Source organism: Anabrus simplex, chromosome 1 (assembly GCF_040414725.1).
Source record: "Anabrus simplex isolate iqAnaSimp1 chromosome 1, ASM4041472v1, whole genome shotgun sequence".
NCBI classification, from domain to species: Eukaryota; Metazoa; Arthropoda; class Insecta; order Orthoptera; family Tettigoniidae; genus Anabrus; species Anabrus simplex.
Genome location: NC_090265.1, coordinates 842242660 through 842531017, shown reverse-complemented (window position 1 = coordinate 842531017; position 288358 = coordinate 842242660). Strand labels below are relative to the sequence as shown.

General features: G+C 39.2%; 1 protein-coding gene across 1 annotated transcript; it reads right to left on the bottom strand.

The window, feature by feature from the left end:
• Positions 1-105236: 105236 nt before the first annotated feature.
• On the bottom strand, positions 105237-273619 carry LOC136857219 (mitogen-activated protein kinase kinase kinase 7). The gene is made up of 12 exons (XM_068225255.1): positions 273427-273619; positions 266489-266714; positions 258664-258781; positions 243697-243839; positions 239311-239497; positions 222001-222116; positions 216930-217013; positions 200554-200663; positions 186660-186819; positions 137720-137835; positions 124746-124907; positions 105237-109605 (listed from the first exon to the last, which is right to left on the bottom strand). Exons 1-12 carry the CDS (start codon positions 273502-273504, stop codon positions 109483-109485), a joined length of 1623 nt encoding a protein of 540 aa, XP_068081356.1. The 5' UTR covers positions 273505-273619; the 3' UTR covers positions 105237-109482.
• Positions 273620-288358: the final 14739 nt, after the last annotated feature.

Genomic DNA, 288358 nt, shown 5'->3' with positions numbered 1-288358 from the left:
GCTACAAAGAACCCGAATGGCAGTTCAACGGCGTACTGAAACGTGCATTACTGCAGAAGGCCATCTATGCGAACACTTACTGCGCTAATAGGCTGTTGCTCAGTCAAGCGGATTCAAACCCTCAACCATTCTATCCTCGTCCAGCCCTGCTTATAAAACATTCACATAACCAGCCCTAATGACCTAGAACAGTGTATTAATTAATTAAATAATCCACGACGTGAAGCACTCTGATACATTGGCCCTGTGGATGATTTTCAAAGTACAAAATGCGAATAAAATTTACAGGCTCAAGTGGGATTTGAACCCACGTACCACACGCAGCTGTATCAACAGCACCGCACTTAACCTATGACACCACGGCGACTCCAGCGAATATGTTTCCAGAAAGCCTAGTAGATGGACTACTATTTCCGCTTCACAAATGCACACAGGTTTTCTATCAGTATGGCATCGCCTCTCTGTGGTGTAGTGGTTAGCGTGATTAGCTGCCACCCCCGGAGGTCCGGGTTCGATTCCCTGCTCTGCCACGAAATTTGAAAAGTGGTACGAGGGCTGGAACGGGGTCCACTCAGCCTCGGGAGGTCAACTGAGTAGAGGTGGGTTCGATTCCCACCTCAGCCATCCTGGAAGTGGTTTTCCGTGGTTTCCCACTTCTCCTCCAGGCGAATGCCGGGATGGTACCTAACTTAAGGCCACGGCCGCTTCCTTCCCTCTTCCTTGCCTATCCCTTCCAATCTTCCCATCCCTCCACAAGGCCCCTGTTCAGCATAGCAGGTGAGGCCGCCTGGGCGCGGTACTGGTCATACTCCCCAGTTGTATCCCCCGACCAAGAGTCTGAAGCTCCAGGACACTGCCCTTGAGGCGGTAGAGGTGGGATCCCTCGCTGAGTCCGAGGGAAAAGCCGAACCTGGAGGGTAAACAGATGATGATGATGATGATGATATTAGGTAGGATAGAAATTCACTATGTACTGTAAATGTGGTCAATATGTTGAGACATAGTTGTTGTCATTTCATCTCATACTTGTGTATACGGAAAAGGTCATTCTTATAGCGGGGGAAAATTACATGAGTCATTGGGTTAAACTCATGAGCCAAGGCAGTAAACAGCGACCCGCGCGCGAGGCTTGCCTACCAGCAGAATACATCATCGCCACGCCTACTCGTCTTGTCAAGAAGAAAGAAGAGGGAGACGATAATGCGATCTACGAATCAGATGCTTCGTTATATACAGAATTGATATTGAGCTATAATTAAGAGTGGGGAGAGCCCGGTGATATATTATGCAGCGCGGGGCATTCCTCGATTCACGGAGTCTCGGATACTCACTCACATCGCTACTTCTGCTGAGAACCTAACTACTATTAGAACTTCTACTGTGAACACGTACTTTGAACGACGTTATTGATTTTGAGACAGTGTGTGGTCTCTCCGAGACAGTTATTTTTGTACTGTGTGTTGTCGCTTCGATACAGTACTTAGCTACGGTTATGTTATCGGATCTGCGTGAGACGAAACAAGCTTACGGCTTGTGTTATATTCAGTAAATCTTCCGGACGAAGAACTATGTTTAGTTCAAGTCTACGGAATTTGATACAAGTCTGTATCGTATAAATAGTATAGCTCAGTTGGATTGAGATTTCTACTAACATGGAAAAATTCATATCTCTGAATTTTCTCCTCATACGATCAACGCTGATCAGTTTTTTACAAGTATAGGGCCAATGTCTAATTTAAAGACTAGGCAATTAGGGAGTGCTAGTCCAGATAGCCCGTACCACATCAGAGAAGGAAGGATGTCCATGGAGTCAATTGTACATCGAGAAGAAGAGAAAGAATAACCACGGAAACCAGATGACTTCAACGGAAACTGCAATTGGTGAGCTTCAATTAGATAAAGCAAGCAATAGTAATTTGAGTAACGTAAATTCTAAATCCCTCCACGCTTTAAGGAACTTTTCCGATTCATCTCATTATTTTTGTATAATAAATTCATTTGTATTTTATATTGCGTTAATTTTCTTTTTCAAACGGTACTTAATGGTTAATTATTTAAAATCCTACCCCTGTGATTTAAGTATAAGTCTCTATGCTAGTAAATATAAATTTTGCTTTACAGTTTTGTTTAAAACTGTAACGCTGGCGCCCATACATCACATAGAGAAATGGGAAACCATGGGATGTTAATTGTTTCTATTTGCGTGGCAATTTGCGGGCAAGCCACATATAGTTTATTTGATATTCATGTGTCCCAAGGTATTAACTTTTGTCTCCTCTAGTGAGAAGCTTAGGGTAGAACAGTTACAATGTATTGTGTAAATGCCTGACCCATACGGTACATGCTTTTGTTTGTTTCATGATGATGTTTGTTGTTTAAAGGGGCCTAACATCTAAGGTCATCGACCCCAGGTACATGTTTTTACAAAGGTAATGGTGCAGTGAGTGATTAAAGGCGATTGTCGCTTGATAAACGGCAAAGGAGAATAGATCATAACGACACCAGTGATGTTCGGTGGGATGCCTAACAGCATAACACGTTAGGCGCGGCTAACTCACCCGGTATATACAACACCACCTAGATATAAGGCCTGAGCACAAAACCAAGATGGCTGACAATAGAGGCAATCATCATAATATCACAATGGCATCTTAACATATGTTTCAATTGATCTGGCTACTTACCTGTCAAAATAATGACCCCAAACTCAAATTCCTCCATATACAAGTAACTTACACCTTCAAGAAACCTATTTCTAGTAAAATCAGGGACAGTCGATACACAAGGTTTCTAAATAATGCTGAAACTCAAGTGAGGTTCTGGAATTAAGGGAATGGTAGAATACCGAAATTTATAATAAATGTTTTATTTCATCCCCCACCCACAAAAAGAAAAAAGAATTAAAAGCAACAACATCCTTATTTACATAAATGCAGATTTGCATGAAATTCAGTTCTGTTGACAAATAACACACGGGCTGCCTGGCCGAGGCGGTAAAGGCGTGCTCGGTTCGCCCGGAAGGACGTGGGTTCGAATCCTCGTCAGGAAGTCGTAAAATTTAAGAAACGGGATTTCCATATCCGGAGGTGCATATGACCCTGAGGTTCACTCAGCCTACAACAAAAATGAGTACCAGGTTAATTCCTGGGGGCAAAGGCGGCCGGGCGTGGAGCTAACCACTCTACACCATCACGTGCCGAGGTTAACAATGGTGTAAGCCTTTACCTTCCACTCCTCCAAGGGCCTTCATGGCCTGTACGGAGGTAACTTTGCTTTCCTTTTTTTGACAAATGACACGTTTCTTCCTCGTCAACACGTTCTTTGACATGGAGCTTTTTTTCTTACAATAATTATTCAAAAGAATGTTGGTTGAAGTCCATGACAGTTTTCTACGAACACATTCTGATGTATCTCATGTATATCTATTATTACACATATCTGGTTCCCACAAAAGTTCTTTATCATGAATAATTTTCATTGTAATCTCACATGCAACCTCCCTATGATCATTTACTAAAAGAAACTCTGTTTCAAAATCCGTACATATATTTTTTACCAGTAGATAATTATGTATGATTACATTGATAACAAATATTTCATGGAACAAAAGCCTACCCCTACTCTTATTCCTAATTAGATTATATGCCTCATCATCAGCATCAATGAAGTCCTCAGTAACAGGAATTCCTTTACAGTGTTAACATTTCAAATATTTTGAGACGCTATAGCAACAACATTCTGCGAAATAGACTAAAATTGGCATGTCATTGTTACAATTTTCAAAATCCTGTAAACTTATATGTAAATCTATGCTCTTACAAAATGAATTATCAAAATAAAAAAAAGGCAGTGGATTCAGGAGGCGGCTCAGAGAACACATTTACTTCAATCTCCCCAAATGCATTTGATCTTATCTTTAGAAACAGTTATGACAGTAACCTTAACTTCTTTTTAACTTCAAACAACTGCCTCACAGATATATTGTACTGCCCTCCTGCAAACTGCCTATATTTCCCAAACATGTCCTCTAATATGTCTGTTTGAAATTTTCCTAATAGGACACATGAAAAATTAAGTTTTGACAAACAATATTCTAATCAACATCAACAATCCTTCATTTGTCAATATCAAAGCAGCCATTATTTCAGATGTTAATAATAATAATAATAATAATAATAATAATAATAATAATAATAATTTCGTGTGGCTATTTCTAGCCGAGTGCAGCCCTTGTAAGGCAGACCCTCCGACGAGGATGGGCGGCATCTGCCGTGTGTAGGTAACTGCGTGTTATTGTGGTGGAGGATAGTGTTACGTGTGGTTTGTGAGTTGCAGGGATGTTGGGGACAGCACAAACACCCAGCCTCCGGGCCATTGGAATTAACCAATGAAGGTTAAAATCCCCGACCCGGCCGGGAATCGAACCCGGGACCCTCTGAACCGAAGGCCAGTACGCTGACCGTTCAGCCGACGAGTCGGACTCAGATGTTAATGATAATGAACCATTTACACCTAGATCTCTCCAGGTGTAGGAATTTCTTCAAATATTGAAGCCCTTCCCCTCAATTTGAAGAGACTGGAGACATTAAGCTGTTGTTGAGCCTTACCCATTTACCCGGTGTTATGACATTGACAACAGCCCACCAATCTATTATTATTTAAATGTATGAGGCTGTTTATTTATGATATGGAGGCTTACACTTTTCACTTAAACTTACAGCTATTCTATAACATTTTAATTGAAAACTTGTAGAGCTAATTTTACATTCTGCCTTTCAAATGATGAAGGACTTAATGCTTTGAGAGACAGACCATAACCATATTTTATGAACATTTCACGCTCAAGATCATGTAACTTCTTAATTGTCAGAAAAGAAGCACACTGCACTGCACTGTTATCTTCAAAATCAAGGAAGTTCATGCACATATTCTCATCCTTTCGATTTAACCAGTTATTGCTAATACATTTGAGCACGTGAACACTATCAAACACAAAGAAAAGTGGTCTGCTCTCATCAGCAGGATGAGGATAAACACATTTCAATTCATTTTCAGGTGAAAATAATTGCGCGCATTTTATGTTTACAGAACTATTATCACTAACAACACAAACTACTTTAATGCAGCTATCGATATGATGAAAAATGACGCCGCGGTCGATTTGTTCAAATTTAAGCATAAGCATGTGCGAAGCATCAGTTTAGTTTTTTCTGTTGGTTTGGTTTGATTAAGAAACGATAGTGTACACATGTTGTTATTGAAATTTGGTTTTAAAAATAATACGATACCATATATTAGAACCGTGCTATTCTCGTTATGTGCCTGGATGTTAATCGTATTAAAGCAGATGCACTCACATTCAAATCAAGTGTACTCATCGTGATGATTTCGTAGTTGAGAATAATTCATTAGAGTGCATTAAAACATTCCAGGATACATTTTTCATTAGAGAAGAAATTTTCCGTGTACTTGATAGTTATTTGTTCCGATTAAGGCCAAAGCTCTGAGTTGGTGCCTGTCCTAGTACATTTCCCAACTACTATATTTTTTTAGGTTGCACAAAGTGATAAAGCTATTTCTTTTTTTATCTGCGAATAAAGATTATATTCTCTGGTTACGTGAATGAATTATATCCATGAAATTTCATTATAATTTTTGTCGTAAATGGAAGATAATAATTGCCTTGAAGCAAATTAAAATTAAAATTAGCGGTAAATTAATAAATACCATAATATCTAGAAAAAATGATATACATACATACTTCGCTACATTACGACTATGAATTCTACTACATCGCTTTAGTTTGCCTTTTGTTCATGTAACACTTTTGTGTGTTCAGTATTTGCTCACTCAACTTCTTTGAACTCCTTTGCTTTGCTTCATGTTACTTGGTGGGGTGAGTTGATGACTTGTGCACATAACTCATTAATTAACATAATTATTGGTCCAGGGATTATGCTATTTTTCTTTCAAAAAATAATGTTTGTGTTATTCACGATATACTTTTCGCCTGCATTTTTCCGTTTGAACTGCCCGCGCTAGTCATGATGGACAAAGATATTGAGAATTTCGTGTCCAATCGCCGTAGTTACGTATCTATATTTCCGTAGTTATTATTGTATTTATTAATTTACCGAAGATTTTACTGTTGATTTGTGTGAAAAAATAATATTATTATCCTTCATATAGGACAAAAATTACAAAGAAATTTCGTGGATCAACTGGATTCTACTATTGAGAGACAAAGATTATCTGAAGTGTAACAGGTGGAGTGTAACAGTTAGGTGAGTCATCAGAATCATTGTTATGAGAGAAATGAAATTCGTGACGTTATGTTTCTAACAAATTTCTTGAACGAGGGAGGCTATTATATTTAACGGCGTATGGTAATAGAAAGTTCATTCAAATAAATGTATTTCTAAAACAAGTATTGATTTAGAGGAAGAAAAATTACGGATTGGAATAATTTATCAAAGGTGCCTTCTGCTATATCTACTATACATCATTTCGATAAATTTCCAACTGTATTTAGAATAGACTAGGAGACATCTGATACGTAATCTGTCATCCGGACGGCAGCCCTCAATGCAGATCACTGGTGACTAATTGACTGTTACTTGAAACTGCCACTCTTTGAAACGCATCAGAAATTCCTTAGGACTGTTATTTTAGAATGAAAATAGTAAACTACATTAAGAATCAGGAATGTAATGTGATATGACTACAGGGGACGAAAAGTATTGCGTGTGGAAAAAAATAGAGGAGATGTCCGTTTTTATTTCTTCAATATCATATCCGCGAAATAAAGATATTATTGACCTTCCGTGCTAAAATAGTTTCAACTTGATACACCATATAACCTCATAATTGACGTTTTACATGTAACGCATGAGCTTGGGAGAATTCTAGTGATACAATTAGTGTTCAACATCGGTGATGTGTCCATGTCATAGTGTATTAATATGTTCGCCTCAGCGTTACAATTGTCTAGTGTCGACATTTAGTTGAAAATGCTCTATATTTTCAGGTGGATCTCCTTGTTTTGTTATTTTAACTCAACATGGTACATTTCAATTTGTACGGTACGGCATTATTCAATACGATAATAATCAGAAGGTTATGTTTATGCACACAGATTTGTTTACATTCAACCGATGCAAAGGCCATGTTGATTTTGTATTAAGGTCTGATTGGAGGTGGTGTCCGATTCGTTGGCTGAATGGTCAGCGTACTGGCCTTCGGTTCAGAGGGTCCCGGATTCGATTCCCGGCCGGGTCGGGGATTTTAATCGCTTCTGATTAATTCTTATGGCTCGGGAACTGGGTGTATGTGTCCGTCCCAACACTCTCCAACACTACCAACCACCACAGAAACACGCAATAGTGATTACATCCCTCCATATAGGGTTGCGTCAGAAAGGGCATCCGGTCATAAAACAGAGCCAAATCCACATGTGCAACACAGTTCGCACACGCGACCCCATAGATGTGGGAAAAGCGGTAGGAAAAGAAGAAGAAGATTATTTGAGATGGTCTTAATTGGAGAAACTTAGTGTAGCAGCTGTGCCAGTGGGGTCGATAGAGGTGGTGGGTGGTGGTTCCATTTTACATGCCTGAAACTATTTTTTTAAGTTTCGGCACACCGTTATAACATGGAATTATTAAAAAAAGCAATTGTGCAATTATTTCCTTTAATTTCTTTAATTATAAAAAAATACTTAGCGGAAATACGCACAAAATGTCGATTTGTATAGCGCCACAAGTAGCGGGGACTCCTGTAGCAGGGTGTGGCATGTGTTGTGAGGAAGCCAAGCGGGGGTACATTTTTTTCCAAGGTCATGGACACTTTGGTATGAATCACTCGTTTGCCGCGCGCATTCGTCAGTTTGACAGTCTGGACAACAAGGTAATAATAATAATAATAATAATAATAATAATAATAATAATAATAATAATAATAATAATAATAATAATAATAATAATAATAATAATAATAATAATAATAATATTTTCGTGTGGCTATTTCTAGCAGAGTGCAGCCCTTGTAAGGCAGACCCTCCGATGAGGGTGGGCGGCATCTGCCATATGTAGGTAACTGGGTGTTATTGTGGTGGAGGATAGTGTTATGTGTGGTGTGCTAGTTGCAGGGATGTTGGGGACAGCACAAACGCCCAGCCCCCGGGCTATTGGAGTTAACCAATGAAGGTTAAAATCCCCGACCCGGCCGGGAATCGAACCCGGGACCCTCTGAACCGAAGTCCAATAGGCTGACCATTCAGCCAACGAGTCGGACATAATAATAATAATAATAATAATAATAATAATAATAATAATAATAATAATAATAATAATAATAATAATAACAATAATAGTAATAATAATAACAATAATAATTTCGTGTGGCTATTTCTAGCCAATGCCTTTGCTGGCAGGACCTTGTGTTTACAGTGCACTATGTCTTCTGGTATAGGCTAGAGCAATTTTGCTACTTTCATAGATCTGTCTCTGTATTATCCTTGGCTTTGACAATATGAAAGTGACTGAGGTATGAGCGATGCTAGTAATGCCAATCCTTATGCAGCCAGTCCCTGCTATGAATGGTGTGAAAATGTTGCTCAGAGGGTCGGTTGATGTATGCATTTCAGTGGGCTTGGCAGACTGATATGTAATAGCAACTCTGGCTCGGCGAGGAAAGCAACGGGAAACTACCTCACTCCTCATTTCCCTAGTACGCCTCTTCAGTGATGCCTAGGCCATCTATGACAGCTGATGGCAGAGCTGTTGAGGATCCCACCAGCGGCATCGCTGACGGACTGAACATACATATATTTCTAGCCAGGTGCAGCCCTTGTAAGGCAGACAATTCGATAAGAGTGGGCGGCATCCGCCATGTGTAGGTAACTGCGTGTTATTGTAGTGGAGGATAGTGTTATGTATGATGTGTGAGTTGCAGGGATGTTGGGGACAGCACAAACACCCAGTCCTCAAACCAAGGGAATTAACAATGTAAGGTTAAAATCTCCGACCCGGCTGGGAATCGAACCCAGGATCCTCTGGACTAAAGGCCGGCACCCTAACCATTTAGCCATGGAGCTGGACAAAGATAAACTCGTGTCCTCATCCCGAGGTGGTGCATCTATTTTCAGGCACATCGCTGATGGAGGTGAGCTGTATGTACCATTTCAACCATATACCAGCCCTCCTGCCATTCTTAAATTTCTGGCAGTACCGGGAATCGAACCCGGAACCCCGAGGACGGCAGTTAATAACACTAATCGTTACGATACGGAGGCGGACAACAAGGTAAAATACATACAGAAAGATAAAAAGGGCCTGAAACAGACAGAATATCACACTTGTTTCTTTAGATATTTACCCCAGTTTTCGTCTTTTCTTTTTCAACTGCACTGCACACACGTAGATCTTCGGTTGCCAGTAACAACCGGGTATGTATTAGAAAGGGGACCCGACGGTGCACAAGGGTATCGCACAATTCTCTGCGAAAGGGTATAGTTCTACTGCACTCGAAGATAATGTTGTTCACATCTCCCATGTTTCTCGAACTACTGGGGCATTGTGTTGATTGGAGGGCTCCAATCCTGTTGAGGTGAGCGGGGAATGAAGCATGCTAGTCTGGCGGTCTCACTCAGCATGTCTGAGTATGCTTAATGTTTCTGTGCAGTCCTATTTTCTTAGTGTGTAGTCAAATACTAAATGACTTTTTATAATTCTTCTATATAATTGTAATACATGTGTAATTATTGTTCCTTTGGCGACAGTTTTATTGAATAGTACTATTATTACCGCACGTAAGTTGGTAGACTCAACCTTTATCGAAATTCGCTCAGAGAGAATCAAAAACATACCATTTTGTAACTTTTTTTTTTTTTTTTCGATGTTGATGTCCCACCCCTCACCCAGCTATATCCCTCAAATCCGAATATTTTTGGTTGTCTCGTTTCCTCAGTAGTTTATTTTCCTTCGCGACCTATATTCTGAAGTCCACTAATCATACATAACAAGACGTTTGCCGTGGAGCAAGCAGTTGTAGGCAAGTGTGATAGGGAACTAGTCTGTCCATTGTAACTTTATTCACAATCACGTGTAGTCTCGTACAAGAAGTTGTTATTGTGTTACGTATTATTCAAAATAAAAATCCACAGCCTGTTTCCAGTTATTCGACCGAGTCAGGAATGGAATGAATGAAGCCCCCATCTAACAGCGAGGACAGGAATTGTACCAGTTGCCGAAGCCTGTCGCACTCCTCTAGGGAAATGTTTAATGACTGACAGATAAAATGATATTGGAGAGTGTTGCTGGAATGAGAGATGACAGGGGAAACCGGAGTAACCGGAAAAAAACCTTCCCGCCTCCACTTTGTCCAGCACAATTCTCACAGGGAGTGACCGTGATTGAACCACGGAACCCAGCGATGAGAGGCCGGCGCGCTGCCGCCTGAGCCACGAAGCCTCATTATAAAATCTAAAACTACAAAAAATATTAAGGGATATAGATTTTTAATTCACTCTGCATTTTTCAAAGCGAATTGTACGTATGGTAAATGGTAAGGCTGTGTACCTTCATTAAGGCCACGGCCGCTTCCTTACCATCCTAAGCCCATTTGCTATCTCATCGTTGCCATAATACATATTTGTATCGATGCGACGAAAACCAAATTGAACTTTTTTTTTTGTACGTATCGTATCTTTAAAGACAAAATAATCTTCGGAATATAAACCTCGAAATATTTCCTTTCCGTCGGTGCGCTTGAAGCTTCGAGCCTACGTATTGCGAGGAACCAACCGAACCCTTGTTTCGTTCACATGGGCACAGACAGACAGTTTGTTTGTAGCATCACTCAAGTCCATTGAGCGGGAATATCAAGTAGGAGTTATATTTGTAGTTGTGAATACAGTGCTGTTATATGCAACTTGGGGACGCTCCAACAAGGCTCGAAATATCCTGCATAGGCTAAGGTGATTCCTCCCAGGACATGTTTATATCCTACCTCGGGTCACTTTGTAGTGAGGTTGGCCGCACTTATCATCTCAGAATGACGCAGTTATTGAAAACAATCCGTGAATTTTCGTTATGCGTAAAAACTCGAGGACTGGGAAGACAAAATTAAGTGATTTCATTCCTGGTTAAAAGAATGGTCTGGGAATGGTCTTCTGACTTAAAATACGTTAATAGTTTCTGGACCATACTGTACTTGGCCAGTGAGTTGCGAAATCGTGAAAGTTTAACACCACGCTTTAAAAATTCACACATAGGTATTACAAAGGGGTCTGACAAACCATGTCAGTATTCAGTAAACAATATCCCTGAGTACCGAGCACGATAGCTGCAGTCGTTTAAGTGCGGTCAGTATCCGGTATTCGGGAGATAGTAGGTTCGAATCCCACTGTCGGCAGCCCTGAAAATGGTTTTCCGTGGTTTCCCATTTTCACACCAGGCAAATGCTGGGGCTGTACCTTAATTAAGGCCACGGCCGTTTCCTTCCCACTCCTAGCCCTTTCCTGTCCCATCGTCGCCGTAAGACCTATCTGTGTCGGTGCGACGTAAAACAACTAGCAACAATATCCCTGAGTACGACTTTTCTCACTCCTTATTCTATTTAGGCGCGCAGCTGTGAGCTTCCATCTGGGAGATAGTGGGTTCGAACCCCATTTTCGGCAGTCCTGAAGATAGTTTTCCGTGGTTTTCCATTTTCACACCAGGCAAATTGTGGGACTGTACCTTAATTTAAGCCACAGCCGCTTCCTTCCCACTCCTGGGCCTTTCCTATTCCATCGTCACCATAAGAACTATCTGTGTTAGTGCGACGTAATATATATATATATATATATGCTATTTGCTTTACGTCGCACCGACACAGATAGGTCTTATGGCTCGACGCAAATCAAATTGTATATACAGTATGTGTCTCTGTTATTTGTACAGGCTTCAATTTCTTATTAAGTCTCGTATATCCACAGTAACGATTGAAAAACTGAAATAAATCGTACATTACGGGTGAAAACATGATTTGTCAATGATAATTCGTTAGTCAAAACCATACTTATCTACATACAGGCACGAAGATTTTATATGAATATGCCGGCATCGACAAACGGGTGTACCAGTTGTATTCGTACACATGGACAGGATGAAGCGCACAGTTTACTTGCGATGCATGGAAAAGTCTCAGTGACGGCATACGACTAGCCAAGTGTGTTAGTCTCCTTCCTAATGTATCTGGTGGACATGGGTAGGAGTGCAGAGTTAAGTACGGAACTTAGGAACACTATCAACTACCTCTTCAAGAATTTTCATTACGAAAAATTGGAGAGCTGGTCAATAGAATACATTCTACGATGCAATATGTGGTTGATAAATGTAAATAGACACTACAGTATTAAGAACACTCCAAGGAAACCCAGGAGAAAGTGTTTAACTGTAAGGAAAGAACATTTTCTGTTCGGCTGCTAAAGTTAGATTCCAAATTAAGTACACCAGTACTGATGCAACTCACGGAGGAACGACCTGGAAAGAAGATCAGCAACTCCACCATCCGTCGGATCCTGTATCGGCATGGGTACTAGGGAAGAATTCCATGGAAAAAGGCCATTCGTAAGTTGAAAAAACAGACGGCTTAGAGTGACATTCGCTAAGGAGCATGTGTATAAAGATAAATAATTCTGGAATGACGTTATTTGGTATGGTGAGACAAAAATGAACTTACTCGGGTCAGATGGCATCCACAGAATATGGAGAAAAATTGGTACGGACAATTATTTGGCAAATACACTCCCAACTGTAAAATACGGTGGTGGGTCTGAAATGTTTTGGGGCTGTATGTTAGCCAGAGGTGTGCGTTAACATATATTTCATTGACAGAATAATAAACAAGGAGGGCTATAATACAATCCTAGGGCAAACGTTAAGCAGAGTACAGAAAAAAATGGGGTTTCCACCTGTTTATATGTTCCAGCATGATAATGACCCAAAACACACTGCTGACATTAATAAGACATGGTTGATCTGGAATATTCCTAAGCAGCTAAGAACACCTCCCAAGTCTCCGGATTAAAATCCCATCGAAGATCTTTGGGCTACGTTAAAGAGGAATATCCGTAGGGAACGTGTGCGTACGAAGGAGGAACTTAAAAGCGTGATTCTTCAGGAATGGTAGAAAATCAGCTCTGAAATGTGCAAGAAATTAGTGTATCTATGCGGCGACAATGTCGGGAAGTTAAAAAATGCTAGGGGACATTCCACTAGATACTAACAAATTTCAGGAACCCTTTATTTTTTGTTTATTTCAAGTGTTCAGTTTGTTTGCACGAATAGGAAAGATACATGATTATGTGCGCGCTTTTCTTTATTAGAAGCTGTATGTTCTGTTAACATGGTTGCAAACAGATATAGTAGATATATGTTTTCTGAAGGCCTTTTTGAATATATGTTCAGTGAATAAAATCATTTTCAGTTTATTATTTTCTGGCAGTGCGTTGAGGTACTAAAGCAAACAGCCCGTACGAATAGAATAGGTACATACTGTATATATATACTAGCTGATGTACCCGTGCTTATACCGAATTCTGCATGGTATACAGAATTCTAGGTTAAGTAATGTACACGTTGTGAGTAAGATTAGCCTATAGTCTACTGTATGAAATTGCATAACTATTAACGTTACCCCAGAAACGTGACGGGAAAGTCACCATAAGTCCTTTCTCATGTGAAGTGGGCTGGGGAATATCGGAACCTCGCAGTTTGGCTTCAGACATGGTTTTGGTACTAGAGAGGCATTATTTAGTCTGCAGGTATTAGTCCAACGGTGCCGAGATGTCAATGCCGATGTTTTTGCTTGTTTCATCGATTACGATTTCGATACAGTCCGCCAATGATGAACTTATGAACATTCTTCGGGAATTAGGATTTGATGGACGAGACATTCGTATTATTGGTAATCTCTACTGGAACCAGTGTGCTGGCATAAGAGTTGATGGTCGTGTAAGTGTCTCGGAAGAAGTCTCAATTATGAAAGGAGTTGGCCAAGGCTGTATTCTTTCCCCCATGCTTTTCAACATCTATTCAGAAAAGATTTTTCGAGATGCTCTTTACGGAAAGACTCAAGGAATTGTGCTTAACGGTTTCATCTTAAATAACATCAGGTACGCCGATGACACTGTGCTACTTGCAACCAATCTCCAGGATCTACAGGAACTACTTAATGTTGTCACTGAAGCCAGCAGCGCAATGGGCTTGAAGCTTAATGTAAAGAAGACCAAGTGGATGGTTATAAGTAGGAAAGAAGATGGCATGCGAGGTAATCTCACACATGCTGACCACATGACACCTCGTAATCTGCAGGCCTTCGGGCTGAGTAGCGGTCGCTTGGTAGGCTAAGGCCCTTCAAGGGCTGTAGTGCCATGGGGTTTGGTTTGGTTTTATATAGATATTCTAATTACAAGCCTCCGTGACAGAGGCGGCAGTGCGCCGGCCTCTCACCGCTGGATCCCATGCTTCAAATCCCGTCACTCCATATGAGATTTGTGCTGGACAAATTGGAGGTGGGACAGGTTTTTCTCCTGGTACTCCGCTTTTTTCCTGTCATCTTTCATTCCTGCAGCACTCCCCAATAAAATTTCATTTCATCTGTCAGTCATTAATCGTTGCACCACAGGAGTGCGATCGGGTCCCTGCAGTCGGCACAATTCCTATCCTCACCGCTAGATGGGGCTTCATCCAATCCATTCCTGATCTAGTCGACTGACTGGAAACAGGCTGTGGATTTTCATTATTCTACGTGTCTACTGTATAGTTTAATAATACACTGACGGAAAAACATATACAAACACCATGAAATAAGGAATGTAGAACACGGACATTTTGGCAATATATTTGTCGAGATAACATTTAATTGAATAAAGGTAGGCCTACAAGACTACAGGTTACTATCCGCGCGAGAAAGGCCATCGCAAATGTGCCATCGTGGTCCATTAATAACAGGTGTAATATCCTGACTCTTGAATGAAGGGATGCAAACGTGCATGCATTGTGTTGTACAGGTGCCGGATGTCAGCCTGTGGGATGCAGTTCTATGACTGTTGCACTTGGTCGGTCAAACAAGGACGGTTAATTCCAGTTGTGGATGATGCTGGAGTTGTCGTCCGAGGATGTCCCATACGTGCTCGATTGGGGACAGATCGGGGATCGAGCAGGCCGCCAAGGCAACATGTCGACACTCTGTAGAACATGTTGGGTTACAACAGCGGCATGGGGGTGTGCATTATCCTGTTGAAAAACGCCCCGGGGAATGCCGTTCATGAATTGCAGCACAACAGGTCAAATCACCAGGCGGACGTACACATCTGCAGTCAGGATATGTGGGATAACCACGAGAGTACTCCTGCTGTCATAGGAAATTCCTCCCCAGACCAGCACTCCCGGTGTAGGTCCAGTGTGCCGACGTCGCAGACAGGTGGAATGCAGGCGCTTAACTGGCCTCCTTCTAACCAGCACACGGCCATCACTGGCACCAAGGCAGAACCGGCTTTCATCGGAAAACACAACGGACCACCACTCCATCCTCCACTGAGCTCTTGCTTGACACCACTGAAGTCGCAGACGGCAGTGGTTTTGGGGTAAGTGGAATGGCGCCGCAGGGCGTCTGGCTCGGAGCTGTCCTTCGAGTAACCGATTTCGAGCAGTTCGTTGCGTCACTGTGGTGCCAACTGCCGCTCGAATTGCTGCTGCAGACGTGGTCCGCTGCGCCACAGCCATACGCTGAATACGGTGGTCCTCCCTCTCGGTGGTGCCACGGGGTCGTCAGAAGGCCGGTCTTCTTGCGAGCGTACCTCCTCGTGACCACTGCTGCCAGCACGTAGGCACAGTGGAGACTTTCCTACCAAGTCGTTCAGCAATAGCGCGGACGGAAACTCCAATTTCATGTAGCCCTATTATACGCCTCGTTCAACTGCACTGAGCTGTTGATACTGACCTTTTCGTCGTTGTAAAGGCATTCTTGATCCACTCACAGTCACGCCGTCCAATCTCACAGGTAACGAACCCTCTCGCACAGTACAGCCCGTATTTAAAGCAAACCTGATGTACAAGGTCATGCGGCCGCTACTAGCGCCACGCTAAAGCGATTTGCGGGAAATTTGAGTCAACGTCATCTTTCAGATGTATAAACACGCCTACCAACGTTCGTTAATCTAGAACAGCCCCTTATTGGTGTTTGGATAACTTTTTTCCGCTAGTGTAACTTTTATGGCCCAGTATATTTGTATATTTGAACATGGATATGTTTTTGGGTTAGGGTTCTATCTGGGTTTAGAGTCGCCGATTTCCCCACACCATTGCAACCATGGCAACCAGTGTTCTTCTATGATCACTAAGTCAGTAGCGTCATCTATATGTTGCTACAAGAACGTAAGATACGTGAGAACGAGTACCATTTACTACCTAAGGTGGTGATTTCAACATCGACCTGAAGTCAGCACTTGGTCAAAAGTTTCTCTCCTTCATGCGTGATACGTTTGCCCTTGAATTAAATAAAGACCCAGCCACTTCCATTACGTGCACCAATGCTGTGTGCACTTAACAACCCAACAGTACGTTCCGTACTTCTATCATTTTTCCCAAACCTATAAAACCAAACTCCATGGCGTAACAGCCCTGAAGGGCCATGGCCTACCAAGCGACTGCTGGTCAACCCGGAGGCCTGCAGATTACGAGGTGTCATATGGTCAGCACGACGAATCCTCTCGGTCGTTATTCTTGTCTTTCTAGACCGCGGCCGCTCCCTCATCGTCAGATATCTCCTCATTTGTAATCACGTAGGCTGAGTGGACCACGAACCAGTCTCAGATCCAGGTTAAAGTCCCTGACCTGGCCGAGAATCGAACCCGGGACCTCCGGGTAGGAGGTAGGTTGTGATGGTCATGATGAATTTTTAAGAGGAAGTACAAATGGACAACCGTCCTCTATATAACACGAATAGGAGAGAAAAAATGGAAGGGATTCTCCGAACTTCGAAATATGTAGGTATCGTTGAAAGACAGACAAGGGGCACGGAGAGCGTGAAAATGAAAGATTTCGTAGACCTCGATACCTAATACCGTCGGGGTTTGAAAAGAACAAGCGCTGAGCATGGGAGATCGGATAGGACAGATGGAAGTTAGGAACCTGGCACAAATAAGTGGAAGCAATACCAGGACTCGGCTAAGGGCCCCGTGGTCGCAACCCCCGCTCCCAATTTGAGAGCCCCTGCGGCCCCTTCAGCCACCTCTTAAGGCAGGCAGGGGATGCTGTGGGTGTAATTCTACCACCACCCAAACCTATGCCTGTACATATTTGTTTCATTCCATCAGTATTCTTTTTTTTTTTTTTTCGCGAAAACTACTTAACCTTTTCCATCCCATGCCCGAGTTAACTCGGATGTCAGTATGTCTCCCGCTGTCCCAAACACGAGTTTACTCGGATTTCATGCAATGCGCTCTTCTCCACTTCCGATTTCAGTCTGACGCAGTAGTTTTGTTGTTCGTTACATACTCTGTTCAGACGACGGACGATTCATAAATCGCCTTGCCATATTTTCACGACAATTACGTGTCTTGTGTTTTCCTTTCACAGGTGTCTTCTGAGATACGTGCCTAGAAGTATAAGGAAGGCATGATGGAAGATTATATTTTATTAATTTTATGGAATGAGATGAGCCTGGCTTTTATGATTATAGTGAAGATAAGTTGCAAATATTTTTTGTTGAGGGCAAGTCCACGAGAGTTCCGGGGCGAAAACTATGCCCCTCTACTCATCTGTTTCCGAGAATGCCGATGAATCGGAAAGTCTCTGTTTTGCTACACTAGCGGAGGAAAACCGATCTGGCTGAGAGGCGGTATTTGCCTGCCGTCAGAGAAGAAACCCTCTCCTCGCTTGGGGAGAAGAATTAAATTTGTGAGTCGGAGAGCTATGCTTTACAAGGAGAAGCCTTCTTAACAAACAGCCCCTTTCAGGGGTTTGATTTTGAGGTACCCGTATTTAATGAGAGGAGACATTAATAATTTGGAAAAGGCCGAAACATGTACTTATTTCAAATTAAAACAGATCATAAGTGATCCAAGGGCCGCGGTACTTCGAACGAGTCCGCGGCTTCCTGGCCCTCATGATCTGTTTTAAGAGTAGGATTCCAGGGTCGGTTGAATTGCTAGAGAGGATGCTAGTTTTGGTCATCTTTACTATTTTATTTATCTGAGATCTAAGAGTCGAAATGCGAAGTTCAGTTCGTATCCTCCTGTTAGATCTCAGAAATGGTGTTCTTGTCATCATTCTAAGTGTCTAATTACTTATAATTTGGAAAGTGGAGTTTTAGCGATATAGCCCCAGGCCTCGCAGCCATACAGCAGGATGGGCCTGATACATGCTAGATAAATATTTCTCCTAATGCTAGTAGAGGTATATTTATTGCCTAGCAGAGGTCTCAAGGCTTTAACCCCTGCCGTGGCACGCTAACGGGCTTGTTCTATATGTTGTGTCTCCAGGACATAGTTCTGTCCATTGTTAAGCCGAGATATTTAAATTTTGTATGTCCAAGACACGGGGACATTATTAACAGTAAGTTGATCAAATCTAGGCCGACGCTTGGTGAAAATAATCGCCTGGGTTTTGGTGGCGTTTATTTTCCCCTTGTTTCGGTTATACCACACCCTGAAGGAGTTGATCCATTGTTGCAGCCGCTGGACGGCATAGTAATTTCGTTTTATACTAATATAAATGGCTATGTCATCCGCGTATTGCTGGATCTCCACACCTTCCCGTGTTGGAAGATCTTTCACATATAGCTGGCCATACACGGACATATTTTTTCGCAGGCCTCGCCTTTGGGGCCAGATCCGACAGACCGCCTGCCAGGCGTGACCTACAGAGACCCGGCCTGCTGCTCGCCATCAACTATGACACCAAGCCTGTCGCATTGTGCAACATAATCTGTCAACATTCCAGACCCTCCCGTTAATGACATGATCCCTTTGTTCTCGGCAGGCCAAGCCTCATCCGCTGGCCTTTCAAACTAGTTTGAAATCCTTGGCAGTCGGGTCTGCCGTACTTAGAACTGTGCGATGGACATCGAAGCAGACAGTGTCCAGAGAAAAATAAAATTGCTGTTGCAGCTGATGGAATGTGCATTTTGCTATACCAGTATGTTAAATCATGCACACAGAAAAATCGATCGAAGTGGATGAAATCATGGATAGGAGAGCGAGACAGCTTTAGTCACATGAGTCTGATACAACACCTGAGAGAAAATGAACGGGACGATTACAAGAATTATTTGCGAATGGACCACAGCGATTATGGTATGCTGTTAGGTAAGCATGTACCGGGCGAGTTGGCTGTGCGGTCAGGGGCACGCGGCTTTGAGCTTGCATCCGGGAGATAGTGGGTTCGAATCCCACTGTCGGCAGCCCTGAAGATGGTTTTCCGTGGTTTCCCATGTTCACACCAGGCAAATGCTGGGGATGTACCTTAATTAATCAAGGCCACGGCCACTTCCTTCCAACTCCTAGGCCTATCCTATCGTCGCCATAAGACCTATCTGTGTCGGTGCGACGTAAAGCAACTAGCAAAAAAAGAAAAAAAAAAGTAAGCATGAATGGATTTTTCTCGTTATTACGTTAAATGTTTGATCTGTCTCAGTCTCATCCTTGGCTTTGACAGTATGAAAGTGACTGAGGTATGAGCGATGCTAGTAATGCCACTCCTTATGCAGCCAGTCCCTGGTATGAAAATATAACTCACAGGGTCAGCTGGTGCGTGCATTTCAGTGAGCTTGGCAGACTGATATGCGAGCAACTTCTGACTCGGTGAGGAAAGCAACGGGAAGCTATCTCACTCCTCATTTACCTAGTACGCTTCTTCAGTGATGCCTAGGCTATAACAGCTGTTGGCATAGCTCTGGAGGATCAAACCAACCTTCGAGCTGAATACCAAACATACACAACACATATACAATGACTTGTTTACCGGGCGAGTTAGCTGTGCGCTTGGGGTGCGCAGTTGTGAGCTTGCATCCGGGAATAATAGGTTCGAATCCCACTGTCGGCAGTCCTGAAGATGGTTTTCTGTGGTTTCCCATTTTCACTCCAGGCAAATGCTGGGGCTGTACCCTGATTAAGGCCACGGCCGCTTCCTTCCAACTCCTAGCCCTTCCCTAACCCATCGTCGCCATAAGACCTATCTGTGTCGGTGCGGCGTAAAGCCACTAGTAAAAAAAAGCTTGTTTTGCATAGCTATTACTGGAGAACAGTCTAATTGAAAGCGTATTTACTGTGGATATTGTAGCTTCTAAGCTGAAGGAGGAAAGGATACTGAAGAACGCTTGATTACGACACTGTGACACCTCATGTTTTAATTGTCAGAGAGGCGGCCGCTCTTTGTACATTTCAATAAATTTCTCTAGCAGTACCTTTGTCCACTCCATGCTTTCCTTACAAGAGGCTTGATCTGTGAGGCGAGGTCTTTCCGTTGAGGCGCTGACAACAGGTCTCGCCTGTAGCAGATGATGCCTCGAACTGATCTCGCTCACTAACGAGCAGTCCTAGCCGGTCGGAACGCGTCACAAAAGGCCTCGCCTGTCACAATTCCTTTCCGTGTATGGCCAGCTTTAATTGGCCGTATAAGGTGGGACTCAGCACGCCATGCTGTGGGGCTCCAGCTCTGAGTACCCTTGGGGTGGATTGCTACCCCTCGCAGGAAACATAAAATTTCCTGTTCGTCAAATATGACTGCAGAATTTCGACTAAGTATTTTGGAACTTCATTGTTCCAGAAGTTTAACAATCAGATTAGCGTGGCGACAGTGTCGAAAGCTTTCTCTACATCGAAAAATACTGCTGGCACGCTACGGCGTATAGCGAATTGTAACAAGTTGTAGACATTTATTACGCCGTTCTTAAGTACTGGTAAAGGAGCCAATAGGAAATTGCAACTTCGTACACAGGGTATGCTGTTGGAAACTGTATTTTGTTGATTAGATTGTAGTAAGATTTGGATTATAATTCCATTGTTTACTTCTATTTAAATTATTCTTTCTTTCTTTCTTTCTTTCTTTCTTTCTTTCTTTCTTTCTTTCTTTAAAAGTTGCTATTTCTCAGGTGAAAATGTTATGTTGTTATCCACCCTTTATTTCCTACCGTACAATTGGCCGTTCCATGCTGTAACTTTGTATCTGGTCACATTATTTATTGAAATATATGGAAATGTAAGCAATGATACAAAGTTACCATTCCATATGGGTAGAGGCATGACTTTTTCGCATTAACGATAAATGCGACAAAAATCTGTTTAAAGCGAAATTTATTATTTTGCGATAAGTAGGAAAATGCAGCGAAATTCATGAAGAATAATGATCTTGAAACTATATTCCAATATCACGTGTGTGAAGGGAAACAGAAGACAGAATCAGGACAACTCAGTTCGATATGAGTATCTCTTCGTATTAAAATTCTATAAAATTCCTTAATTGTCTCGTGATGCAGGGTGAAAGTTACGGCCATGCGAAGTGAAAGGGAAATTTGTTATTAATCTTGATTAAGGCTAAATTATAGTTCTAATCAAGATTACATAAGGAATAATGAATGATTATCAATTTTGTTTCTCTTTATTTATCTTTCACATAAATAATTCACAAATATCATGAATTAAACATTGTAAGAATAATTTTAGGAAATGGTGCTGAATATGGGCGACTCACTAGTGCAGTACAGGGCAGTTATAGAAAGGTGGAATGCAGGAGTGAAATGTGAAAAAGTGGGAGGAGAGATGAAAAATGGGCAGCAAATGGGTGTATTGGTAACCTTGTTGGTAGCCGCAGTGATAGCAGTTTTATTGGAAATTGGTGGAATTGAGCTAAATCCGGGGCGTGGACCAGTTGGTGCAATCGGATGGGAACAATTCGAAATTATTAAGGAACTGATCAAAGAAGAGCTCTCAATCTGTCAATCCTTCCGGTGTCGGGGCCTGGTGAGGTTTCCCGTGTTGAGTCAAATTAAGCCGCAGGCTCCACTCCTGGTGGTGCCCTTCCATCAATTCCTTTAAGTTTCAGCTTTGCAACCATACTTCCCCCGGAACCCAAAAGCTTTGGTTTCCCGGGAGCTGCCCGCCGAGTCATCGGAGGAACTTCGGCGGATCACTAGCTGGCATCGTTTATGGTTAGAACTTTTTTTTTTTTTTTTTTTTTTTTTTGCTAAGGGCTTTACGTCGCACCGACACAGATAGGTCTTATGGCGACGATGGGATAGGAAAGGCCTAGGAGTTGGAAGGAAGCGGCCGTGGCCTTAATTAAGGTACAGCCCCAGCATTTGCCTGGTGTGAAAATGGGAAACCACGGATGGTTAGAACTAGGGCGGTATCTGATCTCCTTCGAACCTCTAACTTTCGTTCTTGATTAATGAAAACATACTTGGCAAATGCTTTCGCTTCGGTCCGTCTTGCGACGATGCAAGAATTTCACCTCTAACGTCGCAATACGAATGCCCCCGCCTGTCCCTATTAATCATTACCTCGGGTTCCGAAAACCAACAAAATAGAACCGAGGTCCTATTCCATTATTCCATGCACACAGTATTCAGGCGCAGCCGGCCTGCTTTAAGCACTCTAATTTGTTCAAAGTAAACGTGCCGGCCCACCTCGACACTCAATGAAGAGCACCGCGGTAGGATTTCATCGGGGTCTACCTACGGCGCGCAGGAACCGCACGCGGATAACCACGGCGGCCGCGCGCTTTCGACTCGCCACCACCGGCAGGACGTCCCACGAACCATGCCAGTTAGACACCGACGAGCGATGAACCGACAGCGTGGGACACAAATCCAACTACGAGCTTTTTAACCGCAACAACTTTAATATACGCTATTGGAGCTGGAATTACCGCGGCTGCTGGTCATGTCAGGACGAGCAAACAAGAGACCTAATTAGAGAACAAGCCAAGGATAAGAAAATACAAGAGTTAAAACAGTGTGTTAAAGAGGAGATGAAGGTGATAACAGAGAGAGTGGCTCATAACACGGAGGAAGTAGAACGACTGAAGACCAAAGTCCGGGATTTAGAGGAGGAACTGAGTCAAGTAAAGTGGTCTGAAAACAGAAATAACCAAGAGCTTGGGAGGAAAAACTTTTTGTTTATGGTGTGCCGGAAGGAGACAACGAAAGCAAGGAGGAATTGGTATTTAAAGTGGTAGAAGTAATACAAAGTAAATGAAGATAAACTTTAGTGAGGTGGACATAGACGATGTATATAGAGTGGGGAAAGTGAAGGGTAGGAGACCGATCAAGGTTAAGTTAATATCAACCCTGATGGCAACTTAAAAGGTGAGGAAATTTGGGTGAGAAGGGACATGGACAATGGCGTCATCAAGGAACAAGGTCAGCCCTATTTCGCGAAATAATGCGAAAAATTGTTTCCTATTCGCTAAATCGAACAAAGATTAATACGAAAAAATATGCCTGTACATATGGGTTACTTTGCATCAGTATTTAAATCACAATAACACTTATAATAGAATTATTAGGTCATTAAATTATACACACGTGCATTCCTTCTAATTCACACGCTACCTTTAAATACAGTAGTTGTATGTATTTTCCGGCGTTGTAATGTCTCTGAAACAGTGTTTCTTCTTACGAACTATAGCAAGTGATGCAAAGTACAGTCATTTTATGGTACAAGAAAAAAATATGTTGTAAACAATTTAACATTTACAAGTAAAAAATGTATAAGAATGTAATAGTCACAAGTAATTCGATTACTTTTACGAAGTTAGTTCCCAACTCTCTTTATATTTATTTCCTAATTCTGTATGGAGTCCTATAGATGTCTCTGCTGGCGAGACAGTGTTTGCAGTGCACCATGTCTTCTGGTATGGACTAGAGCAATGTTGTTACCTTCATTGTTCTGTCTCAGTCTTATCTTTCGTTTTGACAATACGCAAGTGACCGAAGCATGAGCGATGCTAATGACGCCATTCTTTATGCAGCCAGTATCTCTTATGAACGGTGTAAAAATGTTGCTTAATGGGTCTGCTGGTGCATGCATTTTAATAGTATTGGTAGACAGATATGTAATAGCAACTTCTGGCTCCTTGAGGAAAGCAGCGGAAAACAACCTCATTTCTCTAGTACGCCTATTCAATGATGCCTAGGCCATCTATGACAGATAATGATGAAGCTGTTGAGGATACAATTAGCCTTGGGGCTGAGGACTGAACATACATACAGTTCTATCGCTAAATAAATAAATAAATAAACATGAGTGCATCTTTTGGTTTTGGAGTTATTAATAGCAAAGCAAAGCATACACGTCAAAATCGCCCCATATCTGAGCTCCTCCCTAAAACACGTATTTAGCTGAGACCCACCAAATGCCAACTTTCTTACGCTTCCTCAACCATTTGGATTGAATCTTTAGTCCAAGAGCCGTAAGTCCGAACGTGAGCTCATGATTTCCTTACACTAAAGTTCGAATGCATGAGGCCTGATTTTATAGAAGTTGTTGCGTCCGAAAAAACCTGTTAAGACGTAAGTAGCTAACAGCTATTTTGTAATCTTTAGTTACCTAGCAACTAGGCTGTGGTGACGTCAACTTGAACATTGTTTTACTACCGCTACGCCCTCTCGTGAGTCAACAGCAACGCTCGAATAAACAAACGCCAACACGTGCCTTCAGCATGTTATATCATAATACCATGATGTAAGCAGGGGCGAATTTACCTACTTCGTGACATTAGGCAGAAAGAAAGAACCCTCTCCCTATTTCGTCATGAATGTACTACAAAATAGCTTACCTTTCTACGCAGCTGAATAATAATAATAATAATAATAATAATAATAATAATAATAATAATAATAATAATAATAATAATAATAATAATAATAATAATAATAATAATAATTCGCGAAAAAGTATCCAAACACCATGAAATAAGGAAGTTAGAACACGGAAATTTTGGCAACATATTTGTCGAGGTAACATATTTAATTGATTAAAGGTACAAGACTACAGGTTAATATTCACGCGAGAAAAGCCATCGCAGATGTGCCGTGCTGGTCCATTAATAACCGGTGTAATCTCCTGACAGTTGAATGCAGGCATGCAAACGTGCATGCGTTGTGTTGTACAGGTGCTGGATGTCAGCTTGTGGGATGGAGTTCCATACCTGTTGCACTTGGTCGGTCCATACAAGGACGGTTAATGCCGGTTGTGGATGACGCTGGAATGTCTTCCAATGATGTCCCATGCACACTCGATTGGGGACAGATCGGGGAACGAGCAGGTCAAAGCAACATGTCGGCACTCTGTAAAGTACGGTGGGTTACAACAGCGGCATGGAAGCATGCATTATCCTGTTGGAAAACACCCCCGGGAATGCCGTTCATGAATGGCAGCATGGCAGGTCGAATCACCAGACGGACGTACACATCTGCAGTCAGTGTACTGGGATAACCACGAGAGTGTTCCTGCTGTCGTAAGATTTTCCTCCCCAGACCAAAACTCCCGGCGCAGGTCCAGTGTGTCGACGCCGCAGACAGGTGAAATGCAGGCGGTCACCTGGCCTCCTTCTAACCAGCATACGGCCATCAAGGCAGAACCAGTTTTCATCGGAAAACACAACGGACTTCCACTCCATCCTTCAATGAACCCTCGCTTGACAACACTGGAGTCGCAGACGGCGGTAGTTTGGGGTAAGTGGAATGCACGCCGCAGGGCGTCTGGCTCGGAGCTGTCCTTCAAGTAACCGATTTCGAACAGTTCGTTGCGTTACTGTGGTGCCAACTGCCGCTTGAATTGTTTCTGCAGACGCAGTCCGCTGCGCCAAAGCCATACGCTGAATTCGGCGGTCTTTCCTCTCGGTGGTGCCACGGGGACGTCCTAAGGCCGGTCTTCTTGCGAGCGTACCTTCTCGTGACCACTGCTGCCAGCACGCATGCACATTGGAGACATTCCTGCCAAGTCGTTCTGCAATAGCGCGGAAGGAAAATCCACTTTCATATATCCCTATTATACGCCTCGTTCAACCGCAGTGAGCTGTTGATACTGGCCTATCCGTCGTCGTAAAGACATTCTTGACCCACTCACAGTCGCTCCCTCCAATCTCACAGGTAACTAACGCTCTCGCTTTTTTTCGAGGGTCCCCGAAGTCCACTCCCTCCACGTGGCAATCGACTCAATCTACATTGCCTCCGACATGCTATTAACTTCTAAGGAGAAAAGAGATAGCAGGAAAGAGTGGGAAGTGTTACAAGGAGTATCTTTTTTTTTTTGCTAGTTGCTTTACGTCGCACCGACACAGATAGGTCTTATGGCGACGATGGGACAGGAAAGGGCTAGGAGTGGGAAGGAAGCGGCCATGGCCTTAATTAAGGTACAGCCCCAGCATTTGCCTGGTGTGAAAATGGGAAACCACGGAAAACCATTTTCAGGGCTGGTTTTCCGTGGTTTCCCATTTTCACACAAGGCAAATGCTGGGGCTGTACAAGGAGTATCTGCCGGTTTCCAATTTAGACTCGCTACCACGGCCAGAGTTTGTGTTGGTAAGGTGGTTTTAAGGCGTGGTATTAAGGATCAGGAGAAAACCACATAGGCAGAAAGAGCCCGCATGTAAAACCTGACAAACTGCGATAGCACATGCAAGGATGTGGTTTCTGGATAGGTCCAGGTGTTTGTGATAGTAGAGAAAAGGTATCATGCACCAGCTATGATCCATATTCTCGCCATTCCAGTTGTCAAAGGATCAGTCCTTCTGGACACTGCCGTGACTAGCGCGGGCCTTGCCGGTTGCGGAGCCATGCGTCAAGTACCACTAGGCCCGCCGCACAGCGCCACCTCCTTGAGGTCCCTCATACCCAGTATTCGATCCCGGAGAATAAGGCCAAGCCCGCCGGGGTGGGTGCCTCCTGGATGGGGTGTGTCATGACGCAAGGCATCCTTCCTTTCTGCCCGCACCATGGCCCGGTACACAGGGCAACTGCGCTGCCTTGTCGGTCTGCGTGTACCTTGTGAAGTACAGCATATCGACTTGGGTCTCTCCGTCGCGGCGCTCGGGAGCGCCGCCGTCGTCCTCGGTCCTCGACTCTGGGGGAGCCAATAAGTGTGGGTCCGTTCCCGCCTGCTTGTTCCTCTGCCTCCTGGCAGTCTGCGTTTCGACGGTAGACGTCCCCTGTGACGTCTGGGTGGCTGCTTCCTGTATGCCTTTGTAGTCCGGCTGCTCTTTGAGTCCTGGTAGCCAGACAACCTGGAAGTGTTGGGACACCAGGCTCTCGTAGGTGTGGAGACGGCATGGGTCCCAAGGGCGGATGATGACCGTCCAGCCAGGGATCGCCTCGTGGACGAGCTGGGTGATCGTCTCCTCTCCGAAGTGCTCCGCAATCGCTGTAAGGAGATCGATTATGACAATCGTCTCCTTGTAGGTGTGCTTCCACCCCCGGTTGTACACCATCAGCGCCGAGAGTCTAAGGTGGGGGGGGGGGTGCTCCGAGAGACCAGCCTCGCTTGGAGATCCTCCGTCGCCGCCCTGAAGTCGTAGTCACCCGATCTCGCTGGGGTGGATAGCTGCTCCATCCTTGTCCTTCTGAAATAAAACCTGAAAAAGAGCTAGCACTGAGAAGTGCTTCCTGGCAATGCTCGTAGTGCGTACTTAAAAGTACAAACAGTAGGCAATGCTCTCTTGGAAGATGCACTATCAAGTACAGTTGCCTGGCTAGTACTGGGAAGTACAGATCGCCTGGTGAGGAGAGTGACTCAGCGGAAGCACGTACGTCCGCTCATTGCGACTGCCATACTCGTTCTCGTTAACGCTGATGTGCAACGTCATGGGGCCGCTACTAGCGCCACGCTAAAGCGATTTGCGGGAAATTTGAATCAGCGTCATCCTTCAGATGTATAAACACGCCTACCAACGTTCGTTAATCAAGTACAACCCCTTCTTGGTGTTTGGATATTTTCCGTCCGTGTAATAATAATAATAATAATAATAATAATAATAATAATAATAATAATAATAATAATAACAGGTTTTTCAGCTGAAAACACAAGCAGCGAAGGCAGGCCTACTGATCTCTTTTAAGAAAACAACTTTTAACTAATATCAATAGCTCACAGTGGGACACAAAGTGATAGACTGTGAGTAGATAAGTTCAAGTATCTGGGAGAACTGATAACACCAAACTTGTCAGAGAAAGGAAGTCTTTACATTGCTGATGAACAAAATTGGAACGGCTTACCATTTAACGAAGAGCGGCTGCATCAAAATGTCCATATCTTCCAAAGCAAAGCTGAGGCATTACTACAGTGTCAGCCGTCCTGAGGTCTTACACAGTTCAGAATGTCATGCAATGAACAAAAACGGCCTGCTCGAGAAACTGGATGCCAAAGAAAGGAAGATTTTGAGAAAGATCTTAGGTTCCGTCAAAGACAATGGGGATTACAGAAGACGGCATAACAACGAACTATACACCCACGTAGAAAAGTTTACCGATACCATTCGGAAAAGAAGAATGACCTTTTATGGGCATGTGACACGAATGCACCAAACAAGACTGACCAACCGCATCATTACCTTCTCTCAGCAGAAGAAAACCAAAGGGGCTTGGTTCATTGAAGTGGATAGAGACCTCGAAGAAGTGGGAATCACACATAATGACATCCAGGAGCGTGTCTCACTTAAGAAGAAACTTCAAGCGATCCAACGTTTCCGAGAGAAGCCAAAATTAAGAACAGGAAAGGCATGGACGCAGGAAAGGAAAGAAGACACCGAGAACGCATGTGGGAGTATTGGGCAGGCATCAAAGTAAGAAGTAGCCAGTAGAAATGACGTGGTCCGAAGTTGGCCGATACGACATGAATAATACTAGTAATAATAATAGTCACTGTCTGGCCAGGTTATCCTGCTACGGTATGGAGTAGACCGTACAGCCAGCGACTCAACGCCGAGTGTTGGGCGGCGGAAAATAACCTGACACCCTAAAGGAGCCAACGGCTTATGGCGGAGGAGCTCCCTTAGGAGGGCGATGGTCCCTTAGTGGAGGAAATGCCAGTAGAATCCATCAGGTAGCTTCTGCACTTCATGTTAGGAACGGCTACTAACAGCGTCTGTTCTCCATGTGATGGGCGGCTGAGTCTACACCAGAGAAGGCAAGGGGAAACCACACTGGTATAAATTCCCAGGAAATCACTATGGCGAGAAATCAGAAAGAAACGGCCCCTAGTCCCGGGCAGCCCTTGAATAGGCGAGGGGTGCCAAGAATCTCCTGGCTCAAATTAGTGAATTCCGCAATAAGAATGGGGACTTGGAACGTTAGAAGTCTCTATGCAGCTGGCAAGCTTGATAATCTTATCAAGGAAATGGTTTGATTAAGAACAATAATGGGAATTAGTGAAGTTCGGTGGCCTGATGCAGGTAAATGTCATCGTGATGATGGTGCATTTTATTACTCTGGTAAAGATTATAAAGATCATAGAAATAGAGTCGGAATCTTTATAAATTCTGAACTTACGAAGTATGTCAGGAACTTTGAACCAATTTCTGATCAAATAATGTTATTACAACTTTCATGCTCACCTTTTAACGTAAACATCTTGCAGATATATGCACCAACCGCGGACAAAAAGTATGATGATGAAGTTGAAACATTCTATGAACAACTTGGAACTGTTCTTAAAGACCTGAAGAAGGATGAAATAACTATCATAATGGGTGATTTCAACGCAAAAATTGGTCAAGGGCGTCGTGCCAGTTTGGTAGGCGTATTTGGGCTTGGTAAATGCAATGTCCAGGGAGAAAAGCTGTACGAATTTTGTGTAGAACATCAAATGGTTCTCACCAATACATGGTTCAAACTTCCAAAACGTCGTTCATACACATGGAAAGCTCCTAAAGATGATCCTCAGAATCCTGACTCAACAAGGAACCGAACTGATTACATTCTGATAAATAAGCGTTTCAGAAATTCCATCAAAAGAGTCGCAGCATTTCCAGGTGCAGATATTTCCTCGGATCATAATCCATTGATAGCTAATATAAGAGTTCGTCTGAAAATCATGAATAAGCCTAGAAGAAAGGTACTAAATACCGCTAATCTACAAAATTGTGAAACTCTACAGAAGATTGCTCAGGATTTGAATAGGCATTTAAAAGAAATCAATACCAATAACTGTGAAACAGCAAATGATTTGTGAAATCAGTTTAAAAGTCGGGTAGGGGTACTTATTCAAAACAAAGATCAAAAGATAGATCCAATGAAGAAAAAGAAATGGATGACAGATGATATTCTTGAACTAATGGAACAACGAAGATTAGTAAAAAATGATGCAGAGGAATACAAAAAATTACAACGCCACATAAGGAAAGAAATACGTGCTGTGAAAGAGAACTGGATGAAAGAACAAGGTGTGGAAATGGAAATCTTTCACTAAACATGATCGGTTCGAAATACATCGAAAATTAAAGGAAATAGCTGGCATGTACAGAAAACGCAACCTTTCTGTACTGGTTGATGCCACAGACAGGCCTATTATTAATGAAGAAGAAGTTTTAAATACTTGGGAAAATTATCTGATGGAAACTTTTCTGTGATCAGAGAGGTGAGGAAACTAACCAACGAGATAATTGTGAAGGCCCTGACATTCTTAAATCAGAAGTGCTATATGCTGTAAAAGTTTCAAAAAGCAAGAAATCACCAGGTCTAGATAACATTCCTGTAGAACTTCTTAAAATGATGGACGAAGACAATATCCAATTCTTGGTAGAGTTGTTCAATACTACTGTATATATAACACTGGAGACATCCCATCTGACTGGCTGTTATCTACATTCATCACGTTGCCAAAGAAGCAAAAGGCATGTAAGTATAATGATTATAGGCTAATAAGCCTCATAAGCAACATACTTAAAGTATTCCTTCGTGTAATACATAACAGAATCAAGATTAAGTGTGAACAAGACCTCGACGAAATACAGTTTGGGTTCAGAAATTCTTTTGGTACAAGAGAAGTATTGTTTGCGCTAAATGTCCTCATTCAGAACAGTCTAGACCAACAGCAAGAAGTGTTTGCTTGTTTCATTGATTTTGAAAAGGCATTTGACAGAGTACAACATCCAAAACTTGTGGAAGTCCTAAAGGATATAGGAGTTGACAGCAAAGATATCCGCATTATTGAAAATCTTTGCTGGAGACAAAAGCCGTTGTCCGGACCGGAAATCAAACTACAAACGAGATAGCCATCCAAAGAGGAGTTAGACAAGGTTGTGATCTCCATTGTTATTCAACCTTTACTCGGATAAAATTTTCAAAACAGCTTTAGAAAATCACCAATACGGAATAAAAGTAAATGGTGGCATAATTAACAACATATGATATGCGGATGATACAGTCATCTTGTGTGACAATTTTGAAGGTCTCCAACTCCTGCTCAATAATATTAGTCCAGTAAGTGAGGACACAGGACTAAAAATAAATGTAAACAAGACCAAGTTCATGATCTTCAGCAGACGTGCCAATGCTGAGGCAATCTTATATCTAAACAACCGACAGATCGAGAGAGTAACCACTTTTAAAAATCTGGGTGCCATTGTCACTGAATAACTTGATCCTGAGAAAGAAGTGAAACAGAGGATAGCAATAGCACAAAGAATATTTACAAAAATGAAATTTTTCTTTTGCAATGACTACTTAAATTTAAAACTTAGACAGAGGATGGTCAAGTGCTATATATGGTCAGCCTTGCTATATGGTGTGGAAACATGGACTCTCAAGAACATATCAGTGAAACGCTTGGAAGCCTTTGAAATGTGGATCCACCGTAGGATGCTCAGGATTTCGTGGGTTGCACGACTAACGAACCAAGAAGTACTCAGAAGGACAAGAGCAAGTCGGGAACTCGTTCAAACATTAAAACACCCGAAGATCTCTTACCTTGGCAACATCCTTAGAAATGACCGTTACCTCATCTTACAGCGGATTGTACAAGGCAAAGTACAGGGTCGAAGAGGTGTCGGGAGGAGGCGAACATCATGGCTTGGAAACATCAAAGAATGGACTGGAATTCGCAGTGTTGAAAGACTTTTCCACCTAGCAAGAGATCGTACTGTATTCGCCACAGTGATCGCCAACGTCAAGGGGATCTGATATGTTACTGTGAATAATAATAATAATAATAATAATAATAATAATAATAATAATAATAATAATAATAATAATAATAATAATAATAATAATAATAATAATAATAATAATTTATAATCGAGTGAGTTGGCCGTTCGGTTAGGATCGTGTAGCTGTTAGCTTGCATTCGGGAGATGGTGTGTTAGAATACCACCGTCGGCATCCCTCAAGCTAGTTTTCCGTAGTTTCCGATTTTCACACCCACCATCTCACGAATGCAAGCTCACAGCAACACGACCCTAACCGCACGGTCAAATCACTTGGTACACAGGTATTTCTTCGAAATGCTCCTGTAGCACGTCTTTTCAGAAAATGCAAAAATATACTTCCCCCACCCACCCCCACGATAAGAGGTCGAGGATTAGTGATGAGAATTTTAAGAAACGTTTTTTATTTGCTAAGTACCGGTAGTCCGCCTCTGTAGTGTGGTGGTTAGTGTGATTAGCTTCCACCCCCGCAGATCTAGGTTCGATTCCCGCCTCTGCAACGAAATTAGAAAAATTGTCGGAGGAATGGAACGGGGTCCAATCAGCCTCGGAAGGTCAACTGAGTAGAGGGGGATGTTCGATTCACACCTCAGCGATTCTCGAACCTTCCTTGCCTTTCCCTTCCAATCTTCCCATCTCTCCACAAGGCCCCTGTTCAGCAAAGCAGGTGAGGCCACTCGGACGAGGTACTGGTCCTCCTTCTCAGGGAATTCTTCCTTGTCTCTCCCTTCCAATCTTCCATAAGGCCCCTGTTAAGCATAGCAGGTGAGGTAGCCTGGCGAGGTACTGGTCCTCCTACCCAGTCGTATCACCAACCAAATTTTTCACGCTCCAGGACACTGCCCTTGAGGCGATAGATGTAGGATTCCTCTCCGAGTCCGGGGGTGGGGAAAAACCAATGCTGAAAGGTAAACGAATTAAATTAATAAAATAATAAGTACTGGTAAATGGCAAATGTCCGCCTCTGTAGTGTAGTGGTTAGTGTGATTATCTGTAACCCCCGCAGGCCCGGGTTCGATTCCCGATTCTGCCACGAAATTTTTGAAAAGTGGTACGAGGACTGGAACGGGATCCACTCAACCTCGGGAGGTCAACTGAGTAGAGGGGGTTCGATTCCCATATCAGCCATCCTCGGAGTAGATTTCCGTTGTTTCCCACTTCTTCTCGAGACAAATGCGGAGATGGTACCTAACCAAAGGTAACGGCCGCTTCTTTGCCTTTCCCTTCCAATCTTCCCATCTCCCCACAATGCCCCTGTTCAGCAGAGCAGGTGAGGCAGTTTTATCCCCGACCAAATATCTCACGCTCCAGGACAGTGCCCTTGAGGCAGTAGAAGTAGGATCCCTCCCTTCCAATCTTCCCATCTCTCCACAAGGCCCCTGTTCAGCAAAGCAGGTGAGGCCACTCGGACGAGGTACTGGTCCTCCTTCTCAGGGAATTCTTCCTTGTCTCTCCCTTCCAATCTTCCATAAGGCCCCTGTTAAGCATAGCAGGTGAGGTAGCCTGGCGAGGTACTGGTCCTCCTACCCAGTCGTATCACCAACCAAACCCCACTGTCGGCAGCCCTGAAAATGGTTTTCCGTGGTTTCCCATTTTCACACCAGGCAAATGCTCGGGCTGTACCTCAATTAAGGCCGCTTCCTTCCCATTCCTAGGCCTTTCCTATCCCATCGTCGCCATAAGACCTGTCTGTGTCAGTGCGACGTAAAGCAAATAGTACAAAAACAAAAAAGTAATTGTAATTATACTGATTATACTTATAGAAAAAGTGCTGGGCTGAGTGGCTCAGACAGTTGAGGAGGAAAACCAACCCTGGAAGTTAAAAGGATAAGGAAATTTAAAAAAAATGAAAATGGCAAATTATTACAACGCTTCAGGTCATTAACTAAAATAAAAATGAAAATGATGTGGGAAAGATAATTTCGAAATTTCCAATCTATGATGTTTAGTCTGTTAGTGAGACCACACAAAATGAAGCAATATATTTTCCTTGCGAACTCTTGTATTGTTACAGCCCCGTGTAAAAAAAATTAAAGAAAACGAGCTCGATAGCTGCAGTCGCTTAAGTGCGGCCAGTACCCAGCAATCGGGAGATAGTAGGTTCGAACCCCACTGTCGGCAGCCCTGAAAATGGTTTTCCGTGGTTTCCCATTTTCACACCAGGCAAATGCTCGGGCTGTACCTCAATTAAGGCCGCTTCCTTCCCATTCCTAGGCCTTTCCTATCCCATCGTCGCCATAAGACCTGTCTGTGTCAGTGCGACGTAAAGCAAATAGTACAAAAACAAAAAAGTAAGCGATTTCCTTAAAACTAGCTCTCTGTAAAGTAATTGTAATTATACTGATTATACTTATAGAAAAAGTGCTGGGCTGAGTGGCTCAGACAGTTGAGGCGCTGGCCTTCTGACCCAGCTTGGCAGGATCGATCCTAGCTCAATCCGGGGGTATTTGAAGGTACTCAAATACATCAGCCTCGTGTTAGTAGATTGACTGGCATGTAAAATAACTCTTACCGGACTAGTTGGTCGTGTGGTTAGAGGTGCGCGGCTGTGAGCTTGTATCCGGGAGATAGTGGGTTCGAATCCCACTGTCGGCAGCCCTGAAGATGGCTTTCCGTAGTTTCATATTTTCACACCAGGCAAATGCTGGGGCTGTACTTAAATTAAGGCCACGGCCGCTTCCTTCCCACTCCTAGGCCTTTCCTACCCATCGTCGCTATAAGACCTGTCTGTGTCGGTGCGACGGAAAGCCATTAGAAAAAAAGACTCTTGTGGGACAAAATTACGGCACATCGGAGTCTCCGAAAGCCGTCGAAAGTAGTTAATGAGACGTAAAACAATAACACTAAAAATTAATTTATTGTACTTTATTTATTTATTTATGTATTTATTTATTTATTTATTTATTTATTTATTTATTTATTTATTTATTTATTTATTTATTTATTTATTTATTTCCCTTCCAGGATTGGTTATTTCCTCGGACTTAGCGAGGGATCCCATCTTTAGCGCCTCAAGGGCAGTGTTCTAGAGCGTGAGGCATTTGGTTGGGGATACAACGTGGAAGAAGGACCAGTACCGCGCCCAGGCGGCCTCACTTGGAATGCTGAACAGTAGCTTTGTGGGGAGATTGGAAGACTGGAAGATTCGAAGGGATAGACAAGAAAGAGGTAAGGAAGTGGCCTTTGCTTTAAGTTAGGTACTTTCCCGGCATTTGCCTGGAAGAGAAGTGGGAAACCACGGAAAACCACTTCGAGGATGGCTGAGGTGGGAATCGAACACCCCTCTATTCAGTTGACCTCCCGAGGCTAAGTGGACCCTGTTCCAGTCCTCGTACCATTTTTCAGATTTCGTGGCAGAGCCGGAAATCGAACCCGGGTCTGCGGGTGGCAGGTAATCACACTGACCACTACACCACAGAGGCAGTGTAATTGTAATTGAGTAAAATATTTCTCAGGTAACCAATTAGACTACGGTACCTATTTTTTAAAACAAAGAAAGAAAGAATATAAGAATGAAAGACTTCCTATCACTGAATATGAGCTGATTGTTGTCCACTTCATTCATATACTGTACATTTCACTATGAATGAAGTTCGTGTTCTCTATTCAAGAGCCGTGCTGAGTGGCTCAGACGGTTGAGGCGCTAGCTTTCTCACCCCAACTTGGCAGGTTCGATCGTAACTCATTCCGGTGGTATTTGAAGGTGCTGAAATACGTCAGTCTCGTGTCGGCAGGTTTACTGGCACGTAAAAGAACTGTTGCGGGACAACGTTTTGACACCTCAGCGTCTCCGAAAACCGTGAAAAGTAGTTAGTGGGATGTAAAATCAATAAACATTATTATTTAATAGTTTCAAGAGTTGTGAATAAAATGTTTAAAATATATAAACAATAACAGCTTAAAAACCGCCCCTTAAAATCAGCCTGACTAGGCCTAACGTTTTTAATAAATCTGCCTCTGGGTGGAGCGGAGGACACGTGATTAAACAACGTCACTTTACTGATCCCTGTCTCACGTGTGGTGTGAGCAACAGGAAATGTCAAGCTCATGTAATCCGATTACAAAGTCCCACTGTACGTTCCAAAGTGCGTGCGTGCTCAAAACCGGGCATGGGACTGGCTGACAAGTGTGAGATAAAATCGCCTCAGCTGTGTTTGCAGAGAGAGCTTATCCGGTGAATTCTAAGAAGATGAACCATCAAATACTTCAATGGACAAGATTACGGAATCAAATCCCGCTGCAGTAGATCAGCGTGTAGGAATGTGCCCGCCTGCGGCTATCTCTTGCTACGTACAGTATTTTTGCATTTTTCTTTTGGCTCATCCATTTAGTGAAAGGATTTTAAGGTGCAGCATCTTTCCAAAAAAAAAAACAAACAAAAAAAACAGTAGTGGCGATTGGAGGGGGAGGGGGCAGTCCCCCCCCCCATTTTGTGAGGAAAACATTATATTTTTAATCCATTTCAGCCGGCTGAAACCAGAAATTATAGGAATTAATAGAAAAATAAGCAATTTTTGAAAGCCCTGTTGTCTTATCATTTAATTCTTTCCTTCATTTTCTTTAATTATTAGACTAACAAAATGTTGAGCGGAAATACGCACAAAATGTCGTTTGTCGCAGCCAACCGATTTGTATAGCGCCACTTCAAGTAGTGGAGACTTTGAATGTGCTGTGAGGAAGGGTAGCAGGGATATATTTTTCCAAGGGCATGGATACTGAGGTATGATTCAACCACTTGTTGCGCACATTCTTCAGTCTGGCAATCTCTTTAGCGTTAGTTACTTTGTGTGTAGCCAAATACTAAATGATTTTAATTGTATAATTGTAAAAAAGTGTAATATTGTTCCTTTGGTGAAAGGTTTATGAAAGTAATTTCGTGTGGCTATTTCTAGCCGAGTGCAGCCCTTGTATGGTTGACCCTCCGATGAGGGTGGGCGGCATCTGCCATGTGTAGGTAACTGCATTTCTCTCGAAATCTGTCGAAATTCCCTCGGACAGCGTCAAGAATCTTACCATGTTGTAGCTTTTTAAAAATGTATATACCCCCCCCTCCTGCTCTGCCCGTTATATCCCACAAACCCGGGTACATTTTTGTCTGTACCTTCCCCCCCCCTCCCCACTTTTAATTCCCAATCGCCGCTACTGTCCAAAAACGTAGCTATTTTCATACAGATGAGGTATAGGCATGATTTTTTCGCATCAATATATGTACGTTATCGCGAAAAGGAAGGAATTTTTCGCGTTGTTTCGCGAAATAGGTCTTATCCCATCGCTTGAATTTCGCTTCAATCATTTTCTAAAACTAGTCGATACCCGGCGTGCGCTACTACGCCTCAGTAAATAAAAGTTTTTTTTAATTTATTAATTCTACTTTACACAGTTTTTATTAACATTTTTCTTCGTTATTTTTGGTTGTCTTGCTATTCATATTTTTCTGATTACATTTACTTGTAATTTCACTTACAAAACGTACAAAACAAAGAAATCATTGCTGTAAATATGTTCTGTATAATATAGATATATAAAACGCTAACGTGTGTTTCTCAAAACTCAAGCTCTTAAACCAGGAGGAGTTAAACGGTGCGGTTTGTATCAAAAATATTCGAAATCGTCTCATTGGTACACAAAAATCTTGCATTTCTGGAAAAGTCAACGGAAATTTTTATTAACATTTTTCTTCGTTATTTTGGGTTATCTTGTTATTTCTATTTTTATTTATACATTTACTTGTAATTTCACTTACAAAACAAAGAAATAATTATTACTGTAAATATGTTCTTTTTTTAGATTCCTATGTCTATTAATTTGATCGAACTATTTCTATTTGCTACCATAAATGGCGATTTTTTGCACGATGCATGATGTTCATTGCAACGCGAGTGGATACCTGACATTCTTTGTTTTTCCATCTGCTGCGAAAATGAAGAGATTCCTCGGCAATGAGTTGCCTAGTTACATGAAAGTACAGTACATCTCGAACACGGCATGTTGGATCCTATATAGCAATTCCATTATGGGATTGTCCAGCTCCTTGGCTGAATGGTCAGCGTAGTAGCGTTCGGTTCAGAGGGCCCCAGTTCAATTCTCGGCCAGGACGGTGAGTTTAGCCATAAATGGTTAATTCTCCGGATCTGGGATTGGGTGTTTGTACTGCCCCCAACATCCCTGTAACTCACACACTACACATAACACTATCCTTCACTTCAGTTACAATGAGTTTCTATTACGCGGCAGATGCCGCCCACCTTCGTCGGAGGGTCTGCCTTACAAAGGCTGCACCAGGCAAGCAATAGCCACACAAAACTATTATTAAGGGATTCAATAGAATATAGTATTACAACCGAACACGTATTTTTGTCGAACTGAGACATTCGTTTCCCTTCACACACGTAATAATGGAACACAATTACAAGCTCGTTATTTTAGATGAGTTTAAGTTTCGCTCCAGTTTTGCACTTATCGCAAAAATAAGTCAATTTATCTTTAAAATGGCCTTATCGCTTTAATTCGCTGCAATTCGCAAAAGCGAAATCACTGTTTTCTTAACCAGAATCATATTGTACCGTACCCAAGGGGAAATACCCTCTAGGACGATGCCTCCATTCCTGTATGAACATCCAACTAACTCAGGGTTGGGCAGAGTGTGGGTTGGTTGTCGGTTGGGTCAGGATAAAAAGTCGAAGTTCTACACTAAAATATCAGTCAATGACAGGAAATGGAGGTATAACACGAATGAGAAACAATCATAGAGGGTAAGATGGATTTATTGATAAATATCCCCGATCATATTACGAGAAAACAATTAAATCAAGGAAATAATAATATGTCAAAATGAACTCAAAAATATAGAAAATAAATGAAAGTTAAAACGTTACTTGAATGATAATACAAAATTTGAAATCAAAAATCAAGTTCAACAAAGAACATTTATATACATCAAGACTGAGCTTCTTCTTATAGTCCATTGTTTATATTGTATGGCAACAAGTGTACGCAAACACTGACATGTGGTATTTCCGTATGGAGTTACACACTATCGCATCACAACGATACGGTTTCCAAATTTAAGTTAAATCGAGAGTCGCCGAAATGTTACCGTTAAATAAAAGTTACATTATAAAGAAAAGTTACGACGAAAAGAAAAATAATTAAGACTCAATGGACGCTATGTAAGTTATGCAAAATACTAGGGGCATATCCTATACTATATTTACAATAATTCAAATAATCAAACTAAACACATATATATACATCGGATATCGAGTAAATCTTAAATGCTACACAGATTCTAATGTGAAACCCGGTTCACTGCAAAAGATCTAGACAGAACTAGATAAATCACCAATACTTCAGCACTCGGGCTGTTCCCTTTAAAACAACGAGACAAGGTATACAACCACAAATAACAATTCAAAACATCATCCTGTAAGGGAAAAACATATAAATAACCCTTGATATCATGAAGAAAGCAATGGGCAACATTGCCTCCTTCTGCTGCATTTGAGCGCTCAACAGCGCGGCCATCCGTCATGTACTTCCGGGTAGATTACGAGCTGAAAAGAAATGTTGAACTCAACTCTATGCTAAAGTTTGGATTCTGTCTCCCGAGGCTGCCACAAGGAAATATCGTCTCATTCACGCCTACAGATAAACACAGGCCAGAAATCAGCTTGCCATGAGATAACGTCTTTCGCCGGCTACACGGAAACTCACGTATATTCATTCCTTCTTAGCATGCTTGTGCCATTTAATAACATCCGACTCAATAGTCTGGAATTAACACTGTCCATTCTGACCACAATATACACTCAGAAGACACTTGGCAGGCACACACATCTGCACAATATTCTTTCTCTTGTCAGGCATACAATCAGCCTGCACCAATACATTATTATTCAGCATGCAATCTTTATCTCTTATTTCTCATAAATCCCATTGGCCTTCCACATTATGAGACTCAGTTCGTGTCCTTTGCAGACCATCAGGCAAAACAGAATCCAACATAACTTCAAAGATCTTATTTTAACAACGACGTTCTGCAGCTCCTTCAGTCAGCTTCCGTAAAATCATGCATCATGCAGAATAACTATACCTGTCTCTCTGAATAACCGAAATAAAATGAAATCATACGTATTTAACGTTGTATAAAGATGAATCTGCCAATCTAGCCTTTCTAGCATATATATATAAGGAAAACACGGAATATCCTACACTAAGTAACATGCATAAATAAACAACAACTAATCCTATCAATCCCTCATTTTCCCAATCATCTAATCATAAAGCAAAATGAAAATAAAATGAACATGCATTATTCTCGTATCCGAATCTATCACAGTAACAAAATTAAACAAACACATGCCGTCAGGCTTACTTTACATGAAATTAAAAATCCTATCTACACTGCCTTAGTACCTTAACATAATTTACATATCATGCCATAAATAACACATGCGTCTTAACTGAATTCCATCCGACGACTCTCGAGATACCAGGATAGCAGCTTACATCCCCGCTGATTGAGGGATTTACACCATGTTAATCATAGCATTAACATGTGGTAATGCATTTCCTTCTTCTGCATGCATAGCCATCATCTTGCTGGAAAATAATTCACTGGAACACAGAAGATTTTGGTTGACAATATCTTCGCTGCTTAATGCTACGAGCCGAAATACCCTTTCTCTTTACAAGATCAGCTAAACACACTGATACATTTACAATACACACTTCACTTAAAGGGTGAGAATACAGTTTGAAAAGCAGCACACGGTTCGTTACGAAAGTTCCTCGTGAAACGCGCCCGTCGCGAAGTAATGAAACAATAGTACGTTTCCTCTACACTTGCTACACAGCGGTCACTAAGCACCGTCTTTATATATTGAAAGTAAACTCTGTCAAAGTATACTCTTCCACTTGCTCAAGAACAGTAAAATCCTCCAACTGCACAATTTAAAATATCATTTAGAACCAGTTACTGTTACTGGAATAACACTACGTTAATCACGATCACCAATCAGAGTTTGTGCTTCCGCACTATCCAAGCATTTAACACAGAGTGACGCTCTCCAGAGCTTGGGTTACTGAGGAGGCTTCGGTGACGCCATTTCAATACTGGGGTTCCCGGGTGTCTGAACCAACCACCAATCAGAAAATTCGTCGTATATGATGACACAATATTTATTGTGATATATTTACAAAACACAGCTTAAACACTAGCAAATCACTTCCACCAATTTTTATATTACATTTCGAAATATATCTGACTTCTGAAACTGTGGAAAACCGATTACCGACAGAAACTGACTTTAGCAACTGAGCACGTTGGTCATTCTGGAATTAAGATTTGGCGCGGTGTGGCCTCCATGTTTGCCAAATCCTTAAGTTCCCATTGGCTGAAATATCTTGCTTGGTCAGCATCTAATACACGTGTCGATCCTTGCCAACGCTTGGTTACGCCACCCTTTCTCACGGTCATACGGAAATATGAAGCAATATCCAGCGACTCACTGTCTTGCTCAACATCCGGTATCAATCATCTTGGGATACGATACTTTAGCATATTAGGCTGTAACTTGTATGAATAAATTTTACATATTGGTCAAATAATACTCTAATTATTATTATAGGCCGGCAAGATACGGCTCAATATGATTCGTTATAATATCTCAAAATAGCTTCAAATTGTTTTTGTCGCACTTATCGATAATGCGAAAAAATCATGCCTCTACAGATAGGTCAATAATGTAGGCCTACAGCACATGTATTTGGAGACATGAAATGAAGCGAAATAAACTCAATTTATTGCACCTTTTATATCTATTTCATGCTTCAGAACCTCTCCCCGCCCACTTTTACCTGTGTTTTTTAAAGATTAGACAGAATATTTTTTCTCTTCTTGAACAGATTTTTTTAAAATTTTGTTAATCAGAAGGCAAAAACAGTCAATAAATAAACATTTAAATATAATTTATGGAAACCGCCAGTAATTCATATGGTATCCCATCGAGACTGGCCAACCTGCTGCTGGGAAATCAAATTAAAATTTAAACAATGATGCTACAACAGTTTAAACTAATTGTGTCTCATTTTATGTTTTATGTTTGAGTTGAAACGGACCCCTTGTTCTTGTCCCTTAACACCTTTACGCTATTATTTTCCAAGCTTTTTCCTTACTTTACGAAATTTATAAAGGAATATGTGAAGACTGAATCATATCGAGAGGTCTGCAGGCTACTTCCTCAGAAATTCTCTGATGGTCGTTCCAAACAGAGACCCGATTAGGTGATTTATTCTTGAATTAAGGGAGATGGGTTCACTGAAAAATTATCAGCCCCTCGGTATCTAAACTGTTCAAACTGCGTGTTAATACAAATTTCAGCGGAAGATGCCAAGCTTGTGTGAATCAAGATGGTCACCACATTGAGCAAGTCTTATGACACAGTTTATTCCTAATCATGCATTGAATTATTAGAATTGTTTGCATCTTATCGTAATAATAACGGAACGTAAAGGGGCGAAAATCGCGAGGGCCAGGCGCTGCGTCAGCCAGCCAGTGAGTTCGCGGCCGAAAGATATAATCTGGCCTCATTGTATATCCCAAAGTTTTTAATTTGTTCAACTCTGAGCTCATCCAGACCAGCTGCTTTGCCAGCCTTACATTTAGTGAAGGCCAGTTCCAGTTCAGATAACGCGAAGGGCTGAGACAGGTCGTTGCTCTCACTGAACGGTTATCTGATGTTTGATTTCTTCCCTGCTGTGGTACCAGGCATAGGTTTGCCGTTCATTGAGAGCTGATGGCCTATTTGGTCTGCCTTTATATTGGCATGCGTACTGGTTAGGGAAGGATCATTACCCAGGCGCCTTAGATGCCTCCAGTCCTTCTAGTTGCACCTGCCCATGTCAACTTCAGTCATCAACTTCATCCATTGTTCCTTCTTCGCCTGAGTGATGGAAGAGAGAATGCATTGTGCTGCCTGAAAGGTTTGCTCACTGGAAGGATCTTCGTCATATACCTTGTAGTAGTATTCCAACAGGACTGCTGTCCCGCGAGTAATTCCTTGAGGATAGTATGTGCTACACCCTTCCGTAACAGATGCACGAGAGCAGGTTTTCACAATATCGACAAAGCGGACATATTCCTCAGCGATCGCAGCAACTGTCTCAATCTTCTCATCCACCACAGCAGAAAATTTCGACCGATTTGCCTTCCTGAAGTTGAATCTCCGCTTCAACCTAATTTCTTGTGGTCTTATACTTGAGGAGAAGTGACATATTATCGACACTCACTGTCTATTACAGGAAGAACCAACTAAAAACTCAGTGTACCCAAATATCTGGGAGTTACTTTTGAACGTGCTTTGACGTTCCGAAAGCACTGCTCGAACATCAAACAGAAAGTGGCTGCTAGAAATAACATCGTACGAAGTTGGCTGGAACAGATTGGGGTGTACCTCCAGGTGTAGTGAAGACATCTGCCCTTGCGCTGTGCTGACTACGCTTACCAAGTTTGGCATAAATCCTGCCGTGCCAAAACCGAGGATGTGGCACTCAAGGAGACATGTTGAATTATCGCTGATTGTTTACGTCCTACATCTCTGGGAAAGCTCCACTGTCTTGCCGAAATAGCACCTTCCGATATCCGTCGACAAAAAGCTGCCAGGAAAGAGAAGAATAAGACAATGACATTGCAGGCCCATCCTCTGTTTGGTCATCAGCCAACTTGACAACGTCTCAGATCACAAAGAAGCTTCTTCAGATCTACTGAGGCACTTCCAGGTACATCATGGCAAGCAAGCATTAAGGAGTGACAGGCAAGATGCCAGCATCTAAATGAATGGATGATGCCAAATGAAAATTTCCCTCCTGGTCACACAGCACATTGGGTGACTTGGAAGTCACTCAACGGACTGCGTTCAGGTGCAACGAGATGCAGGTCAAACCTGAGGAAGTGGGGCTCACTGCAGATTCCAGTTTGTGTGAATGTGGAGAGGAGCAGACCACAGCACACGTATTGAAGTGTGGTGTATGTCCAGCCCGTTGTACAGTGGAAGGCTTGCTCAAGGCGACAACAAATGCTCTTGAAGAGGCCAACATTTGGTCCTCTACAAGTAATCCTGCGATAACACAGTATAACTTATCGGTATTCTTTCTTTTTTCAAAGTATTTTGTGTATACAATGTATGTATGTCCGCCTCTGTTGTATAGTGATTAGCGTGATTAGCTGCCACCCCCGGAGGCCCGGGTTCGAATCCCGGCTCAGGCACGAAATTTGAAAAGTGGTACAAGGGATGGAACAGGGTCCACTCAGCCTCGGGAGGTCAAATGAGTAGAGGGGGTTCGATTCCCACCTCAATCATCCTGGAAGTGGTTTTCCGTGGTTTCCCACGTCTCCTCCAGGCAAATGCCGGAATGGTACCTAACTTAAGGCTACGGCAGTTTATTTCCCTCTTACTTGCCTATCCCTTCCACTCTTCCCATTCCCCCGCAAGGCCCCTGTTCAGCATAGCAAGTGAGGCCGCCTGGGCGAGCTACTGGTCATCCTCCCCAGTTGTATCCCCCGACCAAGAGTCTGAAGCTCCAGGACACTGCCCTTGAGGCGGTAAAGGTGGGATCCCTCGCTGAGTCCTAGGGAAAAACCGACCCTGGGGGTAAACAGATTAAGAAAGAAAGAAAGAAAGAAAGAAAGAAAGAAAGAAAGTATACATATTTTTATCTCTATATATAAAATGCCTCATTCTGTCTGTCATTCACAGCGATATTGAGAGAAAGGGAAGGTTTCAACAGGTGAAATTGGTACCAGTTATAGATTGTGTCTATTTTGCAAGAAAAAGACAATGAACCTTTCACGACAACGACTTTTGTACGTTTTAAAAGAAAAATACGTTTTCAACAGCGAAGTTATTGTCTCATCGCCATGATCATGATGACGTTGGTACGCAGCTATAGGCCTATCTATCGGCATGACGTCGAAATGCGTCAAGCATCTGTTGCTTCCGCAGATATAGGGCCTATTGAGAAAACGATTACGTTTGACAGACTTAAACTAGTACAAGATATGGGCTACAAGAACAATGCAATGATGACCATCATACTTGTTTAGTGAAAAATACTCTCAGTGAAATGAATGATAAATTTTCTTCCATTCTGGAGTGTGAAAAACACAGTATATCTATCTATAAGCAGAACATAAAGCACACTATCTGGTAGTCGTAGTCGTTAAAGCGTGAAATTATTGTCTCAGATCGTGCCTCGACGGTTCGATTCCCATTCGTCATGAATACTTTTATCAACAGATTGTCGGCTGGTAGGGAATGCGTACCAAAAGCGTGGATTAAATTGCAAACCCGTACGCAATGCCCATATTATGGAGTGAAGGCATATGACGCTGTTGATGGTGATTCGTCCGTCGGGTGGAGACGTAACTCCTTCAGCCGACCCCTTGGTGCTATTCGACAGGAGCAGGCTCTGTGCCAGCATCGGGCTTCACCCTCTCCCTTCCTACTGTCATATATCACGTCATTCATTATTTTAATTTTCGATCGTCAAAGGCTGTATGAATTTCGTGTGTTTTTTAAGTGCAACGCACCAAAACTCCACGAGGTAGGCGGAAAGAGTAAATAAAGGCAAAAGTGGCAAAGATAAAATATGCCGTTACAGAGACAAACAATTGAAGCTAAAACGATGTGTTTGGAGAAAGATGAATTGAGTACAGTCCGCCTCTGTGGTGTAGTGGTTAGTGTGATTAGTTGCGATGCTCATGTTTGGATGGTTTCATATCTGATGAAGAAGTGATTAGTTTGGTAAATATTAGTTAATTTATTAATGTAGTATTTTGGTGCACTGACTCATTACTTGAAGATGCTTATGTTTCCTTGCCTTTTCTTATCTTTTCTTCTTTTGAGCTGTGTCCTTCTCTGTAAATTTGCTATTGCCAAAGAAATCGTGCCTTTCTCTAAAATTGAAGCCCCAGAATTATTTTAACGAAACAATCCTTCCTATGTTTCTAGTACTGTGTGACCTGTTTTATTATAGGACGTGTCTAAATCTTGTGTTATATGATGGGAAAAACCCAAATGGTTCGTGTGCTACTCCTTCGAAATTAACTGTTCCAGTGTTAAGAGATAAATACTGTGTAGAGTTATCTGTGTTAATGTTGTACGCTGACTTGGTTCGTGGACTTAGATGAACATTAATGTTATGAGAAACTTTTGTTATTGCTCCTTTTTCTGAATCCTAGGAAAATCTTACCCGGCCTCAAGCATGTTAGTTGCATCATCATGAAGTTAGAATATAATGACGATTACTTTTTTTCGGTTTTCGCCTGTTACGCCCAACCCCATGTTGTTCCTTCTGGTGGGGGGGGGGGGGGGGCTATAATGCAGTTTTAATTATTCTACTCTACCCATGAACTGTTTAGTATCTCCGCGTAATGCAATTACTAGATTTGGGTCCATTGAGTTGGCTGAGAGTTATTAAAATGTCACCTCAACCTGTGCTTGCTTGGAGAACGCATCCGTGCCATTAAATAATGTACTTGTCTGAGCGGCCGACTGTATTCTGATACCATCTTGCGGTATCCTATGAAACCACCTCCACCGTCAAATCATGAGAGAAAACAATGCCTCGTGACTTGGTTGTTTTGTTTGTCGAGTTGAAGAAGGAAGCTTGTCACGTACTGTTGCTGGTGAAGCTAATTATTTTGGAAATTAGATAAGAAGAAATGAGGATGGAGTTCAGTGGCGTATCCTGGAATCTCCACTGAGGCATGCAACTAGTAACCATGCAGTTAACACAACGTATTAAGTAAATTTCAATTCTACTCACCCTAATCACATGTAGGTGAACTCGAGCCAAACAGTTTTGCTGTAAGTCTCTGGATTGAACGTGCGTACACAATTCTTGTTTTCTGTTTTTAAATTTACGAGGGTCCGCCTCTGTGGTGTAGTGGTTAGTGTAATTAGCTGCTACCCCCGGAGGCCCGGGTTCGATTCCCGGCTCTGCCACGAAATTTGAAAAGTGGTACGAGGGCTGGAACGGAGACCACTCAGCCTCGGGAGGTCAACTGAGTAGATGTGGATTCGATTCCCACCTCAGCCATCCTCGAAGTGGTTTTCCGTGGTTTCCCACTTCTCCTTCAGGCAAATGCCGGGATGGCACCTAACTTCAGGCCACGGCCGCTTCCTTCCCTCTTCCTTGTCTATCCCTTCCAATCTTCCCATCCCCCGCAAGGCCCCTGTTCAGCATAGCAGGTGAGGCGAGGTACTGGTCATCCTCCCCAGTTGTATCCCCAGACCCAGAGTCTGAAGCTCCAGTACACTGCCCTTGAGGAGGTAGAGGAGGGGTCCCTCACTGAGTTCGAGGGAAAAGCCAACCCTGGAGGGTAAGCAGATTAAGAAGAAGAAGAGGAAGAAGTTTACAAGGGAAGGTTGAGGTCTCCCGGCTTTAACTATTTGAATCTTTTCATCAAACGAACGGCCAGTAAATGGCTTTTCAAACTGATTTACAATTATATCCGTTTTAGACTCATCCATCGTTAATACCACATCTGCGCAAGATATAATAAAACACCGAAAATACAATGAATTAACTCACTAGTTAGCCACAACTCAAGCACTGGAGGTAAGTCACCCCAGTGGCATTGGTCAGTTTCGTCACGTTGGGTTCTCGCTGGGGGGTAATCTGTGGGTCCCGTTCGCTGTAAAGATACCGACTTTCTCCAAGTTGCTAACAGATGGCAGAGGGTAGCACGGATATAGGGTGACAAATTCTGACCAAGTTTCAATTGCAGCGACATCGTTCGGAGGGTTTCAGAACTACGTCTGCCACCGAATGCAATTTTAAGATTGAATGCCTTTCTTCCTGAACTCGTCCATTCGCTGTCTCTTTCTTCCTAGAGTAGTGTAGACGGCGAGACTACACCAGCACCACACGTAGTCAAGCAACGGAACCAGTACAGTTGCGCGGACCTTTTGAACTTCTGAGAGATGAAATCGTTAATATTCGACTTGAAACAACCTAAAATCGTACATCAGACAGTTCTTTGTGTTATCATAACGCATGCAATGAATGCCTTGCATTCAAGGAGAATACGCCCCTGATGGAGTTCCATCTTGGTTAAGTCAATCGCCAACTTGGCATGGAGCCTTTCAAATTGGATTTTTATTTAAAATAACCTCGCCGACAACTGTAAGTAGCTTTGGCCTATCATCTGTATTTCTTCGAAACCGGAGTAATCATTGGATTCAACTAGGAGAGATACTATGGAAGTGCAACCGGAACACGTCTGGCTTTATCGATGTTAAAGGGTTACCGTTCATTCAAATTTGAAGAAAACTGGACTTAGCAGTAATGTGGGGAAATTCAGGTCATATCATAATTGTGTAATGTATTGACAGTTAAGATGGGGCTTATATGAAATTGTAAGGTGGTAATTTAATTGAATATTTACTTCAAAATAACTTCCAAACCGTTATGTGGTATTTTTGGCTAACGTTTAGTAGCTCCTAACAGCCATCTTAATATACATGTAATGGGTGTAACTCTTGATCTGGTGGTTCAAGTGTATTTATTTTTAATTAATCGAATTATTTGTATAGGTTCTTTTTATCTCACAACGACGTAGATCGTGCGTAAAATGCTAAAGTGAAGGCATTTTCTAATGACTACTGAAGTTGTTTAATGGCTGCCATTTTGTTGGTGTGTCACGTGAGTTGTTGCCATGGTAATTTAGAGTAAATGTTTTGTGGGCGTATGCCCTGTTGATTTTGACATTTGAATGTCGGGTTCGTTGTTGAAGATGACATTTGAAGTTCACCGTGTGTTATCATGATTTGTTCTTCTGGAATACAGTCGGGTGGTTTGATTCGGGTGATTGTATTTAATTTACCTACCGTTCAAGGAATTTTGGGATTTTAAAAACTTATGTGATTATTCATTTATGACTTCGTGGATGTTATTTCTATATTTCTCAAGATTTTATCTACCTTTCCATGGTTATTTAACCTTTGTTTCCGCCTGTATTGTTGTGTCATTTTTTTGCTATTTGTTTTAACGTCGCACTGACACTGATAGGTCTTATGGCGACGATGGGATAGGAAAGGCCTAGGAATGAGAAGGAAGCGGACGTGGCCTTAATTAAAGTACAGCCCCAGCATTTGCCTGGTGTGAAAATGAGAAACCACGGAAAACCATCTTCAGGGCTGCCGACAGTGGGGTTCGAACCCACTATCTCCCGGATGCAAGCTCACAGCTGCGCGCTCCTAACCGCACGGCCAACTCGCCCGGTGTGTGTCATTTTAATTTTAGGTTACTCTGGTAGTCGTTAGGAATTGTTTTGACTTTAATTACCTAATCATCGTTTCTTATAGCCAGCGATGGTTATAAATGTAAGGTTATTTACTCAAAAATTAATTTCACGAAATATTTGGATCCTATTGTCATAGTTATTAATGTATCTCCAAAACCTTGTCTGAGTTCTTTTATTGTTCGCACTAATTGATTTCAAGGATTTAAATAATTAATAATTAGGTTACTTTTCTTAATTTCTGTTTTTCGTTGTTGTCGGAGCTTGAGGTTATTCTTTTAATTAAAGAATTTGTCTCTTATTGGAATAAGTCTTGTTATTTCAGTCAGAATTTTAATAATAATAAGGTAAAATGTACCTCGTGTTCCGCTCGACCTCTTGTGCCCAGGCTTCTACACTATGCGACGACCTTACCTGGGGATCATGAGTTGGTAAGTCTTCCTGAAATATTATGTTGTTGTTTTAATGTTTACTGATCCCTCGTGTTCCGCTCGACCTCTTGTGCCCAGGCTTCTACACTATGCGACGACCTTACCTGGGGATCATGAGTTGGTAAGTTTTTCTGAAATATTATGTTGTTGTTTTAATGTTTACTGATCCCTAGTCGTGCGAAGTGCTCTCGCTGTATTAAGTGTTGTTTGGTGGTGAGAATAATAAGACGTGGCGTGAGAGACAGTAAGATATGGGTTTCAATAGACGAGACCACAGATGTGGATGGAAGATATGTAGCAGATGTGATCGTTGGCACGCTGAAGGAAGACCAGCCTGGAGATACGTTCCTCCTGGCACGCGAAGTGCTAGAGAAGACAAACCATTCCACCATTGCAGTTCTCTTCGACAATTCAATGAATCTGTTGTGGCCAAACGGGGCAAAGAGAGAGCACATTTTTCTATTTGTAACTGACGCTGCTCCGTATATGGTGAAGGCAGCCAAGGGACTTAAAATGCTATACCCGAAAATGATACATGAGACATGTCTTGCACATGCCTTGCATAGGCAAGCTGAAGAAGTTAGAAGTAGCTACCCTGAAGTTGATAAATTAATATCGAGCTGTAAGAAATTGTTTGTCAAAGCTGCACTCCGCGTTCAGAAATTTCAAGGAGAAGCACCTTCACTACCCCTACCTCCCAAGCCAGTTATAACGCGATGGGGGACTTGGCTTGATGCCGCAGTGTACTATTGCAACAACTTAGATGTCGTGGAGAAGATCGTGAAGTATTTTGATCCTGCAGAATCGCCCTCCATAAAAACCACTAAAGATTTATTTTCAAGCACTACATTAAAAGCGGACCTGGCTTACAATTTTAATTCTTTATCTGGCGCAATCGCGCAACTGGAAGTTTCAGGTGCAGAACTAAGCGATACACTGGATGCTGTAAAGTGCAATGAACAGGCATTAAAGCATGCGAAAGGAACAATAGCATCTAGGGTGTGTAGAAAATTAGAAAATGTACTGGAAAAAAATAGCGGACTTGTATACCTGTGTGGAATAAGTGACATTCTTTGTGGAAACCCTTTATCTGCAGATTTCCAGGAATTTTCTCCAAGTGATTTAACTCTATTCAAGTACGCTCCCGTAACATCATGTGATGTCGAAATAAGTTTTTCTCGCTACAAGACGATACTCAGCGACAATAGGAGGGGATACTCATTCAACAATATTAAGATGCATGTGGTCATAAATTGCAACAATTTTTATAATGGAGACTAGATCAGGTATGAAAGTTTCATTCAAATAACACGTGTTTTGTGTATAAATTAAAACTGATTGAATATTGAACAGTGAAAGTAACTGTAGTGTTTATGTCTTCCATAGAGTTCGTCCTTGCCTAGGAGTATGCAGTGTAACCTTAACGAGTTCATGAGATCATTTTAGTTGATTTTGGGTTAAAGATTTCGAAGAATTAAATATTTTAAACTCGAAATTAATTGCAGCCTGTAGCAATCGTAATGAAAATGTTTTTGTGTAACGTAGATGCTATTCATTAAGTCATATTTTGAATTTTATAGGTCATATTTTTATGTTTGTTAGGTCATAACTGCAAACATGTTTCATACATTTTTAGGTCATATAAATCCGCCCCCTACTGGTGAGTAATACATTGGAGTAGATGCAACCCCTATATAATGTAATTGATCTTAAATCTAACATAGATTTGTTAGGAACGATGCTTTCCATTGAGTTAATTAATTAGCACACATTTTACTTTCATGAGATCGTTCAGTAGTCCTTTATATTTTTTACAATACAACTCTTTATTGCCCACCCTAGTTTACACCATCGGTTACAGGCAATAAAGACCGTGAAATACACCTAAACCCCAAAACAAAACAATATAAACTAACATACTATTATATATCTTGTAGAACTTCTTACTATCTACACTAAAACTATTTACTATCTACTCTACTCATTTAGTGGTGACAGCACCGGCGGAATCCGTACCTTGTACTGCACCACCTTGCCTGAAACTATTGAGATGTATCTGGCATGCGAGGAACACCTGCCGCATGTTAGGACATCCCCTACCTCAATTCTAATGTACTAACACATATTCTACTATCTACAGCTAACTAAACCAAGAGAAAAAAAGACACTGGCTGCACGCGGAATTCCCTAGTAAGGAGAGAACCATCCCACACAGCACCGCTATCAGCCACTCCTCTCGGGTCAGATATTACCCCTACCTATAGCTCGTGCTTCCCTCCTCTTTTGCGTGACGAATCGTATTGGCGGTTGACCAGTCCATCATACGATCCGTAACGTTTTTATCTACTGCTCCACCTATAATCGAGTCGTCTTACATCATACCTTCCCCCATCTTGATTCACTTGATCTTCTGTGAGCGGACACGCTTCATCTTTCACCATGGGATGGGACTGTACCACCCCACCCTTCTACATCTTATACCCCTCCCCCCTTCCATCCCAATCTTCCCCTCTCACTTCTTCCTTGCCTCTGTTCATCTCTCTAATAATACTTATACGTTGACTTTTACACTGCTTGGTTATGTTCAACCACTACACCCTATAGTTAATATTTAAACACTATTTACAAACGTACTTGTTGACAATTCTCCATATCCTTATTCCTCACATTTCTTTCATCTTTCTTACGTCTCTTGTACTAAACTAGAAACTACTCCCTGTTTTTTCCCTATAGTTGAACTTACATATTAAACCACCGAATTGCCAACAATCAAATCTGCCTTTTCCTTATTCCTCACCTTTCTTACCACTTATTTACATTTCTAAACAGTCCAACAGTTCCTCTTCCTCACAGCCACTCATTACTTATTAGAATCTTAAAATTTAAACACTATTTACAAACGTACTTGTTGACAATCTCTAGTTCCTTCTTCCTCTCATTTCTTTCATCTTTCTTACGTCTCTTAGACTAAAACTAGAAACTACTCTCTAATTACATTTTTTTCTCTATAGTTGGACTTACATATTAAACCACCGAATTGCCAACAAATCAAACCTGTCTTTTCCTTATTCCTCCAATTTCTTACCACTTATTTATGTTTCTAAACAGTCCAACAGTTCCTCCTCCTCACAGCCACTCATTACTTATTAGAATCTTAAACTAATGTTTAGAGTTTCTTCTATTGTGTTATACGTTCTGTCATATAATGCAATCCTCTCCCAATATATCCAAATATCATACAATCTTATCTGTTTATATTCCAAACTCCTCTTATTGTAATAAAATTATATATAGGCTAGCAGTTTCATCTAGCTATTTCCTCCCCTTCCTCTGCGATTCTCTTCTACCTCTTGTTCTCTTAATTTCATTATAAATCTAATTCTAACCATATTTAAATATTTGGAAATATTTGTTCCTCTTCCCCATTTTCTGGCTAGCCATACCGTCATCCTTTCCCTTTTTTCTACTTTTTCTATCTCTTTCTTACTCAACACTTTCTTTTTCAACTCCTCTAACTCCCTACATTCGATAAATATATGTAGGTCCGACCATATTTCTCCATATAGAATACATCTACCCGCATTTTATTTACCTATCCACCCTCTATTTCTTGGAATTCCCAAAATCCACCTTCCTGTCCTCGCCTTCGGTTTTCAGGTTCTTAGTTTCTACCAATTTGTTTAATACTGATAGTGAGGCTCTTTCTCTACATTCCATTATTAAACTCTGTCTTTCTATATCGGCCACTCTCCTTATAACCCTTCTCCATACCCATTCTTTCCTCTCTCCCCATCTCTCATACCCTATATTTCCTAGCCCTAGTTTTCGTAATTTATTTTTGCACTTATTCACCCAATACTTCTCGTTCTCCATACTTTTCTGGAATCTATACGTCTCTTGTACTAAATCCCCTCCCTTCCCTTCTTCCAATCTCATCCAATATTTCATCACCCTCTTAGCTATAGTAATGTCTATCGATTCTTTACATACTACTATAGCCCCCACATTTGCAGTACAGTTTGAGACCCCCATAATAATCTTACTAAATTTAGCCACCACCTGGTTTAGTTCTTTTCTACTTTCTTCCAATCCCCATATTTCTACCCCATATAACATTTTTCCTTTAACTATTGATTGGAACACCATTCTCTGGATTTTGTACTTTATATCCGGGAATTTATTTTCTAATATCCCCACTACTGCAAGTGCTCCCCTCCCTTTATATTTGGCTCTTCTGCTCTGATTTTCCCACGAACCGTTACTACTAATTATTACTCCTAAATACTCCATTTTTTTCTGGTCTGATTTCTTGCTGCTCGACTATCCAGAATTTCTTTTCTTTTTTTGGCTTTCCTCTTCCTACATATCATTATCTGCGTCTTCCGCACATTTATTTTGAGCGCCCATCTCCTCGTATATTCCACTACCTCTTTTAGCCCTTCTTGCAATCCATTTGCTGTTAATGCCATGATCAATAAATCGTCTGCAAATAGCAGTTTCGATATCTCCCGATTCCCAATCCAAGGGCATTGCCATCTTTCACCTCCATGTCCATCTAATATATTATTTATAAACAATAAAAATAATATCGGTGACAACTTACAACCCTGTCTCACACCCCTCTTCGATTCCATGAACTTACTCAACCCACCCCCTTGTAATTTAATCATCACCAATACTTTCTCATATATTCCTTCTATCGCCAACCTCATTTTCTTCGATAACCCAACATCTCTTAATCTAGTAAATAACGCCTCTCTATTTACTACATCGAAGGCCTTCTCTAAATCTATTGCTGCTACATATAATCTCTTCCCTGCTATTTTCACATACTTCGTAATTAAAGTATCCAAAATCCATACATTATGCACAGTATATTTCTCATTTCTAAACCCATTTTGATACTCTGAAATCTTTCCATACTTCCCTGCCCAATTTTTAATCCTATTAGCTAGAATTCCTGTATAGACCTTCGACAGCGAATCCAGGAGTGTTATTCCTCTATAGTTGTTTGGATCACTTCTACTTCCTTTATTTTTGTATATAGGACATAGTACTCATTTTCTCCACTCGCTAGGAAATTTATTCGTTTCCCATATCGTGTTAAAACATTTCACCATCACTTTCAGCATTGCTTCATTTGCTCCTACTTCCTTCCATATCCTATTAGTAATACCATTTGCCCCACCCGCTGTTTTAGTTTTTGCTTTACTTAACACCCTAACTATTTCCTGGCTTGTTATCTCCTCATCTAGTAACTGTACTCCTATTTGTACTTCTTTTACAATATACGTATTTTCCCTACCTCCCTGCCATTCCCCCCTCCCCCCAAAAGCTCTGCAAAATATCCTATCCACTCATTTTCTGCTATAATTGTTCCTTCCCCTGTCGATCTAGTTCTCTTTATCTTATTTATAGTTTCCCAAATCCTATCAAATCTTTTCTCTTTACAATATCTGTTCACTCTTTCAGCTTCCGCCTCTTTCCAGCATTTTTTTCTCATTTAGTAACTTCTTGTAATCCCTTCTTAATTTACAATATTCCTCTCTTTTCCCTTGTTCCCCTCCTTTCTTAAAGTCCGCTAGAGCTGCCATTACAATCTTTCGGTTCCCCTTACACTCTTCATCAAACCACCCCGTGCCTATGTTTCTGTCTTTCTCTTCTCTTCTCCTCACTTTCTTACCCACATTCCATACTGGGCGTTCTATTAGTTTTAAAACTTCATCTACATCCCCTCCTTCCAGCATCCTTTCACTTTCAACCCTTATACTTTCTTCTCTCTCTTTTAACTCTGTTCTCAATTTCTCAATCGTAGTATCATTCCAAATGTACTTCCATCCCTCCTTATACCTGTCTCTTTTTCCTATCCCTCTCTTCACTCCATCATTATCCCCTCTTAATTTTATCTTGATGGGCATATGTTCTGTTATCACACATTCTGTCACCTCAAAACTTATTATTTTCTTTAGAGCTATTTCCGTGCTCACTCCTATATCTACTACACTCCCACCCTTTGATGTGATAAATGTCAGTTCACCCTTACTATCTCCCTTCATCCATCCAATTAAAATGTATAATTTTTCTATAGCACATAACTCTAACAGCATTACACCATAACTATTTACTATTTCTTCTGTACTCTCTCACTTCATTATCCTCTCTCCCATAATCTGGTACCCTATTACTCAGCATTCCAATCCCCTAACAATATCATTCCATCTTCCTCATACAATCCTTTAATTTTGTTTATTTCTTCAATCAGTTCTTCAAAAATGTTTTATTCGCATAAGTTGAGTCTTTAGGATGGTTGTATAATAGAGCCAGACAAATTGCCTCCTTCGCATCATTTCCCATTTTAATTCTCAACCACACCACCCCTTCTACCTCATTTTGTATTCTCTCTACTCTCTCTACTATTTCATTTTTTATTAAAACTGTTATCCCACCCGGGTTTCTTCCCATTTTCCCTATTTTTTCATTATCACGTTGACTACCCTATACCCATCCCATTCAATTTCTACCCCTTTCCCTAACCACGTCTCTACTAGGGCAATGATCTCGTACTCCTTTACTATTCTCTCAAATTCTTTATTCCCTATCTTCCCCAACAACCCCTCAATATTCCACACCCCCATCGCCATATCTAGTTATTTATTCCCTCCCCCTCTCTGCATCTGTGCTTCTCCACTTCCACCTCTATTTCTTGTCACTCTTCCCTGTATGTCCTCTCCAGATCTCTCCTCATCCTCTTTTCTCCCGTCTTCCTTCCCTTTCTCCATACCTGTGCCTTTTTTCTTTCCCCATAAATCTTTCAAACTTAATGATCTTTCCTTATTTAGCGCCTGCCTTTTTTCTATTTTATTTTCTATATTCCTTTTACTCGGAGAGGATGCATCCTTACCCTGCCTACTATTACCTTCATTCACAATTTTCACTGTACTCCTCATCAGTTGTGGCACATTACTTGCTTCCTCCATCTCTGTGTTGTGCTGACTCTTCAAGGACTCTGCATTTCCGCCCATCTGGTTGCTGGCACTGCTGATCAGCATATCTCTACTTCCCGCACCTGATGTGATGTGGACTTCGCTCACTTCCGTAATATCACTCTTTTCTACGTCACTGCCACTCCTCGTTATGCCCTTCCTTGCTACTCCCTCTGTTGCCAAGGACTCGTTCTGCTGCTGTTGGTGTTCTACATCCAGTTTTTTCAGCCTACCCACCCCCCAAACACGATTCCATCTGTCGTTTCCAACCACCAGCTGCTGCCCTCTAATATATGCCTTAAGACCTTGTTTTCTTGCCTCTCTTAAATGTCTATTCAGGATTCTGTTCTTCTCTCTCGCTTCCCTGTCCATCTCCCTTTTTATCCACACTTTCTCTCCTTTTAGATTACTCGAATTTCTTATTACAATATCCGCCATCAGTGTCGATAGTAATTTCACTCTAATTGGTCTCTTTCCTTTCATTCTCCCCACACGCTGCACATCGTCTATATCAACTTCACTAAAATTGATCTTCATCCTGTTCTGGATTACTTCCACCACTTTGTACACTAGTTCAACTTTCGACTCTCTTTCCTCTTCTTGGACACCATATATGAAGATATTTTTTCTTACACTTTCTTGTACACTCTTCTCAACTTCTCTCTTCGTTTCTCTCAGGTCCCGCTCCAAATTTCTTACCTTCTGCTTCAATAGGTCTAGTTCATCTTTATTACACCCTTCCTCTTCCAATATCTTCTTTACATCTTCCTTAACACTCAATTTCAGGTCCATAAATTCCTTGGATAACTCTCGGAACATTTCTTTTATTTGCTCCGTCGGACAAGCCTCTCTTATCATCTCTATAATCGCTTCGAATTCTTCCCATCCAATGGAACCTACTGGACCTGGGCCAGGATTAACCTCTACTCCTCCTATTATCAGCAACACCATCACCACCGCCGCCACCAGTAACGTAGCCACCATCCTCCTTTTTTCACCCTTTAACTCCATTCTTGTTTCCATTCTACTTCCCTTTTTACAGTTCCAGCTGCCAATCGCTATCCTATATTGTGTCAACGTGTTACCCATTGCTCCGCGCTCCACTCAGCACATCCGTTCACCTCACTGTCTCACAGACGACTGTAGTCTTTTATATTCTCATTAAATTAAACCGATTACACTTATTTACGCACAAGTTTGAATTAACGGATTTAATATTATTGTAATCATATTTTAGTATTATTTTTCCCAGTTATATTATCATTCATTTTCTTTCTTTAATAAAATTTAAATACAGTCTGGACCAAATCGTATTTATTTCAGTAGGTTAGTCAGCCTGTAGCCAAGTAATCATATCCCCCCTACCCTTCGAGCACCCTGATAGTCCAGTGAACGTCACCATCCCTGAAGGACAGAGTCATCTGAGGTGAGTATTTTATTTCAGTGTAGCCGAGGCAGAACCCGGGATGAAGAAATCATGGACCAGGTCATCGTGAAAAGGGTGCATTATTTAACGGAACAATGGCAGAGGAGTCTGCTGTCTGCGGCCTGGTAATTTCAGCACTGGAACTTTGGACTGTTAGATCGACACCGTAGTACTGTTCGTTAAAAGTGAGAAAATGTGCGGTTTTTCATTTGAGCGAGCATTTTATATGATAATTTGATAACATTGCTTTTAATCCCTACATTCCTACTGACGTTTATGTAATGGCCTATGTTAACTGTAGTTAGGAAAAACCACAAAGACAGTCTTTCTGAGAATCCCGTAGCGACGGCTACATCAGCTAGTATTATATATATAATAATAAAATGTTTGTCTGTCTGTGCGCGATGCCCAGCAAAATCTGCTGCACGCAGAGATCTGAAATTTTGAACATAGGTAGATGTAAGGGACTCCGAATGCACCTCGAAGCCGGAATTTTCATTTTCGCTTTCGTTGGTGAGTTATGAACGAAAAACCATCGGAAAAAGTGTATTGGGATATGGCAATCCAATGTGCTGTCACCAAGATTATAAGCATAGCGTCACTGTCGCTAGGCAACGTACATAAGGTAGGTAGGGAACACAATTCAAGGCGCCATTTTACGTCCATGGCGTAGGAAGCCGTTTTTGGTCTTATGTGGTGTGAGGGCATATGACGCTGTTGATGGTGATTCGTCCGTCGGAGGGGGACGTAAAGTCTTGAGCTATTCGAGAGGAGTGGGCTATGTGCCGGCGCCGGGTTTCATCCTCTTCATTCTTCATACATCAAACAACGAAGAGAAAAGGGGACAAGGGTTGGACATGTTTACATTTAGAGGAAATATATAGGACACAAGATAGACGATAAGAATAAACAGGGAATAATACATATATAAGTCAAGATGCCATTTTAAGTCCGTGGAATAGGAAGCCATTTTCCTTCGATCCATGCTGTCTGTCTGTCTGTCTGTCTGTCTGTCTGTCTGTCTGTCTGTCTGTCTGTCTGTCTGTCTGTCTGTCTGTCTGTCTGTCTGTCTGTCTGTCTGTCTGTCTGTCTGTGTTCACGTGTGCGATGCCCAGCCAAATCCACGACAAACAAAGATCTAAAATGTTTGTCATAGGTGAGCACAGGTTTTCACCTAAGATGCATGGCTGTGTCTGAAAGCAATTTTTGCTCCAAGACATGAAGCTCAAGAATTATCCGGTTTCCTATACATTGAAAAGTCTATCGACACGACATGTCATACAGATGAGGCTGTCAACTACACGACAGAGATTTTGAACAATTTGGAGTCACCTGGAGTATCCTCGAACATCTTGGGGTGGACGATTGTGGTACCGATTATCCTTCTCAGGAATATGAATCCTTTCCTCTGCAATGAACATGGCTCTGAAACAGATGACGAATATTATTGAAGCCACCATCATGACTGAGCATGCCGCGGACGAAGTAGTATTCCTCGGACTGTAAGTCCATTGAGTAGGAAGCCATTTTCGGTCCGCGACACGAGGAGCCATCAGCTCGTAATATTCGGAAGTGTTTGTGTGTATGTGTGCGAAGCCCAGTCAAATCTACGACACACAGAGATCTGAAATTTTGACATAGAACAATCGCTTAAAGTTGTAGGACTCCATCTTCGAAAACGGTGCCTTTGCCATTGTCAACTGTACGTGGATTGTTCAAGAGTTCGAAAGGCAAACACAATACAGTATGCACCCTACCTCCAAATGGAAGGACATTAATATAGTTTATTCCGAAGCTCTAAGGAAACAATATATTTTGTATTATATAACATGGTCTTTTACATGGTTTCAATATTATTTGTACCATCCATCAACCCGGTATCTTAAGCATTGAAAGTAACAATATAATAAAACCAAAATAATGTATTTCATGCAATTTACGTCAAAAAAATGTGAGTTAATAAATATAATGCTTTAATTTGCTTTTAAATAAAGAGTTTAGAACATCTGACGGTTGAATTAACCGCGGGCACATGCTAGTACATTCATATTTTAATGTTTATTTACAAGTACATTATATACAGGAGGATACGGGTTTTAAACTCATTAGGAAGATAACTACGAGGGTTGTAAATAAAGTAATGGCAACGTAGTCCAGACAATCTCAGGAGATCGGACATGCGCAAATAGGATATGGGAGCGGTCGAGTGGTGATGTTGTCGAGGTGTAGTGTACATCTGATGGGCATCCAGTTGGGAATGTTCTTGCTGTGTGGCGATGAAGTGAAGTGTGTCGAATTCACCGCTCTAAAGCATGTTTTCGAAAGGTGATCAGCGTTCGTGGATTAAAATCGAGGTTGCTCATGGCAAAAATGCATCAGAATGTATCGTGTATTACCTGAAGCCTGTGTGTTGAATGCAATACCGTATAGGACGGTTGCACGATGGGTCAAGGCGTTTCGTAAGGATCAGAATGAGACTGCGGATTTGTGATTTGACTTCGTGATTGGTCTCGTTTCCGTAGACCACCGATGGACTCTGGTCAGTGGCGGCTGGTGCAGAAAATCAGTGTGTGCTGGAACCTATCACCCCCCCTCCAAAAATAAAAATATTTTAAAACATACTGGTATGTGGTGTTCAAGAAACCCTCCACTGAGTTTTCCACTCTGAACAAACACGCAAACAACCCCAACACATATAAACATTCCTCATAAAGAACTATAAAATTAAGAACACAATAACACGTGCAATGGCAAAATATTTACGAACTCAAACACTTGGTGTGAGCGCGCAAAAACAGAACTTCCCAATGTTAGCAACATCATTGAAATAAAACCAGCAACGTCGTAATGCAAGATTACATGTTATGTTTTTATAGTGACATTTATAAACTAGACATTTTTAATTAAAGACAATCACAATACCATATTTTTATTTTGACAACATAAAAAGTACAATTTTTATAGTTCATTGATTTACAAATGTGTATGTGGCTATGGAATAGGCAAGTTGGTGTATTCTATATTCTTTGGTATTTAAAGACCTGGCGGGAACAGCTCTACAGTATTTTGTTTTCCCGTTTGCTTTGAGCGATCCCCTCCATCCTCCCGCTGAGTCAAGGGTGCCAGCTGCCACGTTCTCATATCGGTCGTAATGCAAGTGTGACTAGTGCTGCCTGTCTGTGGTCGAACGAAGAATCGCTGTGAAGTGATGTTTTGGCTGTTGTTTACACAGCCTATCGGAAAAGTTGGGCACGCATGCGCAAAAGGCAGAGTTCCTGGTTTCTGGCTAAAAGCTTAGAAATTCTCGCTGAGCTGTGATCGCACAGCCCAGAACAGTCACCCGGCGTGGAGCGCACGACTAGTTACCTGGTTGTGAGGGGAGTTGAATCATTTCCTATTCTTTAGCTGACGTCTTTTTCAATGCACTGTATTTGATTGCAGATAATATTTTTAAAGTATTTCTTTTTTTTTTTTTTTTTTTTTGCTAGTTGCTTTACGTCGCACCGACACAGATGGGTTTTATGGCGACGATGGGACAGGGAAGGGTTAGGAGTGGGAAGGAAGTGGCCGTGACCGTAATTAAGGTACAGCCCCAGCATTCGCCTGGTGTGAAAATGGGAAACCACGGAAAACCATCTTCAGGGCTGCCGACAGTGGGGCTCGAACCTACTATCTCCCGAATACTGGATACTGGCCGCACTTAAGCGACTGCAGCTATCGAGCTCGGTGTAATTCATTTTTCAAATTGGCAATGTACTGCAGCACTTCAGCACATAAGATACGGCCGCCCCTGACTTTGATGGTGATAATTGTTTTAAAAGGAAGTACAACTAGGCAACCAACCTCTATACAACACTAATCAGAGAGAAAAAATGGAAGGGATCCGACACTTCGAAAAATGAAGCTATCGGCGAAAGAAAGACAAGGGCCGCGAAGGGCGTGACAATGACAGACTCCCTAGGCTTCGAATGCTCTAATACCGTCCGGGTCGGAAAAGAACAAGAGATGGCCAAGGGTGGTTGGATAGGATAGATGAAAGTGAGAAGCCTGGCACAAATAAATGGAAGCAATGTCTGGACTCAGCTAAGGCCCTTGTGGTCACCAACCCGCGCTCCGAAGTTGAGAGCTTCTGTTGCTACCCCTCCTCTGGTCGGTTGGTCGGTAGGAGTACAGAGCTGTCGGAACACGGACCAGCCGTGGCCACTTGTGGGCCGAAACTTACACTACACCCGCCGAAGCTTTGACTCTATACTTACCTATCGAGTCAAAGCTTTAGAGAGATCTGTAAGTAACGCGAACAACTTTCCTCGGGGATGTCCAAGTGTTTCTCTTATTAGGTCCTGTACGGATTTTGCTGCTTGAACTGTAGATCTGTCTGAGCGAAAGCCAAATTGTTCTTCCTGAATTTTTGAATATGCAATTGCATCTATTCGTTTTACACGAAACTTTAACAGGGTATTCATAGAAGATTTGAGATACCACATATTGCTGCCATCTACAAGGGCTGCAGGAGCAACGGGAAAAGAAGAAAGAAATAGATGTCTACGCCACAGGGGCTATGGCATGCAATGAATAGAAATGCACGAATTACGAGCTAAGACACACTATTACACGTTTTCCAATACATGACTTTCACTATAAAGTAAGTACAAACAAGAAATTTCGCGAGCCGACGACATCAAACCGCAAATGTGAGCGGCGTGGGAAACCATGCGACAGATATCACTTCATATCCTGTGCAAAGAGTATAATTTCGATTAATAAACTTTGCAGTGGGTACAGGCGGTAGAATAACACCCACGGTGTTCCCTGCCTGTCGTAAGAGGCCCCTATGAGGGGCCTCAGGAGCTATTAGCTTAGGAACGTGGATTGGCGGCCACGGGGTACCTAGCTGATTCCTGGCATTGCTTCCACTCACTTGTGCCAGGCTCCTCACTTTCATTTATCCCATCCGACCTCCCTTGGTCTACTCTTGTTCTTTCCCGACCCCGAAGGGATCCAGTCGGCCGTGTATAGACCTACGGTAAAGCATTCTTAAATTCAAAACTTCATTGGTAGAGAAATCTTCCTCATGAACAGTAGAGATTTTCTTTTGAAGATTCGGAGCAAAGTTCTCTACGAAACGTAAAATGTTTCTCCTTGTTTTCTTGACATGGCATAAGCCCAAAAGCTTATTATAATATCTACAATTATTATTATTATTATTATTATTATTATTATTATTATTATTATTATTATTATTATTATTATTATTATTATTATTATTATTATTGAATTGAACTCAGGCTTTTAGCACTCAATCTAGTGATTAGAAATATTGTATACCACCACCTTTCCTACCCTACCGGCCAATATTCTGATGGCGAAATTTTGTTTGAGCAACGGGACTCGAACCGACCGGATAACCGCAGTGTCAGACCCGTGTTGTCTCAGAACTCACGAGTCTTAATTAAAACTAACGAGTGTCAAAATTCACGAATTCCAAGAAGAGAATTAGGAAGAGTAGGTTTCTTTACCTGGGCTAGTCTCGAAACTCACGAACCGGGCCAATTCTTCATTGAATGCATAAATGCGCACCCTACCAACATAACGATTATAAATATTTGAAAACGTAATATGAATTATGCGAAAAAGTCCATTGTTAGCGCCAGTCGAAACTGCGTGCCCTCTTGTAATTAGCACACACTGGAGGGCTGTTTGACTTAAAACACTATTGTAATTTGCAATTATAACTCTACCGGCATACTGTTTCGCCCGATTTATTTTCTCTCTGCTTACAAAACTGCTTATAATGACCGGGTATATCTGAGAGAGATCCCTCGCGATATTATCCAAGCGATCCTGCCTGTGATCCCTGATGATTAAGCCTCTCGAGACTCATTAGAATGTTGGTCAGCAAGCCTCTGTGAATTTACTAAATGTCGCCACAATCCTCTATTTGCAACTAGTGCTGTGGCCTCATTTAGTTCTATACCTCTTTAAATCGTTAGAAACTGAGTCTAACCATCGTCGTCTTGGTCTCCCTCTACTTCTCTTACCCTCCATTATTCTCCTAGGTAGCCTATCCTCCTCCATTCGCCTCATATGACCCCACCACCGAAGCCGCTTTATGCGTACAGCTTCATCCATCGAATTAATTCCTAACATAGCCTTTGTCTCCTCGTACCGAGTACCCTCCTGCCATTGTTCCCACCTGTTTGCATCAGCAATCATTCTCACTACTTTCATGTCCGTTACTTCTAACTTATTCATAAGATATCCTGAGTTCGTCCAGCTTTCACTCCCGTAAAGCAAAGTAGGCCTGAAAACAGACCGATGTAAAGATAGTTTCGTCCGCGGGATGACTTCCTGCTTACAGAATACTGTTGATCGCAACTGCGAGCTACTGCATTAGGTTTACTACACCTTGACTCACTCTCACTTACTATATTACCATCCCGGGAGAACACACAACCTAAATACTTAAAATTATCTACTTGTTCCAGCTTTGTATCTCCAATCTGACATTCAGTTCTAGTTCTGTTGAATTTCTTACCTACTGACATAAATTTAGTCTTCGAAACGCTAATTTTCATACTATACTCATTGCACCTATTTTCAAGTTGCAAGATACAGTTTTTTTTTTTTTTTTTTTTTTTTTTTTTTTTTTTTTTTTTTTTTTTGACGCTCCGCAGCACCACTCAGAGCACGGCATGGCTGTTGCAATGACACTCCGTCGCTAGCCGGTATAATGCGCGTTTTTTCTCCCCACTACTCACGGCAATTCACACTTATAGAAATCCATTTCTAGTGAAACTATTAGTCTAAAACCTACCTGGCATTACATTTGATGTTCAAAATGTTGTCCCTCAGCTATCATACATGCCTGACACCTCGTAAATAGGTTTGCAGCCACTCGGCGAATCTCAGCCCGTGTGATGTTCGAAATAACTTGTGTAATGTTCTCTTATCGTTCTTCTCTTGTGTGAGGGTTTTGAGGTGTATTAGAATGCAGGCTTTCGGCACAATCTGCCATTAAGACCAAGTCGTCAGCATAGGCCAGACTGCTTACTACATTTCCACCTGCCTGAATCCCTCCCTGCCACTTTATACTTATCAGCAGATGATCCATGTAAACTACGAACAGCAAAGGTGAAATAACCCCTGTAAATACCCTGAATCAAGACCTCATTCTACCATCAATTCTCATTGCAGCCCAATTGTCAACATAAATGCCTTTGACTGATTTTAACAATCTACTCTTAATTCCATAGTCCCTCAGTATGCGGCGAACATCATTTCCCTCGGTACCCTGTCATATGCTTTCTCTAGATCTTCTTATTCTTCTTATTCTTTATCTGTTTACCCTCCAGGGTCGGTTTTTCCCTCGGACTCAGCGAGGGATCCCACCTCTACCGCCTCAAGAACAGTGTCCTGGAGCTTCAGACTCTGGGTCGGGGGATACAACTGGAAAGGATGACCAGTACCTCGCCCAGGCGGCCTCACCTGCTATGCTGAACAGGGGCCTTGCGGGGATGGGAAGATTGGAAGGCATAGATAAGGAAGAGGGAAGGAAGCGGCCGTTGCCTTAAGTTAGGTACCATCCCGGCATTTGCCTGGAGGAGAAGTGGGAAACCACGGAAAACCACTTCGAGAATGGTTGAGGTGGGAATCGAACCCATCTCTACTCAGTTGACCTCCCTAGGCCGAGTGGACCCCGTTCCAGCCCTCGTACCACTTTTCAAATTTTGTGGCAGAGCCGGGAATCGAACCCGGGCCTCCGAGGGTGGCAGCTAATCACACTAACCATTACACCACAGGGGCGGACTTTTCTCTAGATCTACGAAACATAAACACAACTGTCTATTCCTCTCGTAACATTTTTAATTGCCTGACGCATACTGCAAATCTGATCCTGACAGCCCCTCTGTGGTCTGAAACCACGCTGGTTTTCGTCCAACTTCCTCTCAACCACTGATCGCACCCTACCTTCCAAGATGCCAGCGAATACTTTGCCTTATATACTAATCAATGAGATACCTCGATAGTTGGTTTTAAATTAGCGAACACTTTTACGTTTATTTTAGAGAGAGCTTATACGAGGGAAACCACAAAGGTTCAGTGTACTGGTGCATCTAAGAAACAATATTATTATTCGGGTCATCAGTCCAAACCCTGGTTTGATGCAGCCTCCATGCCACCCTATCGTGTGCTAACCTTTCCATTTCTACGTAACTACTACATCCTACATCTACTCTGTTTGTCATATTCATCCCTTGGTCTAGCCCTGCCGTTCTTACCGTCAACACTTCCTTCAAAAACCAATTGAACAAATCCAGGGTGTCTCCATCAGAGGAGTTAATGAGATGAAATGAATGACGTGATATATGATAGTAAGAAGGGAGAGGGTGAATCCCGGTGCTTGCACATAGCCTGCTCCTGTCGAATAGCACAGAAGGGTCTTCTCAAGCAAGGCTTTTACGTCTCCATCAACAGCGTCACATGCCCTCGCTCTGTATGAGCACTGCGGAGAAGTCTGGAATTTCATCCAGGCTAATGGCACGCAATCTAGTGATTAGAAACTGAAATTGTATACCACCACCTCTCCTACCCTGCCGGCCAACATTCTGATGGTGAAATTGTTTCCGGCCAACGGGACTCGAACCGGATAACCACGGTGTCAGACCACGCCTTAACGATCATGCCCACCGGACGGGGTCTTCCAGATAGACCCCCAGCCTAAAAACATATCCACCGAGCTCGATAGCTGCAGTCGCTTAAGTGCGTCCAGTGTCCAGTATTCGGGAGATAGTGGGTTCGAGCCCCACTGTCGGCAGCCATGAAAATGCTTTTCCGTGGTTTCCCCATTTTCACACCAGGCAAATGCTGGGGCTGTACCTTAACTAAGACCAGGCCGCTTCCTTCCAACTCCTAGCCCCTCCCTGTCCCATCGTCGCCATAAGACCTAACTGTGTCGGTGCGACGCAAAAGCAAGTACCGTAGCAAAAACAAAAAACATATCCATGTTAAAAGAAGGAATTTCTAATTTCAACACACTAAAAACGCAACCCGTACTTATAGGTACACGTAGACATAACGGGATAAGTCACCGCCACCATCTCGCAATGGAACGACATCTCTACAGTATACTGGAATCAATGAAACCTGGCATTTCATAACGATCAAGTCACTGAACTAGAGACAGCTGGTACCAGGTGGAATCCACACGTGTGCACGTGCTAGCAGGCTATGATCTGTTATCGGAGCCACGTGACCAGGACAAAGGAGAGGAGACCTTGGAAGTTCTCACCAAGTCAGGGACACATACGGTACGGTACGTAGCAGGGTTGCCAATTGACAATTGATACTCAATTTTCGGGTGATTTTTGAGCTCTAAGTATTTGGAGAGTAATATTAAAGGGTACTTTTCGGGAAGTGGAGAAATTATAAATAAGTTATAGACTAATTAATTCACAATGTTTTAAAGCCATTCGCACATTTTCGTACGCTTTATGGGACTATTGCTTGGGTGGGAATGCTGTTGGAAACGCAGGGATTCCTTTTTAGCACATCCAGGATTTGCTATTTTACCATCAGCGATACACATTCACCAGTGGCGTAGGCTGGGATCAAAACGTGGCTACCACTAAACAGGTTATTCCTTTTCGATAGTTGGTAAGCCTTAAACGTTTCGAGCTGCAGCCAATAGCCAACGGAGTAGCCTGCTGTGTTGGCAAGATTGATTCACAAGCTAGGAAGCTACTGCCCTGCAGGCCTCTGCTACTGTCAATAATAAACACCTGATCAGTGGAGATGGTAGCGTGAGGTTTAGCAAGTTAAAGTCCAGCTTTGTGGCTAAGTGGATAGAATGCTTGCCTTTGGTCCGACGGCCCCGCTTCAATTATCAGAATCAACCCTCTCGTTCTGTCCCCTGGCTTGGGGGCTGGATATTTGACTTCTTCGCCATTCATTTCATCCTCATCAGGTCACCACAAGCCTATACAGATGTCATGCATTATTATTATTATTATTATTATTATTATTATTATTATTATTATTATTATTATTATTATTATTATTATTATTATTGTACCGGTTGGTACACCTACACGCCGCACAATTGAATTTTCCGCCTTAAAGTACTCCTCTACAGCTGACACTCTGAACTTTAAAACTGAATTAATTCAACCGTTTATCAGAAGATGTCACTGTTAATTTCAAATTGTTTTTGTTTTCTAATTATCAAGAAGTGTGGACATTCTCTCACAGATGTCTCTACCAAAAACTATGATCATGCACCCTGGTGCGAAGTGAAGGAACTTTTCTTGAAGATATTTTGAATTCATAAGTTTGTTCTTTACTAAATGTTGTTCTTTCATTTGTGGGTTGGCAATATTAATCTTTCTTTCCGCCAGTTTTGAAATTAGCCAATCGTAAATTTCTGTCATTAATTTTCAGCCAATGGCGTCTTTCTTCACCAATGTCGATGTGTAACTGTAAGCTACCCAATAAACGACCGTGGGTGTGTCTTAATCATTCATGAAAGGTCTCGAATCTTCCCCGAGAGTATATAAACTGCTGATTTTCCTGGCTCTCTGCCACTCGTACAACATCTAGCTTAGTGTATGGAAGTATAGCAGGAGGCGGGAAGCGCCTTTTTCATCAGTCAGCAGCCCTTCAAAAGGTAATGGCCGTTTAACATCTTTATTTTCTTGCTAGCTCAGCAGTTTAATCCTCGGGGAAGGTCCGAAACCGTTTTTGATGTAACCTATACCATTTCGATGTAAAATTTTCATGTTACTGTAACTGTAAATCGGGGATAGAGAGTGCTTTACCCTCTTGAGCTCCCCTTCATTTTGATCTGAGGTGACTACGTTTTCGTAACCGATTTCCTTCTCTTTCTTTATATATTAACATTTTCTTATGCAAGTCACCTCCCTAGTGTGGGAATAACCCCTGTTGAATCGGCCTAGCGCCACTTTGGTTAACAAGCTTTCATGTAGGAGTGCAAGTACTCGCCTCCATTCATCTTTGTATTTTGGGCCATTAACTTAACCCGTTTTGTTTTCCTTCCTGCGAAGGCCCAGTAGATTGGGTACGAGATACCCCTGTTTATATTTGTAAGTTGTGCCTTGATGGCAGTTAATTGTAAAGTACCGTAAAATGGGGTGAATGGGAACGGTTTTATAGTATTTTCTGTCGCTGTTTTCTTGATTTAGATAATTTAATAAATTTCTGCGTGTAGCAGTGTTGATAAGGTCAGATAGCTAGTTATGGTACATGAAATGAACAGATTGGTACAAAAAGTTATGTGATATTGACTGAAAAGTTAGTGTTCCCATTCACCCCAAATATGGGGTCAATAGGAACAGATACTTAAGTGCCCCGTCTAACCCTATTCACCCCATATTGGGGTGAAAAGGAACACTGAAAACCTTTAAAAATGTTACCTAAGATCTGAAAAATGCATAAACAGTAAGAAATAATACAATGAGGTAATTGTGAACCTAAAACATGCTCCAAAATGTTACCATACGTGGAAATTTACATCGAATTTCAGGAGTCCCCTTCTAAAAAGATTAGGGTGGTGTACCACACCAACAACGCTTGCCTTATCAATTTCACAGACATTTTCATGTTCGGACCACTTAAAAATTTGTCTGCTCTGAACTTTAGTTGGCACATACAGTAGGCCTACTTCAGAAACGTTACTGTGAAGTATTCATAGTCCAACACTGATGACTGTTTCAATGAAATAGGATTGCTCTGAAGAATTTGGGTGATTTGATTAATGATGTGGATGGAGAAGAAAAATCTACCATAACCCGGACACCTTCATTAATTCATGCTTTCTTGTACACACCTCTCATTATTTTTTCAACCGGATGTAGTTCTCAGTTGCAGTCCTGCCTTAGGTGTGATCAAATACAGTAGAGACAATACACGACACTGAGCGAGATATCGAGGGACAACTATTGGAGCACACTCTAGCGGATAGACCTGAACGGTACTGATTCTGTCATAAGAGCATGTGTATTTTTGTGTGAAGTTTTTGGTGTTATTTATGCGTTTTCAGTGAGTTGACATAATTAAATAGTAACGTGTGTCATTCCTTGATATCTCCTCTCAACATGAGGGGAAAGGTATGTGCTGTGTTTGGCTGCAGTAATTATGAAGTAGAGAAAAATGCGCGGTCGTTCTTCAGGTTCCCTCGTGACAAGAACATGTAATATTGTGTTTGCATATATATTCTTCCAGTGACAGAGATTTTTATAGTACTTCATAATCTTCTGACCTGCTCGACCCATATTTTACCTGGCATAAAATGTAATACGCATATTTTATTCTATAGTGCAGCAGTTAACCTTCAATACCGATGTGTTGTAGGTGTGATCTGTGGGTTTTGAAATGTCACAGAAGCGATTTGGATAAGGTGTACAAGAAAGAAGGGACGTTACGCTTATATAAGAATTATAAGATCTGTTAAGATAATTTCCAGGCCAGCAACTTTAGAAATCCTCGACAATACAGCCAATTGTATGTTACATTTTTGCTCTAATTGTACGTAAATATTCCTTAAAGCATCACTATCGACAACATTTTCATACTTTTCTTTCTTTATTGCTCTTCTCAGTTCGAAAAATGAAGGTATCGGCCAAGGAAAGACAAGGGCTCAAATACGTCAGTCTCGTGTCGGTAGATTTACTGGCACGTAAAAGAACTCCTGCGGGACTGAATTCCGGCACTTCGGCGTCTCCGAAAACCGTAAAAGAGTAGTTAGTGGGACGTAAAACAAAAAACATTATTATTATTATTATTATTATTATTATTATTATTATTATTATTATTATTATTATTATTATTATTAAATGTTAATTCATTGCATCATATGTGTAAGGAATATCTTTCTGTTAGTAGGCTTCATGTTAAGAGGAAAAACTGTCCAGCTATTAAATGTTAATTCATTGCAAGGAATGTGATGATATTTTTATTGACAAGTGTCTTAATGTGATGATACAATGTTTTTAAATGAGAAAAAAGACAAATCCAACTGTAAGAGTTCAGGCAGGAATGCTAAAGCTAAAAAAGTAATGCATAAATGAAAGATCAAGCCATTTGACAGCAGCCCATTTCATATCTTGTTTATGGGTCTAATTTCAGTCTTTGAATAATAACCTTTTAAATAATTCTTCATTCATTTATCCAGAATTGCTTTAGCAACTTCGAAGTTAATATCTCAATACCACTTTCTTTCTAGACGTAATTTATTTATCCATTTCCGTATATACATTTCCATTGATATTTGAATTTAGCGCGATTTGTTCAGGTCAAGTCACTAGGAGCGCCACCGTCGAATTGTCTCCCATTTTAGCAAGGCGAAATCCGTAAGTGTCGTGTATTGTCTCTACTGTATTTGGTGTGATTTAGGGTTCTGATTCTGGCGTCCTTTGGTTGGGATTGGCAACTTTCTTTTACTAGCATGTTTATCAGTAGGAACTTCATTTTATTTTGAGATCTCCTTCTGCTGCTGCTAATCATCTGACAGATGTCCTTCTTGGCTATCATTTTCCAAGTCGTCAGCTTTCACACTCTGACCAGGAGGAATGTTTAGCTTTCTCTTTCTAATTTTTACTGTCCCAGGACTGAACCTCATATCATTGAGTACAGAAACAATGCAGTCATCAGTGATACCATTGTTTCCTTCAACATCGTCCACCGTTTCTTCTGCTGATGAACGGGGCAAGCGACTTAGAATACGGTCTCTGTTCTGTTTAGACATATTCGTTGAGATAAAACATTTCCGTGACGATTAAGGAAACTGAGGGCAAAGTCATAACCTGGCATATTGTTTCTGAACCTCTTCACAGTGACTCCCATTCTATCAAGGTAAGCCTTAACAATACAGAGGAGGTCGTTATGCATCAAACGGGTAACCAGAGGAGAACACATCACCAGCTGATCAACCAAATGCTTTTCAGTATCTAAACAATGTCTGTCCAACTTTTGGCTACATTTCTATTCCTCCTTCACTTTTATTATATTTCATACGTCTGTTTAACACTGTTGTAGGAATGGCATACTTCTCTGAACATTTTCTGTATGATAATCCTCTTTTAATATCCTCTAGCAGCAGAAAGTGTTTCCGGTGGGTCTTTCCTGTGGATTTTGCCCCTCTGATCTGGTTTATATTGCCTTGGCATCTTTCTTTATCAACTGGAATACAGATAAAATAAGGAATAGAATTACCGAACAGTATTTATTTGAAGACTGTATTCACATTTAATCTCATTTTACACATCATCTATGTGTTCCCATTCACCCCATTTTTCAATGATTTTGTTCACTAATTGTGCATAGTGTTAACGTAGAAAAGTGTGCTTGTATGTCATGGTAAAATTATGTTTCATTGTATCAAAACATGGCATAGTTACTTATTTTAGACATTAAAAGCACTTACCTCCACGTGATTTTCTAATCCAGAAGAAGATTTTATGGTCTTTAATAGCTATAAAAAATTCAAGGTTTCCTTATTGCGCACTATTGTTGCTACAAGTTATTGTTATCCTTTCAGAGCACATAGAAATGGCGGGAAATAAGGATAGGAAATCTTTTGGGTGAAAAAATCCCACTGAACTGCTTTACATACGATGCAAAGCTTCCATAAAATAAATTCCCTACTGTGTGTTCCCTTTCACCCCCATGTTCCTATTCACCCCATTTTACGGTACGGTATTGCCTTCAATAGGCTTGAAAAATTGAGAGCGGGTCAGCTCTTTGTTTGTGGTAAAAGTGCCTCTAGGAGGCTCGGTATGGTTTTTGGAGCTTATGCTCCCGGTATGAAGGAGATTTCTGCCCTTTGGACAAATGTGTAAAGGTGGGCTAATTGCCCAAGGATTGTGAAATTTGGGGCTCAAAGCCCAGAACTTGTAAAGGTCCCGGAACTGGTGTTTGAGTTTGTAAAATTATACTTATACCTGATTTTTCATTGTTATTTCACCTAGCGAAAATTTGTTAAATCTTGCTGTCTATTGAAAATATAACCTTTATTGAAATTTTAATTCATCTTTCGGACTTGTAGTTAGACCCATTCCAGCCCGCACCTTCTTTCACATCTGCTGTTCCACAGATATCTCGGAACTATTATTATTATTATTATTATTATTATTATTATTATTATTATTATTATTAACAATTTGATTTTACAGCATTACCACCGGTCGTGCCCATCGTTCATCGTTCCTCGAGAGATCAGTGGTGGTGTCCAACCCATGATAGGGTTCTATTCCAATCAACGAAAGATACACTAATCCTGAAAGACTGCATTTCATTTTAACAGATCTACGTATAAAAGAAAACTATTACGCCTATAACAGCAGCCTTGTAGTGTCCTCCTACAAAAATGCAGAAGTAAACGGGAGTGAAATGCCAGAACTCGGTCATCTATATAATTAGGTCAGAAGTATGAGATGAAGTATATACGATGAGTAACGCATGGGTGCAGTGGCGTGCGGTGAACATATTCATTACCCCAGCTGCAAAAAGTTTTTAAAATATAAACAATCGTAGCCCCACTACACTCTCTGAAATCAACATCACCATTTTATAAGGCTGCGTTTTTCGTGGAAAGGTCTACCTGAGAAAGTTCTTTCAAGAATATTTTCAACCACACGCTCGCACATACTTCCAAATTGACTTAGATAGATTTTAGACAGATATGTTTTAACTTAAAGACATAATTTTATTGTTATATGACTTGTAAAATATTATAAGATTTGACAATTAGTCTTATAGGCATAATCTTAATCCAAAAGAATTGTTTCATGATCTTATACAATTTTAAGTAAATAATAATTGGCTGATGATGCTCACAAAAAGGAGCGAAACATGTACCATATAAACATCTAAGTTTGTACTACGTTTTTATTGTATTGTATAGGTGGTAATTAACAAAATTATAAGAATTTGTATCACAAGTAGATCTTCAATACGGACGAAGAAAATTAAATTTATAACCTGCAACATACCACTTAGTCGAGCAGCTCTTCTTCTTTCTCTCAATTCTTCCCAGCCCACACTTTGCAACATTTTTGTAATGCTACTCTTTTGTCGGGAATCACCCAGAACAAATCGAGTTGCTTTTCTTTGGATTTTTTCCAGTTCTTGAATCAGGTAATCCTGGTGAGGGTCCCATACATTGGAACCATACTCTAGTTGGGGTCTTACCAGAGACATATATGCCCTCTCCTTTACATCCTTACTACAACCCCTAAACATCCTCATAACCATGTGCAGAGATCTGTACTCTTTATTTACAATCCCATTTATGTGATTACGCCAATGAAGATCTTTCCTTATATTAACACCTAGAAACTTACAATGATCCCCAAAAGGAACTTTCACTCCATCAACGCAGTAATTAAACCTGAGTGGACTTTTCCTATTTGTGAAACTCACAACCTGACTTTTAACCCCGTTTATCAACATACCATTGCCTGCTGTCCATCTCACAACATTTTCGAGGTCACGTTGCAGTTGCTCACAGTCTTGTAACTTATTCATTACTCTATAGAGAATAATATCATCCGCAAAAAGCCTTACATCTGATTCCACTCGTTTACTCATATCATTTATATATATAAGAAAACAAAGTTCCAATAATACTGCCTTGAGGAATTTCCCTCTTAATAATTACAGGGTCAGATAAAGCTTCACCTACTCTAATTCTCTGAGATCTATTTTCTAGAAATATAGCAACCCATTCAGTCACTCTTTTGTCTAGTCCAATTGCACTCATTTTTGCCAGTAGTCTCCCATGATCCACCCTATCAAATGCTTTAGAAAGGTCAATCGCAATACAGTCCATTTGAGCTCCTGAATCCAAGATATCTGCTATATCTTGCTGGAATCCTACAAGTTGAGCTTCAGTGGAATAACCTTTCCTAAAACCGAACTGCCTTCTATCGAACCAGTTATTAATTTCACAAACATGTCTAATATAATCAGAAATAATGCCTTCCCAAAGCTTACATACAATGCATGTCAAACTTACTAGCCTGTAATTTTCAGCTTTATGCCTATCACCCTTTCCTTTATATACAGGGGCTATTATAGCAACTCTCCATTCATTTGGTATAATTCCCTCAACCAAACAATAATCAAATAAGTACTTCAGATATGGCACTATATCCCAAACCATTGTCTTTAGTATATCCCCAGAAATCTGATCAATTCCAGCCGCTTTTCTAGTTTTCAACTTTTGTGTCTTATTGTAAATATCGTTATTATCATATGTAAATTTTAATACTTCTTTAGCATTAGTCACCTCCTCTATCTGAACATTTTCCTTGTAACCAAAAATCTTTACATACTGCTGACTGAATACTTCTGGCTTTCAAAGATCCTCACATACACACTCCCCTTGTTCATTAATGATTCCTGGAATGTCATACTTGGAACCTGTTTCTGCCTTAAAATACCTATACATACCCTTCCATTTTTCACTAAAATTTGTATAACTGCCAATTATGCTTGCCATCATATTATCCTTAGCTGCCTTCTTTGCTAGATTTAATTTCCTAGTAAGTTTCTTCAATTTCTCCTTACTTCCACAGCCATTTCTAACTCTCTTTCTTTCCAATCTGCACCTCCTTCTTAGTCTCTTTATTTCTCTATTATAATAAGGTGGGTCTTTAACATTCCTTACCACCTTTAAAGGTACAAACCTGTTTTCACATTCCTCAACAATTTCTTTAAACCTATCCCCGAGTCTGTTTACATTCTTATTTACCGTTTTCCACCGATCGTAATTACTTTTTAAAAACTGGGGAGGTATTAAAGACGATGGGGTGGTATATAGTGCCTTATTTAAAATTTCTCTTTGACTATGTCATAAATAATAGTGTAGTACCAAAGGAATGGAAGGAATCTATAATAATACCAATTTATAAAGGAAAGGGTGATAAAAGGAAACCAGAGAACTACAGACCAATCAGCCTGACCAGTATAGTTTGTAAAATACTGGAGAGTTTAATAGCAAAGTACATGAGAGGGATATGTGATGATAAAAATTGGTTCATGAGGAGCCAGTATGGATTTAGTAAGAAATTTTCTTGCGAGGCACAACTGGTGGGATTTCAGCAGGACATATCAGATCAGTTAGATTCAGGAGGCCAGTTAGATTGCATAGCCATAGATCTTTCCAAAGCCTTTGATAGAGTGGAACATGGAATATTATTAAAGAAATTGGAGGGAATAGGACTGGACGTAAGGGATATACGTTGGATAAGAACATTTCTAAATTCAAGGGTTCAGAAAGTCAAAGTAGGAAATTATATAACACAGGAAGAGAAAGTTTGGAAGGGAATTGCTCAGGGTAGTATAATCGGTCCGTTACTTTTCTTAATATACGCAAATGATTTAGGGAACAATATAACATCGAAAATAAGATTGTATGCAGATGACATAATTGTTTATAGGGAAATAAATAACATTGAGGATTGCTCAGAATTACAAAGGGACCTTGAGAGTATCCAAGAATGGGTTGAAGAAAATAATATGAAGATTAATGGAGGCAAATCAACTGTTACAACATTTACAAACAGGAGCTTTAAAACTGAATTTGAATATACTTTGGATGAGGTAGTTATCCCTAAAGATGGCAAGTGCAAATACTTAGGTGTGAGATTTGAAAGTAATTTGCACTGGAAGGGTCATGTTGATGACATTGTTGGGAAAGCATACAGATCGTTACATGTCATAATGAGGCTACTTAAAGGATGCAACAAAGAATTAAAAGAAAAAAGTTACTTAAGTATGGTTCGTCCCTTATTGGAATATGCAAACAGTGTTTGGGATCCTCACCAAGAATACCTAATAAAAGAACTAGATGGTGTGCAGAGGAAAGCAGCAAGGTTTGTAACAGGGGATTTCAGGAGAAAGAGTAGTGTATCAGAAATGCTAAAGGAACTTGGTTGGGAACCTTTAAGTAAGAGAAGGGAGAAAACTAGACTTATAGGATTATATAGAGCCTATACAGGAGAAGAAGCATGGAGAGATATCCGTGAGAGGCTTCAGTTGGAAAATAATTATATTGGTAGAACTGACCACAAGTACAAAATTAGAAGGAATTTTAGCAGAAGCGATTGGGGTAAATTTTCATTCATTGGGAAGGGCGTGAAGGAGTGGAACAGTTTACCAGGGGTAGTGTTTGATCCTTTTCCAAAATCTGTACAGATATTCAAGGAGAGAATAAACAACAACAGAGAAAATAAATGAAATGTTAGAGGGCATTCGACCAGTGCAGGATATTGTAAATAAAAAATGTGTGTGATTAAATTAATTCCATCCCCTGGTCTATGGAGTTTGGACAGCCCAAGTAGGGGACTGCCTCTAGGGGTGAAGTACAGTGGGGACTTCGAGGGCCCTGGGACCGCTACGGTAGCTGTGAAGGCCCTTCATGAACTCTGAAAAGTGGTGGCAAAAGGGGCTCTGGTTAAGACGCAGCAGGTCGTTATGCTACTTATGTTCCAAAATGGGTAAAATATAAATATGTAAATAAATTCAAAGTTAATTTTAATCTTATACCAGTTGTATATTATTATTAGAAGTAATTTCACATACTGTATATGAGTTGACTATGTTTGTAAGATATTATAAGTAGAATTTTGTAAACAATATAAATTTATTAAGGATGATGTATGTGTTTAATAGAACAAATAATTAGCATAAATTGTATAATATTGTATTCTAGGAAAAGTTTCTTCGTCTCTTGTTAATTTAAAATTTAGTGCTTGACAATAATGCATTTTAGTGTACCATTTGCCACCGAGGTAGACACCTCATTTGCAAATAAAGAGATTTTGATTTGATTTGATTTTATCAGCCATATGGTACTGCCTAATAGTCCTACTTTTAAAACCTTCCTTTCTATCACATTTATCTTTAACTACGACAAAAACAGCTTTGTGATCACTAATACCATTTATTACTTCGGTTTCTCTATAGAGCTCATCTGGTTTTATCAGCACCACGTCAGGATATTTTTCCCTCTAGTTTTGTTCTGTCACTTTCCGAGTCAGCTGTCCTTCCCATATTAGCTTATTTGCCATTTGTTGGTCATGCTTCCTGTCGTTCGCATTTCCTTCCCAATTGACACTTGGTAAATTAAGATCTCCCGCTACAATCACATTCCTTTCCATCCCGTTTCCCACGTAGCTGATTATCTTATCAAATAATTATGAATCCGTGTCAGCACTACCCTTTCCCGGTCTGTACACTCCAAAGACATCAAGTTGCCTATTATCTTTAGAAATTAGCCTTACACCTAGAATTTCATGATTCTCATCTTTAACTTTTTCGTAGCTTACAAATTCTTCTTTCACCAGAATGAATACTCCCCCGCCCACCTATCCTATCCTATCCTATCCTATCCTATCCTATCCTATCCTATCCTATCCTATCCTATCCTATCTCTACGATACACTCACCAGTTCCGTGAGAAAATTTCTGCATCCATTATATCATTTCTCAGCCATGATTCAACTCCTATTACAAAATCTGGTAAGTATATGTCTATTAAATTACTTAATTCTATTCTTTTCTTTACAATACTTCTACACTTCAACACTAACATTTTTATGTCATTCCTACTTGACTTCCAGATCTCTGTACCCTCATCACCACTCCCTAGACAACCCCGTTTTCCTGAATGTACCTCCCTATTACACTTCTAAACAAATTTTCTAACTTATACGTACCACTGCGGTTTAAGTGAAGGCCATCTGAGCGCAGATCCCTATCTCCTACCCACCCATTAGGGTCTAGAAATTTCACTCCCAGTTTCCCACATACCCACTCCATAGCCTCATTTAAATCCCCAATCACCCTCCAGTCAATATCCCTCCTACACAGTATTCCACTGATAATAATCTCCGCTTTCTTAAACTTCATTCGTGCTGCATTTACTAGATCCCACACATCCCCAACTATGTTGGTACTTATATTACCTTGCCTTACGTTGTTGGTACCAACGTGAAACACTGCCACCTTCTCATTCCCCTCCTCCTTATCTTCTACTTTTCTCAGCATCTGTCTCAACCTAATTCCTGGATAACGCTCTACCCTGGTTCCCTTTCCTCCACACACTTTCCCCACGTATCTAATGATGGAATCCCCCATGACCAGAGCCTCAACCCTACCCATCCCTTGCTGGTCAGCCCTATATTCTTGATAGCTGCAGAAGCTACTTCCTCCTCCCTATTCTCCCTCCCATGACCCTGTTCCACCTGTCTTTTTCTATCCTCTACTCTACATTTCCCTTTACTACCTTTTCCCTTCCTCCTACTTCCACACATCTCAGCAACAGTTCTCTGTTCCTCATCTTCCCTCTGTTGCTCTACCTGGAGTGGCTCGTACCGATTTCTCACAGACACCTGTCCTGAATTCTGATCCTGAATAGAGCTCTTAGCCTGCAATCTCCTTCCCCTTAGAACATTAGACCACCCCTCTTCTACAGTTCCCCCCCCTTTTCTTCCCATAACTCTTTTACACCTGCTGTAACCTGTACATTGTTTGATGGAGGTTTACCTTCCTTCCTGTCTTCTGCGAGAATCCTAATTATCACCCTCAAACTCTCCAACTCCTCCCTTATACCCCTCAATGCCTCACCACACCCACAGTTCCTACACTTGCACTCTTTAGCCATTTTTTACGTAAAAAATGAAAAGAAAAGGAGAAATAAAATGACTTGTTTTGTGCAAAAAAAATGAATGAAAAGAAATATTGTCTAGGATAGTACTCAAAAATCACACCCCAATTAGGTAATTAATATACTACTACACTATAATACTACTTAATCGTATTCTATTTTTATCCTACAAGACCCTAACAGATAAAAACTAATGTTAATTACTGAATAGCAAAAGGAATACACAAAACTTACACAATTCTATACTGCATAAAGCCTCTCTTAATTACAACAACAGAATTTTAGTAAGAGAGTTTCTACATGTACTTCTACTATGCTACACAAAAATTTTACTATAATAAAATAAGCGCGCTAATTTGTAACAAGATATTACTCGTATACTACTGTACAGTACCGTACACTACAATAATTTTAAACTAAGTTCAGGTGTATCCTAATTACAATACCTGTACCGTATGTCACTACTAAGCACAAACAGAAATTGAAATTGCAAGTTTGAAATTTACACAAACTACTGTTCTCAAAGAGTACCAACAAAGCTAAATGCTTAAACAGATTATTATTAGTACTATGCTATAACAGATACACGCACAAAGATACACACGAGGTAAGATACTGTACTATCTAAATATACCGTATCTGCACTACAATTCTAAACTGAAATGTGGTTATATAAATTTTACTGCTGGTGGATTACTATTATTTTCCCTACTACTACTACTACTCTAATGTTTTCATTCCCCTCCCTGAAGGGGAGGGGCGGGCCACCCTGAAGGTAATGCCTTCACTCTGGCCAGGAGTTTTGGCAGGTTGGAGAAGGAGTGATGGTATGGGGAGGAGCGTAATTTGATGTATGGAATTAGGAGGTGTGTGCGGATAGTAGTGAATTATCAGGGATGTGTGCAAGGATTAAATATTCAGAGGAGGGTGCACGGGTGGACGGGGAAAAGGTGAAGTGCAAAAATGGGAAAGATGAAGGTTAGAAGAGAGGTCTTGGGTGGAGATGCTTGGTGAGGAAATGGAGGGTGGCTGTGATATTAGAAAGAGAAGTGATAAGAAAACCCAGAAGGTCGAATATCGGAAGGGGTGGGGGAATGAAACGAGGATGGGGAGGGGGTTGACAAACTTGTGGAAAAGGTGGAACAGGAGGGGTGGCTGACCGGGGGCGACGATGTGAAGTAGCTGAAGGGAAGCGAACAGGTTGGGGGTGGAGAACGGGAGGGCTCCACTTTGTGGAAGTGGCCGTCGATACGAGCGCCGGTACGGATGAGATGTTGAACGTCTTCGGCACTGGGAAGCTGGAGCCGCAGGGCCGTTGGTGTTGTGGATGCGGATCGCGCGTCGGGCGGGAACGCCGTCCGCGTGGAGTTCCTGGAGGACCGCCCATTCGGAGATGTCAGGTGGAATCCCGCGTAGGACGCAACTATAGGTGGGCCGGCGTAAGGTTGCACATGACAGCTGCGCACAATGTTGGTCACACTGCAATGGCGCACGAAGCGATGTTGCCGCCGCAACAACAGCTGATTGCAAGACACGTGAGTTTTTAAAAACATGGAAGAAATGTTTTTAATATCATCGCGATGATACACAAAACAAATGAAATCCGCCGACAAAAATCGAACTTTCAATATTTATCACACAAAATGATACGAGATAAATATACTACGAAATTCTTATTATCGCGATGTTAGAAAATACCGGTATTAAAGAAATCGGTCGACACGAATCTCACTTTGAATACACCAATAAATGTTAGAATAATATATACCGGTACTAACACAAAATATTTCAAGTAAAATCTATAAAATTTACGAAAATTCAGAATCCTTATTTTCATACCTGATTCATACACGTAGAGGCTCGATACCCTCCAGATCACTGCTATCACTACCGTCGCCTTCGTTGTCATTGTCATCATCGTCTAGGCAGATCATCAACTCCTGACAGTCACTGATGATGCCATGTATTGCCATTGTCGAGTTAATGAATGTTGCGACATGGCTAACTTTCTTCATCCACAAAGCCGCATCCATTCGAGCAATACTCTCCCGAAAGAGTCCTTCCACTGCAGTAATTGTGAAGGACTTGATATTAGTGCGTACCGGTACGTAATGTTTTACTTCACCCCATACCGTACCAATTCATTGAGGTTGAAGTGACAGTTGTACGGCAACAACCTAATAACTTCGTGCCCTTGTTCCTTCGCTACCTCGTCGACTAATTTAGTCATACACATATGCGCTGGGATATTTCTTTACTGCATCCATTCCACTAACAGTTCTTTACTGATGCTCGAAGGAGGGGTCTTGTTCATTATTACGGAGTGGTAAGGTACATTGTCCATAACAATGACAGAAGGGACTTTGAGCTGTAATCATCGTACGGTACCGTCTTTTCCTATTGCATCAGCCTGGAAATAATTAATTCCTGTTACAGGAGATAGCTTAATTCGTTTCTTCCCGAAGTGCTGTGAAATAAGTCCCTACTATCAGCCCCGTTTCCGCTATTGCTATGTACCCCAGTCCCTTTTTAATTCTATTCTTGGAGGCGGACACCTCTCTGAATAACAGTACGCTTTGAAAGCCCTAATGTTTGACGTATGCGTTCCACAACATGATCTGCAGGAACAGAGAGACGGCTGTACAAGCGTACGAATTTCCTCTCCCTCTCATAAAACTCGCGAGTTCTCCGCACTAATTCTAATGCCTGACTATTAAGGGACACACCGCCACGGCGCAAAGAATTATCACTTCGCGTTTCATGACTATGTTGTCGTTTCTGAGACATCGCACTGCATTCGTTAAAATGAAACTTCACAGTTATCTCACAATGAAAACAAAACTTTCATAAACGCGCGAATCACACCTGACCACGTGCTAGCGACGACAGACATAACGGCAACACTTCAATGCGGTAGTCAAGCTAGTTATAGATGGCACCACTATACAACCCATATTGCCAACAACAATCAACTGAAAATAGTTCCTATTTATTTTGTGGCTCGCTTAAACCTTATAACATTTTTTAAATGCTCATATTTGTGTAAGCAAATAAAAGATTATAAGCACTGTACGGAATTAAATACGAATTACCATGAATAAAATGCGTAACTATATCTGACATATAAAAAGTAGTAGATTGGTGATTCTGATTGACGGGTGACATTCTTCATTTCATTTTTTCAGTGGTGCCAACATGACTTACAACTGTCAAGTGCAACCTTGTGCCGGCCCACCTATAAACGTGGCATGGAAGGATGGCGGTTGCTGCTGCGGCGATGGTGGTGGGGCTTCGGTGGTCGAAGTCAACGGGGTGGCAGAGTGTGGTGGGGCTGTGGTAGTCGTGAGTAGTGGGAGGGATGAGGACATTACTGGTGAAGGGTGACAAGTTGTGACAGTGGTGATGGGAAGTTGAGAACTGGTATATGCGGTCGTCATAGTGGTCGTGGGAGTAGGAGTTGTTGAGAAGAAGGATGATGGTGGCTGAGGCAATGTTCGAGGTAGAGACGCGTTGAAGACTGGAACAATAGATGGATCCGCAGAGAGCTGGTCTTGGATGGACGGCGGAGTTGAAACCACTGCGTAGGTTTTATGGCGAATGGTCACACCGGAGACGAAGATGCGTTGCAGGGCGTCCTCCCCCGGGAGATGTACCAAAATCTGCGATGTAGGAGTGGAAGTTAGGTCATCCATCAATCGGTAGGCGTTGTAAGCTGGGACGCCGACTGTACGAAGGTCGTGGTAGATGGCATCTTCAGAGATGGTTAGATCTACTCCGGGGATTAGGCAGTAAGACATGGTGGGTGAGGAAGGCCGACTGCCAACGAGACGTCAGCCTATATGCTATTTGAGGTCGGCTGGGCAGCAATTTAAGTTGAGGGCCACCCGGCTTGGAGGTGCTGAGGCGAAGCTAAGAAATATGGGTTAGCGAGATTTCCCGTGCACCAGGCGAGAAGCGTTGTGTTGTGTGTGCCTTCCTACTATGCGGGACGGAGAATATAAGTGTCCTTAAATGCCGAAAATTAAGAGATTGTCTACAATAATTTCTGTCAAAACTACGCCGGGGGCTTGAACTGTAATATTATTACGATAGGCCCTATAGGAATTTAATTAACTTTTAATCGATGTATGGACGAAGGTGAAAAGTACAGTACAAAGTATGCCGGGACCTTAGGCTACAAGTTATCGGAATAAAGTAATCTGCTGATTTTGTATTTGTTTACACAACTACCATATGCGTACTCTTTGATCTCGTCGGAATGTATGGTATCAACAATCGTCAACAATCCAAAAACTGTAAAGTATCGTAATTATCCAGTGAAATTTCCGTGTAATCACTTAAACTTCTTTTAAAATCGAAGTTTACAGGCGTATCGTGTTATTTAATTTAGTAAATTATTACCTTCGCGATAGTTTGAACGGATATCTATACGAAATACCGGAAAAGTTGTGGCGGACGTTACGGTACTATTCCTTATGATAATCTGCCTTTGTAGGTATTATACCAACGAACCTACAGATATTTACAAATATTTTTAAAGTTAATATAATACCTAAAGTATTTTCTAAACCTAAATTCGAAACAAGGTACACCTAGCTAGCTACTTAACCTAGAAAACGTAATTTACTGAAGACCAACTGAATTACCCAAATAAATATTACTACTCCCAATTTCTACCAACAAGCACTAAACACCACTATATAAATAGCACTAAATGAATCACAAACACACAAAATTAAGCTATTTCAATAGGTTTGAAGTACTTTATCACTACAATAATGCAAGAGCTCTCTCAATAGCCAACCGTTCACAAGCGCATCCAACAACGGCAGCAAGCTGCCCTTCTCAACATACTTACCGAGCTACCCTTCTCAACATAACATTAACTTAGTTTTTAAACTTAGATGCTGTTAGAGATGCTGGCCATGGGGGCGATTGCACAAGATGGCGACTATACATGGGCTCTTATGAGACGACATAGGGAGCGATTGCGCAAGATGGCGGCTATACACAGGCTCTTATGGAAAAAGCTGGCTTAGAGGCTCCTGCACAAGATGGCGGCTATACAATAGGCTGTTATGAAGAAAGGTAGCTTAGAGGCTAGTGCACAAGATGGCGGCTATACATAAGCTGTTATGGTCTTCTCCTCTTCCTCCTCGATAATACTTTTTTTCAGCATGCAAAAAATATTGTAGGATAAGCAACTGCTGTATCCGACAAGACAAAACAGGTTCAATCTAGTTACCGAATGAAAATGTAAACAAATATAGAATTGGCATGCTGTATGTCTTTATCCGACAAGACAAAACATGTTGATTATTAAACAGAAAACTTTTATCGCTACTGTGCTTCATCAAGACAAGTTACAATTAGCACACACTAGAATTGATTGTAGAACAAAACGAAACATGTTGGCTATCAGTGTTTAGATCAGAAAAACTTATACCGTAACGCAAAACATTATAAGATTAATCTCTGTTGATACAATCGCACTCTTATGCAATCAGCGCGCACACATAGAATTGCAAATGTTGTATATCTCCATCCGACATACTTCTTCTTAATCACTGCAGATAAAATGATTTTACTACTTTGCAGGGGATACATTTGTCCTAAGGAGATAAATTTTGTGGGATTCGAACACATGAAACAGAAAAGAAGTCTGTGTAGATTTCGAACTTTGATTTAGTTACAATAGAAAAAAAAAAAACATAGATTCAAACCCTGTTCTCTTATCGCAAACACGGAAAATGAAATTAAACAGAATGCTAGTGCTATAAGAAATACATTGCTTACATTTAAGCCCCTAGCAGTCGAACAAGTTATCGTATAAACAAGTAACATGAAATATCGGTTCGGAAACATATTACTTCAATCTGTTGGCATAGGTTACAAGCATGTAGCTCATGCTGAAAGTAAAACTAAACAGAACGCCTAGTGCTTTAAGAAATACATTGCTTACATTTAAGCTTCTAGCAGTCGAACAAATTATCGCATAAACATGTGACATGAAATATCGGTTCGGGAACATACTCTTCCAATCTGTTGGCATGGGTTACAAGCATGTAGCTTGTGCAGGAGAGGGCTACTATGCAAGATGATTGCAAAATGCTGAACCGAAAAATAATCGTGCTACACACATGATAAGGAATGGAACCCAGGGGTCACGTCTTATCAGAAGGGTAAACGGATGAAAGGACTCTTCCCCCTCCTAATGAAGGGTTAATAGGCTAAAGGGCAAAAGGGCTAAAGCTCAAAAGGGCTCCTCCTCTACCTTACCGCGACCTCCTCCTCTCAGGAGGAGTTAGCTGAAGTTGGTACATTTTTGACTGCAGCAACACCCTCATCGATTGTTATCTGCAAGAACGCTTTTTCTTTGTCAGATGTAGCAAACTAATCTCTATTGGTAAATGGTTTATCTCTTCTAACTTCAAACTCGCGACGATGTGTAACTTCTGTTGTTCAAGATCAATGACTGTTTACAATGTATCTTACAGTAATGTAATCTATTCGTGTTGTGTATATCTGTGGTTATTCTTCAATAAACAACTGCATTGAATGATCTACCAGACGTATAGTTTTGTTACAGTCCTTCTACTATGACTAGTTACAACCTAAACTGCTTAACATTTGTATTATCTTACTACAAGCACGCGAAAAAATGATAACTGTCTCGTCCTATAATACGAAAAGGCTGGCGTGCTAATGATCATGAGTTAAAACTTTGTGTTCAGAACCGAAGAAATTCATGCCACACATAACATGGAATGGAGCCTACGGGTCACGTCTTATTAGAATTACCCAATAAAGAATAAAATCCCCGACCTGTTAGTGGTGCACTGAGTTGCGTTTTTCTAACAGAAATCATTATCTGCTTGATAGTTTTTAGTGTTTGGAACACTGAACTTTTTAAGATGGCGGCAGTGAGGTTAGCAATGTTGTTGGATTTTAAATTCCGCGCTACGACGTGCGTATGAGGTTTAGCACCGTGAAGATAGCAGCAGTGAGGTTAGCGATGCTCTATTGTCCTTAAAAGTGAGGTTAGGGTCCGTCAAGGTAACAGCTGTCAAGAGAGCATGCCTACGTGGTTAGAACTCGTCAAAAGCATGAAGATTTTAAATTTCGCGGTGGCTGCAGAACCCGTGAAAAACCACTACTCGCAGATAAATGATTGGCTTGATATACTAGGTGTATGCATAAATCTTATCCGGTTTCACTAAGAGATGGCGCTAGTGAACAGTACACAGCATATGAATTTGCCACATACGTCAGTTTATGCGTCTGACATTCACCTTCCAACATACACAAGTTGAGTCCGTCAAACACTAGCGTCTGTGTTGTACTGTTCAGTGATCGTGTCAACGTTTGTGCCTGAAAAAGAACATTTGCGGCACGCATTGCCTTTCTTATTTAATCAAAAGAAAAAGGCTGTGGAAAGATATCGTTTGCTGGTAAAAAACATATAGTGAATGCAGTGCTATATGCTATCACTGGTGTTGCAGCAGCTGGCTTGATTATTGTAGCAATCCATTATGTCACGTTTTGGTAACATCATTGGTCTTTGTAGAATTGTAATTATAGTCTATTTTTTATTATTGTTATGGACTTTTCCGTGGTTTGCAGAGGGAAAGGAAGCGTGAGGGCTGAATGGCTGGAGAAAGCAGAAGTTTAAGTAATAATACTTAGTATGGCCTCAGCTACTATGAGCAAGAATTTTCATTTGATATTATCTGGTTACATACTCATCTAATTTTGATGTTCTGTTTTGCTCTAAGCCAACTAGGTGGCAGAGTAAACTAAATCTTTATAGGGTGTCTATGGCTGAGTTTTAATGAATTTTGTCAGGTGAACACCAAATGTGTCACCAGAGATCTTTTACATGCTGACATCGTACGACATGGAGGGTGGAAAGGGCGTTTTTCAGCCCTTCAAAATCTGACTACCACTGCCGAGTTTGAACTCGCTCTTAGGCTTGAGGCCTGATGACAAAAAATATTCTTATCTCTGGAACAGTTTGACATATGAGGTTGAAATTTCACATGATGGTTGCTTCTCTACATCTTACATTTTAAATAAGAAGTCTTAAACAACACACCTCTAAGGGATGCTGATTGGGTGGTGAGGCCTGATCAAAAATAACTGCATTAATTTCTATTTATGAAGCTATCCCCTCCTCCTTCCTTTTAAAGACCTTGGTGGTAAAATTCTTTAAATTATTTCTTATTTAATATCTATGGCATAAAACAAACTTTTAACTTTGTACGTCAATCAGTTTTGTCCAATTAATTCACATCTCTTTCGATCCTTTGAAAAACCTAGCATCGTATGATCTGCAGAGAGGACATGAAAAAATGTTTGGTACTTGGAAGATTAAGTGTGCCTACGTGCAGAACACATGAAGGACAGAGCCACCAAGAGCAGCATTGGCATCTCAAAATAAACCAATGATTTCAAAATGGGCTATGATAATCTAAGCATCGATCCATCTATGGTTATTGTTGCATTTTCAACAATTACTTTAACATGTTGTTCAACCAGACTTTTCTTTCTGTTTACCTACAGCTCCTGTTTCTCATAGCTGACTGTTTTACGTTTCTTTTCCATAAAGAATCTGTTAGATATGGAGCACATTGCTATTGCTGGCATAATGGTACCCCACCGTGTTGTACTTCTGAAGAGAGACAGGCTCTGTTTTTTCTATTCCCTATCTTACTGTATGGAACTGACTCACTAGCACTAGTGATGGGCAGTTTGAGATGGGGTCTCAAGATTTATCGAGACTAGCGCAAGCACTGTTTTTTGCAACAAATTTCGAGTGTGTTGTACCCTAATTGTGCGGTGACCAGCGTGCCGTAGGTAAACAGGAAGCTGAATGTTGTTTGTGATGAGTATGCGTATGTGTATGAGTATGCCTTCTCTATTCCGTAAATGTGTGTCAACAAGCGACTAGGCCGTGCATTTTTACCGAGGTCTATTTTGACACAGTATAATTATAAAGGATATGAATTCTGGCATTGCATGCAGCAGTAAGTACACCGAAGAGTAGCTTAAGTACAGAAATTGACAGTTACTGTAGGTGTACATCGTTATCACTCATAATTTATCAGATCCCATATTCAAGATCCATTGGACCAGTGCTTGTGTTTTCCAACATTATGGAGACAACGGAATAGAGTATTCGCATCATAATTAGGTACTTCGGTATATGACTGTGCAATGTGTAATTCTAATTGTACCCGACAACTAGGTTCAAAATGCAACGTAAGACGTGGACGTGGGATTACTTTGAAGAGATGCCACATAGCACAACCTGCTGCATTGTTTGTTCAAAGGAAGTAAAATACGTCAGTAGAAATACTTCTGGGATGATCTGGCACTTAACAACACTTAATCATCACAGAGAACACCTCCGGCTCGGTCTGCATCACAAAAAGCTACCCTGTCGACAACAATTGCAATGTATCCAGGTAGCTGTACTACCTATTTTCAGTTATTAACAAACTATACAAGGTTACTCTGCTATGATGTCCATCTCAAATAACTCGTGAACCGTTTAAGATTCTGTTTTCACTTTCTTTGATGGTATTAAGGGGCTCATAGTTGAACATGCAATAATTTTCCAGGCTTTTGACAAAATATATCAGCACACACCTTTCCAACATTATTTCACACAATAACTGCTCCTGATATACTATCCAGCTTACACTTGTAATTACTGGGACGTTAAACAGATTGCAGCACAGGAGAATTGGTCGCGAGAGCATTGCACACTAGCTGGCACCCCAGGTGTGGGTCAGTATCATACAGTAAGTTTGTACGAGGGTGGATCAAATATAAACAGGAATTATTTTTTAAAATTTATTGCATCAACAAAAAATACACAGATAGAGATCACTTTCCTACATAGTGTCCTGCCTTCGATACATATTACTGTATTTCCATCGGAATGGCTTGCATCGTGAGAACTGCAAAAAGGAAGCCAGTATGTTTGTTGCAAGAGTTTTCCAGGCTTACCTGTCTTTGTGCACCTCAGACACCCACCACTGTGAAATATACTCTTACCGTCTGGCAGTGCTGGATTAAGGTGTTTGGGGGCCCTGGGCTATTTAAAAATGTGGGGCCCCTTCTTCGTAACATCACGTAAGACTAGCATACTGAAGTCGTTATAGAACTACTATACTTCCACTTAAATTGATGAATAGGGAAGTGTTGAAATAGACTACAATTTTTCTCTATTTTTCATGTTACCATAAAACGGGTATACTTTGCATCTTCAGGAGTTACATTGCATCAAATGTGAAAAAAGATATACCCCTCATCTGCTGGACCGAAAGATAACAAAAGTCAAGTAATTTTGGCATATTCCAATAGTTGGAACTTCAAAGCATGCCTTGAACAACTTTAATAGATTTCCCCGCCATTTTGGTTGCTCTGTTTTCATGTCTTCATTGTAGTGACCATAAACTATTAAGAAATTAGTCTGAAAAATCCATCAACATCATCAACATTTTTGTTTGTTTTGAGGTAAGTGTTGCAATAATCTTTGCTAAATTTAATAGAGACTCTCATTATTGCCTATAGAACTGCTATATAAGTTTCCTTTAATGTAATTTTGTGTAATTTTCGAATGAGGTTATGAATTCAAGATTTTGGGGTTATTTTGCATCACAACAGAAGTGTCTGAAAGATTTGCACCTAACATCAAGAAATTTCGAGCAGCTATCGATGAAAAGATTATTGCAGAATACATTGATAATCTAAGGATCTGGAATTTCGATGAAACTAATATTTCAGATAATCCTGGGCAAAAAAAGTGTGTTGGTTAAACGAGGGGTGAAGTATCCTGAGAGAATTTGCAATTTCTCCAAAAGCAGTGTTTCCGTCATGTTTTGTGGAAATGCAGCTAATGAAATGCTGCTACCCTACGTGGTTTACAAGTCTGGACAAAAGTGGACAACTTGGATGGAGTGAGGACCCAATGGTTACCGCTACAACAATTTTTCGCCTGGATGGTTTGATGCTGCCTCTTTCAGTGACTGGTTTGAGGAGTCTCCTCCTTCCTACATTGAGAAGATTATCAGGGAAGAAAGTTGTGATCGGCGACAATTTGTCAAGTCATCTTTCCATCCCAATTTTTCAGAAATGCCAGGACGAAGACATATGTTTTGTGCATTTCCCGCCTAATAGCACTCATATCACACAACCGCTAGATGTATCTGTCTATCATCCATTGAAAGTTCCATGGAGAGAAGTGCTGTCATATTGGAGGGACATGAAAGAGGAAATGAAGCACAATATTCTACTAAAGCAATACTTCCCTGCATTGCTGAGACACACACTTCAAATTTTAGCACCAAACATAGCAAAGAATTTGCAGAGTGGGTTCTTGAAATGTGGGATTGTGCCGTGTGACAAGGAACCACTGCTCCAGCGACTGCCACAAAAAGTAGCTGATGAAAAGGCAGTAAGTGTAGCATTTTAGATGTCTTAGAAAACACCAGAATGGCATGCACAGGGAATGACAACATGAAGAGAAGGAGAAAGATTGATGTTCCTGCTGGTAAGGGTGTTGCACATGAAGAGCTTGTCCAACAAGAATGTGCACCTCTAACAAAAAGAAATATTCCAAAGAAGAAGCAGAGTGGAGAAAATTTATTCTTCTGAATCCGGTGAGGAACAACATGATGATTCCATACATCAGGATTCGTCAGATGAAGAAACCTGGGACATGTTATCGATGCAAGCAGCTGGAAACGACTGATGAACAGGACGAGATTAGAGCAAGAAGAACCCAGCTTCCTGCCTGTGAATCGTCAAGTTGGGGCATTTGTAGTTATTCGTTACGACAGTGATTTATATCCTGGAGTAATAGAGAGTTTCAATTAAGAAGGGGCTGAGGTTAGTGCAATGATAAAATCTCAAATTATGGAAGTGGCCCGCTCAAAGTGATAAACTATTCTACGAATGGAAGGATGTTATTGGAGGAATAGACCCCCCAAAGAGACTGGGTAAAAGGGGAATTTTTTGAATTCCTGAACTCAAAAGGAAATTCTGAAATTGAAGGCAGTTAGTGCAACTTCATACACAGTGTTTGCTGTTTTAATTATATTTTCTGATTAGATTTTTGTAAGATTTGGATTACAATAAAATTCTTTCCTTCTATAAACTTTTTATGTGAAACCTTATATTATTATCCATAATATGATGCCCTTTATTTCTTGCCAGAGAACTGGTCATTCCGTACTGTAACATTGTATCTGGTCACATTATTCATTGAAATATATGGACATATAAGCAATGATGCAAAGTTACCCGTTCATATGGGTTACTTTGCATCAATATTTAGATCGCAATAACACTTATTATAGAATTGTTAGGTCATTACATTACACACACGTGCATTCCTACTAACCCACACACTACCTTTAAAGAGTTGTATATATTTTCCGGCGATGTAACTTCTCTGAAACAGACTTTCTTCTTACGAACTATAAAAAGTGATGCAAAGTATACCCATTAATATTTCATAATGCCAAATCATATTTTACATTTGTCTCATCATCACTATCAAATCAACATAAAAAACAGAACTTACGTTTTTTGGCACCACTAGGATATTTTCTATCCAATTTACAAGAACATTACAGTTGTAACTTATGAATGGTTCAATAATCAGAGGTGAATGGGAAGTTCTCTTCCTGATGCAAAGATATAGTATAACATGTGCATTCCACCATACTTCTCCTGTCCCTTTCCGCACACTTTCTAGACCTCTTCCCCCCTTCCCCCTCTGCCCGTACTCGCAAGCTGCCAGATTTAAATTTTCGTCAACAATAACCTTTACAATATTACAGTGCATAAGTAGTGAGGATTCGTGTCTCTGGACGGTAATTGGTTCTAGCAGTGATGAAATACTAACGCGGACAGCTGATAAGAAGGAAGGAAGAGAGCGTGTTTGATATTTTGCGAGTGTAAATATTCATATACATGAATGGAGTGGAGCAGCAGGCCTTTTTATACAATTTTAGGTTCAGTCAATGCACGTGGGGCCCAGGCTGCAGCCCCTTTAACCCCCCCCTAATCCCGCCCTGCTGTCTGGTGGTGTATCGTGATGGGAACGTGATTTTACAGCCTGAAGATAGTTTCCAGTTTAAAACTTGCTGGTCAGAAAAAGAAACAGAACCTTAATGCCAAAATGCAAAGTGAAAGTAGAAGCAGGAATATCCAAACAATTAATTAATAGAAAAGGACATCCTTACGGAAGTGATGTATTGTTTAGTATGAAATATACATTCCATTATTTGTGTGCCCAATGTGTTAAAAAATATTAAAAAATCAGACAAACCTTCCAGGTCTCCTTTTCCACGACGGAGGTCATGATGATGATGTCTTCCATCTTATCCTATATGACACTTAAATTGTCGGTATACCCTAAAATCTTGTGAAGGCCATACAGTTGAAGTCTACAATTAGTATAGGGAGATTTTCTTATGACTTTGTATGAGATTAAAAAGTAATGGTGAAAGACACCATCCCCTTGTTTTACTCTTGTTCGGATTTCAAAAGGCTGTGACAGCAGGTTGTTTACTTAACTCTGCTGGCAGTAGCAGTGATTGGGTATTAGAAGTGGGGCGTATATACATCAAAACTGAAAAAATAAAGTTGCAAAATGGTTTTTTTAATGCTCTTTGAGCAAATTTTGACAGAGATAAAGGTTAACAGTTTACCTACTTAATTGCAGTAATAATATTTTTTGAGATTCTTATTGAATACCATACAATAAAACTTTCATCAAAGGAACAATATTACACATGTATTATAATTAAACAGAAGTATGGCGTGATTATACAATTAAAAATCATTTAGTATTTGACTACCCACTAAGAAACTAACAGACACTAAAAAGACTGCCAGACTAACGAATGCACGCGGCAAGCAGGTGAAACATACCTCTGCCCATGACCTTAGCAAAAATATACCCCTGCTACCCTTCCTCACAGCACATGCAAAGTCTCCACTACTTGCTGTGGTGTTATACAAATCGGTTAGCTGTGATGAACAACATTTTGTGGGCATTTCTGCAAATAATAGTGTTAATAATGAAAGAAAATCAAGGAAAGAATTAGATAAGACAACAGGGCTTGTACAAATTGGTTTTTTAAAATCATTCCTGTAATTTCTAGTTTCAGCTGGGTAAAATGGAATAAACATGTAAGATTTTACTCTATAAAGCCCCACCCCCAATCACTGCTACTGTCTGATGGTGATTCCTAGAATGCACACCTCTGTAATCTATATCAGTTTCTTTGAAAACTTTGTAAATTTTTGATGTCATGCTCCCAATTCTTCACCAAAATCTGATGCAGGGTAAAGAGTTCATCAGTTGTACATCTATTTGGTTGAAAGCCAGCCTGGCAGTTCCTGATCTTCAGTATATGGTGCAAAGAACACAAATAGGATACTGGAGAGGAAAGAATTGGTAAGGGTGACTGAATTTTCTAAAAAAAAAAAAAAAAAAAAAAAAAAAAAAAAAAAAAAAAAAAAAAAAAAAAAAAATATATATATATATATATATATATTAACAATTCAGTGCATGGTTTCACCCCTCTGAAGGTATAGCAGTGGTCTTTTAAGCACAGCACATGGGTGAAAAATGATTCAGGGCAACACAAATAGGATACTGGAGAGGAAAGAATTGGTAAGGGTGACTGAATTTTCTAAAAAAACCTATTAACAATTCAGTGCATGGTTTCACCCCTCTGAAGGTATAGCAGTGGTCTTTTAAGTACAGCACATGGGTGAAAAATGATTCAGGGCAAGTCAACAAGAAATCATTTATTTTCTTTACTGTACCATGAAATCAGTCAATTTTATACATACTTCAATTTCAAATTTCATAAACTCTACGAATGCAAAATGTTAAGCAAGACACATCAACATTCACATTAACAGCTGTACATAACACGTTCACACTTCATCACCAGAAAATGCATTTTTATCATCACTCGCCACCTCTAACAGGCTGGCCTACACTCTCAACTAAATGTGTATCACAGTACTCTTGGTAAGTATAAACTTTGACTATCACATTTATGCATGTAAAGGCAAGAACAAACATTGGTGGGAAAATAACTACCTGAACAAAATCAATAGGTTAACTAGAAGGGACAGGAGTTCTCAGTCTCAAAGTTGTTCAATTAATTGACAAAACACATCTTAAAACTACTATCCTATTGACATATTTTAGTAATGTGTGTACAAAATATTTTGCCTATTTGTACTATAAAGGGAAGTGCACAAAGTATGTGAAGGGTTTCTCATACAACTACCTGAACTTGAATTATCAGGAGACAATTTAAATAAGTTGTACCCAGTTTATGAAATTGCACAGACCATGCCATAGAATGGCTATTGCCATTTATCCATTCTGTAAATTGTTCATTCTCTTGTCTACTACATGAAATGGGAACAAAAATCCATCAGTTTATGAAAAGAACAAAATGGAAATTAAATATCAATTGCCTAATTGTTTAAACAGAACCTACATTAGTGTTGTCAAAAACTGCCACTGATGACTTTCGCACTCATTTTGCCAATAACTCTTCACATCTAGAGCTTGAAGGTCAGTCCTCTCGCCACACCAGCTGTAAGATGGCAGGTTGATACTGTGTGAATAACGGCACCTTCAAATACCAATGGACTGAGCCAGGATCAAACCTGCAAGTTGGGTTCAAGAAGGCCAGCACTCCACTGCCTGAGCTACTCAGTCTGGTGAATACTTAATATACTGTCAATTAAGACACACGAACACGCGCGTATGTTCCTAGAGTTAAAGTCATACTGACATCCTCTTCTCTGGCTCCTGGGCTGGCATTCAAGCATCGGAACGAGACATGTAAGACGAGAACTGTAGAGCTCGGCCAATTGTGTGTGGAGTGCTCCAGAAAAGGACAAATCACCTGGTATATCAAATACTATGAAGGAAGTTCAGTATATAATGCAACACTTTTTTTCTTCTAAAAGCAGGTTGTGTTTTATTGAGGATTCAAATACATCATGTCATTCCCCAATCTTTTTGCTACAACACCCTGTTTTTCAACATAATCTCTGTTCAATGCTACAGCCTTATGCCACCGTAATGCGAGAGCCTGTATGCCTGCACGGTACCACTCGACTGGTCAATGTCAGAGCCAATGTCGTGCTGCATTGACGACTTCCCCACATGTAGTGCTTCTCGTGGAGTGCGTCCTTCATTGGGCCAAACAGATGGAAGTCAGAATGTGCGAGGTTTGGGCTGTAGGGGGGATGAGGAAGAACAGTCCACTGAAGTTTTGAGAGCTCTTTGTCAGGTGTGCAGACTTGTGTGAGGTCTTGCATTGTCATGGAGAACGAGAAACTTGTTTGCATTTTTGTGGCTACAAACACGCTGAAGTCATTTCTTCAAATTCCTTACAGTAGTACAATTCAGAGTTGATCACTTCCCTACGAGGGAGGACACTGAATAGAATAACCCCTTCAGAGTGATGATGAAACACACCTCGCCCAATGACTCTCAGTGCTTTTGTCCACTGCCAGGTTTCCGTAGCTATTCTGCAAGCGCCTATGAATATCTGTGATGCTCTGGTTTTCTGACAAAAGAAACTCAATAACTGCTCTCTGTTTGGTAAGCAACTCTGTTACAGATGCCATTTTGAAGGCTAGTTATAACACTGCCACCTATTGAAAATTAATGAAACTCTACAAGACGAAGCGTGAATATTTGAAGATGTCCCAAACAAAATCACAATTTTTTAAAACCGAAATTGGCCAAGAAATAAAATGTGTTGCATTATATACTGAACGTTCCTTGTAGCTTTTGTCCTTTATCTCCTTATCCCATGATTTATTTACTGAATCCAAACATTTGGAAGAGAGTAAACTTTTACATTCTGACTCGGCCACGTGGTTGCCAACATAAACCATCTGCTGCACTGTTATACTTACTCTCTACTAACTCAACTTGCTGCTGTTGCATTGTCTGCCATATATACGTTCAGGTGATATTTGAGTTTGCTGTAACTGACCTCAACTACCCAAAACTTACTGTTTTTGAAATCACAACTCTCAGAATTTGGTACAACTGCCAACCCCTATAATGCTGGAGAAGACAGTGTGGTTATGACAGTTGTTTTAAAAGGCCTAACATCAAGTTATCAGCCCTTGTGGGATGAGAGGTATAGGCGAACAAAGTTGCTAATTAATAATAGCCACAGTTTATTTAGATGTATGTAACAATTTACGGGAACTTAAAGAGCCAAAATAATACTTTACTTAATAATAATAATAATAATAATAATAATAATAATAATAATAATAATAATAATAATGAGTTAACTCTTGATTAAGGTGGTTTCATGAACTAACATTTTCTTCCAGTTCATAAAATAACAAAAGTCGGGGGATAGTTCAGTGACTGGCAGAAACAAATTTCATGGACAATTTTATGACTGTGGTGTAACTTACTTGGTTTATTACAAACAATTTAGACTTGCTTTGTAACTAATAGTTAATACCTGCTATGAGCTTCACTGGTTACTGGAGATCAGCAATCAGTTTAGACTTGTGTTATCTTGTTCATGATTCATTGTCATAAAATATTTCTTTGTTATGTTTTTACACTTTTATGCTTACTATCTTCAGTTAGATTTTGTGGATTCTAACCTAGGCTTTAGGTACTATTTGGAGGAAAAAAATATATGAGCAAGTTAAGTCAGTCTGTTAATACTCTGATCCAGCCATTAGATGCATAAAATATGATAATTCAATTTTAGTAATACTGCATGGGGCCATTCAAGTATTTTGTAACAAATCACATTTAATTACAAAGATGATGCCTGTATGAGCACTTCTGGTATAAACACATGCTGCAACATTCAGTGGGTGCTCTACATCAACTAGATTTATGTATTAACAACACTAACAGATTTTCAATCAAATTTGTTGTTTTGCTTTCTGCAGATTGATCCATGTGTTAATTTTGACTCACATGCTATCTCCTCCTATCTTTACAGTAAGATGTTTCACCTTGAGCTAGCAGAAAATTACCATGAGATGATACATGTTTGTTAGTCAAAGCTGTGACCGACTTATGTAAAAATTAAAAGATTTCCGGTACTAGATATCAACTGCCACGTTTCCACTTTTTTTATATGTGCATTCCTTTGGTTAGAGGATAGCAATCATCTATGGTATCTTCCGACTGTTGTGGGAGACGACTAAAAGGGGCAACCTCCAAAGGTCTCTCAACTTGGGAGCATGGAGTATTGGCAGTGGGCATGAAGCTGAGCCCGGCATAACTTCCACTTCTGCCAGTCTCCTCACTTTCATCTTTCCTATTCAACATCCTCTGGGCAACACTTTTTCTCTTTTCAACCACAATATTTGAGGTTTATGAGGCCTAGTGTGTTTCTCATTTTCATGCCTTTCATGACCCTTCCAGTCTTTAAAGGATCAACTTATTTTCTTTTTACAAGGTGGAATCTAAGCCACAATTATAGAATTTCTTCAATTTGAAAGTAATACATACACTGACTGGGATTCATACTGGAGTCACCTGAAGCGAGAGCTTGTATCAGGATCTCACTTTCAAAACCGTGTGGGTGGGGGCGATAAAATAACATCCATGGTAACCCCTGCCTTTTGTAAGAGGCAAATTGAGGGCTGGGGACCACAGGGCCCTTAGCTGAGTCCTGGCATTGCCTCCACTTGTGTCACGCTCTTCACTTTCATCTATCCTATCCGACCTCCCTTGGTCAACTTGTTCTTTTCCGACCCTGATGCTGTTAGAGCATTCGGGAGTCTTTCATTTTCACGCCCTTTGTGGCCATTGTCTTTCTTTGGTCCATACCTTCATTTTTTTGAAATGTTGGATCCTTTCCATTTTTTTCCCTCTCTGATTAGGGTTGTATAGAGGATGGTTACCTAGTTGTACTTCCGCTTAAAACAATCACCATCACCACCACCTATCATTTTCAAATTTCCTATCCAACTTCCTTTAGTCAATTCTTGTTCTCTTCCCACCCCTGACGGTATTCGATTTGTGAGGCCTAAGGTGTCTTTTCATTTTTACACCCTTTCCTTTCTATTGCCGATACCCTCATTTCTTCAAAGGATCAAATTTTCTTCTGATTAGTGTTGAGAGAGTGGTTGCTCAGTTATACTTCCCCTTAAAACAATAATCACAAAAAAAAATTCTAATCAAAGAAATAGTTGCAACAACATTTCAAGAATTTCATTTCTGCATCTTACTGCAGACAGGCCCACTCAAGTCAAAAGAGACGGGCAAAACTACGGCCTGGCAGGTTTGACAGGCGTCAGTTTTTTAAAGGCTGAAGGAGAGTCAACATCAACACAAAGTCATCATCAAACAAGTTGACAACTGAAAAATGAAAATGTCTTCCAAATATGAAATAACTGTGAGTTCAAAGAAGCAAAATATCATTATTGTGCCAGTTAAAACCTCTACGTAACAATGCTGCTAGAGAAATACTGACCTGCAGTATATATATTATAAAGAATGAGAATTCTTTGATTTAACTCACACAATAATAAATATGTTAGGCTATAAGCTCAACAATTTAAATAATGCATATCTGTTTTTATCTCTATGTATACATGTTTTGAGCACCCCCTGAGACCATGAAAATTTGTAGTCTTTGTTTGCTTAAACACCAACAGTATTTTACACAATACTTGAATGGCTAACATCCTGTCAGCAGAAAGATAAGTCAGAGAGTGCTGTAAGCTTGGGGCTCACATGTATGCCTTCCAAAATACGTGCAGAATGGATAGTGCATGAAATCATGAAATTCAACCTACACATCCTGATTCATTTGTGAATTTTTTTAAAAGAAAGTGTAACAAAGAATATAATGACAATACAATACTTAATAAATTTTACTCCTCCAATCATGATCTGCACAGTCTGCTGCAAGGTGCAACTTCGATACGGTACGTTGAGTGTTCAGAGAAGCAGTTTTGTGTTATGACTGAGGTTAATGGTTTTTACTATCGTGACAATCAGTAAAGAGAAGACCACTTATTTAAAGTATGCTTTAACCCACTGGCATACTAATTTCCTAGCTCTTTGCATGTTCAGAATTAATATTTATGTGAGTCACAGTAATTTATTGGTTCTCAAGCAAACTTTCATTTTAATGAAAGAATCAGCCTTTGTACTTTCTTTTTGGGCATTTCAGAATGTTCATTATGTGGAAAATTCTGAATCAGTCAGGGATGTGCTAAACCACGAGACATTTTTTGCATTAATGTAGGCTAAATTAAGGGTATTTATGGGTCACAGAACTGCCTAATTAATATTTGAGCTTTACCACTAGTCCCAGGAAAAAAAAATAAAAAAAATCGTGGTTTGTCAAAACCACCCCTCCTCATATTTTGGTTTTTACTTGAACCTGGCCATGCAACATCGCAATCATCACTTTCATATTCTGATTCATTGTCACTTATATCTACCACGGTCACCACAAAATTCTTTACCATCTGATATTTCAACGACTCACTTTCACTCTCCCTTCTGCTCAGAATTTCCAAAATATCACTGTTTACTAACGACAGCCCTTTTTATAAATTTTTTTTAATATGTTGCTTTACGTTGCACTGGCAGGTACTATAACCATGATAGGAAAGAGCAGGGATAGGATTGGGAAGGAAGTGACCATGGCTTTAATTAAGGTACAGCTGCAGCATTTACCTGAACCATTTTCAGGACTGCTGACAGGGGTTCAAAACCACTATCTCCCGAACGCAAGTTCATAATCAATGGCCTTTTATGTGACATGTCTGGCTCCATGGCTAAATGGCTAGCGTGCTGGCCTTTGGTCACAGGGGTCCCGGGTTCGATTCCCAGCAGGGGCGGGAATTTTAACCATCATTGGTTAATTTCGCTGGCACAGGGGCTGGGTGTATGTGTCGTCTTCATCATAATTTCATCCTCATCATGACGCGCAGGTCGCCTACGGGAGTCAAATAAATAGACCTGCACTTGACGAGCCGAACATGTCCTCAGACACTCCCGGCACTAAAACCCATATGCCATTTCATATGTGACATGATTACTACTACTGGCATTGGATGGGAACAGTGTGATGGGTATTCACATTCATTGTCAAATAGAATGTGAATCAGTCTGATAATCAACTCCAGTCTATTTCACAAGAAAGAGCGAATCTCTCTCTTTTGAACATTGCTAGGAGCCGTGATCATATAACAAGGAGTTAATACGCCAGTAAATTTACAGACATGGTTTGTGTGTTTAAGCAATCTTATATACTAACTGATTATGCTGAAATTAAAGAGGCAAGCACTTGCACCAACACAGCTGGTCTGTGCAACGTTAAGAGCTCCCATCCAGCTGATTACCTATTCATTAGCTAATATCAATTTATGTCAATCTGTACAGAACATGAAAGCAGAAACACATCACAAAGTATCATTATAAAAGAATGAACCTACTCCACCCAAGATATATTTGTCTGGACTGGATGCAGTCAATTTCTAAATGTACCAACTTTCTACTGCCACCAGCTTATGAAGCTCCCAGCTTATCTTCTGCTACTATTTTGCAACTACAATGAGCACAGAAAACATCAACATACAGATCTACAGTAAGTACTTATGGAAGATGAGACGAGATGAGAGGTAGTGTCTCATCTTGACAACACTGAGCTGTTCCAGTCAAACTGCAGTACACAAATGACTTGACTGTATTCACAGTTAACACTACCATACCAACTGATGTTCTTTTGGTTATAATGAACATACAGATGCTACAGGATATGTTTGTTGGCTTTATACACTCATAGGCCTTCATCTGACTTGTTCCTCCTCAAACAATAAGAGTGAACTTTTGCTTTGAAAGGGACTGCATTTCAAGAGATAACATGTTATTTTTGATAGCTCTGAAACTACTGTAACAGATTTTGTCTTAGCACCATGAGGAAGCAATGTCAGGACAGAGCTTATTTCCACTATGTGTGACACACTCTAGGAAACCACACTGTTAAGTCGCATGGCAAATTTTTCAAGACTAGGAGAAAACACGATATGGTGAGAAAGATTAATGTTTCATTTCAGTGCCCCATTTGTTAGCCAGATCCTTAAATTACATGATGGTAGCATCAACAGTATTGTCAATGCACTGGAAAATCTCTAAAAGGGCTGCTCAACACACTTAACAAATAATTTTGTAATTACTGTCTTAATGTTATGGTAAATTTTCAAGCTACGGACTTGTGGATTTCAAGAAAACAATAGTTATATAACGTACTTTACCTGAACCATTTTCAGGACATTTTTCATTTCCAGGTGACTGTCACATATCAAAGTAATGATTGGAGTGCTACTTCAAAAATTATATTATTATGCACACCCATCACAAGACCAATCCAATTTCTCAACATATCCTTCCTCCTCTCATAACAAGACAGGTTTACAGCCTAATTTTGTGCTAATAAAAAAGAACATATTAAAAAGTCAATCTTTCATAATTATAAATATCAAACATTGTTTCACTTAAATTATTCTGAGTCTGGTATTGAATTTGCAATGAGACTTTATTCAATGCAGGTTTTGTAATAGGGGTGAAATGTATGTTTCTTTTTCTTGCTATATGAATCTTAATTTTATTTTTACAAACTAACAGTTTACCAGCTTGTTCATTTTTTATATAGTTGATAAAAAAGTTGTTTTTACATGAAGTTTTCTGAATTTTACAACTGTTGCAATGATGTTTTGTCAAGTTTCTGACCATTATTAAAATACAGTAGTAGTAATAAGAGATTCACAAGGCTATTTATTTATATATTTATTTTAGTAGGCAATCCTACTACAGAATCCAAACCAAACCCCACGACACTGATGGGACACTACCAAATGACCGCTGCTAAGTCTGAAAGCCTGCAGATAATGAGGTGATGCATGATCAGTGTAACAGATCCTCTCTGCCATTATTCTTGGCTTTCCAGACCGGGGCCGCTATCTCACCATCAGATAGCTCCTCAATTGTTCTCATGTAGGCTGAGTGGACCTCGAACCAGTGTACAGATACAAGGAAAATATTGCTGACTTGACTGGGAATTGAACCTGGGACCTCCAGGTATGAGGCAAGCATGCAGGGCAGACTTGCGGAAGAAGAAATATGTTCAAATAGCACAACATTAAAAAATCAGACTGAATTGGACAAATTTGTCCTTACAAATATTGACATTTAACCAGAGCCATAATGAAAGTCCCTAATGATACAAAAATACTTAAATACAGATATCTTTTTTACAGCAACATTTTTGAAGCAATTATGTCAACCCAGCTTCAGGGGAGAGTTTTCAACTGAACAGACCCTAAATCCCTTTGATTAGTCTCTTTCTGCATAATAAATATGTACGACTCTGCTATTTTATACCAGTGCTTAATAGCAATATAAACGAGAGACCCATTCTTAATTATGCCTGTGACCAGTATCATCAGTAGCCTATTCATACACAGGAACTATAATTTCCGAAGCTATATCTTATGGCAATGCCAACCTCAACCCTAATTATTGGAGCCAATTATCCAGTTTATTAAAATGATTCATGCACTTTCTACAACGTTTTTGAAAATTTAGTAGGAGAGGAAATAGTTAAAAAATAATTGCTTTCATAGCTTTTGAAGAATTGTCAATTTAGTCTTTATCCCAAACACATTTTTTTTTTCCACAACATTATCCCTAAAAAGAAGTACGGTGCATACTGTACAAGTGGCTATTTTACTGACAGATAAACATGGTGAATCTATTTCTCCCTAGAAAGAATTATCAATTTTTAACCACTCTTGTCAAATATTCTGACATCAGCTTTCCTTCTATTGCCACAGTTATGGCAAAATTTGCAAGAGAATGTAATTATGTCTATGAGTAAGAGATGATTATAAGCATTCGCACAAACCATTCATTTAAAATTAATCTGTCAAGGTTGTTCAGCGAATGAATGGATGGATGCATAATGTTTTTGTTTGAGATGAAGTTATGGCTCTAGGCCTTCTATTGCACTTAATAGTGAAGGAGATTCATGAAATAATGCCAATTAGCAAAATAAACATTTTAACTTCTACTGTTCTGAGAATGGCAAAACTCTAAATCTCTCTCCAATTTGTTTTAAATACATTGAATATTAAAAAAAAACATGGTTAGTTTTTTCCCATGATGGGGTCCCAACATATAGAATCTGTGGAGGTGCAGGAAGTATGAGTATTTATGGTATTCTCAATGAATATAAGTACCAGCATAGCCTTGCTATTAGGCACATAGAAAAGACTGCTATCAACTGCATTTATAAAAAGGAGGGTATAAAATAAATCTGAGTTACAAGGGTATCAAATACTTTTCCTATCTGATAGTTGCCGAAAACTTGTACGATTATATATATAAAAACCACATACAACTTACTTTTTAGTTTTCACTATTATGTGTGTTTACTTGGCAGTAAATATGTATGTGACAGTCCTCTGACGATTGGGACAAGTAATTCTGACATGTATGCAGTCAAAGTGACCTATAATTCTATGGAAATTACCCCATGTATATAATAAAATATATAGGTTGCCGAGAATTGTATTCAAGTTGACAGTTACCAGACTGTCCCTTTGTCAGTCTCAAGAAACAAAGTCTCTTGAAAAGCGAAACCTTATTTTCAGATCTATCTCCCCGTACATGTCAAATGAATTCCTGCAATTTAGCAGCGGGTGACCCACAGAGAGGCCGTTGGACTAACCTTTCTTCCCGGAATCGTCTCAACATGGTAATACAAATTACATGTTTCATGATACATAACCTCTGATTGTGATTCACTCTTCTCATTTGAGGTTAAACAGTGCTCGTTGCAGTGTTTAAACATGACCGGTTGAATATCGGTTTTAGACAGTGTCTTAAGTGATATGCGGCAGCCAAACTTAGGCATTGTTTAACTGTAGACATCGTCTAAACACCATTTCTGCAATCGGCCCTATCTCTTCAATAATATTTATTTTATTGTATCATCCTATCGTAAGATTTTACCACGTCCATACGCAAGTCCCTAAAACTATAGAGTAGGTCATGTCTGAGACATCTACACATTGTGTTACGTTCTACTACCTGGGAAGAAAGTGGAAGTGATCAATATAAAATTATTTATGGTATCTGCCTTGTTCACAGGTTCACTTATGTGCAACCCATTGGGATCCTTTCCTCCTCCCATGGTTTTAATGTGTTTGTAGTCTTTTATCTGTAGCAATGAAGAGCTACTTCATTACTTATTTCCCTAGTATGCCTCTTCATTGATGCCTGATGGTGGAGCAGTTGGGGATCCAAACTGCCTTCGGGCTGAGTACTCAACATATACAGACATTTATCTTTTGTTTCTTCCCTTTTACTGTATTTACCTGGCTTTGATCGTCCTATATTGGTCACGATTTTCACCGTTCTCGGAATCATCATCACCGTTCATCAGAATACAATTCTGAACCACCACTAGAAAGTTCACTATCTCTACTAACTTCTTACATATGTCCAATTTCACATTCTTTCAAACCTTTCGAAACTACTCCACAATAAGTAGACGACATGGTGTAAACTTGAACATGAATAATCTGTAACTGGAAGGCGACCTTCATAAACTAGGTCTGCTTGTGAAATACACACAGGTTAGACTGTTAAGGTGTTCTGAGCTTGCTGAGTCATAAGAATGCAGCATGGTTCACAAGGCCCTTCAGTATTTATATCAACTTGCTTAGAATAACAACATGCGTGACAAGTGCTATGGAGCGTTCAGCACGGCAGATGAGCCGTAAATCTTGAGCGCTCAGGAGCGTTAGGAGCGGCACAGGGTTATTACATTGTTTCATTTAACAAAACCGTTCCCTATAACTGAACGTAACTGATCAACCTTCTGAACACCATAATGATCATTACCATGTCAAACAAAAACCAAGCAACACAGCTTTGAACATCTCGGTATTAAGTTTTCATTTTAAACTTGCCAAAGAGAACAGGACTTCCAGTTATACGGCAGCTAATAAAGATCCACTTTCATCCACCCACAGTGACCAATAAGAGAAGGACATTCAGCCACTCAAGCAACATCCTGAAATGACAGAAAATTCAAAACTTAATTTGAGTAAATGTAATCACTGACTTGTCCGACTCGTTGGCTGAATGGTCAACGTATTGCCCTTTGGTTCAAAGGGTCCTGGGTTTGATTCCCGACTGGGTCTAGGATTGTAATTGTTTCTGATTAATTCTTCTGACTTGGGGACAGGGTGTGTAGTCCCAACACTTCCCTCTTTATATTCAGACAACACACTACCAACCACCACAGAAACACGCAATAGTGATTACATCCCTCCACAGGGTTGGCGTCAGGAAAGGCATCCGGTTACAAAACAGGGCCAAATCCACATATGCGACGCAGTTTGCACCTGCGACCCCACAGATGTGGGAAAAGCGGTAGAAAAGGCAAAGAAGAATCAATGACTTATAATCAGGAATAAATAAATAACCGATCGGGAGGTTGGAAAGCAATGAGAAAAGTCCAGAGGCTCCTGCCTAAATCGGGAGAGTTGACAGGTATGCATTTGTGTTCATTTTAATGTTCTTTTCTTCTTTTATATGACTTGTTATGTAAAAGCTACTGATAATATGTGATGAACAACTTTGTGATGTCTTATTGTTTTATATACAACATGTATAAAAGTAGACCGAAACAGTCAAGTAAACACCTGTACAATTTTTGTTATGATTGTGATGGTTTTCACCAACACCCCAAAGGTACAGAAAAAACAAAGAAAACTAAAATTAAAAAACAAAACATAATTTCCTCATTTTGGTTGTACTGTATAAGTAATAATAAGGTAAAAAACAACAACCCTTTATGAATCTCTTGATGTCACTATTCTCCAGTGATACAGAGAAAAGTGTTATCATATATCCCTGCTAGCAGATTGGACTACAAGATAAAATCATCAAGTGGCAAATATTTTAAAGCTCTCCTTGGCATGCTGTAGGTGTTAGAATTACAAGTACAATATTTTATACATTTTTTAATAAAATTTTTACATAGAGTTAAAGATCATTAAATTAGCATAGGAAGTTAATGGTAATTTGGTTTTTATGAATATCCTTTAAACTAGACAAAACCAGGGGGTGGGTGGGTGGGTGGAGGGGGGGGGAGGGGTAGAGGAGGAGGATGTTTTGATTCAGCACATTTTTGATCAGAATCAGCTATCTCTAGAAGTGTGGAAAACAATATTTCCAAGAGTTATCTTCCTGAAAATAAAAGAGCATCATACTAATTTATAAGGATCTACATTCTTCACATGCAATGGTGTGGGATGCATGGTCTTTACTTAAAGTCTTTTAATCCTAACTTTAAATAAATTAATTATATTAAAACATTATTAATTCATACTTAAAGACACATTAAAGACCACCTGCAAATCCCCTCAATCTTACAACTTGAAAGCTGCATATGACCACATGGTCCAGCTGAGACTGGCATTGCTTCTACTAACTTGGGGTTACACTTCTCTATTTCATCTTTTCTGGTCAACCACCTTTGGTTAAATCTTAGATTTCAAAAGTATTAACCTTTCAAAGCCTACGGAGTCTTACTTTGCTACCTTTTAAATAAAACTCTTGGATCTCAAAAGTATTAACCTTTCAAAGCCTACAGAGTCTTACTTTGCTACCTTTTTAATAAAACCCTCAGTCTTTAAGGAATCAGAACTTTTCCATCAATTGAGTTAAAAGGGAGAGATAAATAATCTCACTGTTTTGCTCCTTAAAATAATCAACACCCTTAAACATAATCTCAATGTTTTGCTCCTTAAAATAATCAACACCCTTAAACATCTGTTAAGTACTTTGTAACTCTAAAATGTTTCATTTCATTGACTAGACTAGCTTCACGTGCAAGCAATATTTTTCATTCTTACTTTTCTAAAATGCACTTCCTATCCCAGTTTACACTGGACACACATGAAGCTCTTACATAGCCCAATAGACTCAAAATTATAGTTATAATCTTGCTGGATATGCCCCAAAATAGGTGTAATTCTGGAGTACTACTCAGATGATACAGATGTTGATTCCCATAGGGAACCTGAAATATTTGTCCTGAACTACTCAGAACATAATGTAAATTCATGTGAAGTGAAGACCTATGATAAATTCATGTTATATTCTGGGCTCTCAGAGTAAAAAATGTACAAAGAGACCTGAATAAATCAACTAATCATACTTTATTAGATACTGCACATAGGTTACTCAACCAACCTGATGAATGAGGTTCTCTATCTGAGCACTTGGGTAAGGGGATGAAAGACAGATTACACCTGCTTTTAATGGAAACTCTCCAGAAGTAAAAGACAAATCAATAATGGCATAAAAATAAGAGTGGGTATAAAAGGTAACCTTGGACACACATTTTCAGAATTTGCCAAAGGTAGAAAGCAACAAAAGTAATGGAATGCCACTGAAGGGAATGCAGAGAAATGATATACAGACTAAATATAATTTTCCAAAGCAGTAGGGCACTATGAATTTCAGATTATGAAGTCCACTTTGCAGTTGACTAGCTTAACATTGCTCTAGTGTATAGTTCAGGTAAATAATATGAAGAGATTTTGTTTGTTTTCTTTCCCCCACCTCACAATTTAGATCTCTTCAGGTATTCTTCACTTGCTCCATTTCTCAGTACATAAAATTTTCTAAAGAGAACTGAACTGAACATGCTGGACACTATTACGACTGTTTATAGACAGATGCTAAAACCATTTTGCTTAGAAAAACAGCTGTACAATGGGTCTATATTTTCAATTCAAAAGGGGAGACTGTTATAAGGAAATATCATGATAACTTCCTGAATTGAACAGGTGCACTCTGTCAACTGCTGTTACAAACCTAAAGCTGTTTTTAACATTCACGCAAGAAGCAACGTAAAGATTCTGAAAAGGTCAACAGAGTATTCCAGAGCAAGGAGTGCACAGAATCTCATAGTTTCAGACATGCCACCCATGGGCTGAAAAATATTCCTGGTAGGGAAAAGGACACCTCCTGCTCCTGTCCAGACATCAGGAGAATTAAGGCAAGAGTCAGCTCAATTCGTTTAGAAGCTATCATCCAAAATCCTTGGAGGTATCAGTCACTTATGACACATTGCTCTCAATATCTGGGAGAATTCGAACCTTTAATGATGGTGTTATACCTGTTCCACACACAGTTTTGGTCCAACTACTTCATAAGTTGTTTACACCATGTGTCTAGAACCATTGCCACAGGGGAATCCTGAACATCTGTAAATCCAGAAGTAGAGTAGATGCCAGGGGCTGGGTGGAATATGCCCCTGTGGCTGTGAACAACATGAATACAATCTTGCGAAGTTTGTACTTGTGTTGATGTTAGGTGGCATCTTGCCGAGAGACCACCACCCACCCATCGTTCTCCATGGGTCCACCTTGCTGTTGACGCTTGATCAGCTCCAACTGGCGTTTCAGGTTGCTGTGCAAAGCTACCAGGTTATCCTGTGAACCAAGATGTTTTTTATGTATTAGTATAAGTAAAGGTAGGCATTTCTGGGAAGCTAATATCAAATTCATGTAAAGTTAAAAAAACAGACAAATTTATGTAAAGTTTAAAACAGAAATAGTGTATGGTATTTTTCTTTTTACAATTTGATTTACATTGCACCAACACAGATAGGTCTTGTGGCAATGGTGAGATAGGAAAGGCCTAGGAATGGGAAGGAAGTGGCCGTGGCCTTAAGGTACAGCCTCGGCATTTGCCTGGTGTGAAAATAGGAAACCACGGAAAACCATCTTCAGGGCCGCCGACAGTGGGGTTCGAACTCACTATCTCCCAGATGCAAGCTCATAGCTGCGCGCCCCTAACTGCACGGCCAACTCACTTGAGTATAAGACAACATGTGTCCCTAACTTCGCCATTTAAAATTAATCATTTAACTCTATCTATCTATTGGTAATTATGGGATTAAAATAAGCATGGAGAAAATTAAAACAATGACAATGACTAGAGGAGAAAGAGAAGGGAAAGGTACTACAAAGAAATTGGGGGAACAAGATATTGAAATCTGGGAGAGCTTCAAGTACAGTACTTGGGAAGTGAGCTGATCTGGATATGATGAACAGTAAGAGTAGACAACAGGGAAATGCATTTTACCATACTGTGAAGAACTTGATCTGGTGTAAAGAAGTGTAAAAAGGTGATGTAAAATATGTATGACTGTCCCATACTGACATATGTGGCAGAGACCTGGATACTGACAAAAAGAGCCCTGAGAGAAGTGCCAAAAACCTGCTTGGCAATACAACTGTGTGCGGGAAAGCAATCAGCTGATCGTTAGGGGGGAAGTTTAGCACATGAGTTAGTAGAATTAAACATAGATTTTCGCAGTTTTATTGAAATTTTTAACGATGGCCGCGTGTTCACTCAGATATATGCGAGAATGAGTCGTCATTGACTGCATTATTAAGTGGAAAGTCGTTAATTAGTGAAGAAAACTTAGTGTGAGTGTGTATTTATGTGAAGCTATAGGTTAAGAAGATCATTCTTCAGTGTTTTAATTTTGTAGTTTATTTGTGTAAAGTTATATTTATAGTGTAAAATTAATTGAGTTAGTGCATTCTGTGTTTTATTATTAACCACGAATTGTATATACGGTACTTGAATTAAGATGATCAGTGAGGGAAATCACCATGCCTAAGAGTTGCTGTGTGCCTGGCTGCAAAGCCAATTATAAACAAGGAGAGTACACTCCGGTATTAGTGTTTCCTTCTGATGAAGAACGAGTTAAGTTATGGAAGAAGGCTATTCCCGGGAGAATTTAATAGTTAATCACAACACAGTTGTGTGTATCAAGCACCTTCCTGAAAATCACATCCTGAGAGAAATAAGAGTGTCCCGTCGAGATGGCGAGTTAATTTTTTTTATTATGTCATAAACATGGGTAACATTAGTTAGGCCCTATATTTTCATGTAATCAGACCTACGGCTTATCTGAATTTGGTGTGTTTGAAAATGCAAGTCTTATTTATGAGTATCACCGAGCTCGATAGCTGCAGTCGCTTAACTGCAGCCAGTATCCAGTATTCGGGAGACAGTGGGTTCGAACCCACACTGTGGGCAGCCCTGAAGATGGTTTTCCGTGGTTTCCCATTTTCACACCAGGCAAATGCTGGGGCTGTACCTTAATTAAGGCCACAGCCGCTTCCTTCCCACTCCTAGCCCTTTCCTGTCCCATCGTCACCATAAGACCTGTCTGTGTCGGTGCAACGTAAAGCCACTAGCAAAAATAAAAATAAAAATAAGATACCTGAATTTCCTAAATCGAGGGGGCTTACAGTATCCATCAGACATGTCAATAGAACTTGGAATTGAGGTGTACAAAGTATTTTGTGTGTTGGTGTCAGATATATATAAGATGGTATTTCTAAATTCAGACGATCCTAAGTGTGTCACAAAATCCCTGGCTTTGGAGTCAATGCAATTGGCTGATTCCCTAGTCATTTGTGACTGCGGGAAAAAATTGGAAGACCTGGCCGGACAGTGTAGGCCTATATATATATTTGGGTGAATATATTTTTAAATAACTTTTCCATAATTCACACCGACTTGTGTATTCAACAAAGTGCTTCAAAGAGAGCAGACCTACTCCATACTGGTGTAACTTCCTGTAAGAGGTCCAGGAAAGCTGCAGTGTTCATGGAGTGGAAACAGTGAGGTACAGAAATAATTTATATTTGTAATAAATAGTAATGGTAATTAGCTGGATGTTATCTGTCAGTGTGTATGATGTGAATATTCCAGTTGACCAGAAAATGGATAAAATCGCAAGAATATGTCTCAAAGTGTTAAGCTGTACTCACGCAAACGAACGTATATACGCGAGAAATAGAACGTTACGGAGAAAGATATGCATTGTATGTCAGAATTAACAAATATTTGAGGATAGGTTTTGGTTTTATAAGGTGTTAACAGTTCTTTAAGTAATTTAAACAAGTGTGTTATTCAAGCGGAGCGTATGCGTATCGCCTTCAAGTCCCCCCCCAAGCGTGACGTCATCAGAGGTACAGTACGGCCTGGACATTACGAAGGCAGTGACACTGGGAAGTGTTTGCAGATGGAAATGTCATTAAAATATGTTGTCATTTAAATTCCATTTAGTCCTCTCCATTTCAAGATATCTCAATGAAATTTCATAATCGTAACTGGGGATCCTTACCAAACAAGATTATGTAAATAAGATACCATATATTTAAAATGTCTTTTAGGAGAGAGATTTTGTCACTTACTCATAAAAAAAACTTGGAAGCATTTTTCTACCAATTAGGTACACTTTTCTCATAAACTAGTGGTTAGATTCCACCAAACTTTTTATACATGATTTCTAAGACCCTGTTTGATGTAGTGGGTGAAATATAAAGTTACAATATTCCTCCTTGCATTTTAAAAATAAAATTGTTGACATACTTGAAATTTTTTACAAAATTTTGAGTAAATTCCAATTTTTTTCTGGACACTGTTGTGCATATAATCATCATATCTCTCACCAGCTGTGTTGTACTCAATCCTGATAATAACTACAAAAGAAATCAGACCTGTATGAATTATAGGGCTTGAGAAATGTGTACCTAAATAAAGAAAACATCAACTTTTGCAAAAACATAAAAAACTAAAACCATGCCAATTTAGCACATACCAATGGTGTTAAAACTCCCCAGGACCATACTCATCATCTTTCCTGGCCTCTTCATCTTCTTTCCTCTTTTTGTCTGCCCTCCTTTTCAACCCAGCTTCCTTGGTCATCTGCTGAACAGTTTTTTCAGCTTCCATGACTCACTGCAAGTCTATTTTCTGGAGGGCACTCTCCACGTTCTTCCCTGGCTTGATGCCAAGCTTCTCCATAACTTGCAGTCTTTTAACACTTCCATCGTTAAAGCATATGACAGCATCAAAAACTGCAAGTTTTGAAGTTTTTATTCCTATGAAAACAGTTTTGGGTACCCTTTCCCATATGCAATGGTTGAAGATTTCATTGGGGTTCTGGGTAGGACCATGTAAACATTTAGCCAGCAGCTTTGAATCACAGAGTTCTCTGTACACAGGCTTTATTTCTGGCAGAACTGCTCGAGGTAATGAGTGCGTATGTGAGAAAGTGTCGCCTGTTACCTGTGCCTTTTGGTACCCACACCACCAGGAGTCAGCACCTTTTGGGCAAAATTCATGGAGGCACTGGCAGGTACATTCGTACCTGTTTCACTACAATTGACTCTGTTTCCTTTAGTGGCAACACGAGAATAATACTTTCTCTTCCCAAATTTCTTAATTCTGCCCATACTCGCAAACTAGATACACAATATGAGAGCAAAACTAGTAAAAACACATTGCTTTCACTAACTTTCTAACCAAAACACACCTCATGTAAACATACAATGAAAGGCGGGAAATACGTTGTTCATTTGTTTTCATGGCCTTCATAACTACTCCTGAGTGGCCAGAGATACTAACCTATCAGTTGACATTTACCACAGACTCATAAAGAGAATTGTTCCAGCTGCAGCAGTTACATTTGCAGATCATTGTAAGCTTGAAATGAGGGCGTGGCTGTACAATGCCATATTTAAAAGACCGATTTGGGGGCTTTAGATTGTGATAAAGTAAAAATTAATTATATCAGCATGTAGAGCACACTCCACAGAATGATATCACACCAAAAAAGAAAATACGAATTTCTGACCGCAAAACACTTCCCAGTGTTCGTAACGAAACTTGTTCCACCAAGTAAAACTCTCAGAATGCCTTCTGTCTCCTTCCAACTGTTGTAGTCACTCATAAGACTTCTGTACTTTCCCTAAACAATAACCGGTGAAATGGGATATGAAGATGATCCTTTAAGCAAGTTCACCGCTGATCGCTTTTCCAGTTCTTGTTCTTTGGTCACTGGTATATGTAGTGCATCTCAAATTACTATTATGTCTACTAGACTTTTAAAGGTTACATGAATTTCCCATAAAGTCAATACAAAACAATTTAAACATTACATTTTTTAACTGTAATTTTTATGTTGTACTTGAAAATATGGTTTCGCAAGTATTGATTCTTTTAAGTTCCCGAACACATTATAATCAATTCTGACAGTCTTGAAAAACGCTTGATTGAGAATTCATAACCAAAGACGATGCAAAACCTTTAAATAAGATATCACAACGATTGTGCTTCACTGGCAGTGTGCCTGAAAAGAGCTGCACTACCTTGCGATGAGGACATGAATTTACAAAATAACAAAATACTGGACCGAATAAGAATAAAGAATGATGTTTGGGACAAACTGGGGGATGAAATACTAAAGATCCCAAAAAATAACATCAAAATTCTCCTGGGAGACTTCAATGCACAAGTGGGGTGGGAAAGGAAGTACATTGAAATAGTTGGACAATATCCGGCACACAACAGGACAAATAAAAACGGAGAAAGACTGATCAATTTATGCAATATGAACAACTTCAAACTCATGTCTACCCATTTCAAAGCACGCCCCAACAAAAAAAAACATGGGTATCACCAAACCCTTTGCTAGGCGAATATCAACTGGACCATGTAGCTATACCCAAGAACAATTACAAGGAAATTCATAACGTCAAAGTTAGAAAAGTGGTTAATGTAACATCAGACCATTATTTATCACACATTAAGATGAATTTCATACCCGGACGAAAAACACATATCTGTGGCAATAGAGTGCCAAAAATTGACCGTGAATTGCTCATCCAAGAAAAGAGGGAAGAATACAGGAAAAAGCTACAGGTGCCAAAAAACTGGAATGAAGTGACAAAAAATCTGCAGGAGCCAGCAGTTGAATTAGCGTCTACGAAATTTTGAAGCAAGCATGCATGGTGGAATGCAGAATGTGAAAATGCAATCAAAGAAAGATTTGAGGCATGGAAATCATGGAATGAGAATAAGACTGTGACAAATTTGGAAAAATCACGAGAAATAAGGAAACAAACCCACCAAACACTGAGAAGAGTCAGAAGAGAACACCTTAGGGCAGAAGTCACAGAAATGGATGAAAACTTCAAGAAAAACAATACCAGATTATTCCATAGGGCCTTTAAAAACAGAATCAAGGGCTATATAGCACCGAGCCTGCATTTCAAGAAAACGGACGGAACTCTTGCCCTCAACAATGAAGATAACTGTGAGATCCTTGCAAAGTACTTTGAAGACCTCCTTAACTGTGAATCACCACAGGAAAAATTGGAGATTGAGAAGGACACAATCCAGAACCCAGATTCTGAACCACCAGATGAGGAAGAAGTAAGGGAAGTAATAAACTCCCTAAAGAACAACAAAGCATCTGGTGAAGATGAAGTAATAGCAGAACTGTGGAAGATAGCCAATGATGCCTTATCACTGAAGTGACAGAACTGTTCCGGAATATTTGGAGAGATGAGAAAATACCAGAAGACTGGCTGGTGGAATTAATACACCCGCTACATAAAAAGGGACCGAAAACAGACGTCAACAACTACCGAGGAATATAACTTTTATCTGTCACGTATAAGATTTTTTCTAAACTCCTATTGAACAGACTGACACCGCAAATTGACCACAAGTCGGGAGAGTATCAGGGTGGCTTCAGGAGAGGGCGCTCTTGTCAGGACCATATCTTGAGTCTAAAAATGATAATCAAATATTACAAAGAACATCTTCATCTCTTTCGTTGACTTTCAAAAAGCATACGATTCAATAGACACACATTGATGGAAATTTTGAGAGAATATGGCATCGATCAAAAAACACTCAACTTACTTAGGTTAACACTAACAAACACCATATCCAAAGTGAAATTTCGAGGAGAGATCAGCAAACCCTTCCAGATAAAAACAGGTCTGAGACAGGGTGACAGCTTATCCCCAACACTCTTCAACGTGGTTCTAGATAAGGTCATGAAAACACTGTGGAAACATAATGATTCAGGTGCTATAATAGGTAGTAAAAATAAACATGTCAAACCCAAGTGTTTGGCCTTTGCTGATGATTTGGCACTCTCGCTGAGACAGAACAGGAAGCAATAACACAGATAAATGAACTACAGGAGATAGCCGAGAAAACAGGTTTAAAAATCTCCTTCACGAAAACAGAGATGATGAGCACGGACAGGAATTATGTGAAGAGAACAATGAAGACAAAATATGGCGAAGTGAAGGTCACAAAGCAGTTTAAATACCTGGGAGAAATTATCAGCAGCAACAGGATGGATAAGAGGCCATGGAAAATAGAAGACTTAAGTTGGAAAGGCTAAACATTGCCACCAAAGCCATTTACAACAAAAAGAATCTTTCCATCAATGCGAAACTAAGACATTATGATGCTGTGGTAAAACCAGTGATTCTGTATGGGGTGGAAACAGCAACACTAATGAACCTGGAAAAACTACTAAAGATTGAAAGGAGAATATTGAGGAGGATTTACGGCCCAAGGGTGGTAGAGGGAAACTACAGATTACGCTCAAATAAGGAGATATACAAAAGAACAGAAGACCTGGAAACAACAATAAGGAAAAGACGGCTGCGATTCTATGGACACATGGTCAGAATGGATCCAACAAGGTTAAATAAACAAATTTTTAATAAAATATACTACTTGAAGAGCCAGGGGGGATATGCCAAGCAGATGAAGGAAGAACTCAAGAGGTTAGGAATTGCAGATGAAGAATGTCGTGATAGAGACCAATTCAGGAAAAGACTTTCCAAAGTTCTGGTTGAAGAAAAGAAAGAGCGCAGAGGGGGAAGATGGACTGAAGAGAGAAGAGCGCAACATTCTGAAAGAATGAAGGCACTGTGGAGAAAGAGGAAGGAAGAAGGGATGATTAGAAGGAAGTGAAGTGGTATTGGCGTGGTCTAAGTTTGGCCGGTTCGCAAGAAAGAAAGAAAGAAAGAATGATGAAGACTAGGTAGTGAGCATGCCAAACACAGGAGTTCATGTCTGAGAAATACAGTGTCATATGGAGCGGTTTCGGTGTAATGCTTTTTCTTGTGGTACAAATATGTTGCTCATAGAGGGCATGCCTACCCTTTCACAAAGTTACTGTGATGCAAATTACAATTTCAAAGAGAGGTGTGATGCTATATGGTGGCACAATAAGCCCTATTTCTAATCATGTTTGATACCACATGGCAGCACAAGGCACTCAATGTGGTAACATCCTGATGTGAGGGGAGCTGGAAAAGGGAAAATATTGATGAATAGGGTTTGGAAGTTTATGACCTAAGGAGGAACAAAATATGCAAGTAAATATACCCTAAAAATTAGTTCAATATGACAAAAAAAAAGTAAAATATGACTTATGTAATTTAGTGATAGGTAACAAATGACAGCATTACAAACATTAAATGCCTTAAGAACCAAAGAATGATTAGAGATTATACAGAAGACAGATAAAATCATGCAAATACCGGGCGAGTTGGCCGTGCGCGTAGAGGCGCGCGGCTGTGAGCTTGCATCCGGGAGATAGTAGGTTCGAATCCCACTATCGGCAGCCCTGAAAATGGTTTTCCGTGGTTTCCCATTTTCACACCAGGAAAATGCTGGGGCTGTACCTTAATTAAGGCCACGGCCGCTTCCTTCCAACTCCTATCCCATCGTCGCCATAAGACCCATCTGTGTCGGTGTGACGTAAAGCCCTTAGCAAAAAAAAAAATCATGCAAACTGACAGAGCTGCAGTACATTAAAACTATGAGTAGGCATTCACATTAACATCACTTTATTGCAGCTACCATAACTTCAGACGCTTTACCAAAGAGAACTGTTCCGTCAGTAGGCCTACTGAATATCTCTTCACCAAACTCTTCCACATAATTTATTAATTTTACATCTTCACTGCACTTCACAGGTAAGATAGGATTCACTGTACTACTAGAAGCGAGACCAATCTGTTGAAATTTGTTGGTGATGAAAGGGGAAGAGGGCAGTAACTGGAGCCGTCAAGAATGAACTGGGAGAGAGAAAACGTGGAATTTCTTTGTTTACCAATTGCTTCTAAGCTAAACAAAGTGTATCTACTGAAGTGACATCATCAATGAGACATCTGCACAGCAGCTCTTTCTAGGAATCAAGTGTTCTAAACCTGCTACCTGTCTCTTCCAGGAAAGGAAAGACAAGTATGTCTACTACAGAATTTGGAAATCTTGTGTTCGAAACTTGACGTAGATAACATGTAACTTGTTAAAAACGACAGCTCAATTTAAGCAAAAATGCTCAAATATGACCTTATATAATTAAAGTGAGCAAAATATGACCCAAACAATAAAAACAACAAAAATATGCATTTATAAGCAATTGTAAAATTGCTTTAAACAGGGTCAGGGACCCGTTATTCACACTTATTTTTCACATTTCTGGTAAAATAAGCTCAGGAAAATTATATTAATGATTTAAAATCCAAACCTTATTGATGAGTAATTTACCACTCAAATAGATATACTTTTCTAAATTATCCACAGTCTGATGGAGTGCACCAGCACTTCTAAGGAAATAGTAAACATTTATATTTGATCCAAAGCAATTCTATCATCATCCTAACAAAAGTTACAGAAAGTGGGTGTTCTGGTAAAGATAAATAATTATGTTTTGGTTGTGTGTGTTCAACCCTTGTCCCATTTCTCTACAGAGTTAGGTATGAAGCAAGATGAGTTTTTGTAGTGAGTTTTTATGGCCAGATGCTCTTCCTGACAACCTCTTCAGAGGAGTTCATGAGATGAAATGAATGATGTGACGTATGATAGTAGGAAGGGAATAGGAATGGGACAAATGGTTACTTTTCAGTATCATGTTCCTGTGTATCCGTTACACTGCAGTATTAGGTTGGAGTATTAGGATATAAAAGTAACATAATACAACTTGCAGATCAGCTTTTGGAAGGAACAGTAGTTTATCCCCTGCTGGCTCTTACAGCCTTAGAATGTATGCAAATAGCAGTACTTCATCTCTCCATCTCTCTTTATTCTCCCCCACTGTCTCTTTCATCAGCTCGTCACTCACAATCTTAACTATTCCTGTAAAATACGAAGATTGGAGCAAAAGTCATGGCAACTATTTTTTTTCTTGTAGATATGTGAACGGATCACAAGCGTATGTGTCGTGTTGAAGTTCTGCAGGCATAGTGTGTATGCAGAACAACAGAAGGCTCTGTGATAGCTGGCAGTAGCGCAGCGAGGGCTGTGAAATCAATCAGTTGGTGAGCGTCGTGCGAGATGGAAGTAACCCGTGTTGAGCAGGGCGCATACATTAAAATAACCTTTCTCCAAGGGAGAAATGCGATGGAATGTTACAGTGATTTAGTGGAAGCCCTTGGGAATAATGCCCTACCATATCGTACAGTAGCACGGTGGGTAGGGAAGTTTCAGCAAGGACGTGTATCAACCAGTGATGAGCAATGTTCGGGACGACCTGCCAGTGTGTGGACCGACGTGGCACGTGCCGTCATCGAGCAGCTCCTGGATGAAGACAGACGATGGATGCTACTGGAGTTAGAGATGGCAAGTGGCATCGAGAAACGCACCGTCCACAGGATATTGTGTAATGAGCTGCAACTGCGCAAAATTGCATCGCGGTGGGTACCGCACGCACTGACGGAAGTTCAAAGGTGGGTGTGCTATACAATATGCTCCGACCACCTTGCACGCTGGCAACAATTCTTGTCACGAATAATCGCCATCGATGAATTTTGGGCCAGGACATACGAACCAGAACTGAAACGTCAGTCCGCGGAGTGGCAACATGCTGGATCACCAAGGAGGCAGAAGGTCCGTCAGAATCCTTCCCCAGCCAAATTGATGGTGATCGTCGCGTATGACGTCAGGGGTGTCATTGTTTGCCACTTTGTTCCACATGGCAGAACAGTGACCGCACAGTACTACAGGGACTTCCTGGTGCAACAGGTACGACGTGGTATTCAGGAGAAACGTCCGGATCTTGTGGACAGTGCAATAATCCTACACGACAATGCAAACCCACATAAAGCAGAGTGTGTAGGGGAGCTACTGCGACGTTGGGGATGGGAAGAATTGGAGCATCCACCGTACTCTCCCGACATTTCGCCCTGTGACTTCGATCTCATTCGAAAGATTAAGGAACCACTATGTGGTAGGTGGTTTGCAATACGAGAGGACATTGCTAATGCTGTGCGCCAACAGGTGACCCGATTCACACATGGTGTGGCAAATGCTGAGGCAGATGGTATTCAGCGCTTCCCACACCGTTGGTAGCGTGTGGTGTCAGTAGCAGGAGACTACTTTGAGGGTCTTTAGGCCCAGGTTTGTCATGTCAACTGTATGTGTACTGTGTTGTCATTCTTTTGCACCAGGAAGGCCATATTGCCATGTATACTACTGTAACATAATAAATTAGTGTATTACGATATTTCAGTGCTATTCATTGTCCACACATGTAGTTAATACATTGTCCTTTCATCTGTATATGTCACATTTTCCAACCGGACTGGTACCTTCAAGAAAAAAATAGTTGCCATGACTTTTGCCCCAACCCCCGTATTTGCAACGACCCATTTACACTCTGAAAGCTAATACTGTGAAACTTTCATTTATAAAATGCATCATGACTGCTAGATAGTTCTGTATATTCCTAAAAGTCCAAGGATTTGTAGTTAAACATATAATGGGACCCGACATTATAAAATATGTTGACGAACGAGTGTTGTACACTCTTCAAATACAGTCGGAATAAGACATGAGGAGATAGTCTGTCCTTCTATCAAGAAGAAAGTAAGCAAGCAGAGTTTAATCCAGTATTTCTTTGTGCTACTTTTTTCAAATCGCACCGATGCAGACTGATCTTATGGTAACGATGAGATAGGACAGGCCAGGACTAAGAATGAAGCAACCTTGGTCTTAACTAAGAAGCAGCCTTGGCATCTGTTTGGTGTGAAAAATGGAAACCACCAAAAATCATCTTCAGGGCTGTCGATAGGGGTTCGAACCCATCATCTCCCGAATACAAGCTAACAGCTACGTAACCAAAACCAAAAGAAATAGGTTGGGAATATGTGATAAACAACTGAGTAAGTGGCTTGTCCAGCATCTTTTTCTGCATATCACCCCTTTTCTTTTGTACTGGTAAAAATTATAATAGCAATTGTTGCTGCACTGGCCCACAGGTTCCAGTTGCTGGAGGGACAGATACACGTGATGGCACCTGCGATGGCTTTTCAGTACCTGAACTACATGAACCGGTAGAAATTGTAGATGTTTTAAAATTATCTCTTCTTCTTCTTATTATTAATTAATTAATAATGGCATACTACAGAAAACAAAACAAGCCTATTGTAATAACATTTGTTGACTTTAAGAAGACATATGATTGTATACAAAGACCTTCAATGTTAAAAATTTTACGGAATTTTTTGACTCCATCTTAAATTAATTAAACTGACAGAACTTACTTTAATATCATATCAAAAGTAAAGTTTAGAGGAGAGGTTTATGAACCGTTTTTGATTAAAACAGGTTTAAGACAAGGAGACTGTTTACCTCCATTACTATTTAATTGTGCATAAGAATTCATAATAAGGGAATGGTACAAGGTCAACCCAAGGAACATAAAAGTTGGAAGCTCGAAACAAAATTTAAGTTTAAATTGTTTAGGAATTGCTGATGACCTTGCAATATTGTCCAACAATATTCAGGAAACTCGACACCATATTAAATCATAGGATATAAACTTCATGGTTTTGATCCGTATTGAATTGTGATCACAATAATAATTATTAAATTAATGTCGTATGGTCCACCTTTTTCAATAATACATTATGCAGTATTATTGAAATTACATTACTAAACTAGTAATGTATCTCCATTGCATAATATAGTATTGAAAAAGGTGGGCCATATGACATTCATTTAATAATGATTATTGTGACCAAATTAAATCTCTACAGGAAATAGCACAAAAAATAGGTCTTACAATATCCTTTGAAAAAACTGAGATCATGTTTACACATCCCCTACTGGTAAATAAAATTACAACTGATGGGCAAGAAATATATATTTTTTTTTTTTTTTTTGCTAGTTGCTTTACGTCGCTCCGACACAGATAGGTCTTATGGCGACGATGGGACAGGGAAGGGCTAGGAGTGGGAAGGAAGTGGCCATGGCCTTAACTGAGGTACAGCCCCAGCATTTGCCTGGTGTGAAAATGGGAGACCACGGAAAACCATTTTCAGGGCTGCCGATAGTGGGGTTCGAACCTACTATCTCCCGAATAGTGGATACTGGCCACACTTAAGTGACTGCAGCTATCGAACTCGGTGGGCAAGAAATCAAAATTGTTGATAAATTTAAGTATTTAGGAGAAATCATAACTTGTAATCTTAATGAGAAACCAGCTTGGCATAACAGAATAAATAAATAAATAAATAAATAAATAAATAAATAAATAAATAAATAAATAAATAAATAAATAAATAAATAAATAAATAAATAAATAAATAAACAAATAAAACAAAGCAAATTATATTACCACGACTAAATACAATTAAAAAAACTTATCGATAGCAGCAAAATTAAGACATTATAAAGCAGTGACACAGCCAGAAATAACTTACGTTAGTGAAACATTTTTTTAAACTACTATTACAGATGAAACAGACAAAATACTTAAGACAGAAAGAAGAATAATTAGGACTTGCATAAACAAAGAGTATCAAGTTAATGGACAATGGAGAATAGCATGAAATAAAACAGTTTATAAGGAAATTGAACCAGCACAATTAGGGAAAAATGTATATCATTCTTTGGACATCTTATCAGAACACCTGACACCAGAAATAGCAGAAGAGTAACTGAAAAATTATGAAATAGGTAGACCCAGATTAAATGGGTCATGGAAATTAAGGAGGATATTAAAGAATTATAAATAACAATAGACAATTTTGAAAACAAAACAGAAATAATTTATTTCAAGATACACACACTAGGCTACACACCAAGATCAATAAAAGGTCTAATTGGAGGGTATTTTCAACAGAACAAGGGAAGGCAGCATCTCTCAGAATGAAAAAAATATTGGGCTGATAGGAAATCAAGAAATCCTTTGTATAAATGACTAGAAAGGTCCAATGTAGGCTATAAAATGTAAAATAAATGATTATTTTTGGGTACCTTCTTTAAACGCATTTCTTCAAATTAGAATCAGTTTCCCTGTAACTGAGTTTTTATCTACACAAGTCATATCGGGTCTTTTGCTCATTGTCCACAACACAGCGTGAAACACGGGATGCAAAGTAACGTAACAGTTTAGAGGAATTACTCTACTGTATGTATTATCACTTGCAAGCCTAATACAAAAACACTTCAAAGAACTAAAGAATATTTGTAACCGGCCAACAAGTAACAGAGTATGAATGCCTGTGCTGCCTCTAAACTGTTACAAAATTATTGCTCGCACCTGCGCAGGAGTGCGCGCTTAAACGAGCTGCTATGCTTCCTAATATCTGCTAGCCAATCACAGTCTCCCCACATTCCCTTGGTTTCACCGAGGCAGTTACTTTTGTATCATATTTCTGGAACAGCTTGCTCTGTTGGAATACGATACATTATCATGTAATGATATGCAACTCCCATCTCTAGAAGGGAGAGGCTGAAACCCAGTGCCGCACATAGCCTACTCCTGTCGAATAGCACCAATGAATCTATATAAGGCTTAACATCTCCACCCAATGGATGAATCACGATCAACAGCGTCACATGCCCTAATATCACATGACATGCCTTCACTTCACATGAACACTGGGGAGAGGTTTGGAGGAAAATCCATGCTTTTGGTACACAAACTAGTCATTACAAATTGTAAATGAAATGGCGTATGGCTTTTAGTGCCGGGAGTGTCCGAGGACAAGTTCGGCTCGCCAGGTGCAGGTCTTTTTTTATTTGACTCCCGTGGACGATCTGTGCGTCATGATGAGGATGAAATAATGAAGACGACACATAGACCCAGCCCCCGTGCCAGCGAAATTAATCAATTAAGGTTATAATTCCCGACCCTGCTGGGAATCGAACCCGGGACCCCTGTGACCAAAGGCCAGCACGCTAACCATTTAGCTATGGAGCCGGACATTAGAAATTGTATATCACCACCACTCCTATCCTACTAGCCACATTCTAATGGCAATTTTCTTTTTCCACCAATGGGACTTGAACCGGCTAACCACAGTGACAGACCATAAATAGACATGACATCTTAACAACAATAGCCACCAAGTGAGCTATGATTACTTTTTGTTTCACTAAGGAGAAATCAGATGAGTTCAGTGGGCATCAGTATTTTCTAATTCCTAATAACTTAAGAGATGTTACCTTTAAATACCATTTCTAACAATCTAATACAAACTCTATCTGGCAGATGGGTTCCATCACAGGGTAGACAATAAGAATATATGGTCAGTAAAAATATTCTTGCTAAAACAGCACTTTACTTGTATGGTATACAAATTACTGAACATTAATAAATTCCTTTGATTCAAAATATTTGAGAGAGGGAGACTTACAGTGACTAGTCTGATCCTGGATTCTTTAATTAATTTTCATGCACTGTACTGTACTTCCCAACCTATTCAATCATACTCACCTTCTCATTCTCCAGCTTGCGCAACTCTTCCTGGTGCCTCTCCGAGTCCTGCTGATCCAGTTGACTCAGTCCCTCGGCTTCACTCAGACTTTCCGCAAGTTGGGTCCTGTAGCGGGATAGGTAGGCGATCTTCGTTTGAACCTTCAGGTACTCTTGAGCAAGCTGCACATTTTAATGTCAAACATTATTTCAATTTGCCAGTTAACTTTTCCTCAGATGCAGCTTCAAGTTGAAACTCAGCTTATTTCTGAAGCAAGCCAGAGTATTCATTTCCATTACCTAGAGTTATTCTCCATCATAAAATCAAGACTTATATGTCACATAATTTCCTCCAAACAAACAACAAAATAATATATTAAAATTTCCTATTTATCCACTGATTAGGATTTAAAAGATGAAAACGAATATGAAATTAAAATAATCAGTGATTCTAATTCACAATGCCTTATTTTATTATAAAACAATTTAAAATAGAATAAAAATAGAAACAGATTAACATGGCCTTTGAAATGAAATAATATATTCCATTTACATTAGAAGTTTAAGAAACACATTAAAAATACACAAAGACAGAATAAGACAGAGTTAATAGAATAAAATGTAATTAACAATAAAATAAAATTTAAAGACAAATAGAAAACTTTTAAATACAATAAAACAGGCCACTATCCCTCATCAAACGGATGTCAAGGTCTGCGGACTGCTCGTCATCTCGCAGAACGAGGGAGAACTTACTAGGAAGTTTTAAACTACAGTGCAGATCGGCGAGGTCTGCACACTCCGTAAGAATGTATACTTTTTGGTAAGCAGGAGTGCATCGCTATACTATGGCCGATCCGAAGACATTTGATCTGATTTGTTTATTTATCATCAACAGAGTTACAAATTCTCCAATTACAGATGATATAATAGATTTAATAGACATATAAATAGTAGATATAATACCACTGCTTCTCTTGAAGAAACCCGAAGAGAAGTCTTCCATACCTTCGTAGTTCCTTTAATCATTCTCGACTTATTTGAAAGTGGGGTGAGCAGCTACTCCAGCTCCCAATGAGAAATCACCAAATATCTCAGCTGAGAATGAATATCACGTGGGAGTCCCGTGCTTTGGGGTCTAGCTGAGACTTGTTCTCACACAAAAATGTCGCTTCGGTGACATCAATCATAACGATGGAATGCGAAAGCACACGAAGAAACCCACTTAAGTGGCAAATCCAGCGCATCAATGCGGTCTCATTAGGAGGAATGAATATCACTGGCTGGAACCCTGTAAGGCCAGTGGGGGGCAATGTGACTCTCTCCTTGGCAGCCCTATAAGCTAACTTATTTCCCTGCTACACCCATGTGGCTTGGGAGCCAAAAAAAAACGTGATTCTAGTGCCAGGATTCCCAACACTTGGCCAGCAGGTAACGGATCTGCTGTACCAGAGGGTGCTGCAGGAAACATTTATCAATAGATTGTAACGAGCTCAAGAAGTCAGTACACAGCATAAAGTGCCAACGTTCATTGGACAGCTTATACTACAGAGCTTCAAGGATAGCACAGAGCTCTGCTGTGTACACACTATAGGTTTCCAGTAGAGGAAAAAAGAAACAGCTCATTATCGACAATGAATGCACAGCCTACTTTTGCTTCTACCCTTGAACCATCTGGATTTGGATACTGGCCACAATGGACAAGGAAGAGTCTCTGATAAATGGAGGAGTCCGTATTTACTTTAGGCCCGGCATGCAGATCCAGGATGATTTTAGGTCGTTGAATTAACCAAGGAGGTACCTTACTTGGATCAGCAGTGTAGAGCCGATGGTTTGCATTGTTGAATACAGCACAATGAAAATGGAAATGAAAACTTACAACCTGTTTTCCAGTCTTTGACCGGGTCAGGGATGTAATGAATGAAACATATATATATATATAGGCTGTTGTTACAATGGGGTCGCCACTCCCAAGGTGATTTATTAATGACTGATAAATGCTATGAAATGATTATGGAGAGTGTTGCTGGAATGAAAGATGACAGTGAAAACCGGAGTACCCGGAGAAAAACCTGCCCCGCCTCCGCTTTGTCCAGCACAAATCTCACATGGAGTGACCGGGATTTGAACCACGGTATCCAGCGGTGAGAGGCCGACGCGCTGCCGCCTGAGCCACGGAGGCTCCCACAGCACAATATTACAAGATATTAGAATCATTCCATATTGACGGATCTTCATGCCGGGCCTAAGGTGAACACAGACCCTTCCATTTATCAGAGACTCTTCCTGTCCGTTGTTGGCTGGTATCCAGGTCCACTAGTTATTTACACGGATGGTTCAAGGGCAGATGATACTGACAGTAAAATAGGTAAAATATAGCATAATAGGACAATAGTATTTGTTGGTGCCTCAGGTGTTAAGGCGGCACACCAGATTCAGTGAGCAGGCTAGCAACGGGGTTTGTAGAGAATGCTCCCGTTGCCAGGCTAACTCTGCTGTGGTGGATACTATTCAGCTTAACAACGATGCTTTGCTTTGCTGACCCATATGTTGCACTGCCGTAGTCTAACCTGAATAAAATATGTGCCCTATTAAATTGTAGGAGCACTGTGTGGTTTCTTAGTGCATTTCACTTTTAACTGATGCACATGTGGCTCCCATGATAATTTACTGTCGAAAAGGCACCCAAGAAATCAGTATGTGTCAACTACAGGAAGAGTGACTCCCACTAAATAAAGTTCAGGATGCGGGTGAACATAGCACTCCCGGCAGAAGTGAACAACAGAGGTCTTTGCAGTTGAAAACCAAACAACATGTTCTGAGGTCCAGTGTTACACTCTCGTGATAGCTTGCTGTAATTGTTGCTCTGCGACTGCCATACTTTATGAGCTACAATGGAGAGCAAAATAGTCTACATATAGCAACGGTATTACTGCTAAACCAGCAGCAGCAAAAATACCTTTTAAGGCAATCGCGAACAGAGTGACACTGGGAACCGATCCCTGCGGGACTCCATTTTCCTGAACATGATATTGTGAATATGCCATTCCTATTTGGACACGGAACAGACTGAGGGATAAAAAATTTGCAATAAAAGCCAGCAAGTTACCTCAGAATTTTCATTGATGCAGGACTGAAAGGATGCCATATCGCCATATGGTGTCAGAGGTCTTTTCTATATATATATATATATATATATATAAGCCACCAAATGCTAATTTCGGAGAAATGCACCCTGGATAGAAGTCTCCAGGCATACCAAGTGGTCAGTGGTGGAGCAGGTGCCTCGAAAACCACACTGGTACCCAAACAAAAGTCCTCTTTTCTCCAAACACCATATACAAGTCGGTGATTCACCATCCTCTCAAATAGTTTATACAGACAGTTAGTGAGACAAATAGGTCTCTGTAATTTCCTGCAAACTTAAGATCTTTGTCAGGCTTGAGGAGAGAAATTACTATTCCCTTTTGTGACTAACGGAAACTCACCTTTTATCCAGATTTCGTTGAGCACCTCAAGAAGATGTAAGAGGCTATCCACGTCGAGGTGTTTGAACATCTGGTTATGGACATCATCTGATCTGGGAGCCGTGTCCTTGCAAAGCATGAACATGCTGCGGAGTTCCTATTCTGTAAGGGGCAAAGCCCCCCGCTTCAGAGCAAGGAAATCAGGACGGTAATTCCCGGAACCAGATACATCTGTGAAATGACTTGCTAGATGATTAGCAACCGTGGGTGGATCAGTGACGATACTGCCTGCAGTGGAAATTCCCAGCACTAAGGATGGTCCTTGTACTCCCGAAATATGTCGAAGTTTAGTCAGCATTTGAGATGAATTTGTATGTGACGTCATGGATGACACATATCTTTCCCTTGAAGCTATTTTGCTCTGTCGAATAAAAACCCGTGTCTTAGCACAAGGTTTTTCAAAAGTTATCAAGTTGGCCACAGCTGAGATCTGAAAACTTCTGGAGCATGAAGGAGCATTATTCCTGGACGCCTTATTGAACAGAATGATTAATGAAAACATCGTACCATCAACGTGGCTCAAGAGCATTACTGTTCCAATCTGGAAAAGAAAAGGTAATGTCAGTGAATGCTCAAACGACAGACTGAGCCATTCCCTGAAGATTTCTGAACGTATACTAGACTTGCATGTCTGTAAAATTGTAGTTATCATGCCTAATCAATGTGGTTTTGTCAGGGGCTGCAGAACAACTGATGCCATTCATGCTGCCTTCCTTCTGTAGGAAAGAAACCACAGAAAGAGGTAAATGATACAGATGGCATTTCTCGATCTTGAAATAGGCTTTGAATAGAGTACCTCATGGGTTAGAACAGGTGAGTCATTGTTGGTGGGTAGTGGACCCTCAGTACAGAAAATGCTACTGAAATTCTATCAGAGGTAGTGTCTGTATTCCAGTGGAACGACGACTTTTTAAATTTTTTTAAATTTTTTTTTTACAAGTTGCTTTACGTCACACAGACAAAGATAGATCTTATGGCGACGATGGGAAGGTAGCGGCCGTGGCTTTAATTAAGGTACAGCCCCAGCATTTGCGTGGTGTGAAAATGGAAAAATCACAGAAAACAATATTCAGGTCTGCCGACAGTGAAGTTTGAACCCGCTATTTCCCGATTACTGGATACTGGCCGCACTTAAGCGACTAACGCTATCAAGATTCACAACTAAGTATTTTTTATTTTCCACCTTGTCGATACAATTGTTGCTTATGGCAACTTATTGGTTAAAAGTGGTACGTGTTTTGTATATTATTAACATCTTCAGCCACATAACACTGTTTAGATGAAAAATTCATTTATAGACAAAGTATCAATGCTTTGATTTTATGTAAAGCTATCGAGCTCGAGGAGCTACTGCTGAAGGCATCTGTTTCCCAGATGTTACGGGTGGCCTCGCTTCCTGCTGACAGTAGCTCTAAACTGCCCTATTCAGGCTGTGGCGACAGGCCGGACGGTAAATCCTGTTGCAACCAAATGGATCAAGATACGCCAGTGGTGCTTTTAATGAATGCTAGGGCGTCCCCCATCCCCCCACCTCCCAAGGTGAAGCATGTTGGTGTACTGCTCAACCACTGTAAGAAATGAGCAAGGTCTACCGACTACCTAATGCAGTCAGCTAAAGAAGCTAGTCGGAATAAAAGAGAAATCATTGCACATCACCACACTCAGTATTGAGACACTAACTGGGCAAGGTCAAGAATTCACCGAGATGGTCAACGCCATCATGTTGACTGCCTGCATACAGTTGGCAAGGGTGGTTTCGCGTGTAGCGAGGCAGCATGGGCGTTAGCCGCGAGAGAGGCAGCGAGGGAGTCCCAGAAGGGTGCCCTCCCTCCATGCTGATTTATTATTATTAAAATTATACATACAGTGCGATGTATTTCAGGCATGGCCTGTTACAATGTTTTCACACAAAATACATTTGAACAAAAGAGATATCCCTTGCAAATGAAGATACATACAAAAAATGTAACATACATACATACATACATACATACAAACATGCATACAAGAAACAAGATGGAAGGGGCAGAAATCCCATGTTATTGGTGAGGGTTATAAGCTCATTTACCATAGCACGACTAAGAACAGAGACGTCGCAGTCATTGTGAATTCTGAGCTACATAGTCAAATTATTATTTTAACCATTATGGTTTGATTTTGATCTGTATCGACTTAAATCTAATACACTACTGAAAATCACTGGTAAAGATCTATCTCTGCCTTGTAAATAATAATAATAATAATAATAATAATAATAATAATAATAATAATAATAATAATAATAATAATAATAATAATAATAATAATAATAATGTTAATGGCTTTGCGTTCCACTAACAACTTTTACGGTTTTTGGAGATGCAGAGGTGCCAGAATTTAGCCCCGCAGTTCTTTTACGTGCCAGTAAATCTACTGAAACGAGGCTGACTTATACAAATACCATTGGACTGAGCCAGGATTGAACCTGCCAAGTTGGGCTTAGAAGGCCAGCACCTCAAATGTCTGAGCCACTCAGCCCGGCTGTCTGCCTTGTCAATATCTAATATAAAAATTAAAATTTCCACCTTTACAATACATTGTGTTATATAGATCATATAGATTAATTAATAAACATTACAAAATAGCTGAAGCATGTATACGCTGTTATGTAACATGTATTAATTAATCTATATGATTATAACACAAAGTATTGAAAAGTTGGAAATTTTAATATTCTTATATTAGCTACAGTCAACATGGATCCAAAAGATGAATTTCATTTCTTGCAATGCCTTGTCAATACTGTAAAAAGTTATTTAACCCTTCAAGCCAGTATTAAAAGTTGGCCAAGTTTTACCCTACAGCGGTAATAAATTTTAGAAAAATATCACAATTTTACATGCTGTCACAAACACTGCTATAACTTCTAAACGACTTTCACTAACACTTTCATTATCACTCAGATTATTTTCATCATTGCTTTCACCTAATATGCATTTGAGAGCTGCATTAGATAAATACAGAACATGCGAGGACGACGCCATGTTGTTTACAACGATCAACATTGATGAAACAGATTCTTTTTATGTCAACACAATGCCACATTGCGGTAAAAGATACTCCCCTGCATAGAATGATACCCTGTGCTGCAAGCCGCGCTAAAGGTTCACGTTGACAACCAACAGATGGCACGCAGATGTACATCTAAATCATCGCTAGCCTAGTCCGTACAGGTATATGTCAAATCACTCCTGGCTTATGTTTTGTAGGTCCGTACATGTACACGTCGAACCGGCTTGAGAGGTTAATCTATATTCATAAAAATTACTTGTTCTCTTCATCAACCACCAAACAACTTGTGGACTTGATACCTTACCTCCTCACAATACAATGACCCATGTTTTCATGATTTGATGTGTATAGAAAGCTAAATCACACCCGACCAGAAAGAGATTAGCCATTTGGAGGAAGTTTCTAACAGAACAAGCTGAAATATAAAAATCTGAATCATAGACACACACTGTTTTTGGTAATATTATTAAAATTTTAAATATTTTATTTAGTTGACAAGCCTTCTATTTTCATTATAACTTATTTAGAGTAATGTCATTTTAAAAGTTTCATGTAGATGACCTTTCTTGTATTTACAACTTGTTTAGAGTGTATTGTGAAGAGATTAGGTATCAAGTTCACAAACTGTTCGGTCGTTGATGAAGAGAACAAGCGAGGTTCTTGAAACATGTATGGCATTTTATTAATATACATTAAATGACTTTTTATAGTATTGATAAGGTGGACATAGATCTGTACCAGTGATATTCAGTGGTGTATAAGACTACATAGGCGAGTCGGTGAAGTATACAGACATTCAGATCGCCTCATGTCCGCAGTCATCGGTGCTGACAGCCACCATTTGTGCACCTTCTCTGTCTGTGCTCCACAAATGGGCCTTGATGAAGAGGAAAAGGATAAATTCTGGAATGAGCTGTACAATATCCCGTCCTGTCTGGCAGGTGATCTGCTACTTATGGAAAGGATATGGCTTACGGAACAATTATAGTTAGTAAATCCTTGATTTTGCAGAAGCAACCTATCTTTTCATCCCAACGTATATTTCGAAAAACAATCCAATCACTTGATCACACAGTGGCAATATCAGCAGCCAGACTGACTTTGTTCTTGTGTAGAAGCGAGATTTCCTTGCAAGTCATCCAGTCTGAATGCTTGGCTCCTCAACACAAGCTGTTTGTTACCGACATGAAAATCGTCATTCACAGAAGCTGTGGCTTAGCAGGCCAAGACATAATCGAGTGGACAAACCAACGTGAGCATAAAGAGGGCATTATTAACATCATCAATCTCCCTGCGTTCACCCCAAATTCAGCAGACAGGGTGTGGGTAGCTCTCTGCAAGTCAGTCACCACTGCTGAGAAAATGGCACTTTGCACCAAGACGATTGGGCACTGGCACGTAGATTAAACAGACATGGCTTTGGACGTCAGATAAAGTAAAAGATGCCTGAGAAGCAGCCTGCCTTCAGGAAGTGATTTGCACAGAAGACAGATGAGAACTAGCAGAAGTACATGAAAATCCGGAAGGAAGCTAAGAGGACTGTAGCGGCTGCATGTGACTGACATTACCGCAGCCTTCACGAGCAAGTAGGCACAAAGGAGGTTAAGAAGATTACGCAGTTCAACAAGGTTTTGGGAACTGGGAATGGAAGTACTGGATTTCATTGCAAATAATGTACTGATCACGTTGCCAAAAACAGTATGTTTCTATCACGTCAGGGAAAAAAGTTATTGTTGTTTATGTTTTTCGCTGCATGGCAATCTTGCCCCATCTGCATCTGCATGCATACGCACTTGTGTAAGCTTATCTGACTAGAAGTAATGACTTTATGCGAAGTGGAAATTGCAGCTGTGCTTATAGAACTTATTTATCAGAGTGTGATGTTACACTTCTAATAGCTAGTATCCAGGTTGAAACCGTGGTGGGTTATACATCTTTCAGAGTGAAATTTTAAACTTTGCTGTGTTGTTGTTATGCTTAAACAATGAATAAGCAGAGACATGTATGTATCAATTCCCCAGATTGTTTTTGTTACATCTGCCGAGAATTCAGAACTAGTAAACAAAGGAAACCAGTTACAAGACTATTGAAAACTGTATATCACCCGTATTTCGGCTGTCCGCTTGGTGACCAGATAAAAGTTTCGCACCATATGTAAGTTGCATCTGATGCTATGTAAAACTAATTCAGTGGCTAAAAGGGGAGAAACAGCACAGGCCTTTTGGAGTTACAATGATACGACGCGAACACGAAAATCATACCAATGACTGTTATTTCTGCATAACCAAAATAACAGGGTTTTCATAAAAAAATAAACAGAAAATCTCATATCGTGATATGTGTTCAGCCATCAGACCAATATCTCATGGGAATGACTTACCAATACTAGTAGCGCCTTCAAATTGGCAACAATGTTCAGATACAGAGGACAACGAATCAGACAATGGTGTAATAGCATCAATATCTAGCGAGTCATCATACAGTGCTATGGAAGAAAGATATCCACAACTTCCTTCACAACATGAACTTTGTAATGAACCTCTAAAATAAAAAAATAAAAATATTTTGACATCTATAGTAATAACAAAGGAACTGAGGGTGAAGGAAGAAAAAACAAAAAGGATGACAGATTTGAAATCAGCATGGGCAAACTACTATAAATCAGGCACTTTCAAGCCAGTTCCTTAAAATTTTTAAAAATTTGTAGAATTGTGTTATCTGAGGAATGGCAAGAGCTCAAAGCAAAGCAGCTCAGGACACTGAACACTACAAGCGTGCAACAAACAGGGATCAGTATGGGCTACATGACAGTGGCAAGAGCACTTCAATGGGATTTCAAATATCGAGTTCCCTCACCAACCTACCCCCAAAGGTCATAAAACTGCAGATCCCATTCCTCAAATCACAATGAAAAAAGTAGAGAGAGCCATTAATACCATGAAGAATCTGAAAGTACCTGGTCCTGACGATTTGCCAGTTGATTTGTGGAAGCTCAAGAAACTTCAGGGTACTGCTATTACCTGACTACAGAGTTCTTTAATGACTAAATGAGTTTGGTCAAATTTCTACTGACTGGATATCAAGTGTAACAGTACCCATTTTTCAAAACAAGGGGTATCCATCTTTAAATTCAAACTATCAAGCAATTTGCCTCTTGCACCACACCCCGAAGATCTTCGAGCAAGTTCTTGACCAGCACCTTTGCAGCACTGTCACTCTCACCATCAATCAGTGTGGATTCATCAAAGGTTCCAGCACTATAAGACAGATTTAGTAGCACGGATGCTGCTAGAGACAACAGGAGAAGAGAAGGCCAACAGACTTCTTTCTATTTCAAACAAAAAACAAAAACAAAAAAAAAAAAATCCCATGGCACAACAGCCCTATCAAACAACTGCTGCTCAGCTCGAAAGTGTGCAGATTACGAGGACATGTGTGGTAAGCGTGACGAATCCTCTTGGCTTTCTAGACTGGGACTGCTATTTCACCACCAGATAACTCTTCAGTTGTTCTCATGTAGGCTGAGAGGACCTCGAACCAGCCCTCAAATTCAGTTAAAAATCTCTGACTGGGTCAGGGGTTGAACCTGGGGCCTCTGATTAAGAGGCAGGATTTTGTCTATTTCCCAAACTAAAATCCATACTGGAAGGACAAGGATTTCGGTGAAATGAAGAGATCAAACTGAAACTGCAGGTAGAACTGTATGCGATCCCCAAATTGCCTATGAGGACTGATTCCACAAGCATAAATAGTACTGACAGTGTTGGAAAAACTAACAACATATATGAACTCTGTGGTAGAAATACTGACAAAGAAAAAGACGACTGCTTTCGTAATATGAATGCTGCTGCAGGAAAAACAATAACAAAAACAAATAGCAAAGCTATCAGGGAAAGGCTAAGGAATGAGGAGTTCAAAAAATGGTGCTCCCTTCCTTGCCCTCTTCACACAGCACCCTCTAGGAAATGAGTGGTTCACAGAAAAGGTAGGCCTTTCAACATCAGAGTGGCCTGAAAGCATCAAAATGATGGCAGATGTGGCTCCAGTAAGAAGCTTGTATGGTAGAAGCCAGGAGAGATAGAAATTTTGGGACATGTTCTTGGCTAATATCCATTCGGCTCATTGCTTAAGAATACTCGCCATCACACAATTTGCAGCCTTACCGCAAAAGTCTTTTGCGATAATGGGTGGGAAGTATATAAAGTAAACTGCTTAGCTAAAAACAGCATGAGAAGAGTAGATATTCTAGCCATCGATAAACAGAGATACAAACAAACACATACATATCCTACGTCATTCCATCTATATGATGGGTCGGCAAATGAAGCCCCTCCACCAACTTATGTCTTTGTACTCTTCTCCTTCTTCAATGCTGTCCCAGTCCCCTCCTTGTTGCTGAATGTTGTTTTTCACCATGTCTGTATATCGCATTCTTGGCCGCCCTCTTGGTCTTGAATATTTTAACTGCGGATCATACATTTTTCTGGGTACGCGATTGGGATCCATCCTTTGCATGTGACCATACCATTTGAGTCTACGTAGAGTTATGTTATCCTGCATTCTGCCAACCTGGGCCATGTCCCTGATGTTCTCATTACGAATTTTATCTCGTCTTCTTTTGTCAACCATTGCTCAGACGAATCTCATTTCAGCTGCCTGAATCCTTGCTTCATCCTTTTTCCTCATGGTCCAGGTCTCACTCCCATATGTCAAAACTGGCATATAATAAGTCAGATAAATTGCTCGCTTGCATTTCAACGGTACTTTTGAGTTCCATATTAGGTCTCTGACAACTCTATAGAAAGTTCCCCCAGCTTAAATCCTGCTGATAAGTTCCTCTTCAATGGAGCCTGTTGCTGATATCATGCTTCCTAGATATTTGAATTTGTTGGACATCTTGAGATGTTTACCCTATATTTCATGTAACCTTCAGGTTGACCATTTCTCTGCATAACCAACACTTCACTTTTTTCCTGACTGAATCTTAGGCCGTACCCTTTAGCTGTTACTGTCCATGCATTGATCTGATCCTGAAGTTCCTCCTTGGAATCTCCCCATATGCAGATGTCATCAGCAAATAGCATGACTTTCATTTTGTTGTCACCAACATTTTGGCATACTTGTTGTTGAATCTCATTCAGCACAGTAATGAAGAGAAGAGGTAACAGAATTCCACCTTGTCTTAGGCCCGTAGTTATACTAAAGGGTTCCGTCATTCCTGATGGTGTTTTGACACGACTACTTATGTCTTCATATAAATTCTCAATTCGTTTTATTATGTCATTATCGATTCCACTCTTTCTCAGCACTTCCCAGACTTTGTCCCTGCTTACAGCATCAAAGGCCTTTTTGATATCCAGGAAGGTCAGCCAAAAGACCTTATGTTCATAACACTTCTCCATTAGCTGACACAATCCAAATATTAGATCAACTGTTGACCTGTCTTTCCGGAATCCATATTGTTTCTCTGATAACTTTCATTCTATCAATGGTCTTATTTTTCTTTCTAAAGTCCTTTCATACAGCTTTTCCACTTGGGCAGTTATTGTAATTCCTTTGTAATTGGAACATTTCTTCCTGTAACCTTTCTTAAAGGGTGGAATGATACCTTTTTTCCAATCTGCTGGTATCTGCCCATCCTTCCATATCTTGTGAAAACAGAGATATTGTTCTGTAATACTGAACCCAACAGTAAGTCTAGAATCAGGTGAACAGCAGCTGCACGATGTGCACTAAGAGAAGCAGGCAATCTACATTCCAGTATCCAATTACATCATGGAGAAATATCATGTGAATTCCCGCCACCGTTTACGGATTGTTAGTACGTGTAAGAGGTACCATACCGGGGATGATGATGGCCGAGTTGTGGAAGAGGTTTGCCCTCAAAGAAAGCTACCTAATCACGATTGCTGAGGTGGCTGGGCGTGGGTCCATGCTTCTTTTATGGAACCGTTTATATTCAATAAAAACTGCACAATAGGGCATCATATGGCAAACCTGTTGAGGGTCAGTTTCCAAAATAAAGGATTATATTTATAGAGGAGGGGAGTACGTCAAAGGAAACAAAGTTTTCTCTGCAGCTGGTAAGCTACTAAAGTTATTTTCAAGTTTTGTTATTTCTTGAACAGGCCACATACACAGCTTTTCTTTTCTGCCACTTTTTCCACACCTTGTTTTCCATTACAGGGCTTGGCTCTATTTTATGGCTGGATGCCCTTTCTATGTGGATGGATGGATTCACTACTGTATACTTCGGTGGTGGTTTATAGTGTATTTAGTGTATAAAAAGAGGTATGTACTGTATTGAGGCAAACATAAAAATCCAGTCCCCATATCACATGAATTAACCCTCTGAACTTAAACATAATATTATAAAGTATATTACAAGTGTTTTACAACTTCTTATATTTAACATACCTGCTTGTGTTGCTCAAAGATCTGCACCGACTCCTGGCAGGTGTGATCGGGTGTAATGGGGTGTAGCTGCTTGTCCAACACAAGGTACACATTGTCTAGCTCCTCGGAAGTGCTGCCTAAAAAAGCAAATTACAGTCCAGCGTTATATCTCTGGAAGTTTTCTTCATTTTACATATCCATGTGATCAAGGATACAAAAGGGAGATTTGTATATTCTTTGTTAGTAGAACAGTAATACTGCATGGGAAGCAGAATTTGGATATATACCTCGAGTATTGGTAGGTAAACCATAGACCTGACATGAGGAAATGCTTGTCAGGTACTGATCATCAAGTTCAAAACCAGACACTTAAGCGAAGGTCCACAATAGGCCTAGCAAACCAGTTGTCAACGTCTTATCACTTTCAAACACAAAAACAGCCTCACATCAAAATGACCTAATGTGACACTGTCTTTGAGCAGATCTATCAGGTATGATGGCCGACATGGTTCTGATGATAGATGGATTTATAAGAAGAGAAAAGTACAAAGTGGGACCATGAATATCTTGATCCTAACTAGCAACACAGAACTCATAGATATGAGGGTTGGGACATAAGTCATGACCATTATTCTTTTCCCTTACATCTGCGTGATGCCACCAGTATGACCTGGAAAGCAAACACTCATAGTACATGGACACAACATGAGATGGTGGTAGGCTACATTGGACAGGTACCAAGCACAGAACGATGGGACTGCAGCAGTGAATTATTAGGCTCCATGTAGAATGGATGTGATGAGGCAAGAACAGGCTGTTTGCTGGGAATGTCATAGACGGCTTGTGGAAGCTGTGGGGAATAATGCCTTTTATATATACAGTAGAACGTCGATAATTCGAAATCGCTTAATTCAAAATCCCGCCTAATTCGAAGAAGCTCTCGTTCCCAGAAACATGAGATACAGTTTTGCATGTTATTTCAATTGTTTAATTCAAAATACAGATAATTCATAATTCGAAGTACAATGTCGGCCCCATTACCGAAATTCAGACTTTCAATTCGAAACTGCCTTTACATTTTAAAACAATAGTATGTTACAAAGTAATTTCAACTTGAAATTTATCCGCTCCGCGTCATAATAGAACGCGCGTTCCGGAACGTGGAGGGGTAGCTTTCTGCACTTACACTCACTTCGGTGGGTCTACAGTGCGCTTCATGATTGCTAAGTTGCATGAAATTGGAATTCTTTTGTATTCAACCTTTTAAGGAACGCCGTAATATCACGCAACAGGCAGTGTGCGGGAAAACAGAATCCGCAAATACTGGCGATGCCGACAGTTGACGAAAAAGCGTGGCTCATATAATAAATTCGTAGGCACCGAACAATATTGTCATTGCCAGTGAAATTCCATTGCTTTATTTTAATGCGAGCCCAAATGGTCTTATGGTTTTAAAGGAGAAATTGCCAGCCGGGAAATCATACAAGTGTGAGGGATGGGGGTCATAGTGCGTTGCAATGCACATGGAAGCGAAATACTTTATCCCCTCTTCATAGGAAAGTTCGATAAGCCACAACGTTTTAAGAGTGTCGGGCACTTTCCATGCCAGTACAAAGCATCTAAAAATGCAAACAGTACAGATATCCCAAAAATAATGCATTTGCACAGGGGAACCGGCATAATTTATCCTCGTCTTTGAATTGTGCGATTTTTTTTCTTTCGTTGCGTGAGGTTATGTCCCTATTGGATATGCGATGAAAATTTCTAATCAGCTCCTAAAATAATGTGTCAACTATACAGCATATATGTAAACTTTAGGGATCAATGGTTTCCGCTGGTTTATGCACAGCTGAAGGATAACACAGAGGGAAGTTACCATGAACTGTTCACTGAACAACTGAAAAATCAAAGATTTTGAGACTGAAGCCATAAATGGTGTCCACTATGTATTTCTCAACTGTCAAATAGCAGGGTGTCTTTTCCACTTGGGACAAAGCATGTGGTAAAAGTTGCTAAACTTGGATCTTTCTGTAGCCTTCATACAAGAAGAAAAATCTCTTATGACAATAACGGTCAAAATGTGATAAGACACTTTCAATTTGATTAAAGTCTTCAAGTAATTAAATACTGGCCCCCATTCTGTATCATATGGAGGAGAATTACATCAGGAGGGCGGCCAAGGAGGAGAGGTTTTCAAGACTGCTGTTTCCAATACCTACTTGGAACTGGCACCGAGTTATTCTCTGTCATTCAAGAACAACGAATCTTGTTGAAGGATGGCATTATAGGGTGAATCTATTGATGGGGAAGCCGCACCTTTCTAAGAGTGCATTTCTTCAAAAGTTGCAGAATGAGGATGCAGAAGGAACCAGAGTAATGCAGTGTATGGAAGCTAGAGGTCCTCCGAAAAAAAAGTACAGGCAACTCAATCATAAAATACATTGTTTCTTGTTACAAAGAATACAAAGATAGGTGCTCTAGTACTTTAATACTCTGGGGCATACTACAGCCAGAAACATTTTGGTAAATTTCAGTTTGAAACTAAATAAATATAAACTAATTTAACATTATACTGTTGCTTTATGTGACAAAATATCCTTCATGACCAAAGCTATTTTGCAACAAAAGTAAAACTTGTGACTGTTTTGACTGTTTCCAATTTTTTTTTTTTTTTTTTTTTTTTTTTTGCTAGTTGCTTTACGTCGCACCGACACAGATGTCACCAAATAACATTGTGACAAAAATGTTGGGTATCTAAGATGAAATTCTAAAAGAATTTAATTGTGTTAAGTCCATCTGTTCAATACACATTTGCCATTTAATAAACGGTCTGTTTTAAAAGCTACATAGTTGTTTAAAAACAAATGCATGCACACATTTACATACTCCTGAATTTCTCCTAACACTTACCAGAGAATCATTAGTGTGAAGTGGATAATTCCAAGTAGGTATTGTTTAAAAACAACTATGTAGCTTTTTAAACAGACCACTTATTAAATTGAACAGGTGGACTTTACACAATTACATTTTTTTTAAATTTCATCTTAGATATTTAAAGTCAATACGGAATCAGAATGAAGTTCATTACTTGTAATAAAACTGTTGAGTGACAAAATTACTATGACAAAAATTCGTAACTTTCCTGCTAATAGCCACAGGACCTCTCGTTTTCCACAGTATCCGACTCTCAGAGAAGTACATTTAATTTCAAAAATTCCACGGGCAATGGCCGGGATTTAAACCAAGGCCAACTTGGTGAGAAACTAGCGATGATGTTACTCAGCTATCATGTACCCTGAGAGTACGATAAATCAAAACATCCACACCTACATCTTCTGTGAAAGAGAATATTTCAACCTACTATCAAAACTACTGATGGAGCGAGGCACTGGTAAATGATTTGATATCTGACAAACAGCAGAGACAAAGACAACCAGGGCCAGATTTTAAGTATAGTGCTGCCCCAAGCAGTGCTAAAACTTGCCATCCTCACTCTTAAAATAATTTATAAGCAGCTATTTACTGGCTCAAATTATTTTAAGATGAAATGTTACAATTTTGAAAACATGGAATTACTGGAACTAAACAATGCATTTTGTGATTGTGATCTGAGACATTCAAGAGTTAGTGTTAGAGAATCCAAGAAGCCAATGGGTCTTACCAATGTGTGAGAGGTACTGTATAGTGTGTAACTGAAATGTCCCAGAAAAATGCAAGAAAATTCTGTACTCAATGTATTATACACCACCACCAACAACAAAAAGCAGAATCTAATCAGGCAAGAAAATTGAAGGTCAACAATCTGTGGAAATAAGGAGAAATTCCTGGTTTTAAGACTTGTACCACTGGTATTAAACAACTTCTATTGAAATCTTACGAGCCTCTGTTTCACGAGTGATAATCAATTGGAACGCCTATGTAGGGAGACGGCATCCTAAGAAGAAACTGAAGTACTACCTACAGGTATTGGCAAATTGACTTCCGTGGAAATAGTATAATGCTGTGCCCTATGTACCAGCAACATATTACAACAGAATGTAACAATAAAAAGATATGTCTATATACAAGTGCATGCAATAAATCAGCATGGAATTTGTGCACTGTTTGATTTCCATGTCAGGTTTTTTCCAAAAAGGATGTACACATCAGTCAGTAAAAAGAAAAAAAAAACCACAAGTCACAATCCCAACAAAACATATGTGACTTCCATCACAAGGTGTTCAAAAACAAACAACAAATGTTTAAAAATAAAATTCACAGTAGTTGGAAAAATTAAAAATGAGAGAGAAAAATACCCTCGTGAAAATTTCCATCCTAGGCTAAGATCCGGCAATGTTAAAAACATCAATATATTTTCTCGTCATCAATCTAGTACAATGCTGGAATGATACCTTACATATAGTACTGGGGCCTCTTATGATCTCAGCCCCAAATTACATTTACCCATAATGACACATTAAAAAGAAAATTATATCCAATGCAATAAACAATAATATAATATAGTCAATCATATAACATTACAATACAAGGATGTATCTGTATACAAGGGCATGCAATAAATCAGCATGGAATTTGTGCACTGCTGGATTTCCATGTCATGTATTTTCCGAAAAGAATGTACTACACAGCCAAAATAAAACACGAGTCACAATCCTATTTATAAGATATATAAACATGTGACTTTTTATGCTGTACATTCAGTAAATAGCAAATAAACTGAAGAGAGAAGAAGTTTGTATGTAAGAATCAGAATAACATACAGTATAAGGCAGACAATGATTGCCTCAAGTTTAAAGTAAATTAACTTATGTAGCATCCGGGTGGTATCCATAACGCAGTACATTGTGACCTAGATGAATATAAAGAGATTTCCTTGCTGTCAAACTCCAAACCCAAGTTAAGCTTAAAAGTCACAGCAACCATGATGTGCTTAACTCTCATGAGAGAAAAAAAAAAAAAAAAAAAAAAAAAAAAACACGTAGAAAATACAGTAATGCCGATATGTATACATTCATATTACACCACAGACTATATCCAAGGACAATGGCATCATCACAACCACCAAGCGTTCAATAATACTATTTCTGGTCTCCTGTAAAATTTAGTTCTCTTGACTCATGTCCTCAAATGCTAATTCCCTGTAGGAAAAGGTGATACACTACCTTTGAGGATGTCCATAGTCTCGCTAGTGAGGATTCTAATAGGCAGGTTGATATTGTCCCCTTTAAATCAATCACTTCAAGGATACATAATAGACCCTACCATCAGGTTTGAGACCTATGAGAGTGAACCTGAAGTAGTAGATTCAGAGAAATATGAACCAAGATTAGAATATTTTAAAGAGAGATACCACCCAAAAATAATTACAATATTCAATTTGATGAATGGTGCCAGAGGGAGCATTCTATGTTTCTCTGAGAACTTCTACAAACAGTTTGGGTTACTTAAGGCCTAAAAGATCGACACTGCAACCACTGAACTGAGGTGCTCTGCTGGAATACTGAAACAACACTACTGTGTGCTATATTGCTAAGGCTTCTGTATTAACCTGTGATTGCTGAACTTAATGTACTATGGTAATCTCTTGTCGTTAATCTTTGTCTCCATGGCAGCCTGCATTTGATGTAAGAAGAATTCAAAATAAAATCTAATAAAGACTGAAAATTAAACGGACTTGACAAAACAACAACAGACACATTAGTTAAAGTAAATTGACCTTGGGATTTGCTGTGTAGCTGCATGCGCCAGCTACAGCAAGTTATGGCACAATCACCCATTACAAGAGAAGAAAGCCACTGAACTGAAGTCTACACACACTGCTACTATATTAGAGAGTGTGACTCACACAACAGGGGGCTGCTAAAAATGGACTGCCCATACGCACCACACTGACTTCACTCACAAAAATTAAGTTATCACTTTAAGTTGGAACTGCTTGCAAGGAGCAACCTGTGGCAATTACTACTGACATACTAAAGAGAAGAAAACAACTACTTCACTGCAACAGGGTACAACATTCTGTCTCCTGTACCCGATGGGATCCTTCATATACACAGAATGAGAGCTGCTATAGGAGTTTCCTAACACATTCACCATGACTTTTATCATTCTTTTGTGTTTTTTGCCCAATGTTCATACAATATCTGCACACCTGCAGAAGACATCCCAATACAGCTAATACATTCTCATTTTAAAATCAAATATTTATCTCCAACTTAATATGTCATTCCCCCCTCCTCCCCTCACACACCACTGTATATAAAAGAGGAGGAGTTCTCCAGGCTGGTTGACAGAAATAGCTCGTGACTCACAGAAATCTGGGGAAAACACATGTTTGTGTGAGAGAGTCAGGTCGGGTCGGGTCGGTTGGAACACAATAAACTGGCAACAGAAATAAGTGAGTGAGTCACCGGTAGTAGTGTGCATGGCTCCACTGGACAGAAGGAACACCTATGACAAGCCAAGAGAATCTCTCTCCTAAGAGAACAAACTCCAGGCCAGGCAAATCCCTCTGAACAATTCTATTACAATGTCAAAATTGTCCTAGAACAGAATCTAAGACTAGGGAAACAAATAGGAGGCAAACAGACCTTAAGTCCCTAAATCTTCATCATTCTTTAACATAAAAGGTTCTCCTTTTTTCCTTTAAATGTTAGCACTCTGAAATACATTTTTCTAAATATAATATAACAATGTTGTGAGTTGAACACATCTCCAAATGACATAGGTTTCAAGAGATACAATAATGCCTGAATTTTGCAAGCAAAGAAGATGACAGCTACTGGTTTTTCTGTGGATATCATATGGACTTTGGGCACTAAAAAAATATCGCAAAATAGCCAGGCAAAATACCACTAAAAATCTTGAAAAAAGGCTCTATCATATGCACTATTAGAAAAGGCATTAAAATTAAGTACAGTACTAAACCCAAATGTAAATTTTAATCTAAATCCTTTTAAAATGAGTATGGTACTATTCTATTATATGTCTTGAGATAAACATATAGTTATAACTTGATATAAGCAATATTTAAATATGTAAAATTTACAATTGAAAAATATAAAATAAATTTCATAATTTAGCACACAAATTTTCAACACACAAAATGGATTACAGGCGAATATAACCTGAATGCCCCTTTGAATAGTAATGATGCAACCCAATTTTCAAAAACAGGGCAGTCTCATTTATTGCAGTGAGGGTGGGTCACATTATTTTGAAACTTAAAAAAGAACACTTCAGCCATTTTCAATATAATGTAATGTTCATTTCTTAAAAAGGAAGTAAATAGGCATTTATAGGAATTATACATTAAAACAGCCAACCATAGGCAAAAATTATACTACCCTGAGATCCCAAAATGAACTTCCTTTATTGCCTCATTCCAAATAGCTTCCTGTCATTCTCATCTGTTTGTACCAGCAATCATTCTTGTCACCTTCAAGTCCGTTATGGCCAACTTATGAATAAGAAATCCAGAGTCCACCCAGTGAAATCAGTCCAAAGCAGACCAATATAAAGATAATTTCGTCCAAGAAATTACCACTGATTGTAACTGTGAGCTGATTTGATTTACTCTACAATCATCAAGGAGCATCCATATTTTATTACATTCACTGAAAATTCTTGAAGACAGTTCTCTCGGTATGACAAATGTGGCCTCGACAAAGAAAATAAATGTGCAAACCTCAAATTAATTAATTAAACTGGAATGCAATTGAAGTGCCTATGAGAATTTTTTTTCATGAGATGGAAAGTCGCTGTGAAATAATGCTAGTAACAAATGAGAACAGATACTAACAATTATTAAAAGTTTTGTACATTTCATTCTACAAATCTCCATGGACAGAATGGAAAACTAACAAAAGGTCCTAAGCATGGAGTCATGCATCTATTAAGTACAATTCAGAAAAATAAGATATCATTTGAAGGCGTGATCTTGGGAAGGAAAACCAGAGGGAGATTAATAATGATGGTGGACAAAGTGACACACATAGCAGGGTGCAAGAACTATAGAGAATTGAAGGAAAAAGCAAAAAGAAGAGAAACAGGCTTGCACTAACGAGGCATGGCCTTTCGAAGAAGAATAGTACTGTAATAATAAGAACAGGTGGTGGTTTTAAGAGGAAGTACACAACTGGGCAACAAGTCTCTTAACACTAGTAGGAGAGAAAAAGGAAGAGGTGCGACACTTCAAAGAATGAAGGTATCGGTAAAAGAAAGGGAAGGACCGCAAAGAGCATGAAAATGAAAGACTTCCTAGGCCTAGCAAACCTAATACTGTTGCGGCTGGAAAAGAATAAGAGTTGATCAAGGGAGGCCGGGTAGAACAGATGAAAGTGGGAAGCCTGGCACAAGCAAGTGGAAGCAATGCCAGGACTTGGCTAAGGGCTACATGACTGCCAACCCATGATCCCAAGATGAAAGCACCCGAGTCCTTTTCTGTTGCCTCTTGTAGGGGATACCAAAGGTGTATTCTACTGCTCCCACCTAAAGAAGAAGAAACAGCAACTCTATGGATCTACGGGTCTTGGATGGTGGTAAAAAAAAAAAAAGGACTTGATTCAGTAGATAGGCCAAGGTCTCTGCATAGTGGAAGATGTGAAGGGCATCTGACTTCATACTAGAAGTGGCTGAACAAACATCTTATAAATTCTTCGGGATGATCATATCGTAATATATTTACTTATCTATCATGGCATACACACCAATACACCCCTAAGCAATATAAGTACCTACATAATAATAATAATAATAATAATAATAATAATAATAATAATAATAATAATAATAATAATAATAATAATACTGAAAGTAGTCAAAAATGTAAAAAGTGAAAGATTACACAATAGCAACCTCACAAGACCAAGAAGTCCAGCATTTCTAGCCACCATTGAGCCACATCACGACAAAGTGACAATTATCAATAGTATTAGTGAAAGCTTTTTTGGTCACACTCAAAAGTAATGTGTCGAACCGTTTGATTAATTTCTCCACAGTCACAGCAAAGGGAAAACAAAACAAACAGAACATTTTAATTCTGAGCTGATTTTGCATATTATTGCAAATGTTAAAAAAAAATCACAAACCCTTCCTATGAGCTATCTTCGCAGTCATCAAAACATCGATTTTAAAATCTTAGACTTATGGTAGGTTCCAGATTGACTGTTATACAGGCACATTTGCCCAGGGTGGTTTCAATGAACTGTAGATTACTTACACCACACCTTGAAATTAACTGTTAGTTTCACGGATGTTACTAAGTGAGCTTTGAAAGTGGTGGGTGGTGGTGGTAGTGATTATTGTTTTAAGAGGAAGTACAACTAGGTAACCATCCTATTTAAAAGTTGTGGAGAGGAAGGGTAACCTGATCCATTTGAGAGACTGGAGGTTCAAATCCCAGCTGCACCACTTCCATTTTTCTCTTCATAAATGAACTGGATAATGCATGAATTGATGGATATGTACCGGTACTTCCATTTCCACCATTCACACTATTCCACAGGTTGCACTGGAAGAAAATGTTTCTTTGAATGAACCATTTTCAGATAGAATTGCTTGTTTTTGCAATTCTAACATGACGTAGCTGAATAGGATTAAGGTTTGAATCTTGAGGGTGGTCATATTTTCAACTCTTTTATCTTCAAGTCATTGCTGCTTTGAGAAAAGCTATCCTTTCTTATTCTAGCAGATAAAAGTAAGTAAGTAAACTTGTGTCCTTATCCCAAGGTGGTGCAGCTCTTTTCAGGCAAAGCCGTAATGGAGGGGAGCTGCAAGTACCATTTCAACCACATACCAGCCCTCTTGCCATTATTAAATTTCTAACAGTACCGGGAATTGAACCCAGGCCCCCGAGGACATTAGCTAATAACACTAACTGTTACGCTACAGTGGCGGACATATTCTAGCAGATGAACTATATTAAAATCATTGTCAATCCAAATTACTTTGGTATGATTCAGAAACCAAGGTTGCAATACCAAACTGAGGGTGGCTGATAACAAGGGTATATCCAGAAATTGATCCTCTTTTAAACAGTTCATTATCATAACTGGTGTAGTTTCCTGAAGTGCCAATATATCCGGTTCTGTGATGGAGTAATATATTTGCAAGCACTTTACTCTTATTGAGAGATAGTCCAACACTTCAGCGATCCTTATGTATTCCACCTTTACAATACAATAAAATTTATTTTAAGATAGTGCAAGATTCAGTTAGAGATTTGGAGAACATTTTCAGGACAGCATTGAAAAGAGACATTAGACAGTAATATTGGTGACTTTTTTTTTTTGTTGAAGTGCCTTCTGCAAGACTTACCCTAATTGGAGATCATCTAATTAGTCGCCCAGGCAGCACCAGATATGTTCAAAAGCGTATATAGTACCACTGCACTCGTGGAGGTCACTCATTCCTGGAAGGCTACAGTCTTACACAGAAAAGAAGAGGAGGCCATTGTATGAATTAAATCTGCAACAGTCGTCTGACTCTAGAATATTTTTCTGATTGTGTACACTGTGTACAGTACATCTGTAATCTTATTTCGTAATTGCAATAATAATAATAATAATAATAATAATAATAATAATAATAATAATAATAATAATAAAACTGTGAGTTAGGCCTCTCCGGCTATTCAAATCGTCTGCTGGCTCTACTGTAGAGTTGTCTATTTCAACATTCATGAACTCTCTGATGGAAGAGATTTCAACTTTAAGGAATAGATGTCTCTATGAGTGCAGCACTAACGCCATCTAGTACTCAAGGACTAACTAACATGAAGAAATTTTGTTTTTGTAAGTTTGATCATGTATTTTGCGTGCTTTATGCCATCCAATCAAGTTGCTCTTCTCTTAAAATCTTATTCTTCTATAACGTCTTCTCTTTCTTTTTTTTTCTCGTATGTTCAGCTGATAAGCTATTTAAGGACGGGCTTTTGCTGTAGTCTTAGTCCTGTCTGGTGACAATGTAACTTGTGTTGATCATCTGAGAGGAGTGTCCCTTTGTCCCTTTGAAAGGGGTATTGACGGAGGTGGGAGTTCGGCCAGTGCAAGAATGGACTGACAAAGGTAGGCAGAATACCGAATGTGATTTAGCTGTGTGTGTACTTAGGGAAAATTTACACCACCCCATTTAAAATGTAGTTTTTTCCATTTATGTTCAACTTTAAATTTTAATATGTAGGATCTTTTCTGGTAACTTTAACTTCTAGATAGGCCTCCACTCTCTGTCTTCAGACTTTGCATTCTGCCCCGATGGGTCTTTGTGAAATATAAGGAAGCACGAGTGATGTACTCTCGGTAAACTTCCTCTCAATTTAGAATTTGATTCTAACTGTTTAAATTTAATTTCTTCCTTTCGGCTTTTAAACCTTTCCATAACTTAGCCATCTGATAGTATGGACTAACCTCTGCTTCGTGGGGCCTTATGCCCAATTAGGTAACTGCAGATTTTCTCTGGAGTGTTGATGTTTTGCCTCTATTCTTTTTGGTCTTCGGCCCTTTGTGAAATTTAAGCTTTATTGTTCTTTCTTCACTTTGATGGTCGTGTAGTGTGGGGCTTCTGCTCCTGTTTACTACGGATATGTATATTCCTTTGTACTCCCCTATAGTGTAAATAACGAGAGTACTATTGCTTTTCAAGCAATGTGTGTTGATTTTTTCTCGGTAATGTAATCTATTGGCCCATCTGAAGGCATTGTGTAAAATATTTTCCTGGGTTTGCAACCCTTATAAGATTTTGTTAAGTGGACTTCTGGGTTTGAGACCCTTGCTTTGTAAATTATACTCCTGTGTTCTAGACACTTGTAAATTTTGTAAATGAAACTACTGGGTCCGAGATCCACCTGGCAAATTGTATGAGGAAATGAGACAAAGTCTCTCATAGTGCATTCGCACTGCTGGTGGCTCCAAGTAGCCTACGCAGTGGCCTCTACGGTATGCAATAGCTATGTGCCTTGGTAGGTGTGCTATTTACCAACTGACGAGCCTAACTTAGCATACTGGGGTGAAATGCTGGCAACCAAGAATGACTTAGCTGGAAAATTTATAATGTCCAACAACGGACCAACTATATTGGTATTATGCTTCCTTCTTGATGAGTATTTAACATGCCCTTTTCTAAACTGTACTAGTAAATCAACCTCTTATGTAATGGCATGTAAAATTTATTTCTTCTGTGAGCGTATGAGCTTCTGTGCTCGTATGGAGTAAATTACTCTTTCTTGTAAATGATCTCAGAGCTTTCGAGCTCCCTTTGTTAAAGACCTGATGAGCTCTCATTTTACGTTTGAATATTCTGACTTTGTAATATTACTGAGCCTTACTCTTGCTGTTGTTGCCTTAGCTTCCCATGCAACTTCTATATTGTCTATTAAATTGTTATTGTGATATTTACAGTTTGTTGGAAAGGAAGAAAATATTTTTTTTTTTTTGCTAGTGGCTCTACGTCGCACTGACACAGGTAAGTCTTATGGTGGTGATGGGATAGGAAAGGCCTAGGGAGTTGGAAGGAAGTGGCCATGACCTTAATTAAAGTACAGGCCCAGCATTTGCCTGGTGTGAAAATGGGAAACCACGGAAAACCATCTTCATGGCTGCCGACAGTGGGATTCGAACCCACTATCTCCCAGATGCAAGCTCATAGCCGCGTGCCCCTAACTGCACGTCCAACTCGCCCGGTAGAAAATAGAAAGAAAATATAAATTTCTCAAATTTCAATACTTTTTTTGAACCTTAAATTCTGCTTGGTCCAGCCATTCATCCATCATGCTTCCTTCCCTTTGCAAACCATAGATAAATTTGTAACAATAATAGTAATATAAATATGAACGTCACCAGCAGAAGCCACTAGGTGGATTGAGTAACTTAGTGGTTGCTGTTGCCAGTCCCAAGATGGGACAAAGGACGATGATTAGATGACTAAACATAGAGTCAATCATAAAAAAATGTTGGCCATAGAACACCAAGAGGCACCTCTCGATCTCAACCACCATTAAAATTCCTAAACATCATGTAAAAATCTAATAAAGTGACTTCAACGGGCAGGTTGGCAGAGAAAGAAAATACAGATGAATCGTAGGACATCACCCAGCACAGGGGAGAACGAACAAAAATGGACTTCAATCTGAGATTCATCGAGCTTGGTGGCTTATGTTTTGGACAAGCAGATCTAATATGATATTGTATAGGCTTTTGGGCTTGTGTTGTGTCAAGAAAATAAGGTGAAATTCTTAACGTTTCGCAGAAAAACTGTGCTCTGCGTCCCCAGAAGAATTCTCGACTGTCCACGAGAAAGGATTCTTAAACAATGACGCTTTTGAATTTGGAACGCTATAAAAGAAGTAGAAGTGGAAGCGGAAGCTGTCCGAACCATCACAATCAGACTAAGCGGTTCACATAACGTGTTTGCGTAACATATGACAGGTGTAAGAAATAGACATAAGACTGGAATGAAACATCTGGCGACGAGGAACGTACGAATTTGGAAAACACCGAGACGAAATAACAATGGTGAAGGGGCAGGGAAGGGAACTACCTACGTAAATTCTTTATGGCTGGCAACCAGGTATTAATTGATAGCCCGTGTCCCTGTTGAAATTGTTAGGATTTCTACGTATTTCCACAGCTTCCTGTACGGGCCGAGAAAGCATTAATGGAAGCAGATGTAATATTAGTGTCAAACACTAAACAGAACTTCATGCTCCTAACTGATTAACTCCAAGAGCTACTCAACTGTCATTCACAAAAAAAAAAAAAAAAACACCCTATGTTGAACCCTGACTCACAGCCCCCGGCACTACAGGAAACATCAGAACTCATCTGATCACTTAAAAACATAAAGCACCCAGAGAGGACAGCATCACTGCAGAGATGTGGAAATTAGGAGACAACCTCGCCAGAAGAATTGACACACTCTTAACAGAAATATGGGAAATAAAACAATCCCACAGGATTAGAAATGCACACTGACACATTCATTACATCAGAAAGGTGACAAAGAACATTCAAACAACTACAGAGGCCTATCCCTATGAGCGGTCACTTATAAAATTCTCTTCAAAGCCCTCGGGAACAACAGACAGACCATTTGATTGGCGAGTACCAAGCAGGTTTCAGGAAAGGCTGCAGCCAACCAGAAGCTGATATTAAAAATCCACAAATGCAATAAAACAATAGTCACCCAACTCTGAGCGGAGAGGAAGACCAGAGAACTGATCATCAAACTCTTACAAACACAACATCTTAAGTGAAATTCTTTGGGGAAATCTGAGCCTTTCAAAGTACGTACCGGCATCTGACAAGCAGATGGCTCCCCCCCCCCCTTCTGTTCAACTTAGTTCTAAGCAAAATCTTCAGGGAATGGGAAAAGCGACACAGAAGGTATAAACATTGGGATACAAAATCAAAATCAAGATCAAATGCTTAGCTTGCGTGGATGACCTAGCAATCGTCACCAAGAACAAAGAAAAACCTGGGTATGCCATAAAGAGATTACAAGGATAACGTCAACGATAGGTCTCCAGATATCATACGAAAAAACCCACATGGAAAACCTATATGTATCGGAAACCGTAACCTTAGGTCATTCTAAAATTATGAAAGGCAAGAAGGGAATATTCTTAGGAAAATATATGGCTCGATGCCAGAAAACAGAATCTGGATCAAGGAGATCTCTAGATATTCACAGTTTAACAGCCAGGTTCATTAGTATGCAAGAGATACTTGAAATTCTATGGTCATATATACATGATGGACAAAAACAATTCATCAAAGTATTTAATTAACTCACAGAATTCCAAGATAAGCTGGTAAGAAGAACAAAGGAAGGCCTTCAAGGAATGAACATCAAAGAGCCTTTAGAACATTAGTAAGTAAGCACACATTTATGGAGAAACAAAGAGAAAACAGGAAAGAAAGGGTCATAACAAACAACATAGTGAATAAACAAAGGGATTTTGGAAGGATAAGATGACAAAAGCATCAAGTTAACTAACAAGTTTCAAGGTGCCCCATAATGCGACAGCCTTCAAGGGCCTTCGCCTACCATGTGACCGCTGCTCAGCCCCGAAGGCCTGCAGATTATGAGGTGTAATTTGGTCAGCACGATGAATCCTCTTGGCAGTTTTTCTTGGCTTTCTAGACTGGGAATAATAATAATAATAATAATAATAATAATAATAATAATAATAATAATAATAATAATAATAATAATAATATGATCATCTGTTCTCCCATTCTAGATTTTCCATGATCAAACATCGCAGTTTTAATTTCTGCATTTCCTCATCAACTGTTGGTTGATTGCAGTAACACATTCTAATCATTTTGGATGCAGTCAGGAAAAGTAATTCCCAAAACTCATCACAGGCACTGTATGTGGAAGGATTTAAGGGGTAAAACAAAATCATTAAACCCTCGATTGAAAAAAGAAAGGGAAGAATTTCAACCCCTTGAAGAATGAAAGTACTGGCTAAAAATGGGGAAAGGCTATGAAAGAAAAAAACGGATGAGGTGTGCCGGAGGCACGGCTACAAGATTTATATTGAAACAATAACGGTAAATTTCCACCTTTGTGATACCGGTACTTATATTTGCTTTAAGCAAATCAATTAATCATGTTCCATTTGGAACTATAACACTTGGGTGAAATTAAAAAGTATATTTATCTTCTTAAAAACATGTTAATAAGTACCTTATGCTTAAAATTTATATGAAATTATGAAGTTAAAATAATTAGGATCAATGTGGATGGTTGAATGGGGTGGTGGAATGGGAAGAAAACTGGATTTACTTATTTTAACATATTTTAAAACTATACCTATTCATTTGAACAGATGTTAAAAAAGTGTTTTTGAAAAATAATTTTCCTTTTTCAATGTTCCATTTTTTACAAAGATGTTGTCTTCATTTGCTCTTCCCAAGGCGAATGTTATTTGTTTTAATTTTACGAAAGTGTCTCTTGAATTTAGTTAATGCAGGATCCCTGAAGCTGATTGCTGTCTTGTTATGAAAAGAGCTTTCCCGAAATCTGAAACGAAATAAAATGGGGAATTGCTTTTTGTAATAGTGTTTTAAATCTGCACAAGGAGACCTAGTTTTACAAAGGAGTGGTTTCATACCTTGTTGTTGACAACAAACCTACTGTGACGGCTGATGCAGCTTTCCATCTTGAGAAGTAACGATGTGTGTGTTCTGAAGCTTGCTCCACCTTCGGGGGAGGCAAGGTTGTGGAGTGGGGAGGAGGCGTGTCATTAACTGAATTCAAGAGACACTTTTATAAAATTAAAACAAACAACTTTCGCCTTGGGAAGAGCAAATGAAGGCAACATCCTTGTAAAAAATAGAACATTGACAAAGGAAAAGTACTTTTCAAAAACTTTTTATTAGTAGACAGCTAGAAAATCATACATCATAGTGAAAAAAGTACAGGGAAGAAAAACACTTTTTAACATCTGTTCAAATGAATAGATAATAGTTTTAAAATAGGTTAAAATAAGTAAATCCATTTTCCTTCCCATTCCCCCACCCCATTCAACCATCCACATTGATTTTAAACATAAGATACTTATTAAGATGTTTTAAAAAGATAAATATACTTTGTAATTTCATGTAAGCACTGTAATATAGCTGAAAATGTTCCAAATGGAACGAAAAATGTACTGTAAATGATTAACTGATCTGCTTAAATCAAATATAAGTATCAAAAAAGGTGGAAATTTACTGTTATTGATTCAATGTAAATAAGATTTGATACAGGAAATGAAGCTGATTTCTTGCAATACAGGATTTATGGTGCAGAATACGTCTTTTGACAGGAATTAAGTACACGCAACCTCCACTCAGGCCAAGTCATCCTCCATGAGCTGTTGGTGGTCAGAAATGGTCTGAAAGAGGTCCAGCAGCAATTGCATCATCATCATCATCATCATCAGCAGCAGCAGCAGCAGCAGCAGCAGCAGCACAACTTCCAGTCCACAGGAGGATGACAACAACTGTTACTGGAACGCGGAAGCTGGTTTCTCCCCTCGGCAGCTGCAGGTCAAATACTGGACATTCTTAACTAAAATTCATGCACTGTGGTTTGTATTCCATGCAGAACTGCTGATCCTGTTGCTTATGACCACAAGACTAACTGTCATATACAAATGCAAACTTGTTTCATATCTGTGATTATCATGATCTGAAGTCATCTGTTTGTTTCTCTTGGCTGAAGTCAGACAATACACCTCACCTGATTGTGTATTCCCAGTAAGAATGATTCTTACAGTGGTGATTGCTGTTTTAAGAGGCAAAGCAGCAGGGTTATCGACCAAATTAACTTTTATATATAATTTCATAATTATTACAGTAAGCTATCATTTACTGTATATGATGGAAGAGAAAAGGTGTTGGTCACAGTCAAGTCACTCAGCTATACTTTGCCCACTAGCTTAGAATGGCTATGATTTCTGGAGTATTTCTGTAACTGCATTACTCAAGCTGATATGTTTTTGAGGATTCAACTACCTTCCAACCAAGAAGAAAAAAATAAAAAAATAAAAACACAAAGTTAGCCTGCTTGTTGAGCTGTGAGATTCCCAAACCCTAACTCAAAGGTAGAACTGAAAAGAACAAAATATTCTGCAGATGTTTAAGAACACAATTCAAATTATTTGTTGACCAGGCTGTTCTTGTATGAATTAAAATGAAGGGAAGTTAGATTAGAGCCTTAAGGCAGTCTATTGTTTAGCTGTAAAACTTTGGTGGTGCAGTTAAAAATACTCAAAATATTTGATCTTGAATCTGATGCATATTAAGTTATAAAATTTATTCCAAGGAACTACCTATGCTAAGAAGACAATATAGTAATTTTCCCAAAAATGCCACACACTGCAGACTGTAAAAGTAATAACAGCTGAAGAAATTTCATAATTCAGAAAAGAAGAGAATTTAATCTTGCTACATCTATGATGTTTGTAGATTTCAAAATGGCCTTTGATGAAGTAGTACAAAAATTGTGGGACACAATGCACAGTAAAGGGCATCCAAAAACATTTAATGAAGATTTTAAAAAGCATATATGAAGAAATGAGAATAATTGTAAGAGTGCGGGGCAGGACTAGAAAAATGGTATAAACCACTTATCAGGGTAGTCTCCAATATTATTTTATATACTGTATATACATTACTGTTAAGGAGGAATGTAAAAAAAACAACAACTTACAATAATTAATGTAGGGAGTATGATGGGGTTTGATGATGATTTAGTAATACTGTAATACAAATTTCAGACAGCATCCTTTCAGCTTTTCAGCTCCAGAAATTAATGCAAATGTATAACTTAATTTATGATAAAAAAACAACGATGGCTTTCCAAAGTTTTAATACAGTCAATGAAAGATGTTTCTAAATAATAAAATTCTAGAACAAGTATTTACATTAAATTATACTGGATGCAAAATTCATTTGAAAGTTCAAAATAAAAAAAAGTAAGATAAACAAGTTTCTAAAAATATATGAAACAGAGGACTTTAGGAAACAAACATAATATTCAATACTGTACAATGAAAATTTTGCAAAATATTAGCAGTTCTGCTATTAATGTATGGATACAAAAATTGGTCCTTCATCAAGCAAATAAAAGGCAAACTGAATCTAGTAAAATGTTTTTTTTGAATTGAATTTCTTTGAATTACAGGTCTTCAACCAAAAGTAAAACTACTATCTCCATAGAAAACAATTGAATGACAACAGAATATTCAAATTCTTAATTACCAACCAAGAGAAATGTATGAACAATGAGACTGACAGATGATATCAACTTTGAGAGAGGAACAGGACTTTTGATGCAACATCTACAATATACATTCAGACCTTAGTGTAATGAAATCATGTGCTCACATCTGGGTTTATAGCTCTGGAAATGCAGATCTGAACCAAATGGTTGATGTACTGTTTGATCAGAAATGTGGAACATTAGAGAAAAAGTCTGTGGGCCTTAGCTACATTCACAGGGTGAGAGGTGAGGGAGAGGTGGCTTTAAAAAAAAAAGTGACTATTTTGAAGTATAAGATTTGGTTTGTGATTAATAATTCCCAAACCAAAGGACATACAAAGGTTAAAATGTCTAAATATAGAGAGAATCTGATGCCTTACATTTGCATAACAAAATGGTCCAAACTTCAAAAGAAAAACGGGGCAAGGGAGGGTTTTGAAAAAATCTATGACCAGACCGTCTAACAGTTCTGACCCCATATGCAGGTTACCGTTACAAAGCTTTTTCTGAGCCCAAGGGGATGGTTGCCCTATCACCCTTAAAGACTCCTTGTGGGAGTCAAACATGTCAGAATTTCTTAATTTGCTTCATATCGATCTCAGAATTTGAATTCTGACCCATGATGTGCGTATCATTGAATAAAGAATTCAGACACAATGGTACCACCGGGGTAGATTTAGGACTAACAGAGCAGAAGTTACATGGGGAACAGAATTTTGAAAATTACTTGTGTCACGAGATGACCATCCAGATATGTTAGTTCACAATACACAATATAAATAACAGCTGTAAATATGAAATCAACAAATCAGTTTTATTTATTTATTTCTTCTGCTTTTATGGCCTCATTGGACCACTTCAATCATTTTCTGGTCATCATCGATAGATTTTCTTTCCGAAAAGCCCAGTAGCTTTTCGTTCGTTCTGATCTTTTCTGTCCTTTGTCATCTGTAAATACCCTTTTCATTGTATGTTTAAATCTTATTTCTTATGTTTTTCAGTTTCTTTAAATTTTTTGATTTATTCTACAAGTCGTCCAGAGTTATTTCTAGTTCTCCCATATCCTCTCTAATTTCCTTATCCATCCTGCTTGTCGCTTCAGATTCCAAAGTTTCTCTGTAATTTTTCTTGGTAATCTGGTTTCTGGTGTCCTCATGATGTGACCAGAAAAAGAGATCTTCTTCTTCCGTATACTATCTGTGATGGGCTCCAGTTCTCTGAACACCACTTCATGTGGCTCCATCCACTACTGTCCATCTTTTTGATATTTTTTATTTATGCATGTCCTTGCTATTTGCCTCTCTACTTTTAGGATTTTGTCAATTCTGTTTCTTTGAGGAACTTTAAAAAGAGTTATGCTTTCGTATGTCACCTCTGGTTGAATCATCGTCTTGTAATGTTTAAATTTTGTTTTGATCGATAGACATTTTTATTGCATGAAGATTCATTAATAGAGACAAAGATGACTAAACCGATTATAGCACATCACCTCATACAAAGGACCAGTGAAGTGCATTATATATATATATATATATATATATATATATATATATATATATATTATCCATTCATCTCATGTTAATTTTTGAGCTTTGATCATTTTATTAGTTCTTTCTTGCCAGGGAGGTTTCTCATACAAGTTGTGTGTTATAATTTCTTCTAGGTATTTACATTTTTTCACTAATTTTACTTTCCTGTTATTTATTGTTATGTGGTTTATTTAATTCATTTTAATACTTTATTGATGTGACAAATGATCACTAAAATGCCTTTCACATCTTACCGTAATTCTTGTAGCAATCTGTAAATGACACTGTACTGAACTGACGGACTAATGTGTATTTTATTTCATTAAGCCAGACTTTTTTAATTACTGGTTTAACATCACACTAACACATCAATGGTTTTCGGCAATGGAAGGAAGGGATAGGGTTAGGATTGGGAAGGTAGCGATCGTGGCCTTAATTAAGGTACAGCCCCAGCATTTGCCCGATGTGAAAATGGGAAACCATGAAAAAGCATCAGAGCTGCTGACAGTGGAATTCTAACCCACCATCTCCCAAATGCAAGTTTACAGCTGTGCAAAGTTAGACTTTTGTTGGACCTTGTAATCATAAAAGCCTAGCGAGACAGTCCTCACCTGTCTCCATCCATTTTCCTTTTTCTTTGTGGCCTAAACCCTATAGCTGAAGAAGAGAAGTAGGAATTCAGCTTTTTGAAACCTATGTTGCATGAAGATTCTTTAATAGAGACAAAGATGACTAAACTGATTACAGCACATCATTTCTTACAAAGGACCAGTGTAGTGCATTATATATATATATATACACAGCATCCACTCATATCTTATTTTAGTTAGCCTTGTAGGTCACATGATATTAAAGCTGAGTGGTTTGATCTCAGGCATGGTGACTTGCAGCCATCAGGAGTGAGGCAAGCTGGAATATATTTATTACCTTTTATGAAGAGCAGAGGGAGTCAATTGGAGAGAGACCATATTCGCTCTCACTTGGCTGCATAATGAGTAGATGATGAGAGGGGAAGGGAGGGAGCAGGATTTTCAATTGTCAGTGGAAACTCTGTGAGAACTTGCATATTAGTAAATATGACACAATTTGGGTACTGTGAAATTATGGATTAATATGTTATTTTGTGCCACAAATCTCCTTCAGCCATTCTCATGCACTACTGGAGAGGAGTGTCAGTTGTGTCGGAACCCTAAAACGCCTCTTCAGAGCACAACCATACCTAGTACGATCACCTTCTCTATACCATCCCTTCTGATGGCATGTCCAAAGAATCTGTAATTTGCTCTTTTATTGTGGAGTTCACTGTTTCAACCTTCAGCTGATTTAATATTGATTGATTGATTCTCTTGGCAGTCCACATGATTTCCTCCAACAGATACTCCTAATTTCGAGGGCATCGATGTGGTGTAGGTCAGTCTTCTTTCCATGCATAGAGAAAAACGGAGAACACAAAAGTGTTGACAAGGTTGCATTTTAGTGTTAGTAGTAATGGCAGTTCCATTACAGCATTTGCAGTTGCTATTCATCTGATTTTCACAGTACATTCATGTTTACCTGTAACCAGTCCACCTAGGTAGACAAACCTTCCACTATTTGCAGATCGTCTACATGTTATGCACTAGTCCCATTTTATTAGTCAATGATCATTACTTTGGTTTTCTCCCTGCTGTTTTTCCAGGCCCACTTTGTTGCTTATATCTTCAACTCAGCAGAGGAGGTGAACAAATCATCTGGAGAAGCAGCAATTAATGTAGTGTCATCAGCGTACCTCACATTCTTAATTACTTTTTTACTTATTCTGATGCCACCATTGCAGCCTTCAGTCGTTTTCCTCATTATCCACTCCCTGTAGATGTTGAATTATCGTAGGCTGTTACTCGTTTCCGAGTATACAATTTCTCCAGCTTACAATCCACTGTTTGTGTTTGTACCTCCAATAACTGAACAAGTTACTTGAAACATGTGTCCACACAAGTTACGTTCGATTGACTGGAGAGGACATGGATGCCTTGTCACCACTCCTGTTCATCATTGCTATGGACCGAATGATAAGGTCCATCAAAGAACACTGCTAAGAGCCTAACACTCAAATATTTGCAGATGATGTCTTGATCTGTGGAGAAAATGAAGCAGAAGTACAGGAGAAACTAAATCTTTGGAATGGCAAGTTTAAAGAATATGGACTAAACATCAGTAAAACAAAAACTCTTGAAATGACTTTTTTTTTTTTTTTACAATTTGCTTTACATTGCACCGACACAGATAGGTCTTATAGCAACATTGGGATAGGAAAGGCCTAGAATAGGGAAGGAACCAGCCGTGGCCTTAATTAAGGCACAGCCCCAGCATTTGCCTGGTGTGAAAATGGGAAAAAACGGAAAACCATCTTCAGGGCTGCCAACAGTGGGGTTCAAACCCACTATCTACCGGATGCAAGCTCACAGCTGTGCGTCCCTAACCATATGGCCAACTTGCCTGGTGAAATGACTATTAGCAGGAAAGGCACTGATTCAAACATTTTTCTGGAAGGAACTCTATTGCAGCCTGTTTCTAAATTAAAATAGTTTGGAAGTATCATTTCAAAAGATAACAAAGTAAACCAAGAAATACTTAACAGAACTCAGAAAGCTTCAATTTTATCATCCAAGAGTAGATTTCTCACTTGAAAATAAAGTGGTAAGTGTGTCCCAGGTTTGAGGGTTGATGTTTGTAATGTGTATTTATCCCTTAGTCCTGTTTACTGATAAGGGGTCGGAGATAAGGTGAGATGAAATTATGTTTTTACAGCCAGATGTCCTTCTTGGTGCCAACCTCAGCCAAGGAGCTAATGAAGATGAACTGAATGATTCTAAATGATCCTGGGTAAGGAGGTAGAAGGAATCGGCGGTAGCTTACAAATAGGAACTGTCCTGGCATTTGACTGAAAGTGGAAGTGGGAGACTGCAGAAAACCATTTTCAGGACAGCCGATAGAGGTGTTGGAACTCATCCATCTCCTGAATGCAGAGCTTGACTCCATACCTGTAGCATGTTGTCATGTGTGGTCATACCGCAAGGTTTATGTTTGTAATATGGAACTGCGAACTATGTGACCTTGCCGTGGTAGATTGGCTTGCGTGTCCCAATGAAGCAGATAGCCGAGGCGCAGGTGCAACCATATCGATAAATACCTGTTGAGAGACCAGACTAAGGAATGTTCATCGACAGGGAGGTAGCAGCCTTTCAGAAGTTGCAAGGGCAGCAGTCTAGATGATTGACTGATATGGCCTTGTAATAATATTCAACATGGCTTAGCTGTGTTGATACTGCTATACGGCTGAAAGCAACGGGAAACTACAGCAGTAACTAACTCCTGAGGACATGCAGCTCTCTCTGTATGAAGTACAGATGATGGCTTCCTCCCGGGTAAAATATTCCGGAGGTAAACTATTCCCCCATTCGGATCTCCGGGTGGGGACTAAACGAGAGGGGGGGGGGATCATCAGGAAGATGGATACTGACATTCTGCGAGTCGGAGCGTGGAATGTTAGAAGTTTGAATCATTGTGGTAGCTTGGAGAATCTGAAAAGGGAGATGGATAGACTAAAGTTAGATGTAGTTGGTATAAGTGAAGAGCGTTGGCAGGAAGAACAGGATTTCTGGTCAGGCGACTACCGAATTATCAACACAAAATCAAACAGAGGAAATGCAGGAGTTGGTTTAATAATGAATAAGGAAATAGGGCAGCGGGTAAGCTACTATGACCAGCATAGTGAAAGAATTATTGTCGTCGAGATAGACACCAAAACATTACCCACCACAATAGTGCAGGTCTATATGCCTACTAGCTCAGCGGATGATGAAATCGAAAGAACATATGAAGAGATAGAAGATTTAATACAATATGTAAAAGGTGACGAGAATCTAATTGTGATGGGAGACTGGAATGCAGTGGTAGACCAAGGAAGAGAAGGTAATACAGTAGGAGAATTTGGATTGGGACAAAGGAATGCAAGAGGAAGTCGGCTGGTTGAATTCTGCACTGATCAGAATTTAGTCCTTGCCAATACTTGGTTCAAACACCACAAACAACGGCTTTATACGTGGACGAGACCTGGAGACACTGGAAGGTATCAAATAGACTTCATTATGATTAGGCAGAGATTCAGAAACCAAGTGTTGGATTGCAAAACTTTCAGAGGAGCAGACGTGGACTCTGATCACAACTTGTTGGTCATAAAACGCCATCTGAAGCTGAAGAAATTGAAGAAAGGAAAGAATGCAAAAAGATGGGATCTAGACAAGTTGAAAGAAAAGAATGTGAGGGATTGTTTCAAGGAACATGTTGCAAAAGGACTAAATGAAAAGGCTGAAGGAAATACAATAGAGGAAGAGTGGATAGTCATGAAAAATGAAGTCCGTAGGGCTGCTGAAGAAATGTTAGGAAGGAAGAAAAGATCAACTAAGAATCAATGGATAACTCAGGAGATACCAGACTTGATTGATGAATGATGAAAATACAAGAATGCTAGAAATGAAGAGGACAGAAAAGAATACAGGCGATTAAAAAATGAAGTGGATAGAAAGTGCAAGGTAGCTAAGGAAGACTGGCTGAAGGAGAAGTGCAAGGATATCGAAGGTTGTATGGTCCTAGGAAAGGTAGATGCTGCATACAGGAAAATCAAGGAAACCTTTGGAGAAAGGAAATCTGGGTGTATGAACATTAAGAGCTCAGATGGAAAGCCACTTCTAGGGAAAGACGACAAAGCAGAAAGATGGTAGGAACATATCCAACAGTTGTATCAAGGTGAATATGTAGATAATTTTGTTCTGGGACAAGAAGAGGCTGTTGATGCTGATGAAATGGGAGACCCAATTTTGAGGTCAGAGTTTGACAGAGCTGTGAGTGACCTAAATAGGAACAAGGCACCTGGAATTGATGATATTCCCTCTGAATTACTGACTGCCTTAGGAGAAACCAGCATGGTAAGGTTATTTCATTTAGTGTGCAAGATGTATGAGACAGGAGAAGTCCCATCCGATTTTCAGCGGAATGTTATTATACCTATTCCCAAGAAGGCTGGTGCTGACAGGTGTGAAAACTATCGCACCATTAGTTTAGTATCTCATGCCTGCAAAATTTTAACATGTATTGTTTACAGAAGAATGGAAAACAAGTTGAAGCCGAGTTGGGAGAAGATCAATTTGGCTTCAGAAGAAATGTAGTAACACGTGAAGCAACTGAATTAACTGAATTGCCACGATGTGATACAATGTTAATATTTTGCCTGTGTTCAATATGTTAGTTATTTTAAGATCTTCGCTAATTGGCTGATGATGACACTCTAAATGTGTTGAAACCGGTCCCATTAAGCAGGTTGTAACTACTTTTTACTACGGAGTATTGAAAGGTGGATCCTTCCCTATAATATTGTACATCTTATGATCTTAGAGAATCGAATTAAGAAGGACAAGCCCACGTACATGGCATTCGTAGATCTAGAAAAGGCATTCGATAATGTTGATTGGACCAAGCTGAAGGTGACTGGGACCAGATACCGAGAACGAAGAATTATCTACAATCTGTATAAAATTCAGTCTGCAGTGATAAGAATCAAGGGCTTTGAAAAAGAAGCAGCAATCCAGAAAGGAGTGATGCAAGGCTGCAGTTTGTCCCCCCTCCTTTTCAATGTTTACATAGAACAGGCAGTAAAGGAAAGCAAAGAGGAATTTGGAAAGGGAATCACAATCCAAGGAGAGGAAATCAAAACCTTGAGGTTTGCCGATGATATTGTTATTTTATCTGAGACTCCAGAAGATCTCGAGAAGCTGCTGAATGGTATGGACGGTCTTGGGTAAGGAGTACAAGATGAAAATAAATAAGTCCAAAACAAAAGTAATGGAGTGCAGTCGAACGAAGGCAGGTGATGCAGGAAATATTAAAATAGGAAATAAAGTCTTAAAGGAAGTAGATGAATATTGTTACTTGGGTAGTAAAATAACTAACGATGGCAGAAGTAAGGAGGACATAAAATGCAGATTAGCACAAGCAAGGAAGAGCTTTCTTAAGAAAAGAAATTGCTCACTTTGAACATTGATATAGGAATTATGTTTTTGAAGACTTTCGTTTGGAGCGTGGCATTGTATGGAAGTGAAACATGGACGATAACTAGCTCAGAAAGAAAGAGAATAGAAGCTTTTTAAATGTGTTACAGAAGAATGCTGAAGATGAGATGGATAGTTCGAATCACAAATGAAGAGATACTGAATCGAATTGGCGAGAGGAGATCGATTTGGCTAAATTTGACGAGAAGAAGAGATAGAATGATAGGACGCATCTTAAGACACCCAGGACTTGTTCAGTTGGTTTTTGAAGAAAGTGTAGGTGGTAAGAACGGTAGGGGTAGACCAAGGTATGAATATGACAAACAGATTAGAGCAGATATAGGATGCAGTAGGTACATAGAAATGAAAAGGTTAGCACAGGATAGGGTGGCATGGAAAGCTGCATCAAACCAGTCTATGGACTGATGACTCAAACAATATGGAACTTAATACACAACCTTGCTGGACTCTACTCCTGCCTTGAAACATATTAGTGAATTTTACTTTACAGCCAGTGTTTTCATCCAAGGATCTGAATAAGTTAACCAGATGGAATGATCTTTTCCCATATCAGCAAGTATCACCCAAATCTTCCACAGTTTTATAGAGTCAAAAGCTTTCTGGTAATCAATGAAACACATGAATACCTTGCCGCTGAATTATCTGCACTTTCTGATGGTCAGTCCAATGTTTAGTATCTATTCACGAGTTTCTCTTCCAGGCATAAAACAACCTATTCTGGTGGTATTTGTGACAGCTGATGTGCTTTGATTGTCTCGAGGTTGATGTAGAACATTACTTTGATGGCATTAAGTTTATGTAAACCCAATGTGAAGATGAAAATGATGGCAATAACAATACCAATTTAATATAGAGGCCACGGGAAAGAAAACCCTGATGAAAAACCAAGTGAGGAAGCAGCTGTATAGGGTGCAGAGAAGCCAAATCTTTCTACAGAGGACAACTCTGAATAATAAACCCTCTCAGGCTGACCTTAGCACTGAAGAGACTTTAAATGAGATAAAAGTTCAATAAAAATCAATGAAAAGGCATGCCATGTAAGATTCAATAACCTCCCCTTAAATAATTCTATCACAGATTAGACCAAACATTAGAAGAGGTATGTCAATGTGAAGTTTTCTGTACACACATACCTAGACAAAGTGTAATAATTGCCATATTATAAGCTACAATTTGTATAGACAAAAATTGGAGGTAATCAAACGTGCAACTAAATAAAGGATGTTCTTGAAATATGTACACTAATCAAAAAATCCAATGATCATACTTTGATACAGATGTAGGGTGGTACGATTTCCCCAATACAGTGATTACAGCAGCTACTTACTCATGCGTGTGCCGTGCCAGCCTCATGTCTCAACACTGGAGACAGGCAGTCTGTGGCCACCTCTTGGCTTGGTTTATTTTTGTCCCCTCCATTCCCCTCCCTTGCACAGCAGGCTAAAGACCTCAAAAGACAAGCAATTTCCTCAAACACTCTTTGTCAAAGCAACAGTTCCATGAAATGGAGGGACTGATGGTAAGCTGCTGGCTCAGCTCGCTATGCTACTACAATAAAAGCTAATATAAGCAAGTAATCTACTTCAACTAATGATCTAATCCATTCAGTCACAAAAAGAAAAGTGTTATTAAACAATATTACTTTTTCAAATTTAGTAAACTATGAACTTTTTAAAGATGAATGAAGTGATGAAATGATTACAAGAGTTATGACAAAGAGAAGGGGAAGGAGGGGAGATGACACAAAGCTAGATGTGTTTTTGTGGCAAGTGACTCATGGCAGGCAAGAAGCCAAATGCAGTACAGCTGGGACCAAATGTTCACATCACTACAACCAGAATGGGACAGTCACGTGTGAGTAGACATGGTTTCATAGCTCTTTTCAAGTATCTGGTCTCCAATGAATTACAGATTTCAATAAAAAACATATGAATAAAAAATGTTCTTTAGAAGGGTCATTCTCTGGAATATCATACTTCAGGATAATGTAACATTCAAAGGGTCAGGGCTCACATCTTGTGAATCATGTGTGGCAAAAAGGGAGCCCTAACTAAGTCATTGCTTTCATTTACTTGATCCAGCCTCTATTTTTTTTTTTAGAAAGAAACCATACTTTCCAGTCTTGACTCAGTCTGTCGAACAATTCATTGTTTTATAGTGTTCTTTTTTTTTTTTTTTACAGGTATGTTAGTGTAATATTTACACTGAACTTGTGTGTTCGACAGATTGAAAAGCTTTTTAAGTTACATTTACCAGTCTCTGTTGTCTGACAAATTGGTAAACTCCTGCTCACACCCAATCCTGATGCTATACGATTTGCAAGGCCTGAATTTGTATACCTTCATATTTCACTTAACTCATAATCCCATTATATAAATTCTTCCTCTATATCTGACTGTATTATTTTGTTCCTTACGACCATTAACATCACCCCCAGAACAGCCTGCCTGGTGGCCATGATCGTTAAGGCAACAAATCTTTATGGTCTGACACTGCGGTTAGCCTGTTCAAGCCCCGTTGGTGAAAAAAAGTTTTACCGTCAGAATGTTGGCTGGCAGGGTAGGAGAGGTGGTGGTATACAATTTCTAATTACTAGGCAAAAGCCTGGTTTTAATTCCAAACCTCTACACAGTGTTCATGTTATGTGAGGGTAAATGATGCCATCGATGGTGATTTGTATGTCAGATGGAGACATAAAGCCTTGATCCATACAGCTTTATGGCTAAGCCGTTAGAGTGCTGGCCTTTGGCCCAGGGGACTCTGAGGTTGATTCCCAGCCAGGTCATGAATTTTAACTGCCATTGGTTAATTCTGATGGCTCGGGGGCCGGCTGGGTATGTGTGCTGTCTTCATCATTAGAATTCATCACAAATAGGGCCCCATCCTCATAGATGAGCAGGTCGCCTATATGACATCAATTCGAAAAACCAGCAACAGGCGTCTTCGGAGGCACACGTAAAAAAAAAAAAAAAAAGCCTTGATCAGACCCCTTGGTGTTGATACGTTTTAGAGTATGACAAGACAATTTTTCTTTTCCAAGTATTTGAATGTTACACGAAGTCAGATAAGTTCTTTGGCATCGATGGCATAGGAGAAGGAAAGGACAGGGAAGGAAGTGACCATGTAGGTGTGCCACCATAATCCAATAGACCAAAACTAGAACACAGTCGCACTCTGACAGTCCCAAACCAGGTATTTACCTATTAGAATGGCCGATATAAGGAAATATTTATGATAAGAAAATATGTTTGTATCCAATTCATTTAATGATGGGAATATGTAATACTAAAAAATTTTTTGTAATACAGCAATAAGCATCTGTATACTGCTTGTACTTCTTAAGAGTCAAGAACAGTACAATGGGACTTGGTTTGACTCTGAATGAACCAATGAAACTCACAACAACTTACATGTTTCATATTCATTTGTACTTGCAGCACTGCATTCAGTTGTTAGTGTTTACCTGCCCCTTTCAATTGTCTATTAGACAAAATTATCCTCTCTGGATTCACATTATTTTCAGGAACAGAGAAATAATATCCTACATTTTTGAGCAGTTCAAAATACTGTTCCCCAGAAACAATCATTGCAATATTGTTGCAGGGATGGTAAATAGTAACGTATACTTAAAGATATCTTTGTTCATGATGACTTTTAGATATTTGGTGGCAAATTTAAATTACTAGAGGTTGACCTCCCAACACTTTTAAATAACTACTATTCCGGCCCCAACGTTACTCTATAAAATCAGGAATTATCTGTGAAATACACAACATACGGTAACCCTAGTGACCGTAATCTTAATTAAAGTACAGCCCCAGCATTTACCTGGTGTGAAAACTGGAAATCATTTTCAGAGCTTTCAAGAGTGGGGTTCGAACCCACCATTTCCCAAATGGAAGCTAACAGCTACACGGCGCAAACCATGCAGCCAGCTTGCTTAATAAGACATTTATATCTTTTAATGTTAATCCCTAGATCAAGATGAATGTCAGCAAGTTTCAGAGTGCGGTATGTTTTTGCTAAGAATAATGACAGAAAGCCCAGCAACTACAGATATAGACTAAAATACACTATTGAAAATCACTTGGGACTTGTTCAGAAAATTCCATTTCTTCACATAAAAAAATTATTTAAATGACTCCAAAAACTGTAAAAGTAGAATAACGGCCAAGAGGATTCATCTGACCACATGACGCCTTGTAATCTGCAGGTCTTCGGGCTGAGCAGCGGTTGCTTGGTAGGCCAAGGCCTTTCAAGGGCTGTAGTGCCATGGGGTAAGCACACATACATGGTGTTCGTAGATCTAGAAAAGGCATTTGATAATGTTGATTGAACCAAGTTATTTGAGATTCTGAAGGTGGTCAGGATCAGGTACCAAGAAAGAACAATCATCTACAATCTATATAAAAATCGGTCTGCAGTGATAAGAATCAAGGGCTATGAAATAGCAGCAGCAATCCAGAAAGGGGCGAGGCAAGGCTACAGTTTGAAAAAGGTTGGAGGGGAGGGACAATGCTTATATAGAACAGGCAGTAAAGAACATTTAAACCCTGAGATTTGCTGATGATATTGTTATTTTATCCGAGACTGCAGAAGATCTGGAGAAGTTGCTGAATGGTATGGATGAAGTCTTCGGTGAGGAGTACAAGGTGAAAATAAATAAGTCTAAAACAAAAGTAATGGAGTGCAGTCGTACGAAGTCAGGTGATGCAGAAAATATTAGATTAGGAAATGAAGTCTTAAAGGAAGTGGAATGAATATTGTTACTTGGGTAGTAAAATAACTAACGATGGCAGAAGTAAGGAGGACATAAAATGCAGGCTAGCTCAAGCAAGGAAGGCCTTTAAGAAAATAAATTTGCTCACTTTGAATATTGATATAGGAATTATGTTTTCGAAGACTTTCGTTTGGAGCGTGGCAATGTATGGAAGTGAAATATGGATGATAACTTGGTCAGAAAGAAAGAGAATAGAAGCTTTTGAAATGTGGTGTTACAAAAGAATGGTGAAGGTGAGATGGATAGATCGAATCATGAATGAAGAGATACTGAATGGAATTGGTGAGAGGAGATTGCTGTGCCTAAATTTGACGAGAAGAAGAGATAGAATGATAGGACACATCTTAAAACACCCAGGACTTGCGCAGTTAGTTTTTGAGGGAAATGTAGGGGGTAAGAACGGTAGGGGTAGACCAAGGTATGAATATGACAAGCAGATTAGAGCAGATGTAGGATGCAGCAGTTATGTAGAAATGAAAAGTTTAGCACAGGATAAGGTGGAATGGAGAGCTGCATCAAACCAGTCTATGGACTGATGACTCAAAAAATAACAACAACAACAACACAGATAGGTCTTATGGTGACAAGGGATAGGAAAGGGCTAGGAGTTCGAAAGAAGTGACCGTGGACTTCATTAACGTACAGCCCCACTGAAAATCATCTTCAGGGCTGCCAAGAGTGGGGTTCAAACCCACTATCTCCTGAGTTGATAGCTACGTGACCCAAACCGCGCAGCCACTTGTTTGGTACAGTTTTTAGATAAAGCTAATATTTTCAGAGGGATTTTGAATTTGTGCGAAATATAATTATCATAAATAATTCAGTTATTTTTTCTGATATGGCAAATATGTATAAATTTTAAAAAAAGGTCAGAAACCTATATATTTAAAACACTAGGCCGATTTTTGTTACGAGTTTGAGGGAATGGCTGCACTGATTGATATAAAGTATTCTGACAAAAGCTCTTGGCCTGTAGCTTTGCAGAGTGACTTTAAAAGCATGAACATTTCTTGCCATATATTATTAAATTATGAACCGTCCGAGTGCTATCGTCTCGCTACGAGACGATTTGGATCCCGGCTCAAGTGCTATCGTCTTGCAGTGAGACGATTTGTAAAAACGATATAAGAACTCGTAAAATCGGTATAACAACTGATTTTACGAATATTCTCACTGCGAAATGAAATTCTCTAGTTGGTAGGCAGTTTAAGTTGGCCTTTGGTTGGGGAAGGAAAGCAGTAAGCGGCAATTTGTCAGCTGTGAACTGGTCTTTGTTTACGTCTACTCAAACTGTCCAGTTGCTTTGAGCGTTTGAAGGTTATTGTTTGCTAGCCAATTTGAGATAATCGTGAGCCTGATTTACTCTATTTTAATTGGTTTATATTAGTTTAGTGATTATTATAATATAAACATGAGTGAACTAAGTGGTTCAAGTGCAATTAGTGAAGCATTGGAGGAGCTTGGGAGTAATGAAAGTGAAGACGACTTTGGTAATGTAGAAGATATTCGTGATGATTTATCACTAGACAACTTCTCTTCTGGAAGTGGGGAAGAATATGACCCTAATTTAGATATCCTTGACTATAGTAATGCGTCAAGTAGTGATGTAGACAGTCCAAACGTGCTAACCCTACCAGGCACATCTAGACCTAATGACCAACCACAACAGACACTCTCCGAGTCTTTTTACCTGTAACTTTTATTATTCCTTGAAGTTTCTATTTTTATATATCATTGCGCTTGTAATGACATTTGGCACATTTTGTATATCTTGGAATTTAATTTCAGATAATGTAGTGCTTGTGACCAACCTCAAAAATTAGAATATCTTTTGATTTAAAAAAATATGGCTAATCATCCATTATACTTTTACTGGATTCTTGTAAGTAAAACTTCCTACTATTATCTTATTCCCTAATTCTTCCTGAACAAATTGATATACAATATGCCATATGTAGTTACAAATTTGTATTTATTATAAATGTTTAAAAATGTATCTACACACTGCCTTAAGAATGCTCAGCACTTAAGAGTGAAACGTTCAGCACTTGGAGGGTTAAAGAAAAAGGTAGCATTCCAATTGCCCAAAGCGCTCACCAGTACTTTACGGCAGCCTGAACCGTGACAGCGCTGAGGCATATGGCATGATAGAGGGGGGTAAGCATGCATGCACAGTCAGACGTTTTCCTGGTCAGCTGTATTTCGGCTTCTTCCAGACTGCATTGTAGCGAGTTGCTTGGCCAAGAAGAACCTATTCAGCACAATTTTACTATCTCTTCTGTAGTTCTCCCTATATTTGCCAGCTTGAAGTGATTTTGGATAACTTAAAGTTTCTTTCTCTGTGCCGTCTCGTCCTGTATTTGTTAGCTTGAGTGATTTTGGAGAAATTTTAACACTGAGCTGGTGAACTTCCTCATGTAATTACTTAAAAATGTAAGAACTCTGAAAAATATTAAAACTGACTTATACTAAAACAACCAAGGTGTCTTTACATGCATCATCAATAATTAATATTATTTGTTTTTACGTCCCACTAACTACTATTTACGGTTTTCGGAGAGAACGAAGCTCCAGAATTTAGTACCAAAGGAGTTAATGAATGAAGGTTTTTGTGGCTCATAGTATTAACGTAAATAAAAAAATGAATACTGGATTAACGATTAGAAAGCTCGGCTTCATTAAATAAACATAGTGGCTTTAATCCAGTATTAATTTATTTATGTTAATACCAAAGGAGTTCTTTTACATGCCAGTAAATATACTGACACGAGGTTGATGTATTTGAGCTCCTTTAAATACCACTGGACTGAGCCAGGATCGAACCTGCCAAGTTGGGATCAGAAGCCCAGCAACTCAACCGTCTGAGCCACCCAGCCCGGCACGTGCACCATCAAAGCTTACCCTGGCCATTTGATGACCTGTACTCCTTCCCCGAGCAGTCAAGGTATATAGCCTAGTGCACACCCTGGCTATCCCTGAACTTAATAACAAGTTTATGAATTTCTATTCTTCTCTAAGAGCATCTTTCATTTGTTTTAGACAGTTGGAGTAATAATGTAAACACTTTGTGCTAGCACATTCCATACATGCTGTATGGAATTTATATCAAGACTCCAAGCCGGCTGGTCCAAGATTTGTATTCTGACTGCATAAAGGAAGCTGTTCTATCTACTGTATTTGTTATACATCACACCAACAGCAGTAGGTCGTTTGGAGATGATGGTACAGGACTGGGAAGAAAGTGACTGTGGCCTTAATTAACCTGTAGTGAAAATGGGAAATCATGGAAAACATTTTTAGGGCTGCCGGAAGTGCAGTTCCAACCCACTATCTCCCGGATGCAAGCTCACAGCTGCGTGTCCCTAATCCCATGGCCAACTCACCTGGTAAAAAAAAAAAAAAGAGCTGAAAATACCAAGAATGGATACTACTCTCATTTTCAGTAATAAGACTGAACAATCCTTCCATACATGGGAGAAATTCGTCATTACATTTTTGGCCACAACTTTCTCTTAATCTCAGGAGCACAGCTACCTGAACTGGAAACGCTTGAATCAAGGCATACCATTTATAAGACATTCTCCAATTCCTTGAAAATTTCTTGGTTCTATCAACGATCATTATTTTGGTCTTGTTCATGCTAATTTGTCGTCCCATTTGAGCACCGACTTTTTGACACAGGAAATGAGCTCTGACAGTTTCTTCTCATCAGTAGTAATGAATGCAGTATTGTCTGTTGGTTGTAGGTTGGATCAGAAATTCTGCCATCCCATTCCTCAAGTGCAGCTTTCATGATGTACTCGCCATAGATATTGAAGATCATGGGTGACAGTATACAACCCTGCTGGACACCTTTCTGGATTTTGAAATTCCCACAGAGTTGTCATTTATTTTAAACATAGCTTCATACAAATTTCTTAGCAGCCAAACCAAATGTGCAGGAAGGCCATCTGGTAGTCTAAAAATGCAGATGACGAGAGAAAGTTGAAATTCTCTGCATTTTTCAATCAACTAATGGATGTTTAATATCTGTTTTCTCGTTCCTTTACCACAAACAAATTCAAATTCTTCAGGGGGATTTCTGAAGCAAGGAAAGGCTTAAAGCCTCTCTAAGTATGTACAGCAGGATGTTACTTGAATGTGAAATGATGGCTAAGGTCCTGTACTGTAATATTCACATTTGGCTGTGGAACCCTTTTTGTGCAGAGACAAAAATGGATGCAACCCAGTCAGTTGGCCAAATACCATGTCTCCAAATCGTGTTGTAAAGGTCTGTAATGATCTGCATACATATGTTCCCTGTCTCTTTCAGCTCAGCTGCTATGCCATCTGGGCCAAGTGCAACAAGTTTTAACTACGCAGTTGCTCCTTCCGTCCCTTGAGGTAAGGATGTCTGCTGGATAGTACCTCAACAGTAACATGAAAATTACATCTCAATAGCACCATTTCAAAGTGTCTATAACTAGATAAATGAAATCATTTGACAACAGTGATTATTCAACTTTTTTTCTTCCTTTAGTTTTAAACTTTGCCCAATATTCCCACATTTGTCTTCATTGCTTTTACTTCCTTCCTTCCTTCCTTCCTTCCTTCCTTCCTTCCTTCCTTCCTTCCTTCCTTCCTTCCTTCCTTCCTTCCTTCAATACACACAATAAACCTCATGATGAAAGCGTATTGACTTACAAATCATTAAAAATTGACTCCTAAGATAAAATTATATTCTTCCACCTTTTAATACACTGTTAAGAAAGACTTTACACTTTAATAAAAATACATTTTTTTTATAACACCAGTTCCCGTTGGACCATCATCAGCTGGCTAACAAATTAACAAGAGACATTCCACAACATGCTGGACTGAGTGGCTCAGACAGTTGAAATGTTGGCCTTATGACCCCCAACTTGGCAGGTTCAATCCTGGCCCAGTCTGGTGGTATTTAAAGGTGCTCAAATAAGTCAGTCCCATGTCAGTAGATTTACTGGCACCAATTTTAAAATGTCCACTTGTTGCAAGTCTTCATGCTAAATACATACTGCATTATTACAAAATATTGTTATTACAAATTGTAGCGCAACAATTTTAAAATATACTTGTTGTGAGTCATAATACTAAACACACAATGTGTTGTAACATAAGTAAAAATGAAGTCCTCTTGTTACATCCTTATCATGTTAAAAGGAATTGTTATTGTTCTGTTGGTGAAATGAACTGACATACAAGTTAATTATGGGAACTCTCCTGTAGGCTCTTATTTTACACAGGATAGAGCTTATATGGTAGTGTGTACAATACGGAAAAATCACTTGTTCAGAGTGGCTCGTTTTTATTATCTGTAGGAGTTCCCAGTCCTTTGGTCCCTCTGAGCAGGTTCTGTCCTACAGGCACTATTACGTTGTGTTGACACTAGACTCTTCCTTCCGACCTCATCTTGCCTGTTCCTAGTTTTGGGTTTCCTTGAGAACTTCAAGTTTATTCTTAAGCTGAATTAATGTTGTCCATCGATGGCAGAAAAAGATAACAATAATAATCGTTGTTGTTGGATTATCTCAGTTACCTAGTTTTGGACCTTTTGAAATAGTGCTATTTGGATGTTATTTTAATGTCACTATTGAAATACACTCCAGCAGACAATTAGAACTCTTCTGAACACACTGCTATTTTGCTGTTCACAGATGAAAACTGTTTGATTTTTTAAAATGCTATTTGTTTTGGGGCATCGACCTATGAAGATCTTTTGCCCCTACTTGCACCATATGTGAGGAACCTGCGTGCATTATGTAAATGGCGGAAGTGTACAGTGTTGAATGTGAGGAAAGGAACATTAAGGACGACACAAACACCCAGTCCCCAGGCCACGGATATTAATCATTTAAAATTAAAAACCCCTGACCCAGCCGGGAATCGAACCCAGAGCCGCCGGGTGACAGGCGGACGCGTTGCCCCCTACACCGCGGGGCCGGACAAACTGATTATGGGATAGAGGGTTGACAGGATGATTTCAGACACTATTACTTTAACTATATGCTTGCGGTTTGTACAGAACCAACATGGGGCAGTGCTGAGTCTGAGGAAACAGAATGATGATTTGACATGTCCTTTGGGACCATACGTGGTGAATAAAAGGTGTATACTCTTTGGTACATTTTTCTGACTTAAGTGCTATTGCCATAAGTGACTACTACTTTTTTTCTCTCTCTCTTTCACAGGGGAGTGCTTCACTTGTCTGTCCAGCACGATGGCTGATTGGACAGGGCCTAGACTTTCCAGCCTCTGATTTGATTCCGGGCTGGGTCATTGGATTTTGATAAACCCCTTGGCTTGTGGACAATGTTTGTGCTGGCCGCAATATTGCTGAAAATTACCAGTCACACAAAATACTATCTTCCATCACAATAACATGCAGTTTCCCATACATGGCAAACACCATTCACCCTAAACATCACCCTTATAAATGCTCCATCCAGATGTAATAGCTGCAAAAAAATTAATGTTAATCACTTTTCTAAAGTGAAGATTACAATCCTTATTTAATTTCAGTGACATTCTGATTACAAGATGTTTAAAAGGGCCTAAAAATCTAAGTCTTCATCCCCTGATAGTGTAAGATAAAATGATAGATAAAAATTTAAAATAATCAGTGGATCTAACTCACAATGCCTTGCTTTTCTATGAACTTATTAAAAGATACCGTAAATTAAAATATAATAAATTTAAATATAGCATCATTCTTAAAACTAAAATAATGTATATTACTCAACTTAAAAATAAATAACTAAAATATCCTTCATAAAATGAATGACGAGGTCTACTGGCTACTCGTTATCTCATAGGAATGATGGAGATAGTACTTGGACTTTTTAGAGTACAGTGTGTGCAGAACGTGTGAATGACTTGTGTAAAATAAACAGCCTACACAACAAGATGTACTGTCTACCTTGAGTTGCCACATTTCCCCAAGCTTCCAAAATCACACTGTAAAAACAAATCTTGTACCAATTCTAACGTAAGGACTGGAAGTAGTAACTTTGACTGGACCTGCAAAAACTCACCTACAGGCCACTGAAATCAAGTTCCTCCATACTTGTTTCCAAAAGAGACAAGAAGAGACAAAATGAAATGAAATCCACAGTCTGCTTCCGGTCATTCGACCAGGTCAGGAATGGAACGAATGAAGCACCCATCTAGTGGTGAAGATAGGAATTGTGCCGGAAGCCGAAGCCTGTCGCACTCCTATGGGGCAACAATTAATGACTGACAGATGAAATGAAATGATACTGGAGAGTTTAATGGAATGAAACATGACGAGGAAAACCGGAGTACCCAGAGAGAAACCTGTCCCGCCTCCGCTTCTTTTAGCACAAATCTCACGTGGAGTGACCAGGATTTGAACCATGGAACCCAGCGGTGAGAGGCTGGCGCACTACTGCCTGAGCCATGGAGGCACTGAGAGAAAAAATAATGAAAATATCTGGCAACAACTCAGGTTGGACAAGAGTCTGTTGGAAATCTTAGAATTAAGCAGATTACAATGGTATGGACATGGCTAGAAATAAAACCCCATAAGGATTCTCTGAAAGGAATGTTGTTGGCAAGACGCCCAGAAGGAGGCTTTGTGATGGTTGGGAAAAGCATATTTTCAAAGACCTTGCCAAACGTGATGTAAAGTGGCAGCAAAAAAGTGGAATATCAACTGTGGATGGACGAGATGAACTGGAGGAGGCTCATAAATACTGACATCCGACTTGTTAATACCAATATAGTTGGTCTGTTATTGGACATTATAAATTTTCCAACTAACTCATTCCTGGTTGTCAGTGTTTTGCCCCAGAGTGCTAAGTTGGGCTTATCAGTTGATAAATAGCACACTTACCAAGACACATGGCTAGTGCTTACCGTGGAGGCCACTGCGTAGGCTACTTGGTGCCACTGGCAGTGCCAATGCACTACGAGAGACTTAGTCTCATTTTCAAAAATGGATGCCTGCCTGGCCATCAGGTGATATAGATGTTGATTCCCATAGGGAAGCTGAAATATTTGAGCAGATTGAGTAAATTTACAATTCCAATATAGTTGGTCTGTTATGTGATGTGCTGTCTCAAATGGTTCATTTCCCCTTCAAGAGAAGGAAGTAATGGAAAATTCTTTCTGTAATGGCTTCCCGTTACTTGAGGTAGCCCGATATTGATCTTACTTGACGGATGCTGAACATGTAATCACAAAGTTTATACAAGGAGTAATTTTAATACCACCTATTTAATACAAATTTATTCCACTATAGTGTGGTTAAATACACATAGGAATTATCAGAAATTTGAAGGGTACATGTTTCGCCCACTATTTATTGGGCATCATCAGCCTCAATCAATCTTAAAACAAACATGGTCTAAGGAGTCATAATAACTTACGTAAAATGTATTGATGAATATTTACAAGTGTTAATACTGTGGATGCAAAATGTTGACAGTACAAAAATATTGAATAAAACAGAACTATACTAAAATCACTTTGAAAAATTGAAATGTTCATCTAAAAGTAATAGTCACACATTGTTTTTAAAAAGTAATCCATGTCTGACACTGAAATGGACTTTTTTGATGAAAAGCTTGGACAATATATATTACATTAGGAAAACAGAATATAAAAAATAAGGCGTGAACAGGATAAGAACAAGACGGTTAAAAGAGACAGTATATGCTCATGTTTGAGGCCAATATTTAAAATAAGGATGGAAATAAGTAGTTAAATTGAAGGTGGTATAGTTTAAGACGTCTTGGAAAGTTGGATAAAAATCGTGGTATGTTGTGAAGTGCTAAAAAACATCGAAGCATTTGCCATAAAACGATGCTAAAATATCAAATAAAAGAAGGTGGGCTGGACGACAATTTCGTGTAACCAGAAAATGGTTTGTAATGCTGAACATGTGTTATATGATGATACAATGCTATTTTGTTCCTTGCTTGAATGATGATGGCGATGATGATGATGATATTATTGGTTTTATGTCACTAACTACTTTCTTTTTTTCTGCAAGTTGCTTTACGTTGCACCAACACAGGTCTTATGGCGACGATGGGATAGGAAAGGCCTAGGAGTTGGAAGGAAGCGGCCATGGCCTTAATTAAGGTACAGCCCCAGCATTTGCTTGGTGTGAAAATGGGAAACCACGGAAAACCATCTTCAGGGCTGCCAACAGTGGGGTTTGAACCTATCTCCCGAATACTGGATACTGGCCGCACTTCAGCGACAGCAGCTATTGAGCTCGGTACTAACTACTTTTTATGGTTTTTGGAGACATAGAAGTGCTGGAATTTTGTGCCAATAAATCTACCGACATGAGGCTGGCGTATTTGAGCACCTTCAAATACCACAAGAAAAATATTGACAAGGTTATGCAACATAAACAATAATGAACATATATACGCATGGTTTAAAGTGATTTGATAGAATCTGAGGATGATTTTACAGAATTAAACCCGCCTAGTTACGTTAAGAAGGCCAGTGTCTTAACAGTCTGAACCACTCAACCCAGCAATGAAATAATATATAGATATAATATATGAATAGTAAAATATAAGAGGATAAGCACAATGACAGATTAGCAAGGAGAAAAGTAGAATGCGATAACTTTTTTGGAGGAGAAGGGGAGAGGAAGTGTTATACTCACCCCCTGCATGACCATGGCCTCTTTTCACACTATTTTTATTTAGCACTTAATGAAATGCGGGGAGGCTATTCTGACGCTAAATGTCTGGAAAGTATGGGTTAGGTTATTTGTATCTGTAGTAAATTCCTTGAATTTAGGCAGTGTTCTCGGCACTCAAGACTTTTTAGTAGGTTATTATTCATCATTAAAAATTATGTCTTACGAGATACTCCATGATTCAATTCCTCACTTTTATTTCAACAAAATCATCTTCATGAATTTACTTTTTAATACACAACAAGATAAATATACGATGACCAAGCAGCACTTCACTCCCCTCTCCACAAACTGGCTTCAGTCTAAACATAGTCACTGGAGATAACTGACAAATAACAGCTTAAGAAGAGAAAACTTTCTCAAAGTTACTAAGGTGACAGTGGAGGACTACTGCAATAATAATTTGTCTCACTTGTTCATAACGTCACCAATTCACAATTATTGACAAGGTTACCACAACATAAACAATACCGTACCATGCATGGTTTAAAGTGACTTGACAGAATTTGAGGATGATGTTATAGAATTTAACATGCCATTCTTTCACTTTACAAAGGTGAAAAATGAGAGTATCCTCCTAATTCAATACAATAAATATTCCGTTCTTAGACGGAGTAAACAAATTCAAACATGTTTCGGCTCGTTTGAGCCATCTTCAGTGAAAAATGAGGGGAGATTTGAAATAATTTACATAAAATAAGTTGAAAAAATGCTAAAAAACATAATGGAGGAGCAAATGAAAAAACAAATAAAAGAGAGCCTAGACGGAAACAAAATTAGCACAAATATACAATATTTACATCAATATGCAGAGCAAAAAACAACTCACTGCGACAAAATTCAGTGAAAAGGTGTTAATTTAAAATAATAATGGAAACTAAAAACTGTGTTAACCTAAGAAAACAAAGGAATGAAAAAAAAATGATGCAGATGGAAATGAACAATAGTAGCACATGGTGAGGTTGTGGACCTCATAGTTTACAAAATATTGTTTAGTAACAATGTTTGCTCCCACTCCCCTCCTGACCAATTTAATGTGATGGGTTTCTACAAGGATGATTTTCGACAGTGATTTCAACCTGTTTGTTATTGTTACTAAACAATTAGTCTTGCAACAGCTGTACCAAGCGTTGTATAATTTTATGTCATGACTGTATTTCGCAAGCAGTGTCCGAGCCGCGCTGAGTGAGCGAGTATGGCAACAGTGGAAGGCAACAGGCCCATAAGGCCTGTAGTCTTTTCTTAACTCTGGATGAGTCAAGTGACTAACTTGAATAACTAAGAAATTATGAATGTTTTTCTACAAATCTGCAGTTTTATGAAAACTAGAAGACCTGTGCTGCTTTGCAGCATTCATTATAAATACGCCAGATAACATGTCCTGATATGCCTGTCATAGTCATATTGCATTGTCTGCCCTTTTCAATGGTTTTATCAACATTTACTAAGGAGCACGTTATGATAAGTTGCAGTTCGTAGTCAGAATTCATCCATTCTGATGTCATCGTGCCATCTGTGGGGTAAAAATAATGCATTGGGTTTGTGTTTGAGTCATCGGTCAGTGGACTGGTTTGATGCTGCTCTCCATGCCACCCTATCCAGTGGTAACTTTTCATTTCTACGTAACTATTGCATCCTACATCTGTTCTAATCTGCTTGTCATATTTATACCTTGGTCCACCCCTACAGTTCTTACCACCTAAACTTCCTTCAAAAACCAACTGAACAAGTCCTGGGTGTCTTAAGATGTGTCCTATCACTCTATCGCTTCTTCTCGTCAAACTTAGCCAAATCTATCTCCTCCCACCAATTCAATTCAGTATCTCTTCATTGGTGATTCGATCTATCCATCTCGCTTTTAGCATTCTTCTGTAACACATTTCAAAAGCTTCTACTCTCTTTCTTTCAGAGTTGGTTATCGTCCATGTTTCACTTCCATACAATGCCACACTCCACACGAAAGTCTTCAAAAACATCTTTCTAATTCCGATATCAATGTTTGAAGTGAGCAAATTTCTTTTCTTAAGAAAGCTCTTCCTTGCTTGTGCTAGTCTACATTTTATGTCCTCCTTACTTCTGCCATCATTAGTTATATTACTACCCAAGTAACAATATTCATCTACTTCCTTTCCTAATCTAATATTTCCTGCATCACTTGCCTTCGTTCAACTGCACTCCATTACTTTTGTTCTGGACTTATTTTCATCTTGTATGGAGAGAGTATTTTCAGAAGTTGCTGAACACGAGAACTAATGACAGTCATTTGAAGGACCACCAGGAAAAGCAAATTAGTTGATGAAGAAATGGATAAAGAAATTACAATGAATGAAACTGAAATGACAGAAAGCAAAATGAAGAATGGAAAAACTGCTGGAATAGATGAAATTTCAGTGAGATGATACAGGCAGCTGGAGGTGTAGGCCTGCAGTGGACATATCGAGTTCTCAGGATTGTCTGGGAGAATAAGGAGGTCCCTGAGGACTGGCAAAAAGGAATAACCATCCCAATTTTCAAGGAAGGTGATAAGAAAGTATTGAAGAACTACAGGGGAATTACTCTGATATCCCATGTTGCTAAGATAATGGAGTGGATACTGGAAAGTAGGATAAGTTGAAGGTTGAAAATTAGATACAGGAAAATCAGTTTGGTTTCGGAAGTGGAAGGTCAACAATAGAGCCCATATTCATTATGAGACAACTAATGGAAAAGCAATGGGAGTATGGGAATGATATGGTGATGGCATTCATTGACATCGAAAAGGCATAGGACACTGACCCCAGGACTAAAGTTTGGGACAGTCTGGTGCAAAAAGGAATTTGACAGAGTAATAAAAATGACCATGGCAATGTACAAGGAATGTTGTAGTTGCATGCAAACACAAGTTGGCAGGACAAGTTGGTTCAAAATCACTAGTGGGCTGAGACAGGGAAGTGTTCTATTACCAATCCTGTTTACAATAGTAATGGATGGCATCATGAAAACAGCAAAAGCAGCATATGGAGGAAGAGAAAGGAACACGTTATTATTTACAGATGATATTGTGATTTGGGGAGAAGATGACATGAATGTTCAAGAACAGTTGGATGTGGTGAATGGGAAGATCGAAGAATGTGGATTGAAAATAAGTGTAGAAAAAAGTAAAACTCTTGTTATGACTAGACGGGAGAAAGAAGGGAAAGGTCAGATTAGACTTGCAAACAAGCACCTGGAAGTAGTGGAGACGTTCATATACCTGGGGAGTGAATTAATGGAGAATGCTCGACTGGATGCTAAAATCAGTAAGAGGATTCAAGCTGGAAGCTGTTTTTTACAAGCGTAAGAAACATGTTATGGGACAAAGATGTGCCAATGGAAGCAAAGGAAACTATGTACAAGATGGATTGCATACCCATAACAACTTATGGAGCAGAAACTTGAACAATGACAAAGAAGGATGAAAGTCTAATAAGGCAGCCGAAATGAAGTTCTTGAGGAGTGTGGTATAGAAGAGCAGAAGAGACAAAATAAGGAATGAGAAAATATGGGAAGAAATTGAAGTGGAAAAAAATGAATGATAGAATAGAGAAGAGCCGAATAGGATGGTTTGGGCACATAAAGCGAATGAGTGATGAAAGAATGCAAAAAAAAAAAAGGGGGGGGGATGGGAAATGCAAATGCAAGGAAGGAGAGGCTGCAGACAAACACGACTGAGATGGAAGGACACAATCCAACGCAGTATTTGAGAAAGAAATCTGGACTGGGACACAGTGTTGGAGGAGGAGTGCTTGAAAGACCGAAGAAGGTGGAGAGGTGCCATATTCGCCCCTAGCCAGCTAGAGCTGGATAATGGGAAATGATGATGATGATGATGATGATTTTCATCTTGTACGCATTACCCATACCATTTAGCAACTTCGAGATCTTCTGCAGTCTTAGATAAAATAACAAAATCATCGGCAAATCTCGAGGTTTTGATGTCCTCTTCTTGGATTGTGATTCCCTTTCCAAATTCCCCTTTGATCTCCTTTACTGCCTGTTCTATGTAAACACTGAAAAGGAGGGAGGGGGAAGGGGGGACAGATTGCAGCCCAGCCTCACTCCTTTCTGGATTGATACATCTTTTTCAAAGCCCTTGATTCTCATCACTGCAGACTGATTTTTATACAGATTGTAAATAATTCCTCGTTCTCGGTATCTGATCCCAATCAATCTTAAATAGCTTGGTTCAATCAACATTATCAAATGCCTTTTCTAGATCTACGAACGCTATGTATGAGGGCTTGTCCTCCTTAATTTGATCCTGTAAGATCAGGTGTAAAGCCAGGACCGCTTCACGTGTTTCTACATTTCTTCTGAAGCCAAACTGATCTTCTCAGCTCCAACTTGTCTTTCCATTCTTCTGTAAATAATAAGTGTTAAAATTTTGCAGGCATGAGATACTAATTGGATGGCACTTATCCTGTCTCATACATCTTACACACTAAATGGAATATCCTTGCCATGCTGGTTTCTTCTATAGCAGTCAGTAATTCAGAGGGAATGTCATCAATTTCAGGTGCCTCATTCCTATTTAGGTCTCTCACAGCTCTGTCAAACTCTGACCTCAAAATTTGGTGTCCCATTTCATCAGCATCAACAGCCTCTTCTTGTTCCAGAAATAAATCATTTACATCTTTACCTTGATACAATTTTTGGATATGTTCCTGCCATTTTTCTGCTTTGTGTTCTTTCCCTAGAAGAGGCTTTCATCTGAGCTCTTAATATTCATACACATACATTTCCTTTCTCCAAAGGTTTCCTTAATTTTGCTGTATGCAGCATCTACTTTTCCTAGGACTATACAACTTTCGACATCCTTGCACTTCTCCTTCAGCCATTCTTCCTTAGCTACCTTGCACTTCCTATCCACTTCATTCTTTAATCGCCTGTATTCTTTTCGGCCCTCTTAATTTCTAGCATTCTTGTATTTTCATCGTTCATCAATCAGGTCTAGTATCTCCTGACTTATTCACTGATTCTTAGTTGATCTTTCTTTCCTTCCTAACATTTCTTCAGCAGCCCTACTAACTTCATTTTTCATGACTATCCACACTTCCTCTATTATGTTTCAGCCTTTTCATTTATTCCTTGTGCAACATGTTCCTTTTAAACAAACCCTCACACTCTTTTCTTTCAACTTGTTTAGATCCCATCTCCTTGCATTCCTTCCATTCTTCAATTTCTTCAACTTTAGATGGCATTTCATGACCAACAAGTTGTGGTCAGAGTCCACGTCTGTTCCTGTAAAGTTTTGCAACCCAACACCTGGTTTCTGAATCTCTGACTAATCATAATGAAGTCTATTTGATACCTTCCAGTGTCCCCAGGTCTCATCCATAAGTACAGCTATCGTTTGTGGTTTTTGAACCACGTATTAGCAAGGACTAAATTGTGATTGGGGCAGAATTCAACCAGCTGACTTCCTCTTTCGTTCCATTGTCCCGATCCAAATTCTCCTACTGTATTACCTTCTCTTCCTTGGCCTACCACTGCATTTGTCTCCGATCACAATTAGATTCTCATCACCTTTCACAAACTGTATTAAATCTTCTATATCTTCATACATTCTTTCGATTTCCTCATCATCCGCTGAACTAGTAGGCATATAGACCTGCACTATCATGGTGGGCATTGGTTTGGTGTCTATCCTGATGACAATAATGCTTTCACTATGCTGGTCATGGTAGCTTACCCGCTGCCTATCTTCTTATTCACTATTAAACCAACTCCTGCATTTCCCCTGTTTGATTTTGCATTGATAATTCTGTAATCGCCTGATCAAAAGTCGTGTTCTTCCTGTCAACATACTTCACTTATACCAACCACATCTAACTTTAGTGTATCCATTTCCCTTTTCAGATTCTCTAACCTACCACAAAGATTAATTTTTTTTTTTTTTTTTTTTTTTTTGCTATTTGCTTTACGTCACACAGACACAGATAGATCTTATGGCGATGATGGGAAGGAAGCGACCGTGGCTTTAATTAAGGCACAGCCCCAGCATTTGCGTGGTGTGAAAATGGGAAACCACGGAAAACCATCTTCAGGGTTGCCCACAGTGGGGCTCGAACCCACTATCTCCTGATTACTGGATACTGGCCACACTTAAGCGACTGCAGCTATCGAGGTTGGTGATTCAAACTTCTAACATTCCACGCTCCTATTTGCAGAATGTCAGTATTCATCTTCCTGATGATCGCCCCCTCTCCTGAAGTCCCACCTGGAAATCCAAATAGGGGACTGTTTTGCCTCCAGAATATTTTACCCGGGAGGAAGCCATCATCAGTACATCATTCATACAGAGAGAGCTGCATGTTCTCGGGAGTTAGTTACGGCTGTAGTATAACATTGCTTTCAGCCATGTAGCAGTATCAACACAGCAAAGCCATGCTGAGTATTATTACAAGGCCATATCAGTCAATCATCTAAACTGCTGCACTTGCAACTTCCAAAATGCTGCTACCCGCCTTTCGATGAACCATTCGTTAGTCTGGTCTATCAACAGATACCCATCCGATATGGTTGCACCTGTGGTTTGGCTATCTGCTTCATTGGAACGCGCAAGCCTCCCCACCGCGGCAGTGTCAACTGTTCTTGCATAGGCTGAGTGGACCTTGAACCAGCCTTCAGATCAAAGTAAAAATCCCTCACCTAGCCAGATACTGAACCTAGGGCTTCAAAGTAAGAGACAGGTGCTCAACCCCTTGACCGTAGGGTCAGCATCTTCAAATTCATTTCATCTAAATCTAAAGCAAACTCTTATTAACACAATTCAAAATAAGTTCTCTAAAAGTGTTTACACACCAAATTTGCAGGGGAATAAAATCCATATATTCGCTTTTTTATCCTGCAGTTCTTGATGTAAAGCATGGTATTGTGTCGTAGAAGGCAATGGTACTTTTAATCACAGTTCTTCTATATAGTGTCTTGTGGGCTCATAGGTTAGTCTTGAAGGAGTGTTTTTTTGCCAGGCAGAGAACTGTTTTAAGATTCATGGTCTTCCCTCTTTCAAGTGTAGCTAGGTTATCCTTTGATAGCTGTTCCAAAATAATGACTAAGGCGTATGTCACGATGGGGTGTTTGTTAAATTAGTTTTAGTAATGTTTTACGTACTATCGCTATTAAGCAGGTTCACCAACAGCTGATGATGACCTTTTTACAGGTCGAAACCGGTACTGTTTCAATGTAGATAACTTCAAACATTTTGTAATAAAGTATTGATTAGGTGGAAATCTCATTCTTCATACTTGCATTGGGGTGTGTTTGTGCGAAGACTTTTTTCTCTCAGCAGCGTGCAAGTTATTAGGAACACTCTGCCATCTGATAATTATATTTGGAAGCTGTGAAAGGTTAGAGAATCAAGAGAGTATCTAGCAGGGCATAGTATTCTTCTGTGATCAGATAAAGTGTATACTCTCTGGCTTAAGAGGTACTGTAGTAATCAAATATAACTGCTTGCAATGACATTACTAAGGATGAAAATCACATATATCAGAAGATTAATGAAAGTGTTAGTCACTGAGCAACCTGCCTAGTACAGATTATACTGTGGGTTAGGGTAAGCCTTCGCCTGCAATTATTGGAGTGATCATGTAATGATTTGATTTTATGATTACTCGAAGTTGACTGAACTTAGAGGCCTATCAATGTCTCATGATTCACTGGCAGGTAATTCCAGAGAGAATAAAACCACCATAAAGCAAATCAGTCCAGTAGAACGGACAGATGAATTTGCCAAAGCTTTTTTAAAAGTAAAATTTAATATAAAGATGGGCTTTTATCATAGAAGTGTAACTATCAATTTCAACTAGGGGTAATTAAGGGCAGTGCAGTTTATAATATAGCCAAAGTATGGAGCGACTGAGAGAAGAGGAATATGGGTCAGAACAAGCATCCTGTGTATAGAGGCTAAAAGGTTAAAAAAACCTCTTTGAAGGAAGGAAGGAAGGAAGGAAGGAAGGAAGGAAGGAAGGAAGGAAGGAAGGAAGGAAGGAAGGAAGGAAGGAAGGAAACAAATTCTCTACTACAGTGATGTTGGAATAAAATGAAAATACTATTTTACAAAGAAAACACTCACTCTGAGGCGGAGGCTCCACCTTGTCAAGACCAGGTGTCTTTCCAAATTTCATATCTGTGCTCTGTCCATTCTGTGTAGAGTGTAGCATATCACATTCCTCATCATCCGATTCATTTTCATAATCTTCACTGTTCAGTGAATCACAATAACCCCATTCATTCTGAAATATAAAAAAGAAGATAAAAGAACTAAGGAGGAAGGAAAAATCATATAAAAGTAATAATGGAAGCAAGCAATCTTACTTTTCTAGATTTCTCATGAGGAACCCATCTGACTTCAAGGTTATGAAAGTACAACAACGTTGTTGATATCATTAAAGCGCCATCCAATATCTATTTCAAGTGCACAACATTAGCTGCTAATGGAAGAACTTGTCAAGACGAGAATAATGAGAAGTTTACATCTAGTGGAACGAAAAGCATCTGCTTCTGTATAAGAAAATTTATTGAGGATACCAGTTACATTTTAAGAAATGTCTTAATTACTAGAATGATATGTATTATTTAAAGGGGTCCAAAATCCAGGTTACCGGCCCCTCATAATGGTACTAATAACTGTTAAAGCAGAACCATGGTGTTCCTCTTATAGTGGTACTAATCACAGGCAAAATAGATTTATGGTATTTCTCACATGGTGGTAATAATCACAGGTAATGTAGACCCATGGTATGTCACACACAATGGCACTACTCGCAGGTTCAAACCCACTGCGTTTCGCACATAAGGGCACCACTCACAAGCAACGCAGACCAATGGTGTTCCTCACATAGTGGGATTAATCACGGGCGCTGGTATTCCCATGATCCAGTAATCGGGAGATAATGGGTTCGAGCCCCACTGTCAGCAGCCCTGAAGATGGTTTTCCATGGTTTCCCATTTTCACACCAGGCAAATGCTGGGGCTGTACCTTAATTAAGGCCACGGCTGCTTCCTTCCTATTCCTAGGCCTATCCTATCCCATCATCGCCAGAAGACATATCTGTGTCGGTGCGACGTAAAAAATAAAAAAAATAAAAAAGGTATTCCCATGGTGTTTCTCACATAATGGTACTACTCTCAGGCAATGCAAACCAATGGTTTTCCTCACAGTGGTACTAATCACGGGCGCCAGCCAAACCCATGGTGTTTCTCACATAGTACAGTAGTACTAATCACAGGCAACATAGATTCATGGTGTTTCTCATAAAGTTTAACTACTCATAGGTAACGCAGACCCTCCTTGAACACAGTGGAACCGACCATTGGAATACACATGATGACACTTATCACAAGCAACATCTAGACCTGTAGTGTTCCTCACATAATGGTACTGCTCCTATATAACACAGACCCATGGTTTTCCTCGCAAGGTGGAACTAGTCGCAAGTAACGCCTACCCATGGTGTTAAAACATGTTGATTCCCATAGGGAACCTGAAATATTTGTTCCGAATGAGTAAATTTGTAATACCAATATCGTTGGTCTGTTATTGGACATTATAAATTTACCAGCTAACTCATTCCTGGTTGCCAGGGTTTTGCTCCAGTGTGCTAAGTTGGGCTCATCAGTTGGTAAACAGCACACCTACCAAGATGCATGGCTAGTGCATACTGTGGAGGCTACTGTGTAGGCTACTTAGAGCCACCGACAGTGCCAATGCAATAATGTCCAATAACGGACCAACTGTATTGACCCATGGTGTTCCGCACGTAATGGTACTAATCACAAGTAGTCTCATGGTTCTCTTATCCCTTGGTTGCCCCTTTTAGTTGCTTCTTACGACAGGCAAGGGTATACCATGGGTGTAGTCTTTGTCTGCATCCCCCACCTACAGAGGATAGGGAGAGAAAGAGAAAAAAAAGAAAAAGGGACCCAACTCTTTGAAAAATGAAGTACAGAACGAAGAAAGACAAGGGCCATGAAGGGTGTGAAAATGAAAGACTCCCTAGGCCTCGAATACTCAAATACCCCTGAGGTCAGAAAAGAACAAGAGTTGACCAAGGGAGGTCAGACAGGATAGATGAAAGTGAGGAGCCTGGCACAAGTAAATGGAAGCAATGCCAGGACTCAGTCGAGGGCCCTGTGGTCACCAGCCCATGCTCCCAAGTTGAGAGCCCCTGGGGCCTCTTCTAGTTGCCTCTTACGACAGGTAGGGGATACCGTGGGTGCATTCGTCTGTGCCCCCACCCACAGGGGGTGAGAGTCACAGAAAATAAATGGTGGTTGGTACATGTGGATTTGACAGCATGGAAGGAATACCTTTGGAAGTACGGCTGTTTCACCATCTGTTACGTAAAATATACCCAAGGCACCACTGATACAAGTGTTTGATTGACTATACACCTACAGTTGAACATGTGCTGTAAAACAACCTTCTTGGCCAGTATAGCAGTGAAATTCAAATGGAGCATATACTGTATATATATATATATATACACACACACACACACACAGTATATGTTTCTGCCCACGAAGAGTTAAGTGATCACTACAGAGGCTCATTCTTCATTCACTACACAGCCTGTTTTGATCATTCTGTGAAACCTGACGATGACCTGTTTGTGAAATGTAACTTCTATCTACTGTAGATCACCATATTTAGACACAGACTTTTCACATACCCAGAAGTACACTTCCCATTGATCTCACATGGACAAAAGTTTCCATTGTCAGGTAATATATATTTTTTCTTTTGCTTCTGGTTTAACACTGCACCAAATCAGTTAAGTCTTCTGCTGACTATGGGATAGGAAAGGGCTAGGACTGGGCAGGGTGTGGCTATGACTAAGGTACAGCCCCAGTATTTGCCTGATGTGTAAATGGGAAACTTTGGTAAAAAACATCTTCAGGGCTGCCGACAAGTGGGTTTGAACCCAACATTTCTTAAATGCAAGCTCAGAGCAACATGACCCAAACTGCAAACGCCAACTCACTTGGTCAGCTAATACTCTTCATGTGAACTGGATACCGAGGAGTGTTTTCAACAATATGAACAACATCGTGCTTTCCCAATCCTGACGTGGGAAGGATTCTTCAATAGATGTACAATTAGATGGATTTTTCCATAGAATACTGATCAAATTAGCTTATCCTCACACTCAGGGAGTCAAATTTCCATTACTTCTGAAAATACATTCATTCCTCTGAGTCTTATCTATTAACATTTCCAGCTGTCTTCCAAAATAATTCAAAGAGTTAGGATGTAGCCACTTTACTCCACAACAAAGAATTCTACTCTGTTTATCCTCCAGCAGCCAATGTTCATAGAGAGGCAACTCCTTTTCTTCCTTACATCCCACAAACAATTCTACAGCAAGTAGAACATGTCTTTATTATGCCAAACTCTACAAAGGACAGCTAACAAGGAATAAACTTAATGCAATTTGGAGGGAAAAAAGAAACTGGAAAGCAATGAACTCCTATATATATGAAGACCACTGTCTTTTTTGCCAAGGGTTTTATGTTGCACTGGTTCATGACTGTTCATAATGATTCAACTAAAGATGTTCTACACCAAACCGAGGTTTGATGATGCTTGTTGTTTTAAGGGGCCTTACATCGAAGGTCATCGGCCCTAAACTGAAGTTTCTTACCTGTGACATTTATAGACATCTGGGAACTCTCCTCCAGAAGATGTATCCTGCATTATGAATTTTAGTATAGTATTGGGATATTTAACCTTATTCTTCCAGTAACATGTGATAAAGTTAAGCAATTCTAAACACTAAATTGAAGAGACAACACTTGTGTGTAATAAACGGTTTTGTGTGATTCCTTTGTACAAGCCCAGTAGTAGCAGCAGTAGTAGTAGTAGCAGCAGTAGTAGTAGTAGTAGTAATGGCAGCAGCAGCAGGTGCGTACGTAATTTACTGGCTATGTAAACGACCAGCTGTTTGGACACGAATACGAAAATTTTTAGCTGATGAGAAATTATGAGATTGTCTATGACATTACCACTATGTATGATGAAAAAATCATCACAAATTCGCACTGAATGATGTAGCGATGCTGTGAGTTCATTCAACACACCTGTCAAGTGGGCTGAGGAAAACAACAAAACAGCAGCTCAAGTTTTAGTTTTAAAGAGATTGCTAGAGAAAGTTCTAAAAACCTCTTTAAAAGTAAAACAACTATACAAAAATTAATAATTTTATTTTCCAGGATAGAGTGAAAGATAAACAGAGAGGGTAAAAGAAGCAGTGAAAAATGAGCACGGCGATCATGGATTAGGGATAGAATGGAAGGAAATGAAAAGAAGGTGCAAGAAAGAAGTGAAGAAAAGCTGGGGAGGATTTTCATGAGAGCTGGAAGAGGATGTGTACAGCAGTTAAAAAATGCTATATGGACTTTTAAGAAGGAAGAGTCTACACAAAGCAGGTGAAAGGGAAAGAAGGAGCGAGAATAACACAACCGTGGGAAATGAGGAAAAACTGAAATGACTTAGATGAACTCTTGAATGTGAGAAGGGGCGTAGATGAGATGATAAGCAGTGTTTTTTTTTTTTTTTTTTTTGCTAGTTGCTTTTATGTCGCACCGACACAGATAGGTCTTATGGCGACAATAGGACAGGAAAGGGCTAGGAGTGGGAAGCCGTGGCCTTAATTAAGGTACAGCCTCAGCACTTGCCTGGTGTGAAAATGGGAAACCACGGAAAACCATCTTAAGGGCTGCTGACAGTGGGGTTCGAACCCACTATCTCCCAGATGCAAGCTCACAGCTGCGCGCTCCTAACAGCATGGCCAAGCAGACTGTGAGGAGACTGAATTCGAGAATGAAATCACAAAGAAAGAAGTAGAAACTACTGACAAACAAATGAAACTGGGAAAAGCAGCAGGATTGGATGAATTGCATGTGGAAATGATAAAAGCAGCAGAACCTGTTGGTCTACAATGGCTGTTAAGGCTATTTAGATCTATCAGGAAAGAAAAATCAGTACTAAATGACTGGATACAGCAGTGTCCAGATGTGGGGGAGAACAGCATGGTTTTGGTATTGAAAAGTAATACGTCAAGGAAGTGTCCATGTCACCACTGTTATTCGTAACGGTTATGGACAAAATTGCGAAGGAGACAAAGGTAAAATAAGGGGGCAGGGAGCTGAAGGTAATGCTGTTTGCAGATGATATTGTGGTGTGGGAAGCAAATATAGAGGAAGTACAAGGGCAACTCTACATGTTGAGTGAGATTATTGAAAATCATCATGGAAAAGAGTAAGACAATGGTGTTGACGAGAGAAGAAAGGGAAGGAAAGGCACAAAACCTTTAAAATTGGGAGATCTTCAAGTATTTGGAAAGCGAACTGATGCAGGATGCAGGGCTGGACATGGAGACCAGTAAAAGGATTCAACAAGGAAATGTATTCTACCAGAGTGAGAGCAACCTGATGTGGAGGAAGGAAGTACGAATGAAGTGTAAAGAGGTTATGTATAAGATGTACCTACAACTGCCCAATATTGACATATGCAGCAGAGACCTGGACAGTAGATAAAAGAGAATAAAATTCAGGCCAGAGAAATGAATTTTTTAAGAAGTATGATAGGAAAGATGAGAACAGACAGAGTAAGAAATGCAGACGTCAGGAAGGTAATCAGAGTGGAAAAGCCTTACTGCAGAATGGAGAGAGATTGGATGGTTTGGATGTGTTAAATAATAGGATGGAAGAGGTAAGAATGCTGAAGTAAATGGAGACCCAGATAGGAAGAGGGAGACCTAGACTAAAGAGGCTTGAAATGATCAAGAATAGTGTAATTAGAAGAAACCTGGGTTGGAGCACAGTTATGGCAGAGCAATGGAGATTGTGTAGAGGAAAATGGAAAAGTGCCATGCACCTCCAAACCTGGCAGAAGTTGGACAAGGGAAATGGATGATGATGATGATGATGACACTCGAAGGATTTTATTAACAAACTTTCAAAACACAAAGAAAGGACTGTTAACATTTTAAACACTTGGGAGGAAATGTAACCGATATTGTTCATTAAAAAAACTGTATACAAATATTTACTTGGAATCACTAAGAGAGTGGCTAGTTTTGCTTTCGTCTACATCCATGTCACTCTCCGAATCATTTCCCATTTTCACACCAGGCCACAAAGGCCATGGTCGCTTTCTTCCCACTCCTATCCCATTGGCGCCATAAGACCTATCTGTGTCAGTGCGATGAAAAACAAACTGTAAAAAAATAAAATTAATTTTAACAATCCACATGGGAAATCACAATTTTCATGAAGCTCTTGAAGATGATCGCTTCTGATATGTTACTCCAAGCCTGAAAGATCCATTAAAAGATCAGCTGGACCGACAGGCACTTGAGCTTATCACTGAGTATATACCAAATAATAAATAATGTTATTTGCTTTACATCCCACTAACGGCTCTTACGGTTTTCGGAGATGCCGAGGTGCTGGAATTTTGTCCCGCAGGAGTTCTTTTACATGCCGGTAAATCTACCGACATGAGGCTGACGTATTTGAGCACCTTCAAATACCACCGGACTGAGCCAGGATCGAACCTGCCAAGTTGGGGTCAGAAGGCCAGCGCCTCAAACGTCTGAGTCGCTCAGCCCGGCTGAGTATATACCAATTTCCCAGCAGCCATCCAATCTGAATAACTTCACCACAAATGGTGTTTAAATGATTTGTTCACTGACATGCACAAAAATTTCAAGATCGGTGTTAGACCAGCCAGAATCACAGCAAGATCAATTTTTATAGATCTGCGCACTTTTTACAACATCAACAAGGTGGTCTCTAAAGCTGTCCAGCTTTTGGAGCAGTGTACCAGGTCTTTGGTGCTACACAGAATGTATCCAGTCGCACATCACTTTCTCGTCCATCCAACCTTTTACCTGAACACGTATGTGAATATCAGTCGGGAACATGATATTCTTTGATAATGTCTTGGATTTAAACATAACATATGGAGGTAGTTTACAGCCATCAGAAATAATGATCAACATCACTGGACAATGTAACTTTTTGTTGCCATTCTTCTCAGAAATAGTAGTGTTGCTTGAAATGTATAAAATACGTAGGGGTTTGGTCAATATTGCCAATCTGTGAGAGGAGGTTTGGGTTCTGCTGCCTTAACCCAATCACATGCTTGTGAAACTCTAACTTTATCGGTGCAATCTTTAGACAATTTTTGGCACAAAAATGTTTTCTGACGCAATGACAGGTTATTACACTGCATAAACCAACTGATCCAACTGTGACTTGCCTTGATAAGTTTCCTGGAATCTTGCGGGAACACAGAATTTCCCATGCTTTTAGTTGTAACACTTAGTGCGAAACACTGCAACCATTGTTCTACCTCTCTAACGTGTTTCAGTAATGCTTCCAAAACACCTGGGAATTTACCCTGTTTTGGGCCATGAAGAATATGCCTGGATGAACAATGATTTTTAATTCACTTGTTACTTTTTCCAATTCCTCACTTGTTTTTCATGAATAGAAAACTCACAGCCTGCTGCTCTAATGCCATTTTCTTCTACCAACCTGTTTTTCATGAACTGTTACACAGTTGTTGAGTAAATTCTTTATTTTTATTTTTAGAATTTGCTTTATGTCGCACCAATACACAGAGGTCTTACAGCGATGATGGGATAGGAAAGGGCTAGGAGTGGGAAAGAAGCGACCATGGCCTTAATTAAGGTACAGCCTGCTGTGAAAATGGTGTGGCATAATTAACGTAAAATATACATATATATAATTTGGGATCTGTACATTATATGAGACATATAATTTAATGGCGTGTCTAGATGGCACGGTTTATCATCTATAATAAATACTTTGTGCGCTTGGGCTCTGTGTTAGTACAACGTAATCTTACGCCATCTGTGAGCGAAACTTGGAACTTTGATTGTGTACTGACTCTGCTCTCCAGAGAGCTCAACCATTGCTAGACTGTGCAGCTGTGAACGGCCTACCTTGGAAAATGTCTGTCGACCGTTAAGAGTTGCTTGTGAGCGGACACTTCTTGTAGCCATGTGTCGCTTACCAACTTCTAACACAATAAGAGAAGCATCTGGCATCGGTTGAAATGGGTAGTAAACCCCATTACGGGACGATTATGTATCTCTTTCTTCAGTGATAATATTTTGAGACTCCTGTAAATATTTAAATGTATTTTAATACTTTCCTGTGAGTGTTCCTAGTCATAGGTCAAACACAGTGAGTTTCCTGGCATATATAGCATCTATGTAAGCACTCCTTTTATGATTTACTCCTCTTTATGTTATTTTACCTGAATGTGTTACATACTATCCACTTCATATCCATATCGACTATATGATCCAATTAATTGAAGGAACAAGAATCCACCTGTTCCTTCAATTAATTACCTGAATGTGTCGTTTTAATTTATTTGGTGTGCTTCTTGTGATCTGAATACTGTCTTGGTATTTGTGTGGGACGACGTTCAAGCTTCAAGTGGGTGCCGTGTGTATGTGATGCTACTGTTGTCCGGTAACTTTTGAAATTTTCCTTTGCATTGCTAAATTTAATTTTCCCCTTGGATATATTTGTTTTTCTGTATATTTGGTGTGTGTTTTACAGTTTTATTTCCTGGATGAGTGAATGGTTACTAACAGATCAGATGTAAGGCTTTTCAGGCGTTTGCTCTATTAACCAGTGTTTTGTCTTAGGTCTGACACTAGACTCATCAGAGTGGGATGTGTCAAACCCTACCCACTGACGCTGGGGTGTATGCAGGTGAACTTATCAGAAGCCCATAATAAGCGGCACAGTCTGATAACTGCATACGGGAGATAAATCTCCATTGTGGAGATTTATCGGGCAATAACTTCATTGTGGAGATTTATCTCCCGTATGCAGTTATCAGACTGTGTGCCTCTTATAATGGGCTTCTGATAAGTTCACCTGCATACACCCCAGCGTCAGTGGGTAGGGTCTGACACATCCCACTCTGATGAGTCTAGTGTCAGACCTAAGATGAAACGCTGGTTAACAGAGCAAACGCCTGAAGAGCCTTACATATGATCTGTTTTTGACACGCTCTATTGGTGAAAAATATCTAATTCCCTCCATGAGAACTTAGAATTTTCCATTGAGTGGTTACTATTTTAAATTTATCGCGGGACATTGCTGTGTTTTTTTCACCTGTGGCTGTGCTTATTTTTCAGTTGTCATTCTGATCCGATTTATTTGTGCATCTTTACGTATGTTTCGTCTCACTCGTGCCCGTGTATTGACCTATGTACTACGTAAGCACTATTTACCACAGTTTTTTAAAATTATTATTATTATTATTATTATTATTATTATTATTATTATCATCACTATATTAAATTTCTTGCATATTTAATTCACCTTGGTTTATATATTTAGGATGAGGGTGGTATGTTTTGAATATCACTGTGCGTGATTTATTACATTATAGTTCTCGTTAAGTGGGTTTACCGCTACATTAATTTAAAAAATGTAAGATTCTAAAGTAGTAGTTTGTAACATAATGGGCTTTCACTGAGGATTTTGGACACCCCAAGTGTAAGGTATTGGATGTTCATTGTTCTTATCTCTTCTTCTGATTGTTGTGCCATCTTATCATGACTTGGCAGTTACGTAACTGATTATTATTGTCTTATCTGGCATTGTGTCGAGTTCTTGAGAGGCGTCGTTAACGTAATAATGATTGTTTTTCACCTTGAGGCAAGAACGTGTTTGACTCTCTTGTTTGTTACTTGTACTGCCTCGTTCTCTAACTCATTGACTACGGGTTGTAAATTTGTTGATTTCTTTTGCCTATGGCGGTGTTCGCGGTTTAAATTTTAATTTATTGGAGTTTATATTTTCCGACTTTGTGCGGGCTTGGTGTTAAACATTTTCGTCAGTATATGTTTATGTTTTATTGCAAGGGATGTGTTGTGGAACAATGTTAATGTGGGGATTTCAGGTGAATGATCCTTTCACTGGGGACTGTCAGAAGCCTTTCTTAAGTTATTCAATCCATTTTTCATTCTTAATTAAATTTTAATATTCTATTTAACCTAGTTCTAGTAACTTGTTATGACAACTAGGTATGGTGCAACATTTTGATTTATTAATTGAAAACATTTTCATTTATTAATTGAATAGTATTATAAGAAACTATATTTATTTAAATTTAAATTATCTATTTACTAAATTATATTTATACTATTAATCGTTCTGTTCGTTTTTGGATTTCCCTTATTTATAAAACATTTTAAGATTTTCAGTTTTATTTAATATAAATATTATTTATTCTAATTATAATATTTTGTTTTTTGAAAATTGGTGTTATTTTTGGTGTATGCCTCAGCATTTCCCGGGGATCTAAGGCTCTTGTTTTTTTATATGTGATGGGTTTTCAGCACACTTTCTTGCTTCCACTTATGTGTGGTAAGTTTTTCGCCTGATGTTCTGTACTGTTTTTTCCGTCCTTGTGTGCACGCTACCCTATGGCGTTATCTAGCCTAACATCATTCCCTGTAATAGTTTAGAGGGCGTTGCAATGGGAAACCACGTAAAACCATCTTCAGGGCTGCTGACAGTAGGGTTTGAACTCACTATCTACCGGATGCAAGCTCACAACTGCGCATCCCTAAATGAATGGCCAACTCATCCGGTAAGTAAAAATTATGGATGCGGCTGATATTAGAGTAAATATGGCAAGGAACATTCACTTGATCACACGCTTTCTTTCAGATCGATCTGCTCAAGGTTGGCACGATGCAGCGAGCAGCTGGTCTATAATGACTTTAAAGAGCAATTAGTGGGCTCAATATTCTGCACATTAAATCAATATTCACCTAGTACGTACATGATGCATTACAGGGTTTTTAAAATAAATCATATTCTGCATGTGTTCACATCAGCACAAGACTTAATAAGAGTTGAACTGTAACGATAACTGAATCCTTGAACTTAAAATACGACCCAATCAAAATGGATTTGTATGTATTCATTTAATAATTTTTAAAATTAAATTTTTAATATCTTGATAATACAGACTTCAAATCTAACCACATCTTAAGAAATTGCACGAAGCAGTTAATCAGAAATAAAAAATGTACATATTTCCGGAATTTAGCTAACAACATAAATTCTAATCGTGCATAGGACCAACTTAGAGCTCTGGGAATAGGAAAACATCAACAGAGACAGACAACTCCTGACATTCCACTTGAACTGAACGATTACTTTAGTAGAATAAATATTCAACTTACCCCAATTAACTGCACCGACTCACCGCCCTCCCCTCCAGTCAATCGACCACATTTCACAGTGTCACAGAAAACCAGGTTAAAAAGGCTTCGTACTTGATTAAATCAAAGGCCACCGAGCTCGATAGCTGTAGTCGCTTAAGTGCGGCCAGTATCCAGTATTCGGGAGATAGTAGGTTCGAACCCCACTGTCGGCAGCCCTGAAAATGGTTTTCCGTGGTTTCCCATTTTCACACCAGGCAAATGCTGGGGCTGTACCTTAATTAAGGCCACGGCCGCTTCCTTCCCAGTCCCATCGTCGCCACAAGATCTATCTGTGTCGGTGCGACGTAAAGCAACTAGCAAAAAAAATAAAAAATAAATAAAATAAAATTAAAAAAAATCAAAGGCCACAGGTGTAGATGATTTTTTAAATTACTTTTATACATAACGTTACAGGTGCTGTCCTGCCTATAACGACGTACATACTGAACTATTGTTTACTAAACGGAACTTTCCCAATTGTCTGGAAAACAGCCAATATTATACCGGTACCTTAGAGTTAAAACCTATAATCACCCTCTGACTATTGTCCTGTGTCCATACTCCCTGTGCTTTCTAAAGCCTTTGAACATTTAGTATATGAGCAGGTTCTGGAATACCTAAATAAAAATGCTCTTTTGGAACCTTTGCAATCTGGATTTAAGAAGGGACACAGTACCGTGATAGCACTTTTGAAGGTTACTGCAGACATTAGAAATGCGCCTTTGACACTATAGAAATTCGGACTATGATAAAGAAAATGGAACTGCTAAATTTCGACCTGGCTATGCTTAAGTTTTTAAGTTCTTATTTGAGTAACCGTCAACAGCGAGTAACAGCAAACGACAAGGCTTCTAAATGGAAAATGAAACAATGGTGCCCCACAGGACAGTATTCTAGGGCCCATACTTTTCTGTATTTATATCAATGACATACCATATGTGAGAGGAAATAATACACACCACCTCTATGCTGACGATCTTCAAATTTATCGACACTGCAAGACTTCAGATTTAGGTGAAATAATACAAGATATTAACAATGATCTCCGATGACTCAGTATATAAGCAAAACAAAATTCTCTTATACTAAACTCTACAAAATCTCAGGCAATCAAAATTGAATCACGAAAATTACTGAACTGCTCAAACAATGTCGCAATCCTGCCTATCCTACTGAATGGTAACATTATTCCCTACAGTAAAACGGTTTAAAATCTCAGCGTAATTATGAATGAAACACTTGATTGGTAAAAAGATTTTCGGGGTGCTTCATCCTCTTAAATGGCAGAGAGATGTATTTCCATTTGAGCTAAACGCCGAACTAATACAGACACTGGTTCTCCCTATTCTTGATTATTGTGACATTGTTTTAGTTGACATGATGAGAGAAGAAACACTAAAACTTCAACGAGCACTAAATACCTGCCTGCGATTTATTTACAATATCAGGTACGATGTTCATATCACCCCATACCATCAGACTCTCTCATGGCTGAAGCCTGATAAACGTCGGCAGCTACACATTTTTATGGTGTTTAAGAGTGTTAGCTGAAAGTCAGCCACTGTATACTTCTTCTAATTAACTTTTTATCATCATTTCACAACTTAAATACACGTTCCAGATCCTTTCTTTCTATTCCAGTGCACTGCACAAATAAATTAATAGATCATTTGTGCTGACCGGTGCCAGATTATGGAATTCCCTGCCAGCTCAGGTCAGAGAAACTATCTCCTTACCAAGATTTAAGGTCACCTGCCAAGACTACCTGCTGAGGACAGCAGACTGAATGGTTGAAGTATGAATGTGTTCGTGCTGAGGATGTCATTAAGAGTTTTTAATTAATTAGTTTTAATATTTAGTTAGTAATTTATTTAAATATATTTTCAATTCTATTAATTTATGTAGTTTTAACTATTTTAAGTATCTCAGTATTTTATTTAAGATTTTGATTAGTATGTGGTTAAGTGTAAGAAAGGTCCGACTCCTTGGCTGAATGGTCAGCGTACTGGCGTTCGGTTCAGAGGGTCCTGGGTTCGATTCCCGGCCGGGTTGGAGATTTTAACCTTCAATGGTTAATTCCAGTGGCCCGAGGGCTGGGTGTTTGTGTTGTCCCCAACATCCCAGCAACTCACACACCACACATAACACTATCCTCCACCACAATAACACGCAGTTACCTACACATGGCAGATGCCGCCCACCCTCATCGGAGGGTCTGCCTTACAAGGGCTGCACCCACACGAAATTTTTTAGTGTAAGAAAGGGCCTTGAGCCCTAACTCTGCCACTGTAAAAAAGGCATTAATGAATGAATAAATAAATAAATAAATAAATAAATAAATAAATAAATAAATAAATAGAACCTGTTTTTTCATGGAACTGTCACACAGTTGTTGCGTAAAGAATATAGTACATATTATCCCAGAGTTTGCAATCAATTCATAAGTTTAAGTTATTGCCAATTACGGGTCAAACACAAATGATAAGCAGTAGAACAATATATGTAAACACACTATATATGAATGTTTTAGTTTCACTTTATCATACAACAATCCAACAATCAGTGTCTTCTTAAAGAGTATGATTCAAAATTTGCATCGCAGATTATGTAGCAGAATGCATACTTCCTATCTGAAATAAAATGTCTATACACTTTATTTTATTATACAAAGGAAAAAGTAGTGAAACTTACTGGATCTATTTTAACTTGAAGAGGAGGGAGTACTGTCATACTAGGTAATGATAGTTGCGGCTCTGGTCTTACGGGTAGAGATCCATTCACATTAGATGATACTTGCGTGTCTAAAACAAAAAGAAATACTCAAATTGAATGAGGATCCAACAATCAAGTTTCCACCAAATACAATTACAAGAGTACCTGCAGTAAAATTATTTCATATTCTTAATGACAGGATTTCTTACATTTAAAGATTTATTAATCTTTACCTTCAATTCAAAATTCAAAAGCATGCTTCAGAAATCTTTTATTTGACTGAAGGTAAGCAGAATTTCATATCTTAAAAAAAAAAAAACAGTAGAATTCCGCTACAGCGGATACGGTAAATAGATGTCTGTATTAAACTGTGTATTATTCTTCGGTTACAGCAAGGACCATATCAATGATGCACCCGTTATTACGAGTGATAAGCGCATGCTACTTTTTCTGTTATCAATATTTATGTACTCCAGCGATTATATTGAATGTGATCAACCATCTTTCATATAGTTTTCTCACTACGTGCACTAGCGACCTCTCTCGTCGACATTCCAAGGTGATTACATAAAATCAGCTTCATGGTCCGTATGTACTTCAATAGATTCACAACTAAGTATTTATTTATTTTCCACCTAGTCGATACAATGATTACTTAAGGCAATGTAATGGTTAAAAGTGGTACATGTTTCGTATATTATCAACATCTTCAGCCACATAACACTGTTTAGATGAAAAATACATAAATTGACAAAGTAATGCTTTAGAGGAAGTGTCCTTAAAATTAATATAAGATTGACAACATTAAAACAAACAAAAAACTCAAGAGAAAATATACAAATTATTTCTACAATTGAAAGCAGTCGTCAAGGAAACACTTGTACAATATTCCATAGAGAATATGTCCTAATGAATATTCTTTTCTTAATAATTCATGAAAAAAAAGTCAATTTATAAATTAAAAATTATACAATTTATAAGTAATTGTCGAAATGAAGAAATCCAGATATCACAGTGTGGCTCTTATTATTAATGCAGATGAAAATATTACTGATTCCTAGTTGTCAATTCTTATTGTTACCGTGGTTTGGTGGATCAGCAGAGGTGAAAGAAGGTGCCGGGGGGGGGGAATGGGTCTCAACTACTTGTCAAGAAAGAATTTAAACTGAAATGGAAGGTTATATTTTCGAAAAGCAACAAGTTAACAAATTCTCACTTAGTGAGATAACAATTACATAGCAAATTTAAGACAAGACTTTAGAAAAATCCAAGACTTCAAATCCTTAACACACTTGGGCTACCAGCCCCTAGTTTTACAATCTTTGAATTTCCAGATCAAACTTTACAGAGGAGCATAAATTTACAAAAGGGCAGAAATCCCCTAATACTGGAGCACTTGCTCCCTAATTTACAATATCAAGCCTCCTAGAGGCACTTTTACAATACTTGAAAAGAGCAGACATGCTCTCAGCTTTTCCAGCCTAGTCAAGGCAACACCAAAAATGTCTTACTCTTTCTGGCCTTCCATGGCCCAGCTTACAAATTGAAACAGGGGTATCTCGTACCCAACCTACAGGGCCTTCGAGTAAAAGAAATAACCGTTAAATAAATGGCCCAAACAAAAAGGAAGGAGGCAGATACTTGCACTCCTCTATGTAGCTTCTTAAAACCTAAAAGGCAATAGGCCGATGAAACAGGGGCTATTCCCAAACTATGGAGGTGACCTGTATAAGAAAGAAATTTTAAAACATTAAGGAAGAGAAGAAAATCAGTTACCAAAACGTAGTCACCTCAAACCAAAATGAAGGGGAGCTCAAGAAGGTAAATCACTCTCTATCCCCGAATTACAGTTACAGATTTTATGAAGTATTTACATAAACCGGCAGAGAATTACATGTTTAAAAGAGTAGGTTACATTGTAAAGGTTTCGGACCTTTTGCGCTTGAGATAGATCAAGAAAAAAGAATTGGAATTTTCTAGTAGATTTGGAAATGCTTGAGAAAGATCACGAAAAAAGAATTGGAATTTCTCCACCTACAGATAGCCCTACAACTTATTCCTCCTCAGTTGAAGCTATAGGTGACAGCAAGGAGGTTCTTGACACACCTATATCCCCCGCTCCTCCACCTCCTCAGGTGCCAGAGCAAGGAAGAACGCATCATCAATATTCACCAGACTGTGAAAGAATGACAGGAGTTACTGTTCCAAAGGAAAGCAGGCTTAATAAGAATTGACAACTAGGAATCAGTAATATTTTCATCTGCATTAATAATAAGAGCCACACTGTGATATCTGGATTTCTTCATTTCGACAATTGCTTATAAATTGTATAATTTTTAATTTATAAATTGACCTTTTTTTATGAATTATTAAGAAAAGAATATTCATTAGGACATATTCTCTATGGAATATTGTACAAGTGTTTCCTTGACGACTGCTTTCAATTGTAGAAATAATTTGTATATTTTCTCTTGAGTTTTTTGTTTGTTTTAATGTTGTCAATCTTATATTAATTTTAAGGACACTTCCTCTAAAGCATTACTTTGTCAATTTATGTATTTTTCATCTAAACAGTGTTATGTGGCTGAAGATGTTGATAATATACGAAACATGTACCACTTTTAACCATTAAATTGCCTTAAGCAATCATTGTATCGACTAGGTGGAAAATGCTTAGTTGTGAATTCCAAGGTGATGTCGGAGTCGATTAGTAATACCCACAGACTGCTGTTTTGTAAAGAAAATTTGAAATGAAGGAGGAGAATATGTTTTTGTAACAAATGCGTAAATAACAGGGTCGATAGCAGTTACAGTGTTAACTCGTTAAAAATAAAGGCTGAAGTAAACGATTGCTTAATTTTAACCCTATATACTGAAATTAAGTTAGAATGTGATATATTTTAACATATAGCAGAGTGCACCACTGATTTCAGAGGTTAGTTTATAATTTCTCAAGTCTGGTTAAATTTTGGAAAGTCTACTGTCATATAAATTTATAACGAGAAGGTTATTACTGCCATTGGTTGTGGCATCATACACAACCATTAACCCGGCTCAAGGGAGAGAGGGTCATCTTCCCTATCCTTCACTTTAGTAATTCTTGCCTGGCACATCCAGTTGTGAGGGTGAGTATCCTCCACATCAGCAGGCCGGTGTGAAGGAGCGCCAAGTTCAGGCAGGGACCCAGTCTCATGGGGTATAACGTGGAACCCATATCCAGGGTTACGGGTGAAGACCTTAACAGCATCTTAGGCAGAGGAGACCTTCGGAATGACGAAGATGGTGGATGAGGCAACCCATCCTCTGGGGAAAATTAGAAGAGGAAACCACTGCCTTGTGAAGAAGAGGGATCTTCAAAGGCTAAGGGAGTAAACCCCAAAAGAAAATCCTCAGATCTGTTAGACTTACCAGGTCAGCAGATGAATAAATTTGTACTTGCTTTCAACTATAATACAAGCCTCGGATGGAAGTTAAAAAATGGAAATGGAATTGACAAATCTCTGACTACACTTGCACAGTATGATGGTAATGCTGATGTTCGTGCAAGTGTTAGATTAGAGAACAAAATCCGATTTGGAACAATGAATATTTTAAATACGAATGGGAAGGTGACCTAATGGAGAGACGAAAACTTGACATCCTGGGATTAAGTGAAGTAAAATGGAAAGGGGAAGGAATGAAGAAACTAAGTAAGGGGTACACCTTGTACTGGACGGGTAACAGTAAAGAGAAAAGAAATGGAGTGGTGATTTGTAGTGAATCAGAATGTTGAATCAATAACTGAAGTTGAGTATGTACAATGGAACCTCGATTCTCCGTTTTTCGAGGAACCGTGAAAATAAAACGTACAACACGGGGAAACGGAAAATCCGGGAATGAATGTAAACATCAACAATTTGGTTAAACACAAAAATGAAATATGTGTAATTATGATCTTACAAAAACTCCTAAACGAAACCAAACTACAGCCCCAATGGGCCTTTGCCTGCCAAGCGACCGCTGCTCAGCCCTTAGGCCTGCAGATTACGAGGTGACGCATGGCCAGTGTGATGAATCCTCTCGGCCGATATTCCTGGCTCTCTAGATCGCGGTCACCATCTCACCATTAGATAGCTCCTCATTTCAACGTAATCAAGTAGGCTGAGTGGACCTGGAAGTAGCCCTTATATCCAGGTAAAATTGCCTGACCTGGTCGGAATCAAACCCGGGCCCTCTATATGAGAGGCAGGCATGTTAGACCACAAAACTGCATTAATTACCAGTACGCAAGTTCAAAATCTTGATACTTTATATTCAATTTTACAGAGGGATCTTCGTCAGTTTCCCATGAAAACTTCTTTCAGTTCAGCAACTTTGATTAGCCAAACGACAATCGACCGCAAGTAGTTAATTCTCTAATCTAATAAAATAAGGCACATTAGATACAAAAGTGCCCAACATGATGGCGAAATTCCTTCTTTTCTTAGTCTTCCTTTGTAATTTCGTCTCCAGTATACTGTTCGTAGTCAGTTTTTGGAAATCTTGTACCGCGTAAATTAGGCCTACATCGACTTTTAAAGGTTATGTTGAACTCGAAAACATGGTTTCAAATGTAAGTATCGATTCTCAAAAGTTCTCGAATGCATTATATTCAATCAATAATTCTGCCCTTCACCAATCCAATCAAATTGGAAAGAGGAAAAAAAATCACAAACTTCAGAAATTATGGTTATTCGTGACCTTGAGGTCATCTGGAAAGCCTGCTCGCTGCACATGCCAGTACGAGTTGGAAATGATACAAACCATTGAAATGTAACGTGCGCAAATAAAACGACTGCAGTTTGTGGCATTTTAACACGAAAACGTAAAATTCCTAGTCTTACATTAGGACCAAAACAGTAATAAACAGTCCCAAGACCTCCCATGGCTTTCTTTTTTAATGTGAGGTGCAACATCTGTTCTGGTTTCGATAACATAATCGTGTACGATAATATTAAAATACTAAATTTGTGTTAAGAATGAGCAGTGTCGATTCCTGCTTGAAAGCCCAGTTAACTCTACAGTGCCCTGAGGAAAGTGTCGGAAACCTGTTCGGCAGTACGATCGAAAAAAAGTAAAAATATAAACATAATATATAAACATAGACATAATGTGGACGTTTTATAAGTGCAAACATTTGACGAAATTCGTTCCGTCTTCAAGTAGAGCTGTCGAAATGCGCCACGTCTCCTTACAATTGTTGCGGCCACACTCTGCTTTATGATTTCTGAGATTCTATATACAATACCACCTGAATGCGATGCTAAGATGGCCCCTTATGCAAGTTCACTGCCGATCGCTTTTCCAGTACAGTACTTGCTCTAATTAGCGCAATGACAGGGAGTTAACGCCAAGATTCATAAGAATGTTATGGCCGTCCTTTCGTGAGATACAGTTTATTAAAAAACAATTGATCAAGGATTTAGCATTGATGGGACTGAAATTTCTGGATGGTTGATCCGGGAAATCGTTTCTTCGAGGAACGGATAACGCAGGATTTTTACGAGATTTAATTACGATGTTCGCGGGACCACGTAATTTGAATGCATATTCTGGGAAAACCTAAATTTGGGAATGGATAATCGAGGTTCCACTGTAAGTGAAAGAATTATAATAATGCACATAGATGTAAACAAGGAACTACTGACGATAATACAGGTGTAAGCTCCACAGACAGGATGTAGCATAAAAGAAAAAGAAAAGTTCCTCAATGAACTGGAAACACACATTGTTGGAGATGGGATCATGATAATGGGAGATCTGAATACTCATGTGGGAACTGATAGAATGGGATGAGAATATTCTGGGCCACATGGGTATGGCGATAGAAATGAAGATTGAGAGAAACTGTTGGACTTTTGTATCAGACATAATCTGAAAATAAAGAACACATGGTTTATGAAGAGGAATAGGCATAAGATCAGCCGATATAGTTGGGTGGACAGTTTAGGAACACTCATCGATTTTATAACAACAGGCCGAGAATTGGGAAGATATGTCATGAACACGAAGATAATCCCCAGTGAAAGTCTGGAAGGTGATTACAGATTATTAATTGTGGAATTAAAACAAGTAAAAATCCCTAAAATTGAAGAAGAAACCAAAGATCAGGGTTTGGGAATTGGAGGAGGAGGAGGAGGATAAAAGAATGGCATTCCAAGACTGTATAAAAAAGGAAGTTACCTAACATGGGAATATGGAGAAGAAGAGTGGGACAATTTAAGACAGACATTTGTGGAAGCAGCAATTGTAGTATGTGGGAAAACAAAAACAAAGGTTAAGGGAAAGGAGAGACAGTGGTGGACAGACAAAAAAGAAAAGAAATAAAAGAAAGGAACAAGGTGAAAAAATGGATAAGGAAAAGCAGCAAAAAAACGTATCAGATGGATGAGAATAAGATAGAAAGGTTACATGTGGAATACAAAAGATTGAAACTACAAGTAAAGAGGAGTATCAAGGAAGAAAAGGAGAAATGTTGGGGAGAGTTTACCAACAAAATTGAGCAAGATAGTAAAGGAAATCAGAAAGTATTATACAGAGTAATAAAATCGAGAAGAATAAATCAAGAAAAAATCAAGGCATTAGAGAGATAAGATATATCCATAGTACATGATGAAAAGGGTCTTCAGAAGGTGATGGCAAAATATTTTGAAAAACTTTATAATGAGTATGAGTGCTCGGAGGAAGGAGATAATAAGAAAATGGAAATAATAGATGGAGAAAAAGAAGAGAACCCGATAACATGGTTGGAACTTGGAAAGGGCAGTGAAAGCAATGACCAAAGGTAAAGCAAGTGGAAAAGACGAATTCAATGCTGATATGATTAAGGCAGCAGGAAGCATTGGACTACAGTGGCTATACAGAGCCCTGAATGCCATATGGAAGGATGAAAGGATACCTGAAGATTGGCAACAAGGAAACATTGTACCATTGTTCAAAAAATGATATAGGAAGAAATGTGAAAATTATAGAGGTATAACCCTATTATCACATGGGCTAAAAATAATGGAGAAAGTCATACACAAAAGACTGAGGGATATAATAGAAACACAGAGGAAGAACAATATGGCTTTAGACCAAATAGATCAACAATAGACTTTATATTTACAGTGCGAACGATAATGGAAAAACATCTGGAAAGGAACAAGGAAATCATCTTCCGTATTTTTGGATTTGGAAAAAGCTTATGATACAGTTAAGAGAAAACATGTATGGGAATGCCTACTGAAAAGGAATGTACCAAGATCATTAACAAGATAAAAATGTTGTGTCATGAGAGTAAAAGCAGTGTACAAGTGGGGAGTGGTGACTCAAAACATTTTATACAAAAAAAAGGTCTCAAGCAAGGAAGTGCACTGTCTCCATTATTGTTTATTATATTGATGGATGAAATCATAAATGGTGAAAAACCGAGTATCAGCAGTGATGAAGCGAATGCTTTGGTATTTGCAGATGATGTGGTGATTTGGGAAAAGGGAGAAAAGGATGTACAAAGGAGACTCGACATTTGGAATGGAAATCTGAAGGAGTTTGGAATGGTAATTAATAAAAAGAAAACTGTAGTCCTGCACTGTGGAAAAGAGAAAAAGAGAAGCCAAGTGGACATAGATGGAGAACGGTTAGAGAATGTAGAACAGTTTATATATCTGGATAGCATTATTAATGGAAGTAATGAAATCAACCCCGAAATTAATAACAGACTAAGTAAAGGTACAACATTTTATCATCAAGTCAGACAGCTTTCATGGGATGACAAAGTAACGAAGAGAGAGAGAAGATAGTAAGATCCAAGCAGTAGAAATGAAATTTTGAATAACATTGGTTAAAAAGACAAGAAGAGATAAAATTCAAAATATTAAAATCAGAGAAGAGCTATGTATAGAACTGTTAGTACAGAACATACAGAAAGCAAGACTGAGAAGGTTCGGACATGTAAAAAGAATGGGAAAGGAACGGGTAGCAAGAAGGGAATTGAAAAGAGAAGTTAAGGGAAAGAGACCAGTTGGAAGACTGAGAAGAAGGTGGATGAATCAGATTTGGAAGGACATTACAAATATTCAGGCACAACAAACAATGGTCAATGTAATGTTTTCTATATATAGCAGGTCTTCACATTTAGTTTTCTTCTGACTCTGTGATATTATTAGGGCATCCAATGTATACTGAGTCCTCCTTTCTTTTATGACTCCATCTTGTGTTATTATTCAAGCAATTGTTCCTTTATGACTTTTTCTCATTTTTAAAATCATCTTCACAATTCAATCACCATCACCACCAATCTTAATGGTATGGTAAAACTGAGTAAGACTGATTGGAAATTGTACTATCTATATAACTTTTGTTGTGTAGTACTTTTCGATACGACCAATAACACAGGTAATTAAAAATTAAATTTTATGCACCTTCCTCTAAACCAAACGAATAACACAGGTAATTAAAAATTAAATTTTATGCACCTTCCTCTAAACCAAACGATTCTAACTAAGGTGCTCGCATGGCCCTGGGCGGCACCGATAGCAGCACCGACGTTGTGCAGTAGCACCGGTGAGGTGGTGGGGGAAGGAGAAGTGGCAGAAGCAGAACCAGAGGTCATCAAGTCAGTGCGCAGCTTATGAAAACATTATTATTTATGACAATTCTGTGAACACAAACACACAATTTAATCTGTACATACATTGCGTTTGTCTTAATGTATATTTAATGTTTAAGTTGACATCGTTTTGCGGCAACTAATTTAACAATATTGGGTACAATCGATTTGGCAGTGGAAATTCTAAGTACAGCCTAGAGACAGCATCAGACAGAAGTCCTAGTTCTCCATGTATTTAAATTCAGAATTGAAAACATCTGTTCACATGCATAAATTGTAATGAACACTGACGTAAATTTTAAGGCAAGTGCTTGAAGTCTGGGAAATTCTTGTGCATGAACACCTTTGTAAAAGAAAATTAAATCACTGCTGTAGTGGTAGTACCTGTCCTTTAGCACTGCGTGGCAACTGTAGTTTTATCAGTTCTGGAAATATGATGGTGATGTTTCAGGACACGCTGAAAATGGAGTCTCAAATATTTCAAGTTGAGGTGCCATATCATTCAGTTCTTTGAATCAGGCATTGAATTCATAGTGGAAAGTCTGTAATGATGTCTGATAGTCTCCAAGATTTTCGTAAGTAGACAAATGTAATGATTTTAATGAAGGAAAATTGTCAAAATTTCCTGCTTCAACCTAACTTTTCAATAACAAATTCCGCATTTTGAAAGCCTTAATTCTATTACACGTGGTACTAATCAATTTGTTTCTCCCTTGCAATGAAATATTTAAATCATTCAATTAAGACGTTATGTCTGCCAAGAAAGTGAGGTCAGCTAAACATTGTTTATTTCATAACGTTGGTTGTGGAGAACCTTTCATCTCCATGAACAGAGTAATTTCTTCAATTATTGCAAAGAAGGTTGCTAGCACCTTCACGCAAGTTAACCAGCGCACAATACAATAAAAGGGAATGTCACTACATTCTGCCTTGAGATTTTTTAAAAATTCTTTGAACTACCGATGGTTCAAACCTTGCTTCTGCAGAAATGTACACATTTTGACACAGTATCCATAACAGATTTACAGTAGTGAAAGTATTTTGCGCATAATTGTTCTTGATGTAAAACAAAATGTACCGATAAACTGGAGGTAACCCAGCATTGCACACCTTCGTTTTGATGCGGCCTGCAAAACCTTGCCCATCCGACGACATCACTGGTGCTCCGTCAGTAGCGACACTACACAGATTTTCGAGTGATAAGCCCATATCGTTCATTGCATCTTCAACAACTGCAAATATATCTGGGCCGGTGGTAGTATCCTTGAGGGGAATGATGTCCAGTAATTCCTCAGTTATAGTGGAGTCTTCTTAAGACTCCCCTGATGAATATAGATAGCTGTGTAGTGTCACTGTTGTCAGTAGTCTCATTGAGAGCAATCGAGTACTTCTCGAAAGTGCCACATTTGCTCTTTCAGTTCGGCGCCAAGTTCCTGTACACGACTAGAGATGGTTTGTTTTGACAAGCTTATCACCTCAAAGTGAGCCACAGCACGTGGATTCAATACTTCCGAGCACTCTATTAAACATTCTTTTCCAAATTCACCACCAGTAAAGGGTCGCCCACTTTTTGCAATTTTCACAGCAATAATATAACTTGCTCAAACTGCGCCTTCTAAAGTGTTGGGTTCAAATATCTGTGGGACAGGGAGATAAAATAATTATCTTTGTGTTTTGTAGCAGCCCATCTAAATCTAATTCTAAACAGTTCATAATAATACACACCCAAAAACAAAAACAAATCCCCTGAATAGCATATAAAACAATTCCTAATGAGTAAGTTAATACTTATCTCCGAATAACGGCAAATTAAACATTGAGCTTTCTCTTCCCCTTCCACCGATAAAGAATTAAACAACATTTTTAACGAAGGAGAAACCAACTGCTCCGCTGTCTGTTCTATCGAACAGATTCTAATGAGAATGTCACACACAGAGAGAGAATGAAAATGAATGTACTGTCTCTTACGCATACATGCACCGACTACTGCGTGGGGTAGGTGGCGAAGGAGGGGAACTGAGCTGCTGAGTACAGTGCTGGTGCGCCCCAGCACCAAGTGCTCGAGTTGGAAAGGTCTACCCTAAAATATCATTTCAAACAGAGTGAATTTTTTTATAGCATAGACTGTAGTTCCTTATTCCCCGACTTTATATACTGATTTTCGTTACATTCTGTTTAACCATTTTCTCATAGCTTGGCACTGATATAGACTTAGGAACAACATTCAGCTTCAAGTAACAATACTGTCAACACTATCTACCATCTGTAGAGAGAATTATCATGCTCTGAACTGTGTGCTATATTGAGAAAAACTGATAGTGAGAATCGAGTCTCCACAGACACCTTTGCTGATGGTGACACTGCATATGTTGGCAAAACTCAAGCCGAGCAGGATGCAGCGCTGTTAAAATGAAGGCTGGAGAAGGTGGTCAGTAGAGTGCGAGACTTACGATGCTTACTACAGAGGAATTACTGTTTTTAGTGGAGTGGATTTTCTGGAAGGTGACAATTATTATATAAATGCAGTGCACAGAAGAGTTTGTTTGCAAATGGTTTCTTGACTAAGTTCTGCCACACTGTGGTAATGTGCAAGATTTAATAAATTTTGTGGTTTGCAGTGCCACATTCAATCTCCTAAGAGCAGTAGACTGCCAATTTTAATGGTAGAGAATCTTTTGGGTATTTTGGACAGGCTCCTTAAAAGTCTGTCTAAATCCATGCAGGAATTGGCACAGGAGACTGGCGCATCTGCCTTTACAGAACACAGAGCAGCAAGAGAGAAGCTAAATCTGTATCCGTATAAATCTGCTGAGAAATTGCCTGTGTACAACAATCATTAGGCTTACAATTTTAAAATATTTTTCTTTATAATTTGCCTTGTGTTGCACCGACATAGATAGGTCTTATGGCTATGATGGGATAGGAAAGGGCTAGGAGTGAAAAGAAAGTGGCCATGGCCGTAATTAAGGTACATCATTTTCCTGGTGAGAAAATGGGAAACCACCGGAAACCACCCAATATCTCCCGAATGAAAGCTGATCACTATGTGACAGTAACAGCACAGCCACTCGCTTGGTAGGCTTACATTTCCATCGTTTTCAAGTTGCTTTGTTATTGGCTTCATTAACAGTCTTTGTGTAATATATTATTACAGACCTTTTTGCTTTTAATCTCTCGATTCACTGTCCGTTCACATCTGCCTCTGAGCAGGCATTGTTGCTACCCAAACTGTTCACTTGGACAGGCCACAGCTGCACTACTTGCGGCGGAGACTCATTTCTAATGCACTGTAACAATTCACAATACTGTGAACCGAGAGCTAAAATATAATTTACCTACAAATACGAATAATTTGTGTATGCTAATTATAGAAGGGATAGTTCTAAAAAAAATTAATTTTGTGTTTTATAAACAAGAAATGAATCCTACAAAAAATATTGACTTGTGAAAGATTATCTGTATTTACTCGTGTATTAGACCCCATTTTCCCCCCTCACATTTACAGCTAAAAGAAGTACGGTGATGTCCAATATGTGATGACCTCAAATTTTGTGTAGTGAACACACGACTTCTAGTCTATAAATTGTACATGTTAACATTCGACACTATTCTTTAACAAATTTACGAATGTATTCTGATTTTTACAGGCTATTTTTGTAGGATGGCAGTACATCTAAATTGAAAAAGAATTAATGGTGATCACATGACTTTTAGGCCTACACATAAAGTAAATATAGTCAGTTTTAGTTACTCTTGTATTATGTCATTCGTTTCATCTTATTAACTCCTCGAATGAGTTTGACGTCGGGAAGGGCATGTGCTCATACGCACTCACTACAGAGATTCATCTCACTTCATACTTAATCCCGTAGAGAAAAGGAATAAGGGTATCGTATTGTGCAATATTAATACAATACAACCTTGATAATTCAAAATCGGTTAATTCAAGATCACGCCTAATTCGAAGAAGTTCTCATTCCCGGAAACATAAGGTACGTTTTTGCACGTTATTTAAATTGTTTAATTCAAAATACAGATAATTCTTAATTCGAAGAACAATGTTGGTCCCATTACCGAAATTTAGACTCTTAATTCATAACTGCCTCTAAGTTTAAATAAAAGTAGTATTTTACAGAGTAATTTAAATTCAAAAAGTTTTTCGTGTCATGATAGAACGCGTCTTCCGAAACGTAGGCCTACAGGGGTAGCTAACCGCACTTTCACTCACTTCGGTGTATCTACAGTGTGCTGTATTCAGCGTTTTAAGGAACACCATACTATCACAAAGCAGACAGTGTGCGGAGAAGCAGAATCGGCGAACACTGGCGATGCCGACAGTTGGTGAAAAAAAGTGGCTCATAATAAATTCGTACGCACCAAACAATATTGTCATTGTCGATGAAACTGCATCGGTTTTTTAAATGCCGGGCCAAAACGGACATAAGGTTTTATTATAATTAATCAGTTTCATGTCCGTATTGATACTTGTATTCACAATTAAAAAGAATAGGTACCGTCCACTATTAATACTTTATAGTAAAGACATAATAAAGTATTGATGAGGTGGACGGCACCCATTCTTAAGGTTTTAAACGAGAGAAGAGCCAGGAAATCGTACAAGGGTGGGGCTCATTGTACTGTGTTGAAACTTGTAATGCACACGGAAGCGGGAGACTTCCTCCCCTTGTCAACGAAAAGTTCGATAAGCCACGATGTTTTAATGGCATCGGGCACTTTCCGTGCAAGTACAAGGCATCTAAAATGCATACAGTACAGTAGTCCAACGAATACAGCATGTGCACAGGGGAGCCAGCATAGATTTATCCTCATGTTTGAAACATGCTTTTTTATTTCTTTCCTTTGTTGCATGAGGTTATGTTCGTCAGTAAGTTGAATACTGTACATGCACCTTGTTGGATACATTTTGGAAATAGATTTTTTCCATGGCATTTGAAAGGTTTAAACAGTGAATCAAGGTTAATTGCATTCAGTAATGGGTCTTAGAATATTTTGTGATGCGGCAGGGGTTGGCATTTCTGAATTAGGAGTTGGCGGTTAATTCAAAATCACGTAATTCGAAGTCCAACTTTTGCGTCCCAGCAACTTCGAATTAATGAGATTTTACTGTACAAAAGAACGTAATGACAGTCATTTGTGTCTGTCAGTTAAGCAGTAGGCCTACCACACAGTAAACCTGATCATTGCTTTCATTTGAATTATCGTCTTGTGCCACCAACTTCCCTGCTACTGGCGTGTCATGATTCCAAATGGCATCATCTTCATGGCAATCACGAGTATTTGAGATCCTGTCTTTTTGTAACTTGCTGTAAAAAGCGTGCCAACCCACCAGCTGATAAGTAGCGTATGTTATGAGTTGTACTTCCTAATGTAATACATAATGATTGGAAGCATTCTTTGGATAACTTCGGGTATTGAAAGCCAGACCTTTATTTTTTAAGTATATTTCATGCTCGTTCTCTACACTTATCACATTAGGATTTACCTAAACAGCTGTAATCGAGATAAGAGAGTCCGCATTGTTTAGGTTAGGTATGCTACGAAGTGCCCGGATAGCACCGAAGTTCCATGACGGAATACAAATAACTAACAGGAAAGCTTGTCGCATTTATGGATATCTACAGGTGTGGCAGTAATGTGTTTTATTATCATTATGTTTAATTTCAGACGTTCGTTGCCTCTACATTTTTTTTATTAACGCATAAGGTGTTCTCTTTGGTGTCTCTGAAAATCATAAAAGTAATCAGTGAGGACGTAAAATCAATACCATTATTATTATTATTATTATTATTATTATTATTATTATTATTATTATAATTATAATTTAGGTATGTTGGCAAGTAAAACAACTGTTATGAATGGATTATTTCTATTGCATTTTAAACCTACTTTTCTCCAAAGATTACATACGCTATCTGGCCTGAGTTACAAGATATTAAACGATCACTTTGTTAATGATCTCTTCTGCTATATTAATAGCAACAACCATGAATATTTAACTAAAGTAAACTTGTTTCCTTATCCCGAGGTAGTGCAGCCCCCCTATGGAGGGGAGCTGCATGTACCATTTTTACCGCTTATCAACTTTCCTACCATTCTTAAATCGCTGGCATTACGGTACCGGGAATTGAACTCAGCCTCCCGAGAATGGCAGCTAACTGTGCTAACCATTACGCTGGCGAACAATTTTAACTACAAAAAACAGACATATAGCATGACTGATGCGTGCTTTAACTGCATAGGTTGGACACAAAACTATTCACCTATTTGTACGACATCAACAGAGCTGCAGTAGGCCTATGCTATGGAGGTGACATTTGTCAACTATGAAACACAGATGTAACGCATTACTGTGATGCGCATTTTCATTGCATGGGTCTTATGGACAAAACTACTTGCAAATTTGTGTGATGTCATCAGAGCTGCAGTAAGGTTTGTACCCGCTTCGAAGCAGAATCGTTCTTATTTGACGAATTGTATGCGAGATTTATTTTTTCATTTTCTTTGTCCCAAAAAGCCAGGCGGAGGTCTAATGTGTGAGGGGGTCTAATACACGAGTAATTATAATTATGAAATCTCCGCGTGAAAATTTATTGTACAGCAACGAAAATTGAATTTGTGTTTTATATACAAGAAATGAATCCCACAAAAAATATCAATTATAATTATGAAATCTTGTTGTGAAAATTTATTGTATAGCAACGAAAATTCAACAGTTTCTTTTATTTATTAACTGGCAAACACTGAGCAATGCTAATTTTCTTCTGGAAGGCCAATCCATTATTAAAAATATCTTGTTAGCCAGTCCAGGCTAGCTTTGAAACCTATGATGCCTAGTTCCCTGGTTATAGCTAAACCTTCCAGTTAGCACATTTCACTTGGAACTGTTTCCGTATCACCCCTTTTCAGTCACACAATTATGCAGCCCATTTTTGATGTCTGCATGCTTCGCATTTTGGCTGTGAAACGCCTGATGATTATTATTTGTTTTGTGAAGTTGAGTTTTGTTTTGTCACCAGTTGCAAATTCAATTTTTGCTGACACACTTTCTTCGTGCTGTGCTGTGCAATTTCCAATAATATACACACCTGCATTTTTCATTGCCAATTTTCAAAAAAAAATTGCACACAGTATTCACACATATACAGCAATAATTGTGTGTGGCCAGCTGTATATCACAGGTAATAATGAAAGAAGCAATCAAGTTAAGCCAATGTATTTGAAATACTGTGAAATTAGGTAATGTAATGCACAGTGTGTATGGGCTTTAGATCTAGTAACTTTATGCATAAGAGTAGAATATGTTACTGGTAGTATCACACAGATGATCAAATGAGAACCAAAGAGCAGCAATAGCAATCAACAGTATATTAGAAACCTAACTGTAACATCTGCAAACAATGTGCCTTTAAAACCTAAGCAAAAGGAAACCATTAATTATAGCAGATATGACAAATGGTAATGGCTAGGTCTGAAGCTCAGTGATAAAAAATTTGGGTGACATTATACCACCAGGACCCAACACTAGTAAATCCAAACACCTGCAAAGTAATGGAACGGTTGGAAAGAAGAACAGCAGATAAAATTACGAATTGTCAATGGACAACAAGGAAACAAAGAGAAAAAAGAATTATACCTCCTGTACGTCTATCAAAAAAGAAGCTAAGGAAGGAAATGAGAACTTTAAGAACAATAATAAGAGGAATAGTCAAAATAATTTTTAGCTTACGTGAATTTTCAGAGCATGTAGTCCTAAATTCCATGTGTGTGTCCAAGGCCTCAGTTGTGCTATCTTCTTCAGGAATGTCACTATCTGAAAAGAATGAAAATATTTTCGTGGTTATATTTAGGCCAACACATATTACAACATGTGTTTCCATACTTCAGGTGAGTAACTCAGGGAGGAATAATAGCCCATGGATTATTTTTCAGCCACAAGGGGATTAGAACAGTCCTTCTAGTTCAAATTCACTGAAGTTCAGACATACATAATAATTACATTTAGAACTGTATTTTGCATCTTCCTTGTCAGATTATTGGTGTGTGTACTGAACTAAGAAAACCTGATCTAATCTCTTATACTGGGTGATCAAGTCTACAATTACCCCAACGCAGACAGATGTACAGTTTTCGAGTCCACAACAAACAGACGATGCACAGAGAGACCCGAGGTGATGCATGACAAGTGTTTTCATGCTGTATTTCATTAGAAATTGCAAGACAAAACAACGGGATTTAACCGTCATCACCACTCCCACCACAGCTAAAGAGCCTGATCTACCCCTGATTTTGTATCAAGGTTGTCTCCTCTAGAAGAGCTGACTTCACCACGTCTATGAGCCTCTTCTGCCCATTATCAGGATGGCAGCTGCCCTTTTTGGGAACCGCCACTGCATCTTGAGTTGCCTCTTCTGCCGTACTAATGGACTCCATCTCCGCCTTCGAAGTCTTCACCGTAACCATGGCAAAGGTCCCTCACAAGGTACTATCACCCGGGACAGGTGAACCAAGGTTTTTTTAACGAAGTGTTACTCCTCTCCCCCTTCCCTTCTCATACGGGCTTGGGACCGTCAATGGTGGAGTTTGACTCAAATATGAAATCAGTTCTATTTTATGGGTGTGAGACATAGGTGACAGTAAAGATTACAAAAAAGAGTCCAAATCATCAATAAATGCTTGAGGACTATAGTGGGAGTACGCTGGCCAGAAGTTATCTCCAATGAAGAACTTTGGCAGCGCACCCAACAACGGAAAGCTGAGGTAGTCATAAAAGAAAGGAAATGAAGATGGATCGGGCACACTTTGAGAAGAGGCCCACAACATATTCCAAAGCAGGCGCTGGAATGGAACCCTTCAAGCAGCAAGATGGAGAAGTAGACCGAGAACGATCTGGCACAGGACCACTGAAGCAGAGGTGACAGCCATTGGGTACTCCTGGACTAACATCAAGATGGCAACGAACAGGGTCAGATGGAGAGCTCTAAATGTACCCTATGTTTCACACCGGAGTGAAAGGAATTAATCATAATCAAATCACCACTCCCACCAACACTGAGTACATCAAATAAACCTGTTGAGATCAAAACTTCAGTGTTACTTATGGCTTTTACCATGTAAGAAGGTATTGAAAAAATAGCATTAATTTAATGCCTTTATTATTATCACAATATACTTATATTTAAACAAGCACAAAGACTTACCTGGCCAACCTATTAAAAAAAAAAAAATCTCTTTCGATAAACGCTAAGCTGAAACACTATAATTCCATAGTTAAACCAGAGGCAACGAATGCTAGTGAAACTTTATTCAAATTAAAATCTACAACAGACAAATTACAGAAAACTGACAGAAGAATTCTTAGAACAATTATTAATAAAAAACACCAAGTTGATGGACAGTGGAGTTTGTTGCCTAACATTGTCTATCGTGAATGTGAATTAATAATATCTACAATGCGTAAAAGAATTTCCTTTTTCTGTCACATATCAAGATTACCAGACACCAGGATACTGAAACAACTGTTTGATTACTTTTTGAAAAATAAAATCAATAATTATTATTGGTTTAAAGAAGTTCAGAATGATTTGGAAGAATTGGGTATAACTCGGCAACAAATCAAAGACAGAAAAAAGAAGAGGATTTTGAAGAACAAAAGCATAAGTCTCAAACTAAAAACAGTTGAACGGAAACAATATACTATATTGGACGCACAAAGGGCTTCCAGGTCGGAGAGGATGAGAAAGTTCTGGGAGAAGAAAAAAAAGAAATTAACTCAAATGTATTGATTTAAGTGCTCCAATGTGGGCGTAAAATATGTAAATAAATAATACTTCGCTGCTTTATGGTACTACTCTTGGTTTACTTCCTCTCCAGTGTTCTGCCCAGAAATTTTCGTCAGCTGGGTGGCAAGAATGAGTAGCTGGTCAGGCAATACTACGTAAAAAAAAAGAATATGATAAAATTTAAATTTAGTCCCCTCAGGGCATTAATAATAATATTAATGCCGAAACTGAACTATTTCAGTGTTATCACGAACAAGACATAACGGAGTATTTTCAAATTCTAGTGTTCTACTGCTCGCTCACCATCATGTAACACTGGAACTTATCACTCTGTTGCAGTGGAGTACCACGAGTTTGTGATGTCGGGTGGAACTGAGTGCTCGTATGTGATTACAAGCTAATACAGACAACGCTCACGCAAGGCACCACGTGATAATCAAGCTAAACATTGGAGCTCCAATATAATTGATGCAATTATGCTGACAATAATGATTCATCATTTAAATAAACAGTTTTACAGTATTTACATTTTTATTTGCAACACCTAATGACTCAAATAGGCCTATGTATTAATATTGTGTAACTAGCACAAATACATATCTAGGTTATGTTAGCCGGGCGGTCTGTAAAAAACAGCAGGGCGGTGCACCCATTAAAATGGTCCTGGGGAGAACACTGTTCTCCCAGGGTCTTATTTACATTTTGAATCCTCTTCCTCCAAAATCTCAAACAGAAGTAGAAAGGTTAAGTTAAGGAAGTTTCAAAAGGAAAGAAGTTGCACATCCTTTGTACTGTGAACCGACAACAGTGCAACAGCTCTCTCTACTTCTTTTGTCTTCATTGCAAGGCCAGTCCCTTCCCCGTATGCAAACACCATTTTGTTGCAGACGCTCTAGTATCAGCAATAGCTGATGCACCAATATTACAACAGAAATAGGCTAGGAAATGAATTAGAGAGGGAGAATAGAACAATGGCTGGTTGGTTATTTGAACAAGGGCTGAACCATCAAGTTTCACCTGAGAGATCCAGAGAAGCCCTCAAAGTCTAGTAAGCAAAATGCTACATCCTCAACAGCATGCTCACTTCACCTCTCGACTTTTATTTTTGAATAATACGAAGTTCGATTAAATATAATAAGGATTTTTGTTCCCGAACATCAACAGTTGGTAGAACTGGCTCCGTGCTTCTGCTATGCTTAGGCGGGACCGTTAGGAGTGGAGAGAACATGCTGTTAGATATTTCCCGCCATTTCATCAGTAACGCTCACGATGTCAGAGCAACAGGTGCAGCCCTCCACTACGTGACACATTATTATAAAATTTCTTGCTCGTGAAAGAGTTACAGCGGGAGAAATTTGCCAGAGATTGACTGCACAGTTCGGTGATGATACATTGTCAAGGATGCGTGTGTTTGTCTGGCATAAAAAGTTCAAGGAAGAACGAGAACGTGTGGAAAATCAGCAAGGCGATCGCCGTCCTCGGACCAGCATTACAGACGAAAACATTTGTGTGGTTAAAGACATTATTGATGACGATCGACAGTATAGGAAATTGCAGAACAATTTGGAATCAGTTATGGGAGCTGTCAAGGAATATCCACAAATGACCTACAATTCCGGAAAGTGTGTTCCAAATAGCCTTTTGATCGAAAATCTGAAGTTGAGACGTTTCAAGGTCTGCCAGAGGCTTACAGCAAGGTTTGCGGAAAAAGGGAAAAAGGTGATGCATTTTTGAGTCGGATCACCTGCGATGAAACGTGTCCTCCATACACTCCCGAATCCAAACAAGCCAGTAAGGAGTGGCAGAGGAAAGGGGAGGCAGCACCAGTGAAAGCCAAGACTCGACTGTCAGCTGCCAAGGTTCTTGCAACTGTTTTTTTCGATCGGCGAGGCATTTTGCTGATATTTTGCATGAGCGACGCACAATCAATGCTGCTTACTACTGCAAGCTGTTGAACAAGGCAAGGGTTGCATATCGCCGCAAAAGACGAGACCAACCGATTCAACAGGTCATCCTCCTCCACGACAATGCGCAGCCCCATACTGCAGCTCTAACTGTCTCCAAGCTACAGGAAATGCACTGGACTACACTTGATCCTCATTCCAGCCCAGACTTATCGTCCTGCGATTTCCATTTGTTCGGACCGTTTAAAGAAGCTCTAGGAGGGCAAGGATTTGAAGATGACAACAGTGTGGAAGACTTCGTGCGCAACTGACTGGTGACACGATCCTGTTCTTTTTACGATGAGGGCATCAAAAAGCTGCCCATATGCTGGGACAAATGCATTTCTACAGTAGGAAACTATGTGGAAAAATAAATTGTAATTGCCTTGTATTTTTCAATAAATAAATTTTAAATAAAAAATAAAGTTCCATTTATATTTGAGGCCCCCCCCCCCCCCCCCCTTGTACTACAGGTATTCTATTGCTAGAATATAAATTTTATTGATGGTGGAACAGTATGTTTCATTCGATGAATGTAATCCAAATCATACACTTCCATACATAAGCACTGCTCATTGCAGTGCAGGCTTTCATCATATCATGACAGTATTCCTAACCTATCCCAAGCAAAACTATATTTCATAAGTGAAAACTGTAAAATAAGTTTTTATACCACGATCATAGCCACAGGAGCTCCAATTTTACATGGAATATGAACAGGGATACCAACTTTTCATTTAAAAAATCCTGGATGAATTGGCCAAGATCTGAACCACAGTTGCCTCGGTGAGAAGCCAGCCCTTGCAGAAAAAGAGGCAAAATTCCATGTTTTAACATCATTGATAGCAGTATTAAGCGTTCTTGCTTTCCTTCTCATAAACAGTATCAATACGAGTATTATTTATTTACCACAATTCTGTGCAGAAATATGGGAGATCTATAGATAAGGGTGAGCCCCCATGACATATAAAAGGTTCCCTAGACCTATCTTAAGACGAGATATTGTTTTCAATATTTACATGGTTTCTAAAGGAGGTACGACTTTCTCCAGTCCCATTCATCTTATCGGACTCACCTTGTGTTGAATACTGGACAGGTTCATCATAGCCACTGAAGAAGGGAAACAAACGACTCATCACATGGACCACTTCTTCCATGGTCGGTCGATTTACAGGATTCTTATCCCAGCACCTAGAACAGGTATTCACTAATTGTCAAATGTGAAGCAGCCAGGGTTATGCTCATTCATTCCACAGAGCAGGGGTTCTCAAAGGGTGAGATCTGAAATTCCATGGCTGTGTTGTGAGAAAAAAATATTATATTGGGAAAGTAAAAAAAGGTCATGTGCATTAAATATACAGTAGAAGTCCGCTATAGCGAGTACGGCATATAACGAGAACTCCATTATACCGACAATATTTTGCCGTCCCTTCAAAATTCCTACATTAAACTGTGTGTTATCCTTCGGTTATAGCGAGATCCCTATCACTGACACATCCGTTATTGTGAGCGATTAAGTGCGCGCGCGATTTTTCCTTTTTCGATATTTATACACCCCAGCGATTATGTTGCATGCAATCGATTATCTTCGGTATAGTCTCCTCGCTATGTTCACTAGCGAGTTCTCTTGTCGACATTTGAAGGCGATGTTGGAGTCTGTTAGTAATACCTGTTGACTGCTGTTCCGTAAAGAAAATTCGAAATGAAGGAGAACATATTTGAGTAGGGCTCTTTAAAGACTAGGTATGCTCGCCCGCCATTATGGTTCATTCCTGCACTACGTTGGTAAGGCAGCTGACCGCCCCAGCCTTGTATATCCCTCTTTTTTACTGTTCTCCAAGCTAGAAAATAATGCTAAACTATCATACTGTAAAAACACTCACTCTCAGTATTACTCAAACGGTTACTCAACATAAATATTAGTTTATTTCGTACATTATTGTGTAATTTTTACTCGAGACGGTGATTGTTAAAGCAAGGTCATTGATAATTTGCCTTTTAACAAACAAACTAGGCATGTGCTCTCACTGGAGAAATATTAGAAAAATATTAGAAAAAATAGCTTACAAATAAATCGGTATTTTATTATTACATTATTGATAAGTAGAATAGGTTGTTGGCAAGCTATGCGCCGCGGTACCGTCAAATGAAATGAGGGACACCGTGGACCGTGGTATTGATATAGGGTACTGTCATTCTTAAATCGAGGAAATCGGTCAGAGTTGAAGATATATAAATTGTTATAGAAGATTTTGATACCATATGATTTCAGTCGATATTTCATACTTGCGTGAAATTGATTCAGCGCTATTTTCAATGTTACAAGTTGTCCATTTCATGACCGTATCGATGTTTAATCAAGAAGTAAGTATAAATAACCACCTAATCAATACTTTATTAATGCCTCAGGCAAAATTGAATAAAATTTAAATTTACAGGACATGTTTCGACCACTTAGTGGTCCTCTTCAGCTGTATAAATAAAGAACTGAAAAGAAAAACATTGACAATAAGCACAAATAAAAGTTCTTTGGAGACTCCTTTGATAAAAATGGAGGTCGTCAGAATAGGTCATCTTGCCTTTCGTTCTTGTTTGGAAAAGATGTTTATTCTGCGCTGTCTAGAGGGTCTGTCTTTGAGCGCGACCTGGTGAAGTAACGATGTGATACAGTTTGACAGTTCATGGAAAGCTCTGGAGAGAAGGGAAGTAGAGTTTCATCGTCATCTAAAATAACATGCGAGGGAGGAGGGAGATTGGGCTGTGCTTCTGCGATGTCGTGTTTGATTATATCTCTTGTTCGTCTAGTCTGTTTCATGTCTACCCATTCTAAGTATTTGCTAATATTCTCATATAAGATGTTTTTATGCTCGTTGTTTTCATTGAGATTCTCTTCACCGTTTTCCAATTTATCAAGAACGATGTGGATGTTTTCCAGGTTGTTCATAAGATTACCTTTATTAATCATACAGATAATTTGAAGGTCCTGTTTTATATTGGTGAATTTGTGGTTGGACTCTTTCATATGGGATCCCATGGCAGAGAATCTTTTGTATCTTTCAGCATTGACGTGTTCTTGATATCTAATTGAGAAGTTTCTTCCAGATTGTCCCACGTAAGTTTTTTTACATTGAGCACAAGTCAGCTTATAAATACCCGACTCCTGGAATTCGTCATCTTTAAGTTTATTAGCTTTATTATGACTAAAGAACCTATGTTTCGTGTTGTTGTTTGTAGAGAAGGCTACCTTGGTATTGTGTTTCTTGAATAAGTTGGTGATTTCGTAACAGAAACAGACAGAAAAAAGGAACTTTCTTTCATTCGTCAACAGGCTCTACATAATGGTTTCAGTTTGAAATTCATCAATAAAATCATCACTAAATGCAAATACCAACAACAAATTAAACTTAAACAGCATTCAGAAAAAGAAAAAGGATATGTAAAATTCACCTTTAATAACCCGAAGATTTACGAAATCACCAACTTATTCAAGAAACACAATACCAAGGTAGCCTTCTCTACAAACAACAACACGAAACATAGCTTCTTTAGTCATAATAAAGCTAATAAACTTAAAGATGACGAATTCCAGGAGTCGGGTATTTATAAGCTGACTTGTGCTCAATGTAAAAAAACTTACGTGGGACAATCTGGAAGAAACTTCTCAATTAGATATCAAGAACACGTCAATGCTGAAAGATACAAAAGATTCTCTGCCATGGGATCCCATATGAAAGAGTCCAACCACAAATTCACCAATATAAAACAGGACCTTCAAATTATCTGTATGATTAATAAAGGTAATCTTATGAACAACCTGGAAAACATCCACATCGTTCTTGATAAATTGGAAAACGGTGAAGAGAATCTCAATGAAAACAACGAGCATAAAAACATCTTATATGAGAATATTAGCAAATACTTAGAATGGGTAGACATGAAACAGACTAGACGAACAAGAGATATAATCAAACACGACATCGCAGAAGCACAGCCCAATCTCCCTCCTCCCTCGCATGTTATTTTAGATGATGATGAAACTCTACTTCCCTTCTCTCCAGAGCTTTCCATGAACTGTCAAACTGTATCACATCGTTACTTCACCAGGTCGCGCTCAAAGACAGACCCTCTAGACAGCGCAGAATAAACATCTTTTCCAAACAAGAACGAAAGGCAAGATGACCTATTCTGACGACCTCCATTTTTATCAAAGGAGTCTCCAAAGAACTTTTATTTGTGCTTATTGTCAATGTCTTTCTTTTCAGTTCTTTATTTATACAGCTGAAGAGGACCACTAAGTGGTCGAAACATGTCCTGTAAATTTTAATTTTATTCAATTTTGCCTGAGGCATTAATAAAGTATCGATTAGGTGGTTATTTATACTTACTTCTTGATTTTCAATGATGTCAAAATAATAAGAAAAAATATTCTTCGAACAGAAATAACGCTGAAATGTGAGGAACACACCCAAGTAACTGGGATTCTTTATTTCTTTCTTCTAAAATTTAGTCCATTTTCTTATTTACCAGTATTTTAAAAAATACATTCTATGTGCAAAATAAACTTTACTTTTGGTGAGTGTTATGGATCTCATCAGCTTATGCAGTTAGGATTTTAGTTTACTCAACTGAACATTCATGAAATAAATGTTACGTTATTATAAATTACATTCAGGAACAAAATAGGAACAGAGGAACTACTTCCATAGCTGAATCTTCTCTCCCAACCTGAAGTATTGCACTGATAATCAGTTACTAGTCACTTGTAAGGAGAGTGACCCACGAGCTGTGGATAATTTTTTTTTTACCTTGGCTAAGTTAACAGTACATTTTACCCCTCTGGTTTGAGAAGAAGTAGTATGATTTCTCAACATGACTCACCTTCAGTGGTTAACTTGCTCAGGCAGCACATTTAAGTAACATTTTACAAATGTACTGTCTCCTTTTATTACAGTCCATTCCTTGTTTACATTTTCTCTTCTTTTCCGAAGCTGTCCCATACATTTTACCTCGTTTCCGTACATTCTTGTTAAAGTCCACAACAGCATAGGATCGAATTTTGGAAGTGTCTAACATTTTTTTTCTTTTAAATTATAGCATATTGGAGAACATGTACTGATACATTGATTATTCAAAAATTTCTCCATTACAAGATTTGCACCATTTTGCATTACACATTATAATGCTTATAGTCCTTATAAAAGACCTCACAGTTACAAATTAATTTCATAAATTCACAATTTGGTTTCTTTGAAAAAGAAAACCTACAACCTGTTTTCCAGTCTTTGACCAGGTCAGGGATGTAATGTATGAACCATATATAGGCTATTAGTACAATGGGGTCGCCACTCCCAAAGTGACTTATGAATGACATAAATCCTATGAAATGAGAATGGAGAGTGTTGCTGGAATTAAAGATGACAGGAAAAACCGGAGTACCCGGAGAAAAAACCTGCCTTGCCTCCGCTTTGACCAGCACAAATCTCACATGGAGTGACCGAGATTTGAACCACGGTATCCAGCGCTGATAGCCGACGCGCTGCAGTCTGAGCCACAGAGGCTCCCCTCGGTTTCTTTAGACCACTAAAATTTTAATATTTAATTAAATAAATACGAATGTTTCAGAGCTTGAGTCAGAAAGCTCATAGTTTAAAACCTGTCTGTATATAGGCCTACCACAGACCTTGGAGATGTTCAATAAATTTTCAATTTCTTCGCAATCATTTAAGAAAAGGCCACGAAAACAACAGACAGGAAATCTGCCACCTGGGCGACTGCCCTAAATGCAGATCAGTAGTGATTGATTGATTGATTTTCAATAATGCATTTATTGTACTACCACCAATGTTAAACAAATTATTTCTGTCATATGAAGTTAGTTTTGTCAAATATTGTAACTGTGGTGCTTGGATGTTGAACTCCTGTTGCCCGACTTTGGCGGCAGAACTGAGTATTGAATGATTAATGTGACTGAATTAAGGGGTGTAGTAATATCGGTGGGAGCCAGATGCAGGTTTAAGACAGCAGTTGAAGTAGAAGGTGTAGCTGTGGCAGTGGAGGCATAATGCAGATCACAAGGGAATCTAAACAACCTGTACCCCCAGTAGAGACATTACTACAGTTAGGTGGAGAACAACCCACCATTATGTAATAAATATTCACACAAATATAGCACTATTCTGTCCATGACGCGGTGATTAAAGAAATAGGTTCAATGTTGCGAAGCCAGCGTCCGTAGGAGAAACTAGAGTTAGATCACATGGCCCATTGTACATGTATGAACCAAAATGGCGACTAAGAATACCCATCTTATAGAGCCTTAATATTTGAGTAATATGTAAATAACATGTCCGATAACAGTTCTTAACTTGTTAAAAATAAAGGCTGACTAAACGATCGCTTAATTTTAATGCTAAATACTGCAATTAAGTAAAATTGGGATACACCTGAAGGATTTTACAGGTTAGTTTATATTTTCTCGCGTCTGGTTAAATTACAAAAAGGTTATTATGTAAATTTATAGCGAGAAGGTTATCATTTCTCTACTGGAGCTTGAAGTATGTTTGCATCATATGTATAGTACGGTTAAGTTAGGATAGGTGACGCTGTTTGAATAAGGAAACTGAAATGTTTGCCACAAAATGCGATCGATCATCTTTGGTATGGTACAGTTTTCTCACTATGTGCATTTGCGAACTCTCTCATCGACATTCGAAGGTGATGTGGGAATCGATTAGTAATACCCAACGACAGCTATTCTCTAAAGAAAATTCGAAATGAAAGAGGATAACAAGTTTTCGAAATAAATGCGTAAATAACGTGGCCAATAGCAGTTGTTAACTCGTTCAAAATAACGGCTGAAGTAAACGATCTCTTAATTTTAATGTTATATACTGAAATTAAATAAGAATGTGATACACCTCAAGATATGGCAGAATTCATCACTGATTTCAGAGGATAATTCATATTTTCTCGCAACTAGTTAAATTTTGGAAAGGCTATTCACATGTAAATTTTAGCGAGGATAACTCATTTCTCTACTGCGTTTCAATTATGTTTTCATGACACATATACGGTTAGGTTAGGTGATGCCATTTGAAGAAGAAAACTCTGGAGTGATACCGTATTTCTCCGAATCCAAGACGACGCTTTCTTCCTCAGAATCTCATGCGAAAAATCAAGGGTCATCTTGCATTTGCGGCTTAACAGTAATGAATACCACTGGCAACTCTCGCGGTAACCACGCCGCTTCTTTTCAACCTCGCACGCGCACACAAAATTCGTTGACAATAAGAGACAGACTATTATACATCGCTAGCCATGACAACCGGTTGTACAGTGCCTTTGTGTAACGTCACTGGATCTCGGGAAATAGTAAAGAGAGAATGACGTTCCATTAGGCTCTACAAAAAGGTTTCTCAAATCTGCAGAATGACATCAAAACATGCGAGCCTTCTAATTCTTAGAAAAGCCACGGCCACTCAGTGGCAGAGTTATAATTTGTCTACTGTAGCCTACCTGATTCTTAGTAAAATTAAATTTTATAGACAGCAAGAATATTTTCGTGATTGATAGTTGTAAAGATACGTGGAACAGGTAATACCGGCAAATTTTCAACGGGTTCTCGTCAATATTGTGATGCCAATTTTAAGTCATTGGTTATTAAACACTCAGAAATTTAGAATAATTATGCAGCCGCAAGAAAATATGGCATATGCCTAATTAAAGCCAATATTTGGCGTCAGCGTGAAGACGAAGATACAAAAAATTTAATTCTGTGGTCCGCAACAAGGATGCTTTAAAGAAGTCGAAAATAGAAATTGTGAGATATGGCATGTGTATGAAAAACGCAAGGGCGGAAAGGCCATACTGTGGAGCAATAAACTCGTTCATTGACCTTCAGCGTCTGCGATTAGGCCTATATATCGCTGGTCGCTGAAGTTAACCGAAGTCGGCAAGCGGGACGTGCGTGTAGCGGTAGCCAGTTATATCTGACGCTGAGTAAAAGTACCGTAACAGTTTTATAGACAGCAAGAATACTTTCCTGACGGATTGCAGAGACGCATGGAATAGGTATTGCCAGCAACTTTTCAACGGGTTCTCTTCGGTATTATGATGCCAATTTTAAGTTAATGGTCATTAAACCGGCGGAAATAAAGAATAATTGTGCAGCCACAAAAATGCGGCCTAACGAAAGCCAATGTTCAGCGTCTAAAATAGTATAAAAATGCGTACTGTACAACAAAGGCATTCATATGATTTTACAAAGCACTTTTTGAGCCTGATTTAAATTTTCGAAGGAAAAATTGGGGATCGTCTTGGATTCAGAGAAATACAGAACTGTAATTTTTCAGAATGAAACTAAACATACACTTTCACGTAGTATCGCATTTCAAAAAATAACAAACAGTTAAGTCGTAGTGTGATATCATCCGCGGAAACGCAAATTTTGAACAAACTGATTGCTGTTTCATACCGATTTTAATGTGTATGGGGAGTTTTCCGACTTTTATACAAAAATCGGATATAACGACAATCCGCTATAGCGAGTAAATTTTTTGCTGTTGTGAATTAACGCTATAATGGACTTCTACTGTATTTTAGTAATGTTATTTATTAACCTTAGAGAACTGCAATGAGGTAATACAAACTATAAAATTAAAATGTTTTGTCAATTATATTAATTGCAATTTAGCGGAAAATATTTAGTTATGATCGCATGACTGTTCCGCCACAAGGAGGAATTAACTGCAGTCATACAGAATCATAATTCCTGGTCTATTGAAAGAAATCACCCTTGTTTCTTATTTTTAATATTGGTCAGAGCTAAACATCCCTGTTCACACAGATACAATGTTGAAAACAAAAGTAGTACAGATAGAGCATGTTCTAATAAAAGTGAATAATTCCCAGAACCAAAGTAGTGTTGTTTCCCTAAATTCGAGCTTCAAAGTACGATCAGCACAAAGGTTCATAAACTCTTTTAATGGTTTAATGTTTTAATTTTGTGCCTTCAGAAACAGTAAATGGATTGTCCGACTCATTGGCTGAATGGTCAGCGTTGAGGCTTTCAGTTCAGAGGGTCCCGGGTTTGATTCCCAGCCAGATCGGGGATTTTAATCATGTTTGATTAATTCTTCTGACCCAGGGACTGGGTATTTGTGTCTGTCCCAACACTTTCCTTTTCATACTCAGACGACACACTACACTACCAACCATCACAGAAATACGTAATAGTGCTTACATCCCTCCATATACGGTTGGTGTCAGGAAGGGCATCCGGCAGTAAAACAGGGTCAAATCCACATGTGCGACAAAGTTCGCACCCGCAACCCCACAGATGTGGGAAAAGTGGCAGAATAAGAATAAGAAGTAACAGTAAATGGATTGCAAACCCAGCAACACTCAGTCATATTAAGGGAAGGAAAGCGTTATTGCAGTTTATCCTTCCATACCAAAAGTTGTTCTGACTTTGAATTCATATCAGTATCAGCTGTGAAGGGAAACATTTCAAGGGCACTATTCTCTACTTCTGACTTCCACTTGTCAATTTTTCTTAAGATCCCATTCACCTTGTCACTCGATGTATAAATATTCCTTTTTTCTCTATGTAGGCTACTGGAAAAAATTATTCAAATGTCCAAAAAATATCAGTTAGATATCCAGCTTTTAAATAACATGTTTTGTTGCTAATGACAGAATAATAATAATGATGATGATAATATTCAATTAAGATCATGTGGACAATCACAATTTCATATGGCATAACTCATTTCAAAATATGGTCACAACCATTGATATTGAAGATTATCATGATCAGTTTGAAATTAATAATTTAGTTTCAAAAAATATGCATCGAAATATATCAAAATGGAAATGTGTGTGCTCGTGACACCCGAATAAATATCTTTACATGTCCTAACATTATTCCTCCACGAATTAAAAATCTTGAATTAATCCAAACAATTCAAGTGTTAATTCTATTATACATGAATGGAGCATCCACCCTTCTATCCACCCAAATCATCTTAACTATCTGACGTACAGCCACATCTATATATATAAAATAAAGAGTTTTGTCTGTACATTGCTCAGAATTTAAAAAGGACGGTATTTTTGTATCGGTCGTGTCCATAGTAACAGGGAAATGCACTTTTTAATTTTCTGTAATTTCTGTCTGTCTGTATGTACATGCATCATGAGAAAATGGTTGAAGAGAATTTAATGGAAATAGGTACGTAAAGTCCGGGAATAAGTCACTACAATTTAGACCATAAATAATCTTATTCACGTTGAGAGAAATGGTAGTTTAGGGGAAGGCCTAAAATTTAATACTCAATGATTTGTATTGTTAGAGGTCCTATCGACATATACTACATAACTAAAGTTATATAGTATTAAATTTCCGATCATTTGTGTTTTATACATTTTTACCGTACCAGCTATGATAAGAGAGATATTCATGAATTTGGATTTTTGTTGCTAAGTACATATCAGTGCCGAGTCACAAGAAAATGGGTAAACAGAATTTAATGAAAATCGGTATGTAAAGTCGGGGAATAAGGAACTACGGTCTACGCTATAAATAATTTTGTAAGGCGCTCAAATATCACAGAGTTGAAAGAAAACTAAATGTGAAGGCCTACAATATAGAAAGCTCATATCATTGATCAACAATAACATTACATTGACCATTGTTGTTGTGATGTGCTTTGTGTCTTCTGTTGCCACTCATCTCCGATAGATGGGATTACTGCTGTACACAGAGTATTTTTTTAATGTGCATTATGTCGAACAGGCACAGATAAGTCTAATGGCGACAATGGGATATGAAAGGGCAAGGAGTGGGAAGGAAGCGGCCCTGGCCTTAATGACAGTACAGCCCCTGAATTTGCCTGATGTGAAAATGGGAGACCACAGAAAACCATCTTCAGGGCTGTCAACAGCAGGGTTCAAACCTACTACCTCCTGAATGCAAGCTCGCAGCTGCGCACCCCTAACCGCACGTCCAACTCGCCCGGTCGGGTCGAGTATAGCACCCTGCCTGAATATTGGTGGGAAGTAGCTGGGGGGTTTGATAAAGTTCTTTAACATGCCATTCCTCTGGTTCATAAATTTTCTGATACTACATGTACCAGTACGTAACAAACTGGTTCACCATAGCGTTCGACCTACTCTGAGGCACTGGTTGGAACGAGCAGTGTGCATCATATTTAACGGAATAATGGCAGAGGAGTGTACACGGCTGTCTGCGGCCTGGTCATTTCCACCACTGGAACTTTGGACTGTTAGATCGGAACCGTAGTATGGGTCGTTAAAAGTGAGAAAATGTGCGATTTTTCATTTGATCGAGTATTTTATATGATAACATTGCTTTTAATCACTACATTCCTATTGATGTTTCTGTAATGGCCTAAGTTGACTTCAGTTAGGAAAACCACAAAGACAGTCTTTCTGACCATCCTGTAACGAACCACGGGAACATCAGCTAGTATTCAATATTCCACTTATATCTTTCTGACGACACCACAAATATAGTATGACAGTCAATATGAGCTTCTGAAACATGGAAGTATCGTATAATGTTGGAGATCCCATTGGTAGAACATGTCATCAATGAAGAGTTACTCTGCTCAGCCTGGAAATCATGTGAGAATTTAACCCTTGCAAAACGCAGGAAATTCAGACACAACATCCAAAATGACACACAAAGCCTGATAAAAATGAACATAGTAAGGTAAAATAGAAGGGAAACACAGATGTGGGGGAGAAAAGATTATCCTGGACACGGACCTCCAACAGTGGTTGGGCATCCACATTATACTCTGATATGTACAACACAAACAATATGTCATATCTGATGAAGAAAGGGCAGCCAGGTCAGCCAGAATGAAGAGGTTTTGGGAAAGGAAGAAGATGATGCAAGCTAAATCTTCAGTTAATTCTTTGTTAACGTAAATGTATTTGGGTTTGATTTAAGTGCTCCAATGTGGGCGTAAACTATGTAAATAATAAATAAATAAATACTCTGATATGGGAAACAAAATAAGAAAACTTATTTCATGATGGTCACTAACCGTCTATGAAGGGACAGAATAATAATAATAATAATAATAATAATAATAATAATAATACACCCAATGGCACAACAGCCCTGAAGGGCCTTAGCCTACCAAGCGACCGCTGCTCAGCCCGAAGGCCTACAGATTATGAAGTGTCGTGTGGTCAGCACGACAAATCCTCTCGGCCGTTATTCTTGGCATTCTAGACCGGATAATAATAATAATGTCAATATAATTTTCTAACCAGAGAGAGTGTGTGTTCTTCAGAACTAAAAACAAAACTGACCATCCCTAAAACAAGAAAAACATTTGTTTACTTGTCAATTACATTCTTTACAATTCCTAAAATTAGATAACCTGGACTTGAAATATGAAACCAAATGTATGCATAATAAAATAAAATCTAGGCAAAACTAACAATGAGAATGGAGGATCTGAATCATAGACTTTCCAAATTTGTTCCTCTCAAGTATGATAAACTTACCGCCTTAGCTTACAACATACAGTAGAACCCCTATTTAACGTTTTGACAGGGACCCGAGTTTTTTAACCTTAAACAGGGTTTTACCTTAAATCGAGGTTTCAGTAGAAAGCACACTTTTTCCAGAGATCTTTGCCTGTATTAACATAAATTGTACCATCATACATTATTTACACAGTGACAGCAATAAAACAAGGAGACATCTACGCTATACACTGGGCAGTAGTTACGATTTGTGCTTCATTTTGACAGATATTTGTCGGTGAATGCAAAACCTCTTCGGTTTAAGGTTGTTCTTATAACGTTATACATGATTTTCCATAAAAGTCGGAAAGATAACAAACTCGCACAAAAACACATTAAAATCGGTATGAAACGGCAATCGGTTTGTTTAAACATTTTGGTGGATGTTTTCCATGCAGCCGCTTACTCATTAGCACGTATATTTTAATTCCAATAGTCTGAACACGCATATTCAGTTTCATTCATAAAAACAGTAATAGCATCACTCCAGAGGCTTGTGGCAAACATTTCCATTTTCTTACTTCAAATGGCATCACCTAGGTTTACCGCGCATGTATTATGAAAACATATTTCAAGCTCCCTGTAGAATAATGATAACATTTTCACTATAAATTTACACGGGAACAGCCTTTCTGAAATTTAAAAAGATGCGAAAGTACATAACCTAACATATGAAATTAGTTATGCACACCACTGTATATTGAGAAGGAGAATTATCACATTTTTGTTTTATTTCAGTGCATAGCATTAAAATTAAGCAATCGTTTAGTTCAGCCTTTATTTCAGGTGGTGATTATTGTTTTAAGAGGAAGTACAACTAGGCAACCATCCTCTATATAACACTAATCAGAGAGAAAAAATGGAAGGGGTCCGATACGAAGATATCGGCTAAAGGAAGACAAGGGCCATGAAGGGCGTGAAAATGAAAGACTCCCTAGCCCTCGCAAACCTAATAGCGTCGGAGTCGGAAAAGAACAAGAGTTGACCAAGGGAGGTCGAATAGCATAGATGAAAGTGAGGAGCCTGGCACAAGTAAGTGGAAGCAATGCAAGGACTCAGCTAAGGGCCCCGTGGTCGCCAACCCATGCTCCAAAGTTCAGAGCCCATGAGGCCCCTTTTAGTCACCTCTTATGATAGGCAGGGGATACCGTGGGTGTTATTCTACCGCCCCCACCTACAGGGGGTTTATTTCTAAGGAGTCAACAACTGCTAGCATTGCACTTATTGCAATAACATAATATCCCGATGTTTCTTTACACGAGTTGGAGTTATGAGGAGACCTCAGGCTCGCTCAAGATCGACTTGCTCGTGCGTAGTGAGGAATCGATACGGAAGATGATCGAACGCATTCAATATAAATGCTGGAGTAGAGCATATGAATATTGATAATGGATAAAAACTGACCGTAATAATGGATGAATCAGTAAAAGGGTTCTCACTGTAACTGAGGGATTTTGCACAGATAATACAGGAATTTTCGAAGGTTATAATAACATTGTCATTAAAACAGGGTTCTCTTCTGCTACAGTGGCCGCGGTCGGATGTGTATCCGAGTCCGACATCTCACTTAAGCCCTATGTGCCAGCACTCTAAATTCCTCTTCTGCCTTGAATCATCCTTAGCAAGCTTAAGATGTCTTTTTCATAGCTTCTTAATGTCCCATAACCAAAACGAATAGAAAAAAATATTTGAGAATTTTAACATTTCCTTAATGCTAAATGCAAGTTTTGCCCTATTGTGAATTACTTTAAACTGAAAATAAAATTGCATTGCTCTTCTGGAATAATTTTTGGGACTGGAAATTTCTGTTAAATGTGGGTTTACATTAAATCGAGGTCATACTGTATCAATTAGTTTTTTTGAAACAATAACTTTATACAGCCTTTTTAAGCAACAAAATTGCTTACTTTAAATATGATAAGTAAGATTGCTTTATCTAAGATATAAACAAATCTAGACTATCAATCTATCTTCGTTTATATAAATATGGATGCATAGGTGTGTGTTATGTTCCACATCCCCTCCTAAACCACTGGAGCAATTTCAACCAAATTTTGTACACAATGGACTCAATATCTGGAGAAAAATACCGTGGGGTAAGACACTCCTAACACCCCTGCGGGGGTGGGGAGGGGGTAACATATAAAATTAATAAAAAATAGTGTAGAATCCATAGTTTTCGGGGTCAATGAGACGAATAGTGACACTCCGGATGTGTGAGTCCAAGTCCACTCCAACTGGTATGGGAGTTGGAAGGGGTGAAAAAGAAAATGTACAAAATCCCTAGGGGATGTGGTGATATGTAAAAATAATAAAAAACAGCCAATATTAGTGATGAATACATATTTTCTGAGGTTGCTGAGATGAACTGACACACACTGGATGCCATTTCAATCAAAGTTAAGCCCCAATCAGAATGGAAGTTGAGAAGGGGTGAAAAGGAATGTCTATAATGACCAAGATTAAGGATGGGAAGATGAATATGAACAATGTGGATTGCACATCCCCCCCCTAGCAGAATATTTCAACACCCTCCTCAATTCAGAGGAACCCAGAGAGAAACTACTCTTTAAAATAAAGGATGTTCCTAACCCAAATTCCCACTCACCAATGAAGGAGGAGATCCGGAAAGTCATTTTCGAGCTTAAGTCCAACAATGCAGTGGGTGAAGATGGTATCATTGCAGAATTGTGGAAATATGCAGACGAAGATTCCAGTCAATGTATTCATAAGATTATATCAGACATCTGGAATACAGAGAAAATACCTAGTGATTGGACCTCAGCTATCATCCACCCTCTGTACAAAACGGGAGACAAGTCTGATACAACTACAGAGGAATCTCACTCCTCTCGATGACTTAAAATATTTTCCAAGGTACTTCTCTCAAGATTAGAAGCTCAGTTGGATTCCTGCATTGGAGAGTATCAAGCTGGATTTAGCAAATCAAGATCATGTGCAGAACAGATCCTGAATCTCAAAACTATTCTCACTTCACCTTTTGTGGCAATTTTCGTTGACTTCCAGAAAGCTTATGATTCCATAGATAGACAATCTCTCTTTCAGACCCTTGCTAAATTGAGACTAGATAATAAGACCCTGATTCTCGTAAAGGCTACTTTGATAAACACTAAGTCAAAAGTAACATTCAGAGGGGAACTATCCAAAAGCTTTGATTCAGATCAAGTGTTAGGCAAGGGGATGGTTTATCCCCTATTCTCTTCAACTGCTTGCTAGAGAAAGTCATTTGTGAATGGAAGAAATCTCTACTAGACAACTCGGGGTTGAGAATCTATTTCAAGAAGAACGAGTTAAACATCAATTGCCTGGCCTTTGCGGATGACCTCACACTCCTAGCATCAAGTATGGAGGAAGCTACACACCAACTCTCCTCCCTCAGTCAAATAGCAGCTAGAGTAGGGTTGAGAATTGCCATTAACAAAACCGAGTTCATCAGAAACATCAGAGATGCACCCAACTCAATCCCACATGGGGATACAGTAATAAAGAAGACTAACTCCTACAAATATCTCGGAGAATGGATAACCTCAAAAGTTAGTGAAGATCTAGCCATGAAAGCCAGGTGTACCAAACTGGAGAGAGCTTTCCATCTCTGTAAGAACGTTCGCAAGTCCAAATATCTTTCCCTTCGCCTCAAACTTCAATACTATGAAACATTCGGTACTGTATGCCTCAGAATGCTTGAAAATTGTCCAAAAAAAAGGACAACTCAGGAATTTGTAACTGAAAGAATGAAAGATCCTGAGAAAAATCATGGTCCTCATTAAAAGAGGGAAGTGAATACAGAATTAGGCATAACAACAAGCTTTACCAACATTTAGAGAGCATAACATCAACCATAAGAAAGAGGAGACTTATCTTCTATGGTCACATAGTCAGAAAGGACAACAAGAGGTTGAACTCAAGAATCTCAAATGCTAACTGGACAAAACTGGTTTGAAAAGACTTAGAATTAAAAAAAAAATTGATCCCAAAGATATATTCAACAGGGATAAATTTAGAATCCTGATCAGAACATCTGACACTCTCCAGTCACTGTCAGCTAAAACACTGCATCCTGGAGTGGGAGTGAAGTGGACTCAGGAAAGGAAAGCAACCCACAGCACAAACGATAAAGGAATACTGGGCTAAGGAGAAAGCTCATCAGAGTTAGGAACTATGAGGTCCAAGGAGCCTCAACAAAACAAGAATAAACTATGGATGTATGGGTGTGTGTTATGTTCCACATCTCCTCCTAAACCCCTGGAGCAATTTCAACCAAATTTTGTACACATATGACTTACTATCTGGAGAAAAATACTGTGGGGGTAAAACACCCCTAGGGGACGGGGAGGTGGCGATACGTAAAATTGATAAAAAACAGTGTAGAATCTATTATTTTCGGGGTTGACGAGACAAATAGTGACACTCTGGATGTCTTAAGTCCAAATCCACTCCCACTGGTATGGGAGTTGAGAAGGGGTGAAAAAGAAAATGTCCAAAATGACCAAGATTATGGATGTATGAGTGTCATAGCTCTCAACCAAACTTTGTACACATACGACTTATTATCTGAAAAAGAAAAGAATACTGTGGGGGTCCCCCATAGGGGACGGTGTGAAACGTAAAAATAATAAAAAAGGGTCAATATTAGTGATGAATACATAGTTTCTGAGGTTGCTGAGATAAACTGACACACACTAGATGCAGTTTAAGTCAGAGTGAAGGCCCAGTCAGAATGGAAGTTGAGAAGGAGTGAAAAAGAATGTCTGTAATGACCAAGATTATGGATCCACATGTTTGTGTTTCAATATACCTCTCAACCAAACTTGGTACACATATGACTTACTACCTGGAAAAGATTACTGTAGGAATAAGATACCCTTAGCACCCCTAGGGGCGGGAGTGAGGAAGTGGCAACTTGTAAAAAGAATCAAAAATGACCAATGTTAGAGTCAAATCTACAGTTTTTGGGGTCAAGATGAATTGTGTCACTCTGGATGCCATTTAAGTCCAAGTTCAGCCTCCATCAGCATGGGGGTTAAGAAGGGGTGAAAAAACAAAATGTCCAAAATGACCAAGATTGGTGCTAAATTAACAGTTTTTGGGGTCATTAGGCTGACTGGGTGAGAGTCTCACTGTTAGTTGGAATAAGCTGCCTCTGTGGATCAGTGGTAGAGTGTCGGCCTCCCGATCCCAAGATAGCAGGTTCAAACCCGGCAGAGGTAGTCGGATTTTTGAAGGGCGGAAAAAAGTCCATTCGACACTCCATGTCGTACGATGTCGGCATGTAAAAGATCTCTGGTGACACATTTGGTGTTTACCCGACAAAATTAATTAAATCTCAGCCACAGATGCCCAAGAGAGTTTCGGTTTACTCGGTCTGCCATCTAGTGGGCCTAGAGTAAAACGGAACGTCGAAATTGACGAGCAGACAGCCAGATGGTGTCAAATTGAAATGTCTGCGTACGGTAGCTGAGGCCATACGATTATTATTATTATTATTATTATTATTATTATTATTAGTTGGAATCACGTACATCATCTCTATAGCACGACACGTAAATACATACAGTTATAATTTACTTTTATTATTTATTTAAAAGGATCAACTACCTCCCAGACAATCTGGGCTGCCACAAGGATAAAATTAATGTGAAACTACATAATCTCAAACTAAAATATCAATCAACATCACAATAAAGAAATATATAAAAATTCACTTCAAAAGATAATAGAAACAATAAAAAAAGTACCCAGGTACTACAGCTAGTATCCAATAAAGCTATAAAAAGTGTAAGCTATGCAAATGATTCCTTACCGTGTCATGAGATTTTCAATGAGACGAGGGCAGCCTTGGATGAGTGGAGGTCTTTCTCCTGTGTGAACAGCCCACATGATACGGAATGCTGAGCCACCAATATCATCGAAAGGCTTACGCCGACTAAGTACCTCCCACAAGATGATACCCCAGCTGAATATGTCACATTTCTCAGTATAGTTGGAACCTAAGAAAATAATACAATCTCCCTGAAATAATTCCAATGTCTCTTAAAAGCGATCACAACACAAAAAAAATAAACATTATTTTAATCAATCTTTAAGACATAACAGGTTTAACTATTCTTGTTTTCACATTCTTCAGTCATTACTAGGGCCCGAATTTTTAGGTTTTAACCTATTTTTTTCCTCTCTATTTAATTCACAAATTTTGATATATTTGTTCGTTTCACACTTTCTGGAGCAGAATATGTGAATTTCATTGCACCTAAAAAACTTAAATGAGGGGTTGACACCTAAAATAACCTAATAGCTGTTTTAACTTCTTTAAATAAAGAATGTTATTTTCCCTGTATTGTAAAACTATTTCCACCGCAATTACAAGCAGTAGGACGGAGGTAGTTCATGTTACTACCGTTAAATGCAGCACATTCCATGCTTCCCACTGCATATGTGACATCTGGTGGCTCCTTGATGCATCTGATTGGTCAGGAGGAACGTAAACAGTTTTGCCTCAAGTTGTCCATAGAGTACAGCTGGCAGAGTGTGTGGCGACTGGTTCCAGCATTATTTTCTAATCGTAATTGCTGTATAGCGAAACACTGCCTAAATCACACTTATTGAGAAAATGGATTGCCACAGATCGACACTTCACTACAGACGGTCGAGTAGTCTTCTGTCAGGCATGCTCCAAAGAAGTAAGTTTCCCGTAACTGATCTAAAACCTGCATTGCAATACCCTAGCTCGCTTACTGAAGAGTACTTAGGATTTGGATTCTTCATTTCAGGTTAAATGTGAGCAGAAATCCCATCTTGAGCAGCATAAATCTGCAGCTGCTCACATGGCTAGCGTAGCGAGGAGAAATAAGTCCAGCAGCAACAGTAAGCAAACGTTTATTTCTTCCACAAGTTGGCAAGCCTGAAGATAACTTTAATTTTCGCCTATGTCAGGTGTTGGTGTCTGCAAACGTCCCATGGAACATGCTAAGTAACCTGGCCATGAAAACATTCTTAGAAGACATCAGCGGCCGCAGTATGCCTAATGAATCCACTTAAAGGAAGAATTATTTGCATCCTGTTTACCAGAAGACATTACATGAAATAAGAGAAGAAATAGGCAATCATTATATTTGGTGTTCTGTCGATGAAACATCTGACAGTTGCGGTCGTTTCATTGTGAATGTGGTAGTAGGTAAGCTGGATCAAAATGAACCAGGTAACGTTCATCTAATTCTTTGTAAAGAAATAGAACAAACTAACAACAGCACAATAGCCTGCACTGTGAGGGATGCTTACGCATATTGTGGCCAGCAGAGAATCAAGATAGTAAGTTCCTTTTGTTAGTGACAGACAGTGCTGCCTACATGTTGAAGGCAGGGCAGGTTATACAGTCCTCCTACCCGAGCATGCTACACATTACGTGCTTGGCCCACGGCCTGCACCGCCTTGCGAAGGAGATTAGAAGCAACTCCAGTGACGTCAACAGATGGTTTCTTCAGGCAAGAAAGTTTTCCTCAAAGCCCCAACATGTATACAGGTGTTCAAAGAGAAACTACCAACAACACCTCTTCCACCTGAGCCGATACTTACCCGCCAGGGAACTTGGCTGTCTGCTGCTATTTACTATGCTGAGCACCTAGAAGAAATTGAAAATGTCGTCAATGACTTGAATGAAAGAGAAGCTTCCTGCATCGCAAAGGCCAAGAAATCGCTCGAGTGCCCGACCCTCGTCGCTTCCCTAGCATATATTAAGACACACTTTTGTTTTACACCAGAAGCTATTCTCCAGTTGGATGGTGCAACCTTACCACTCAAAGATTCCCTGGATATCATTGGCAGTGTTTTCAGAATAGAAATACCTGGGCCATTGGGAGTGGCATGTTCTTCAAAGCTGCAGAAGATTCTTCAACGCAATCCTGGTTTTGAAGATATGAAAGTCATCAATTCAGTATTACAGGGTGAAAAGTATTCAGGAAAATTACCCCTACAACCTAATGCCTTAGCATCTATGTTACTACGCTCCAATGATGTAATGTTCCGTCGAAATAACTTTTTCGTCATATAAGAATGTGTTGCGTGACAACAGGAAATGATTTACGTCAGACAATTTGTGTATGTACGTTGTTATTTACTGCAACGCCAAAAAATAACTTACAAACGAAACAGTACAGTGTATTTTTATGAATATGACAATATAAACTTTTATGAAATAAGTACGGTACATAAATAAATTTTACATAACTACAAAAACAAAAAAAATATTGCTGCCTGGAGGCAAAAACCTAAAATAACCTATTTTAAGAATTCAAGAAACCTAAAGTGAAGGTTTATGCCACCTAAAAATCCGGGCCCTAGTCATTACCTAGCAATCTGCAGTACAAGAATATGTCGTGATATCTCCTAGTCTCTTATCATCTATTAATTTGCAAGTGCTGCTGTTAAAACATACAGTATTTATTGATGGTACTTCGGATACAATTTGGTGTTTTGTCTGCATTTACTAAGTGGCCATTTTCAGAAATGAAAACTCTAACATAGTCCTACACTATATAACTACTAATAATAACTGAACTAACAAAGCAGATGATTTTGTAACTTTAAGGATATCTCATCACATATTTTTCATGCTTTGTCTTTTGCCTCCTTGGTTCCTAAAGTGGACAGAGAAAATGCAAACGGAGCAAAAAGAGTCTATGTGAACTAGGTACTATAATGTGCTTATCATATTACATCATTTTGGATCTTTCGTCTATGATCTTTCCCGTAAGAATTGTTGATCTGACTTGGTTCTCTTAGAGATCAGAAAGTTGAAGTAACCTAAAGAAAAGGTCTTCATGTTACAACTGCACACACTGGTTCATAACAAAGGATGACATACACAGTGTATCTGGTAGAGTCCAGAATATAGACCACCTCCTTAATCCTAACTTCTAGTAATAATTTCTATTAAAAAATCTCTATTTTTTTTGCTATATAGACAGTAAGTGAAGAAGCATGCAAGTTGATTTTTCAAGCAAAATTAGGTATCTGGTCAAGAAGGTTCAGACAGACATCCTCCAAGCCCACCACCCAAAGGGCAGACAAAACAAGTGCGGGTTGAAGTATTTCTGAAATTTGAGTTCAGCTTATAGGTAATTCAACTACTGTAAGTCTATCTCCCACTGCTTCCGAGCACTGTGGATTTGCAGGTACGTCGATTATCTACTTCACAATATTAGTTCCAACCTGAAAACAGGCATATTAATATAAACAACAATCTACAAATGGTGAAGAAATAGGTAACTGTTTCTCCTGTTTCACACAGCTGTGCACGTTGTCACTTACCAGGTAAGTCAAGTTCTTTGTTCATTCACATTATACAGGCCATTAGTTCATTGTTGACGTAGTCAAATAACAAAGCAGCTGGATACTTTTTCTAAGAAAGTGACTTATTGGAATGTGCAAGCCTATGTTCTCTTGGTATACCCATTATCTGTCTCTGCCCCATTTGTTTTCCCTTGAAGAAATTTTAGTGTTTGGGAACCGTCACTAGGATTACTTGATTCAAGAACTGGAAAATATCCATAGGAAAGCAGCACAATTTGTTCTGGATGATTTTCAACAGACGAGTATTGTTATGAAAATGTTGCAAACTTCCGGCTGGAAAGCCTTGGGGGTAAGGAGGCGAGCTGCGGTATGTTCCAAACTGTCAGTGGAGAGATGGTACGGAGTGACATTAGTAGACGAATAAGCTTGAACGGAGTTTCTAAAAGTGGGAAAGATCACAATATGAAGTTAAAGTTGAAATTCATGAGAACACATTGGGACAAATATTAGTTTATAGGAAAACGAATAGTGACTGGATTAATTTATGAAGTGAAACATTCAATAAATTTTCAATTTCCTTGAAATTATTAAAGAAAAGTGTGGTCAGATGTGTGTATTTGAGTTACATATATAAACAACTGATAGGGAATCCGCCATCAGGGTGACAGCCCTAAATGCAGATCAGTGGTGAATGATTTATAAGACTTATTTTTAAGGCAACGCATGAGTAAAGTACCAAACCAAGTGACTAGCAAACAATGCCTATTCGCTCTTTCAAAACCTTTTCCCCCAAATACAGTGCTCATAATACAAAGTACATGAAAAAATATACAAAGATGAATAATTTAGAAAAAAAAAATCTGTGCATCAATTTTAAGCCAGTCTTCTAGCATTTACTCACCCTCGAATACTTCCGGAGCCATCCACGCTGCACTTCCTTTATTATTAGTCATGTATGTCTTCTTATCACAGGCTGTACCAAAGTCACAAATCTTCAGAACTTTCCCACCCATTATCAAAAGAAGATTGGGAGGTTTCAAATCCCTGCAAAGCAATAAAATAAAAGGTTTTGTACTTACGGTAAACAAGTCTCACGATCAGATTATGAAAAATCAGGATCTATTTACCAACAAGAAATACTGTAATTATTTGGTAGATATTTTTCCATATTGGCTAACATTTCCATTTTTATTTTGGAGTATATTCAGAGATTACAAATAAAACAAGTAGAGAATGCATAAGTGCAGAAGTATGGAAGATTGGAGGAGAAATTATAGCAGAAAGAATCACCACCTAAAAGATCTGGACAACTAAAAGGATCCAGACTGACTGGAAATATGCGCTTATCTACTTTCTCCGCATGAAAGACGACCCAATGGACGTGAATAACTACAGAAGAACCTCTCTACTTAATGCTTTTTTCTTAGAATAGTTTTGAAGCTGAATGTCTGTTCTATGCATGACATTTTCCTGGAATCAACTTCGTATTCTCCAGTGAGATAGGGATTTCTGAAGAAGAAAAAGAATACAGTACACCTGTAAGCAAACAAAATGAAAAATATTTACATTTATAAACACATTTTTTTTTTTTTGAGGAAAAGATGCGTTACATCTTGAAATACTCAGCAAAGACAAGTGGGTTTTAGGTTTGCAAAAATAAAGGCCACTTCTGTTTTCTAAATTAGTTGGTATCTTTGACTTTTTCTATTTAAAAGTTTGCACACTTTATAATCAATAAGGTCATGGTACAACTACCGTACGCGCACCTTTTAGTGATACAATGGACATCCTAGTGCTAAATAGGTTGACCTCGGGTATCTTCGAGATTCGTATTGGCAACCTTTGAAACACAAACTATGAATCGCTTATGCATCGCTGTGCGACATCTGGTGTACACTTTATGTACTAGTACTGTTGTTCTTTACACAGCAAATCCAAACTATAGAATTCATGCTGGGAACAAGATTCGCATCGAGAAATGTTATATAATGTGTGTATGACACAGCTGTTGGCTTAAGATAATAAAGGTTTAGAAAACTCATATCGATCGATCATATTATCGATTCAATTCAGATTTCATTTTCATTCAGTTGGCAGTATTCCCGGAACTGGGAGAGTTTCCTCCTTGCTCCTCCTCACCATAAAAAAAAAAAAAAAAAAAAAAAAAAAAAAAAAAAAAAAAAAAAAAAAAAAAAAAAATCGCTAAAAGGTTTTTCCTACTATTTCAAAGAAAATACAGATTTTCCCCCTTGTACCTTTTGTTTTAGCCTGGATAATTAAGGCGGATAATGTTCTTTCATGCTCAATCCATTTGATCAACATCTCCATAAATGGCGGTGCCCATGTCTGTGTTATCTTAGTATTCCACATTTCTGTTGCATGTTTACAATTTTATTTCCTATGCTTGATTTCTTACAGTTGTAAAACTGATTCTGAAATTCCTATAGCTCTGACTATGTTGACTATGCACTTGCTATGTTCATACGTCTTAATACCCAACTTCTTTCTGATGCCAATTGCCTCTTTTTTCCCATTGCAGAAATAATAATAATAATAATAATAATAATAATAATAATAATAATAATAATAATAATAATAATGATGGCAAAGACCTCTGCGCAGGAGAAGATAATGGTAAACCACTCCTGTATCAACAGCCCAAAGGCAGAAGAGGATACCCCAAGGGTGGAATGGACCAAAGACCTCGGGAGTCCTGAATGAAATCCATGGCAGACAAAGCTCTGTACGCTGTAGCAAAAGCAGTTTGCCTAGGAGAAAAACTCCAAAACCAAACCCCAGCTCCATGACTACCCATCATGGTTTGAACTTTTTGTTTACATTCTGCTTACGCTGCACCGACACAATGGGATAGGAAAGGGCTAGGAGTGGGAATCGAGCGACTGTGGCCTTAATTTAGGTACAGCCTCAGCATTTGCCTGGTGTAAAAATGGGAAACCATGGAAGGTTTGAACTCTTTGGGAACTTAACTCCTTCTACTGCCTTCTCAATACTTGATTGAACAACATGGAAAGAATACAAAATTAAAATTATACCCCAGCCAATAACCTCCACCAGGGAATCCAGGATCACAGTGTGAGTGGTAAAAGTAGCACCTCGGATTCTGGGGATGCTACAACTAGTGCGAACATCAAGGACTGGTCGAAGAGTCCTTCATCTGGAAGAATCACGCCCAGAGCTTTTATACAGCAACTTTCAACATCCAGACACTTACTAGAATTGGCAAACAAATTGAGCTCACAAAAGCTCTGCACAACAACATTGTCAGAATTCTTCCAAACAAGAGACACGTATACTATTGGAAGTTATCTCTACGATATATAGATACAAGACGTTCAAATCCAAGTCCAAGAGCACATCTGCTAATTTAGTTTTTCTAGGCACACCCTTCTTAGTTCATACATCCATTGTGGACACTAGTGGACTTTAAAGCCATTTCCCTCCACCTATAAACTCTCACTATTAAGTGTGGTAATAAGGCTTGCATCCTATTCAATGCTCATGCTACCGGGCGAGTTGGCCGTGCGCGTAGAGGCGCGCGACTGTGAGCTTGCATCCAGGAGATAGTAGGTTCGTATCCCACTATCGGCAGCCCTGAAGATGGTTTTCCGTGGTTTCCCATTTTCACACCAGGCAAATGCTGGGGCTGTACCTTAATTAAGACCACGGCCGCTTCCTTCCAACTCCTAGACCTTTCCCATCCCATCGTCGCCATAAGACCTATCTGTGTCGGTGCGACGTAAAAGCCCCTAGCAAAAAAAAAAAAACAGCTCATGCTACTATCAGTCAAGACAACTCCAGCAATCCTGAACAAGTTGAGACCTTCTGGACTCAGCTTGATAATGTACTCTTTGGAATTAAGACTCCAATCATTCTTTTAGGCGACTTCAACATCCAGTTGGGTAAGGAGCAAAAGTTTAGATACACTATACGTGAACATTCAGTTCACGCCCGAACCAAATGCAAAGGAGAACGCTCCACCGACAACTGCAAGCAGATGAACCTTAAAAATTATGACTACCTACTTCAAATAGAGTCCTTGTAAATATGTGAAGTGGCAACTCATCTAAGGAACTGACGAGTGAACATCAGACAGACCATGTTGCCATCTCCCACAGCGATTTCTGCTGGATACGGAATGCAAAAGTGCTAATATTGATTCAGACAATTATCTAACAAAGGTTAGAGAGTGGTTTGTAGCAACGTCCAATTACAGGTCCCAAATGCAGAAGATCTAGATCAACAAACTCAAGATTAGAGGGAAAACCTTTCCAAAAAGGTTCAGGATTCTGCTACACTAACGATCAATTTAGCAGGAAAAAAGAAACGCCCATGCTGGAATGAACAGTGTGATGAAGCTCTCAAAAAGGGTCTCAAGCATGGAAAAGCTGAAATGGAAAATTGAAGAATTCCTCATCCAGTGTAAACCATCTGATAAGTGATCTGTAAAGCAAAACATGCTTATGACAATGCTCAACATGAGACCACTGAAGAAACATTCAGGAGGAACAACTCATGATTTTATCTGCTGTCCTTCAACATCAAAGATTACTATTTCTGGTCCATCCTTCATTTCACTCGATTCTCTTCCTCCTGATCGAGAAGAAATCACCAAAATCATTGCAGGTCTCCTGAAAAACAAGATATCAGGCAAGGATTCCATAGTTGCCAAACTTCTGAAAATGGCTGGACCCAATTTTGTTGCCAAAATGGAAAAATTCTTGTATGATATATGGGAATAGGAATCTACTCCTGAGTGGCAATCAGCTCTTATACATCCTCTCCACACAAGGCAATAAAGCAAATGTGAACAACTACAGAGGCATAGCTCTTCATTCAGTTGCCTATAAAACCCTGTTGAAAGCACTTCAAAGTTACACTGAATATATTGTTGATCTACAGATTAGTGAATATATTATATAGATATATATTTTTAAAATCTGTTTTGCAATCCGGACAGGTCTCATGGCGACGATGGGATAGCGAAGGACTAGGAGTGGGAAGGAAGCGACCGTGGCCTTAATTAAGGTATAACCCCAGCATTTGCCTAGTGTGAAAATGGGAAACAATGGAAAACCATTTTCAGCGCTGCTGACAGGGGAGTTCAAATCCACTACCTCCTGAATGAAAGCTGATAGCTACGTGACCCAAACCGCACAGCCACTTGCTCGGTTGGTCCACATCAACCCAGCTTCTGTAAGACCCTCTCCTGCAGTAAACAGATCTTTTCACTAAAGAGTACAGTGGAACCTCGATTCTCCGTTTTTGGAGGGACCATGAATAAAAACCGTACAAAACGGGAAAATGGAAAATCCGGGAACGAATGCACCATCAACAATTTGGCTAAACATTAAAAAATGAAATATGTATATTTATAAACTTACAAACACCCCTAAACCAAACCACAGCCCCAATCGGCCTTCCGCCTACCGAGCGACCACTGCTCGTTCTGAAGGCCTGCAGATTACGAGGTGACGCATGGTCAGTGTGACGAATCCTCTCGGCCGTTATTCCTGGCTCTCTAGACCAGGATCGCCATCTCACCATTTAATAGCTTATCAATTAAAGGTAATCGTAGAATGAGTGAACCTGGAACCAGCTTTCATATCCTGGTAAAAATGCCTGACCTGGCCGGGAATCAAACCCGGGCCCTCTGGGTGAGAGGCAGGCAAGTTAGACCGCGGGGCAGGCTTCAAACAATTACCGGTACAAAACTTAAAAATCTTGAAACTGTACATTTACTTTTACCAGGGAAACTTCGTCACTTTCGTCTGAAAACTTATTTTGAGCTCAACAACTTTGATCAGCCAAACTCTTCAAAAAATCTAATACCCGTAACACCAAGCCAAACAACAATTGACCACAAGTAGTTTTTAATTCTCTAATCTAATAAAATAAAGCACATTAGATATAAAAGTGCCCAACATGATGGCAAAATCTCTTTCTTTTTTAATCTTCCATTGTAATTCAGTCACTGATATACTGTTTGTAGTCAGTTTATGGAAATCTTGTACCACATCAATTAGACCTACATTAAGTTTGAAAGGTTATGTTGAACTCGAGAATATGGTTTTGAATGTAAGTAACGATCCTCAAGTTCTTGAATGCATTACATTTAATTCTGCCCGTCACTAATCACAATCAAATTGGAAAGAGAAAAGTAGCATTAACATTTCCGAAATTATGGTTATTCGTGACCTTGAGTTCAGCTGGAAAGCATGCTCGCTGTACAAATCGGTACGAGTGTGAAATGATACAAAGTTTTTAAATGTAATGTGCGCAAATGAAACGACTGCGGTTGTACAACATTTTAACACAAAAACTTGAAATTCCCAGTCTTATATTAGGACGATAATATTAAAATACTAAATTTGTGTTAACACGTAACCCTGGACAATAATGTAGACGTTTTGCAAGTACGAATATTTGACGAAACTCGTTCCCTCTTCAAGTAGAGCTGTCGAAATGCGCTCTGTCTCCTTCCAATTGTTGTGGACACTCTCTGCTTTGTGATTTCCGAGGATTCTTTAAACAATACCACCCGAATGCAATGCTAAGATGGTCCCTCATGTAAGTTCATCGCCGATTGCTTTTCCAATACAGTACTTCCTCAAATTACCACAATGATGGGGCGTTAACACCAAGATCTGTAAGTATGCCGTACTGTCCTTTCGCGAGATACAGATTCTTGAGGGGAAAAAAAAAATTAAAAAAATAAATAAAAAACGTGATCGAGGATCTAGCATTGATGGGACTGAAATTTATGGATGGTTGATCCGGGATAACGTTTTACAACGTGATTTAATTAGGATGCTTGTGGGACCATGTAATTTGAACGAATAATACGGGAAAACGTAGTTTCCGGAAACGTATAATCGAGGTTCTACTGTATCATCAAAATCAGATCTCTTCATGCCAAACCAATTGTATTGACTTTGTGTTATAGGCCTTCTTGAAATCAACAAATCGACTGATTCAACCTTCTTGATATTCTCAATGAAGTGGGCATGGACAAGACTCGTTCCATCATTAAACATACTAACATACTCATCACAAATGAAATTCATGGGGGAAGTAATTTGAGATTAAGATGGATGTTCCTCAAGGCAATGCCCTCTCATCCATTCTTTTCAACTGTGTTCTTGAAAAGGTCATCTGTGACTATTGTGCAGTGTCTTATTAATTAATTAAAAAACTGAAGCAAGAAAGTACAGTAGAAGTCCACTATAGCGAGCACGGCATATAACGAGAACTCCGTTAAAGCGACGACTTTTTTCTGTCCCTTCAAAATTCCTATATTAAACTGTGTATCGTCCTTCGGTTACAGCGAGCGCCCTATCACTGGCGCATCCGTTATTACGAGTACGAGCGATTAAGCGCGCACGATTTTTTCCGTTACCGATATTTATGCCCCCCAGCAATGATACTGCATGCGATCGATTACCTTTGACATCGTTTCCTCACTATGTGCACTAGCGATTTCTCTCGTCGACGTTCAAAGGCGATGTCAGAGTCGAATAGTAATAGCCGTTGACAGCTGTTCCGTAAAGAAAATTTGAAATGAAAGAGAACATATTTTCGTAATAAATGCGTAAATAACGTGTCCGATAACGGTTGTTAACTTGTTAAAAATTAAGGCCGACGGCTGACTAAACGACCGCTTAATTCTGAGGCGACATACTGCAATTAAGTAAGAATGGGATGCACCTAGAGATATGGCAGAGTGCTTAATTGATTTCAGAGGTTAGTTTATATTTTGTCGCGTCTGGTTAAATTACGGAAAGGCTATTATGAAAATTTAAAGCGAGAAAGGCATAATTTCTCTACTGGCCCTTGAAGTGCGTTTTCATCATACGTATAGTATGGTTAAGTTGGGATACGTGACGCTGTTTGAATATGAAAACTGAAACATTTGCAACAAAATGCGATCGATCATCTTCGGTACGGTATTAGTTTTCTTACTTTGTGCATTTGCGAGCTCTCTCGTTGACATTCAAAGGCGATGTTGGAGTTGATTAGTAATACCCATCGACTGTTGTTCTCAAAAGAAAATTCGAAATTAAAGAGGATAACACGTTTTCGTAATAAATGCGTAACGTGGCCGATAGCAATTGTTAACTCGTTAAAAATAAAGACTGAAGTAAACGATATCTTAATTTTAATGTTATATACGAAAACTAAGTAAGAATGTGATACACCTCAAGATATGGCAGAGTATATCACTGATTTTAGAGGATATTTCGTATCTTCTCGCATCTAGTTACGGCTATTTACATGCGTTTCAAATATGCATTCATGATACGGTTAGGTTAGGTGACGCTGTTTGAAGAAGAAAGCTAAGGTGTTTGCCACAGAAATCTCTGGAGTGATGCCGTATTTCTCTGAATCCAAGACTTTTTTTCTCAGAATTTCATGCGAAAACTCAAGGGTGTTGCATTCGCGGCCTAACATGGATCCCACTGGCAACTACCGCGGAAACCACGCTGCTTCTTTTCACACGCGCACAGAACTCGTTGACAATAAACGACCGCCTCTTTACTACACGTACACATCGCTAGCCGCGACAACCGGTTGTACAGTGCCTGTGTGTTTCTCAAATCTGCAGAATGGTATAAAAACATGCGACCCTTCGAATTCTTACAAAAGCCATGGCTACTTAGTGGCAGAGTCATAATGCGTCTATTGTACTTGACGCTTAGTAAAATTAAGGTTTATAGACAGCAGGAGTATTTCCGTGATGGATAGTCGTATTGTAAAGATACGTGGAAAAGGTATTGCCGGCAAATTTTCAACGGGTTCTAGTTGATATTATGATTCTAATTTTAAGTTAATGTTTATTAAACATTCGGAAATGTAGAATAATTGTGCAGCTGCAAGAAAATATGGCATAGGCCTAAATAAAGCCAATATTTGGCATTAGCGTGAAGACAAAGAGCTAAAAAAATGCGTACTGTACAAAAAATGCATTCAGTGGTCCGCAACAAGGATGCTTTAAAGAAGTCAAGAATGAAATTGTGAGGTATGTGCATGAAAAACGAAAGGGTGGAATGCCCATACTCTGGCGCAATAAACTCGTTCGTTGACTTTCAACGTTCGCGATTAGGCCTATACATCGCTAGCCGCCGAATTTGGCCAAACCCGATAAGCGAGACGTGTGTGTAGCGGTAGCCGGTTATATCTGACGCTGCGTAAAAGTAACAGTTTTATAGACAGCAAGAATAATTTCCTGACAGATCGTGGTATTATAGAGGCGCATAGAATAGGTATTGCCGGAAAATTTTCAATGAGTTCTCTTCGGTATTATGATGCCAATGTTAAGTTCATGGTCCTTAAACCCGCGGAAATAAAGAACAATTGTGCAGCCACAAAAAAAGAAAAAGAAATATGGCATGACGAAAGTCAAAGTTCGGCATCTAAAAATAGTCTAAATATGCGTAGGCCTACTGTACAACAAGGCATTCATATGATTTTACAAACTTCTTTTTGAGCCTGATTTAAATTTTTTGAAGGAAAAAGTGGGGTTCATCTTGGATTTGGAGAAATACGGTACTATAATTTTTTCAGATGAAATTAAACACACTTTCACGTAGTATCGGATTACGAAAAATAACAAACAGGTAAGCCGTAGTGTGGATATCATCTGCGGAAATGGAAGTTTTGAACAAACTGATTGCCGTTTCATACCGATTTCAAAGTGCATGAAGGGTTTTTGCGACTTTTAGACAAAAATCTGATATAACGACAATCCGTTATAGCGAGTAAATTTTTCGCTGTTATGAATTCTCGCTCTAATGAACTTCTATTGTAATTACAGTGCCAACAGTAATGGTATGTAATGGTCTTCTTCCAAAGACACTGTCTAACCGTCTTAAAATCCTCACTCCTTCAGCTTCATAGAACTAGCCTAAAATAAGCAGTCATCTGAGCCATCTACCACATTGTCTAGAAGTTCTAGGAGATGCAACTTTCACTGAAGTTTTTCAGCACTAAATCATCAGTAGAAGTTGTTTGTAAATAGTATATAATGAAACGGTGTTAGCATGTTCCTAACTAACAAGTTTTTCTTGCTTAGCACAAGGTGAATTCACAGTCCCAATTTCCATTGTATTAAATCCGTATAAAAATACAGTGAAACTCGGTTAAGAAGTTTTCCCGCCTAAGAAGTGCGATATCCTTGGTACCTTGATCAGTTGCATTAAGATGTATATTTTTCCCGTTTAAAGTGTTTCCCGGTTAAACAGTTCAGATTTCAGAGCCCCTCAAGATAGAAAACGTCCGCTCAAAGCAGCCCGTGGTTAGAACCCTCCAGTCTCCGCGCAAGTTGTACCCTGTGTCAGACCGTTCGCGAGCTCGCGGTGTGTGTCTGGTGTCAAGGAACATGCGCGGGCCTGCCAAGGCCATATGACGTCACGCTATGACAACACGGACAGCAGATGCTCACTCTCTTGCTCTCACCTTGTGGAATCGAATTGAACCCATCAGTGGAAATTTCCACTCCACCGTTCCATCTAGTGGAATAGAATCAAACGGGATTCTACGTGGGAAACAAAGCACGCAATGGATGGTTTGATAAAACTAATGCAGTAATTTGCGGGCCGCGACAGGGTGAAGTCATTAATTGAGGTGGCCTAAACATTAATTAAAAACTGTAGTGTATTGGTCCACAACATTACTGTTAATCTACCACAAAATTGAATATTGTAACCTGTTAGATTTTTCATTCCCTTGCTTATTTCCTTCCAGGCATTCTCTCTCACGTTGTTGTTGCAATAATACTTATGGGTCTTGCCATAGAGGAAATTACGTTTTTGAACTAAACTGATAAGATTTTCTGTGTCCATTATTAGTGAGGTGAATAAAAACAACTTCCCGACTCTACGCAGGAAACAGCCGACTTGCCAGCAGCCAGCTGATACACATGCCGCCACAGCCGGCCGAAAGATTGCGATCTTTTACGAAGTTGAACGAATGTTGATAGCCAACTGGGTGTTGGTGGAAGGCACACAGAGGCATTGCAATACCACGTGTCGGCATAAAATTGAAAGTTATTTTTAATTTTACCTTTATACGAGCTAAACATTGTATTATCGTGTCACTCGTAATTATTACATCACATTATTAGAACATAGCACAAGGATGAGACATGAAATAAAATTCGCTCGGGGAAAGAAACTGTTTATGTTTAGATGTGCTAGCGTTGGTACTGTGCCTTTATCACTCCCACATAATACCCCAGATACTTTTCCATGCGCTCATTTCTGCAACTTCGAACCTGTGTTTCTTTTCTTCATTACCTATAGCATAAAGAGGATTGAAGCGGGAAAATAAACTCAATACTGGCTTGGCCACGTGGTACTTGTGACACAGCCAGAAACTACACCCATTGCCGTGACAACCAGTAGGAACGCAGGGGCGATTTAGACCTAGGTTCAAAGAATCTGTAAGAATAAGTTGCTAGATTTCCCATTTGCTGCCGTTATCCTTGAAGCAGGTGTCAGGGGTGTGAGGAAGATAGAAAGCACATGCTAACAAACTGTAGTACAAGTCTTGTCTTTGCGTCTTGTAAGCCTAAGCTACGGATTGCCAAGCATAGTGTAGCATCGTAATTAGTATAAATAGGAGTCGGTGAAGTTAGTTATACTTGTCATATAAACGTACAAACGTTTTAAGTGAAAATGAGCGGAACTCAGAGGAAAGAGATCAAGCGAAAGGCACTAACAATAAATGACAAAGTGGAGATTATAAGGAAAGTGGAGTCATCTACACTTTCCCGTGTTGCTTTGGCAAAGGAGCTGGGGATGCCGCCGTCTACTTTGGACGGTATTATAGCGAAGAAAGAAGAGATCTCTGCTTCTGCAGGGAATACTTCAGCAAATTGTAAGGAAGTTAAATTTGAAAAGTACGATGAAATAGAACAAGCTCTGCTAATATGGTTTCAACAGCAGCAAAGTTTAAACATACCTTTCAGTGGGATTATTGTGCAGGAGAAAGCCTCATGCAAATTAAGGGTACCTTTTACCGCGTTGAACGGGTGGCTGGAACGCTTTAAAAATCGAGCCGGCATTGTTTACAAAACAATTTGTTGCGAAGCAGAGAGTGTAAGTGCGGAGGAAAGGGAAGTGTGGAAGGAAATGGTTCTGCCTGCTAAAATAAGCAAACCTTGCAACGTTTTTATATAACTTAACTAGCTGATGTACCCGTGCTTTGCTACGGAATACTACATTGTATACAGAATTCTAGGTTAGGTAGTGTACACGTGAGCAAGATTGTATTAAATTGCATAGCACTTAACGTCACCCTAGAAATGCGACGGGGAAGTCGCCAAACGTTTTTTCTCATATGAAGACTGGGTTAGGAATTTTCATTGTAATGGTAGGCCCCCTTGCCTACCATCAGTCACAATCAGTTGGAGAGTTTTCATTATAATGACAGACACTCACTTTCTACCTGCCTTTTTACATCCTCAGAAAGACCGTCTTAGTAGTTTTCCAACTGAAATGAACAGAGGTCATTACAATGACGTCAGTGGAAATGGCGAGATTAAAAGCAATGCTTTTATATGAAATATTCGAATAAATGAAAAACCACACATTTTCTCGCTTTTACCCAGGAGTACTACGCTGCCGATCTAACAGTCCAAAGTTCCAGATCTGGAATGACCAAGCCGCAGACCGCCGTGATCCGTGAACACACTTCGTCTTATTTCGGCCGGGTGGGGGTGTCGAATAGTGGGGACTCCCAGGGAAAAAACTATACCCTCTCACTAATCTGTTTCCTAGGAGTACCCCAATGAGTTGGAAAATCTCAGTTCAGTACACAGGCGACTGAAAAATCTATTTGACTTGGAGGAAATTTTTTCCTCCAAGCCAGAGGAAAAACTCCCTCTTCACTAATAATTTGGAATAAAAGAATGTAGAATTTAATAAAAGTGAAGAGGAAGAAGCTTTTAAGAAACGGCCCTTTCCAGGGTTGAATTTTGAGTTATTTAGTGAATTGTGGTGCTATAATTTGGAATAGGCCTAAATTGTAATTATAGACCAGGACATACTACTACTACTACTACGGCGTGAGTCTCTGCCTTAAGTATGCACACTGCTCACTCAAACCAGGGCATCAGAGTAGGGATCGAATAGCTGGAACACTATGATGAACCGGTCTGTTACGAACCCGCAGTATCAGAAAATGTATGAACCAGAGGAATGGCATGCTCAAGAAGAAAGTCTTACAAATCCCCAGCTATTTCCCGCCAATATTCAGCAGGCTGTTACACTCGGTACGCAGCAGTAATCCCATCTATCCAAGTTGAGCGGCAGTATAAGAGACAAAGAACGTCACAACAAACAATGGTCAATGTATTGTTATTGTTGATCAATGTTATGTGCTTTCAATATTGTAGGCCTTCACATTTAGTTTCCTTCCGTCTCTGAAATACCACTCTTATCATAGCCGGTACGGTAAAACCGAATAAAACATACATGGTCGGAAATTGTATTCTGTATAACTTTTGTTATGAAGTACTTTTCGATAGGACCAATAACATAGGTATTTAAAAATTCCATTTTAGGCTCCTTCCCCTAAACTACAATTCCATCCAGGGTGAATAAAATTGTTTATAACGTAGACTGTATGTAGTTTCTTATTCCACAACTGTACATACGGGCTTTCATTAAATTCTGTTAACCCAATTTCTTGTGGCTCGGCGTTGATATGGACTAGGCAACAAAAATACAAATTCACGAATATCTGTGTTATCAAAGTCGTTACGGTAACAATGTATGACATAAATGATCGTAAATTTAATTCTATATAACTTTCGTTATGTAGTATTTATTGGTAGAACCACTAATAATATAAATATTTGAGTATTAAATTTTAGTCCTTCCCCTAAACTACCATTTCACTCAGCGTGAGTAAAATTATTTATAGCCTAGATTGTAGTGGTTCATCCCCCGACTTCACATACCGATTTTCATTAAATTCTCTTCAGCCGTTTTCTCGTGATGCGTGTACATACATACATACAGACAGACATTACGGAAAAGTAAAAAGTGCATTTCCTTGTTACTATGGACATGACCGATACAGAAATACCATTCTTTTCAAATTCTGAGCAATGTACAGACAAAACTCTTATTATATATATAGATATGTTCCCTTCTTTTATCAAATATATTTATAATACGGTATGTTCAATTATTTTACTTTATCTCTAAAAATATTGTCATGATAATTGAATTTTTATATTGTGGCTTTCTGTTAGCAGCTCTTATATATCGGCCTATTTTGGTATTGTTCACAAACAAGGAAATCTGTTGGCTGTGTGTTTCACATGTATTTCAAAGTACAGAATAAGTTTTTGGGCATTACCCCTTTTAAGAAGTTTGCTGCTTAAGAATTTTTTTTTTTTTTGCAGTCCCTTGAAAAACTTCTTAACAGAGTTTCACTGTACTTCACTTATCACGTCACAAAATTCGCCATTACCGCTTCGTACGATCAAATTCTTCCTAGCTCCGAAAATGTTCTCTGTCATAGCTTGTGAAAGGAAAGTTATTTCCAACACCGATAAGAGCGCCATAGGAGGAAGGGTAGGGAAAGTTGCGAGATAATGAGAAAAAGGTCTTGAATTCCTGAACTTCAGGGGCAAGTTACACTTTCGGGGAGCAAGCCGTTAGCCTTAGGAATATTTCATTTTGCTTGCTGGTTAGCAGTGAGATTGCTGAATAACCAGGTGAGCCTGTTTGTGCTTGTATTTCAAATTCCTTTAACAAGAAATTATTGTGTGTTGAGTGGTACACTGAAGGGTAGCAAATATTTGTCGTGCAATAGCCTACCTACAAATTAGGAACATAATCGTGAGAAGCTGACTAACATGGTACATTACCGTCTTGTGATAGCCTAGATATGGATAGAGAAAGTTGTGAAATTGCTTATAATGAAGGTAAAATTAAAATCCGTCAGGAAGTGTACTGGCAAACAGAGGTGCTGGTAATGTTGAAACTAGCACTTTTGAGTTTCGATTCGAGTCTGTCGAAGTTCTGTCATGTTCAAAATGGCGGGCAAAGTCATTCTCTCACATGTGGCCAATTGGAATCTATGAATAATTCACAGTCAAACAGTGTAACAAGAAAACAATGTTTAATGACCCAGTGGTGTGAATTCTAAGGCTTCAACTAACATTTATTGTAGAAAGAGTGTGATGTGCAATAATACACTGATACTTTTATGGGTCCCAGTGCAAATATTTTCATATTTATTGCCAGGTGTTTTTCACACCTTTCAATACACTACTATTATTATTTTATAAGCCCCAGAAGAAAAGGTTTCCATATTTGTTTCCTTGTGTTTTTCACACCTTTTTATGCTCTCTTCACATGTTTAGAAACGGTAGATATAGCTTTCAGTGTACCCACACATTTATTACTTAAAATACACTTGTGTAAAAAAAATATTCCATATTCCTGTTGGATAGTTTTTATTAGTATATTCAACAGTATGTTTTCTCTTTCCTTGCCTTCTGCAGAAACGTCTTGATTTTGCTAGTGGCTTTACATCACACCGACTCAGGTCTTATGGCGACGATGGGACAGGAAAGGCCTAGGAGTTGGAAGCGGCCATGGCCTTAATTAAGGTACAGCCCCAACATTCAGAAACGTCTTAATGAGGTCTTAACATATATAAATAAACAGACCTATGCATATACAGTGCCTCTTCCTTATATTTAGTACCCAAGAGGTATTCAATACAAATTATGTGAAATATTGTGTTGTCATAGTAGTAGTAGAAAAATGCATATAGTCATAAATACAATAAATAAACTGGTAATTTCTTTCTTAAGAAATAACTAACTTACCTATGAATTAATGCTTTAGGCTTCATACCATGAAGGTAAGCTACTCCCTTGGCACACTGAAGAGCCCAGCTCATTGCATGTCCAGCAGTATAAGTCGGCTGGGGTCGACAATGGAGAACTGGAACACAGACCAGGTATGATTATCGAAGAAGAAATTTTCTCTGTAATTTAAATTAAAACCACAATCTTAAAACTGAAAGCCAAGAGGTCACAAGCACAATGTTCAGTATTTACATACATCATCAAACTGAATTTTTAATTTTCTCTCTCTCTGTTCCAGATTTTATTTTGTATTAATAGTCATATTTTTTGGTCATATGTCTGGAATGCAGTGGTAGGCCAAGGAAGAGAAGGTAGTACAGTAGGAGAATTTGGATTGGGACAAAGGAACGAAAGAGGAAGTCGGCTGGTTGAATTCTGCACTGATCATAATTTAGTCCTTGCCAATACTTGGTTCAAACACCACAAACGACAGCTGTATACGTGGACGAGACCTGGAGACACTGGAAGGTATCAAATAGACTTCATTATGATTAGGCAGAGATTCAGAAACCAGGTGTTGGATTGCAAACTTTCCCAGGAGCAGACGTGGACTCTGAACACAACTTGTTGGTCATGAAATGCCATCTGAAGTTGAAGAAATTGAAGAAAGGAAAGAATGCAAAAAGATGGGATCTAGACAAGTTGAAAGAAAAGAGTGTGAGGGATTGTTTCAAGGAACATGTTGCAAAAGGACTAAATGAAAAGGCTGAAGGAAACACAATAGAGGAAGTGTGGAGAGTAATGAAAAATGAAGTCAGTAGGGCTGCTGAAGAGATGTTAGGAAGGAAGAAAACATCAACTAAGAATCAGTGGATAACTCAGGTGATACTAGACCTGATTGATGAACGACGAAAATACAAGAATGCAAGAAATTAGGAGGGCAGAAAAGAATACAGGCGATTAAAGAATCAAGTGGATAGAAAGTGCAAGGTAGCTAAGAAAGAATGGCTGAAGGAGAAGTGCAAGGATGTCGAAGGCTGTATGGTCCTGGGAAAGGTAGATGCTGCATACAGGAAAATCAAGGAACCTTTGGAGAAAGGAAATCTAGGTGTATGAATATTAAGAGCTCAGATGGAAAGCCACTTCTAGGGAAAGAAGACAAAGCAGAAAGATGGCAGGAGCATATTCAACAGTTGTATCAAGGTAAAGATGTAGATAATTTGGCTCTGGAACATGAAGAGGCTGTTGATGCTGATGAAATGGGAGACCCAATTTTGAGGTCAGAGTTTGACAGAGCTGTGAGTGACCTAAATAGGAACAAGGCACCTGGAATTGATGACATTCCCTCTGAATTACTGACTGCCTTAGGAGACACCAGCATGGCAAGGTTATTTCATTTAGTGTGCAAGATGTATGAGACAGGAGAAGTCCCATCTGATTTTCGGCAGAATGTTGTTATACCTATTCCCAAGAAAGCCGGTGCTGACAGGTGTGAAAACTACCGCAGCATTAGTTTAGTATCTCATGCCTGCAAAATTTTAACACGTATTATTTACAGAAGAATAAAAAAACAAAGTTGAAGCTGAGTTGGGAGAAGATCAATTTGGCTTCAGAAGAAATGTAGGAACACGTGAAGCAATCCTGACTTTACGTCTGATCTTAAAGGATCGAATCAAGAAGGACAAGCCCACGTACATGGCATTCGTAAATCTAGAAAAGGCATTCAATAATGTTGATTGGATCAAGCTATTTATGATTCTGAAGATGATAGGGATCAGATACTGAGAACGAAGAATTATCTACAATCTGTATAAAACTCAGTCTGCAGTGATAAGGATCGAGTGCTTTGAAAAAGCAGCAGCAATCCAGAAAGGAGTGAGGCAAGGCTGCAGTTTGTCCCCTCCCCTTTTCAATGTTTACATAGAACAGGCAGTAAAGGAAATCAAAGAGAAATTTGGAAAGGGAATCACAGTCCAAGGAGAGGAAATCAAAACCTTGAGCTTTGCCGATGATATTGTTATTTTATCTGAGACTGCAGAAGATCTCGAGAAGTTGGTGAATGGTATGGATGAAGTCTTGGGTAAGGAGTACAAGATGAAAATAAATAAGTCCAAAACAAAAGTAATGGAGAGCAGTCGAACGAAGGCAGGTGATGTAGGAAATATTAGATTAGGAAAGGAAGTCTTAAAGGAAGTAGATGAATATTGTTACTTGGGTAGTAATATAACTAATGATGGCAGAAGTAAGGAGGACATAAAATGTAGACTAGCACAAGCAAGGAAGAGCTTTCTTAAGAAAATAAATTTGCTCACTTTAAACATTGATATCGGAATTAGAAAGATGTTTTTGAAGACTTTCGTGTGGAGCGTGGCATTGTATGGAAGTGAAACATGGACGATAACTAGCTCAGAAAGAAAGAGAACAGAAGCTTTTGAAATGTGGTGTTACAGAAGAATGCTGAAGGCGAGATGGATAGATCGAATCACGAATGAAGAGATACTGAATCGAATTGGTGAGAGGAGATCGATTTGGCTAAATTTGACGAGAGGAAGACATAGCATGATAGGACACATCTTAAGACACCCAGGACTTGTTCAGTTGGGTTTTTTTTTTTTTTTTTGCTAGTTGCTTTACGTCGCACCGACACAGATAGGTCTTATGGCGACGATGGGACGGGAAAGGGCTAGGAGTGGGAAGGAAGCGGCCGTGGCCTTAATTAAGGTACAGCCCCAGCATTTGCCTGGTGTGAAAACGGGAAACCACGGAAAACCATTTTCAGGGCTGCCGACAGTGGGATCAGTTGGTTTTTGAAGGAAGTGTAGGTGGTAAGAACGGTAGGGGTAGACCAAGGTATGATTATGACAAGCAGATTAGAGCAGATGTAAGATGCAATAGTTACGTAGAAATGAAGAGGTTAGCACAGGATAGCGTGGCATGGAGAGCTGCATCAAACCAGTCTATGGACTGTTGACTCAAACAACAACATGTCAATAGGGATATGAAAGTACAAATACTCTGAAACTGCACCTAGAAACTTAATTACACCTCACATTAGGGTTTAAATTATGGGTATTACTAACTTCAAACTGACTTAAGAAGTCACAATGGGTTATTAGGTAGTATATATGCTTTTGCATGACTTACGTAGACCTATAGGCCCAAGTTCTGTTTTTTTCATACAGTTCATAAAATTTATTCTTCAATACTTCATCAAGTGCCGCAAATCATGGCATATGACTTCTCTTATATCAACGGTTGATGAGTGCAAGTCCTCTGCTTTAACTACTTACATCAGCAAAGACATAGATGTTCGAGCAATTGTAAGAAAATGCTCTCAAGGATACTAAATATTGTCTATAAACAATGGAGTTTTAAAGATTAGCATTATAATCTAGTGTTAAAAAAGTTGACGCCACACTGCAACGGGGAACACAAATGATAAAGGTTCAAAAGATGCCAGAACTACATTTATCATATCCTTATGCATTAAACTTATATTATGAAAGGTGAAAAACATACATACTCTCTCAAGATAATTGGGCTGAGCAAATTACATGACTGACAAACATCTATTTAGAAATGATATGAACGCTTGATGCAATAACACAAGTGTGTCTGCACGTTAACATGTTCCTCGCAGTTCGGGTCACCGAGTGTCCCAAAGCATGTTACTCTTATCTGTTGGTGCAAAGTTCCTAAAATTGTGGAGTAAGTAACTAGGTCCTAGTTACAAATTTCCGATAACTAATGCCAACATAGTGTTCCTATCGAAGTAAAAGATCGAGGCATACTGCTAGTTTTGATCGTCCCACTGGTAACACGAAGGAATTCTTTTGTATCTTCCATTCATATCGCTTCGTGTCACTCTGTGTTCAGATTGTTGTCTAACCTATATTTCTACGCGGGAATTGCTTGCTGGTTACGATGAATGAAACCTACAATGTGGCTACCTTCAGATGGCAAACTGTTGTTTAATACGAGAAGTACCACCCTTCTGACTTCTCGTGTAACCTATTCCTTTCTACAATACTGTCAGGTAGGGACCTGAAAAAAAATCGCATTTGCGATAAATGCGAATTTTTGAATCTTATACTGAATCCAAGCCTACGGTAATTCTAATGTGGAATAAAATCATTTTTACACATAAATAGAAGTGGGATAAAATGCGAATTGTGACCCAAAATGTGAAATTAGTATGAATATGCGATTTTGGTGCAAATTCTGCAAAAAAGTGCTATTTTACTGGCGAAAACAACATATTTCAGCAAAATCGTCAGAAATACTCAAAATATGATGTAAATCTTTCGACCGTACCGATCGATGAAGAAAAGTAGCCAATCGATTGCTGCTTGCTGACTTTAATCGATATTTACAATGGGAATAGCAAGGGGAATAAGATCTGTATCAATTATTATCAAAATGTAAATTGAGTGTCATGGAAATAACGAGATAGATGCAGCGTTGTTTTCCTGATGTTCAAAATTGAAACTAGTGAAAAGTAGAAAGTCGAGCGATCGTTTAGGTTATGGGGTGCATGACAAAAACTGCGCAAAAAAGGGCTCAGCAACATGCAGAGGATGGTTTTTATGCCACAGATTCAGTGACAGTGTTTTGCAAGCATTGTAATAGCCGAGTCGGGTGGGAAAAAAAATAGCACTGTGAAACATGTTAAATCTGAAAAACACGTGGGTAAGCGATGCGATAACGAAAGTTCAACCCCTGCTACTAGTACGTCTCAAAGAAAGCAATCTTCTGTGCTTACATAGTTAGTTAGTTGTAAACGATGAAAAATTTCCAGAGATAACTTCTCGAAATGCACAGTTGAAGTATTTGCCAAAGCAAATATACCTCTGGAAAAGCTGGAAAGCAAAGAGCTAAGAGCCTGGATTACTGAGTTTTCAAATGAAGAGCTGCCATGTGTGAGAACTCTACGTGAAGTATATTTACTGGGTAAATTTCGATTTCATTGATCAGGTACGGTTTAGGTATTACGACATTGATACCCCGCGCAAAATTGAAGGATACCGAATTTGAGTGCGATTTCCATATCAAACTATCTTACCCGTACCCAATTGATCCAGTAATTTTAATTTATTTTGTTATAATTTGAGGTCTTTCTTCCTTTCTAGAAGTTGCATCTGACCACCAGAAAAGAACAGCAGAGGCTCTAGTGGGGAAGAATATCAACATATTCTGTGATGAAACTACAGATCGAATGGGCCATTGTGTTTTTATAAGCATATTCCAAGTCCTAGCCGGATCGAAAAGAGAGCTGCTCGTTGTTTCTGTGAACTATCTTGATGCAGGAAATGCTACAAACTGCTCTCGTGCTGTTTTAGAAGCTCTGCACAGTTATAGTGTACCATATGATGTAGTTAAAGTGTTTGTTAGTGATAGTGCCCCGTACATGACCTGGTGTTATGAAACATTAAGTGTGGTCATAGGGGATCATTTAATGCATGTACAGAGCTGGGCACATAAGATCAGCTTGGTTGGCAATAGTTGGGTCGCAGTGATGACAGATTTAAATCATGTGGTTGCGATGGTAAAGTCTGCATTTTGAACACAAGAAAGCAAAAATATAATTATTTACAATTCTTAACATCAAAGTATGGTGCTTCAAAGGAAGCAAAGCTTTTTCCTGCACCTGTCATAACCCGATGGATTAGCTTGTTTCAGGCTGTCTTCTATTCGAGTGCTTACTTTACTGATGTTGTTACATTTTTCAAGATGTCGACATGAAAGACATCAACAACTGTGGTATTAAGTACCTGACTGATCTGAGTGACCGAGAAGTGAATAGGCTTCACTCCCACATGGTTTCTGTCACAGATCATGCAGCTGGATTGGTTGACCTCTTTACTGAACTTGAAGGGTCTCTGTATCCTTGCCTCTCATCTCCTTTACCCCAAACTGCATAACCTTGACGCAAGTTTTACCTTCATTTGTGAGGGGAATTTTACTGTCGCAACTAATGATGCTTTGATTAAGCTCACTCCTCTACAGCAGGCTGCATGTAGAGACTCATTTGTCAAAACTGCTCATTCTTCACAGTGCAAGCTAGCCACATTGAAAGCTAAAGACCCCAACCATAAGCATTTTGTGTCCATTTCTCAAGCTTTGTATCAAAATACATAATTCTGAATAACACTGATAAATTAGATGAGCTTGAGAAACTGTTTGGAGTAACAGATCTCTCACAAAATGATATCTGGTCTGGTTACTGTTCTCTGAAACATGCAATTCAAACCCAGATAAAAGAAAGTGAAAAATGTGATGTAATGCTTGCATTACCTGCAGTTCAGACAAAGTTCAGCATATCTGCTAAATACTGTCTTGAATTGTTGTGGACCCCAACAAACAATGTAGATAGCGAGCGTGTGTTGTCTCATTACAACACACTAGTTACAGACAGACTGTGCAATTTGAAAAAAAGCGATGCCGAAGTACTGACAATGCTTTCATTTGAACAATGAATTTGTATTGTGTGTGAACCAAGGACAATAATTGCACTTCATAAACTTGGAATCGTTAAAATTAATAATACCATGCGATTATTTTAACTTTGTAACTAGATGCTAATTTTGAAAAACATATATGCTAATTTTGAAACAAATAGATGCTAATTTTGAAACAAATAGATGCTAATTTTTCAGGTCCCTACTGTCAGGTAAGTGAATATAAGTTTTCAGATTTTTAATTATTGCAGTAGTTACTGATATATTTATTACCTTCCATAGATAATATTTATAAGCAAATTCATGTCCTTTACTTTAAGCATGGAGGCCTCACATTCTGACACACGGTGGCACGGAAAAGAAAGAGGTTTAGGACAGCAATGGACTCCAGATGAACTGAAAGAAAGTGATGACAGTGACGATCTCTTTTCAGTATCTGATGATAACCTTATGTACAGCCTCATCTTTTGTGATGATATTCTGTCACTAAGCATAATATTAAAATAATTAACATAGGCCTATCATATTCCCATACAAAACAGGTCAATGAATGAGAAACTAACATTTGCTTCTGGGGCATTTCTGGGTCACGTACTTGTTGAATCGGAAAACTGTCGCAGAGGTAAATACATCGGAATGTCTCCTCAACACTAACACACACAACAAGGGCTCCAGCATTGTTTTGGATTTCATAATAGGGACTAACCTAAGTCAAATTCATCAGGTCACCAGTGACCCGAACCGACAATAACTAAAGGCAGCATCGGGTCACTGGTGGGCCGATACAACGAAAATTTACATCATCAAAATTCGCTGTCGCAGGGAACGTGTTAACAACCCTATTTACCATGATATTTCACAGTACATGTTCTAAAATAATTTTTAAACATCCATGATTTGTTATAACTTCATAATATTATATTTTTTAAACTATGGTTTTGTTTTGCCCATAAGGGTACCTACCTTACATCAAGCTGTATGCCAATCAGGAAAGTAAACAAAGACTGAATTAAACGTAAAAGGAAAAGACGACTATAATTAGCAAAAGCTTTCCACACAGGAAAAAAGTCTTAATACTACAAAGAAAATGAATAGTAGACTAAGCTGGTTACTCGAATGATCCGAATGAAAGCTGCTGAGTTCAGCATCAAGCATTAATATCTCTACCTAAAAGTATTCACTTGTAAATTATTATGTTCACTATATATATGAAAATTAATCTTGTCTTTTCTACTAATTGAAAAGAAGATAGAGGAAAGAAACCAACAAAATGGCAAAAGTTCTTTACAAAATCTGCACCCAATAACTTCACCTGTGGCAAGTTCTACTTTGTTTTTGTCACGTAACGAGCAACTCCTTCACTATTTCACAACAAATGAGCTCACCATTATAAAGGGAACCACCTTCAGCATACTCCATGACAAGGCACACAGGATTCTGGGTGCAAGCACCATACAACTTGACAATGTTGGGATGACTCACTCTCGACAACTGACGCACCTCGATGGCAAATGCTTTCTTTTCGGCTTCAGAATCTATGTGTTTGACAGCAACAAAAGAATCACGCCACTTGCCTTTCCATACTACACCAAAGGAACCTTTCCCAACAACCTGCAACATGAAAACATCACTGGATCAACAGGCCTCCTAAAATTTCCTAAATTACAGTGGAACATTCAGTGTTTAATTAAATTTCCTCTTTTAATCCTATAATGCCCAGGATAATAACAATGTTAAAGAAATATGTTCATTAAAACCCCTTCCTATAACATCTGCTTACTCTCACCATTCAATTGTTTCAACTCTTTCATTTTTGATGCAACATATCAGCAATGTATAAATAAATGGCATATTAGTAAATGAGAAGTTACAGACCACTGAGAGGTATCTGTCACAGAACGGTAAGGACTGTGTGGTAGGAAATATTTTAATGTCAATGTTAAGCAGTTCCTCCTAATTTCTTGGTGTCATCTATATATGCATTCTGTATTAGAATAAAATCCAATAATATTTCCAATTGTTTTAGTCATTGGTCTACGGGTAATCAAAGAGGTTTAATACAGCAAACTGAACTGTACAACATAATTCCCAATATTTATAATTTGTGAATTTTATTAGTTTGTCTAACTTCAATATTTTTATTACAGTGCTTCTTATGTAAACATAGGATAACTTTCATTCTAATGTGATGAATATAGATGCCTTTGATTAAAAAATCACGGATTTCTATTCTAATACTTTCTGTGACAAATATGTTGTGCAGAGCATTATAGGGAAGATTGTCGCTGCTACCTGGATTTGATCTTCTTCGGAAAATTTTGTCTACTCTCAACAGGATACAACTGGGCCATGGTAACTGACTGCATAGATTTCCACTACAAATAGAAAATAATTTCTACACCCAACTGTCATTGTGGAGCCTCTACGCAGACCATCAAATATATTATCACCAAGTGTCCAAAAAGAAAGTACAGTGGCAATATCAGTGATTTTGCTCATGCATTTCCAGAGACAGTTATACAAACAGCTTAGACATATAGTTTATTTTCCAAAATCATCTACGTATCATATTCTTTTGTATTGTAAAGCCATACTCTAAATAAATACATGCATCTAATCAGTTAGAACAGATATTTCACTCCTTGGCTGAATGGTCAGCGTATTGACCTTTGGTTCAGAAGACTCAGATTTCAGTTCCCAGCTGGGTTGGGGATTTAACTTTGTTTGGTTAATTCATCTAGCTCAGAGGGCTGGGTGTTAGTTTTCATTTCAATACAAATCTTCCTTTGCGTTCATGATGTCGTCAAACCGTCACCCACCACAGAAACACACAATACTGAATACATCCCTCCACATAGTTGGCATCAAAAAAGGCACCTGGCAGTAAAAATAGGCTAAAGTCACACGAACGACTGACCTCAAGCAATAGCGAAAATATAAGAAGACGACAAACTTTCACTGAGTAATACAGACGCTGCACTATACCTTTAGATGTATATTTTACCGAAGAGTAATGTGAAATATGCATTTTGTAGATTTTTTTGTACAAAAATAGTATATAGCAGAGGTCAGTTCTAAAGGTGGCTTAGGATTTGTTAACAAAGTAGAACATTGCAGGTGTTCAGGTGAGTGAGTGTTGGCAATCTCTTCAAATGGGTCACTCAACATGGAACACATCAGTGCTATTAATAGAACTGAATCTATGTATGAAATTTCAATGAGATGATATTAAATCTCAATCTTTAACCTGTAACAGTCAAATAAGTTTGGCTGGTTTATTTAACTCAACCCTTAGTTATTTTTCTGAAAAAGTAAGGGTGTAGAGAGAAAGAACTTTATCAATAAATATCTATCTGTAAATATAAAATTATCTGTGGTGAACTTTTTATTAACCTGTTAAGTTACTTGGTTTTTATACTAGACAGGACAAATAATAGCCTATGTCGGGTTCAGTTTACTTTTAGTCTGTTTGTTACATAACAGGAAAATGGGTAGGGGGATTTTCATGAAACCTGGTATTTAAGTTTAGAATTTAGCATATTGTTTACAAAGTTTTTTTTTTTTTTTTTTCTATACTGAGGCAGCATTGGTTGATGACATTTGGCACACAGATATATTCTTTGAAGCAGCCCTCGAAAATTACATTCTGCCACTCGCCAAATTAGTTTATTAAAACATAAACAAGCCACCACCAATTAATTCCTAACAAGCTGAGCAGAAGCACAGTTCTCTACTCCTTGAAGTGCTGCCTTGATGCAGTCAAGAATGAAGTATGCACCAAGTGCCACATTCTGGATTTATTGATGGTGATGGTGATTGCTCCTAGAATGGCTTAGACTAAAGTACATGATTAAATGAGGACAATATCTTCAAAGGGATTAGGCTAGCTATTCAAAACTCTACACAAGTTTTCTGAGCACTTAGGTGAACCAAAGAAAGTTTTTTATGGAGTTGTGTGCATTGCAGTAACAACAGTATTTTGTGAATGAGGATTCAGCTTCATTAACAGGATAAAGAGGAGGTAGAGACTTTCCCTGGACATCACTAGACTAGGAGATGACATATAGCTGGCAGTACATGGACCACCCTTAGAAAACTTCAACCCTGGTGTAGCCATAGGTAAGTGGTATTTCTTATCAGAACAGTGCGATGTAAACACACTAAATCCAGCTAGGCAAGGTGTGAGAGATAAGGCTGCAAAATTATTTAAAATTTTAAAAATCAGCATTATTCAAGCTACAACTTGATAACGGAACTAAAATAATGCAAAATGGCCAAATAAATAACAGAGCAATGCAATACATTTTGGTTTATGCTGAGCACTAACAAAATATTATTTTGACCCCACCCCCCCACTCCCAGTGAGTTACCAACAATTTTCGAGAGTTGTTTGAAAAAACAATTTCGCTGCCATACTGGAAAGAAAAGTTTCACATACATACATACATACATAAGCCTAATCATGATAGACTTATGCCTTTCAGCATTCAGTCTGCAAACCTCTGTGAATTTACTAAACGTCGCCACAATCCCCGATTTGCAACTAGTGTTGTGGCCTCATTTAGTTCTATAGCTCTTATCTTTAAATAGTTAGAAACCGAGTCTAACCATCGTCGTCTTGGTCTCCCTCAACTTTTCTTACCCTCCATAACAGAGTCTATTATTCTCCTAGGTAACCTATACTCCTCCATTTGCCTCACATGACCCCACCACCGAAGCCGGTTTAGGGGTACAGCTTCGCCCATCGAGTTCATTCCTAAATTAGCCTTTATCTCCTCATACCGAGTACCCTCCTGCCATTGTTCCCACCTGTTTGTACCAGCAATCATTCTTGCTACTTTCATGTCTGTTACTTCTAACTTATGAATAAGATATCCTGAGTCCACCCAGCTTTCGCTCCCATAAAGCAAAGTTGGTCTGAAAACAGACCGATGTAAAGATAGTTTTGTCTGGGAGCTGACTTCCTTCTTACAGAATACTGCTGATCGCAACTGTGAGCTCACTGCATTAGCTTTACTACACCTTGATTCAATCTCACTTACTACTGTATATTACCATCCTGGGAGAACACACAACCTAAATACTTGAAATTATCGACCTGTTCTAGCTTTGTATCACCAATCCGACATTCAATTCTGTTGAATTTCTTACCAACTGACGTCAATTTAGTCTTCGAGACGCTAATTTTCATACCATACTCATTGCACCTATTTTCAAGTTCCAAGATTGTCAACATAAATGCCTTTTCCCTTGGTATCCTGTCATATGCTTTCTCTAGATCTACAAAACAAACACAACTGCCTATTCCTCTTGTAGCATTTTTCAATTACCTGGTACATACTGAAAATCGGATCCTGACAGCCTCTCTGTGGTCTGAAACCACACTGGTTTTCATCCAACTTCCTCTCAACGACTGATTGCACCCTCCCTTCCAAGATGCCAGTGAATACTTTGTCTGGTATACTAAGCAATGAGATACCTCAATAGTTCTTGCAATCCTTCCTGTTCCCTTGCTTATAGATAGGTGCAATTACTGCTTTTGTCCAATCTGAAGGTACCTTACCAACACTCCACGCTAATTTTACCGAAGTTTCACATTTAAAAAAATCAATCACAAGTCGTATGAGTAGACATTACTGAAGTTTATTTATTTACAATGTAATTGAAAGTAATCTTCATACTATGTTTCCTTATTTCTAGAGAGGTGTCCAACAAGGAAGTGCTCTGTCACCACTCCTGTTCATAATAGTAATGGACAAGGTCATCAAATCTATCGAGAAAATGGACAGTGAACCGAATGCCCTGGTATTTGCTGATGATGTGCTTTTATGGGGAGAGACAGAAGCTGAAGTTCAGAAAAAACTTAATGAATGGAACAACATATTCAAAAATTTTGGACTGAAGATGAGCAAAACAAAACAGTGGAAATGACCATCAACAGGGAAGGAAGAACCTCAAATATATTTCTGGAAGGAGCAAAAATTGAATCAGCTTTCCACTTAAGTACCTCGGAAGCACAATCTCGAAAGACAACACTGTTAGGCAGGAAATACTCAGCAGGACACAGAAAGCATCGAACTTCTACAGTCAAGTCAGAAATCTTCTCTGGGACTGCAAAATACCACAAAAAGCAAAAACAATCATGTACCACACTTACTTCGTACCAACCCTCTCGTATGGTTTAGAGACATGTACCCTACTAAACAAAGACTTCAGTAGAATCCAAACATCTGAAATAAGATTCATTAGAACCATGATCCAAACTACCAGAAAGGACAAGATCAGAAATGAAGTGAATAGGAAAGTAGAATCTTCTGTGGGACTGCAAAATACCACAAAAAGCGAAAACAATCATGTACCACACTTACTTCGTACCAACGCTCATGTACGGTTTAGAGACATGTACCCTACTAAACAGAGACTTCAGTAGAATCCAATGACATTCATTAGAACCATGAACCAAACTACCAGAAAGGACAAGATCAGAAATTAAGTGAATAGGAAAGTAGCTGGTATTGAGGTTCCTATTACCAGTATCATAAAGAAACGCAGACTTCAGTGGTATGGGCACAAAGAGAGTGAACAGAAAATATTTTGACCTTAATCTCGTAGGAAGAAGACCACAGGGAAGACCTAGAAAACGTTGGATAGAGACTGTAAGATCAGATGTGGAGGAGAGAGGATACAAATGGGAGCATGGACTGGAACAGAAGATGTATGAAGACAGAAGGAGATGGAGAGCGCTTGTACACCACACCCGGGAAACTGGAGTTGGGAATGATGATGATGATTACATTGTTATTAATCCTACAAGAGCCAATAATAAATTCATAGTGCCAAGTGAAAATCTAGATTATAATAGGATTTTCTAAAAATGGTAAATATCACAAATTCAGTAGGCCTACCATTTTGATCAATGAGGACTGCATCACACTATAAACATATACATGATTCATCAAAGGATACTGCCAAGATCCACCTCTGGTGAGAAACTATGTGCACAGTGTACTATATCTTCTGGTGTGGACTTGAGAAAGCTTGTTACTTTCATCAACCTGTCTCGGTCTCTTCTTTGACTTTGACAATATGAAAATGACTGATATATGAGCCGTGTCAGTAAGACCTTTCCCAACACAGCCAGATGAATGGCATGAAGGTACTGCACATAGGGTTGATTGGTTTAGCATTTCAGTTGGCTTGGCAGATGGACATGTAATAGCATCCTGTGGATTGGTGAGGAAAGCAACAGGAAACTACCTCATTCCTCATTTCTCTAATACGCCTCCTCAGAGGCCCAGGCTATTTATGGCACCTGATGTCCAGATCTGTTAAAGATTCAAACAGCCTTTGGGCTGAAGATTCAACGTAAGTCAACAGACAACATAACACCCGAGAAAAAAAAAATTCTCCCATGTATCTCAAACGATCCTGCCACCAAAGGAAGGAGCATAGAGCCACTTGCACATCCCTTTGCATTTGTAGGGTTTAAGTTGCAAAGTGATTATAAATAATCTTTTATACTAAAAATAAAAAAAATATAAAAAAAAAAGAAAAAAAGAATATAGGCCTAATAATGAAAAGTCAAAACTTACAACTACAATACTGACAATAAAGATTGTTTTATACACCTGTATTTAAATTAAAAACACTTCAGTATTTCCAGATGGGCTAACTGCCTAATCTGTCAAAGTTAGGATTAAGCCCATCTGATCTACACTATTAAGAACACAAATAGCCTAAATTTTGACTAATGTTATAAAGACAACAGGTCTATCAAGAAAGACTGACAACAAGGGTAACTGGCAATCAGAACCATTGATAATGTGATCATTGATACGGAATGTAGTCCCCCCTGAAATTTGCAGCCACTTAGCCTAGTTCAGTACTACAAGACTTTCAAAATCAAGGAGTAAAATGTTAGGCCCACAAAAGCAAGGTAAGATTTATTAAATAGGCTACATGCTGCAATTCAAAATTACAGATTTAAGTTCCTCACAATATGACAACCAAACGGAAATTACACTAAATTTAAGATCAAAGTGACATGCCTTCAAAACGCAGATTAACCTACTTCAGATCAAAATTTCTGTTCACTTACAATTCTAGATTCCAATATTCTACAGACTCTAAATCTGAAAGCACCAATTGTCACTGCTGACAAATAGGTAAATTAGCAAGTGAAGCATATGTAAATATCTTCTATGTTCCAATTTCTGCACAAATACAATTCTGACAATTAGTAAAACCATTTGCTCTGCAGAACAGTAAGTGACAATACGAAGTAGTTTCATATAACTAAGAATAGAAATCAGAAGTAACAAACCTCTATCTTCTGTATTTCATTGTAATTTATTTCTTCCACGAAGTGCTGAGGTTGGACGGTTCCTTCCTTGCACGCCATGTGTTGCTTTCACCATCACATATTTTTCGATTCAAATTCTTCTTCATGTGATACAGGAACGTTTTAAGTTTATTTATCAACGAAAACGAGAGCTGCCATCTTCCATTTGAAGATGTTCACAGCCTTTGTTACTACCACGATTGGCAATGCTTGCAAAATAGACACGGTTTCATTTCGTGCCAATCCCAGTAGGTGGCTGAAATTTCCCTTGCTTTTACTAATTTTTCTTAAGTTTTTCTGTGCTTTTTGTATTATTACCAAGACCGCGATTCTAAATTATTGTCCAGGACGTACAATATAGTGTGACGACAGTCTTTGGACCACATGTTAATCGGTATTTGTTAATAGGCAGGGCGTGATGTTCGTTGCCTCGTCACGTGTAGCGCTGCTGTCGATACAAAGTCAAGTTAAAAGCGGCAGTGTGTAAACATTTTTGGATCTTTTTCGGTAGTTGTAAATGAGCAAAGTATTATCTGGCGTTAACTTTTTTCGAATGAATTTTTTTAAAAAATTGTGATGTAGGATGTAGCCTATATATCGGCCCAAGGACGTAGCCAGCAATTTGAAAGGTGTAGTAGGGAGGGGGCATTATTTTTCGAATATTATTATAGCAAGTGCAAACGAAACTAAAAAAGCATAATCACAGTGTCAGAGCAATAATAATAATAATAATAATAATAATAATAATAATAATAATAATAATAATAATAATAATAATAATAATAATAATAATAATAATATTAATACCCTCCATGGCACAACAGCCCCGAAGGGCCTTGGTCTACCAAGCGACCATTGCTCAACCCGAAGGTCTGCAGATAACGAGGTGTCGTGTGGTCAACACAATGAATCCTCTCGGCTGTTATTCTTGGCTTTCTAGAATGGGGCCGCTATATCACCGGCCGAGTGGACCTCGAGTCTTCTGAAAGTTGGAAAACATCTTTCGAAACTTGCAATAGAAGTAGGTAGCGTAAACAAAAAAGAAGCCTATGGTAATTTGGAAATAAGGTACCGTATCTTGCACACACTTGGACTGTCTATTACTGTCACATGATCATTTTCTATGTTTTGTATTTTTCTACTTCGTTTCCCGAAGTTCAAATTTGGATTTCAGAACATTGCCTTATAAAAGTTAAGTACGTTCAGTACGTTTGAAAATCCTTCCGAATCCCAAGGCTGTTCAACCAATACATTCTAGGAAAGGAAGGCCTACAACCATTCCGGAAACATACTGTGAGGCAAATACAGTAGACAATACACGACACTTACGGATTTCGCCTTGCTAAAATGGGAGACAATTCGAGGGTGGCGCTCCTAGTGACTTGACCTGAACAAATCGCGCTAAATTCAAATATCAATGGAAATGTATATACGGAAATGGATAAATAAATTACGTCTAGAAAGACAGTGGTATTGAGATATTAACTTCGAAGTTGCTAAAGCAATTCTGGATAAATGGATGAAGAATTATTTAAAAGGTTATTATTCAAAGACTGAAATTAGACCTATAAACAAGGTGTGAAATGGACTGCTGTGAAATGAATTGATCTTTCATTTATGCATTACTTTTTTAGCTTTAACATACCTGCCTGAAATCTTACGGTTGGATTTGTCTTTTTTCCTCATTTAAAAACAATGTATCATCACATTAAGACATTTGTCAATAAAAATATCGGCACATTCCTTACACATATGATGCAATGAATTAACATTTAATAGCTGGACAATTTTCCTCTTAACATGAAGCCTACTAACAGAAAGAAAATCTATAAAATCCCGGCTTTAATCTGAGAAGAGGGATAAAAGAAAGAAAAGTTTGAAAATGTTGTCGATAGTGATGCTTTGAGGAATATTTACGTACAATTAGAGTAAAAATGTAACATACCCTTGGCTGTATGGTCGAGGATTTTTAAAGTCGCTGGCCTGGAAATGATCTGAACAGATCTTATAATTCTTATACAAGCGTAACGTCCCTTCTTTCTTGTACACTTTATCCAAATCGCTTCTGTGACATTTCAAAACCCACAGATCACATCTACAACAACACATCGGTATTGAAGGTTAACTGCTGCACTATACAATAAAATATGCGTATTATATTTTAAGCCCGTCAAAACATGGGTCGAGCAGGTCAGAAGATTATGAAGTACTATAAAAATCTCTGTCACTGGAAGAATATATATGCAAACACAATATTACTTACATGTTATTGTCACGAGGGAACCTGAAGAACGAGCGCGCATTTTTCTCTACTTCGTAATTACTGCAGCCAAACACAGCACATACCTTTCCCCTCATGTTGAGAGGAGATATCAAGGAATGACACACGCTACTATTTAATTATGTCAACTCACTGAAAACGCATAAATAACACAAAAACTTCACACACGAATACACGTGCTCTTATGACAGAATCAGTAACGTTCAGGTCTGTCCGCTAGAGTGAGCTCCAATAGCTGTCCCTCGATATCTCGCTCAGTGTCGTGTATTGTCTCTACTGTATTTGTGTGAGGCCAGCATCGGGGCAAGCTTGAAACCAATTGAAACTTTTCATTAATACAAAAGCAACGAGTTTGGTGACGTAATGGTGTAATTAGAAGTGTTTTAATTCGTTTAATGGTGCCAACTGCGAATACCGTTGTGTACCTACATTGGTACTGAAGTGTTGTGTAACCAACTGTAAGGGCAATCACGACAGTGATAATGAAGTGCATATTTAAGTTTCAGAAATATAAGGTTATGCTACAAAGATGGTTACCGGTACCGTACGTGCAATTCCAAAACAAGACTGCCGAGTTACTAAATCAATCAATCAATCAATCAATCAATCAATCAATCAATCAATCAATCAATCAATCAATCAATCAATCAATCAATCAATCAATCAATCAATCAATCAATCAATCAATCAATCAATCAATCAATCAATCAATCAATCAATCAATCAATACTGATCTGCATTTATGGCAGTCGCCCAGGTGACAGATTCCCTATCTGTTGCTTTCCTAGCCTTTTCTTAAACGATTTCAAAGAAATTGGAAATTTATTGAATATCTCCCTTGGTAAGTTACTCCAATCCCTAACTCCCCTTCCTATAAATGAATGTTTGCGCCAATTTGTCCTCTTGAATTTCAACTTTATCTTCATATTGTGATCTTTCCTACTTTTAAAGACGTCACTCAAACTTCCCGGCCCAAACTTGGCAACATATTTGTAACGCTACTCTTTTGTCGGAAATCACCCAGAACAAATCGAGCTGCTTTTCTTTGGATTTTTTCCAGTTCTTGAATCAGGTAATCCTGGTGAGGGTCCCATACACTGGAACCATACTCTAGTTGGGGTCTTACCAGAGACTTATATGCCCTCTCCTTTACATCGTTACTACAACCCCTAAATACCCTCATAACCATGTGCAGAGATCGGTACCCTTTATGTACAAACCCATTTATGCGATTATCCCAATGAAGATCTTTCCTTATATTAACACCTAAATACTTACAATGATCCCCAAAAGAAACTTTCACTCCATCAACGCAGTAATTAAAACAGAAAAGACTTTTCCTATTTGTGAAACTCACAACCTGACTTTTAACCCCGTTTATCATCATACCATTGCCTGTTATCCATCTCACAACATTATCGAGGTCCATCAACGCAGTAATTAAAACAGAGAAGACTTTTCCTATTTGTGAAACTCACAACCTGACTTTTAACCCCGTTTATCATCATACCTTTGCCTGCTATCCATCTCACAACATTATCGAGGTCATGTTGCAGTTGCTTATAATCTTGTAACTTATTTATTACTCCATACAGAATAACATCATCCGAAAAAAGCCTTACCTCTGATTCCACTTCTTTACTCATATCATTTATGTAACTTATGCAAGGAAACATAAAGGTCCAATAACACTGCCTTGAGGAATTTCCCTCTCAATTATTACAGGATCAGATAAAGCTTCATCTACTCTAATTCTCTGAGATCTATTTTCTAGAAATATAGCAACCCATTCAGTAATTCTTTAGTTTAGTCCAATTGCACGAATTTTTTCCAGTATTCTCCCATGATCCATCCTGTCAAATGCTTTAGACAGGTCAATCGTGAAACAGTCCATTTGACCTCCTGAATCCAAGATTTCTGCTATATCCTGCTGGAATCCTACAAGTTGAGCTTCAGTGGAACAACCTTTCCTAAAACTGAACTGCTTTCTATCGAACCAGTTATTAATTTCGCAAACATGTCTAATATAATCAGAAAGAATGCCTTCCCAAAGCTTACATGTAACTCATGTCAAACTTACTGGCCTGTAATTTTCAGCTTTATGTCTATCACACTTTCCTTTATATACAGGGGCTACTATAGCAACTCTCCTTTCAACTGATATAGCTCCTTAACCAAACAATAATCAAATAAGCCTACTTCAGATATGGTACTATATCCCAACCCATTGTCTTTAGTATATCCCCAGAAATCTTATCAATTCCGGCTGCTTTTTTAGTTTTCAAATTTTGTACCTTATTGTAAATGTCAATGTTATCATATGTAAATTTTAATACTTCTTTAGCATTAGTCACCTCCTCTATCTGGACATTATCCTTGTAACCAACAATCTTTACATACTGCTGACTGAATATTTCTGCCTTCTGAACATCCTCACATACACACTTTCCTTGTTCAATAACTTTTCCTGGAATGTCCTTTTTGGAACCCGTTCCTGCCTTAAAGTACCTATACATAACCTTCCATTTTCACTAAAATTTGTATGACTGCAGTTATGCTTACCAGCATGTTATCCTTAGCTGACTTCTTTGCTAGATTCTATTTTCTAGTACGTTTCTTCAATTTCTCCTTACTTGCACAGCCATTTCTAATTCTATTTCTTTCCAATTTGCACCTCCTTCTTAGCCTCTTTATTTCTCTATTATAGTATAATAAGGTGGGTCTCTACCATTCCTTACCACCGTTAATGATACAAACATGTCTTTACATTCCTCAACAATTGCTTTAAACCCATCCCAGAGTCTGTTTACATTTTTATTTACCGTTTTCTACCGATCATAGTTTTCAGAAACTGCCTCATGTCTGCTTTATCAACCATATGGTACTGCCTAATAGTCCTACTATTAAGACCTTCCTTTCTATAACATTTATTTTTAACCACGACAAAAACAGCTTCATGATCACTAATACCATCTATTTCGGGTTCTCTATAGAGCTCATCTGGTTTTAACAGCACCACGTCCAGGATATTTTTTCCCTCTAGTTGGTTCCATCGGTTTCTGAATCAGCTGTCCTTCCCATATTAGCTTATTTGCCATTTGTTGGTCATGCTTCCTGTCGTTCGCATTTCGCATTTACTTAGTGGTGTGTAGGCTAATTATTATTATTGTTATTATTATTATTATTATTATTATTATTATTATTAGTATTAGTATTAGTATTACGGTAGTATTAGTATTAGTATTAGTATTACATTCTCACACCGTCATATAATGAACCTTGTGATGAGCCATGTGACCTTGCCGCAGTGGGGAGGCTTCTTGCGCGTCCCGATGAATCAGATAGCCGAACCGTAGGTGCAACCGTAACGGATGGGAATCTGTCGAGAGATCAGACTAACAAAAGGTTCTTTTTATTTTTTTACAAGTTGTTTTACGTCGCACTAACACAGATAGGTCTTATGACGACGATGGGACAGGAGATGGCTAGGAGTCGGAAGGAAGCGGCCGTGGTCCTAATTAAGGTACAGCCCCCGCATTTGCCTGGTGTGAAAATGGAAAACCACGGAAAAACATCTCCAGGGCTGCTGACAGTGGGATTCGAACCCACTATCACTCGATTGCTGAATACTGGCTGCATTTAAGCGACTGCAACTACCGAGCTCGGTGAATGGTTCATGGAAAGCGGGAGGGGTAAGGTTAGCGGCCTTTTGGAAGTAAATGTAATAATAATTTTAACATGGCTTAGCTGTGTTGATACTGCTGCACGGCTGAAAGCAACGAGAAACTACAGCCGTAACTAACTCCCATGGACATGCAACTCTCTCTGTAGGAATGAATGATGTAACTGATGATGGCTTCCTCCCGGGTAAAGTGTTACGGAGGTAAACTAGCACCCATTCGGATCTCCGGGAGGTGGCAACCACCGGGAAGGTGAATACTGACATTCTGCGAGACTGAGCATGGAACATTGGAAGTTTGAATCGTTGAGGTAGGTTATAGAATCTGGAAAGGAAAGTGGATATACTAAAGTTAGATGTAGGCCTACTTGGTATAAGTGAAGTACGTTGGCAGGACGAGCAGGATTTTTGGTAAGACGACTGCAGAATTATCAACACAATATCAAACATAGGAAATGCAGGAGTTGGTTTAACAATGAATAAGAAAATAGGGCAGCGGGTAAGATACTTCGACCAACATACTGAACGAATTATTATTGTCTAGAAATACACCAATCAATCCCCACAACAACAGTGCAAGACTATATGTCGACTAGTTCAGCACACGAGGAAGAAATCGAAAGAATATAAATGAAGAGAGAAAAGATTTAATACAATATGTAAAGCTGGAGGCGGTGGTGATTATTGCTTGAAGATGAAGTGCAACTAGGCAACCATCCTCTATATAACACTAATCAGAGAGAGAGGGAGAGAGAATGGAAAGGATCCGACACTTCGAAAAATGAAGGTATTGACTAAAGAAAGACAAGGGCTAAGACTGACATGAAAATGAATGACTCCCTAGGCCTCGAATTCTCTAATACCGTTGGGGTCCGAAAGAACAAGAGTTGACCAAGGGAGATCGGATAAGATAGATGAAGTTAGAAGCCTGGTACAAGTAAGTTGAAGCAATGCCAGACTCAGCTAAAGGACCAGTGGTCGCCAACCCACGCTCCCAAGTTAAGAGCACTTGGGGCCACATTTAGTCGCCTCTTACGACAGGCAGGGGTTACCGTGGGTGTGATGGAAGACTAAAATGCAGTGGTAGGCCAAGAAAGGGAAGGTAATGCCATATCAGAATTCGGACTAGGACAAAGGAATGAACGAGGAAGTGGGCTGGTTGAATTTTGCACCGATCATAAATTAGCCATTGCTTATACTTGGTTCAAACACCACAAATGACGGCTGTATACGTGTACGAGACCTGCAGGCACAGAAATTTACCGGTATCAAATATTCTTCATTACGATTAGGCAAGGATTCGAATAAACCAGTCATTGGATTGCAAGACCTTCCTAGGAGCAGTAGGGCTGCTAAAGACAAGTTAGGAAGGAATGTAAGACCAACTAAGAATCAGTGGATAACTCGGGAGATACTAAATCTGATAGATAAGCGGAGATACACGAATGAAAAAATTGTGGAGGGGAGAAAAAAATACAGGCGAATAAAGAATGAAGTAGATAGGAAGTGCAGGACAGGTGAGGAAGAATGGCTGAAAGAGAAGTGCAAGAATGTTGAAGGTTTTATGGTTGTAGGAAAGGTAGATGCTGTATACCGGAAAATCAAGGAAACCTTTGGAGAAAGGAAATCTAGGTGCATGGATCTTAAGGGCTCTGATGGTAAACCACTTCTAAGGAAATAAGACACGGCAGAAAGAAAGAAAGATGGCAGGAACATTTTAATGATTACGTTTTAAGAGGAGCTTTAGAAACATTCCTGATATAATGCGGAGTTAAGGTGGATAAGCTGTGGCTTGTGGTTCCTTGGGTTTAAATTATCTGATAAATTCACCAACAATCCAGTCATGCTTACCGGGAATAACATCAGTTATGTTATTTATTTGAAGGCATACTGTACATCTATTTGGCAGATACATTTACATTGTTGTTGTAATTTAATCTTGGATATATACTGGGCAAGTTGGCCATGCGGTTAGGGGCATCCGGGAGACAGTGGGTTCAATTCCCACTGTCGGCAGTCCTGAAGATGGTTTTCCGTAGTTTCCCATTTTCACACCAGGAAAATGCTGGGGCTGTAGCTTAATTAAGTCCACGGACGCTTCCTTCCCATTCCTAGCTCTTTCCTATCCCATCCTCAACATAAGACCTATCTGTGTCGGTGCGACGTAAAGGACAATTGTAATCTTGGATAGTAAATATCTGTGTCCTCAGTCTTGATGAGACCCCTTCGTACTTTAAAGGCTAGCTGTTATCATCGGACGCCTGATAAGTTTTAAACACTATTTTCAGAAATTCAGTGAACAGGGAAAGTCACACAGCACTACCGGTACTGCACTGTGCAAAATCAACCAGTAAACTTGTTGAATTATGTAAACATGTTACTTTTTGCTGAGTAGATAACAAGAATTTTCCTTTAAAAAATGGAAATACTGTTATTATCATCCAAACAATTGTAAATCATAGCTTGTACGCTTAAATCTTGTACCTTTGTAAATTGTAACACAAAAATTGTAACGTGTTCTTTTTCTTTGAGCGTATAAATATAAGAAAATAAAACTGATTGTTTATATTGAGCACAGTATAAATCAAACCCATATAAAAAGGTCACTTTTCTAGCGATTATAACGTTGTTTTTTTAAAATAATGTACTGAAGCATTTCGCTATACTACCTACTTTCAAAATAATATCAAATAGCATGGAAATGAAAAATATGAAAATTAATATTCATTAAATAAAATACTCAATCGTTGGTCCTTGTACTCACACTTGGTTCCTACCTGATTACTTACACATACAATATTTGATGGGCGCCAGCTACAACTCAGTGCAGCAATAATAGAGTGAGAGTCTTGAATATCTCTTGGGAGTGGGGTAATCTTACTTTGGAAAAGATACCATATAGGTTCTAGGAAAAGGAGATTTTCGTTCGGTTTCCCCATTAAATTTGAGGTTATCTAATTCTACCGTTGAAATAAAACGATACATTAATTTGACAGAACAAAATGTATTCTTAAAATTGTATAGAAAAAAATAGTAAGACCTGCTGCGATAAATCAGATGAAAATATAAAATTATGATATTACAACTGAAAGAAACTAGGCATTAAATTTGATTCCTCTTGACCGGACATTCTGAGTGTAACAGTTGAAATCAACCAATAAATTGAGAGGGTGTGGCTGGTTTAATCTTGAATGATCTCGAACCTTCCCTGAGGGTTTATAAACTGCAGCTTTTCACAATTTAAAAATTGTACACGAAATTTATCCCTCACTGGTTCACTTGACTGTACCTTCACGACTAAGTATCCATGTAACTGCTGCTTCTCCATCCAGATGACTGACTACTATTATATCAGTACAACACTTCTTGGCGAGTGTCTCCATCCATATGACTTCATGGCAAGTCTCTTCCTCCAACTGAACTGACCGACTGAGATCTCACGTTCCAATTGACTGACGTTATAAGACGCTTGTCCTAGTATTTATAACCATTAGTTGACACACCTACGCAATCTCCAGAAATCACTAGAATATTACTCCCACCCGGCGACAAATGTTACATACTATGTTGAAATTGCCTGGGGCGGCAGTAGGTTTCCCCAAAAAATGAACTCACCGCTAAATGCACACAATGACAGAGCGATGACTCGGCAGTTACGTTAGCAGTATTGCACAATACTGTAATGTCACAAGTTATTACACACAATAGATCCACCTCTGTTATCATACAGCAACTCTCACTGTAAACGTCTTGAATGTTAATCTACACACACATATACGTGACAATTTAACTACAATCACGCAAGTGATAATCATTGCAGAATTGAATTGAATAATAATAATAATAATAATAATAATAATAATAATAATAATAATAATAATAATAATAATAATAATAATAATAATAATAATAATAATAATAATAATAATAATAATAATAATAATAATAATTGTACCGGGAGGTACACCCCAACGCCACACATTCAAATTTAGCGCCTAAATGTACTCCTCTATTGGAAAAACAGTGAAACTGAAACCACACCAACTTAGAACTTTACTCAGAAGATGTCACCACAGAAATAGGAGGTAATTTTGTTATTGTGCGGTTGCCTAAACTGAGTGAATTTATCCTTGTTTTGTTTGCCATTCATCAAGAAGTTTGGACATTCTTCCACAGATGACACTACTAAAAACTATGATCACGCACCCTGGTGCGAGGTATAAGAAGTTATAAGCTAAATAAGTTTTGTATTCATAAGTTTTTACTGATTGATGTTCATTTGTTTTTGGGTTGGCAATATTTCCTTTCCCTTTCCACCAGTTTTGAATCTAGCCAATCCCTAATTTCTGTAATTAATTTTCCACCTATCACAGGATTCTTGTTCGATTCTGAGTGTAACAGTTGAAATCAACCAATAAATTGAGAGGGTGTGGCTGGTTTAATCTTGAATGATCTCGAACCTTCCCTGAGGGTTTATAAACTGCAGCTTTTCACTTTTCTTGGCCAATTTATCGACATCTATCTGAGTGTGTGTGTTAAGCAGGAGGCGGGCGGCCTTTCGTCGGCAGCTAGAACTGCTACAAGGTATGGCCACACAATTACATCTTTCTTGTTGTAGCTACCTCCGCAGATTATTCCAAGGGGAAGGTCCAAATCTTTAACCATGTAATCTACGTTTATAAAATGTAAATTTCTTCCGGCTAATGTAAAAAGTTTCATAAAATCTTTAACTGTAAATCGGGGATAGAGAGTGATGTACCCTCTCGAGCTCCCCTTTCATCTTGGTTTGAGGTGACTACGTTTTGTAACGGTTTTTCCTTCTATAATGTGTTAAAGTAATTTTTATACGAGTCACCTCAGTAGTTTGGGAACAGCCCCTGTTTCATCGGCCTAAAGCCCTTTAGGTTTTAAGTGTTCATATCTAGGAGTGCAAGTATACGCCTCCATTCATTTTGTGTTCGGGCCATTAATTTAACCTGTTGTTCTTACCCCACGAAGGCTCAGTAGGATGGGTATTTAATACCCCTGTAATAATAAGTCCCGTTTGTAAATGGTGGTTTGAAAGACCAGAGATTGATGTACTGTTACCTTGAATAGGCTTGAGAAAGTGAGAGCCTGTTAGCTCTTTTTCAAAATGTAGTAACGAATGCCTATTGAAGGCTAGATGTTGTAATTTTGGGAGCAAGAGCTCTTTGAATTAGGGGATTTCTGCCCTTAAATAAATAATTCTTCTTCCATTTGTAAACTTGTAAAACTCGGGGCTTAGAGCTCAAAATGTTATGGTTCTGAATCTTGGAATTTTCCCAATCTCGTTTAATGATTGCTATTTGTACCTGTATCATTGTTATGAAAAATTGTTACCGGTAAGTTTGAAGTTCGAAAAGAAATATAACATTTGTTAAAGTTATAAATTTATTCTTGACATTGTAGTTAGACCCATTCAAGCCCGCACCTTCTTCCACCTCTGCGTTCCACGGGTAACCCCGTAACAATACTACTACTACTACTACTACTACTACTACTAATAATAATAATAATAATAATAATAATAATACAGACATAATAACAATGATAATATCAGAGGTGAAATAATAATAATAATAATAATAATAATAATAATAATACAGATATCATCCTGTAACTGGATTTGAACTGTTACAGTACTGCAATCAGAATTTCGCGGAGTAGTGAAGGAGAGCCTCGTAATGGCAATCGAACGTCACTGCCCTCTTCCCCGCAAAGTATATTCTTTCTCTCGCTTCTCTGTGACGTATTGTTTGCTACGTAAGCTGCCCGCATTTACGTCAGGCCAGCCCGGCCGCACTGGGCTAGGCTCAACGGGCGCCCAGCTGAGCACCTAAGCATATTTCAACTGCCTTGGAACATTATTGCACGTATGTATTTTCTTTGTTTTTTATCGTAAATGTCAAACTTTCAAGCATTAACTTTGACTGAAGAACGTTCTGTTTCGAAGGTTATAAAATGGAGAATACTCCCCACTCTTCACCTTACGTATTTCTTTTAGGAAGACGAATGGGGCCATAGGTTTAAAGATGCTGAAAGGACAAATGGGAATGGGGGGAGGGGGAGGGAGGAGAGTTTTGAAGTAAAAGGTAAAGGGTGGAGACGGGAGAGCGAACGTGAACGACATGAGTGGTTAAGCAGAGTTGCGTAACGTAGCGCATGAAGCCCCGCGGTGCAAAGTCCCATATTCCACGCCGCGCAAGCACCCCTACCCCCCAACAATTCGTCCTACGTCAAAATGTCAGAGGGCCTTTTTTGTTCCTGGGCGCCCAGCTGAGCACCTAAATCATGTTTCAACTGCCTTGTAACATTATTGCACGTATGTATTTTCTTGATTTTTATCGTAAAGTTCAAACTTTCGAATATTAACTTTAACTGAAGAACGTTCTGTTTCCAAGGTTATAAAATGGAAAGTACTCCCCACTTTTCATCTTATGTTACAGTTATGATGTACTATATATAACGTTATAATCTGACATCGAGTACACGTCATAGGATTCTTCTAACCACCGAGCAAATGGATTAAAATCGTTCTTGCTTGCTTGTCCCGCGGGAGTTCTTTTACGTGCCCGTAAATCTACCGACACGACTTATTTGAGCACCTTCAAGTACCACCGGACTGAGCCAGGATCCAACCTGCCGAGATGTGCGCAGAAGGCCAGCGTTCTACTATCTGAGCTAGTAATCTCAGGCCTTTCACAATACTCACACGCACTGGTCGTGCTCCGAATGCCATTCCTCACCACCACCCACACCCAGCAGGTTCTGCAGTGTCTCTCTTATAAACCCAGACCGAGCGGACGGTGTTTGTACTCTGCGCTACATCAGCTGCTTCAGCCCAGCATACGTCGCGCGCGGCCGCCCTGCTTAAAGCGTGTATACACTCTTATATGAAATCATAAAAGATGCTGGAAATGTCATCCTTCATAATGAGCGACTTCATAAACATCATTAGGATTTTCTACACACCAATAGCGAGAGACTTATGAGTGTTCACACGACCGTTAGGATGAAACCAGTCCTTATCCGAAAACAACACAAGCTGTGGGTCGAATAAACGATCATTCAATGATGCAAGATACCACTCACAGTATCTCACTCTTGTGGCTGGATCAGCAGGTTTTAAACAATGGGCCCGTGTAAACCTGTACAGTTTGATGTGTAACAGCTTTGTAGCTCTGTGTGCAGAAGAAACCGAAACGTCTACTTGTTGTCCAATTTTGCGAGAGATTTATTCGGTGACCGTTCAAGATTCGCACCAATGTCTTCTAGCTTTTCCTCTGTTAAAACTGTTCGTGAGTGCGCATGTTTTTATTGAGCACTGAGCCAGTAGATTCAAATTTATTTACAATTACGTGAATCTGTGTTCATGAAGGTGACACTTCACCAGAAAATTGCTGAACAAATTCATCGCGTACTCGTCGAGCCGACTCGTATACAAAATAACTTTTACATACGAAAATACGTTGTTGCAATGATACCTGTATCACCATGTGAACAGCTGAGATTCAGACTGGCTACTGGTGCTAGGTCGAACACGTGCATGTTTCTTGCAAGGTCAAGAACTATGCGCGCGTCTCCCGTACAGATGCTTAGGTCTCCGAGAGTAGAAACGCCGCTTGACGGTCTGAGTTTATAAGAGAGACCCTGTATATTGACACCGCCATGGATGAGACTGAGACTTCAGTAGAAGTTACACTTTACTCTGGTCTGTGCCAACAGACAGATGCTGAAGTACCGTATCCATCAAGAGATGACAACAGGCAGAATCCAATAACATAATGCGAATATTAACACAATAATCAACACCATCATCCCCTCTTGGTGGGGGTGATAGAATACATTCACGGTATCCCCCACCTGTCGTAAGAGGTGACATAAACGGGACCCCAGGGGCTATCCCCTGTGGGTGGGGGCGGTAGAATATCAGCCACAGTATCCCCTACCTGTCGTAAGAGGCGAATAAAAGGAGCCCCAGGGGCTCTCAATTTGGGAGCGTGGATTGGCGACCACGAAGTTCTGAGCTGAGTCGTGGCATTGCTTCCACCAACTTGCCCAGGATCCTCACTTTCATCTGTCCTATCCGATCTCCCCAGGTCAACTTTTGTTCTTTTCAGACCGCGACGGTAATAGAGCACTCGGGGCCTAGGGAGTCTTTCATTTACATACCCTTTGTGGCCCTTGTCTTCTTTTGGCCGATACTTTCATTTTTCGAAGTGTTGGATCCCTTCTATTATTTCTCACTGATTAGTGTTATATAGAGAATGGTTGACCAGCTGTACATCCTCTTAAAACAAAAAATCACCACCACCACCACTCCAGGGCCTATCAACTTGGGAGCATTGGCTGGTGACCGCACGTTTCCTAGCTGAGCCCAGCATGGCTTCTTTATTTTGCCAGGCTCCTAAGTTTCATCTTTTCTGTCCGACCTACATTGATCAACTTCTATTTTCTTCCGACCCCGACAGTATAAGGTTTTTGAGGCCTAGGGAGTCTTTCATTTTCACTCTTTCCTGACCCTGTTCTTTCTCTTGCTGATACCTTCAGTCTTCGAAGTGTCATACCTCTTCCATTTTCCCTCTGGTTATGAGTGGTAGGAGAGGTTGGTTGTCCAGTTGTACTTCCTACCAAGCAACAATCACCATAACCATGTTAAAAGACGACTGAAGATATACAGTCACCTGGTGTCCGAATATCCAAGAAATAAATAGGCCAGCAGAAAAAGAGGGAAGAATGGTTCTTTTGTTAAGAATGAAGCTATATTTTCGGTGTCGACTCAGTTTAAATGAAAACTTAAAAGCTTTCCAGGCTGCCAAACACACAATTTCAATATAGATATTACACTATAATATACCTGTAAAACACCACATTATTAAACAAGAAATAGTGCTTATTCCTCATATAGATGTAACAATTAAGCAAGTATTTCT

What these genes read in the sequence shown, in the direction of transcription:
- LOC136857219 (XM_068225255.1), bottom strand. Translation starts at nt 273,504, where the DNA reads ATGGCGTGCAAGGAAGGAACCGTCCAACCTCAGCACTTCGTGGAAGAA. An exon ending in ATTGAAAATCTCATGACACG is followed by an intron (nt 222,117 to 239,310) that starts GTAAGGAATCAT and finishes TACCTGTTCTAG; the next exon opens with GTGCTGGGATAAGAATCCTG. An exon ending in TTCAAGTTAAAATAGATCCA is followed by an intron (nt 186,820 to 200,553) that starts GTAAGTTTCACT and finishes TTTATATTTCAG; the next exon opens with AATGAATGGGGTTATTGTGA.